General features: G+C 45.7%; 6 protein-coding genes across 6 annotated transcripts; 4 read left to right on the top strand and 2 right to left on the bottom strand.

Annotated features, from left to right (window-relative positions):
• The first annotated feature begins 49,536 nt into the window (after positions 1-49,536).
• On the top strand, positions 49,537-56,926 carry JDP2 (Jun dimerization protein 2). Its single transcript, XM_054400617.1, has 3 exons — positions 49,537-49,805; positions 55,948-56,052; positions 56,741-56,926. Exons 1-3 carry the CDS (start codon positions 49,605-49,607, stop codon positions 56,924-56,926), a joined length of 492 nt encoding a protein of 163 aa, XP_054256592.1. The 5' UTR covers positions 49,537-49,604.
• A 16,230-nt stretch (positions 56,927-73,156) lies between these two features.
• BATF (basic leucine zipper ATF-like transcription factor) lies at positions 73,157-78,354 on the top strand. Its single transcript, XM_054400730.1, has 3 exons — positions 73,157-73,222; positions 75,044-75,148; positions 78,148-78,354. Exons 1-3 carry the CDS (start codon positions 73,157-73,159, stop codon positions 78,352-78,354), a joined length of 378 nt encoding a protein of 125 aa, XP_054256705.1.
• Positions 78,355-85,273: 6,919 nt separating this feature from the next.
• Positions 85,274-132,114, top strand: FLVCR2 (FLVCR heme transporter 2). Its single transcript, XM_054400210.1, has 12 exons — positions 85,274-85,281; positions 85,692-85,745; positions 90,157-90,922; positions 101,309-101,450; positions 107,002-107,142; positions 113,028-113,095; positions 113,928-114,031; positions 119,954-120,064; positions 120,678-120,783; positions 122,341-122,452; positions 122,881-122,936; positions 132,058-132,114. Exons 1-12 carry the CDS (start codon positions 85,274-85,276, stop codon positions 132,112-132,114), a joined length of 1,725 nt encoding a protein of 574 aa, XP_054256185.1.
• A 2,326-nt stretch (positions 132,115-134,440) lies between these two features.
• On the bottom strand, positions 134,441-136,319 carry ERG28 (ergosterol biosynthesis 28 homolog). The gene is made up of 4 exons (XM_054400643.1): positions 136,187-136,319; positions 135,884-135,974; positions 134,688-134,806; positions 134,441-134,520 (listed from the first exon to the last, which is right to left on the bottom strand). The coding sequence occupies exons 1-4, from the start codon at positions 136,317-136,319 to the stop codon at positions 134,441-134,443; spliced, it is 423 nt and encodes a 140-aa protein (XP_054256618.1).
• A 1,032-nt stretch (positions 136,320-137,351) lies between these two features.
• On the top strand, positions 137,352-256,092 carry TTLL5 (tubulin tyrosine ligase like 5). Its single transcript, XM_054400474.1, has 34 exons — positions 137,352-137,428; positions 140,374-140,483; positions 140,975-141,057; positions 142,250-142,356; positions 142,895-143,025; positions 143,586-143,668; positions 145,673-145,742; positions 146,019-146,103; positions 152,489-152,590; positions 152,713-152,804; positions 153,294-153,332; positions 154,881-154,988; positions 162,691-162,772; positions 164,315-164,376; positions 165,123-165,214; positions 169,934-169,975; positions 172,835-172,948; positions 173,717-173,808; positions 174,423-174,485; positions 175,914-175,952; positions 176,863-177,008; positions 178,047-178,338; positions 184,129-184,249; positions 185,870-186,016; positions 188,366-188,466; positions 190,128-190,261; positions 190,846-190,959; positions 191,319-191,729; positions 193,524-193,711; positions 204,646-204,800; positions 231,065-231,242; positions 238,728-238,948; positions 246,010-246,095; positions 256,052-256,092. The coding sequence occupies exons 1-34, from the start codon at positions 137,352-137,354 to the stop codon at positions 256,090-256,092; spliced, it is 4,008 nt and encodes a 1,335-aa protein (XP_054256449.1).
• Positions 256,093-268,413: 12,321 nt separating this feature from the next.
• On the bottom strand, positions 268,414-283,052 carry TGFB3 (transforming growth factor beta 3). The gene is made up of 7 exons (XM_054400139.1): positions 282,686-283,052; positions 277,084-277,247; positions 275,622-275,751; positions 273,265-273,372; positions 272,293-272,464; positions 271,575-271,728; positions 268,414-269,104 (listed from the first exon to the last, which is right to left on the bottom strand). Exons 1-7 carry the CDS (start codon positions 283,035-283,037, stop codon positions 268,946-268,948), a joined length of 1,239 nt encoding a protein of 412 aa, XP_054256114.1. The 5' UTR covers positions 283,038-283,052; the 3' UTR covers positions 268,414-268,945.
• Positions 283,053-284,208: the final 1,156 nt, after the last annotated feature.

Genomic DNA, 284,208 nt, shown 5'->3' with positions numbered 1-284,208 from the left:
CCACTCTTTGGGTACGGCCATCAAGCCAGTTCTTTATCCGTCTCATGGTCCAGCCATCAAGCCCATGTGTCACCAGTTTGGAGACCAGGAGGTGGTGCGGGACAGCGTCGAAGGGTTTGTTCAGGTCCAGGTAAATGACATCAGTTGCTCTCCCCTCATCTAGTACTGTTGTGACCTTGTCATAGAAGGCCACCAGGTTTGTCAGGCAGGATTTGCCCTTGGTGAAGCCATGCTGACTGCACCCAATCACCTCTTCACTATTCTTCTGTCTCAGTAGTGCCTCCAGGAGGATCTGCTCCATGATCTTACCAGGCACAGAGGTGAGACTGACTGGCCTGTAGTTCCCTGGTTCTTCATTCTTCCCCTTTTTGAAAATGGGAGTAATGTTTCCCCTTTTCCAGTCTGTGGGGACTTCCCCAGACTGCCAGGACTTTTGGAATATAATAGAGAGGGGTTCAGCAACCTCCTCTGCCAGTTCTCTCAGTACCCGTGGGTGTATCCCGTCTTATGCCAGCTTGGCGTGAGGCATAGAGCCCAAGCTCTTTTCATGGCTCCTGGATGGTGGGCTCTGATGGCGGGGAGAGGAGGCTGCATTTGTTCCCTTACCCTCCTCCAGCACTGTGTCGAGAGAAGAAATGGGAGCTTTCTTGACTGTCTGTAGTGCTGAATCCCAGATGGATTCACATGGAACAGCATGTATCTCTTGCTGTCCTTAGCTAGGCTTCCCTAGCATCACCTCTCCACCTGTAGATCTCCACAACCAGCTTTTAGCTGGAAAGATTGGCCTGAAATGTTGTGATATAGTTTGACTTAACATGAAAAAATACTTAATGACAATGGACTCTTAATATGGAATTAGGTGAAAAAAAAATTGTTACCCTTCCCCACCCCACCCTCCTTTATTTTCTAAGTTTGTTCGTACTACAAGAGGTACTGTGAAATCTTGACTTCAGTGTGGCAGGTGACCAGGCACCTCTACCCTTGAACACTTGTGCTGCTCGTTCTTTTGTCCTCTATTTTGTTGTTACTTTGCCAATAAATCTGACTAGGTTCTGCTTTCAGTCAAAATAGAACAGGAAGCCTGCCAAAAAAAGCTGTCAGCACCAGTGGACAGTCAAAAATAAATGGATTGTTCAGAGGAGATAAGGTTCTAGAAAAAAAAATTATATTAGTATTTTGTTCTGTGCTCACTGTACAGGAACTTAAAAAGATTCCTGAGCTTATACTCAATTTTGCAAAAGATAGATCAGAGGCTATGTCTCAAGCTAGTGTCTGCAAAAAAAGGTTATGAAACAAATAGCTAAAATAAAAAGCACTGAACAGTTGGACTGCATGGTAGTCATCCAAGAGTTCTAAGACATCAAGATTTAAATAGCTGAGCTGCTTACTAGTGGTTTTGTGTAACGTAGCATTTAGAAGTGCTTTGGTACCAGAGAACGGGAAGGCAGTTAATGTGTCAATTAAAAAAGAAAAGTGGATAGAAAAGTTCTGGAGAGCTGCTGAGCAATGAGCCTGTTACTTGTACCAGGCAAATTAATGAAAAATGTTTTAAAAGGTGAACTAGTGGGAGGAGGGAGAAAATAGTTTACCAGCCTTGCTAACAGAGCTCTTTTAAAGAGAAGTCCTAGCCTCACACATTGTTTGGAGTCCCATGAGGGGCTGGCAAAGTGTGTGGACAGGAGAAATTCAGCTGATGTTGTTTACTTGGGTTTTTAAAAAGAGTTCAACGAATTCAGCAAAAGCTTCTGAAGGAACTATGGAATAAGGGGAGAATTTTTCATGTGGGTAGGTGACACATGGGTTAAAGACAGGTCACTGTAAAACAACTAAATGTTTTCTGTGTGGAAAGAGTCAATATGTAAATTGGAACCTGTGGTCTGAGAGAAACTTTAGTAAAGTGTTACAATGCAAAGTAAGTGTGTGATGCAATTTAATGTGAATAAATGTAAAGTGTTTTAAATGGGAAATAAACAGCCCTAACTTCAAATATAAAGTTGAAGTTGATTTATCAATTCAGAGCAAGATCTTGAGTAATAATAATTCTGTGGTAATCTCAGCTCAAGGCTTGGTAAATGAGCAAATCACATGTTAGGGGGTAAGAAAGAAGACTGGGAGAACAAAGCAGAGAACATAATTATGGCACAGGGCATATCCACGGTGTGCCAGCGCTTTCAATGCTCTGTACAATTCTGATCTTACTTTCAGAAGGACATAGAGCACTGTAAGAGGCACAGAGAAGTAAAGAGGTGTTCCCAGGTGTTCTCTGAATGAGAAGCAGATTAACAAAATTTACTAGGACTCTCCAGCCTTACAAAACACAAGTGTGTGTGTTTCTTTCAACAGAAGAATGATGCACACCAAACGAAACTTGGGGAAAATGTGGGATAAAACCAAACTTGATGAGGCTGCTCATTATGTATTGTGGTTACTTATGGAAAACCTTGCTGCATGATTTTATGGGTACTACAAGGGATGTTTTTTGAGCTGAAAAGAAATGCAGAAAGGTGAACAGAAGAAAAAGCTAATGAGGACTATCAAATACAAAAATATCCCCTAGGGCTGTGGGAGGCCTGATTTTTGTAAATTTCTGGGGCCTTGAAGAATGTGGCCTGGAGGCAGCACTTCACCCTGACTCAGCCCTTACAATTTTCTTTCAGTGATTGCTGTCAGGTAGTGTCAGCAGCCTGTGGCTGATAGCCGAGAGGGGAAAAGTTGTGCTTGATCTGATCAACTATGACTATTCCTTTGCAGATTTGTAAGTATTTAGCTGAACTTTTGCTCTTATTCTGTTCTTCCTTATTGTAATGGCCTCTGAAATTTGTTTAAATTACCACAAGATGTGATCTCATGTGTCCGTGCTCCTCATCCGTTCAGATCTTCTGCTGATAAGGTTGTTCTCTGACGCTGCTTCCGGCAGGCTTTCCAGATACAGTACATTGGTGACCTGGTAAGGTGCTGAAGTGAAACTAACAACACTCATTCTTCTCATTGGGAAGCAGCGGATATCCACAAGGGACCTGGATATTATATCAACAGGATTTCAGGGAGAAACAAAAGAAGGTCATAATTAGCATGTGAACAAAGTATCTTTATTATTTCCAATTATGGAACTCTTGTTCTGCTGCTCGCTGTCCACATCTTTAGTCTGTAGAGCAACAGATTTTTCAGCTCTTCTTCACTGATTATATTTGAGCTGATTTTATAAAAATGTTTTGTAACTTGATCCTGTTGGCTAGAGACAACCAGCTGCAACATTCAAGGAGTCATTTTAATTCTGATTGCATCACATCTTCCATTTGGTATGGATTTAGCTCTTTTTAAATAGCCCATCTTGAATCTTCTCATGCTAGGGGATCAGGGAAGCGAAACCAACTTGTATTAGACCATTTATCTGGTTTCATTTGCAAAACTTAATGTTTGCTTAGCATAGGTAACAGTATTGCAAAGGTCATAAAATACAGTAGCAGTCTCAGTCTTAAAGCATATAACTGAAATGTTTAGGATCCAGATATTACCAGGTCATTGGGTTTTTTCAAGTAAGATGTTATTTTGATGCTGCTCTGGACTGGGTGCTTCCACATAAGAATGATGCAATTCCTGCCAAGAAGCATTTGAACTCTAATTGTAGGAGAAATGACAGTTGCTAGTAGCACATGGTAGAAAGAAGGACAAGCTCTGTTACAGCATTTAAGCATGTGGTATGACAATTGAACTAAAATAGCAACGTAACCTAATGATGGTGTGTCACTAACCTCGAGGACATCAAGGAAGATAAACCAAAGTAATTTGCTGTCATTGCATAAGAGCTGAGTGCAAAGCCAAGGGTGGCGTTTCAGCAGAGATAAGCATTTCACTCTGAGAGTTTCAAAGAATTAAACTCTTTGAAGCTTTAACTGCTCAGAGGAACCTCAGATCCACCCATCCTCCCTGCTTTTTTCTTTTCTTTATTTTCCTGCTGTTTGTCAGCAAATTCAGGTGCCACAAGTGGAGGTTCCTTGGCTGTGCCTGTGCTGCTAAATCAAAGGGGACAGGTAGCAAGCTCAGGCATTGAAATGCTGATTTCCCTCCTTGCTCTACTACACAGTAGTAACTCTGGCCCCTGAAAGTCTTGGCTATATCAACCAGCAATCTCCAAGACAGTGCTTGGGTGTAGTTCAGAGGGTAGCATATTTCCTTTAGCTTCCTGCTGCACATTGCCAGTCTGGGCTACAGCACAGACATCACTTCTTCAGCTCTGTGTGTTTGAAATAACACTTCTCAATTAGTGCTTAATGCCTGAGGGCTACAGGGGCATCACGTGTAGTGCAGAAGTGTCCATGGGCCAAGTGCTGTGTAGCGTGGATGTGGTGAGTGTATTGCCTGGCTCTTCCACCACACAACAGTTCTTGGCCCTGCTTCCTTTGGTGTAGTAAATGCTGCCTGCGTCACCACTCTATAAATGAGCTGTGGCAGCTTAGAGGATTTACCTCACTGTAAGGGTTCTGTGAGATGTTTGCTGCTTCCAAAGGAATCCTAAGGACCGCAGTGTTTGTTAAACTACTCCCAAATTGTCTGAAATAATAGGTAGTATTTAAGGTAAATGTGAAGTAGTTCACTGAAAGGTAGATACATAGCTGTAACTGGAGACAAACACAGTGAAATAACACACAAGGAAACATGGTTTATGAGGATGCTCAGAGGGCTGGAGAACCTTTCCTATGAAGACAGACTGAGAGAGTTGGGGCTGTTCAGTCTGGAGAAGAGAATACTCTGAGGAGACCTTATTGTGGACTTCGAGTATCTGAAAGGGACCTACAATAAAGCTGGGGAGGGACTTATTAGGCTGTCAGGTAATGATAGGACTAGGGGGAATGGAACAAAAATAGAAACGGGTAGATTCAGATTGGATGTTAGGAAGAAATTCTTCACCATGAGGGTGGTGAGACACTGGAACAGGTTGTCCAGGCACGTGGTAGAAGCCCCATCCTGGAGGTTTTTCAGACCAGGATGAATGTGGCTCTGAGCAACCTGATGTAGTGTGAGGTGTCCCTGCCCATGGCAGGGGGTTTGGAACTAGATGATCCTTGAGGTCCCTTCCAATCTAACGATTCTATGGTGCTCTGCCTGGTTGTTTATCTTCAAGATCTTTGTTTCAGTGTGTGAGTCGAGGAGCAAGGCAAACTGAAGGGATGGTTTCCACAACTTTTAGAACTGCAGACTGATACTCATATGAGCTACCTTCCCCAGAAGGGATGCTCCTGATTAGGAACATTTATTTGAGAAAAGTTTTATGTATGTCCCTATGAACCCTACTGAGGGCAAATGCTTCACTGGGTATGGCTTCTAGCTCCTAGTTCCAGCACATTTAGTCAAGACCTGAACTTGTAATTGCATTCCTAGTGAAAATCTTTTAGTTGCAGCTTTAATCCTTGGTGTAGAAAGGTACTGCAGGAGTGCAAGACTCTCACTTGTTGCACCAGAGAAATATTAACATGGCTTCTGATAAACTTGTCATGTAATGTAAACAGAGGCCATCTTTGCCAAGAGGATTTTAGCACTTCAGAATTGAAATGTTGGGGTTTTTTTTGTCATTTTTAGAACCTATAATCAGAGAAACATTTTACTGTGCAAGTATTTATGTGCCAAATATAAACAAAATTATTTGACAATTCCTTGTAGATATTAATAAGACAGTTCTTGATTTTGTTATACTTGTATGTTTGTGATTGAAGTGCCAACTAATTTCATTTCCTGGAATATATGGAATTGAATATAACTCCATGCAGGCAAACCCTTGCAAAATCTCCTTTTCCCAAACTGCTTTATGACTGAAGTTTGCAATATTTTCTCTTTCCATGCCACATTGTGTGTGCAGAGGAGGGCAATGAAGCTGGTGAAGGGTCTGGAGAATAAATCTTATGAAGAGCTACTGAGGGAGCTGGGGCTGATTACTTTGGAGAGGAGGAGGCTGAGGGGAGACCTCATTGCTCTCTACAGCTACCTGAAAGGATGTTGTAGGGAGCCTGGTGCTGGTCTCTTCTCACAGGTAATTAGTGATAGAACAAGAGGGAATGGCCTCAAGCTATGACTGGGTAGGTTTAGACTGGACTTTAGGAAGAAGTTTTCCACAGCAAGAGTGGTCAGGCACTGGAATGTGCTGCCCAGGGAGGTGGTTGAGTCACCAACCCTGGATATGTTTAAAGGTGGTTTGGCTGTGGTGCTTGGGGATATGGTTTAGTGGTGAACCCTGTAGAGTAGGGTTATCAGTGGGACTTGATGATCCTAGGGGTCTTTTCCAACCTGAATGATTCTGTGATTGTGACTTGCTCTTGTAACATCAGACACTGGCTGCTGCTCAAGGCCTGAGCTGTTGAAGCATGTGAGAATGATTATTATAGCCAATTTAAGGCACGTGTAGTTGCATGGGGAATGACCTCACAGCTTCCAATCTTGTAATAACTATAGCTTAATTACTAGATATTGCATGGCAGATTGTCCTGCAGGTGATCAGCCACAGAATGTGGTAAAGACCAGCTCCGACTCTTAACCAAACATTTGTATTTCCTTTTGAGATACATTATGCACTGAAATAATCACCTGTGTTTATAAGGACAAAATACTTATTATATAATGATTTCCACCTCTGGATCTTGCAGCTCCTTACAGGAACTAATGATTGAAGTGTTCTGTTCCGTTCTGCAGCTTACCATGAGCCATTCAGAGCAACATCTGAGTACTTTCCCATTAACCTCAAATGTGACTAACACACAAATGTGTGGTTTGTTCCCCTCTGATCAACGGATTTTGTGTTCCAGTGTGTTTGCATTACAGGTGAAAGCAGCAGAGCTTATGGGCTGGATAGGCAGGTACCAAAGGGTCATTAGTCCCTAGAGAGTTCATGCTCTAAATTTGCACAGGTCCTTGGAAATTGGGGTCTCCTGCACAGGCAAGCATTACATTGCAGAGTCGTCTTGTGTCAGAGGGTCAGAGTTGTTGCCTACTGGCTGTCTTGGTCTTTTGGGAGACTGTTTTTTTTTTGTTTGTTTGTTTGTTTGGATTTTTTTTGCCTGATGTGCTGGTGCCAGGCCATGGAGTGCCTTGACAGTGACAGCTTTGGTTTTTCACTGACTCAATTAGCTGTCCCCCAGAACCATGTGAAGCAGGTGAAGAGTGTGATTTCATTGTAATAGCCAGGTGAACTGAGGCACTGAAATTACAGTTTCAGGATAGTTTAAATCAGTCTACATGTGTGTCCTGCTTTCTCCTCTGCTCCTAGCCATTCAATTCTGTTTCCTTCCTGTCTTCTACACAGTTTCTTGTCTGACCTCTCAATGAAATAGTTCAGGAAGTTATGCTGGCACAAGAAAGGTATATCTGGGGGGATAATTCCAGCTGGTCTAAGTCCCTGACCAAAATTACTTGCAGGATCAGTCAAATGCTAATACCAGAGCAATGGAAGAAGCAGACCCTGTTAGCTGACAGAGCTATATAACTCCTGTGGGACAGCATATTGATTTGCCTAGATTCCATGTGGAGTGCTGACTCTTCAGAGCATGTGCTAAAATCCAAATGTTTTACTGTGGTCAGACACTGGAGCGGGTTGCCCAAAGAGGTGGAGTAACCTCCAGCCTTGGAGGTCATCAAAACTTAATTGGTTGAGGCCCTGAGCAGCTTGCTATAACTGGCCCTGCCAGATGGCCTCCAGAGGCTACTTCCAACCTACATGATGCACTGAAGTCAGTAGTCAGCAGGATCAGTTGGGTCACGGAGCATAGAGAAGTAATGCACTGCTGGTGTGTGTGAAAGCAGCCAAGTGGTAATACGCAAGGTCTGTGGCAATGAAATGCCTCCATGTATATGTATGAGCACCTCTAAGATCTGGATGGCATGATCTGACAGATCCAACGAGCAGTTTAAAATGCTGTCTTTGCTGTCTGTAGTGGATTGCCAGCTCTCCCAGATGAAAGGAACCTGTGCTGTACCCGCCCCCATCCCCAGCGTTGTTAGCTAACCAACAGAGGAAAAGGGCTTGTGCAGAGCTCCCCAATGCACAGCAAAAAAGGCTGAGGTTCCCTTTCCTTTCTGCCTCCCTGGAGTGGGTGTCTTAACACAGGCCAGGAGAGTGGAGTGGAGAGACCAGCATGGGAGTGCCTGAAACTGCTCCAGCCATTTGCATCAGTCAGACATGTCAGGCAGCACTTTTAGAATCAGCCATGTCTAAACCCAGGTCTTTGGAATCCCAAAACATTCATTCAGAGGGGCTTCTTTCCCCCTCTGATTTTCATACTTGTCATCTGTGCATGAAGTGCCACAGCATAAGCTAATACGCTATCATTCTTGCTGGAACTGATAGAAGCATGCAAATGATTCAGATTGGATGTTAGGAAGAAGTTCTTCACCATGAGGGCGGTGAGACACTGGAACAGGTTGTCTGGGCAGGTGGTAGAAGCCCCATCCCTGGAGGTTTTTAAGGCCAGGCTGGATGTGGCTCTGAGCAACCTGATTTAGTGTGAGGTGTCCCTGCCCATGGCAGGGTGGTTGGAACTAGATGATCCTTCCAATCTAACAATTCTATGATTCTATGAAATGTCTTTGTGGCAGTGGTGTTCCGTTGCATGATGTCTCTGAGCATGATCACAAGCTGTAGCAAAGCTGTCCGGTAAAATGACACAGGGCTGCCTGCGTATCTCCCGGGTTTTGGCAGTCCCCTCCAGATCCTGTGTCAGTGGAAGAGTCTTGGTGCTACTTGGGATTTCATCATCCCAGTGCCTGGAGGCATGTGGTTATGTAAGAATTTAAATTTCGGTTTTTGTGCAGCACGTGTATAGATCTTCAGATCAAGGAGCAGAGTTGGGCAATATGAACCCTGTAGCCCCGTGCTCTTGAAGCAACACAGCGTTCCACACTGACAGCAGCGATATCGATCTCTGGAGTAACGGGGGATCTGGCTCGTGGGCTGGCATCCCTGAGTGCAGCCACCTGGGCAGACTGCAGAGGACTCCTCGGCTGAAGAACCCCCCCCCCCAGCCTCTCTGTGGCTCGGCCAGGCCCCCCTGCGAGTCCCCTCTTGCTGCCGGTGCTCCCCGCGGCCGCTTAGCGCCCCGTGTCCCCGCGGCCGCTGTCACCGCGCTGGTAAATCCCCGCCCGGATTGTCCCTGTCGTGCCCCTTCCCTGCGCGGTAAGGGCATCCCGCAGTGCCCTCTTATGGCCAGTGGCGGACCGTGTCCCTACACCGCTTCCCTGGCTTGAGGCACTCGTAGCTGCAGCCCTGGACGGCCCCGGCTTGATTTTGCAGCCCTGGAGGAATGCGGCTGGTCCGGTGGGTAGCTCTTCATTCCTCGCCTTTCGCTGCTCCCTGCTGGTCTCCAGGAAGCTCGACACTGGAGGAGAGAAGCAGAAGAGACTAGTTCTAGTTAGAATTGCCTCAGGATGCTCTGACCTCGGAGCTTATTACTCCTGCCCCTGTCTCAAAGCAGGTGGAACAATAGTTGAATATCCCATGGGATGGAAATTCTACAACATTTCTGGGCGGCTCGGTCTAGAATTTGATTGGCCTTGTAGTAAACAATCAGGATCTTGGGGACATGCTCTGAAGAGTTAGTATTTCCCTACTGCATTCCAAAATTTTTACAAATTCCAAATGCTTTTTCAGCAACGTGGCTCCTCAGCCAGGTAGCAGCACCCTGTACTGTTGTGGGGAGTTATTCCCTCCCAGGTGGGGGACTTTGCATTTGATTAATTTTGAAATTCACAAGGTTTCAGCCAGCCATTTATTCAGCCTGTTGGGATTCCTCTAAGTGGTAGCAGTGCTCTCTAAGTATATCAGCCACTCTCTTTATTGTACATGAATTTGCTTTGTCATATTCAGTGTGTTAATAAAGGCACCACAGAGTACCAGCCCCAGTACTGACACTTGAGAGATGCTGCTTGTCTCTATTGGGTGTCCTTTGGACTTTGTACTGCTGATCAGCTTTCACCTTGGTGGTCTAGTAAGTTTTCAAACCACCTCACTATTCATGTACCCAACAACTATGTCACCAATTTGGCTGTAAGGTTTACTAGAGAGGTGGCATTGAGAGCCTCACTAAAGTTAATTACTGGCTCAATGAGAACTGAAGAATTGGTGCTCCACCCCTGCTTTGCCAGCTGCCCCAGACAGACCCTTCAGTCCTCTCCATAAAACCTCTACACCAGTCAGTCACCTGATCCCATCTCCTGTCTGCACTGACACTGCTCTCAGACTGTGCTCCTTGTTCTCGTCCATCTGCTTTCCAATGATAGCTGAGCCTCACAAGGGTACGTCCTGGGGCAGGACCAGGTAGGCAGGTAGACTTTTAATGGAACAGACAGATTGCTGATACATGGCTGGACTTGCTCTCAGAGTCCTTTGCCTTGCTGTGTATCTGCTGTGCAGTCTGATAATTGAAATACCTTTTGATGAAATCTTAATCCTCTCAAATATGTGCTTGTGCTGATAGTTTACCTAATGAAGCTTTGGATAGAGTGGTCTGTTCCTGTAAACACCATGCAGACCAAGGGCCTGGCAACCTCTTATCAGATATTGCCTTAAGGAATAGTAAAAAGCTTGAGAGAGACTGTGGGGTTGGGATCTGGTAGGGACTGGGATCTGGCACTTGTGAAAAATGCTGAAGACTAAAGCAGAGCATACAGGGAGTGTGGACTCCCACATGCTAGTGAGGTGAAGAGCTTTGCTTTTGTTTATTTTGTGAAGTCTGTTTTTTCACTCTTTGAACTGTGTTCTGCAGGAAGGGCTTGGAGAGATCTTGGGCTACGCTTGTCTTGGGCCTGGGAGAGAGCCCAACAGTGAATGGTTGACAGAGGCCAGATGCTTGAAGGAGTGTCTAGCTGAAATTACCATGCTGGCAGAGGATGTTCAGGTGTCACCAAGGTGGAAGGGCTCTTTGGATATAGAGGAGACTGTAAAGCTTGTTGGATTGTGTTTATAAATTGGGGGTGATTTTTAAAGTAAGTTAAAAGGTAGGAAAATACAGCCCTGGTGCAAGGTGCCTTAAAACTTTCTGCACTGGTATTAAATTACTTATGTCCTTGTAAAATAGACAGCAAGAAAAAATCCCAGTCCACATATACCACATTTATTCCTGATCTTTTGAACCTGAACAGAAATCCCTGTGTGGTGAGAGGCTGGAAGTAAGGTTTGGATGACAGTTTGAGTGAAGCGTGCTCTGAGCAGCAGCACTGCAGAGGGTTCTCGAAAGTTCACTCCTTGCACAATGGATGAGGGAAGGTGAGTTAGAAGACTTCTGAATGCCGCAGTTACCTGTTGCTGCTGCTGCTATCTCTGATGGCCAGGACTTTTACGTGTCTGAAGAGTGGGTAGGGAACAGATGCTGAGGGCAACTTGGAAATGGCTATGGAGAGCTGAAGAGGTAGGGCAAGCCAAAGCAGCAGTGTTATAGATATTCCAGGTGCAGCATTAGAAGCGTATCTTCCTGAGCTGGTAAAGGTCTGTCCAAACCCAACTGACCACTGTGTGATAGGTGCTGCAGTGCTTTGTTGGGTCTGCAGTTTCTAAGGTGTTTCCAGAAACAGGCATGCTTCTAGTGTTCTTTCTTTTCTTGCTCGCATCAAGGAAGCATCTATAGGTTTAAGCTAATGTGATCTCTTGAATTCCCTTGTAGTTGACAGTCTACTCCGTGCAGCAGCACACCATGTCAGGTCAGAGAACCAGCCCCGTTGCATCCGAGATGCATTCCCTTTGTTGCCCTTGCCTGCGTTAATTTGCCGTTCAATGTCCTGTCTCCAGAGTGGCCTGTAGAGGTCTCTGTTGAAAAACAATGTACTTAATGTAATGATTGTCTTTTCTCACCAAGGACCATCTGTCTTCACCTCTATCCGATGACATTCAGCAAGCTGAAAGCAGAGCAGTGGGTGCCCTGCTCATTGCAGTTGGCTGTGCAGTAGAAATGGCCACTGTTGTGCTTGCAATGTTGGTTATTTACCTGGGTTTAAAACAGTTTGATAGTTATGCAGCTATGTAGTCCTGCCCATCTTACAAGCTCTACTCTGTTCTCAAGACCCTGAGAATGAAAATGCAGACATAGTGAAATTTACAGGCAGTAATAAACACTGTCTCTTGATTTGTTGATGCTGGGGGCAGGGGTATTTTGTTGTGCTGAGTTTCCTTGTAAGTGAAGGGTGTTAGTCCCAGGGAAATCATCTTTCTCTCATAAAGACTATCAATAAATCCCTGCCCTTCCCTTTAGCAGCCCTGTCACTGGAGTTGCAGAGCTGTAGACAGTGTCTGTAGAATGATCTTGACAACACAGAAGGAGTGGGCCTCTCTGAGGAGGTCTAATAACTGCAGTACTTGAGGAGCATCCTCCCTTTGCTGAGCCTAGCAAAGGTCCTTCTGCTCCTCTTAATGACCTCTGCCCAAATCCTGTGATACATGAGCTAGCTCCTATCAAAGATGGACAGGCTGGATGAGTCCAGCCAGGTGTTTGGTTAATGCTTCATAAGGAGTAAGTTTCTCCTTTGCTTCCTTCTACATTGCAATCCATCTGCTGAGAGGCAAGATGTTAAAATAAAGGCTGTGTGGCCCCTATTGATTCTACCCAAGGCCTTTTTTTTTTTTTTTCCCCCTATGGAAGCCTTACACGCAAAATCTTGCACTGTGCCTTTCAACTCAGACTCTGGATCAAGTCTTGCAAAGATTGGGTGCAGCTGCAAGACTGCTGGAGGGGTTTTATCCTCACATCAGATGGAGCTGGGGGAAAAAAAACCTGGATAAATCACAGAGCCAGCAACTTTCTTGGCGTCTCTGGGATTGCAGCTCCTCCTGCCCCTCCGGCCTTCAGAAATGTGCTTGGCAGAGCTGCCCACATAGAAAAACAAATGCATCCCAAACCAAAACAAACAGAGTTGGGTGTTGGTAGTGAATGGGCCAACACTGCGTGCTGGCGTCATCTCTGCCCACTGCCAGCACGTTGTCATAGGAACAGCTGGGTTATTTTACAATCCAGCTGTGGAGCCAATTCTCCAAATGAGTAGCCTGGAGGGAGGAGAGAGGGGCGGGCAGAAGGGAGCACTGCTGCATTTTCTGGTAACTGAAGGGAGAGGGAGTCTTAGCTGAGAAAGGGAGGGAAGGATTACTCGTGAGTGCCGTCTATCATAGCCTGAAACCACAACCAGTCATTTCAAGATAACTGATTCTCTGCTGTTAGCTGCATCTGGGAATTAGGAGCTGCCCTGTGGGAGAAGGGAGACGAGAGAAAAGGCAAATTTTCTTTTTGTATTGAGGCTGTCGTAATATGTGTATCACAGCATGTTGTCTTTCAGTGATTTGTGGCTTTTCAGTTGCAGGCAGTACTGTGCACCTGTACCGGGCCCCACCACCCCAGAAAGTTGGAGCTGATCAAGTAATGGGTTTTAGCTCACCAGAAGAAAGTTTCATCACTGTTTCCCTTTCCCTCTTTGAAATATTTGTTGCTCTGTTTCCTTTTTGGAAGCTCCTTGTATCCTGTTTTGAGGCTACAGGGCACTGAGGGTACTGCAAGTGCCTAAGCAGAGGTTTAGTCTTTGTGCTGCTGAAGGCTGTTGTACCAACATGAAGGCACTTGGTCCAGTGGCAGGGTGTTTGCTTTGTAAGTGAGCTCTAGGCCTGGTGGTTTAGCAGGTCATGCTGTTTTTGTGTTTGATGAGTATCCTGCAATGAAGACTTGGTGACAAAACCTAAGAGCCTGCAGCTGTTGTGAGAACAAAAGCAGTGCCTTGGTTTACTACCGCTGGGGCTGCTGCTCTGCTACAAGGGGAACCCAGGCAGAAGGTAAACCAAGCCTGCAGGAGTGGTCGTGGCCCAGCAGTGAAGCAAGGTACGGTGGAGAGGTTTGACTGGAGGCTTTAGGGTAAGGAGCTCTCTCGTGTGCCACGTCCAGGGTGTGGTTACACCCGTCATGTCCGAAATGAGACACCCCCTCCGGTTTTAGCTTTGGTGTAAGGAGTGGGGCCGCGCTGGCGAGTGCTGCAGACGCTGCTAACGCCGCTGTGTCCGGCGGCGCTTGCGAGCCGGTGCCGGCAGAGGGCGCGCCCGGGCAGGCCCGTGCCCGGTGCTGGTGCCGGCAACGGGCAGAGTCCCGGCCCAACGCCCGGCCGGACTCCCCTCCGCGGGTTGCTCCCGGCGCAGATCGAAGCTAACCGAGCACTGGGGAGCCGCTTCGGGAGACTCAGGGAGACGGCGTGGCCTGTGCCTGTGCTGGCGCTCCTCGTCATTACCAGGGCATGGGCCGGGTGGCTCCTGCGGTGGACGCAGCCAGCCGCCCCCGGCCATCGCGCTCCTTGCACCTGGTGAAGAACACAGGGGCTGCGCTGGCAGTGTGCCCCACGGCGCTGCAGAAATTCTCCTTGGATCAGTCACAGGGAGGGATGTCCAAGCAAGAGCTGAGCATGGGTTCAGTGCCAGGATAGATGGAGTAAACTGCTCTAGAATCCAAGTCATCTGGCTGCTCTGGTAGGCCTGGCTGGCTCTGGAGACCCCTTCCCAAGGCAGCACTCTCACATGTCCTCTTTGCCAGAGCTAGAAGGACAAGTCCAATTTCATTGTTTGATTTTGAAGTGATGGGTGCAGGACAGAAAAGAATCACAGAATGTCAGGGAGTGTGGAAGTCTCTGGCATTGTGATTTTGACCTTTGTTGGAATTCAGAAAAGATACTGAGCCATTTTCCCACACTTGGTGCTTTTATTTGTCTCATACATGAACTGATGCTGAATGTGCTGACTAGGGCCTAGGGCAGATTTTAAAGGGAGATGTCTGTCCTGTACCTTATTGCTTATTGATATTTTACTAATAGGTCAGAGTTGCAAAGAAAAAAATTAGGCACCATGGTACCTTCTTCCATCCCTCTTGCTTTCTCCATTCTTCTGTTTTTTCCCAGTGATCTTGTTGACCCTGCTAGTGAAGACTTGCAGTCCCCTTTACAGGGACAGTTGGCAGGGCTTTCAGTACTCCCATCCAGAGTAGCTTTCAGCATTTGGGCTTCTTTACTAGTGCATCTCCAAACTTGTGAGAGAAGCTCCAGTGAGAACTTGCATCTTTAAATTATGTGCAGGATTTGGACTTAATAATAATAAAGCCACCTGTTTGAATAAAATGACTTCTGGGCTTTTTCAGTAGTGCAGTTATGGACCTGGCCCCTGTACTGGAGGAATTATTTACAGATGAGAATAGCACTGGAGAAGAGGTCAGAGTTTGGCCCTTAAATATACAAAGAACATTCTTTGCCTGGCATCTAAACTGCTACTCCAGTTATTTCCACGTTTTCAAGGAAATACAGAGATTCCTCTTTTCTCATTGTGCTTTTGGTGTCTACTGCTTTGGGAGCATGTTTGAGGAGGAAAGCTTGCAGGCACTGACTAATGAAGTATATCAGATGTCTTTCCATGATGAGACAGCCACCAGCATGGAAAATACTGCACTTTTTCTGGGGGAAATTTTGTCTCTTGCTCTCTGCTATGGGGAACCCACTTTCTTGTTCTTCTTTATTTCAGTCTTCAGCAGAAGAGGAAGATTTAGGGGGTTTCAGGCAAGTCATCTTATTTTCTAGAGCTTCAGTAGATTTTCACCACGGTGACATTCAGGTTAGACTTTGTTTCCAAGTTAATCCTCAGGGTCATCTGTTACAAATTCACCTGGGTTCGTCTCCTCATGCAGCCCCTCACTGTGATGCTGTGCCATCAGCTGGCAAGACCTGCTAACCATGCTGCTGTTGTGAGCAATCCTTTGAGCCAAGTGACTTGGTCAGAGCTGTGGCACCATGCAAGGCAGTGAAAGCCCCAGCATGCTGATGTCTGGGTGTGCTGGCAGGTGGCTGTTGCCAGTGCATAAGTCAACTCTTGTGATATGTGCAATGGGAGCAGCAATTGCTAGGTGCTTAGAGTTTGCATGTGTGCAATGCAGGATTTCTGATTGCTTGCATGGGGCTTTGTTCCTCAAACAGTTGATGTTGATAAATAACAGGACTGTCCATCACCTAAAGATGGAACATCAAAGCTGGTGCAGAATGTGGGAAGGAAGCAGAGAGAAGAGAAAATGAAAATTGTACAGGGTGATTGCAGGAGGTCAGTGAAAGTGTAACTTTGGCTTTTATGAGGACTATCCCCCCCTGCCACCTTGATGTGGGTTTGGGAGGAGCAGGCAGCCGAGAACATTATTGTCCTGTAGAATTACTTGGGCTAAGCCTGATCCATATTGGTATCTTGAGGGTGACCATGTGGTAGCTGGAGCCCAGCTGTGCTCCAGCAGTTTCCCAGCAATTGAGAATTCCTTGGCCAGGTGAACCCAAGATCCTAGAAAGAGACCTAGCATTCAGCATCCAGGCTGCTGTGCCACTGCTCCTGGCAGTGGTGGTGGTGATGCCACTGCAGGGAAGCCATGCAGCAGAGTTAGTGTTCTGCTGCCCAGCTCCTTCTGCCTTTTGGGCTCTGCCTTAAATGGTGCTGTGTGAGGCACTCGTGGCCAGTGACGGATCTGAGATTCCTGTGTTTGGTGTTGCATCTCCAGAAAATAAGGAGTCCAGCACTAGGGCAGTGCTTAGCTGCACTTTCAGACAGAACTGCATGTGCAAAACGGAGCTTCAAGTACTCCACTGTGTTGTTAGTTCAGGTGTTCCCCAAACTCCTGTGTTTGAGGATGTCCTGTAAGGAGTTCAAATGCTTTTTGGAAAACAATCATTAACAGACAGTCCTTCAGGGACCCTGAACATGTTTGTTACCTTGAACTGGAAACATAGGCAGGAGTGATGTTGCTGCATCTTGGCATTTGGTGCACTTCCAGGCACCAAGTGTACCACTGGCTTTTCACTAATAAGGCCTTAGGAAGTTAATTTTGTAACAAATCAGAGTTTATTCCTCTTCCTCAGATTGCAAGAGCTTTTCTGCTTGCAAGTTTTTCAGTCTCCTAAACTAGGCAATTTTTAAATTTTGGGGTTTTTTTGGAAGGAAATATCATTAGGTCAAGCTTTGGCCCTCCATTGCAGGCTTTAACTAGTAGCAAATTTGTTGGAACCATTCAGTGGTCAAAAATAAAGATCAAGAGAAGACTTTCTCAAAAAGAAAAAAAACCCCAACAAACCAAACCCCAAATGTGCCTTTGCTCATCCTGCTTTAAACCTTGATATTGCAGGCATGAAATCCAGCAGAAGAGAAGGCCTTAAAAGTATGGGTAAATGTGAAACTAATTATCTTGGTGTCATTGTCTGAGCTGAATGAAATACTGAAAGAAAATAAACATTTGCAGTGAAACATAGCATGGATCTACCCAAAGTCTTTCAGCTTCACTAATCATCTGTAGTGCTTCCTTACTAAGTGAATGACTGGGGGAATTTTTATTTTAAAGCAGGGATTGTGTTCTGACACCATCACTGCCAAATCTGCATGGTTAGGCATAGGCCTGCTTTTTCAGAGGTCTTTTGCCACAGAGGCTGGGCCAGACTCTTTCTCTCCCTTCTATCAAAATGTTTCTTTGTGCAGGCAATTGTGGTAGCTGTGTGTGTCAACGAAGCATGCAGCTGCACGCACGATTTTCACTATCATTTTGGACTCCTGCCCTTTAGGGATCAGGCCATGAGCGATTATGGCTTTTAAATTGACGCTGCAGCTAGAATGATTTCTGAGAGTGCCTCCAGAAAAGGCTGGTCAATGGATTTGTCTTTAGATAAAGAAATTTCTATACTCTGCCCTGAGTGGAGCTTGTTGGCTGCAGGGAGGATTGTAGCTGTAGCTATGTCTGCTGCTGAATTCCCAAGATTCCCATCACCACCCTCGTTTAAACATCCCCCAGCCTTGCTATAAACAAGTGAGGGACACTCACCCTGGCTGGGAGCCAAGGGTATTGAGCACTCTGGCTGAAGACAGAAGAGGAGCACAGAAAATAGTGTCAAGTGCCCAGGGAGGTTGTGGAGTCCTTTTCTCTGGAGACTTTCAAAACCCACCTGGATGCATTCCTGTGCAGACTACCCTAAGTGATCCTGCTTTGGCGGGGGGGGGTTGGACCCAATGACCTCTCGAGGTCCTTTGCAGCCTCTGATATACTGTGACACTGTGTGATCCTGTGAATCATCTTGGTGAGGATTGACAGCCACCATCAACAAATACAGGCAAACCTGGGGTCACTGCTTAACAGACTATTTATTTCTTATTGAAGTTACAATGTGCAGGTGAGCTGAAAAGGTAGCAAAGTACCACTGAAAGGCGCCTGCCTGTGCTCGTGTGCATAGGGCACCTCCTCACCGTGTCCTGTTGCAGCAAGATACCTGTAGGGCTGTGGATATAATGTGTGGGCCTCTCAGCTCTTTCTGGCCAGTTTCCTAAGGTGACAAAGCCTGTGTAATCATGCTGTTTGCCAAGGGGCCCTTCTGGCAACTTTAGAACGTGCTGGATGACAGTTTCAACCAATTTTGAGAGAAATTTCCAAGACTGCTACATTTCTGCAGATTTTTGTGACACTTTACAGGTGAACAGAAGAATCAGGCTCAAATCAGCAACATGCCATGGGAGAGGCATGTAGAGTGCAGCTGACATGGACCCTGATCTGGTAACTGAGACCTGATGCAGGGTGCATGCACCAACCAGCACACACATACATCAAGACTAGCCAGAACAGGGATTGGGAAGAGGTGGAAAGAGAAAGCCAGGATTAAATCTGTGCAGGAGAGGCATACAAAGGACACCAACGTGAAAATTGGTTCACCAGCTGCTCTCTTCTGTTCCAAGATCCTCATTCAGAGCAGCTCGTGCTGCTTAACTCTGTAAAGAAATCCAGACTGTCTGTGCTCATGAGTGGAGATTTAGATACACCTCTGTAATTTCATGCACTGAGTGTGGGACTTACTTGGTTGACTTCATCCTTTGTTCCTCTTTAACTAAGTTTGAAACTTGAAAACAGTGCCTTCATCCTGGGGGACTTTGAGGGGGTTTGAGTGCAGCCCACCAGCTCTTGGTAAATTTCCAAAGTGGCATGGCCTCTTTTCTTGGGAAGTCATCACTGCCTTGTCTATGTATGGTGACCCCTTGCCTCAGGTGTATGGGACAACAAAGACTAAGGGGGTGCTACATGGCAGGTGAAGTGTTCCTTGGGTACTGCCTATGCAGAAAGTTCCTGGGCCCACAGACTTATGGTTTGGGTATTTTGGGTATAAACAACCTCATACCCAAGCAGAAACTATAATTTTTGCCTTATGGAGTATCTTAGCACATTACTCTGGAAGGACTGACTGTAGCTGTGTTTTGCAAGGTGATTTCCTACTGATATCAGCGGATCATTGCCATTAACTGCACCCTCTGGGGCTTTGTCCTTCCTCTGTGCCACACTGCAGTGCTTCTCATTTGGGCAGGTTTGCTGGGTTATCTGTGTGATCTGTGGCTCTGGGGTCACCTTGACCAGTTACCCTCTCTCTGTTTGAATCTGGAGTGCATGGCCTCTTGTCTGTGGCTTGAGGGTGCAGGCAGTCCCCTCTGCTTGCCATGCCTCCTGCTTCTGCAAGGTTACACAAGGAAAGCTGAAACTTTCTTGCTAGAGGCAAGAGAGCAAATTCAGTCTCCAGCAGACCTGGAACAATGAACAGCTCGGAGAAGGTGTGCTTCCAGGACACATGCCAGCACTGTACCAGCACCAAGAAATTGCAGCAGGTTTACAGAAATGCCACAGGCAAAACGAGAGCTCTGGTAATTCACAGGCTCCCCAGATTTGGCAGGCAACCATCCAGCTTCACCTCTTGTATAATGCCAGCCCCTTCATTTCATGTAGCTACCCCTGTCCCACACCCAATAATATGTGCTTGCCAGCAGTGCTTTTAGGAAGTGAACCAGCCTCAGTGCAGAATCAGATGGAGACAGGGAATGTACCATGTGCATGGGTTGATCAGCCACACTCTACAAAACAGTATTTCTAATCAGAAATTACCTGCTCACAGTGCCCTGCTGTGGTGCCAGGTCTTTCTTTCTTCAGCAGACTAAAGAGTTTTTGAGTGCTCCATGTTTACTCCCTGGGATTACAGTGGGAAAAAGGCACTTTCTTCTGATTGAGAAGCTAAACAGGCTGAGCTTGCTATGAGGGAAATAGTGCAGTTGACAGCCATTGGAGTTGTCTTCCCCCTGCAACCCTAGTGTCAACACACCTTTTAAAGCAGGGAAGCAGTGCTTTCACCAGTGCTGTACCCTGGTGTCACGTACCTTCCTTTACCCTTACCTAGCATGTCCTTCTCTGAGTGTTCACTGTGAGAACTCAGGCTGGATTTTAACTCATATTCCCTGAGGGAAGTGCTTGGAGCCAATTTATTTGATGCAAGGTGCATGTTGAATCAGGAAGGGACAAAACCAGCAGAAAGAGAAAATCTTTTCTGAGTTGAAAGGGCCAGAAGGAATCAATCAGTGCAGGGAAATGGTCTCTCTCATCTACACAGATGGTGGAAGAAAGAGAAAATAGTGTTTTAAAAAGGAGAAAGGAAAGAAAAATCCTTGCAGTGTCCCTGTCAGTACCAAAATAAATCTCTGAAAAGAGAAATGGGAAACAATAGCAGCAGAAAGCTGCCAGAGTGATGGCAGAGCAGAGCCTTAGGAGCAGATCTCTTCCTGACTAAAGGCTGCCAGCTCTGGACCTTTGTGGTTAGTTTGCTTTGGTGAACCCAGTAACTGTTGGCATCTACTTGTCTTTCTGATCTGTGGACTGCTTGCTAAACAGGCCTGGTGGTGATACTGAAGGCAATATCCTGGTATGAATGTAGCTGAGCCTTTGGATCAAACACTGGACTGGAACCAAACCAATCTTGTTTTGGAGCAACTAAACTGTCCAGTGGGTTGGAAAATGCTCTGGGGAACCTTGAACAAGGTTGCTAGAGAGCAAAGTAGCAGAGAATTTCTGTCCAAAAAGGATCCAGGCAACATGTCCTTACAGTAAACAGAAGAAAGCCTTGCAGTTCTGTGATCCTTAAGCATAAGGGGGAGTGGCTGAGGCTGGCGGGAGCAGGCTGACAGCCCTGGGAGGTTTTGTACTGACAGAGCACATCTGTAGAGGAGAGCTGCCAGGCTGTCGTGCAAACCCAGTGGGGGACTATCTCATGCTTCAAGCACATGCTGTCCGCCTCTCCCGGGGCTCCTCACACCTTCCTGAACAGGACTGCAGGCAGGGAAGCAGGTCAGATCCTTGGCGTTCTTAACAGCAGATCTGACATCTGGGCTGGCCAGTGGAACAGCCCAGGCATTTGCTGTGTTTATTTGCCTTCTGCCTTTGGTGCTCTTGCTCTTTACAGAAGAAGCCCTGACTGTGTTGCTAATGCACCACTCAGGGTAAAGCACTAAATGCAACTCCCACTATTCTCAGGAAACCAACTCAGGCATTTTTGAAATAACTGCTGCTTTTCTGTGATTTTTGGACAACTGGAAACTAAAACCTCTTCCCTGACATGCTGGTTTTGTCTGTTGTGCTGGTAGGCTGCTCTGTGGTTGCATATCTCCAACACATTGACGTAGCCTGATTCTGCTCTCCCTTGGCCTAGCTTGACACTCCAGAGATATTTCATTAATGTCAGTGGAGACGTTTCCTCTTGATGCTGGCGCAGAGCTGATTTGGATGTAAGCCTCACCATACATAGAGGAGAACTGGAACTGTCCCCTGCTGCAGCTAGCAAGAACTGTGCAGCAGAGGTGAACTTGCTGGAATGCAGAACATGAGCACTTAACTGCTAGGGACTAGGCAGGGCTGCACTCCTTCCTCTGGCTTGCAGGTGGCTTTGCCAGGTGGCTGTTGATTTCTCCAGTACGTGCTCTACAACACAAGGGAAACAGACCTCCTCATTGACCATGAACTGTTTGGAGATGTTCTTCAGGGGCACCTCCTCTCCTCCTTTTGCTCTCCTCTTACGAACCCACTAATCCACATCTTGGTGTCTGTTATCGTGAGCTGTTTGCAATGGGGCTCAGAGCGTTAGACTCTTTAGAGCAACTAAAGTTTATTTTCAGCTGAGCTGCTTTCAACAGCAGTTGAGTAATGGTATGTACTGTGTCTGCAGATGAATTCTTGGGGGCTTGGGCTGCTGACATGCTGAGCAGAGCACTGATGAGCCCGGCAGTGGGACATTCATTGATCCTTCTGAGGGTGTTGCAGGGAGGGTGCTGGAGTGGGTGTAGCTGGTGATATGTATAGGCAGCCAAAACCTGGTGTTGTAATGTCTGAAACCGTCTGAGTTTGGAAAAGGCCTCGATGATATCACCCTGCAGAACTGCTAAAAGCAGAGTGCAGGAAAGGAAATGTTCACAAGTTCTTTCCAAATCTGTAAAGGAGAGGAATTACTGCTCCCTCTTCCCATCTTCTCTGCTCTGCTTGGAAGTGGCTTTCATTCAGCACCAGGCATCAAAACAATCCGTTCTTTAATTTTTTTTCTGCTGCTACCATCTCCCTACCACATGAAGGAGAGATTGCAGAGGACAGAGTGCAAGAGCAATGGCTCTTCTGCACAAGCTGCCTGTGGGGACACTGAACTCTGCCTACCATTCTTGCAGTTTTGCTTAATTCACTTCTAGAATTGATAAACCAAGCATTGGTGCTTTCAGCGTTGCTACAGAGCACACAGAAAAGAGGCTAAGTTCTTCAGGAGCTCTCCCACGCTGCTTCTCCTTTGTTGCTGCTCACTTTCTGCAGCTCTCTGTATCCCTCAGCTGCCCTACAGGACTACCAGACTGCATCTGAGCCCCTTCCAAGTCCTGCACTGGAGGCCTGGTTATCTGCAAGACTATCCCAGTACCCTGAGGCTGTGGCCAGAACAGCACAGCCTTTCTGCTTAAGAAAGGATCTTTTCTGAAGGTGGAGAGCAGGACCATGCAAAAATAGCTTAGCTGCTCTCAGCTCTGCTTTTTTAACATGACCCACCCACTCACAGGATCCTTGGGAGGATGGGAAGGAGAAGCCCAAAGCTGGAGCCAGTAAATGTGAGTTAAGCGAGCAATACACTGCACAGCACAAGGAGTGTGAAGAGTGATGTCAACCAGTGACTGCATGAACTAGGCAATTATCTTTGTGATTTTTCTCAACCCAAAATGTGGGGAATGTGTGTAAAATACTTCCCTCTGGAGCTTCATGTGGCAAGACCTGCAGAGTGACAGGGCTGGTGTGTTGTACTAAGAACAAGTGAAACAGGGTCTGTTAAGATGCTTTGACAGGTGGAGCTTTCTCTTTTAGCCGGTTGCTTGTTGCTAATGCACAGTCTTGCTTTCCCCCTTCCTCAGCAGTCAGGATCATGGGCTCATCTTCCTTTCACCATCTGTGATGCATGAGGTCAGAATGGAGCCCTTCTGCTTGCAAAAGAGCCAGCATCATGAGCAATTTGAAGAAGAAGCAAGGCAGATAACAGGATCACAGGATGCTAGGGGTTGGAAGGGACCTCAGGAGGTCATCGAGTCCAAGCCCCCTGCCAGAGCAGGACCATAGAATCTAGCACAGGTCACACAGGAATGCATCCAGATGGGTCTTGAAAGTCTCCAGAGAAGAAGACTCCACAACCTCTCTGGGGAGTGTTCCAGTGCTCACAGTGAAGAAGTTCCTCCTCATGTGGAGGTGGAACTTCCTGTGCTGTAGTTTCTATCCATTACCCCTTGTCCTGTCACAGGGTGCAACTGAGCAGAGCCTGTCCCCTCCCTCTTGACACCCAGCCTTCAGATATTTATAAACATTTATTAAATCCCATCTCAGTCTTCTCTTCTGCAGACTTAAAATCCCCAGGGCTCTCAGCCTCTCCTCATAGGGCAGTGCTCCAGTCCCTTCAGCACCCTCATAGCTCCCTGTTGGACTCTTTTGAGTAGATCCCTGACCTTTGCCTATGGCTTTCATAAACCCTGTTGTCCTGGAGTCTCCTGTTCCAGCATGGACACTAGTCTGCAGACTCTCTGAAAAAGGGTCTGTGATAATTTGTTTATGCTTGTGAGCATCAGCTTGGTAGCAAGCATGGTCCTACCCTTATGGAAACAGAAAGAGAAGAGATTGAATTGATTTTCCGGTAACTTTCACTGATTTTTGGAGTGCAGCCCAAAGGACAGCAGTGGGGAGCAAGTCAGGAGGGAGTCTATGTTGCGCTGGGGCTGCAGGAAAGGTCAGTGTGATTTTCCTCTCTGAGGAGGGGAGTGAGAGTCCTTCTCTGAACAGTTCACCAAATATTGTGGTGTGAATTGGGGATACTGGAGCTGTTGACAGACTGGGGAGATAGATTGAGCGTAGTGGGAACCAGTTTAGCCAAAAGATGACTAAGGGAGGGGAAGCATTGTTGTCTCCAAACATCTGTGAGGAGATGGAGATTATGTTACCAAAGGAGAAAATTTAGACCAAGCATCAGGAAAGTACTTTCTAGAAGTGACCTGTGTCTCCCAAGGGAGGGGGTGGGAGTCCTATATCTGGCAAGATGGGAGCAACAATAAGTAATAACAAGTCAATCTGATTACTTGCCAGTTACTGATAACAAATAATGTAAAATGAGTCTTGATAAAGGACTAGAGTTCTCTGATAACAGCCAAGTGCACAAGCCAGGGGACGAGGAGGATAGAACTTGAGGGGTTTTCTGATCTTGGCAGAGTTTGCCTGGGAGTTCTGCTGACATCCTTAAGCCATAAAGCCTGTTAGGCTTTTGTTCACTCCTACTCTGGAGCAGAATTAAGTTCCAATCCTGGGCCCCTTCTCTGAGATTTTTAACTTGAAGAAGGAGTCTGATACAGCAATAATCAGTTTGTGCTTTATTTCCTGGCAGTGAGATCCCAGAGTCCCCCACAGGCTCCTGCTCCCATTTCAGTCCCATGCTATTTGAAGTGGAAGGATCTCCTACCAAAGAATGCAGAAAGGCAAGTGTGTATTTTGGATGGAGGATGTTCTGTGATGTGAGCCAAGGGATGGAGTGGGGTCTTAAATAGACAATCATGTTCAGGAGTATGTGAGAAGCATCTCCTTTGAGATGTGGCCAAGAGCCTTGATACCCTGGCCAAAGGGAGCCCTGCCTTCTGAGCAGGCAGAGTTGTAGATGAGAGGAGCAACTGGGTCTATGGGCCTGAGTGAGCCCCAGACACCAAACTTACAGGGCCAAGCCCTCAGATTCCTCTGCAGCTGGTGTCTTGGAAAAAAGACTGGCAACAAATCCTTATTTATACACCACTCAAAAACAGGGGGTTAAGGCCAGGGCCCTTTAGTGTTTTGAGACTTTTGATTTTGGTGAATGATGAACTCTTCATTTGCCTTGTTAAGCCTGGAGCACGATGGCAGCATTTTGTCTTCTTTGCAAACTCAAAACCTTGGTTTTGTTTAGCATGGGCTGTAAAGCCAGCCCTGAAGGGTTAAAAGGTGCAATATTTTTTGCATGTCCCCTTGCCCACTTGGCCTGTTGATGATTATCTCTTAAGTGGTAGTCATAAGATAAGAGGGAAAATATGACTGAGAGGGTGCTGGGAGAAATGCATTAGCCTTGTGCATCACCTGCCCCACCAGTGGAAGAGGAAATGGGTGACTCAGGGCCTGGGAGCACAGCAGGGGCAAGAGGGAGGTGGCAGCTGCCTTATGAGGTCCTGACTGAAGAGTGGTTGAATGGCCATGGTGGTGTTAGGTCAACACTTGGACTTGATGATCTTAGAGGTCTTTTCCAACTGAAACAATTCTATGACGCTATCCATGGTGGGCTATCTCTGTCCCTCAACAAGCTTTGTGTCTGATGAAGGAGAGGAGTTGTTTGGAGCACAAGCCCTGTGAGGAGCAGCTGAGGGAGCTGGGGTTGTTTAGCCTGAAAGAGGCTCAGGGGAGACCTTATTGCTGTCTACAACTAACTGAAGGTAGGTTGTAGCCAGGTGGGGATTGGTGTCTTCTCCCAGGCAACTGGCAACAGAACAAGAGGATGCAGTCTCAAGCTGTGCAGGGGGAGGCTTAGGCTTGATCTAAGAAGTTCTTCCCATAAAGAGAGATTGCCCATTGGAATGGGGTGCCCAGGGAGATGTTGGGGTCAATGTCCCTGGAGGTATTTAAGAAGAGACTGGATGAGGCACTTAGTGCCATGGTCTAGTTGATTAGTTAGGGTTGGGTGATCAGTTGGGCTTGATGATCTTGGAGGTCTCTTCCAAGCTGATTGATTCTGTGATTCTATGACACTAAGCTGTCTAAGGAATGCATGGAGAATCCCATGAAGCCTATGCTGGGAATGATCTGGAGTACAAATTTCATCCTGTCCCTCTCTAAAGCAGACTTGCCCTGGGTGCCATAAAGGCTGTGGAGAACTTCACTCCCCAGCTGGGGAGACAAGTGTGATTTGGCCAGGACAGGTTCTTTCCACAGAGGCTGCTAATGCTGCATGACCTAATCTGGGTTTGCTGCCTCTCTGCGCCGTGAGTCACAGTGCGCATAGCCCTTCGGTCACTGTGGTGGCCTCAGGACTTCACAGTGGCCTCCTGCTCCTCCTAGAGAGGATGACTCTCTTTGACTTGGCTGCCATATGCTGTTTGACACTTTCTGTTCCTGTCTAATAAGGTCAACGCATCTGCAGCAGCAGTGGATTGTCATCCTAAGATCCTCTCAGCAACAAGCAATACATGAGCTGGCCAGGGACCACACTGGTCCAGAGGGGTGCCTGTGTGAAAAATTTCCCCAAAGGAGCCATTGACAGCTCTTAGGAACTGAAGCCCTTGGAGAGAGACAGTGATTAAGGTTGGGGCAGCCTGTCTTGGCAAGGTAAAGCTTTACAGAGCTGAGTGGAGGGGAAAAAAACAACTTGGTTTAAAAATAAAGCAGAAGCTGATCATTCATTGCAAGGCAAGTGCTGCCTTGCTCATCAGCCTTCCCAGCCCCCATGGAAAAGCTGTTGCCATAAGTAAACCCAGACCACTGCCTGGAGGACTCTCAGCTCAACCCTAGCTACCACCTATTGGGGCAGCTGAGACCTGAGACTCTGTAGATTCCCAAGATGCAAGCACTGGGCCGTGGGTACCAGATTAGCTCTTTTTATTTCCTTTCATTTAGCAGAATCCTGCAGAGCTGGGCAGCTGCCAGTCAGTCTGTCAAGATGTGAACTATTTTGGGAATTTTTATGATGGAACAATATTTTTTTGGTAAACAAACGGAAAGCTGTTAAACAGGGACCTTCACCTCACAGCTTCTGGTTCAACTCCTTCATTGCTGCGATACCACAGTGACTGTACTGTCCACTCTGCAGAGCTCCCTTCATGGCTCCAGCAGGGGCAAAACAAATAGCAGCTTCCCCCCCACCCCTTTTCATGAACTTCTCAACAAAAATAAAAGGGAAAAGAAAAAAAAAGGAGTAATTTTGGTTTAAGCAGTAGAAGAGTTTTCTTGGTGGACTTAACCCCTCACACACCTGACAGCAAGCTGTGTGTTGGCTCTGTGTGCTGTATTCTCCAACCATGCAGCATCCAGCCACATCCCAGGCTGCTGGAACATGAATTCAACCAGCAGTGACACAGGGCTGACTGTGCATAAAAGGAAGACTTCCTTTTTCACAGTGTCTGTTAATAGGAAACCGTGATGGAGTCACAGAGTACATAGAGGAAGATGTTTGTATGGAAGAATTGAGTAGGGAAAGGAAGGGCAGAAACTTTTCCCACTCTAAAATGGAGGTACTGCATTTCTCAGGAGAAAACCCACACGGGGCAAATGAATCCTTCTTGCCGCCATGGGCTAAATTTGTTTTTTTTTCACAGTTCCTATGTATTGGTGGCAATGGAGACTCCAATCTCACATGGGATGCATCTGCCCCAGCCTGTGGGGGAACTGATTGATAGTAATTAATTGGAATGAGCCAAAACATTTGTCTGCTCTACATATGCTTCATCCATGTCACAAAGGCAGTATGTGGTTTTCCTTGGTTCCTGGAAAGTCCAGTCCTGCTTGTACAGCAGTGCTGGCTCACACAGGCCTCCTGGCAGCCCATTAACTCGAGAGCACGCAGATTGCTGCTCTGTCTCAAGGGATGGTGTCTGCTTCTGTCCTCTGCCCCTTGTTCCACTGTCAAACTCATTGAGGAGCTGTAGTTTCCCCCACTGAAAGTGTGCACAATTTGCTTGCCCCATCCTGATTGAGTCTTGGAATCTCTTCTGAAGCTCATTAACTGTTCTCACTCTGAGACTCTGCTACTAGTGACTTTTTCAGAGGAGCCTTTAGTAAAGCTGCCTGTGAACAATTGCATCTTCTCCACAGACAGCTGTCTTCTCTTCTTTGTGGGCAGTTGCAAGCCCTGCACTTTCTTGTCCTCCAGTTTCTCTCAGGTTTCTTCTGTTTGCTTTTGCAGTCTCAGCAGTTCAGGTCTGGCATTCCTGTCCCTTATCCTTCTTCATCTGACTCTGACACTTCCTGTGATTCCTTCCACATCCATTCATATGCATGACCCTCTTCTCACCTACAGGTCTTCACCCTTCCAGGGCAGCTTTCCCACCCCACTCTTCCTTGCTTTCCTGCCCACTGCACACAGTGGCCTTCTTCAGCTCTGTGGTCTGCTCTCTGCCATGTAGGAGTAGAACACACCTGTGGAGTGCCTGTTCAGTATGTTAGGGTAAAGAGTCCTAGGAGTGCTAGGAGTATAAAGGGTGAACATCTCAGGAACTGTGGCAGGGAGAGATGCACACCAGCCCTCAAGCTCCCTGGGATTTAGGGCATCCCCATTCTGCAGCTGGATGTACAGAAACAGATTTACTCAGGTCCTTTGGATCCAAAGTCTGCATTTTAAACAGACAACTAAGCTGGAAAAATCCCTGCAGCTCATATCTCCTGTGATTACAGCTTCTGCCATCTGCTATTGGAGTCCCACTCCTATTTTCTCTTGTTTGGCTTCCCTCTCTTCACCCACAAACTTGTGCACCCCATATTTTAGCCCCATGAATTGAAGTTGTATGTCTTTAGCTGTCCATTTACCCCACAGAAAACATACTCTATCCCCAGTAATTATCCCAGCTCTTCCCCATTTTATCTTTTCCTTTTGAACTGGTTGTACTTTTTCCGCAGGGTCTTCTCTCTTTAGCACTCAGTAGCTTACCCAAATCAGTGTTGCTTATGCCTATCACTCTTGTTCCTCCTGCTCAGCCTCTAAAGAAGGCATCTGCTGCAGTTTTATTTCTCCAGCTTTTATACAACTTGGCCTCCTCCAGGTCCTATCTTCTGTGAGCCTGGGAGCTATGCTTAGAAGAGAAAGGTCACCACACTGGAAGAGGACCAATCCTACAGCAAGTCATGCCAATATAACATGTTCTGCTTATGCTTGCCTTGTACCTGGGCCTTATCCTATAGCTGTCCAGCTCTGTCTTCCTCATGTGGTGCCATCAGAGACAGCTTTTTGATCCTCTCTTTGTACCTGAACACTTGTTACAGGGAGTTGCAGCAGCAGAATACATGGGGTTTGTCCCAGCAGCTTCTCTGCTGTGACTTGGCCACTACTGCTTGTCACTCTTGGCACTGGGCACAAAAAGGACCCTTTGCGTCTCTGATTTTTATGGTTGTTCCTTCAGTCAGGTGTGGCTGTGACAACACCCAGCTGCACTGCAGGGTCACTGGTGGGAGACCTCCCACAAAGGCAGTTGGTACTTGGGATGATCAGGGAAGAGATCTTGAATGGTGACACTGGCAAAACCAAGAGCTCAGAGTCCTGCCTCACCTTTGCTTGGTCTGCCTGCACCTCCATGAAAGACATGATTTCTCTCAGTTTCCAACCTGCAGGCATCTCCTGGTCTCCAGTTGTTTATGATAGTGCAATTTGTTGCCTTGGCAATAAGTGCTGGTTTATCCTAAGCAGAGCCTACAGTTTCACAGCACAGTCAAGCAAGAGGAGCAGATGGTTTTCCCCATCTCTTCTGTTGTATTGCCCATTATCCTCACCTGCAGTTGGATGACAGAAACCTGTGATTCGGTGCAAGTATCTGTGGCCTGGCCATATCTACCCCAGTGAGGTGAGGAGCCACATTTCTGCTGGGATGTGACATGCCTTTGTGTCTAGCATCACCATTTTGGCTTCTTGCAAACAGAGCTTGACCAAATGCCTAAACCAAAAAACTTCATGTTGACTTCAGTGGTGTCTATGCATGGTGGGTAGTTAGAATGTTCAAAACCTGCAGTTTCTGTTTCCTCAGCTTTGTAGTATCTCTCTTGAACCTTTCAGCCCTGTGCAAGCTCATTTTACTGTTTTATATGTTGAACTTTGGACAACATATGCCTTGTACTCTATGCAGACGCTGGGATTATCTTTTCCTGAAGCTCTCCTGGGCTGAAGCTCATCTGCAATTTGGCAGCAACTGTGCTAGGTAGGATTCAGGGAACTGGGTGGGAGCTAGGTCTTCATGCAAGTGTCTGTTCCTGGAAGCTGTTTTCAGAAGAGCTGTTGGTACAAGGGCACAGCAGGGTCATGACTCTGTTATGCACTTGGGGAATCAAAGAGATGTGGGGACTCTGTGGGGCCAAGGAGCCTTTGGAATCTGAAATGGCTGGGAGAATCAGCACTTCCAAGCCAGAGATGAATTGCTTTGCAAACAGTTCTGCTTTCATTCCTCAGCCTTATTCATTGTGATTCAATCTGATTTGTTTGAATTCTGTTCTGAGGCTTATGTCCTACCCAGCGCTTTGCTGCTTGGGTGCTGTCTTTCATTGCCAGACTAAATGGGAATGAGTAAATTTAGGCTGGAGTATAACAGAATACTTCTTCCTTTCATAGCAGTAAGATCTTTGAGGAGCTTTCTAGTGGGAACAGGGAGAGCTAAACCCTGATTGGTTTCAAGACTGAGCCTGGTTAATTTATGAAGGGGATTGTATAAGTGAGGTTGTTAGAGCTTGTGTCTGGATTTAGTGATCCAGTGTCTCTCAGTTCTACCCTTCTGGGAGCCAGCTATGTTTAAAACTTGTTAGAAGATGGGAAAATTGGCCTCAAGGTTCAAATGTTCTGAATTAAAAATGGAAAATGGGTCAGAGGCAATTGAAAACTTTGGTTCTTGGTTATCCTTGCCTAGCAGCAAGCAGGCTGCAGAGCCAGGGAAAGTGAGGAGGTCAGCTTGTGGAAAGAAACAAAATGCCTGCAGCTCAGTGTGGAGATGTGGCACGGCAGAGCCTTGAGGAGAGGACAGTCAGGAGTTATGGGGCAAGGGAGGAGGACCAGTTGCAGTACTGGGGTAGGGACTGCAGGCCCATGAGATATGGGAGGAGGAGAAAGGAAGAGAGTTGCCTTTCCTGCACAAACTGTATGTGTCTCTTTTGCTTATCACTGAGTTTGTCCTTTCTGCAATGAGTAACTTACTAAAGCTCCTTGTGCTGCACCATTAATCTGTGGCTTTCCATTAACAGGCAGGTGCTTGTACCCGGGGGACCACCATGCTGACTGCCAGAGATTCCTGGCACCAGGCACTACGGAGTTAAGCTGCCAGGCTGAAGTGTGCAAACAAACAGCGAGACCTGTAGTAACAGCCCTGCTTTGTGTTAGTGGGAAGCACAGGCTCCAACTTCTTCCGATTTCTCACCTGTCCAGACTGGTACAGAGAGAAAATGCCTCTTGGAGTTGCAGAGAAAACCACACCTATTTACAGTGGATTCCCCAGGGCCGTCCTGTGGGGTATTAACCCTTCAGCCCTGGGCCCCCAGCCTCTCTTTGGCATGGAGAATTCCCCACCATCTCTGGGGAAATCAGCTCTTCTCTCTCTGCTGCAAAGATTTCTCCTGTTTGTGGCCCAGGGCATTTGTCCATCCACTCCCTAGAGCAGGTCCCTGCTTTCTCTTTCCTTTTCTTCTGTGCGGTTATCTCTGTCCTTTGCATAACTGTGCACTGGGGCTCTTTCTGTGGGAACTAGGCTTCCTGACCCAGCTCCTTCCCCCAGAAAGCAGAACCTCTTCTGCCGTGTTTGAGTTGGACCTGTGGTCGTGTCTCTATGTTTGTCTCAGACCCCACCAAGTTTCCCTGAGATACCAGCTCATCCCTCCCCCTTAAAATGTCCTTGATCTCTTTAGATTTCTTCCTGGTCTCACTGTTTGCTTTCCCTCTTTTCCCTGGTTTCTGAGTTTTCTCGGAAGGAATCCCGTGCTCTGGCCTCCTCAGGCTGCAGTGTTGTGTTGTTGTTTTTCCTTTCGTCGCTATGGGCAGGGATTTCAAATACTGAGCCAAGGAGAGGGAGGGAAGAAGAGAGGCAGTGAGAGAAGGAGGGAGTACAAGGGGAGGGATGAAGAAAGTCAGGAAAGTCAGAAAGCAAAGTGTGCAGGGAAGCAGAGTATGGAAGAGATGGTGGAAGAATGAAACGGGAAGGAGGATAGGGGGCATTATGGGGCGAAATAGTTGTGAATAAATATCAAGGAGAGCTTTTTCATTGATTCTTTTATTAATAACATTGTTGCAGGAGACAGCAATATCCAAATGAAGGCAAGGAATCACTCTTCCTTCCCCTCCCCCCCAGTAAAGCCTAGGACACAAGGCATGAGAGGTTATTTAAGGCAAAGAGACCCTTCAGAAATTGAACTTCCAAGGCTACAACAGCCATTGGGAGCACAAGCTGCAGCAGGGAAAATGTTAGATGGGAATTTGGTGGGTAAGAAAGGAATGTGAAGCACAAAGACCCAAGAAAAAAACAGTTATAGGACCTTCTTTCAGTCTGCTGGAAATAGGAAGCCTGGGAGAGGGCTGACAGGTTTTTTGGGAACAAAGAAAGTAGAGCAGCTAAGGAAGCTTAGGGTATTGCAGAGAAGCTGTGTAATTTCTATACCAAAAAGAAAACAAAAATATCCTTCCCCCCCTCTTCCCAAAATAGTGCATCTCAGCTGCAACAGACAAGGCAACTTCAGGCAGTAAGAAGTTTTAAAACCAAAGGCTGGTGCCTTGGAAAACAGCAGTCCCCAGGACTGGGCACCAGAACCTGAGGACTCTCTGCCAGAGACCAGAAGCTGTGTGGAGAAATAGGGGAGGTCAGAGAGCAAAAAGGAACTGTGGACACAGATCTTATTTTGATCCTGTGATAAACTGCTGGGCTGCTCATTAAGGATCTGCAAGTCTGCACACCCACCTGATCTGCTACATTGCAGCAAGAAATCTGCAGCTTGCTTTCCTTTGCAAAGGAAACTCATGCTCCTGGAGATGCTAGCATTTGTGGAGTGTTTCCTGCTGTAGGAAATAACAGTAGGATATGGACTTTCAAAGAGCCAGGAGCAGTGTCTTTCACAGGAACTTCTCGACAAGGCTAAGTGGTCATGAGATGATTTGTGCTGGCTGTGCTGAAATACTGCAAAGTAGAAACCAAAGGCCCCGAAGTCTCAGAAGAGTTTGTCCCTGGGAGCCATGCAGGGGTGGCTTTATAGTAGGATGGAAACTGATCCAGAGAATATTTTAATGCAAATGAGTGAGTCTGGTATTGACCTTCAGCTGGAATAATCTTGATTGCTTCTCATTCCCTTTGCTGGGCAGAATTGGGGAGATACAGGCAGACAAAGTTCCTGAAAAAATGAAGCCCCCTCCACATGAGCAGGGATTGCAAGGAACATAACATGTCGGTTTACAGAGAAGATAAATGGGGAAGGGATATGAATTAGAAAGGACTGTAACTTTTTTAGGAAGGACTTAAGTATTTCAAAGCCTAAGCCAATGCCTAACTGACAAAGATAAGAAGGAAATTCCTCCCTGTCCGATATATTTAACTGAAGGATCCAGCACTGTCAGAGGCAAGCTCTTGCACAGCGTTTGCCAGTGCCAGTATCTAATCAGTGCTGTTTTTATAAACAAGCAGCCTGGGGATCAGTCATCCTGTCAGCCTGTGTCCATTAGGATGCTGTCTCACTGCTGTGGCCGTGACTGCTTTGGCCTCAGCGCTGCCACCAGCACAGACCCAGCTACTTTGCCTCATTTACTTGGGAGTAAGTTACAATCCTCTCATTGCTACTGCTTGTGTGGCTTGTCTCTTTGCTCCCCAGCCTGATTCTGAAAGATGTCCAGAAGTAATTTTTTTTTTTCCCTAAGAAAAATCAGCCTGGAACTGAGGTAGGGTTGCATCGAGGGAACAGCTCAATTAGAACTGAGTTGTGGCCACTGAGGATCATGTGATATGCAGCCAGAGGTGGCTGAAGGGCAGCTACGTCTTGAGTTGCATCACCATCACCCTCCTCTGCAGGCTAAAGCTCTTTCTTACTGCAGATAGGAACTGTACTCTGATGCATAGGAGTCTGAACGTATAAGCCCTAGGTTGCATCTTCCAGTAGATGACTTTCAGTATTGACCATCAGGATTGCAGATAATCCTAAAACTGAAGACAAAGGTCAGGAAAAAGGGAAGCAGATTCATGAGGATTTGGATAATTTAGGTGGATGTGTGACAGACAAAAAGCCTTGTTTTGTTTGGTAAATAGAAGATGGCAAGTGTGGGAGCAAGGGGCAGTCTGAGGAATCCCAGTTAAGCAAAGCCACAGCACAACTCTCTGAGCCTCAGTGCGTGGGAAGGGAATCATTAACCCTGTCAACTGTGCAGAGAGGCAATGTGGGAGGGAATTTTACATGTAGGAGGTCAGTATGGCTTTATGTCTGGCAGGCATGTCTCATGTGCATGTTGTTGTGCTAGTCTGCCCTGAAGAGCTTACAGAAAGAAGATGAACAGGAGTAGCTAACGTTCACATTAGGCCTAGAATAATAACTAACATCGAGAACATAAAACTGTGCTTGGATATGCAACAAAGATATTTAGGTCTAGTGCATCATTGGTTTTCTTGGCCCCTGTGGGGTTACCGTAAGCTCATCTCCCCTGAGGGTGGCATCAGACGGGTGTGGAGGGCAAGCAAAGGACTATCATTGCTGGGGTCTTCCACATGCTTTCAGTGCCCTTGGAGGACATGGCATATTAAATGTCAGGGACCCTCAGAAACCTTGCTGATGGTGTGGATCTCATTGCTGTGCCTTGGACAGGGCTGTAACATCGAGAGTGATGCTGAGAAACCTGTCATGATGAACCAGTACTGAGTCTGCCTCTCCTGCCCAACCTCAGAGGACACGGGCCTGCATCAGGCCACTTCTGCTGTGAGAGGGCCACCAGATAATCCAGAAGAGTGGTGAGAAGGACAAGGATGGCTGCAGTACTGTCACATGGCATCCTGGCCTATGGCTGGATCCAGCTGATGATCTACAAAATGTATCTGTGTGGGGGAGGCAGGGAAACATGTGCTGGCAGGTGAAAAGCAAAGACTTTTCCCAAGTACAGAGAGCAAGTCCTCTGCAATCAAACTCCTGTGCTGGTGCATCTCTTTTTGACTCTAGAGCTCGCTCTGTTCCTGATAACTTTCTGCCCCCATGTTGTGTAGCAGGGGCTATGTTTCCGCCTCCATGAGGCTTCACCTTCCACTCAACATTATTTTGGCCAAAAATATGCAGATCATTTGTTTCATTTGAGAAGAAAGCCATCTTCCAAGCGGTGAGGTACTGACAGGTTTTTTATTTCCTTTGTAGTGGAGCTTTTGCTTTTTTCTCAGCTGCTCCAGTCTCCTTTGCAGATGCTGTCATTGCCACTTGGTTGATTTGCCTTTGTCAGCACGTTTCCACAGCAGTGGCAAGACTGACCAGCCCTGGTAGGGCCAGCCATCTTTACCCGACCACTCCACATCCTTCAGCAAGCAGCCTGTTGTTGGTGACTTTTCTGTTCACTTTTCCCCACTGAAGCTACAAATTCTCAACGAATTCTTATGCCTTTTCTAGCCCAAATGAAACTATCTGAAAAGTAAACATGTTTGGTGTTTACATGGGGCAAAACTCAACTTGGGAAAAAAAAAAAACCCACCCCAAAACAACAACCACAACAGTTCAAGCACAGAGGGCTGCAAGAATGAGGCCAATTCCCCTGTGAGACAAGTTCCCGACTCAAGAAAGAATGATGCAAGTTTGTCCCTTAAACATGTGCGTAAGCATTGTCCTGAACAAGGATGCTTCCCTGGAACTAGCTCTCCAACAGCTAAATTAAACAAGTCCCAGTTAGGATTAACTTGCATTATCATAATAATGGAGGCTCAGTTGCCCCCAGAGCCTGCAGAAGGGAAGTTGGAAGGAAAGACATTGTAGGCTAAGGGGCAGGATTCAGCTACCCCCTCTCCTCCCTGCTTCCCTGATCTTCTTCAGCACAGTCCTGCGTACACAGCTTTGAGATCAGTACACTGCAAACATGCTGTGTGCAAATGCTGGTCATATACAGGCTGGTAGGTGTCGGGTCCCTGCCTCCATCCCATGGGGATGGCTGGGGTAAAGAGCACCCATGAAAAGGTCAGTAATTGAGGCTGGGACTGTAGATGTCTATGTTGCAATGAGTTCTCCCAGCTTTGCCCACTAGAGAAAGGGAAATGATAAAAAGGGAAAATCAGTGGAAAACAGAGCATGAAGAGCTCTCTTCCAGGCCCCTAGCAAAGAAGGGGAAATGGCACTTTCCCACCTTCCCTAGGGCAGGGAAGAGCTGCAAGAGGAACCACGTGCTGAACTGGACCTTTCTCAGCCAGATCATCAGCCTCTTCCAAAATCCCCCTGGTTTTCCCTATACCTTCCCTCAGTACGCCACAGTGGTGAGGGAGCTGCCATGCCCTGAAGGCAACTTGCATGAACTGCTGGAGAGAGATGTTGTCAACCATGTTGGGATCCCTCCAGCTTAAGGCACTAAAAACGTCTGTCCTATCTGATACAGGAAGGTAAAGGAAGGTGTATGAGAAAAATACATCTCAGCTTGCACTTCTCCTTTTCCCCCCAAGATAATAAACATCAGGGTAGTATATAAAGGTGTATAGGAAGTATTCTCCCTCTCTGAAAACAAAAAGATAAAAGAACAGTAACACAAGAAGAGTAAGAGTGAGGATATGTGTGCAGTGTTCTGCAGAGCCAGGCTCTTACCTATATCTTTAGGACAATCTGGGCAAAGTATATCCTGTATTGAACACAGCATTTCTGTCCTTCTTTCCTGCTCAGACCTAGCTCCCCAGCTGAATTATCTTGCTGAGACACGGGTGAAGAGGACAAGGCTGGAAAGTACAGGTGGTGAAAACTTGTGGGTGATGAATAGCATGAATTGTCACTGGTGAAAAGAAATTAAGCTGGTGAATGCTGAAAAGAAACAATGAGTGACAAGCCAGAAGAAGGAAAACAAGGTAGGATAAATGGTGCCTCTCTCTGGAGCTGGCTGGGTGGGAAAGATAGGTCAAAGAGAAGGCAGTATTGCTCAGCTCCATTACAGACTCCTCTTGTATGTAATGATCTGCCCACAGGGTCCAGGGACACTCAAGAGGTCTCAGAGGAATTTGCTGGTTGTGAGTCCTTGTGGTGGTTGATCCTGTTTGGGAGACGTCTCATCTCTTTCCCCATTTAGTCTGGACATAGGCTGAGGAACAGGGAGCTGGGTAGTGCCACTCAGCCCATTGGTTTTGCTAACCACTTTAGTGTTTTTAATTTCCAAAGAGAAAGGAGCATTTCTGTCCTAAATTCTTTAGGAGTATTACCAGCCCTAGAGCACACAGTACCTGTGGCAGGTCTGGCACGGCACAGTGGCTGTGCGGAGCTTTGCTTCCCAGAACAGTTTGCCAGATGCAGGTGGGATAAGGCCAATGTCACAGAGAAAGAGGAAGGAGACAACTCAAATCTATGCAAATAAGTTATGAGGAAGGCCCTGGTCTGCCATCTGCTCCCCATCTCCACCTGACATCATGGTACTAGAGAATGCTATGAGTGTGGCTGTGCCTCATGCAATGTCCCTCCTAGGATGTCCCAGAAATTATGTTGGGCAGGGAGGCCCTCTGCTTCTTCCTGGCTGCTGTCCACCCCAGTCAAAAGGCTGGAGGTGATGGAGCTTACAGTGCTTGACCGGTGTATGGTGGAGAGAGCATCATGTGGGGTGTGGGAGGGGATGAGAAGGAGGTCGCTTCCCACGGGACAGCGCACTTGTGCTGCAGCCCTTCCTACCCCTGTCTTTGCTGCCCACTGTGAAGTGCTGTTGGCTCTGGGGAGTCCTGGTCACTTCTTCTGGTCCTTTGCCTCGTTGCTTCCAGGCGCAGGACTAAGGGAGCCTGATCTGCCCGGGTCGCGGAGGGGAGAGCGCAGGGAGCGCAAATAGCGGCTCGGCGCGGGGCTGGAGGCGTACCCGGTCAGGAGGTGCGAGATGCGAGGTGCGAGATGCCCGGGAGCAGTGGTGCGGAGGGGCCAGGGGTGCCACAGGGATGCCAGGGCTGCTGGCTGCGAAGGAACTGGGGTGCTGAGGGGTAGCGGGTGAGGAGTCCCGGGGTGCGGGGATGCCGGGCTGTGGGGGCGTGATGAGGGATGTCGGGGTGCCGGTGTTCCGGCTGATCCCACCCCTGCGCGGCGCTCCCCGCCCCGCGGCCCCACTCCCCCGCCCTCCCTGACGTGTGGCGCTGGCAGCCCGGCCGGTTCCGCATTCCCGACCCCTCCCCGCAGCCCAGGGGCCGCTATATAACCGGGGCTGATGCAACCCACCCCGCTGCCCGCCACAGCCTGCGGGAGGCGCGCACCGGGGCGGCGGGGGGGAGCGGCGCGCACCGACATTGGGGCCCGGGGGTCGGGGCAGCAGCAGCGGAGGAGGCGGCGGCGGCGGGACTGAGCCTGCAGCCCGCGCCCGGCCCCTGCGGCCGGGCAACCCGGCAGCCCGGTCCCCCTGCACGGTGGGTGAGGGTGAGGGGAGCGCGGAGCGGGCCGGGATTGAGGCAGGGGGCGGACAGCGGCGCGGGGCTCCGCGGGGGCGGCGGAGGGCGACGGGTGCGCGGAGCATCCCGGTACCCCGCGGCGGTGGGCAGGGTGCTGCCCTCCGGGCGGCGATGGGGTCTGGCTGCAAGCGGCCAGGCGCACTGCGGAGGTATGGAGAGACCCTCTTGAGGGAGGCGGTGGGGGAAGTGGCTTGGCAGAACCGCGCAGGCGGCTCGGAGCAGGGCTGCTGCCCCCGCAGCCGGCTCAGCGCGGGGGGTAGGGCTGCCGCTCGAGACTGCGGGGCCGTGGGCTGCGGGCGGCTGCTCCGCACCGATCTGCCGCAGGGGCGCGGGGAGCGGCGTCTCCGGGCGCTCCTTACGCCGCTTCACCTGTCGGCCGGTCGGCAGGTGAGGGCCCGGGCAGCCTCCGCCGCCGCCTTGGTGCCGCGGGGCGGGCAGGCGTTGCAGCGAGCCGAGCCTCTGGCCCGCGGGGCCTCGGGAAGGAAAGGGGCCCTGGAGGTGCCCCCACCGCTCAGTCCCAAGTCCGCCTTAGCAGTCAGGCATGGAGTTGAATGGAAGTTGCATTCTTTTGCACGGTCTGCTCCAGGAGGCACTTCTCTTTTTCCATAGGAGGGAAATAGGTTTGAGAGCAAATTGGGGGAAAGGGAGAAATACCAAGAGAGTAAGAGCCACATTATGTTTCCATTTTCCTTTAATGAAGGCCCTGTGGAGGTGTACTTGAAAACACAAGGTCTCCTATGCCTTCAAGGAGGGTGAGAACACTGTGCTGGCTGGTTCCAGGGCCATATGCAGCGTATGGTGGCCAATGAAATGGGGCCTGGCTCGTTCTCTTGCTTGTCTTGGCAGCCTACTCCATGGCTTGTATTACCAGCCCTGGAACACAACCACTGCCAAACTGTGTGTGTGTGTGCATGTGTTTGGACTCTGAGAGCTCAGCAGAAACAAATGTTTCTGCAGCTCTGACCAGGGGTTTTAGCTAGTTTTGAGAAAACTTCCATAAAAACCATTATCTGGAGGCTGTTATCAAAGTTTGCACTGGAAATTTGCTGGTGAGTGCTTACAGGGGGACATCTGAGAATGCCAGTTGTTGGAGTTCAGATTCTTGGTATGACTCCTAGTGATTTTAAAGAAGCAAAAACCTGCCTGAGGGATGAACGGATGGGTACAGGAGCTGCTGTCCAAACTGCCCCTGAGTCAAGTAGCAGTTGGTTTTCTCAGGTTCCTGGGGTCTGGGGATCTAGCAAGATCTGTTGTAGGTTAGCATGCAGGTCATTGCTTCTCACTAAGGCACCTGTGGATGTTTCTCCCTCCTCTTCACAGCTGAGCACTGAGCATTTTCCTTGTGGTTTGCAGAGGTCTCTGTGCTGCAGTTCTTGCCAAGGCAGAGTAAGTACTCCCTCACACCTCCTGCCTCCTCCTGCCCTCTTCATCTGAGCAGTGTGCCCAAGTAGGCTGCTCAAGTGCAGATAGATGCTCAAGCATCTATCTGATGTGTGATCTCCATTTCTGTCCTGGTGTTTAATACTTCAGGTACTTTGCAGCATGCAGTGTCTTGAGTGTGAAGCTGTTGAGAGGCTCTTTTCACTGCAGTATGCTATTCTCAGTGGACCTGGCCCCAAGAGCAAGGGAGGCAGAGCCATGGTGTGTGGCATGGACCCATTGCCAACTTGCATGTGGTCCTACAGTACCAGTGCAGCAAGGAAGGGAAACTGCAAACCTGATGCCATCTGTCTCTGGCTGCTTGCATGGATTTTTCAGTCACTTGGACTGTCCAGAGTCTCAGTCTAAATATTTCAGGCTATTTTAATGTGCAGCCAGGCAGCTTAAGGTCTGGTCTGTATGAGCCTCTCAGCTGAGCAGGGCTGTTGTAAACTAGCCAGAGTTGGTCTTTATATGGATTAGAGGTCTTTGTGGATGATTCTGGCATTCAGGGCATAATTTTGAGGAGTTTGTAGGGGTGGCCTCTCATCTCTGAGGCCATTCTTGTCCCCTGAGGGCAAAGCTCAGTGCTAGAGTAGGGCTGTCCTCTTGAAGATGATTCCAACTTGAAGAAGATTCCAGCCCTGACCACATGTGGTCATGGAAGGTCCTCGGGGATTTCAACAAGTCAGTTGTTAACCTCAGCCTAGCTCAGATCAGGATATTCCTTCCTTCTTAAATCCTTTTGAGCTGCTTCAGGCAGAAAGAGAATAGCTGTTACCTTCCTGCTCTGCACTGCCGTCCAGTGGGTGGTGTAGCATTATTAAACATCCCACAAATAATTGACTGCCATCTCTAATAATAATGGTGTGATAAATATTGCAATTTTTTTTTTTTTTTAGTTATTTCGATTAGTTATTGCAGTAGAGGAGCCTTGCTATGCTAGGTGCTGTACAAAATGTCACTGTCACAGGTTTCTTACAAGTCAGTCACTGCATTGCAGTGTTGGGGGCAGTGTAATGCTGAACTAGAGCTTTTTCCTACCCTGTGAAGGTATGGAGGAAAATGCTGAGGAATAGAGAAGGGTTGAAAGCTGACTGCTTTGGTAATGGCAAGGAGAAGGGTTATTTGTGAAGCTGAGGACTAGAGGACCAGTATCTCCCTTCATAATATTGATAAGGAGTAAAAGCATCAGACAGGTAGGTGTGTGGTCCTGATGGTGGTATTAACTTGGGTGAGGAGGGCTGCAAAACTGCACTTCTGCTGAGGAGAGCTCTGGCTTGCCCCATAGATACAGTGTAGGGAGCTGTGTGCCTCTCTGCTCGAGAAGATGAGGGAGGCAGCAAGGATCTCTGCATTTCTGTTTTCAGAAAGCTTTTATCAGTGAAGGACTTGGATGTTCCTCCTGCCATCTGTGTGAAACTAGATGTGCAGGACCATTCCTGCTCACAAAATGGGTTTAGACTTCTATCTCATGAGGAACTGTCCTTCACAGCTCCTCTCTGTCTTTAGCATTGTGGGTCTGCAGTCCACTCATAGGAGTCTGGGAGTTTAGGATGTGATATTACATGTGTGGCTTTTCACAAACCCTGCAGCTCTTCTCTGACAGCATGGGTGTTCCATAGAGAGAAAGTGAACAGCAAGGACAGCACCCGGAGGTGTCTGTGGGAAGGTCAGAGATGCTTCTTTGGCCCTGCAAACCCAGGTCCTAGTTGGAGGAACTGTCTTTCCTTCATAGAATGAAAGTGGTGTGGAGGTAGTGAGGTACTACATTGTCTAGCATACTGAGGTGGCATGCTTCAGCTCAGTGCTCTTGGTAAGCTGTGCTGTGATTGTGCCTTAAACTGGCCTTTGAATAAAGGGGAATCTCCCTGATGCCATAAAACACCAAGTAATGTTAGATCCTTGGTAAAGAGAGGGCATGCACAGTTTTATCCCAGTAAGTGTCACTTCAGCTCTTCAGTACGCTACAGGTGGTGCATTCCTTGGCATCAAGTTCACCAGATGAAGAATGAATGAATGAAAGCACAGTGGCTGCTGTTAAAGTCCATGTTTGCCAGCACTACTGCATGGATATCTGAAAAAGACTGCTTATAATCAAAGGGCTTGGCAGCTGCTGTGTTCTGATGGAGGCAAATACCTTTAATACTGATGAGCATGGCACTTGGTACTGGCATGGCAAGTTGCTGCTTTTAATGATGCAGACCAGGAGAAACTAAATAGGAGATGGGGTGATGTGCTGATAGTGCTACTCAAAACTAGATGCATCTGAGGAGTTGCATGCAAATGGGCAAGTATTGCATCTTAGACAACAGGAAAGCACTGTAACTGCATGGCTAGGTGCTTGTGGCACTGGGGATGTGGGTAAATGGCTTTCTGCACTGTGCGTAGCTTGGTGCTCACTGGGGGGCTGAACCTTGAAGTGGAAGAAGATCTGTAGGCTCTAGTGACCCTCAGTATCTTGCAGTCTCCCCAGCCAGAGGAGTCCAGATAGAAAAAAGCAAGTGGCTCTGTACTTCAGAGTTATAGCCAACTGCCCTGTCTTTGTTTAGGAAGTTACATTCTTGGGGCATGAGAAGCTGGGCATGTCAGGAAAGGGCTTTTATATAAATCATCCATCCTTATGCCAGCAGAAGGAACTAGAAGGGTACAGTGTATGACACACAGGCTGAGCCAGCTTGATAGCTAGGAGCTAAAAAATAAAGTAATAAATTTCTCATGGATGGTAGCACTACTCCTGATCTCCACAGCAAAATTATTGTCTGTTGGGCAGAAGCAGATGAAAGGCCAGTTGCTATGACTTAGGTGCTCTACAATAGTACGTTCAAATGGCAGTGATAGGTTAAGTGCTAGCACACTGATGAAGAGATCAAAGATTGCTTGTAGGGTGGCTTGCAGACTTTGGCAGTGCTTGGATGCATGGCAGCTGGCAAGTAATGGCAGGCACCCAGGCTTAGCCTGGAGTGAGAGAGCAACAGGCAAGCACAGTTTTGGTTCTGTAGGCAGCATGGAGAAGGGCTGGCAGGACAGACTTTGTGTTAATACAGGGCTTAATGCGGGCAAAAGAGAAGCATGTTGATATTTAGAGAGTGTCAGAATCTGTTGGCTGGCAGTATTAGGTGCTAGACTGGCTCTCTGAGCTTGGAAGGATACTTGGATCAACCATTGCAGATGTCAGAGCATATAAAATAGCTCGTGTTGGAAGAAGCTGTGATTTATAGGCAGCAAAATTAGAAAAAAGGTTGCAAACAGCCCTCGCTCTCACCAAGGAAACTGACAGCTGAGATAAGACAGTGATGGCAATTTAATTTGAAGTGTGACTGTTGGAGCCTGCTTGGAGGTTGTCGTGGTCTTCTCTGCATGATGATGCTGTTGACACAGACACAGCGACTGCATTTGGCTTAAAGAAGCAAACAGTACCTCTGGATACGCGAGGATGTGTTGGATGGTCATGGGGGAGCAGGGGATGCAAACTAAGGTATTGTCTGCATAGGGAAGTTAAGAATGATTTAAACACAGGCAGGCATGCCAGTTTTGTCTGTGGGTAAGAATAGCACTGAAGAGGTGGCAGAAGTGGCGTAAATAGAGGCTGGCAACTGGAGTACAAGCCCCTGGGGACACTGGGTTACGTGGATCATGCCTACGCATGTTAGATTTGTGCTGCAACTGCTGTGCAAACATCTCCTTCCAAAAAAAAAAAAAAACAACAACCCACCCCAAAACAAAAACAAGCAGCCAAAAACCCAACCAAAAAACCAACAACCAACCAATCCCCCCCAACAAAACAACCCCCTAAAACCCCAAACCAAACAACCAAAGAATCCCCAGAAAAAGCTATAGCAGCAAAAATCAGCATGGGAATAAAAATAAAAAAAAAAAGCCCCTCACCCCTAAAAAATCCTAAACCCAAGTAAATGAAGATAAGAACTGCAGGAGGGTATGCAGGGACAGTGTCACCAGGAAAGGTGAGCAAATGTATAGGACAGTAATGACTAGGCAAAGCTTCTTTCCCACTTGGTTGTGGACTCCAGAAGACAACAGACCCTGCCAATAGGAGGAAAAAAATGTGTAGTGGGGTGTTGATTTTAAGAAATAGTAAATCAACCAGTGTCACAGACTGTTAATCATAAGGACATCACTGGGGGACAAAGCACAGAAATGCCACTCATGGGAAAGGTGCAGCAAAACCAAGGTGAGCAAAGGAAGCTGTACTGTTCTTGCCTGTCTGGGCTTCAAACTGCTGGTAAAATAATTGAGTTTGACCTGAGCTTGCCTGAGACCACAACAAGAACAGTGACAAGACAAGGATGCAAAACTGACTGCAATAATTAGAAGGGTTTACAGACATTTCAGCAAGAGGTCAAGCCCTGTGTTACAGCAGTTTAACCAGAGCAAGAGGAGTGTAGAGGCAATGCTAAGGGAATGCAAACTGAATTTTGACCCATGAAATCACATGTTGACCAGATTTTTGCTGCAGGAATAGTCACTGAAGGGAGCAGTGAATGACACAAGCTGTTTATCGCTGAACTGAAGTTTTAAGAAAGCCTTCTCTGTCTCCTAATTGACTCTGGAGCATCTTGGTGTCGTGGCATGAAATGATGAATAGCATCAGTGCAGGAGGCACAGCTACAGTGAATGTAAACTGGAGCAGCTGGCGACATGCAGATCCCAGCGTCAGATGTATGACTGCACATTCTCTTTCCCTTTGCTGTTGGCTTCATTAAGTGGAAAAGCAAAACAGATACAATGCAGGGATTGTGTGGTTCAGCCATAGGACAGCAGAAAGTTAGGTTTTACTGAAGGCATGTTTCTCAGCTCATGTAAGGAGACACTGAAAGACTGCCTGACATTGAGGAAAAAAGATGGTGTTAATAATCAGTTATGAAAAGAAGAAAAAAAAAATCTCCTAAGGTTCCCAGCTAAAGCACTGTTAGAAGGTGAAGGGATACAGGGAGGAGTCTGTTCACGTGCCTTAGAAATAACATACACTGGGAGGGAATATCCAGAAAGGAATTGGGAATTGGCAGGGCATCAGCCACTTTCACCCCATCCGGCAAGAAGTGGCTGTTGAAAAAGTGCAACTTAAAGGTCAAACTCAGATCTTGAACTTCAAAGTTATTTCTGCCCTAACATGCAAATGTGGTAGAAGGATGCTTGAGCTATATACAGGCATGTCAGTGTCTTCCTTGGGAGGAAGACCAAAGTATTAAATAGAGTTACATGCCTTGGCTTTTTGACATGATCAAAGTACAACTTCTTACCTCTAGCCTTACCCAGAAAACCAGATGAAAGTATCTGGAACTTAGGATGAAAGGAAAGTCTCTCCTACAAGAGCAAGAGGCAAAAGGAGTGGAACAGGAGAGTCCCTTCAGTCAGCAAAGAGTGACAATGTCTGGGCCTGAGGGCCGCTCAGGGCTAGGTGGGATGATCACAGGATGTTAGGAGTTGGAAGGAACCTGAGAATATCATCAAGTACAACCCCCCTGTCAGAAGAGCAGGGCTATGGAATCTAACACAGGTTGCACAGGAATGCATCCAGATGGGTCTTGAAAGTCTCCAGCGAAGGAGACTCCAGAACCTCTCTGGGGAGCCTGTTGCAGTGTTTCCTCCTCATGTTCCTCACTGCATCCCTGTTCTGCAGAGATGGACAGCATCTCTCCTCATTCCCTCCTTATTTCTGTTGCTATAGCCCTGCTGGAATTGGTTGTTTATATTCCTCTTCATGGTCTAAACTCAGCTTGACTCTTGGCAACTCTCAATGTGCTCCTGAGAGTTCTGACCCCTGAGCAAAATCTTGCTTGTAAAAGTCACTTTCTCCCTTCCCACTTAGTTCTCAGCTCATCTTAATGTGCAGGCTCATTTGCTTCCAGGTAGCTCCTGGTGCTTTGGTTTTACTACTTCAGATTTAGTTTACACTGATGCAGGTGTGATGGAGGCTTTAGCAGTGCAGTCTCTGGATCTGAGATAAGTTTTTAGAGCTCTTCCACTCTGTCCTGTGCCTGATGTCACACTGTTTCAAGACACATTAAGCTACCAGATCGAAGCAGTAGAAGGAAAAGGTGGACCAGAGAAGACACAATGTTTTCTCAAATCCTTAGCCAGTTGTCCCTTAGGTTCAGGAGTGCTGAGAACCTGAACTGTCCATCCCAGTGCCTGGATGCTGTCAGCTGCATGTTATGATGGAAGACAACAAATTAAAATGGGTCAAGACCTCAAAGCAGAGTGGGATTGTTGGTGAGGGGATGTGCAGCAGCTGTCCTGGGGTGCACTGCTGACAGGCTTCTTCCCCAGTGCCACAGCATGTCATCTTACTGGCACTAGCTGGGAACTCCACCCTAGAGTGGCAGGCTGAATTTAACTGCACACAGCTGAGTCCTGAGGCAGTATGTCCTGGGAAAGGGCTCTGCAGTCACCCTCCCTTCACCATGCCACCTCACTGATCCACTGCTTCCTGCTTCTCTCTGAGTAAGGTGGCAGGGATTTAGGCACTGCAGCCTAGGGTGGGATGTTGCCCAGTTTTCCTGAGGAATGAAGCATCTTAGCCATGTGTATGCCTGAACAGAAGGGAAGGGAGGTAGCATGCAGCTTCAGAAGCCTGTTGCAAGATGGCATATCCTGACACTAAAAGGCAACCACTGCAGATGTGGAATTACAGTCTGGTTTAGGTCCTTGCAATCTCAGTGAGTTGACATGTAGTTTTTTCTGAGGTCAGATGTCATTGCTAAGTGTTTTATCTTTCTCTTCTGTCACCAAATGGGCAGGAGTCCATTTCCTGAGGCAGTATCACTTGAGCACCAGCCTGTGCTCTCCTTTCTGGTCTCTCTTCCTGAAGGATGACTGAAGCAGAGGGCCTGATCTAACTCACCACCTCTTTATGATCACAGTCTTGCTGCATTTGCTTTCCACACTCTTTCTGAAGTCCCACTGGTCACTGCTAGGGTCTGGGCAAACTTTGCCAGGGGTTACCTCGTGCAGACGCCTGGACCTCTGCAGTGGCACATTGAAGTGTATGACAGCTCACAGCACATTGCAGCTTGTAGGCACTCTCTGATGTAAATTTCTTGGCACACCAAAATGGTTTGAATGGCACCTGTGCTGGGGTCTGTGGAGCATGCATTAGCCTCACTATCCTTGACTAACCTGTATGATTGGTTTTTCTTTCCCTTCTGCTGATCACCTCCTGTTCCTTCACATTAACAAATACACCAAATAATCTCCTGGGTAAAGAGATATGCCGGTACCAAGAAATCATTAACTTCTACTTATCATGATTAACCCTGTTTCATCCTGTTCCCACTGACCCTGTTTGAGGAGGAGGGTTGGACCAGGTGACCTCCAGAGGTCCCTCCCCACCTCAAATGTTCTGTGACTCCATGATCCAACAGTCCTAGCTCATGTGCAGCTTTATTCAAGTTTTCAGCCTGGTACTGACATGGATTTACATCCCAGGATGGCAGATGCTGAGCAGCCATGGAAGCTGACTTGACAATGTGTGCCTCTGCTTAGCACAGCAGTGCTGCCTGGTCCAAAAGTCTGCATTGCCTGTTACCTGTGTTCTCAGCAGCTGAGAGTGGATGATTTGGAAAGGGCAGGGCCAGTGCATGTTAACCCTTGCATAATGCACCTTGCTCTGGCAGAGCTTCTAGGAGTTTGTGATTGATGGTCCTTTGTGAACCCATCTTCCATGAATTTACTCAACTGCCTGCTGAATCCTGGCTTGTGACTGGCTTTAGTTGTTGTAGGAAGCTGCTCAATGAGATTCTGGGTCCACTCCATTAGTCCCTTTTTGTCTCAATCCTATTCTCATTTGTACTGCTTTTTCCCCTTTTTCTTTCCCAATATAAGAAGCTTTTTGCACTTTGCTCCATTTCCCCTCCTCTCCAGCTTTTGCTTCCTCATGTCTGTGCTGGGAGATGTTTGTTCAGTGGCAGGCTTTTCTGTCACAGTTTTATCTCTTGTCCCCTGTGCCATGCCCCAGCCTCAAGCAGCTAGTGGAGTCTGCCCAGAAAAATTTCAGCCTGAAGCATGTTGTGGTCCTCTTTGTGCCATTTTCTTCTTGTCCTAGTAACCTATACATTAAGCAAAACTCACTCACTTAAGAGCAAACCTTGATCTTCTGCACTTGAAAGAAAGTTCGCTGAGCCACATCACTTTTATTGCAGCCAGCTCCTCTTCTTCTGGTTCTCCTCCAGCTCCTCTTCTTCTGGTTCTCCTCCAGCTCCTCTTCTTCTGGTTCTCCTCCAGCTCCTCTTCTTCTGGTTCTCCTCCAGCTCCTCTTCTTCTGGTTCTCCTCCAGCTCCTCTTCTTCTGGTTCTCCTCCAGCTCCTCTTCTTCTGGTTCTCCTCCAGCTCCTCTTCTTCTGGTTCTCCTCCAGCTCCTCTTCTTCTGGTTCTCCTCCAGCTCCTCTTCTTCTGGTTCTCCTCCAGCTCCTCTTCTTCTGGTTCTCCTCCAGCTCCTCTTCTTCTGGTTCTCCTCCAGCTCCTCTTCTTCTGGTTCTCCTCCAGCTCCTCTTCTTCTGGTTCTCCTCCAGCTCCTCTTCTTCTGGTTCTCCTCCAGCTCCTCTTCTTCTGGTTCTCCTCCAGCTCCTCTTCTTCTGGTTCTCCTCCAGCTCCTCTTCTTCTGGTTCTCCTCCAGCTCCTCTTCTTCTGGTTCTCCTCCAGCTCCTCTTCTTCTGGTTCTCCTCCAGCTCCTCTTCTTCTGGTTCTCCTCCAGCTCCTCTTCTTCTGGTTCTCCTCCAGCTCCTCTTCTTCTGGTTCTCCTCCAGCTCCTCTTCTTCTGGTTCTCCTCCAGCTCCTCTTCTTCTGGTTCTCCTCCAGCTCCTCTTCTTCTGGTTCTCCTCCAGCTCCTCTTCTTCTGGTTCTCCTCCAGCTCCTCTTCTTCTGGTTCTCCTCCAGCTCCTCTTCTTCTGGTTCTCCTCCAGCTCCTCTTCTTCTGGTTCTCCTCCAGCTCCTCTTCTTCTGGTTCTCCTCCAGCTCCTCTTCTTCTGGTTCTCCTCCAGCTCCTCTTCTTCTGGTTCTCCTCCAGCTCCTCTTCTTCTGGTTCTCCTCCAGCTCCTCTTCTTCTGGTTCTCCTCCAGCTCCTCTTCTTCTGGTTCTCCTCCAGCTCCTCTTCTTCTGGTTCTCCTCCAGCTCCTCTTCTTCTGGTTCTCCTCCAGCTCCTCTTCTTCTGGTTCTCCTCCAGCTCCTCTTCTTCTGGTTCTCCTCCAGCTCCTCTTCTTCTGGTTCTCCTCCAGCTCCTCTTCTTCTGGTTCTCCTCCAGCTCCTCTTCTTCTGGTCCTCTTCTTTGCCTTTCAAATCTCTTCTCTTCCTGATCTAGACGCTTTCCTCGCAGGACTCAAATATTTCTGGTTCTGTGATCCAGGTTTTGCTTACTCCTTGCCTTTTCCATCCCTGAGCTTTCCCTGGGTTGCGCCCCGTTAGGCGACAGGACTGTAGAATGCACTTGGCTTGTGCCGTGTCGTGACACCCTACAGCTGGGTTGTAATGGGCCATGTCTCACTCTCCCTCCAGCCTTCGAAGCTGTTTCCCCTGCTATGATGCCAGGGCAGATCCCTGACCCGTCTCTGACGGCTGGTGCGCTGCCCGGGCTCGGCCCCTTGACGGGACTGCCTGGCACAGCGCTGACCGCCGAGGAGCTGAAGTACGCTGACATCCGCAACATCGGGGCCATGATCTCACCGCTCCACTTCCTGGAGGTGAAGCTTGGCAAGAGACCCCAGCCCGTGAAAAGTGAGGTGAGTCTCAGAGGCTGCTGGCTGCAGATGGCCCTGCGGGGCCGTTACTTGCACCTGCCTGGGCTTCTTTCCTGCCTGTGTTTGGGTTTCCTGCCAGAGTGGGCAGCAGCATGTTTTATAAGCATGTCAGGCTGCCTGTTTGGTGTTGGGCACACCTGTTGGCAGCTGCTCTACCAGCTGCCTCTTCCCTGTGCCTGAGTTTCAGTCCTTGTGGCATGGCTTGTGAGTGATGGCCTCAGTGTCCAAGTCCTGTACAGCTGTTGGCAACCAGCTGACCTCAAACCATGCCTGTGGAGTGGGGTCTGGCACAGTCGGCATGTCCCCAGAGGAGAAGCCATGTAGCCTGTCAGAGGGTTTGTGCAATGCTTTCAATCCTGTCTTGGTTGCAAGTGAGCCCTTGGTGCTCCTGCCATTGATGTTGCCAAGGCATGTGGCTGAATGGTGCTGAGTGGCAGCTGCGGCTTGGCTTGTGCCACAGGCACTGTCAGCTGGGTCTGCCCTGTCCTGCCGCTTGGGGAGAGAGGTCCCTGGCTTCACCTCTCACGGCCTTTTCCTTGTGTGCTTGTCACATATATTGATTGTCCAGTCTGACTCCTTGACCCTTGCTGTACTGCTGATGAGTGTTTGCACCTCCCGCTGCCTGCAGGTGGAGCTGGGACCCCAGCCATTTGGAGGTGCCATGTTGGTGAGGGTGGAGGCTGCTGTCAGGTCTCATAAACAACCCTTCCAAACAGTGCACTTGCTCCTGCATGAAGATACCTTAAGTGATTGTGTGAGGATGGAGTGATGTGCATTCTCTGGAAACATCAGAGAGGAGGTGGCAGATGATGTGAAAAGCTGCCTGTGATGGGCTGTGAGCTGAAGGAGTTAAAACATCAGTTCCAGGGAGCAGCCTGTTCTTCAAATGGTGCCAACACTTGATTTGCCCCAACTCTTAAGGCAAAAGCTCAGCAGCACCCAGGCCCACCTGCAGGGAGGGTGCCTTTCCTTCACCCAGTTCTTTACAGTGGACTCCTGTGGGGAGAACTAGTACAATTGGAGTCCATATGATCACCTTGTGCAGGAGCTCTGTGCCCAGCAAGGTGTCCAATCAGCTCATGCAACTTCATTCCCTGGAGATCATCTTGGCAAGTACTGGGGTGGCAGGAGCTGAGGTTGGGATGCTGCAAGACATCTTGCCATTGGAATGGCCTGGAAGAGGCTGCTGGCTTTGGTCTCTCTGTGGGCAAAGCAGTCTATGGGTTGGTAGCTGAAGCCCAATGCTGTCCTAGGCTCTCTTAGCCTGTGTATCAAGCAGCAAATGGGGGTGCAATCCCCACTGTACTTCATGGCTTGGGGAAGAAAGAAGCAGTCTCTAGATGTGCTGTCTTCCTGGGCACAGCTGTTTTCCTGGGGTGTCTCAGGCACCTCTGAGCTGGCCCTGCAACAGCTGCTTTTTTCTGGATGGGCTGTGGTCTCACAGACCTCTACATAGCAGGGACCAGTTGCTCTGCTGCACTGCAGGTACTGGAAGTGCTGAGCATCCTCTGAACCAGCTGAGACACCATGTGGAGGAAAGATAAGGGGAAATCCACTGGCCACCTCCCACACAGCCACCTTCTCTGCAGCTGGTTCCTCCACAGTGTGGCCTGTGAAGCTGAGAGGGTGAGGAGAGCTACCCCTGGTACAGGCTGTGCAGCAAAACCTTAGGGAGCTGCAGCAATAGATGCTTATCCCATGAGTAGCCAAGAAGCTGCCCATGCATAATTTTGCAATGCAGGCTGCAGCTGCTTTCCTCCTGCAGGACTCTGGGTACTGGCATGCAGCACCTGGGAGGGCAGGCTGCTCCCTACAAGCTGGGGCACAAGCAGCTTGCTCTGCTGTGCTTGGGGAACCAGCATCTCCTGACACTCATGAGTTTGTCCCTGGAAGTGTGCAGAAAACCCACCCAGTGGGTGCTGGCCTCCCCAGAGGACAGTGGACAGTCCCAGGGGGCAGGCTGCCCTCTTGGGGCAGATGGAGACAGGTATTGCCAAGCTCCTCCACCATCAAAACCCACCTGGAGTGCTCTCTGTGGGGAAGATCCCTGCCCCTCAGGCTGATGGTCACTTCTGTCCCTGATGCTGCTGACTGAAGCAATTCAGGAGGCAATCCCTGATCTTCTTCCCATGGGGCTTCCCTGGAGACTGGCTGCTGAAACATGCTATGGGGTGATAGACTATCACTGTCCCTTGTGCCTCCAAGTAGAGTCCTTACCCCCAGCACCAGGGCCATGTCACCAAGACTGAGGGGGGATTTAATAAATGTTTATAAATATCTGAGGGCTGGGTGTCAAGAGAGGGGACAGGCTCTGCTCAGTTGCACCCTGTGACAGGACAAGGGGTAATGGATACAAACTACAGCACAGGAGGTTCCACCTCAACATGAGGAGGAACTTCTTCACTGTGAGGGTCACAGAGCACTGAAACAGGCTGCCCAGAGAAGTTATGGAGTCCCATTCTCTGGAGACTTTCAAGACCCATCTGGATGTGTACCTGTGCTAGATTCTATGGTCCTGCTCTGGCAGGGGGGTTGGACTCCATGATCTCCAGAGGTCCCTTCCAACCCCTAACATCCTATGATCCTATGAGCTTTTTGAAATCAAGCAAAATTAGAGAGGATGAAACCTGCTTTCTTGAAGTTACAGAGGATGTGGTCAAGAAGCAGAGCCAAGAGTTTGAGCTGCTGCTGCTGTCTCTGCTGACCCACCCTCCTTGAACATCTATACCCCATCTAAAGGACGTGGCCCTTTGCTAGGCCCTGTATGGGGTGGAGGGGAAGATGAAAGGTACAGGGACAGGTCATTTATTCTTCTATTCTCAGTGAGTGGAGTAACAGGGCATGGAAATGTGTCAGCCAGTTCCCAGGGGTATGTGGGACTTGTGCAGTGGCTGTTTCCTCTTCCAGTTTGTGTTACAAACCAAGATGAACTTTGCAGGAAAGTTTGGGGTGCGTTTCTTGAACTTTGGAGTTGTGACCCCGTGTCCCCTCTCTGCACTCTCCTAATAATCCTTGAACTAAAAGGCCAAGAAACTAAGGGGTAGATGAGTGGTTGGTAGATGTGTGGAGGGGAACAATGGCTGTCCTGATCATAGAATCCTAGAGTGCTTTGGGTTGAAATGCTCCCCAGTGAGCAAGGACATCTTTAACAAGGTGTTAAGCTAGAAGAGTTAACTAGAACTGATACCTGCCTCCTTGTAAAGGAGCTGCTTGTGCCTTTGATGTGAGGTATCCTGGTCCTGCCAGGAGGAAAAGGCAGCAGAACATGGAGTTAGAGCCTTCTTGGTCACTTCTGCTAGTGCCTGCCATGTCTGAGTTAGGTAGGTGTAGCACCAGCTGGCCATTTCTAACTGCACTTGGGGCTGCCAGTGCTGTTTTCCTCCTAATTCTCACAAATGTGGTGCATGATGCCTTGTGACACTGCCAGGACAAAGGAATGGTGGCAGCCTGGCATTATGGGGGTTTCTGCAACAGCTTGTGCTGAGTTTGCTTAATATTCAATCCACAGCTGAAACTGCACCTTTGGTATAATGCTTTGGAAGTAAGGTAGAGAAGATGCAGAAGTTATTATTGCTATAAGGCTTGGATGTTGTCTTCTAAAGCACGTGACATGCTGCATACTGGGCATGCAGCTCACTTAAGGTATCCCCTCCACCTTAACTCTATGGAGTCAGTGCTTCATCCTGTCCTTGTACAGCAAGCTGAGATGTTTTAAGTGGTCAGCTTTGGACTTGGTAAACATCAGCAGTGTGCACAGTTTGCCATGGATGGTGGCACCTGCAGCTTTTGTCTCCTGCAGGTACCACCAGTGTACCAATATCTAGGGTAACCTGGGTGGCCTGTGCTCCCAATGTGACTTTGTGGCCTTGGCATTGGGACTCTGATTTTTCCTTTTAAGGTGACTAAGCCCAGGTGCTACAGCAACAAAGCTGTTCAGATGACGTGTGCTGCAAGAGGCTCGTTTCCTACAGTGTTCTCCTGGAGAAACTGGCTGCTCATGGCTTGGATGGCTGTACACTTGGCTGGATGAAAAACTGTCAGAAATGCTGGGCCCAGAGAGTTGGGGTGAATGGAGCTGAATCCAGCTGGCAGCTGGTCACAAATGGTGTTCAGTCTTGAGGCCTGTTCTCTTACTACCTTTATCAATGGTCTGGACAAAGGGATTGAGGGCACCCCCAGAGAAGCTGGCAGATGACACTAAGATGGGCATGCATGCTGGTCTGCTTGAAGGTATGAAGGCTTTACAGAAGGAGCTGGACAGGCTGGATCAATGGACTTGAGACCCATGGTATGAGGTTCAACAAGGCCAAGTGCCAGGTCCTGCACTTGGGTCACAACAGCCCCATGCAACACTACAGGCTTGGGGGAGAGTGGCTGGAAAGCTGGCTGGAAGAAAAGGACCTGGGGATGTTGTTTGGCAGCTGTCTGAACAAGAGCCAGCAGTGTGCCCAGGTGGCCAAGAAAGCCAACAGCATCCTGGTTTGTGTCAGAAATAGTGTGCCCAGAAGGACTAGGGAACTGATTGTACTTAGCACTGGTGAGGCCACACCTTGAACACTGCATTCAGTTTGGGGCTTCTCACTACAAGACAGACTCTGAGGTGCTGTAGTGTGTCCAGCGAAGGGCAGCAAGGCTTAGAAGGGTCTAGAGCACAAGTCTTCTGAGGAGTGGCTGAGGGAACTGGGGTTATTTATCCTGGAGAAAATGAAGCTCAGGAGAGATCTTATCACCCTCTACAACTGCCTGAAAGGAGGTTGCAGTGAGGTGTTGGTCAGTCTGTTCTCCCAAGTAACAAATGTTAGGTTAAGAAGAAGCAGCCTCAAGTTGTGCCAGAGGATGCATATTGGGAAATATTTCCTCATAGGAAGGGTTGTAAAGCACTGGACAGACTGCCTGGGGAAGTGGTGGAGCCATCATCCCTGGGGATATTTAAAAGATGTGTAGATGTGGTGCTTAGGCACATGGTCTAGTCTTGGCCTAGCAGCACTGGGTTAATGGTTGGACTTGATGATCTTAAAGATTTCTTCCAACCAAAACAATTCTATGATTCCATGTCCTTCAACCACACAGCCTTGGGGAGGTAAAAAGGGAAGGATGTGGCTGATTGCTTAGACTGGAACTACCCTTAGAGAAGGTGCAGGTAGGGTGTGGAAGTGCTCATAAAGCAAATATTGCTGCCACTGTGTTTGCAAACACTTGTGCTGTCAGGTATCAGCTATAGGATGAGGCAGTTCAGTCTGACATCTCAAGTTTTGGAGGCCCAGGCCAAATGTGGATGAAGGCACCAGGGACCTTCTCTGACTATACTACAAAGGGTAACCTGGATGCTGATTTTGCAGAGCTTTCAGGTCTCCAATTTTTCTCGAAGGAGCTGATTTGGCTTCTCAGATGTGAGTGTGACACACACCATGTACATAGGTTTTTGTAGTAAATACCCCTAAATTTTTTAGTAAATACCCCTAAATATTTTGATTATGGGTTTCCAGCCCTTAGGGCTTATTGGCCTGGCCAGTGTGGTTTGTGTCAGATAGCACAGGGTAACTGAGTGTGAACAGTGCAGGCACTGCTGTGTCCTGCTTCTTCACAGGGAATGCAAGAGCTGTCCTTGCCTTACCATGGTGGCCCTGTGACTCAGCCAGCACTGAAGCTGCAGCCGACAGTCCTATGTCTGCTGTCCCCCTTGGAAGGGGGAGAACAGCCAGGCCCAGTCTGGGGATCTTTTGGGTTTCTCTGCCTCTCTGGCTGTGTGTGATGCTTTGAATGACTGTGCTCACAGAGCTGTGACGGTAGGTGTCTGTGTGATGAACTGTGCCCATCTTTGCAGGATGGGTCTCTTATTCCCCTTGTCTCTGCCCGGAGGGAGGGACCAGCCCTACGAAGAGTTGTCTGTCCCCTGCCAAACAGGTCTTCAGCTGTGGGGACTCCCTTCTTATGTCCCTGCAGAGTGGAGTTAGAAGCTGTGGGAACAGCGCACCTGCTTTCTAGTGAGGATTAGACCTTGTTGCTGGTGGCCACTGGCACCAGATGGGTATCTGCCACCACTGGGTCTGCCAGGTGCTCACCCTTGCTTCCTGCCCTGCCCCACACCTGCTGGCTCTGACTTGATGTTCTCATCTTGTTGCAGCTGGATGAGGAAGAGGAGAGGAGGAAAAGGCGCCGTGAGAAAAACAAAGTAGCAGCAGCACGATGTCGTAACAAGAAAAAGGAGAGGACGGAGTTCCTGCAGCGGGTGAGTGCCTGACCTGTCCCAGGGCGCAGCAGGGACCTTGGCAGGGGCATCTCCCTAGAAAGGTGCCCAGGCTACCAGGGATGGAGAGGGTTGGAGGTGAGTTCAAGGTTAGGCGGAAGGTAGTATCCCTGCCTCAGCCCTGAAGCAGGAGTGCCCATGGGAGTGTGGAACAGGACATGGGACTATTGTGTGGTGGCCCCTTGCCCACATTCCTGAAGGTTTCCCCAGGTACCCCCTCACCCATCACCCCAAGGCATCAAAACTCACACAGCACCTTGCTGCTCTTCTACAAGGAGCAGTGGGACATGGGCAAATGACACAGTATGGGACAAGGATCTGTAGGACAAATCCTACATATTGGAGGTGAAGACCGAAATGGGGATTTGTTTCCAACCACCCCTCCAGGCCATGGAAAGCAGCCAGGCAGGGGTTTTGCTGTGGTGCAGCAGAGACCTGTCCTAGGAGGTGTCTGTGTATTTTCCTGTGGGGGCACTAAGTAACTCAAGGCAGCAGGACTGGGGATGAGCTGCCTGGAAGGACCTGGTGCTTTGGCAGGTCTTCAGGCTGCTCCTGTGCTGCAGGGACTGGGGGGCAGCACTCAGCAGGGACAACTTCTTGGCAAAATGGTTTCTCCTCAAGTCTTGTCCTGTTGGAGTACAGTCACCTATGGTTGTTTCTGTCCTGCTAGGAGTCCGAGCGCCTAGAGCTCATGAACGCCGAGCTGAAGGCCCAGATAGAAGAGCTGAAGCAGGAGAGGCAGCAGCTGATCCTGATGCTGAACCGGCACCGTCCCACATGCATCGTGCGGACAGACAGCATCAAGACGCCTGAGAGCGAAGCCAACCCACTGCTGGAGCAGCTAGAGAAGAAGTGAAGGTGGCACAGGGCCAGGAGGAGGAGACAGTGGCACCGGGTCTTCCAGGGTCTCTGATGTATGTACTGTATGAAGAACTGTGCTGCCAGGACCCAGTGGGCTTCCTTGGAAACTATGGACCAAACAAATATGGGGACAGAGAAGATCAGGACCCTGTCAACCATGTACTCTTGAGCAGGGCTAGCAGTGCCGGTGAGGGCAGCCTCCCTGTGATACCTCATCACGGCCCTTCAGCCTGCTCGTGGCCCCCGGGACCCATGATGCCACAGCACGTCCCGCAAGGACTGTGTGCCCTGTGGAGAGCAGGGGCTGCAGGCACCGCGTGGTGTCCTGCCCAGAGGCTGCCACCACTCCTGGCCCACACCCTGGAGGGAAACTCAAACCCAAGAACCACAAACACTTGACGCAGCCCCGTCTGGTGGGCAGGGCCTGTCGGGGCTTGGTGGCGCAGGCGCCCCCCACAAGCACACTCTCAGTATAATGTTTACAGCCCAGCTGTCCGTGTCGGCCGTGCTTTTGAATGCACATTTTTACACTTTTTTTTTTTTTAAAAAGTATTTTTTACAAAGTTTTTATACAGCGATCTCTATAAGATTTATATAATCACTAGATGTGATCTCATACCCGTGTATGCTATGATGGTCTTGTTTGTTACAGATGCATATGCCACAGTTATCTCCATTGCCTTACTCGTCCGGTAGCATCCGGCTCCTTCCCTGGCGTGCTGGGAAAAGGGGCTCCAAGCTGCCCTCCGCAGTGGTGTCGCTACCCTCTCCATCCATGTATGTCCTTCATAATACTCAGTTCTGTAGCTCTCAGTAAATGTTACCTTTATCTATGCTGTCCTCCTGTGCTCTGTCTGGATTGGGCCATGGTGGGCACTGGCCAGACATGGGCACTGTGGCAGTGTGTGCCAAGTCTGATCATGCTGGCTGTGCTCCTGGCTGAGTGGAATTGGTGGAGCTGATCCCAGAGATGGTTTTGGTGGTTCTTCTGTGTTAGCAGCTGTGGGCCAGGGGAATTCACACTGGGGAAGTTGGGAACCTGAGTCAGCTCTGACCATTGTCAAGCAAGAAGTAGCTCAGTGCTGCACCGAAGAGGGCAGGCAGGGCATGGCTTGCCAGCTGGGAAGGCAGAGGGGTGAAACAGGGACTATTTCATCCTTCTCATTTCAGGCATGAACACAGCAGCTTGAGCTCATTTCAGGGATAAGAAAGATGTGGGAGCTGTCACAATGTCCTTGTGATGGTGATTCCTCCATGGAAGGAGGTGGAGAACAGTTTGGGTCTATGCCAAATCCTAACGTGGCCCCTAACTGACACACTGGAGAAGCTCCAAAAGCTTGCCTTAGGCTTGGGCCAGTGCTGAGCACAGAGGTGTGGAGGCTGAGAAGATAATCAGGCAGGTGTGCTTCAGATGCTAGGAATGAAAGGGTTAGCACCCTCATGAAGAACACTATTGCTGTGTTCCTGACTCTTAGATATGGAAGCAGTGGAAAGATGTCATGATCTGGACTGGGACAGATGCCATCTCACAGGTGAGCATCACTGAGGGTTGGTCTTTTTCTAGTTGATGTCCTACTCATCAGTGTGGATGAATTTGATACAAACTGCAAGTGAAAGAAGCTTTCAGCACCTGGTATAGATGCATATTCCAACCAGGAGCAATGAAGCAGTGTTGGGGAGAAGATGATCTTGACCTAAATGTGACAAGAGCACAGGAGAAGGCCTTCATTGAGTGCAGCTGCTTCTCTAGTGCATGTTTCTCCCTGCAGCCTCCTTTTTCAGCCTTTAACCTCCAGAGATACCTGACATTAGTCCTTTTCCCATTTCTTACTTTATTCCTGGATTTCCTCTCCCTTTCCATACCTTCTGTCTTTGGGACCTCTCAGAATACTGTCAGCTGCTTTATTTAGTGTGAAGCACGTTGAATCTGTTACAGGCAAGGTTTTTGCTCTTGGAGGACTTGTTGTCTGAGGTGCTCTGGAGGAGTGTGCCAGGACAGGATGTGAAACAAAGCTGGTATATAAACGCAGTGTCTGGCTTGGCTCCCACTGTGCAGCCCTTCAAGCTGGACAGCTGTCCCTCTGTGCATCCTTCTGCCCAGACCCTGCAGTGGTGGCTGACCCATTTCTTGGATGCTGTCAGGAGCCAGTCTTCTTATTTTGAGGAACACAATGTCCTGCTGAAAGTATGCAGAACATGTGCTGGGCCTGCTTCTGTCTTCAGGCCTTGATTTCCCTCTGCAGAGTGTACATAGTAATGGTTTTCCAGGCTCCTACAAGTGTCATTTTCTTCTTTGATAGTCAGTGAGAGCTCCCTGTTGGGATATCAGAGTCCAGCCATAGCCATCTTCTGCTTTTTGCTCACCTGGAGAGCCTCTGCCCTCATCTCCATGTGGCAGGACTCTTACCCACCTGCCATACATCTTCCAGCAGCACCAGCAGTGCTGTGGATGTAGGTGAAGTCCCTGCACTGGCAGATGGACACACTGCAGTAAAACTGCTATGGCAACAGCTGCTTTGAAAGAGAAATATAAGGTGCCCTTTGAAATCAAGCATGCTAGGAGCAGCTAATGATGGCAGCAGCAGAGGAGTGATGGATCTGCATCAGTTTAATGCTCAGCTCCTGGCTGAGCCTTGGCTGGAGTAGCTATCTGAGCCCTGGCAGTGCCCAGATAGGTTTTTGCAGTCTCCTGTATGTCCTTCAAAAAGCCTTTTGCTGCGTTCCAGTCAGTGTCGAGGGCTTTGTTGCTCAGTTTAGGGCATTTCTTTCCAGGGGACGTGGTTAGGCTATGACCCAGTGAAGTTAAAGCAGAGGCTCTGGGCCTCTGCCCCTAAGCACAGCCTGTGAGTGTGGAATGGGAACGGCTCCATCTCTGGGCCCTCCCGGGCTGAAAACCCCTCCTGGTCCCCGCAGCAGATGGGCTATGTGATGTGCCCCGTTGCAGGCACTGGGCACAGGAGCACGGGCAGACCTCAATCCCGCTGCAACTGCTGGCACACAGACCTCTTGTCTTACTTTCCTGGCTCCTCCATCTTGAAGGTCGCTGGTGCTCGCAAAAGCCTGCACGCGAGACGGCTGGAAACAGGTCTCCATTAGTCTGCTGGGAGGACGCTGCAGCGCTCAGGTACGGGGAGCAAAGAAGCACAAAGCAGCCCGCGGCTGCTCTCCTTCCTCCCTCTCCTCTCCCGTCCCGGTCCCCGTCGGAGCCACCGCGGCCTCGACATTTCCTGCACCGCCTTAAACCATTCCGCGGCCAGTGCTTGTCCCTCCGACCTCGGGCCAGGGCGCGGGATTCGCCGGGAGTCCGTCCCGCCGGCAGGAGGCGCTGTGCGGCCGCGGTAGCGGTGGAACTGGGCGTCGAGCGGGGCCGAGCGGCCGCGGCCGGGCCCCTCGGATACGCTGCGCAGCTGAGCAGCGGTCGCGCTGCCGTCCCGCCGCCCCACCGCCCCACCGCCCCACCGCCCCGGCCCTTTGCCGGTTCAGCCCTTGCCAACTTGTACAGGCCACCCGGGTGGCTGTCCCGGAGCGCCAGCTTTGTATGTGACCCTGTGCTGTGAGAGTCCTCCTGGAGCACGGCCTCCAGCTGTGCATGGACCTGTTAGAGCAGGTCCAGAGGAGGCCCAAGGTAATGGGCAGAGGGCTGGAGCATCTCCCCTGTGAAGAAAGGCTGGAGTTGTTCAGCCTGGAGCAAAGTCACTGAGGAGACCTTGTTGTGGCCTTGCAGTGTTTAAAGAGAGCTCGCAAGACGGAGAGTTAACTTTAGTAGAACCTATAGCGACAGGGCAAGAGGCAACAGTCTTGAACTGGAAGAGGGTAGGTTTAGACTGGATCTGAAACTGTTTGCAATGAGAGTGGTGAAACACTGGAGCAGGTTTGCCCAGAGAAGTTGTGGATGCCCCATCCCCAGATGTGCTCAAAGCCAAGTTGGATAGGGATTTGAGCAACTTGGTCTAGTGGAAGATGGCCCTGGCCCCATCATATTTCCATTGCTTAGATGCTTGTCCTAGCTCCCTGATGTCCTTCGCATACTAACCCCTGTTCCCTCTGCAAAGCCACTCTCACCTCTTCTCCCACAGGGAAGAGGTGCTTTTCCCCAAAGCACCAGGCTGGAGGCAGTGCTGGAGTCCAGCTACTGCATTCTGGTGTGAGCACCCCACACTCCATGTCTTGCTCCCTTCTTGCTGAAGCCCTGGCAAGTGGCAGTGCCTGTATGCAGCAGGAACCTGATTTCCCCTCAAGAGACCCCAGTCTGCCAGCTCCTCACCCTGTCTTCTGCACTTGGCTCATCCTGGAGTGATCAAGCAAAGCTCCTGAAAGCTCAGTTGTGGTTCCCTTTCCTTGCCTTGCCTTCACACCACCTTCTCCTTTCTGCTCCCATTCCCCTGCACCAGCCCTGGGGCAAGGGCATCCAGCCCTGCAGCCTGTGGCTGGTCACAGGCAAAGGATGCTTGGAGGCCGTTACTTTGTAGTTTTTCATAGTCTCTCTCTCACTTCATGTTTGAAAAACTCCCTCCTTCTTGGCAGGGGCCAAGGACAGCTCCGTGACGCTGCGGTAAGTAATATTAACTAACCTTTGCCAGTGACCTGCCTCTCTTGTTTCATTCTGAGCCAGGGGCAGCAGGTATTAACTTATCTTTGTCCTTATTGGTTCATCTACTCAATTTGCTGGAAAACAAGCCCCAAAAATCCCCACCATTGATATTTAAATAGAGACGTGGAAACTGCTCTGATTACCATGGGTGCCAGACTGTTTTGAGTGGTGGTGGCACCAGCATGGCCCACAGCTGGGCAGCAGGACTGGAGCTGGGGAAAACTCCTATCCTGCCAGGTGATCACAGAGAAATGAACAAAACAAATGCCACTTTTGTGAGCCTGGAAGTATTTACTGGCACCCCGTGTCTTTGTGCATTCTTTGCTTATTTATGATCACTGGTTGATGACAATTGGAGCCTGGGGGTGAGCTGATAGAAGGGTGGCACTAGCCATAAGAATGGGACCATGGGTATCTCCTACCCTCATGGAGACACCATGTTCCTGCTGGGCTCATAAACTACCCCAGAGGGAAGAGCCAGGTGATCATTTGTCCTTGGTTAAGGGCATGAACTTCCCTGCATTGTGTGTCTGGCAAGCTGCTGGGAAGAGCTGGCATCTATGACCACAGCTGGGGTTTGCCTTTTCTCTGTGACTGAACCTCCTGGAGCAGAGGCCTCCCCTGGTGATGCTTCCCCAAGCCCCAGTGCCCACTGCAGCCTCGATGGCTCTGCCTGCATGCAAATGGGTCTCCTGCCCAGCTCAGGCACATTTCATCTCCTCACTGTACACGTGGGGAAAGGGCAGAGGAGGAGCTAGGTCTGGCACAGAACAGCTTGCATAAGCTAAAACTGGGCTTTGTGGTCCAGGCATCACCTGGGGCCGAATTTGGGTCAGAACTTGGCTGCAGATGCAGTGTGTGGTTGTGGGATAAGGGAACTTAAGTGCCAGTGAGCCTTTGGGTTTGTCTGTCAGGGCACCCAGGAAGTTAATTCAAATAGTGTGGTAGTGTAAAGCCCTCCAGCAGATGTACTGCTGATGAGTTAAAGTGGGTTTACTTTGGTTCAGCTTTTTTAAGTGGACTGAGCAACTCAAGTGTTCCCCAGCCTGAGGGATGCATTTGGCAGAGTGGGCAGTGTGTATGACTGCCCATGGTGATAAGCTCTTTCTGAGCAAAGTCTGCCCAGGGGGGAGATAGTGAGCCCTGTTGTACTAAATCCACTTTAATTCTGAATAGGAACATCTGCCAAGCAGTTTATTGCACTTCAATTGCTTCCAAGTTTCATACAGCTCAGCCATTCTGAATGTTTCTAGGCAGCCAGGCTCTCCGTTCCCCATGGGTGAAGGAATGGCTTTCCTCTCTCCAGCCCTCTGTCCAGCTGTCTGTGCACAGAGCAGGAGTGAGGTGTCATGAGGTCTGGGGAGGAGGAAAAAACTCTTGTCACCTGAGACAGAAGGTGGGTCACTGTGGGTAAGACTGACAGCCCCACATCCCTGTCCAGCTCCAGAGGCTCTGCTAGACAAAAGGGCTCTGTGTTAGCAAGCTGATGGGCTTTTGCAGACCTGGCTCCCAGCACTGCGAGCTGGAGCTCCTAGGAATTACCAGGAAGAAGATACTTCCAGAAGCCTGTGTGGGACATAATAAAACCAGATTTTTGGGGCTGTGTGACAGTGAGGTTTTACTGCAGCCCGTCACAAAGCTTCAGGAACAGGATCCTTTGCCAGTAACCACCACCTTGTGCTGATGTTATCTAGTTTCTGCAGAATGAACTTGCTGAGTTGTCATCCGTAGCACCATCAGGGGAAGTCCTGACTCCTGACACTGCAGTTCCTGCCTCTGCTTTGCCATGGCCCCAATTCCAGCAACATCATCCGGGCTGGTTGGATTTGCTGGACACCTGCTTGTGCAGAAAGAGTCAGAGGCCACGAAAAGGAAGTGGGCAGCAGGGCTTTGGCATAGGCCTGTGGTTCCCAAATCCAGTGGAGCCTTTAAGCAGGCTAACACAGTTTCTGGCTGAGGATAAAATGGCTACTGACAGCTTGCTGCAAGCCAGCACCCAGTGACCAGACAGCTGGCAGAGGGAGGTTTGTGCTGGAGCTGATGTGGGTGTCAGCAAGTGCTCGTCACTGTGTGGGCTACTGGTTTCTCTGACAGAAGCAAACTCTGTGGGTGCCAGGCAGAGCCACTACAGTGGTACGTAGGTGTCTGCCGAGTAAGGCATCCCTTTTCTTCTGTGCAGACCTTCCCTGTAAGCAAAGTGACCTGGTTCACTCACCAGCTCCAGCCAGCAAGTGGTGGATGAGTGGCTAAGCTGGACAGGGTGCTGGTGTGTGCTGGCCCTGCTGTGTGACCAGGCACAATCAATCAGGTTGGAAGAGACCTCCAAGACCATCAAGTCCAACTGATCATCCAACCCTAACTAATCAACTAGACCATGGCACTAAGTGCCTCATTCAGTCTTTTCATAAACACCTCCAGGGATGCTGACCCTACCACCTCCCTGGGCAGCCCATTCCAATGGGCAATCTCTGTTTCTGGGAAGAACTTCTTTCTAAGATCAAGCCTTAACTTCCCCCTGCACAGCTTGAGATTGTGTCCTCTTGTTCTGTTGCTGGTTGCCTGAGAGAAGAGACCAATCCCCACCTGGCTACAAGTACCCTTCAGGTAGCTGTAGACAGCAATAAGGTCTCCTTCCCTGAGCCTCCCCTTCCCCATGCTGCCAGTGTAACAGGCTGGCAAAACCAAACTCCCTGGTTCAGACAAAATTCCTTGGATGCAGGTGTGAGATGGTCACCGTGTCTTTGAGGGACACAGTTGGTTCTGGTGTGGCTGCAGGCAACCTGCTCTGCTGCCTACAGAATGCCTGCAGGTCACTGGCTAATGTGCAGAGGTTTTAGGAGCAGTGCAAGTACCAGTGTACCCTGCTGGGCCACCCTGCGTGTGACCTGAAGCCTCATTCAGGCAGGGCTTTGGGGCACCATGTGCTGTGGCTGTAAGGGCCAGGGCTGCTTGGTAGCTGGGTTTGTATCCTGGGGTGGCAGCACCTCAGCATTTCTCCCAGCCATGCTCTGCAGCACACATAAGGTCCAGCTGGCACCAATGGGTCCAAGGCTGTGCTCCAAATTCAGGGTGGAGCTAGCTGGTGGCTCCCACTCCCTGTGCAGTGGTGAGGAAAGGAGGATGGCTGTGTGAGGAATGGGATGAAGGCTGGCACTTCCATCCTTTCCAACCATGGTGCCATCACAGATGGCTGTGGGGCAGATCCTGGGATGTTCTGCTTGCTTCTGCTTGCCTTGCTGTGAAAACAGGAGACATCTAAAGATGGGTGCTGACCTAAACTAGGGTTGCAGGAAAATTTCCTTGTGTGGAGACTAAAAGTCCCACTAGTTTAGAGCGGAAACTAGTGAAATTCTATGTGATAGAGATAGGCACAATGCCTAGCTTAGAGATAAGTCTGTTCCTCAGCTCACCCCCTCACAAGATGTTCAAAGAAATGGAAAGACAGCTCATTTCAAGCTGGTAAATTGACACACTTCTCACAGAGCCAGCAAACTGGTTTGTGCAGGTGGACAAGATGCCCTGTTGGCCAACAGTTTCAGGCTCCTAAGGGATCAGGTATCGATGTGAAAAAAAGGAAACCCAAAACCTACGTCAAAATGTTTGGCTTAAAAAAAAATAGAAGGTGGCACAGTTCTCAGACACTTACTGTGGGGTTCAGGTAAAGAAGGACAGGAAGGAGTTTCAGTCTTTTTTTCTGTCCCCTCTTCGAAGCTAGTGTTGGCAGTTGTTAGTAATGGTAGGAGGACTGGCTCTTCAAGGCCAGGGCCCTACAGCAGCATTGCTGGCACAGCCTAGGGTGCAGCACTTCTCCCTCTTCCCACTTTCAAAGCACTGTTGGCAATGAGATGCTGCCAAGAGCCTGCAGGTCAGCTGTGTCTGGGCACTGGCACGGGCTGGCACTGCCAAAGTCATAGGAAAAGCATCCATGTCCCAGGAAGCTGGTTAAGGAGCACCTCTGTCATGCCAAGGCACCAAAAGGTGAGCCTGCAAAGGACAAGATTAGAGGTTATCTAAAGCTGCCCCCTTTCTCTCCCTCCAGAGCACCCTGGGAAACTTGTGGGGGTTTGCAAGCCCCTCTGAAACAGCCAGAGCTAAGCAGGTCCACAGTGGACCATGAGCCTCCCTTCTTAATTTTCTCTCATAAAGACATTGGGGAGCTCTGAGCTGGCCTGGTGCTCCAGGGGATGGACCAGGTGGAGGAAAGGGGCACAGCTCTGCCGCTGCCTCCCCCAGCAGCCTGCTCTGGGATGGGCTCTTTCCTGGAGAGCTGCCAGCAGGTGGGAGCTGTGCGTGCTGGTGCAGCACCCAGGCACATGGGGCTTACACACACTTGCCTGTGTTCTGGTAACTCCACCAGTGTGGTACTGCCAGGCAGTTCTACTCACATGGGCCCCAAGTGTACCTTCGGCACAGCTCCCTTGCCCTCTCCTTCACCCCACACTGCCTGTCCTCCCCTGTGCCACCTCCAGCGTGCTGCACTCCAGCACTGCTTGTACAAGCACCAAGCACGTCCCTGGTGCCAGCTCACTGCACACCTGGTGCCTATCAGCACACCTACTTGTGCTGAACACCTCCTCCAACCACGCTGTGGGAGCCAAAGGGTTTGGGAAGTATTTTTTCCCACCAAATGGGGTGGGGAAAGGAGAGCCAGTGATTACACCCCACTAAGCTGAAAGTGAAGCATATCCCTTTGAGGTGGGAGTACAGTACTAGCATGAATGCTGTTCACAGTCATCTCCTGCTGGGCTGGGTGTCTCAGAGTCCACTTGCAAGAACATGCCCTAAATAAGCTGCACTCAATCCCTGGGAAGCTTGAGCATGTATTACGGTGATGAGTGCTGTTGAAGAACATTCTCCTCTGAGTGGAGTCATGGAGCAGCCACGACTCCGTAATACATGCAGGAGTCATTATTATGGAAAGACAAGCAATGTGTTCACCTTCTGCCCCCATGCTATGAATTATGTTTGAAACCAATGCCTAGGGAGGGTCAAATGCCCCATCAGGCTGTGGTCATAGCCTAGGAGCACAATTTTGGCTGCTTGATTGCTGTGGTTGGATTCACTGCAGCACTAGGTTGGGTCTTGCTGCCACAGAGGTAGGGCTGGACTGACACACTCGTGTAGCCTGGAAATGCATGCAGTGGGCATCACGAAGGAAGCTGGGGCTATGGCCCCCTAGCACTGCTAAGTTTACCCCGGGGTGGATCAGCCCTTCTGGTTAAACGGGTCACTGCCCTTCCTCTTGGGGCCTTCCCCATCATCGCTGAACGAGACTGCCACCCAGATGAGTCAAACCGTCAGACAACATCTGCACCCTCCCCATGCCCCTCCATGCGCTTGGATAGTTCAGCTGGTGGGCTCAGCCCAGGCAGCGGAAGCAAAGAAGCCCTGGCTGACCTGGGGGGTGTCTGCAGGCTGAGCCTTTTTGGTGCCCTTTTTGGTGTGTATGTGTCCAGCTTGGCTGAGCCCTCTGGTCTGTTTCTGACCAAATCCCAGAAACTAGACAGGGCCTGTGAAGACAGCAGTGAGAGAAACTTTGGCCTGAAGTGGATGTACTTTACCAGGACTTGAGATATGCTGACCTGGAGAGTCAGGTAAAGCGCACATCTGAATGCTTGCTCATGAGCTGCTACGTCCTTGCCAGGAACAGATTAGACATTGATCAAATGATTACCCAACCAGTCCATATGTACAGGACAGTAGGAGACTCTGGTTCATCCTTTCAGTAGCCCAAGCTGGACTGCAGTTGTGTTTGTTCTGAGACTGAAACTCCTATGTGTTGGAGGTCAGATACTGCCAACCTCCTGCCTACCCTTCAGCTGGGAGGCTCTGTACAGTCTTGCTCTCCACCACCAGCAAGGGCAGATAGACCCCAGCTACCTGAAGCTCTATGCCTGTATCTGGAAAGCCAGCACATTTGGCATTTCCTTTCTATATTTGCCCTCTTTTAACACACAGACATAAAAAGCATCACTAATGATATTCAAAAAGCCCCACGAAAGGGGCAAAGCCAAGTACTGACCAACTAGAAACTGCCAGAAATGTATTTGCCTGGGCAACCTTGCTTCAACTCTCTTGTGTGTATGATCACCTCCTGCATTGTACCCTGGACTGCCACCTCTTCATCACTCAGCCTGGGCCTCAGCTAGTGGGAATGATGAGCTGGTCAGCTAGGCTGTCTCTTTTCTTAGAAGGGCTGGGAAACTCCTATCCGGCAGTGAAGCAAGCAACTGCACAAAGAAAGGAGGCTCCCATGGATAGACACTTGGTGCCTCCCTGGAGAGCTCGCTTTGTATCTGCCCCTGTCTTGAAGTTAATCTGTGAGTTGGTGAGCCACATAGGCAGGAGCTTTCAGGGGAGCAGCCACATCTTCCTCATTTGCTGGAACTGATTTACAGAAGTGCTAAAAGTTCACAGCCTCAGTCGCCAGACATCAGGAGCTGGGGTCTGGTTAACTAAACTATATGGAGCCAAAACCGCTGAAAAAATAATAGATCCTAGTTGGTTCAAACTATGTGTCCAAAATGGATGAGTACTTGTGACCGAAATGTCTCTCTGTCTTTTGCTTTGCAACTGTTAAATAGGGATAACTCCTCCCCTGCACCTGAAAAACAGCTGAGAAAACAGCTTCATTAATAGCCCTGAAGTATTCACCCAGTGCTGAAGTGATCAGCGCTTGAAAGAGCCTGTGAAGAATTGGAAAAGCAGGTTGTTGGAGCAGGCTCTGACTTCAGGACAGCAATGAAGGTAACACAGCCATCCCAGAGGAAAAACCTCTGTGGATCGTGCAGTTACAGAGCACAGTGTGTTGCATGGCACGGGGGGTGTAAATGCAGTGTGCTTAAGGGAGCTAATTCTGGGATTTCCATACTTTGGTGTGCTTGACTTACAGCCTTTGCCATTTATCAGACATTTGGGGTGTAAAGTACCTATTTCCTGTACATTAGCAGGTTACACCCAGCAAGGACTAAAGTTCATGTGACAGGTACTTGCTTTCTGCTAAGCGGGATGAATTTGGTGGAATTAGGCTAGAGCTCTCCTGCCACAACTTGGGCTCTCACACTCACTGAGCTCAGTTAGGATGAAACAGCCCTGGTGATGGAGACAAGCCGTCCTGGCAGCTGGGGAAGCTGCCCATGTCACAGACAGGATGAAGATGTGCTGACAGACTGGCTTGTCTGGTAGAGAACAAGGACTTTGTTGAACACCACCATTCACATAGCGTCTCTTACCAGCACACTGTCTTATCAGACAGTGTTGCAGTTTTCCAAGTATTGTAAGAAATTATTTGGATAAAATGCCAAATGTGAAATAAAAACAACTTGGAGGCTGAAGCTGGTAGCTGCTCCTGGCTGGATTTTTAAATAGCTCTGTGCACTGAATACAATGGGAGGGGTGAGGTGCAGTTTCAAACGTTGCTGCCTGCAGCAGGTGAGAGGGCTGGAGCAGCAGGTTTACAAGGAAGCTCTAGCAACCACCTGTGTTGAGGAAGTTATTTGTAGCAGCTGGGATGTATGGACTTTTCTGGGCTTTGGAGGCAAAGGGACTGGTTGCAGTTAAGGCTGAGAAATGCCCATGTGCTCTCTTGGCTCTGAGGACTCCATCTTAGTAGCTCTTTTTTTTTTTTAATTTCTTTTTCCTTACTTAAATCCTAGGAACATAACTCTAACCCATCCTACAAAGGCAGGATTCAACCTGAACCCTTTCTGACAGAGGTTTTGTTCCCAGCCACTTCTTATGAAGGGGCTTGAATAACTTACATGAACTGCTCATCCCAAGGTCTTCCTAACTTCATCTTGCTTTGAACTTCAGACCTGAATCTTTCCTGCTGCAGCTGGAGCCTGGTGCTTCTTCCCCTGGCTGGCTGCACAGAAAACATCTGACCACCTTTTCCATTACAACATATCAAAGACTGCTCCTTCCTCCCCACCCACTTCCCACCCCCGAGACTTCTCTTTTCTAGGCTAAATGGACTCAACTTCTTCACTCTTTTCTCTTGTGCAAGAGTTCTCTGTGTTTATCCACTGTATTGTTTTCTTTCAGACTTTTCCACTTCAGGACCTGGGGCTCTGAATGGGTCCTGGTCCTACACAAGCAGCGCAGGGCAGTCGCCTCCTCTGCCTAGCCCTCAGCACCCCAGGCCAAGGCCTGCCCCTTTTGTGACACCTCTGCACTGCTGGGGGAGATTCAGCTGACGGTGCTCTGCAACCCCCAGATTTTTCCCTGCCTCTCTGCTGCCCATTTGGTTATTCCCCAGTTCTGCCTACATCTCACTCTGGTTTACATTTGCATTTGTTCTTGCTGAACTGCATCTTGCTGCTTTCAAACCACCTCCCTGACAGCTCAGATCTAAGCCCAGCTTCCAGAGTCCTTGGGGCCACTCTGTATTGGAAATCACAGACTCACAGAATCAACCAGGTTGGAAGAGACCTCCAAAATCATTAAGTCCAACTGATCACCCAACCCTATCTAATCAACTAGACCATGGCACTAAGTGCCTCATTCAGTCTTTTCTTAAACACCTCCAGGGACATTGACCCCACCACCTCCCTGGGCAGCCCATTCCAATGGGCAATCTCTGTTTCTGGGAAGAACTTCTTTCTAAGATCAAGCCTTAACTTCCCCCTGCACAGCTTGAGACTGTGTCCTCTTGTTCTGTTGCTGGTTGCCTGAGAGAAGAGACCAATCCCCACCTGGCTACAACCTACCTTCAGGTAGTTGTAGACAGCACTAAGGTCTCCCCTGAGCCTCCTCTTCTCCAGGGTGAACAACCCCAGCTCCCTCAGCTGTTCCTCACAGGGCTTGTGCTCCAGACCCCTCAGGAAAGAACAGGACTCCTCTCAGCAGTGCCTGCTGTTATTGCCCCATCCCTCTCCTAAAAATCTCTGGAAATATCCCTGCTTTGTCAAGCTGCTGCCCTGGCAGTAATGTAACACTTGTGAGTCCATTGAGCATCACTGACAGCAATTTCACAGCTGTGATTAAGATCAAGAAACCTAAATGATCCCAGAGAGAGTCGGGAAACCTGTAAATTTAGTCACATAAATCAAGCACAGAGATTAGATGGCTGGCTCCTGAGGCTCTTCCTGATAGCAGGGCAGAGGGAGAGCCTGGGGAGGGGCAGCAGGCTATCAGCTTACTTGCCCAGTAATGGAACCAAGCTATTCTTCCCTGAGGAAGGCATTCCCTCTGTCCTGCCCTGAGGAACAGGTAGAGCAGAGCACAGCAGGCAGTCTCTGGGACCTTGGCAGAGGAGTTTGGGTTTCCTCAGGAGGGCAGCAATCCAGCAGTGTGCTTCCTGGAAAGGAGGTGCCACGCAGGGTTGCAGAGATCAGACGTGTGGCAATACAGCAAGCAAATGGATCCTTCAGTGGTTGTGCCACCAGGCAATGCCTTGGGAGTCCTGAACTCAATGCCCTGTGAGCTCCTTGTCTCAGGTGCCTTCAGCTGCTCCGTTCCCAGATGCAGCTATGCTGGAGGAGTCTGGCCTGCTGCAGGGGGCTGCACTGCCAGGAGACAAGATCCCTCAGAGTGGCTCTTGCCAAGCAAGAAAATCTTCATAGCCATGTTTGAAAGTGTGGAGGATCCCAGCACCTTGGGAGAAAAAATATACTCCAGGCTGTGAAATGTGCAGACAATATGGCTGAGGGTAGTGCACCAGTGCCCTGTACAGGATGTTTCTAAAGAGGGAAATGGGTCAAAATGGAACAGCTTTCATGCTGGAGCTAGGGCAAGTGATTCCCCCAAGCTCACAGCCAGCCTCACGCAGTTCTTGCTTTTGGTCATATTTGCCTGTGTTGGCTCCATGACTGGGAAGAAATGCTGCCAGTAGCCACACAAGTCTGCACTGTGCTCCAAGAGTGTGCTTCTCTGTGTGTGTATTTTCTCTTCTGCAACATGGCTGCAAACCCAGAGCTGTCAATACTTTAGCCCTAATGACAACTGCATCTGAAATGCCCATGCTGATGACCTGCTGCTGAGGTTTGCTTACTGCTCCTGCCTGAGGCAGGAGAAACTCAACCAAAACACCAATATGCAAAGAACTGGGAATTACTGCTGTCCAAAGGAGTGGGTTACTCTGTATGGGTTTGTGCCTCTTTCTGTATCTACTCCTCATAGCATATGTGAGAACTTAGTTGTTTGGAAGACCTATTGACATGTGGCCTTGGTTCACTCTACTGGGTCTGGTGAGCTGATCAGAAAGCAAATGACTTCTTCTTCGGCACTCGCTGTTCCTGCACTGTCAGCTCCAGAGCTGCTAGCTTGGTGTACTTTGAGGGCACTCCTGAAGCACTGCTGTCCTAGGGACTGCCTGCATGTCTTCAGTCTATTGAAGCTTGTACTGAGGATGGAACTAGGCCCCACACAGTACAGAACATGGTAGAACCAAGGGGATGCAAATCAGCTTCTCTTTGCTGCTGTCTGCATGGCCCATGCCCAAGCTGGGTGCTGGCAGAGGGAACAAGCTCCAGTGTGCCATAATGCTCCTGTCTCCCTATAGTCCTGTCTTCTACTGGAAGCTATGGTGAGAGGGGAATGAAGGGGAGCAGGCAGGGAGTTAGGACCAGTGCATGACAGTTTCACACCCCCTGGGATGTAGTCAAGCTCATACCACGGTGTGGAGTGAGAATTAGATCTCAGGTTTAGCTTCTGGGTCCATAAACCATTATGTTTACAGTACATTTGTGCCAGGGTTGATATGGCCCTTATGGGCCAGTGGATGGTTTAAAGTGCTAAGGAGTCTTGCCTTATAGGAAGGTCAAGTCCTGCCCAAACCCGTCTAAATGTTCTGTGATCCTGAGCCTTTCTTCTGAGGTGGCACTGATGGCTCAACATAGACGGGAGAGCCGAGTGCACAAACAGCATTTCTGGGGCACCTGCTGAGAGTAAACCATCCCCTGCATGGGACTTGCATCAGTGGTATTGGGGGCAGTGGGAGGGATGGGGTGGGTCGTGGAGAGATGGGTGGCTGCCTGGGAATTTCCCTGGCTGGACTGGGGTGGCAGAGACTGCCTGGGCGTGGAGTGACCTCCTGCTACGCAGGGCTGGCACGGCACATGGTGCCTCTGGAATTTCTGGGGCTCCTGGCAACCTCCTCCGCACTGCCCTCCTTTGTGGGTCCAGGTTTCACAGCCAGAGCTGGGGCTTTTCTTCCTTTCCATCTCTGCTGTTTTTCTCAGAGAAAACCCATCTTGCTGTTTTTCAACTGCCTGAAGGTGTTTTTCGGGGGTTTTTCAGGCTATTTTGAAGATCACTTTTCCCAGATGTGCCTTTTTCTTTTCTTTTTTTTTTTTTTTTTCTCTCTCTCTTTTTATTTTTTTTTCTGTAACTTTTCTTCTTTGCCTTAAAGTTTCCGGCCACGTGACTTTCAGCTTACATCCCCAAGGTTCTGAGAAACCACAGGAGGCCAAGACCTAAAGGGAAGGTGCAGAGGCTCTGAGAGGAGAGGCAGAGAAAGTGGCAGAGTGTGGGGCAGGAGGATAGTGTGCCTCTGGAACGGGCAAGAGCTGGGAAGGCAAGAGCTGCCTCAGAAGAACGGAGGGCAGGGGAGAGGGAAGTGGAGTGAAGCAGAAGACAAACACACCAAGAGCAGAAAGGAAGCTGAAGAGGCCCTGGGAGCCAGAGGCAGGAGCCATGCCCCACAGCTCTGACAGCAGTGACTCCAGCAGCTTCAGCCAGTCTCCCCCTCCCAGCAAGCAGGTAAAGCAAGGACCCTTCCCCAGCTCTCCCCAGCTTGTGAGTCTTTCCGGGTGGGCCGTGGGTGGGCAGGAGGAGCAGTGGCACCCACCGCTGGCCTTTGCACAGCACAGTATGGCCAGGCTTTCTAGGAACAGCTGTGATGAGAGGGATGTGGGGCTGAGAGGAGAGCCCTGGCAGAAGCCCCAGCCACCCAGCAGGGTACAGGTGGAGAGAGGAGGCCTTATTACCTGGGGCTATGTCAGGGGCAACTGGGGGGGCCAGGACCCTTAGGCATGGTGGGCCCTACAATACACACCAAGCAGGAAGCAGGCAGGGAGCTTTGGCATGAAAGTCGGTGCTCTGGTGGGGAGCCCGAGCAGGCACCTCCTCACCATGGACTAGGACACCTCAGGGGCAGCCTTCCTGTTTCTCAGGAAACCCAGAAAAGCCCTGCCACTTTGGGAACTGTTTTCTTTTCTGTTCAACTTCAGAGATTTTTCATCTCAATAATGCTTGACAGAGAGATTTTGTTGTGTTACATGGAGTGCTTTAATGGTAGGTCTTTTGCTAGCACAAGTCTGAGGTATTTCACTGCCTTTTCTGGTTAATCTTTGTTATATAGGATCATAGAACTTCTCTGTCTTTTGCCATTTATCTAGGCATGGTAACAATGGCAAGTATCCAAGACGTTGTTCAGAAATCTTGGGGATGATCAGGCCAGCTGATTTTGGGCTTGAAGCCAGGGATGAAGAGGCATGCTGGTAGAGAACAGGGTGGAGCACAGGAGCTGCCAAAGCATAGGGACTGGACTTGATGCAGTACATAGGAGGTGCTGGATGTGAGACATTTATAGGGTATTGAAGTCAAGGATAAAATTGTTAAGTTCAAAGAAAATAAAAGATCTTGAGTGGGTTGGAAGGAGGAGAGGATGTGGACAGACTGATAGGCTGGGAAGATAACTCTTGTGGCTGAGTTTTGTAGTCCTGTGGAGAAGTGGTGGTGCGAATGTTAGAGAGTCCCCTAGAGAGGCAGTGCAATGTGAAAATAGAAGATGAAAAAGCCTGGGTGACGGTTTCAACTGTCAGAAGGCAACAGCAGGACCAGATCTTGGCAGAGAATGTCTGCTGCCTGAAGTTCATGACCTTGAACCTAGACACCGATGCTCTCCTCTGCCCAAGGGGATTGGGAATGTTGCAGTCAGCATTGCAAACGTTGCTACCAGGGGACTCCAGAAGAGAGCAAGCACAGAGATCAGAAAGCTGGAGCAAATGAAATCTAGGGGAGACCCAAAAGCCCTGAGTCCATCTAGTTAAACAAATTGGGGGGGCACATTGCACCATAGGGCTCTGCAACAAATAAAGCCTGAGGGAGAAGGGTGAGGGACCTACAGGGATAAAAGGAGTATAGCCCAGGCTGAATATCTGGAGACATGGTTTAGCCATGGAACTGAAATATTCGTCTGCAGTGTCGTATCCCCATGGAGAGATGGAGAAGGGAAAGGTTTTCTGTACAATGAATTCTAATCGTCTCTTTTCCAGAGAAGGCTCCTTACTCTGGTCCCTGAATCCATATCCCAGGCCTGTGTCTTGGTGAAGGGGGAGTGGTTATTTCCCAGCTGTGCTGGGATGCCCAAGAGTATCAGACTTGCTACTCCTGGTGATGGAGATGCCAAAAGCATCACACATGCCTGGGAGACAGCTTTATCCCAGTGCTGAGGGTGTATATCCCATGTCCTGTGTTCAGTGATATTATCTGCTGTGCCCACTTCTCACCTACTGTTGCACAGGAGAATCAAGACAAAGGAGGGGATGCCCCAGTCATTTCCATGCCTTGTTTCCCTAGGACTCTTCTGATGACATGAGGAAAGTCCAAAGGAGGGAGAAGAATCGCATTGCTGCCCAGAAGAGCCGCCTGAGGCAGACCCAGAAAGCAGACACACTGCACTTGGTGAGCGCTCCCACCCTTCCCAGCTCCAGCACTGAGGGCTCCTGTAGGGAACAATGTGCTTTTCCCCTGGGGACTTGGAGCAGAGGCTGGGTTGGGGCAGGACAGGAAAAGTGAGGCCAGGGCAGGATGTAGGAGTTGGAGCTCACAGCGAGAGCACACAGCCCAGGATGACTACCACTGAAGCATTTTGTTTTGCAGCTAGTTCTGAATCCATCTTTATCTCTCAGTCTGACATTACCCACTTCCTCTCTTAGCCTCTGCTGACCAGCTCAGTCTTTGAAAAGCACAGGCTCACCCAGGCTGCCTTCCCTTGGCTTGGTGCTTCGTGCCATTGCTTCAGCAGTAGTGCAACAGTGTTCAAGGATGCTTTTCCGAGGCGGTAGGACTTTGTCTTCCCTGCTATGGATGGTGGTGTACTGTGGAGCCAAATGGGCTATGTCCTCTGCTCCGTTCCCTGAGGCACTGTGCGGTGTAGATAAATAAGTATTAACCCTTCTCTACTATTTGTAAATGTGTCCATGGTAGCACTTGTATCTTTCCCTACATCTGAACATGTTGCAGTGCCTGGAGGCTTTTCCTGTTGTTCAATGTGGATTTTCCCTCCTTTGGTTTCACCCTGCTTGTCCCAGTCTTCTCCCGTGGCACCGTGGGCACCCCTGCAGCTCTTCCCAGTATAAGAATTAGGCATCTGCTTTTCAGTTCACTTCTGGCTCTGTGTGTTTGGGCAGGATTGTGTGGTCAGTACCAGAGCACAGGGGTTGTGCTCCTTTGCATTTTGCACACAAGTGCAGTCCTGTGTGTTTTGGGCCACTGATGGGCAGGATGCAGAACATGCAGCCTGCAGCAGGCAGAGACCCATCTTTATCCCTGCACTGGGCTTGGCTGCTCTTTGAAAAGGAGTAGTCAGGCTCCTGTTCAAAATAGCATCATTTGACTTGGTGGTCTTCATATTCACCCAGATCCCCACTCTGGGGAAGAATTCTTAAGATGTCAGTTCTGGACTTTCCTCCTTACATCGTGCCCTTAGTACATGGTTGGACCTGGGTTTAAAATGGAGATTTCACTCTTTTCTCAGTAGCTGATGATGTTTCTAGAGCTGACATGGCTCTAGCCTGATTGAATGACATCTGTCAGCAGCAATGGCTCTGAGCATCTGTGCCTGAAAAGGGTGAAGACACACACTTTCTTTGGAGTTGGTGCTCTTTCCTCCTATTCTGCCTAGCTGAAATTCTGCCTAGCTGTGCACCAAGAAGAATGAGACTGCTCATCTTAGAGCAGAAGACAAACCACTAGCTTACAAGATTATTACTGCTCAGCTGGCATTGACAGCATACAGTCCTTGCCTTCCCACTGGAATGGGAGCAGGGGTGCTAAGCCAAATTTGGTTCAGACAGAGAAGATCCTGGCAGGCAGCTGGAGAAATGCAGAGAGGCAAGCAGAGGGTGGATATAGGATGAATATTTTTCCAATTCCTGGTGGACAGTGACCTCTTTCTGCTCCTAGGTTCATTCCCTGAGTGTTCTTTGCCTTTGGTTGGCTCTGCATGAAGGAATTTGCTTCTCTGATATTCTGCCTAGAAGAGTGTGCTCAGCTTGAGCTGTGGTGGTATGAAAGCAACCAGTAGCCCCATCTGCCCCAGGCCTTTGTAGCCTCCCCTTTAGAGGGGAATGAGTCATGGGGACACTGGAGCTCTCAGCCCCTCAGTGATTCCCTTTAGCTCCTGAATTCAACATCAGTCATAATTTCCAAAGCATGTAGTCACATCTGAGAGATGTTTGCTGTGTGACCCCCTCCTGTGACAGCTGCTGTAACTGCTGGGTGCATTTTAACCTGTTCACAGGGAGTGGGCACCATCAGAGGTCAATGTGGCAGCAGAGGAGCAAGTGCAGGGTGATGTTTGCTTTGCTGAGGTGATGGAGCTGAGGTGAGCTTTCCAGGGCATCAGAGCACTGAGTCCTGCTTTAGCCATCTTGGATGAGTTTGCAGAGCCTGTCACCATGTCCTTCCTCCCTCTCTGGTCCTGCCCAGGCTGCTGGCTCCATGGTCTGTTGGTGCCTGTGAAGCTCCAGCCCAGAGCAGCACCTCAGCAGCAGCAGAGGTAGTGAAGGTTGCAACGCTCTTGGGATCATCGTGACAAGGCTGAGCACCGTTATTAGCCCCTTTGTTGTTATTCTCATTAATAACAGTATTAATTCAGCTCTTCTGGGGCCTCAGTTTCTCTTTTCTTCTGACTCAAGTGTCTCCCCCTCCTCCCCGCCGTGCTGCTAGCAGGAAGCAGTGAGTCTTTTCTTTCCAGGGCAATGACAGGTTTCCTGTGGCAGGTGGTTTTCTGGTTAGAGACGGCGGTTATTCAGCCTGCCCCCCGCCTGGCCGGGCGGCCCGGGAAGCCAGCGCTGCTGTCAGCCTGCCTGAGAGGGAGGAGAAAGCCTGGGTGGGAGCAGGCCACAGGCACTTCTCGTAAGCCAGGGCTGGGGAGTGTGGCTGGGGCCACCAGCATCACGTCTGCACTCGCACTCAGCCTGGTTAGTGGGGGCACAGGGGTTTGCCCAGGCATGGCTCTCTGCTGAATTTACCAGAAACTGTCATTCTGGAAACTCTGCAGGGCAGAGAGACATGGGATCTGGAGAGGGACTGTTTGCAAAGGCCTGAAGTGATAGGATGAGGGGCAATGGTTTCAGACGAGAGAAGAGTAGATTTAGATTGGATGGTAGGAACAAGTTCTTTACCATGAGGGTAGTGGAACACTGGAACAGGTTGCCCAGGGACGTAGTTGAGGCCCCATCCCTGGAGATATTCAAGGTGAGGCTCGACAGGGCTCTGGGCAACTTGATCTAGCTGAGGATGCCCCTGCTTGCTGCAGAGAGGCTTGGACTAGATGACCTTTGGAGGTCCCTTCCAACCCAGACCATTCTATGATTCTATGATCTTCAGCTCCCATGTCCCCAGCTCATCCCTGTGGCTTCCACACTGAGGAAGTCCCTGTGGTTTTGTCTCCTCAGGAGAGCGAGGACTTGGAGAGGCAGAACGCTGCCCTGCGCCGGGAGATCAAGCAGCTGACAGAGGAGATGAAGCACTTTGCCTCAATGCTGAGCTCCCACGAACCTCTCTGCTCTATACTGACCTCCCCTCCACCACCTCCAGAAGTGCTTTATGCCACACACTCCTTCCACCAGCCCCACATCAGCTCCCCACGCTTCCAGCACTGAGTCAGCCAGTGGGAGGGCAGCCTGCCAGCTCCACTGATGGGAGGAAGCGACTTCATGGGGCTTGCTTTTCCGTCTAAGAGAGAAGGATGGACATACACCTCTTCTCAAAGTGTGTGCTCTGAGTGAGATGCCCAACACTTGCTCCTTGTGCAGAAATGGCAGGGCCACCAGGGGCATCTTCAGGCAGTTTCCAGCTTCGGTCCTGGGAAGAGAAGTCATTTGCGAAAGTTCACCAACCCCCTTGGCAGGAGTGTGGAGCACTGGCAGCCTCTGAGTGAGCAACTGGCTGTGGCATGCAACAGCAGGAGCTCCAGGGAAAGGAACTGGAATGGGAGCAGGGGCAGAGGGGAAGGTTGGGGGGCATAGAGTACCAGGGCAAAACTGGTTTATTTTTGTAAAATAAAGATTGAAAATGCTTAACTATCTGTTTTCTAAATAGCACTTGAGTGAGGGTGCAAGCAGCAGGTGCAGGGAGCTTGGAGTCCAGAGAACAGCCCTGCAAGTGCTGGTGTCTAATCCAGGACCAGCAGCTGGATCCTCACATTTAGAAGGGGGGCCCATGTGCATGAGCTGGACAGGCTGAGGGACAATGGTTTGTGTGGTGATAGAGTCCTTGGGAGAGAAGACTCACTCCTTGCTGCAGGTCTATACCTGGCTACTGAGTTTGATGTTCTATGTAGCATCACAGGTCTCTTCCCAGCTGCCCCCCTCAGCTCCCTGCTGTTGATGGATAGACCTCCATGTGCTCCCCTTGCATGTGTGGAGGGCCACTGCCATCTCATGTCGCCACACGTGGTCTTGGTGGGTGGGTAGAGCCTTCAGCTTGACCAGCAGCACAGCTGGGAAGGCACGTTGCAGCATGAAGGGGAGTGATGCTGGACTGCACAGGGGAAGCAGCACCTAGCTTGCTTCAAGCATCCTTGCTCCAAGGCACCCTGCTGTAAGGCATGTAGCTGCAGCCTGCACTGTTTCCCCTTCCCCACCAGCTACAGCTCCACAAAAGGCTGCTGCACTGAAGCAGATAAAACCTGAAAAGTCAGTGAAGAGAAGATTAGTTCTGCTGGGTCTAAACTAGCGGAAACACAGCTGGTCCATACAGTCTCTGCACCTAACACTCCACCAGCTAGCAGTCCACCTATCAGCCCCACTCTATACACAAGGCTGAAGCCCACCTGCCAGTGCAGGTCCAGTCACTAATGCTGGCTCAGGACTGCTGCCATCTCCAAGGAGCATCTGCTGTACAGAGTACCACAAGCAGTGCTGCAGACATAGGCTTGTAACTAAAGTAAATGGACCCAATTTGCAGATACTCTTTTTTCAGGCACAGAGCAGCAGCAGATTTCCAGATGGGTTTGGGCTTATCATCATAGCCCTCATGAGTGGCTGGGGAGTCTGTTATATACTGTGCTCATTTTCTCTCTCTGGTCACACCACACACTGCCAGGCCTCAGCAAGCTGCCCTCAAGAACAATGCAGGTAGCACAGCAATTCTGCCATGGCCTGTTAAGGGGCTTGTGAACCTCCTGCTTCCAGCTTCTGTGACAGCATAGGAAGCAATGTGCCAGGGGTGCCTGGTGTCAGCACGTTGGCCTGAGTGTCACCACCATACAAAGGCAGTGCTGAGGCAAGAGGGGATTGTACAGGCCCTGATCTGTGCAGCTCTGCCCCAAGGGGGATGCTCATGCATAGGGGAGGACGGTGAACATTCCAGCTGGGCAGTTGGGTTTTGCATACAGAACATGCAGAATGCATCTTCAGGCAGCAAAAAGATTCTAACCACATATACAAAAAACCAGGAGCAATTTCAGTGTGTTTTACACCACCCCCCTCTGCTAAATCTCACACCAGGAGGCTTCACTCCATCTACTGGTACAACAAAGAGGTTGCTGACTCCCCACTACCCAGGCTACAAAGGCTCTTTCCAAACTGCTTTTCTCTGTCATTTTGCCCTTTAAACTTGGGAGAAACAACTACCTGCAGCATTAGCAGAGCTTGATTTTTAAGGCTTTGCTTCTGCTCCTTCAACTTCTGGTGGGTTTGCTCCCAAACTTGCTGTTCCTCAGGGCTTTGATGCTCCTATGTTTCCTGGAAATCATACGAAATCAGAGAGAAAAAAGCTACTGCTCTCCTGGTTGGAGTTTGCTGTGCAGGACACCCAGGCTCATGCTCCTCACTGAAGGATGCAACAGAACCCCAGCAAAGCTTGGACTGAATTAGAACACAGTATTGTCTACAGTGAGAAATCTCCATCCTTGCTGCTACCTGTGTGTTTACTCGTGACTATAAAACTTCATTTTAGCTGCAGATGGAGAAGGTCCTACCCTGATGTATATTTATCACCTATGCCCACACAGACATGAAGCCAACAGTTTTGTTTCAGAGCTGTCAAAGCCTGAGATCCTGCAGGCTGGGTGGGGTTCTGCATGATGCCCACAGAATTGCTAGACTACTCACTAGTAACATCTCAGACTTACTCCTGCAACTCAGAATGAAAATAGGTGGTAAGTGGTGAGCCTATTAGATCAGTTTGCAACAACATCCTCTCCAGAACCTAAACAATATTCTTGGCATCATTCAGTTAAGGTGCCCTTCCTCTCTGCATGACTGGCTGTGAGTTGGAAGGTCTCCAGGCACCATTGTGCTCAGCCCTTTTGGCCAAACACTGGGTGTATGCTGGTGCTAAGGGACACATCTTCCAATCTGACTTGTCTTTACCCCAGTCTTGCCCTCAAAATCCTGATCACAGAACATGACCTGCATGGTTCAAGCGGTTGTTGACATCTGGGTGATGGTGAGACATCTCAGATGCAGTCTCTCTTTCTTATGAAACAGGGCTCCTCCGGGAAGCTGTCCTTATCACCCAAGCAACAAGCAGTAACAATAATACTTTCAGCCCCATCAGCCCTTTCAACGAGTCACTGAGAAAAAAGATCTTTTCCTGAGGCTATTTACAGAGCTGCACAAGCTGCTTCTTCAGCCTGCACACAGAGATTCCTTCATTTCTGTACCCATGCTGTCTCTTGCTTCTCTTTTCCCGAGCTCCTGGCCTCTGCTCAAGGCTCCTCACTCAACTAGCTTTGATTGCTAAGTAGCCAAACGCCTACCCTCTGGTGTGGTGTTTCAGAAAATAAACTGTTAATGATCACAAATGAGGAGCAAAGGGCAGGGTGTTGGTGAGGGCAATCACCCCTGATTGCTTTCCTGTGCTTGCTTCTGCCTGCAATTCATTTCCCTAGCATCTAGCACTTCGAAGTTGTTGTGTGACTATCAACTGACCATTCCCGGCCTCCCCGAACACCGCGCTGCTTGCTGCTGCTCGGGAAGGGGCTGCTTTGAGGCACACAGGATCACAGGATGTCAGGTATTGGAAGGGACCCAAAGAGAACATCGAGTCCAACCCCCCTGCCAGAGTGGGACCATACAATCTAGTTCAGGTCACAGAGGAACGCATCCAGACAGGCCTTGAAAGTCTCCAGAGGAGACTCCACAACCTCTCTGGGGAGCTTGTTTCAGTGGTCTGTGACCCTTACAGGAAAGAAGTTCCCCCTTGTGTTGAGGTGGAACCTCCTGTGCTGTAGCTTACATCCATTACCCCTTGTCCTATCACGGGGAGCAAGTGAGAAGAGCCTGTCCCCTCCCTCCTGACACCCAGCCCTCAGATATTTATGAACATTTATTAAATCCCCTCTAAGTCTTCTCTTTTCCAGACTAAAAAGCCCCAGGTCCCTCAGCCTCTCCTCACAAGGCAGTGCTCCAGTCCCCGAATCATCCTTGTAGTCCTCTGCTGGACCCTCTCCAGCAGATCCCTGTCCCTCTTAAACTGGGGAGCCCCAAACTGAACACAATACTCAAGATGAGATCTCACCAGGGCAGAGTAGAGAAGGAGGAGAACCTCCCTTTATCTGTTGGACACACTGTTCCTAATACACCCCAGGATCCCATTGACCTCCTTGGCCACAAGGGCACATTGCTGTCTGATGGATAACTTGTTATCCACCAGGACTCCCATGGGGCTGCTCTCCAGCAGATCACCTCCCAGCCTGTACTGGTGCAGTTTATTATTCCTCCCCATAGGCAGGACTCTGCCCTTGTCCTTGTTGAACCTCATTTACTTCCTCTATGCTCAGCTCTCCAGTCTGTCCAAGTCTTGCTGGATGGCCGCACAGCCTTCAGCTGCATCAGCCAAGCCTCCCAGTTTGGTGTCATCAGCAAACTTGCTGAGCAGACACTCTGTCCCCTCATCAGTGTCATGGATGAAGATGTTGAGCAGCACTGATCCCTGGGGGACTCCACTAGTTACAGGTCTCCAGCTAGACCTGGCACCATTGATCACCACTCTTTGAACTCTATCTTGTAACCACACAAGTGGAAAAATTGAATGATGGCTGCGCCTTAGCCAGGTAGGATGTCAGTGCCTTTCTGTCCTGCTGTATAGTCCCTCACAGACAACTCTCCCAAAGCAGTGAAGAGATGAGGGCTCACAGGAGGCTGAGAGCTCCAGAACGTGAAGAGACGCTTCCCTACAAGCCCAGCCTGCCGAAACACTGCGTTGGTGCTGGCCTCTGCTGGGCAAACCCCGAGCTCTTCCAGCCTGCACCCACACTGCTCAGCCACCTCCTCTTGGCGCTGCCCTAGGGCAGAGCTGGCTTGAAGGTTAGCCTGGCTGTTTGCCAGAGACTAGGGCTCCCAGTTAAGGTGTGTGAAGGCAATGGGTGGATAAGGCTGCCTGAAGGGGCACATCCAAGTGGAAATGTGGGGCTGTGGTCTTCCTTGGCCAAAGATCTTGTAGTTTGAGACAGGGGCCAGTTTTGTTTTGAGGTCCTAGTGTGTTTCCATTGCTGTGCAAGGGTGTGGGGAGCTTGGCTTGGTGTCCCCCCTCCTTCCTCAGCTCCCATGGGGCTAGGAGAGTTGTGTGAAGGCAATGCTGAGTTGGATGTAGGGACTGAGCATTGGGAGGCATCATAGGTGGAGGGATAACAGCTACTTGCTTCAATAAGCATAGACCTGGCTGCAGCCCTGATGAACTGTAATCGCCTTCATCAAGACCTGAGATGAGAATGGTGGGTTTCAGTGTTTTGATATCTAGGAAAGCTTTTGTAGAAGCACTTGGGCTGTATTTCTGCCCAGCAGCCTTGTCCAGGGGGGTGTGGGGTAGGGTGTCTGCTGTGGATGTTCTCTGGGCAAAGCACCTGGGAGAACAGCAAGGGCAGATCATGGCACTAGGAGGCAACCAGTGTAGGTGTTTTTCAAGCCTTAGTGACCACTGCCTCCACATTTACTTGCTGGCTGGTGTCTTCTCTGCAGAAAAACCAAAACAACAGAGGTGTGTGGCAAACATCTGTTGATACAATCAGAGTGTGGAGATGGGAACTGGGAGACATGAGAGTTGCATTCTCCTTCATGGCCTTCTCCCAGTCTCAATACCTGTGGATCTCGGCATCCTGGCAGCTCTGTGTCAAAGGACAGCAAGTCACAAAACATGGAGGGTGCAGTAATTTCTCCCTTTTCATCCCCCTAAAAGCACAGGCTCAGCACTTTACAAGCACTTGCTATCAGCATTTCAGGACTGCTTCTATGGTAAGATAAATAAACATAAGACATTTGGTGCTGACTTAAGCTTATTTTTTCTCCCCAGATGGGAAGCCCAGGGCAAATCTTTTATGCCTGGTATTCTTTTCCTGATTAACCCTTCTCAGCTTAGCTGCAGGCTTCCAGTGTGCCAGGTACTAATGTGGGGAGGCAGTCAGCCAGCCCCAGGGAAGGTGGTTTCATTGCCTGGGGCTGATCTCATGATCTCAATTGTCATCACCACAATGCCCTCCCTCTAAATTGACTCACATGTGAATTTTCTCTCTTGAGGGACAGAAGAAGAGGTAGTACCCAAGCACAGTATGCAGGGAGTCAGTAGTAGAGGTACATCTTTGTTTGACAAAGAACAGACCAAGTATCTCTGCTGCCCACTTTTGTGGGGATGGAGCTATCCTCAAGTCTCATCAAGTCTTCTCCAGGGGTCCATGCTCTTAATGTGCCACACATTTGCTGTGGCTCCAAATTATTCACACGTAGCTTTGCAAATCCCATCTCAGAAGTAATTTCTGCTAGTGCTGCCAGCCTGCATCAGCCAGAGGATAGTCTCCTGCATACTGAACTAAAGCAGCAGCCCTTTCTTTGCCTCTTACTATGATTATAGTGTCCAAAGCAGCACTTGTCATACAAGAATGCTGTCTGGATGCTAATATTTCAGCACACAGAAATCAAAGATCAGTGCTAATAGACAAAGTATTTTTATGAATCAGAAGTTAGTGAGAAGAGAAAAATCAAAGCATGGCATGAAATGGTGAGACTTGCTCCTAGGAACAGCACTATGCACACTTTGTCTGGATTCTTCCTCTGCCTGTTGTTGTCACCTTATTGATTAACAATCTGGAGGGGATTTGAGCAGTGAGGCAGCAACATGTATACTTGAAGTTTGTTTAGGTTAATCAAAAATCTATCCAACAAAACAGTAGGGAATGTATATCCATTTCTTGGCAGGGCAGGGTTGCAACCAGTGTGCTAACATTGCTACATAAGACCATAATTTTTCTTACATCTGAGACTGAGGATGCCAGCTGCTGAGAGTTCTGCTGCTTCAGAGACATCCATGCAGAGACAGCACACATTCCTCCCAACTCCTGCACTGGTCCTGTACTCTTTACTAAGACATAAGCAACTTTTCTCCCCTCGTAACAACGGTGGTATGGTGTCATGATCCCAGGACTTGTCCTGGCTTTGTGTTTTGGCTGCACTGTGAGTGGGAGGAAGAAGAGGAGCATGCCTGAGTTCAGAAGTGCTCCACACACCTTTTCAGCACGCTTTAATTATTAATTAATGCCAGCTGCATGCATTAGGAGATTAAAACCTTTTCTGTGTCATTGGCATGAACCGGTATGACTCACTGAGATGGAAGCTGGAGGGTGCTGAGTAAGAAGGGCTTATATACTTTGAGCTTTTGGTATGTAGGGTTAATCTGTGACCCTGATCTGGACTGGGGATGTAAATCTAGACTGTGGCTGAGTTTTGAGTCTAGCAGGCTCTTTTCTCACTTCTTTTATTCTGAACTGAGCGAAGTGATCTTCATGTCCCATGTGCATGACTGGTGCACAGAGGAGGAGTGAGGTGGACTTGCTTCAAGAACAAAGCAAACCAAGCCTATGCACGATTCTCCTCACACCTGTCTATATCTCTGCAGCTTTTCACAGGCAAAAGTTGAGAGCTGGGCTTAGATGCTCAAGCAGTGCAGCAGGCTAACCACAGTTAAACAGCTTTTGGATTACAGCTGGTTCTCATCCGGCCAGATCAGAGTCTGGGGCCAAGCAAGCTGCTATCTGTTTGCAGAAGGCCATGCAGAGGTAGCATAACCACCCTGTGTCTTGAGGGGTGCACTAAGCAAAACCCAGCACATCTGAGGTACTGTTGGTGCACTACTTCTTAGGCCCTTTTCTTGCTGCAAGAAGGGAGCAGTGAATAACAGTGCTTCAGCCATGCCATCCCAGGTACTCTTTGCAGCTCAGCAGTAACCACACAAACACCATGCAGGGTTGAATTAAAACCATTGCTGTGTTAAAGGCAGATTAGATCTGCAAAGGGGTAGTAGTTCAGGCTGCGGCTGGGCAAGCCAAGGTTGGAAGGTGTCAGACTGGCAGTGGGGAACAACAGCCTAGCCCATGGCAGAACAAAACATTACTTCCCTTCCTGGGAAAGGACTTAAACTTTGAAAAGGATAGGTTTGGTGCTCAAGGTTATCCTCTGCACAGCTTTGGTGGTTCTGAGGTCTGCAGTATTCTCTGGATGAGGTTTTAGATTGTGCAGCTAAACCAATATGTTTTGTGCAGCAGAAGGTAATTTTCGCACAGCTCTGAATGCTGCAGAGGCTGCCTGCTGCACTGCTATCAATGTAGCTGTCCATCACAGTATGTGTGCCCAGATTTTTGCACAGGAAATACAGCAGGAAAGATTCGCAAGGGTTTAGAGTATTAAAACCAAGTATTCCATTGCTTTTATTAGCTGTACACTGGGTCCTGCTCTCCTGCTCCTTGGAGGTAGAAAGCCATAGGGGCCAGCAGAGGGCTTGAAGCCTTCCCTGGTCTAGGGGGGAACAAGCTGCCCTTGTCTAACATGGCAACCCTTGCCAACCTGCTCTGCTCAGTGTGTCTCCAGCTGTGTGTTGCATCCAGGTGTGCCCCAGAAGTGGGTGGTTCTGCCAGCTCTTGGAGTCATGTGATTTAGTCTGACAATACAACTATCTGACTTCTGAAGAATTCCACTGAAGCAGTTTGGGTGTTGAATCCAATAGAAAACATTCTCCCTCCATCAACAAAGATTTTGTAATCTTCCCTGCAATATCTGCTGTGAAAGATTGTGTAGGGTAGACTGAGGGATCCCCTGACATCTCTTCTAGGCCTTAATTTTATCAGTCAAAATGTGATAGAGCCACTTAAGAGTTGTGCTAACTAAGCCTTCTAAGGTCAACCAGGCACAAATCACAATGCTTTTGAGTTTGAGAGCAAGAGACATCCTGTGGCCCTGTAAGGTTAGATACTTCCTATTTAAAGGCAGCCTATGCATCCTTTGAGGTCTCTGCAGGAACTGGATGGGAGGAAGATCCAGTAGATGCCTGAGTACCCTCTTTTCCATCTACTACTTGGATCTCTGATCAAGTGTGGCAGAGAAAAGTGATCAAGGAATTGTTCTTTTCACAGTAATTTTCTGAGGTGTCTTCTGCATGCCTTTGTGTAAAGGAGATTTCCCTCTAGCTTTAAAATCCACTTCAAGGGGTTGTCCTGAAATAGAAATAATTTTTTCATGGCTAAGAATTTTTTATATAAAGATACTCTGATGAGGGAAATCCAAAAGCAGCTGCTATGTTGCTTCGAAAAGGGAAAGAGGCACATCTGAATAGAAGCAGATGTGGCAATGGAGAGAGGAAGAAATGCAAAGCACAAGGGATTTATTTTGGTCCAGAAATTGGCACACTATGTAAAGGGGTGATTGAACAGTTCACAGAAACAAAACAAAGCAGCCCTGAAATCAGAGGAATGATTCTGGGAAGTGTGGGCCTATATGGATGAAAAATACTTGGCTGCATTTGCTGTGGGGGAGCCAAGGCTGCTTCCCGGCCTGGCTGGTGTTCACTTGCCAGGCTGCAGCCACCAGCAGCTGGGCACTACTTTATCTGTCTGCTTTCAGCTGTGATTCTCAGCAGGGTCTGTGGTTTACTCATTCTTGATTTACCACTTGACTTTCCTGATTGGACTAAGACACTGGTTTATTGCAAGCAAGCAGCTCCTTGCTTGGCAGGTTCTGGCTTGCTACTGACATTGTGTTGGTGATGGGTGAAAACTGAGAGAAATTTAGGAGCTGAAGGTGGGACTGAAAACTAAAGCACAGCTGAAAGATGACAGATTGTTTGTGACTCCAGTCTGGAGTAGGGCTGGCAGGAGACAAAGGACCCAATGTGTGTTTCTTATTCCTTTCCCATATATCTAAAGATATTTTCATGCGTGTGATCTTTTTTTTTAGTCACATTGAAGAAATTTAACTGTTCTTAGTGTTTTCTTCTCTGCCATCTGGAGACCTCTGACCACAGCAGACTGTCATGCTGTAATGACATTTTCAGTTACAGATAGCTAAAGCCAAAGTCATACAGACCTAAACACAACATGTAGGTGACATATTTAAGTTAGTCTTGAAGAAATTAAAAAATGTCTTACTCTCTGCAAGTTTTGCTTTTCACTCTGTTTTTGAGATTCTTAATGAATGACACCTCTATGAGCATGCTAAACATTGCCTCTTTATTTCTTTCCTGGGTTTTTGCTTTTTGACTGCTCTTTAATGAATAATAGTGAATACCTCTGGGTAACTTTGATTTGTTTATAATACTGTGAAGAATTTTCTAAAAGCCTTTTCAAATCTGATGAACTTAAAATTTAATTTTCTGCACTATTTTACTGTTATATCCTCAGAGTTCTCAGACTAAGCAGCTGTTGGACCATGACAGTCCTTTTTCTGCTCCATTTCACCACTGCACTCTCTGCACCACTATCATTCCTTATTGCTTTCTTGATAAACTCAAATTACAAATTTATTAGAAAAAATTCCTCTGTTCTTTCTGCTGTCTCAGTACAGAGCTTGGAGTGATTTTGAGGGCCTAACCTAATGGGACTGAAAACCTCTTTTCTGGCTCTCACTTCTAAATTTGCCTTTCTTGTTTATTATGCAAAAAAGCTACATTAGGCTTATGTTGTAGCATCATAACAAGCATCCCAGGTGAGGCTGGAGGTTCACTGGCAAAGTGAACTGGGCTGAGGAGGGATAAAGTAGGAAGGTTTGCAGCTCTGCCCTGTGGTGTTTTCAGCAGAGCACGTAGAGAAGGCTTTGCTCTACTCCAGCTGTGTTTCTGGCCACTGCTGCAAGTAGGAAACACAAGTGGGTAGCAAGAAGTGGACTCTGTGAGGATAGACAGCAAGAATCGCTTAAGGTGACATTTGGTCTGCCTTGGAATAATTTGTCCAAAGCTATTTTATTTTTTTTTCCCTCTCATGGGAAATAAGAACTTAAAGGCACCAAAGCTGAGTGTCTGAATTTGCTCCTGGATGTAATCAGGTAGAGAACTCGGCATCAGTAACCTCTGACAGTGCTCCACAAAGTAAACATTTTGTGGAAATATGTTTTTTTTTTTTTTTTAAGCCAGAGAAAGTTCACTTTTTCATTCTTTGACCCATCTGTTTCAGGAATACAACATCCCAGGGACAGGCTACATTTTTCCAAGTGAACTTTGAGTTGTGTGTTTCGTGCTTGAAGGGAGCTGAAGAACACTATCACTCAACCATGTCCACGTTTTAAAGCTTGTGCTGGGTAATGTTTGTACAGTTCAGATAACACAATGTTAATTAAACGAACCATAGCTCATAAGCGATCTCCAGGCAGGAATCTGTCGCTGCCGTGTTGCTAAATGAATGGCATAATAAGGGCTGACTCATTAACTGCAAATTCCCCACGAGGGTGAAAACGGAAGATAAGTTTTGTCTCTTTTGTGTAAGCCACACTGAGGTGTTTTAACTTTGACTTCACTGGATGTTGTAATGAAAAAAAGTGTCAGAAGTCCCCACCTGGAGTACTATGTCCAGTTCTGGAGCCCCTATTACAAGAAGGATCTGGACATGCTGGAACATGTCCAGAGAAGGGCCACGAGGATGAGCAGAGAGCTGGAGCACCTCTCCAGTGAGGACAGACTAAAAGACTTGGGGCTGTTCAGTCTGGAGAAGAGAAGGCTCTGAGGAGACCTTATTGTGGCCTTCCAGTATCTGAAGGGGGCCTACATGAAAGCTGGGGAGGGACTTCTTAGGGTGTCAGGTAATGATAGGACTAGGGGGAATGGAGCAAAAATAGAAATAGGTAGATTCAGATTGGATGTTAGGAAGAAATTCTTCACCATGAGAGTGGTGAGACACTGGAACAGGCTGCCCAAGGAGGTGGTAGAAGTCCATCCCTGGAGGCTTTTAAGGCTGCGTTGGATGTGGCTCTGAGCAACCTGATGTAGCATGAGATGTCCCTGCCCATGGCAGAGGAGTTGGAACTAGATGATCCTTGAGGTCCCTTCCAACCCTAACAATTCTATGATTCTATGTCAACTCAAATGACACCATAAAGAGGGGGTCACGACCCCTCTGCCGTGGCATAAGCAGAACCCACGCCATTGCCATCGCTCCACAAGCACCCTAACAGGGTTACCGCCAGAACGCGTCCCTCCCGGCCGGGCAGACGCGCTGCCCGCCCCCGCGGCACGGCAGGGCGGGGCAGCCCGGGACAGGGCGGGGCAGCCGGGACAGGGCGGGGCAGCCCGGGACAGGGCGGGGCAGCCCGGGGCGGGCCGGGCCGGGGGCGGTGCCGTCTCCCCGTGCGGCGGCAGCCAGTGAGCTCGGAGGGGACGGCCGGGCGGGTGTCACGGCCAGGTGAGTGCCGGCGAGCCGCCGAGTCGATTCAGGCGGCCAGCATGGTGCAGAAGGAGCCTACTGGGCCACCGGGGCTGGCGGCGGCCGGCGTGGCTGCCGCTGCGGCTGCCGCTGCGGCTGCCGCTGCCACCGTCGAGGTGCGGCTGTCCCGGCGTCGCTGGGCCGTGGTGCTGCTCTTCAGCAGCTACTCCCTGTGTAACGCCTTCCAGTGGATCCAGTACGGCAGCATCAACAACATCTTTGTGTACTTCTACGAAGTGAACGCCTTCGCCATCGACTGGCTCTCCATAAGCTACATGCTCACCTACATCCCCCTGCTCTTCCCTGTCGCCTGGCTGCTGGACAAGAGGGGACTGCGCCTCATCGCCCTGATCGGCTCGGCCCTCAACGCTCTGGGCGCCTGGGTGAAGCTAGGAAGCCTAAAGCCACATCTCTTCCCCATCACCGTCCTGGGCCAGGTCATCTGCTCCCTGGCCCAGGTTTTCATCCTGGGCATGCCTTCGCGCATCGCTTCTGTCTGGTTTGGCTCCCACGAGGTCTCCACCGCCTGCTCCATCGCTGTCTTTGGGAACCAGGTAAAGGGCCGCTGGCTGGCCGGGCAGGCACCCGCCTCGCCGGAGACTGAGTGCTGAGGGCCTGGCCAGGGAAGGGGAAGAGATGCAGAGGGCCTGGAGGCTAGCAGCAGGGATAAGAGGCACTTACACGAAACTCCCCCCTGGGAAACGCAGCTGCTACTTGGATGGCTGTGGGCTGTGTAACAGAGGCAAGTAGAACCTAAGTCAGAAAGTTGAAAGCAACGTGGAGGTCGGGTATGATTTTGGCTTTGAGAGGTGTTTGGACTGGAGGTCTTATCCAGTGCCTGCCTACTCACGTGTCTATGAATCTCCAGTCCAGGGGTGTGATTCAGTAGAACCGTGGATGGGCTGGACCGGAACACAGGAGTGTTGAGGAATGCTTTAGGCATTGTCCTTCAAACCTCAGATCTGCAGTTGCATCTGGACTTGACACTGGAGTAACCTCCTCCTGCTGATAGCTAGATGGAATGAAGGAAGTTAGCTGTCAACTGAAAACAGTAGTGTCACTGCACCCGGGAGGAAAAGGACTTTAGCACTTTCATACCTCTTAAAAGTAGGTACAGTAGGTACAGTTCCACAGCATTTGCTTTGAAAAGCAGCAAACCTTCCATCAGGCTAGGGCAAGGTAAGCTCCCTGAGCACTCTTGTAGGAAGGCAGGTCAGGGAGGCCAGTGATCTGTGCTTGCTTGAGCTGTGATGGTCTTTTCTTGTAGCCAGACAGTGCTCAGAGGAAATATATTTTTCCACAGCTTTGAAAGGATCAGGGAAATTGGTTTCTTGACCTTTGCCTCAGAACATCTACACATCCCTGTTGCATGAAGCAGATAGGCCGATACTGATGCAATGTGACATAAGTGAAGTAAGTCTGGCTCTGTATTGCTGACATGAAGAAGAGGGAAGCAGAACCTGGCATTAGCTGCTAGGCTGGACCTATGACCCTTCCTTTGAGACCCAATGTACTCCCCTACACATGACTCTGTGCATCACCCTAGACCATCTTTGCTTCAGCCTATGAGTGGCTGCTAATCTGATTTGAATGGTTTGCAATTCGGGTCATTTTTAATGTGCAGTTCATTCAGGTAATTTTTAATGTGCAGAAAACTTTCTGTGCGGTGGGTTACAGGTTTCCCATCCCCACGTTCCTGGGTTTCTGTGTGTAGTTAGATACCACTAAAGCAAAAAGGTGTGAATGCTTGGAGATATTTGAGGAACTGATATTCATGGAACAGCACTAAGGAATTAAGGAGATTCTGGTTTACATCCTTTGGGAAGAGAAGACATACTTGTCTTTCACTGAGTGGATCTAAGCCATCCTCTTCTCTCTTATTACCCAGACTAGAGTTTTTAAAATGAATCTTGGTGGAAGGCATTTAACTTGGTGTGAGTGCTATGCTGGTTAGGAGTAAATAAGTAATTGAGCGTTTTGCTGTCAGACTAGTTTGTTTTGGTTTGGTTTTTTATGATTCAGATGGGATTACTCAAAATATGCACACTCAATGTGCATAATAGATCCAAATAATGAGATTTTCAGCCTGTGCTATATATGTGTGTGGTATCCCTCATCATCCTAAAATGAGAGGGTTAGTAGAACAGTTGTGTAAAGCAAACTTTGGCAACGCTTTTGGTGCTCCACACTGCTCTGAGTGTTGAACTGACAGGGTCCTGAGACCTCAGTTCTCTATATGGTCATTACTTTGTACAAAAGGCCATTCTTTCCTTCTAGAGAACCAGAGGAGTAAGAACTGTCAACGAGTAAAGGCAGGGTGTGCTTCATAAGAAGGGCCAATTCATTCCCTTAGTTAAAGGTCCTGAGGTGCATAACCACAGTGAGTGAGAAGTAGCTATGTGGCTCACTGGTGATATTGGGCAGAGGGAAGAAACAGGCATCGTTTTTTCCTGGCTCTCTAGTTAAAAACTGTGTTTTAGGGAGTGTTAGCCAAGGGTGTAATACAGTTGGCTTGTAATTGCAGTGTACCCATATGGCAAATTATTCCCTGTGCTCATTCCTCTACAACTGTATGGTTTTCCTTTCCTTGCCATGTCACTTAGTTACAGATCCTCAAGATGGGACACTGTCATGAGTCGTTATCATGGTTGTTGTTGTTATGGAATTCCAAGCACTGATGTCCCTCTCCCATTCAAGAATTGCAACCAGATGCATGGAGGAGAGGGGCAGTGTCACTGCTGCTTTGTTTGAAACACCCACTCTCTTTCTGCTCTTACCTTCTCCACTTTGGTGTACTGATTCATAAGGCAGTTCCCTCTTTTGGACTGTGGTTCAGACTTAATAGGTTGCAACAAATGGGCTTCTGATTTCTGCATTGGAGGAAGGCTCATAGGATCATAGGATGCTAAGGGTTGGAAGGGACCTCTGGAGATCATGGAGTCCAACCCCCCTGCCAGAGCAGGACCATAGAATCTAGCACAGGTACACATCCAGATGGGTCTTGAAAGTCTCCAGAGAATGGGACTCCACAACTTCTCTGGGCAGCCTGTTCCAGTGCTTTGTGACCCTCACAGTGAAGAAGTTCCTCCTCCTGTTGAGGTGGAACCTCCTGTGCTGTAGTTTCTATCCATTACCCCCTGTCCTGTCACAGGGTGCAACTGAGCAGAGCCTGTCCCCTCTCTTGACACCCAGCCCTCAGATATTTATAAACATTTATTAAATCCCCTCTCAGTCTCCTCTTCTCCAGACTAAAAAGCTCCAGGGCTCTCAGCCTCTCCTCATAGAGCTGTTCCCTCATCCTCTCTGGTGAGAGTTTCACAGTGGAAAGGAAAGCTCTCCTGAGGTGCCAGCGTTTGCAGGAGTATGTGCTTGCTGGAGCAGCAGGCCTTGCCCCTGCCTTTAGCATACTTTGCTGTCTTTTGGGGATGAGGCAACATGGTGCTGTGGCATGACAGAACTAACACAGTGGTGGCAATGTTTAGGTAACAAATTCTTGTGGCTTTTTGAGATTTATAAACTGGAGCTTGGTGTCCAGGTACCAGGTCTCTGCTTCAGCTGCTGTGCTTGGACCATGCCTCTCCAGGCACATTGGTTTTAGGTGTATCTCTTACTTTTGTATCTCCCTGTGTCACCTGATGGGCAAGGGATGTGGGCAGCACACAGAGAATTATGTACCTGTTGCACAGGACCAATGAAATAACATTTGTGTTTGTGACTTTCTATTACTTTTATGATTGAAATAGACCTTGTACTTAGCTCATGCTATTCTGACAATGGAAAAACAGTAGCTGAGGGGCTTGAGAGCAGGAATGGGGGTGTCTTAAATGACCTTTCTGCTGTAATTTTGCATTTTCATTTTACAGCAGGGGTTCATAAAAGGTGTTGATGTGGTTTGGGAGCAAAGAAACCTTGAGCTTCGTATTAGTCTCTGCTTCAGGGGAAAAGTGATGCAGCACCTCACCTTCAGGTGGAGTCTGTCCTCATTCTGATGCAGCTGGCATGTGACTTCAGAAATTTAGGACTTCCATAACAGAAAGGGCTTTTAGGTGCTATTTGCAGAGTGCTGAGTGTATCAGTTCAGTGTCTAGGTGATGATTTTTGAAATGGACAGATTGGATGGTAAGCTGTGAATGAAATTCAGGGAAATGCTCTGTCTTTCCTGCTGGTCTTTCTTCTTCTGAACTGGGGGAAAGACTCTGCATGTGGTATTGGGTGAGGTGGGTATTGGCTGATAATGGGGTCTACAAGATCTGAAGGGCCATTCCTTTTGTGCTGATAAGCCTTTGTGCTGAGCATCTGCTGTTTGATGCCTTAACCTTAACTGTTTTGTACCTTTTGCCCCCCAGGGAAGGCAGCATCTGAAAGTCTAAGAAGTGTTGTGGAAATAGAGCACATCCAGTGAAGTTCCTGTCTTTAAGTGGACTTCTAGATCTCTTTGGCTGTTCTGTTCCTGCTGGAGGGTTCCCATCTCTTCAGATGAGATCTGATCCCTGTTAGAAATAGGGCCAGGTGGTGATCTGCCTCTCATCCCTCTGCAGCTTGTCCCTGTATGTTCCAGGGTTTTACCTACTAGAATAGAGAAGATTTTAGCAAGGATCCAAGAGGAGCTAGTGGTTGCAGTAGTTAATGGTTGTCATTTTCCAGCCCTGGCTCCTTTCTCTTCCTGTAAAGGGTAGGGTGGATCAGAGCACTTGAATCACAAGGAGTGCTGTGTGGCCAGCTCTCTGAGATCCTGGACTTGGCTCAGTGTGGGTGGCTGTGCTGACCAAATAGCAGTGTGGCTTGCCCAGGAATGTTTAAGTTTCTATAAAGGGATACTAGAGCTTGAAGTGAGCTTTTTCTGTTCTTTTCATGTGATATTCCCTTTTCAGCCTTACACAAAAGGCAAGTCCCCCTTGTCCCTCACAGAAGCAGCTGGCTTTTGGGTTATGTTCTGTGGAAGCTGTATGGCTGCAGTGTTTCTGCTGGGAGAGTCTGCCCTATGGCTCCTTCAGCACTTGGCCTCCAGGGTCCCCTGGGGCTGATTCTGTTAAGTGAGTGCAGTAGGTCTTTGGTCAACGTATTATATCCAGCAGCAGCTGAGATGGCTGTCAGAGTTGAAAGCTCTCTTCTGCTTTCCTCTGTCATATTTACTGCTGTTGTTTTGCTGTGCTGTGTTTCTTTCCCAGTATCTGGGAGAAGGTGCCTTCAGTGCTGAGAGAGCTGAAATGACTTGCATGGAGAAGCAGTCTTCATCATATGACATTGCATCCTATTAAGCAGGATGAGAGGATGCCACAGAAGCAGAAGTGTGATGAGGAAGGGAGTTAGCTTTGCTTCCAGAAGAGCTTTGGTTGTGCAAGTACAGTTTGAAAAAGTACATTATCTCTCACATCAGTGGGAGAGTAGAAAAGAGCCTAAGCCCTATCTTATCTTGTCACAAGACCTAGATTACAATTTGTCCTTTCACAGCTTGGGACTTTTCTGCTTCTTAAAGCACTTCAAGAAAGGTGACTAAGCTGTGGTCTGTGAATTTTTACATATGTTGACTTCCTGAGTATCTGTGCTTTCAACAGGCTCTTTTACAGAAGGAGCATATTCTGAACAAAAGTATACTGGGTAGGAACTGGCAGCTTCTGATTTACTGCGGGGTCAGAGAGTTTAGCTGCTCCTGTGAAATGTCATGATTACAGCCTGTACTTAGAAAAGGAGCGAGCACCACAGGGCAGAGCTTTGGCACATAGATGAGAGTCAGGGAAGAGGCTGTTCTGCCCAGAACTTTGGCATAGGTACCTCCCAAAGGGGTTCCCTGGGTGAATGGAGGTTCAGGTCTGATGCATTTAATTATCTTGGCAGAACTGTTGGAGAGGCATCATCTGGCACAGGTCCTGCATGTACTGAGCTTGCTTCAAAGTTTACCCTCTCTCATACATGTAAAAACACCACAGTGAGAAGGGAGCCCTTCTGTTCCCCTTCACAAGTGCTTCTCTACTGCAACAGTAGGTGCATTGTTCAGATCCAGCAAACTGTGCAACTTTCCCCTCCTCCCACCTGTCAAATGTGCCCGTTTGCCACTACTAGTTAAGTTCTGCAACTTTCTGCTGGTTTGTGTGGCTATGTGACAACCTGATCTAGTCTCATCTGTTGCTGAACAGCTTTGGCTGTTGCTGTACTTGGTTTGTGTGGCTGGTGTGTTTTTGTCTGTAAGGTTTTTGGAGACAAGCTGTTGTTGTGGTGGTTATCTGAGATGGAAGTTCTAGATGGATGCAGTGTGCAGGCTTACTTTGTTGACTTTTCACCAGGAACCTTAGCTCCCTTAGTGATAATATTGTTTGGTTGGTTTTGGTTCTCGTTGTTCATTTGAAGAATCTTGCAGGATTTGTTTTCAAGCTTGTATCTGAAGCCATTTGTATTAGAATTAAGTGTCATTAGTGGCCTAATTATGATTTCACTTTAGTTTTGGTCTTTCTTGCTGTGTTTTTTTTTCTTTTTTGATCAAAGGAATGAAGTCCAGTTTTTCAGTTGAGTGCTGGCTGTTGGTGTGATTGTTTTATGTTCAGTTGTTTTTTTAATTGTTTCTGTGGGTCTCCTTCCCCTCTCCCCTCTCTCCTTCCCCTCTCCCCTCTCTCCTTCCCCTCTCCCCTCTCTCCTTCCCCTCTCCCCTCTCTCCTTCCCCTCTCCCCTCTCTCCTTCCCTCTCCCTCTCTCCTTCCCCTCTCCCTCTCTCCTTCCCCTCTCCCCTCTCTCCTTCCCCTCTCCCCTCTCTCCTTCCCCTCTCCCCTCTCTCCTTCCCCTCTCCCCTCTCTCCTTCCCCTCTCCCCTCTCTCCTTCCCCTCTCCCCTCTCTCCTTCCCCTCTCCCCTCTCTCCTTCCCCTCTCCCCTTTTCTCTTTTCCTGTTTTGCTGCAGTTCAGCCGCTCATGGGACTAGCATGTGACTGCAGGGAGCAGGAAGCCAAGAGGCACCCAGCACAGAAACCCAGCCCAGATCTTCCCAGAATGAATTGGTGATAAGACAAAGCAGTAATTTTCAGGAAGATGTTTATAGACCTGATTTGGTAAAGGGTGGATCGGCACATGTGAGACCTGGTGTGTAAGAACTAGTAAGATCTTTTCCTTGAAAGGAAAGGGGCAAAGTTGAGAGTTTTCCTTGAATCTTGACCTATTGAGAAAGCTAAAGAGGTAAGAGTAAAGCCCAGTGTTGCTGTGTCCCAGGCTGAGCAGGCATGCTGGAGTCAGTCTACCTGCTACAGGGAAAATCGAGCTTCTGCCCTCTAGGAGCAGCTGCAGGCTTGTTTGCCTGGTGCAGAGAAATGGGAGGCACATAATTTAATGAAGATCAGAGCTTGAAGCCTCTAAACCAGTTGATACTGTGCTTACTGGTAGTGAGTCTTTGGGGTCAGCAGGCATTGCAGAGGAGAACACATTTGGCTCACTGTGATGAGAGGCTGGGAATAGGCCTTGTAGGAACAAAGTTGAGCTCTGGCAAGTTTAGTCCTGTGTCAGAGGTTGCCTGTGCCATGTGGGTGTTAGGAAGGTTTAACTTTCCCAATGGTCTCTTAATTTCCTCCAAAGCTCTTTCAGTCCTTGATTCACTATCTGGGACTGCACAACTAGTGACAGTTTTCAATCCATATAACCAGTCTTTGAATGTTCTTATTCCTGAATGTGCCCTGAACCAGTGGGGCACATCTGTAATCTCTTGGTGACTCTTCCCCCAGTTCCCTCCCTGTGATGTTCCAGCACCAGGTCACGGAATCACAGAATGTTATGGGTTGAAAGGAACCTTGAAAGATCATCTAGTCCAAGTCCCCTGCCAGAGCAGGATCACCCACACAGGAGCGCATCCAGGTGGCTTTGGAACGTCTCCAGAGAAGGAGACTCCACAACCTCTCTGAGCAGCCCATTCCAGTGTTCTGTCCCCCTCACAGTGAAATAGTTTTTCCTTATGTTTACATGGAACCTCCTGTGATGCCTCCTGCTAGACCTAACCTAGGCTTTTCCAGGTCCTAATGGAGGGCACTGTTTGATGCAGGAGAATTTTGACCAGTCATGGTAGAAAGCTACTTGTTTGCAAGCTAAACAGGGTGTCTGAGTCTAGCAGAGAGCCATTTGAAATATGAATGTTCTTCCAGGTGAATGAAAGAGGTGGGATTTCGTGGAGGGTTTTGTGAGGCTGGGTGGAACGAGCATTTTTTTAGCCTAACTACCAGGTGTGGCACCTGGAATGTATTTGTTATGTGATCTTGATCCTAGCCAGTCGGTGGGTCTTCCAAAATGAATCCACTGGCATCTCAGAAGCAAGAACACATGACAAAGGAAACATGCAGAGAGCACAAGGAATTGTTTGCTAGAAGGTATCCCAGGCAGCATGTATGAACTCATCACACCTGGGTTACAAGGCTCCTGGGTCATTCTGCTCTGCATGCTGACATGCTTGGATGTGGTTTATGGGCAGCATAGTTCTTGCCTTTCTTAACCTTTGCTGGCATGGGCACCCCAGAGAGGTTGTGGAAGCTCCTTCTCAGGAAACTTTCAAGATCTGTCTGGATGCATTCCTGTGTGACCTGCACTAGATTCTGTGGTCCTGCTCTGGCAGTGGGGTTGGACTCAATGATCTCTGGAGGTCTGTTCCAACCCTTAACATCCTGTGACCACGAGTCATGGTGGTGCTAGTTGATTCCTATTGATTTAATCACAGAATCACAGAAAATACCCATTTGGAAGAGTCATCAAAGATCATGCAGTCCAACCCTAGACCCAGCACTGGAGGGTCAACACTAAGCCATGTCCCTAAGCACCAGGTCCATGCACTGCTTCAACACCTCCAGGAGCAGTTACTCCACCACTGCCCTGGGCAGACCATTCCAGTGTTTGATGACCCTTTAAGGAAACAGTAAATGCAATGGGCTCGTTTTGACTATAATCATTATTTCCATGTTTTGCATACTCCTCCCTCCTCTCAGAGCACTGAGGGCAGTGGCTGTGTAGAGGCTGTATTGGTGTGGTGTGAATAATCACTGTGGGTGGGTTTTTTTTATGCTGCTAGTCTGTATTTGTTTGGTTAGCAGTGTTCTAGTACTGTTAGCACTTCCTGTGTCCAGGCAGATGGTACAGCCTGCAAAAGAGACTGGAAATCACTGTTCCAAGCATGGATGAGGGCACTTGGCATTTCTCTTTCTTGGGTGTTTTCTCAGGCCTTCTGTCTATTGGAGGCTCTTCTGTGTGCTTTGTCACTAGTGATCCACCACAGCAAACACAGGAAATAGCAAACCCGAAGCTATTGCTAAACAAATAGGAGACTGAGGGGTGACCTCATTCATGTTTATAAATATGTAAAGGGTGAGTGCCAAGAGGATGGAGTCAGGTTCTGCTCAGTGATGCCCAGTGACAGGACAAGGGGTGATGGGTGGAAGTTGAAGCATATATGGGAAGTTCCATGTAAACATGAGGAAGAATTTTTTTCGCTGTGAGGGTGACAGAACACAGGAACAGGCTGCCCAGAGGGGGTTGTGGAGTCCTCTTCTCTGGAGATATTCAAAACCAACCTGGATGCATTCCTGTGTGACCTGGTCTAGGTGATCCTGCTCTGGCAGGTGGGGGGTTGGACTAGATGATAATTCAAGGTCCCTTTCAGCCCTTAACATTCTGTGGTTCTGTGAAATACTGCTCTTGCCACAAACAGGGGTGACTATGCAGAGCCTTGAGAGGCAGCAAGAACTGGGCTTGAGCATAGCTCTTTTTCTGGTGTCTGAGAGGGCTGCATGTGCTGGGAAGGTCCAGGGGAACAGGGAAATAAGCCGTGCTTGGAAACCAACTGATGATTGAAATGTAGCCACAAATACTGAAACACAAAAGGGGGAAAAAGCAGTTTTTGTAGGTTCCTCTTGTGGTTACAGGACTCACAAATGTGCTGAGTGTTCTTTGGCTCCCACTTTATGGAAAGAAGAGTGTACTCCTAAGCACCAAAACACCTATTTCTTCTCTCTCTCTCATTTGAGTATGACATCGAAGGTCTGTGCCACTCTCAGTCCCACTTACCAGTGTAGCAAAACCTTTTCTGCTACAGCTGCTTCTTGCTGTCCTGGAGAATTAGCTGTGGAGTTAAAAGTCCTCATGTCCTCACTGAAGTGCATGCTGCCACTGCAGGAGCTCTTCAGCTAGATATGTGGGGCTGTGGGCACAGTAGAGGCCAGAACTGTGGGGATTTCTTCATACAGTCTTTCAAAGCCAAGCTTTTTATTCAGGGGCAGTTGCTGAGCCCCATCACATAGCTTCAGTGTTTAGGATAGATGCCATCAGCACTTCCTTTCCTTCAACCTTGATGTTTTTCTAGGTTCTAGTGGTCATAGGGTGAGCCTTGTCTTGGGAGGGGCTTCATTAGGAAACAGTGTCATAAAGTGGCTGAGCCAGATGAGTATCTCACTCATTAGGAGTGGGCAGGTTTCTGTCTTGTTTGTCTAGCTGGAAAATACTTTGGTTCAACTCATTAACCCAGCAAAGGGTTGTGGTAGGTTTTGACAGTCTTGTTTTCTGTCATTTTTAATGGGCAAAATTGAAGTACCAGGTGATCAGATCAGCACCAGAGAAGGTGCAAGATAAAGAGTGGGACGTGTGTGTGGGGACAGGAAGGTACATGCATGAGGGAGTACAGGGAAAGCAAGACCTCCGCTTTGATAGAGGTGAGAATTCATTATGCTCAAGTCTGTTGTAAAACCTTCTGCCTTGGATGTCCTCACAGTTGTGACTGCAGTAGCAGGGACCTCCCCTATGGCCTAATTGCAAGGGGGAGTTGGCTTTTGTTTCTTAATTGCCGGGTGGGAAAGATGATTTTCACCTGGGTTGTGAAATTAGATTAGGCTTAGTTGAGCCTTTACCGGGCACCATGGGGGCCGAGCTGTGGGGTGGTGGAATTGTTGTGAGTCCAAGTCACACCTCTCTGTGTTTCCTCTCTCTTCTGCTCAGCTTGGCATTGCTGTGGGCTTTCTGGTGCCTCCAGTTCTGGTTCCCAACGTGAAGGATGTGGAGAAGCTGGCCTACCACATCAGTATCATGTTCTTCATGACTGCAGGCGTGGCAACAGCCCTATTCATCCTTGTTGTCATAGGTAAGGAAGTGGAAAGGTGCATGTGAAACCAGGTGGGCCTGGGAAGATCAGCCTGTGGGTGTGAGGGACCTGTGTGCTGGAAAATGGGCCTGGGAGGTCATCTGGGGAAGTGGCCTATCACACAGCTGACAGGGTAATGAGAACGTGAGAGAGAGAAAATAGGCTCTTGGAGTTATACCCTTCCTGCCCTGAAAGACACCCAACAGGCAGGTGGAGCTCATTCTGCCCCTGTCCTCAGCACTGGTCAGGCCACACCTTGAGTGCTGTGTCCAGTTCTGGGCCCCTCAGTTCAAGAAAGATGTTGAGTTGCTCAAACGTGTCCAGAGAAGGGCAACAAAGCTGGTGAGGGGTCTGGAGCACAAACCCTGTGAGGAGAGGCTGAGGGAGCTGGGGGTGTTTAGCCTGGAGAAGAGGAGGCTCAGGGGAGACCTCATTGCTCTCTACAACTACCTGAAGGGAGGTTGTAGCCAGGTGGGGATTGGTCTCTTCTCTCAGGCAACCAGCAACAGAACAAGAGGATGCAGTCTCAAGCTGTGCAAGGGGAAGTTTAGGCTTGACCTTACAAAGAAGTTCTTCCCAGAAAGAGAGATTGCCCATTGGAATGGGCTGCCCAGGGAGGTGGTGGGGTCAATGTCCCCGGAGGTGTTTATGAAAAGACTGGATGAGGCACTTAGTGCCATGGTCTAGTTGATTAGTTAGGGTTGGGTGATCAGTTGGACTTGGTGGTCTTGGAGGTCTCTTCCAACCTGATTGATTCTGTGAGTCTGTGACATGAAGAACTCCCTGTCCTCTCTCCACCTGATTACATGTGGTTGCTTAGGACGGTGTGGAATGGCAACAAGTTCCTCTCTGGTGCAGGTGTGTGTCTCCCCAGTAACTACTCCACCTTCCCAGGTGCCCTTGCAGGACAGGTACAATGCTCTGCAAGGGGAAGGAAATGATGATAAGGATGATGGATGATAAGGATGATGGTCGATAAGGATGATGGTTGGAGGTGTGGCTAAGGTTTAGCCCATCTACACCCCACCTCGAAACACTTGAATAAAGAAGGGTCATTGTCATAGGTGACTCACTTCTGAAGGGAGCAAAAGGTCTGATATGTAAACTGGATCCATTTCTTGTAAGAGGAAGTCTGCTGCCTCCCTGAGGCCTGGGTTAATGATGTAAGGAGAAAGCTTCCTTCCCTAGTATCGCCCTCAGATTACCCTCTACAGGCAGTGATGAAGTAGCAACAAGAAGTCCAAGGGCAATGAAGAGAGACTTCAATGCCTTGGGATTATTAGTTAAGGGGTTGGGAGCACAAGTGCTGCTCTCTTCTATCCCTCCAGTTGTGGGGAGTAATGAGGGAACAAACAGGAAGAGCCAGCAGATCAACACCTGGCTCTGAGCCTGGTGTCACCAGCAGGACCTTCTGTGCTTTAATCATGGGTTGATTTAAAGGACGCCAGGCCTGCTGGCAACCGTCAGAATACACCCATTGCAAAGGGGGAAAAGGATCCTAGCACAGGAGCTAGCAGAGCTCATTGAAAGAGCTTTACACCAGATTTGAAGCGGGAAGGGCACAAAACCAGACTTGCTAGAAATAAGCCTGAAGGCAGCACACCAATATGTGAAGGACAGTGTGCTAGTGCGGTCTGATGTTATCAGTGGAGGTAGAGAATGGAGTCCCATGGCACCAAAGATGCAAGGTTTATTGGTGAGTTAGGAACCATGGGAGCACCTGAGAACAGTCAGATAGGAATTAGGACTTTTCCCTGCAAAAAGGTGGCAGGACCATTAGACCAGCTGAACTGTATTTACACAAATATATAGTGTAATACAGCATGGGAGACAAACAGGAGGAGCTGGAAGCCATTGTGCATCAGGAAAACTGTGTTGTAGTGGCTGCCACAGAAGTGGGGGGGGAAGGTGTCTCACATGACTGGAGTGCTGCAGTCAATGGCTACAGGAGGGAAGGGATAGGTAAGGAAGAAGAGGCATTGGGGTGGCCCTGTGTGTCAGGGAGTGTTTTTGGTTGTCTTGAGTTTAATGATGGTGATAATAGGGTTGAGTGTTTATGGGTAAGAAACGGGGAAGGCCAACAAGGCAGATGTCGTGGTGGGAGTCTGTTACAGACTGCCCAACCAGGATAAAAAAACAGATAAAATATTTTTTTAGGCATCTGGGAGAAGTCCCAGGCTTGCTAACCCTTCTTTTTATGGGGGACTTCAACTTCTCTGATGTCTGCTGGAAATATAACAGAGCAGAGAGACAGAGAGAGCAGTCCTGACAGTTCCTAGAGAACTTCCTGACACAGCTAGTGCAGGAGCCAACTGGGAGGGAGCCCAGCTCCAGAGAAGGACTTGTGAGTGATGTGAAAGTTGGAGGCTGCCTTGGGCACAATGATCACCAAATGGTAGAGTTCTTGATTGCTGGAGAAGTAAAGAATGGGGCCAGCAGAACTGCCACCTTGAACTTCTGGAGGGTGAACTCTGGCCTGTTTCAGAGACTGGTCAACAAAGTCCCTTGGGAGGCAGTCCTGAAGGCTGAGAAGTCCAGGAAGGCTGGACATTTTTCAAGAAGGAAGTCTTAGAGGTACAGGAACAGGCCATCTATGTGCTAAAGATGAGTTGGTGGGGAAGGAGGCTGGCCTGGCTGAATGGAGACACACAATTGCAACTCGGGGAAAAAAGGAGAGTTTACAGTCATTAGAAGAGGTCGGCCATTCAGGATGACTACAGTTGTTGTGTGGCTAGGCAGGGAAAAAACTAGAAGGATCAAAGCCTAAGTAGAAATTAATCTGGCTTCAGCTGGTGAAGAGAACAGGAAATGCTTCTGCAAATATGTTAGCAACCAAAGGAGGACTAAGGGGTGTCTCTGTCCTTTATTGGGTGCAGGGGGGAACATAGTTGTCAAGGATGAGGAAAAGGCTGAAGTACTGAATACCTTTCTTGCTTCAGTCTTTAGTAGTAAGACCAGTTATTTGCTGGGTATCCAGCCCTCTGAGCTGGAAGATAGGGATGGGAAAAGAATGAAGCCCCCATAATCCAAGGTGAGATGGTTATCAGCAAGCTGCACCACTTAGACATATATGAGTGTATGGGCCCGAGGGTGCTGAGGGAGCTGATGGAAGTGCACACTAAGCTTCTTTCCATCATTTATGAACAGTCATGGCTAACCAGGGAGGTCCCAGTTAACTGGAGATTGGCAGATGTGATGCCCATCTACAAGAAAGGCCAGAAGAAAGACCTGGGAACTACAAACCTGTCAGTCTGACCTTAGTGCCAGGGAAAGTGAAGGAGCAGATCATCTTGAGTGCCATTATGCAGCACATGCAGGGCAACCAGGTGATCAAGCCCAGACAGCATAGGTTCATGAAGGGCAAGTCCTGCTTTATGAACCTGATCTCCTATGACAAGGTGACCCACTTAGTGGATGAGGGAAAGGCATCCCACAGCATCTTCCAGGAGAAACTGGCTGCTGATGGCTTGAACAGGTGGGCACTTGGGTAAAACACTGGCTGGACAGCCAGGCTGAGGGTGGTAGTAAATGGAGTTCAGTTGGTGGTCAGTCAGGAATGGTGTCCCCTAGGGGCTCAGTATTGGGGCCAGTTCTCTTTAATGTCTGCATCAGTTATCTAGGTGAGGGAGTAGAGTGCACCCTCAGTAAGTTTGCAGATGATACTAAGTTGGGTGGAAGCGTTGATCTTCTTGGGGGTAGGAAGGCTCTACAGAGGAACCTGGACAGGCTGGATCAATGGGCCGAGGCCAATACTAGGAGATACAACAAGACTGAATTTTGGGTCCTGAACTTTGGTCATAACAACCCCATGCAATGCTACAGGCGTGAGGAAGGGTGGCTGGAAAGCTGCCCAGTAGAGAAAAACCTGGAGGTCTCGCTTGACTGCCAGCTGTACATGAACCAGCAGTGTGCCCAGGTGGCCACGATGGCCAACAGCATGCTGGCCTGTGTCAGGAGAAGTGTGACAAGCAGGACCAGGGAAGTGGTTGTCCCACAGAATCAGCCAGCTTGGAAGAGACCTCCAAGATCATCAAGTCCAACCAATCACCCAACCCTATCTAATCAACTAAACCATGGCACTAAGTCCCTCATCAAGTCTTTTCTTAAACACCTCCAGGGTTGTTGACCCAACCACCTTCCTGTACTCAGCACTGGGGAGGGCTGCACCTTAAGTACTGCATTCAGTTTTGGGTGTCCCAATCCAGGAGTGTGCCCAGAGAAGGGCAATGGAGCTGGTGAATGGTCTGGAGAGCAAGTCTTATGAGAGAGCAGCTGAGGGAACTGGCGTTTAGACTGGAGAAAAGGAGGCTTTGGGGAGACTTTATTGCTCTGTATGACTACCTGAAAGGAGATTGTAGTGAGGTCTCTTCTCCCTAGTAACAAGGACAAGATACGACAAGAAGAAATGGCCTCAGGTTGCACCAGTGGAGGTTTAGATTAGATTGGTAGAGTTAGATAACATTTGGTCTTGATGATCTTAACAGTCTTTTCCTACTGAAATGATTCTGTGATTCCTTGAGTATCATATTTTGCTGATTCAAACCCCTGATGAACAGCATATGAAGAACAGAGCACAAGAGGTTGTAATTGAACCTGCTGAGTATTTAATTTCATCCTTTGATTGCTTGCATAATAAAATCCTGGTATAAGGCCTTTAAAAGCCAACAGAAATCTTCCAACCTTCATAGTCATCTTGTCTGCAAACAGGGTGCTGGGCCTTGGGTTATGTCTTGGACTCCCTCTTAAATGTAGGGGGAAAGAGGCAGGTTCTATAGCATCACAGGAACAGAAAGCTGTTCCCAGGAGAAATAAAAGGTAACCAGTCATGAGTGGTTGCAATTCTCAACATGTCAAGTGGAAGGCAGAACTTCAGCTGAAAAGACTGGCATACTCACTAGACAGCAGAACTTGCCTCCATGTGATTTTATTTTTTTTTTTTTTAAATAGACTCCTCTTGCCAGCTTGTGTTGCCTGATGGCTGAATCAATGTAGTCTTTAAAGAATTTTGAGCAGGGAATAGACAGGGTACAAAGACGGTTGTCTAGCACCTGGTACAGCAGTGTTGCCTGCAACCAAAATTTCTGTATACTGCTTTAATGCTAGTTAGTCTTGGCCAGCCAAAGAAGTGCAGGCCTGAAATAAAACCTGACATAAGTCATTGCTTCCTAATGACTGGAAACTGCAGGACACCTTTGCCTGCTGCCTTTTCCCATTCCACTTTTGCATTTGTAATTCCGTGCAGCACTTTTGCAGCTGGATGGCCATCCTCATGGAGATAAAGATATTAGAAGTCCTGAGCGCTCTTTTGCTGCTGCCAGGCACTGCCCACACAAAAAGCTAGCTGAAGGCAAGGTGTTTCCCCAGTGGCAGGAGTTGCTGTTGGAGAGGCCTGGTTCTGAATAAGTTCATGCATGAAGCTCAAAGCTTGAGGCCAACAGTGTGTTTTGTGTGGTTTTACTAGTGTCTCTGCTGTCCCTCAAATGGCTCTACCCACAGTGTGTCCTCAGGCTCCCTGATGGTACTAACAAGTCTACTCTGTGTCTGGTTTCAGTCTTCAAGGAGAAGCCCCTGCACCCTCCGAGTCGAGCCCAGGCCTTAATCCAGTCAAGACCACCAGAGGAGTATTCCTACAGGCAATCAATCCTTCACCTGCTCCGCAATACCAACTTTTTGCTGCTTATGGTCACTTATGGTAAGGTCTGGCTTTTCCTCTGTGCAGTTACCACTTGTAGACATGCTTAGCTTCTGCTTCCTTCTCCATGTTCTGCCAGGGCAGTAACTGGCCTGAATCACAGAATACATCTGGTTGGAAGAGACCTCAAAGATCATCCAGCCCAACCCTCAATCTAGCACTGACGGATAAACACTAAACCATGTCCCTAAGCACCAGGTCCACAAGCTGCTCAAACACCTCCAGGGATGGTGACACCACCACTGCCCTGGGCAGACCATGCCAATGTTTGAGAACCCTTTCAGTGAAGAAATATTTCCTAATATCCAGCTTAAACCTGCCCTGGTACAGCTTGAAACCATTTCCTCTAGTCCTATTGCTTGCCACCGAGAATAGGCTGTCCCCTCCTTGCTCCAACCTCCCTTCAGGTAGTTGCTGCCACAGAGCAGGAGACCTTCCAGTGCAGTCATTTCAGAATCAAGAATCAACCAGGTTGGAAGAGACCTCCAAGATCATCAAGTCTAACCAATCACCCAACCCTAATCAACTAGACCATGGCACTAAGTGCCTCATCCAGTCTTTTCATAAACACCTCCAGGGGCATTGACCCAACCACCTCCCTGGGCAGCCCATTCCAATGGGCAATCTCTCTTTCTGGGAAGAACTTCTTTGTAAGGTCAAGCCTAAACTTCCCCTTGCACAGCTTGAGATTGTGTCCTCTTGTTCTGTTGCTGGTTGCCTGAGAGAAGAGACCAATCCCCACCTGGAAAGAAGCACTCTTCAGGTAGTTGTAGACAGCAATAAGGTTTCCCCTGAGCCTTCTTTTCTCCAGGCTAAGCCCCCTCAGCCTCTCCTCACAGGGCTTGTGCTCCAGACCCCTCACCAGCTTTGTTGCCCTTCTCTGGACACGTTTGAGCAACTCAACATCTTTCTTGAATTGAGGGGCCCAGAACTGAGCCTCTTTCCAGCAGAGGTCAGAAGCAAATGCCTAGGGAAGATGAAAAGCAGTGTAAGCACATGAAGGACAACATGCCCTCACTCCTGTTCTCCCAGTCTTTGGCTGTTTTCTGTTTGGGTGACTTTGTTACCCTGTTGTCTTTTTTATCTAGTCAGTTAGTTACTTGCAATGAATTAATCTTCATAAGAAAAGAGAAAATGTTAAGTTCCTCCTCTGGCGTGGAATCTTGAGAGCACCACATCCACCTGGTGGCTAACAAAGCCTGTGGTTTGCCAACTCGAGCTGTGTGGACAGCTCTTTCTTTACAGCTTGGCTTGTGTTTCGTGAAATGAGACAAATTAAATGAGATAAGATTGGTTCAGTCAATTGGTAATCTCTGTTGGAAGATCAGGATTGCAGCTCGAGGAGGGGAGATTTACACTGGAGATTGGGAAGAAATTCTTTACAGTGAGGGTGGGGAGACACTGGTTGCCCAGGGAGGCTGTGGCTGCCCCCTCCCTGGAAGCGTTCCAGGCCAGGCTGGATGAGGCCTTGAGCAACCTGCTCTAGTGGCAGGAGGGTTGGAACTAGATGATCTTTAAGGTCCTTTCCAACCCAAACTATTCTATGAATCCAAGTGCTTGTCTAAGAAGTACACAGAGCTGTGTGTAAGTGCAAGTCACAGCACTGAGTGAAAGTCATTTCCCCAGGCAAGGGTACGGCTGCCAGGCATCCCAGTGGATGTCATGTGGAGCATGCAGATGTGCAGGCTGCGTCAGCTGCCTTGGCAGTCCTGAGGAAGCAAATGGATTGGAGAATACTGGCTTTTGCCATCCGTCCTTGCACACTGGCCTTGCTGCTTGCTTCTCTTCAGCAGTCTTGGCCTGCTTCTCTGAGGGACAGTGTGATGTGCTCAGTCTGTTCCTGATGCTGAATTCTCATATGGAAAAGTAGGTTTCTCTTTAGCACAAAGGCCATTGTGATCTGTGCCTGGCTGCACAATAGGAAATATGGTTGCCGGCTAGTCTGCAGGGGAGTTCTCCCAGCTTGCTGTGGAAGCTACTCATGGGGGAAAGTTAAATAGTACTGGAAATTCTGCCAGCAGTTGTGCCTGAAGGAGCTGGTGGGATGAGTAGCAAGGTTGCAGAGAATGAGATGGTGGCTTTGTACCTGCTGAGTGTACAACTTCTCACTATAGTAATCTTCTCAAAATGCCCCTCTCAGATTGCCCTTAAGCTCTGCTGATTTGCATTGCAGCCACTGGGTTGTTTTGTGTTGTGTTTTATAGTAGACCGTGTCCTTTCAGAAAGTGGAGATAGAAAAAGCTCTCAGGCTTACTGTGTTTAAAAGTCAGATTCTGTCATCTGCTCAGTTTGCACTTAGCCTTCAGGAAAAAGAGGAAAGCAATTGCTCTAATAGGCATAAACAAGTGCTAGAGGAGGGAGAAGGTCTCTCAGTATGAAGAACATTAGAATGTGACCTCTCTGTGATAATTCACATCTAGCAGTCACAAACAACATAGAAAAAATGTTCTGTGCCTCACAGTTCAGTCTGTCTTCTGTCTTCGGAATAAATGGTCTGTGCATTTATTCTGTTCCTCTCTGTGCTGGACTCATGTCAATCTCCAGCTTGACTTGAGACAGTGACTGATACTCAGAGAAGGAACTATGCAGTGAAACTTTTTTTTTTTTTTCTAAACTAGTCTGGCTTTAGAACAGGGACAGTTTTTCCTACTCAAGTCAAAAGTTATGTTGACCAAGATTTAAGACATCTGCAGCCACATAAGTGCAACTGAGTCATCTTCCCTAGCTGACACAAAGATACCTGGCAGCCTCTCTTAGCTGTAGTATTAGCACAGTGTGTGTCAGGGGAGAGAGGGGAAAACATGCTGCTTACTTATCTCCTCTGGCTGTACCCTTACAGGGTGCCAGGTCAGAACAGGTCTGCAGACCTTGAAGTTCTTGGTATTCCAAGCAGCTGCCAAACCCTTCGCTGTGGTAAGACTTGCAGCACTGAAAACATTGGTGGCATGGTGGTGGCTATGTTAGTGCCATCTTCAGGCAGCCGTTTCCCAAATGCTGCTGATGTTGCTTCCATAAAGCTGAGCAAAACATGGAGTGGGCATTAAGAAATTTGAATTTATTGGGAGAGCGTGTTGTTACTGGGATGCAGTAGGTAGGAAAAGGGTGGGAAAGGCTGGTGAAATGGGAAAGATGAGACCACAGAATCAGCATTTGGAAAGGTGATGAGACAATGAGGAGTAGGTAGGGCAGTGAGATCTGCATAAGGAACCACTGTCCTGGAGGATGATGAAGGTCAAGAATAGGGAGACCAATAGTCTGGCATGTAGATATAGAAGACTTGGGTTCTAGCCTGATGCTTAATAAAGGCTCTTTCTGGATCCATAGGGAATAGACTTCCTCTTTCTGGTCTCTGTAAAATAGAGGACACAGTGTCAAGTGTCAAAAATGTTCTTCTGCAGCACATTATAAGCAAACCATGGTAACTAGCTAATGAATCAGGAGGTGCTGGACTTTTAGATGTCCTGCTCCCAGCTACCAGTTCTGGTTTTCCTCATCTGCATGGGCAGATGAGCACTGTCCCATTGGAAAAAACACTCTTAGACTCTTTTATGGACATTCAAACAGCTATAATTCACACTGAAATTTCACACAGCAGCTGTGACCTGTGAATGCCTACAACTTTTGCAAGCCCTCACAAATGCAAATTTGGCACGTTGTCTTGATTCTTAGAATATTTTGCCTGACTTAGTGCCAAGTGTTGCTGCCAACTCTGCATAGCTTTCTGCCCAGCTTGGGAGCAGGGGCCCTTCTCTCACTTGGAAATTGCATGCATCACAGAACTGCTGTGAAGTTGATGTACTGACAGCATCAGCTACTAGAGCTGTCTCTGACTGTCCCCACAAGGCTGCTGCTCTCCTGGCTGAGTGAGAAGTAGAGGTGCAGAAATGACTGGTCTATTTTTATGCCCATCTTTGAAGTAAAGCAGTAGTGGGTAGAGTTGGTGCTGATCTGCCACACTCTCATGCCCTGGTATTGCAGTTTGTGGAGTGTCCTAGTGAGCAGGCTGCTCCAGAGAGGGAAATGGGATGAAATTGAATTATGTTCCCATGGGCTGTTTTGCCATAGCTGTTTGCAAAGAGCCAATTTTTGAGGCTGGAGGGTACCTCCTTGCTCTAGGATCTCCACTTGTTCTCCCCCATCTCTGGCTGCTGGCCCTGCTGGAATCTCCAGCCTTGCTGAGTGACTCTTGTACAGGACTGGGTGGATTCCTCCTGCCTAAAGAGCATGTCACTCATCTTACTGGCTTCTCCTGACACATGTGTTTGGAGCAGGGAGCATTGTTGCAGGCAGTTGACTTATTTGGGATCACTTGCATAAGATTCTTCATCTGTTCTCTGTGCCCTGAGGCTGTGGAGTGAGCTCTGCTTGATGTCAGAGATGGCATGTGAAGAAAGGGTGATGTGTCCACCAGCTGCCAATCTTGTGGCTGTTCAGGGTGCTTCATGAGCTGTGTAGGGCAATGGGTATCCAGTGTCCCAGTGGAGGAGTGGGCTAGGCATAGGTTTGCTGAGTCTTTCAGGGTCAGGGTTGCTGGAGGACTTCAGGGTTAGGGGACCTGAGGATTTTGTTGCCTTTGTCAAAGCTCTGCCTTTTAGACTGCGCTTCTGTGTCATGCACTGCAATGTTTCTGCTTTTAGCTGAGGCTGAAAGAGGAAAGGTTGGAAGTGGGAGCTTGACATGTATCTCTTCTGTCAGGGTTTCACACATCCAAGCCAGAGCTTTTTAAACCCATGCCTCTTTATGGAGCCTATAGGTGTGGGCCTCAGGGCTGAAATCTGTGTTCCTGTCCTTCCCCCCACTGAAGCCTTGAAGAGAAACTAACTTCAAATGTAAATGACTTTCTGAGACGAAGGTTGTGCTGACTTGCTGACTGTTGCAGACCTCATCCCTGGGGAGGGTTTCTCAGTATCACCCAAGGTAAGAATGTGGCCATTGTGATACTACTGGTCCAGCACCCATGTGGATATGTTTGTCTACTATAAGCAGAGCTCTTGGGTTTTGTGCCCTTTGGCAAGGTGTTTAACTCAACCAGAGTTGCGTGTGAACTGGAGCAGGGTGTCTGAATGGGTCTTGACCAGTATCAGCCCAGTGGTTTCCATTCTCACCTTGGGTGATACTGAGAAACCTTCAGCAGGTGGCTGATGCCTGTAACAGTTAATCTAACTTCCCTTTCAGAAAGACAATTACTTTCACATTTTTTTTCTCTTTCTATTTTTCTTCCCCTCACCAGGCTTCAGTGATACCTTTTCAAATACAAGACCTTTCCCTGCAGACACACACACCAGGTGCCTGGGGGAAGTGCTGTCTCTGCTTCACTATCAGCTCTGCTCCTACTTGTCTTCTGGTGTTTCTTGTCTTGGAGAGGATGCTCTTTACTGTCTTTCAGGAGGGGGACTGCTATCAGTCTCTTCACTGGAAGGCAACCACACATGTTAATGGCACTGGTGTTAATTGAATTCCATTGTTAAAGATGTGATGCTGAGGCAGGTGCTTTTTCTGGTATTTTACCTTGGCTGGAGGAAGGACAAAAACGCAATGCTAAAAATGAATCTGGGTGTGAGGAAGGGTTGAGACCTTATGAAGAACTTACAGGATGTTCCAGTACCAGGAATGTGCACAGCCCTACCTCTAGCTGCTCAGGTGAGACCCATCCTGAAACTGCAGGGTGCCTCTTCCTGTGTGCTGAGATCTGGCTGTCCTTGGTCTGCATTTATTTCAGTACTCTGTCTAGCCAGTTCAGCTGTCTCTCCTGCAACTCAGCAGTCTTGTTGGATCTGCTGCTGGGATTACTTGGATTGCTTCTCCTGAAGTTCTCTTTCTCTACATTTCTACCTGTCAGGAGAATAGCAGGCTCTGAATGTGCTGCATTTTTATCCCCCTCTCAGGTCTGAATACAGGTTGCTTCTACGCCCTCTCCACTCTGCTGAGCCGCATGGTGATCCATCACTACCCAGTAAGTTTGTCCAGCCCTCATGGCTCTCTGCTGCTTGCTGTCTGCCAGAGGAGAGTCAGTGAGAAATGCAGTGCCACAACACTTCTGGCTAGCTTTGGCACAAGTTGGTTGGCTGGCAGGAAAGCATTAGTTCCTTCAGTTGTTTACACCACTCAGTGCAAAAGCTGGTGAGCTCTAGTGAAGAGAGCTCCTTTGCACTCTAAATGAGAACATCTTCTGAGAAATTCTTCCAGCCATTGCCTCTGCCCTGTTCCTTACAGTGATTTCTACCAGGGGATCTGTACCAGGAGGCTGTCCACACTCATGCTCTGATGACAGAAGGGTGACATGCCTCAGTAGCTGAGCTGCTGGAGAGCTTACTGCTGTGGCTGCAAGTTGGAGAGCTCCTCTACGTGGTAGCTTATAGTGGGTCCCATATTTCTTGGTTGATCTGGCCCAAATCCTAACATCTGAAAGCAAGCTTCCTACGGTTTATGCTGACTCCTCTGAGAGGGCCTATTCAAGCTGGCCAGTGCTCACCTTTTTCTCTAGGCTGGCTCAGAATGAAGTGCCAAACCACTTTTCTACATTGGGCATAGTGGGCCTAAAAGTGTTCTTGCAAATCATAGGATCATGAAGGTTGGAAAAGACCTGCGATCATCAAGTCCAACCATCAACCCAACACCACCATGCCCACAAAACCATGTCCCAAAGGCTAGTTCTAGTTTGTGTGTTACCAGCAGAGGACGTGCATGGGACACTAACTCTGGTGTCTCTTCTCATCTACACTTTGCTTCTTGGTTGGCTATGACTTGGCTTCTGCATTTGTGTGAGTGTGTGTGTCTCACTGCAGGGGGAGGAGGTCAATGCTGGCAGGATTGGACTCACCATTGTACTGTCAGGGATGGTTGGGGCCCTGATCTCCGGCATCTGGTTGGACAGAACCAAAACCTACAAGTAAGTCCCTGATTTGCCTCTGTGCTCTTAGTGACTGTACTCTTCCCCTATACTGTGCAAGGAGCAACTGTGTGCAGTTGCAAGTTGGCAGTCCAGGGACTACACCATTGGTACACACATGGTTCTTCAAATTCCAGTTAGTCTAAGTGAGGTTTGGAGCTGTGTGTTAGCCTGCACTGGGCCCATAAAAAGTCTGGCCCTAGTGCTTCCTAGGGAGGCATAAGAAGGGGATGAGACAGCCCAGCAGTTCATTTGTTTGGGATAAGAGAGTTCTTGGCACAAGCAGAATCAAGACTGTACCAGACCATTTCTCAGCCCTTACAAATCAGCTTCTGTGCGTCTTTGTCTAGCTTAATGAAAGGCACATTGAGTGCAGTGCCCAGAGGCATTGTGTGGGGGTGTGTTGCTCTATTTAGGGCAGGCATAAGGGGTATAGGGGTTGCGAGTGGGTGATTCTGGGTTTGCTGCCCAGTGGGTTGGAAGGCAGATTTGGCCACCAAACCCTCCCATCTGCAAAGGTACAGCTAAGAGTCTTTGGGTGTCCTGCAGCTCCTTGTCTTCAGGAACTTGGATCTCACTGACAGACCTCTACAGCGAGTCCCAGATGATGGAGAATGCCTCTCCTGTTTTAGGTTGGGGTGCGTGCAACCAGCTCTCCAGTTTCACTGCTGGATTTGGGAACCTGTAGTCTGAGCAGACTGTGTGACAGGAGGCTTTACTGGTGATGTGTTAGCGATGAGCTGAAGCCAACTTCAGAGCTTCTTTTTTTTTTTTTTTTTTTTTTTTTTTCCCCAGAATCTTTTTGCCTGAGGAAGTCTCACTGCCATTATCCTAGCTGGTATCTTGTGCCAGAAAAGCATGTTCTCATTGTGGGCAGCTTAGATGAATCTGGCTAGCTGTGGACTTGCAGCTTCTGAGGAGGCCTCTGGCCCTATCTGTCAAGTGCAGGGATCAAAAATTGAGAGGAAATGGGCTTCTCTAACAAGAAGGAATAGCACCTGAGGGACTCCCAAGGGTGCTGGGAAAGAGGAGCAGATAATTAAACCAGAGACTAACAGGTTGCTTGTTGCCATTTCTAGATCATTGTGTGCCACTTAGTAGTTCTCTTTTGGGAGTCTTGGGACATAGAAACACAGCTGTTATGAACTGCATTAGCTAACTGTGCAATGTAACTTGTGCCTCTTTCTATCCCTGGGCTAGTGGCAAGGTAGCTTCAGCTGGTACTGCTAGAGAGGATGGTCTTCCTGATTCTAAGTGGAGCTAGGGTGCAGCATGAAGGCTGAAAATCTTTGTGGCTCATCAGGCAGAGCTGGGATTTGAAATGTGGCAGAATGCAAGAGAAAGGAGAAAAAAAAATGTATATCCTGGAATTTTTTCACAGCCCCTACTTGCTTGGAGAGACCATGCAGGTGGGTAGAGAATGCAGAAAAAACAGGATGTGCCGTTCATGGAATTTATCCTACAGACTCCAGGGACTAGCGTTAGGTGAGGAAAAACACTATGAAGATTTTATTCTTCATTGCAGCCCACAAAATGGATTTCTGTGGAACTAGCAAATTTTCCCCCTGTGTGCTAAAGAGTCTTTATTTAGCCCCATTGAAAAGTCTATTTAAAAAAACCTCTCAAGATGCCAGATGTTCTAGGTGGGTACCCTCCCCCTTCCCTCTGCTGCTCAGAGAGTGTTGGGAACAAAATGGTAAGCACATGACAATCAGAAAGGGAAGATGTCAAGCCCCTTTTTCAGTCAGCTTGGAGAGAGAGAGGGAAGCAAATGAATGGGGATCCAGCTGTGATTGAGGGGAGCAAGGGGAGGTTAATGAGAGAAGGAACTGCAGAGCTCTACATGCGTGTTTGATCTTTACTGTCCTATCAGCAGTTCCTTGAAAGGGTGAGGCTATGCTAAGTCAGGCTTTCCCCATCTGTCATGCTCTGGCACCAAGTGGCCTTGCATATTTGCTTTTATCTGGCAGGCAAGTCGCTGCAGCAGCTCCTGTGCTGTTCTTGGTTTTGGAATTAGCAGGCAGGGATTTGGTCCACGCAAATATCTGAGATACGTTGTGACAAGTGAGCAGTCCCAGAACTGGGGCTGCCTCTGGTGGAATGGCTTGTTGAGAACCTCTTTGAAAAGAACATGTTTTGACAGGAGGATAAATGAGGCTCCATGTACATCTTTCAGGTTCCTGGTTTAGAGGAGGAATGGGGTTGTAACACCTGGAGACTGCTGGGTAGATTGATATTTGTAGGGGAGTCTGGAATCAAGGGTTTGGGAACTGGATTAATCAGCACTTCTCTTTGACCATGCTTTGCTTTTAAGTGCAGTATTCACATGGCCTCAGGTCCAGGTGGTTCCAGACACTGCTCTTTGCTGTCAGCAATACATCTCTGAAAGATGCAAGATGTCAGAAATAGCCATTTCTCTCCAATGACTAAGCAGAGGACCTCGAGTGGTGTTTTAAACTTTGGTCTGTATGAGTGCAAATTGCATTAAAATTTGAAGGAGGAAGGAAAGACTTGGATATTGGAGAATGGGGTGCTTGGGTCTCTTCTACTGGAAAGTGAATGTTCCCTCAGCCTAGAGTGGCCTACAGTTTGGGTCTTATTGTAGCCTTTTTCCAAGTTAGTCCTTGTATAGTGGATGTGCCTTCACTCTGTCCTGCCATAGGTCTTATGTAAATGATTGACCAAGGCTGTTCTTTTTTGTGGCCTTCCTACAGGAAGAAAGTGACATAAAGAAAGTGATGAAGTATGAGGAATAATGAAAACCAAACCAACCTTCTTCAGTTCTTCCCTTCTCCAATACCTGACACCTCAGTGTCTTCAGCAGTGAGATCAGCTGGGAGTTTGTTCAGGGTTTTGTGCAGCCTGGAATGTGCTGTCCTCATCATAAAGCCTGTGGAGGCCATCTGTAATCCCAGTCCATACAGCAGAGTTCTCCAGAGCTGCACAACATCCCAGTGAGCAGCTAAAGCTGTGGCACTTGACTGTGGCCTTCTCTCTGTCCCTTGTTCACTTGTTGCCTCAGATGACCTTGTGAGACACTGCTGGGCTGGGTTAGACTGTGTCATGCCTTTATCCTTATTCTAGGGCTTCCCTTGGAGTTGGATGAACAGCAGGAATTGTGCTCTCCATTTCAGTTGTGTGCCCAGCTGTTGCTGGCCCTGGCTGGCTTTTTTCTTCAAGGTCTCTCTTTTCTCACAGTTCTTTGTGTGAGTTCTTTAATCTACCTCTTCAGAAGGGTAAGGAATGTGGCTGGGAGGGCAGATGAATGTCAGGGTAGCTTAGGTTCACATAAGTGACAAGTGTGTCGGCTTCTTCACAGACCTCCCTCTGGCTCTGCCACAGAGATTTGGCAGCCGGTGCCTCTGAAGCACTGCTCCACATGACTGTGCTGGGCTCCCTTCCCACACCCCAGAGCACAGAGGTAGGCTAACCCCAGTTTTCCTAAGGTGATGAAGCAGGATGTGTAACTTCCACCCTGCATCTGCCACACTGGTCAGCCTGCTGAGAAGAGTGGTGGTACCTGCTCCAGACAATAACACCAATCAGTCTCTGTAGGGCCATCATGGGAACAGGTTGCTAAAAACACCAAAATGCTGCACTAATGCCCTTTGCCAATCTGCTTCTCCTCCTTTGGGGTTTTTCTCCCCCAAAAGATATTTATGGCTATCATAAGAGGCTTACCAAGCAGAACTGGGCATTCTTCCTTGCCATGGTGCCTCTAGGGCCATAGAGAATTCTCCTGTCTTCCAGTGAATGAGGTGACAGGCTGCTTCCTGAGAAACTCCTTGCCTCTGTGTTGTTTGTCTGCATTTTCTTTGTTCCCCTATAGACTAGTGTCTGTGTGTCTCAGTTAAACCCTTTTCAAAATGTTTGGTCTTGCTTAGTCTGCTGGGCACTAAATCTCTGTTTTTTATCGTCAATGGTATGCTCAAGGGAGCAGGATCTTGCTGAAGTCTGCTTATGTGCTTTTGGCATTTTCCTGCAAGGGCAATTGCATTCAGTGCTGTCTGTTAAAGTTCCAGTTTGAGACTGTGGTGAGCAGCAGCCTTTCAAGGGCATGGCTTCAGAGTCCTTCCTGGTGTGTGATTTCCACAGCACTCAAGCTTGGAATCTTGATCCTTCACAAGAATCTGTCCATGTCTCCTAAAGTCTGCTGATGTGCAATAGATCAAAGAGGTTTTGCCATTTTGTCCCTCTCTTTGGCTCTGCCATTCCAGTGGAGAACATCATCTAGAGCTGCCTGCTTCTATGAACCTGTTGGCTCAGTGCTGCATGTTCTGGGAACTTCTTTCTCCCAGCTTAACTGATGACATAGCATCCATGTGAAACAAAGTCCTGCTCACATCTGGTCACTGACTCATGCATCACTTTTGCCTGAAGATGAGGGACAAAGTGCAACTGTCATGACAGAGTGAATCAGAACTTCTTAAAGTATTTGAACCTAGGAAGCCTAGGAATCTGGGTGGGATTTTGTGTCTCATTTTTGCACTGAAACCAAAACTGGCTGTGGGGAGAAAAAAAAAATATCAACCCACATGTGCCGAGTGTCTTGTCTGGCAGAGACTAAGCTTCTTAGGGCACAGCCATCTCTTGGAGTCCTGCACTGTATTTTAGCACTGATTGCTCTGTAATTTGGAGACTCCTGTTTATGGGAGGAGCCCCCAGTTCAAACTCTGTCTGTACAGCCCAGGGAGCTGTAATTTTAGCACTGAGCTCCTTTCATAGCCAGCACTTTTCCTCCAGAGCTCCTTGTCAAGGAATAGCAGGCATAAGAAAGAACTCATGGGAGATATCTGAGGGACCTGTGTTGAGCAGAAAAAACCTTTTACTTGCATCTCTTTCACATTCTGGAGCTGCTAACTCATCTGTCAGTCTGTAAGCTCTTCTCGTTCTGCAGCCTCCAGGCTGTGTGCTGGCCATGTAGCAGCTCTCTAGAATGGGTTATAGCAGAAGTAAGCAGCCCCATTATGCTGCCTTCAGAGATGACTTTTTTCTTCTATGGAAGCATTGGAAAGAACATATTCTAGAAATGATACAACATTGGAGATTAAGGGATTTGCCTACCCCTTTGATGCAAAAAAAAATTACATGTCACAGCGAAATGTTTCAATACATTAAATATGTCTGGAGCATGGAATGATGATCAAAGCCTGAAATAAGCTTCTCAAACTTTTATTTGGATAAGAATTGACATGTGAGCATGAGCATGCTTCCTGGGCAGGGGATCTCTTTGTCCTCTCTGCCTAAACATGAGAGCTTGTGGCTTAGCTGCTGTAGGCCATGGAACTAGCACTAGCCCTGCTAAGTGCTCCTGTGGCTTAAGGTGAGATTGTGAGGGCCACCTGGCTTGTGTGTCACCTCTTCAAGTATAGTAGGCAGTTGAAACACAGAAAGGAGCAACAATGAAAGGTGTTTTGGATAGCACTGAAAAATACAGTCCCATAACAGTGTATCAGTGCTGTCACTTCTTGGCTTTGCTTTCTTGTTTGGGAATGCTCAGATCCTGCTTATGAGTGTGTTTAGCTGGTTATAGTACAGAGGGTGCCAAAGAAAGGTTAATGATCTCTTTGTTTGGATCTTGTTCTCCCTGTCAAGAGCCATGTACTACTGTACAGGACTGTGGCAGGATATGAGCTTCTTGGCTGCCTCATAGGTACCTCCTTGTAGATGTGATGCCTGCAGTCCTGAGGGATGTGAAAACTCCTAGGTCTTTTTCTTGCTTTTCCTGCTGCTCTATTGTGTATGCAGGCCTTCCATGTTGTCTGTCAGTCCAGTTCTTCTGTCTGTGGTGTCAGAAAGCTGTGCAGCTTTTAATAATGTATTTATTTATTTTTTTAACCATGTCCTGCAAACTGTACCAAGATCTGTGGACACAAAGGAGGGCTGGATGAAGTGACACTCTGACTCTGCTTCTCCTTGCAGACAGACAACGCTAGCTGTCTATGTCATGTCTCTGGCTGGAATGATAGTCTACACCTTCACTCTGAGCCTGGGCCACCTCTGGGTGGTTTTTGTGACTGCAGGCATGCTGGGGTAAGTTTATGTGCAGGCTGCTTTCCTCTGCATGTGAGCTGGCAGGGGTTGAGCAGGGAGGCAGAGCTCATGGCTCAGGAGGGATTGGGGAGAGCAGTAGCCTGTGTGTGGCTAGTGCATAATTTAAGGACATGATGATCTCCTCTTTGCATCTCTCTCTTGTATGTGTTTCACTCAAGTCAGGGACATTAGCATGGCCCTGCTTAGCTGCAGCTGCCTTAAATATTCCTGTTAATCAAGTGAAAGCATCTGGGAAGCAAGTGGTCCACAGCTTCATATGGGCAGGAATGGGCAGGAATGAAGAACGTGTGGGTCCTGGGTAGCTGTTTGACCATACTGGGAATGATGCACCTTAGAGTTACTTATAGGAGATGATGCTTTTAATGCCTCATCCTTGTAGCAGCTCCTTGCTGGCCTGGCTTTGTGCCTTGAGGCTGTAGGCAAAGGTAATTTTGGGTAGAAGGAAGCCCTGTGCCATGGTGGGGGTGTCAAACAGCTGCTTGGACTCTGTCAATGCTAGGGGAAACATCCTGTGCAGTTGGTGAAGGGATGTAGGTCACATTGTCTCTTCAGTCTTCCCTCTGGCTGAGTCTTCCTTTCTGTTTCTTTACAGGTTTTTCATGACAGGTTACCTTCCCCTGGGCTTTGAGTTTGCTGCGGAGTTGACATACCCAGAATCAGAAGGGACATCATCAGGGCTCCTTAATGTCTCAGCACAGGTAGGTGTGCTGGTTCCCCTTTGCTTGCCTCCTTATAGGTAGAGAGATTAAATTGTAGTTCTCAGCTTCTTGTCCATGTTTATTGTACCATACTGCAAATCTAAGGACTCCAGGGCCTGGCTTTTTGAATGATGTTTCTCATGGCATTTCTCTAGTGGCATCTGTTCTGTTTCTGCTTAGGAAAATCCATTGGGATGCAAGTCATCCTTGCCTTTTCCAACATTGCTCCTAACAGCCTAGCACCTGGCTATTCTCCAGTGAGAGATGAGATTCCAACTTTAAGGGTCACCTATCTTCCCATCTGCTGCAAGGATCCCACAGCATTCTTCTTGAGGAATTTGCAGCCCATGGCATAGACAGGTGGACTCTTTGCTGGATTAAAAACTAGCTGGATGGCTGGGCCCAATGAGTTGTGATAAATGGAGTTAAATCCAGCTGGCAGCTGGTCACAAGTGGTGTCCCCCAGGGCTCGGTATTGGGGCCACTTCTGTTCAGTATCTTTATCGATGATTTGGATGAGTGGATCAAGGGCACCATCAGCAAGTTTGCAGATGACACTAAATTGAGCAGGAATGTTGATCTGCTTGAGGGCAGGAAGGCTCTGCAGAGAGATCTGGACAGGTTAAATCAGTGGGCTGAGGTCAGTGGAATGAGGTTTAACGAGACCAAGTGTTGGGTCCTGCACTTTGGTCACAACAACCCCAAGCAGGCTTGGGGAGAGAGTGGCTGGAAGGCAGCCCAGCAGAAAAAGATCTGGGAGTGCTGGTGGTCAGCCAGCTGAACATGGGCCAGCAGTGTGGCCAGGTGGCCAAGAAGGCCAATGGCATCCTGGCCTGTATCAAAAGCAGTGTGTCCAGCAGCAGTAGGGAAGTGATTGTGCCCCTGTACCTGGCCCTGGGGAGGCCACAGCTTGAGTACTGTGTTCAGTTCTGAGAACCACAGTATAAGAAAGACATTAAGGCCCTGGAGCATATCCAGAGAAGAACAATGAGGCTAGTGAGGGGTTTGGGGAGTGTCATATGAGGAGTGGTGTCCTATGAGGAGTGGCTGAGGGAGCTGGGTTTGTTTAGCCTGGAGAAGAGAAGGCTAAGGGGAGGTCTTACTGCTTTCTACCATTACCTTTAAAGGAGGTTGTAGTGAGGCTGGTGTTGGTCTCTTCTTCCAAGTAACTAGTAATAGGACGAAAGGAAATGGGTTTAAGCTGTGCCAGGGGAAGTTTACATTGGACAATAGGAAAAACTTTACTGAGAGAGTGGTGAGGCATTGAAACAGGCTGCCCAGGGAGGTGGTGAAGTCACCATCCCTGGAGGTGTTCAAGAAGCTGTGGATGTGGAGCTTCAGGATATAGTTTAGTGGTCATGGTAGCTGGGTTACAGCTGCATGTCATGATCTTAAAGGTGTTTTCCAACCTTAATGATTCTGTGATTCTAAGGATCTGTCTCTGGATGTTTATAACAAAGCTTTAGCCTTGGCTGATCTGTATGCTCTGTATACCTTGATGAAGCTGGGAAGCTGTTCAGGCTGCTTTGTATTAACAGCTTGATACTTCCTTTGTAGATTTTTGGTATTGCCTTCACCATCAGCCAAGGGCAAATCATGGATCGCTTTGGGACGAAGGCAGGAAACCTCTTTCTTTGTGCTTTTCTGTTCCTGGGGACCATGATGACAGGTAATTACATTTTTCAGTGTTCCTCTGCTGTGACTCTTCCCCTTGGGCTTGGCATGTGAATTGAAGGGCTTTTGTGTGTAGTGGTGCTTGTAGAAAAGGGCAGGGCCCACACAACAGTCCCATAGCAGTGCTGCTGTGCTTCTTTAAGCATCTATTCTGTTACAAAGAAGATCCAAGGCTTCTTGCCCTGGCTGCTGGCTGGGGTCTGAAAGATGTACCTTCTACATGTTGCAGTAAGGAGTCTCTATCCTGCCTGCTTCAGAAGTGCTCTTTTGTCTCTTCTAGGAGAGTGGTTTCCCATGCTTACTTGTAATGTGTTCCTCTCTCCTCTGGGGCCTCTGCTGCCCCTTTGATTCCTGGAGAGATTGATTTGAGCTCTGTGCAGTGATTTAATTGCCTTCACCTCTCTCTTCCTCCCTCTGTTGCAGTATTCATTAAGGCTGATCTCCGAAGACAGCAGGCCAATCTGGATAACCAACAGACAGTGAGTAAACACCCCCTTCAGCCTCTGCTGTGCTCCTGCTGGTAGCTCAGGACAACACCCAGCCTCTCCCCTTTCTAGGAACAGGGCTTGCCCTTTTTGAGTTATGAGCAGCTGCAATTCACTTCTCTTATCCTACCATTTCTTGCCCAGCCTGTGGTGAAAGCTCCTTGTTGGCATTTTCAGGCAGGTGATTGTGATCCCAACCCAGTGTGCAAGCCACTGGGCCTCAGTTTCTCTGCTGTTCATGTCACACAGGATCTGTAGGCTGTGGTCCTTTGGCAATCTGTAGGGTTTCACACATCTTCATACTGGCCAGGTGTGTTTGCTGCTCTCCCCTGAGAGATGCAATGCACTGAGACCTTCAGTGCTTTGCCCTTGTTTAGAGCTGTATAACTATTATTCCAGGCCCCTAGGAAGGCAGGTTATTCCTGATTCCCTATTCTCAGCTACCAAGTGCAGTTCAGTGCATGGGACTGGAGGAAGCTGGGTGGCAAATCCCAAATGAGGGCTTGGGCAGCCTGGCTTCCCACGCTTTGTGCAGTGCTGCAGACAAAGGTGTTAGTTCATATGTGTGCACCAGTGCTTGGGTTATGATGTCCCTGTGGCATGCTGTACAATAAATGCAGCTGTTTATATGTGTAAGAGGGTGTCTGGTGAAGCTCTCCCTGCAGGGAAAGGGAGGAGACTGGTGGCTATTTGAAGCTCTTTTCCTTGTTGCTATGGACTCCTCTTCTATGATGTTAGCAGAGACATCCACTTAACATTCATGAAGCTGTCAGTGACCATGATTAGGAAAGTGCATCAGCTCAGTTCTCTCTGCTGGCTTGAGTCAGCTCTTTCAGGGAGGCAGTGCTGCCATCCTCTAGATAAGACCAGAAGGTCCAAGAAGCAGCTCTGCTCCAGCCACCTGCTCAGGAAGGTGGATATTCAATTGCAAAATATATACTTTTTTATTTTGTGTTCAGATAGTTGAGTCAAAATAAAATGTAGAGGGTAGGATAAGTAAAAGGAACTGATGGTGCCTTGAGTAGTTATTGCACGTGTAATTGATGGGCAGGAAAAACCCTTTATAATTTATCTAGTTCAGGTAAAGACCTCCCACCTTGTAATAAGTTAAAAATAATTTCTGCTTAAAACTTTGGGTGATCTTAGCAGTGGTGAGCATCATGGTCTGTGGGACCAAGCTAAAAGAAGACTGCTGTTCCAGAATCCTGCTGTGAATGGGGTTGACTGGAGCATGCTTAGCTAAGCTGAGTTGGGATAAAGACCAGTCTGTTTTGAGGTACACCAGAGTGCTTGTATCCCTTGATGGCCAGTGCTGATGTCAAAGGTGGAAGATGAATTGTAAGACCAAACTCTCCTCAGCAAGAGCTGAGGCAGCAGAGTTATAAAGAGAGGTGCTGGTGGCACTAAGAATTAATTCATAACAGATGTGGAAGGCTCAGGACATGTTAAGGTCCTTTGGCAGTGAACATGATGCTTAGTAGTAGAAGTGAGGTCTTTCACCTTTATCAGACATTCCTCTTCTGTGGTGAATTGTACACTTTTGCTTAAGCCTTTTTTACTACAAATCTTTTTAGTATAAATACAATTGTAAGAGCTTGCTGCTGGAGTGGGGAAGGCATTGAGAGCAGAGTAAAGGTGGTACATGTGTAATTTTTATAATCCTAAAAGCCTGCAGAACTGACTGGTGTAAGAACCAGAGGTATGTGTGTGAGGTAACAGCTCTCAAGCAGTCAAAGACTTCACTGGCTGCTCCTTCCCCCTGAGGAGTCAGGCTGTGAGAAGTTATGAAAAACATCCCACTGCCCTCCCAAATGTGGCTTCCACATGGCTGAGCTCGCTTGGGTTTCACAAACAACTCCAGGTGCTTGACCAACTGAGGGTGGGCTGAACTTGATGGTCTGTGCTAACATGGATGTCTCAGTCAGGGCAGTAGCCAGCTGGGCTTGGGCATCGTGCACTGCCTTTCTGGAGAGCTCTGATGGTGTCAGGTACTGGAGGTTTCCTTTGTGGTACAGCTGCCTTGCCCATGCTTGGTTGATTTTACTGGTTTCTTCCTGTGCCTGTTCCTCTTTTTTATAAAACTTCCCCTCCCTTCTGTTTTCTTCCCTACTTGCCCCCATCTTTTTTATGATTTGACTTGTGGCTGTTGTTACAGAGACTCCAAGGCAGCAATCAGATCACGGATTATGGGACTGTAGCTTGTAACCCTAACCCCTTGAATTCCCATTCCTGCTCACTAGCTCACACACAAAGGTAGGAGAATCACACTAATCTGCTTCTCTGAATGCTCATGGGCTGCACAGACACCAAGCCAATGGCACTTCTAGGTTGATACCAATGGCCCTAGAGTACCAAGAATCTTTCTGGCCTTCTAGGAGTGCTCACCTACCCCCAAGAGAAAGACAAAACAGAGCTGAGATCCCACCAGATTCATGTGAGATAGGGGCATAGTGATTCCAATAGGTGTAAAGCTTGGCCATGGAGCAGATGGAGAACTGAATTGTCAGTAATTTATTGGGGAGAGGAGGTGCAGACATTTGGAGACTCTTCTCTTGGGATTTTACAGTCCAGATTCTTGCTTGGAGTGATAATCAGGAGTCCTCCAGAAGAGTTGGCTTTGATAACAGCCAGGGTGCACAGATGTCTTCAAGATGGAAGTTTAAAAACATAGCAATAACAGAGTGTGATGGTTTACACTCTCACACTGTTACACAGAGTCATTGGGTTGGTGCCTTTTAGTATAAGAATGCCTGAAAACTGTAAAGCTCTGTGCTTGCTGATATGTGAATCTCAATGGCACTTGGCATCTTCTCAGCTGTTGTTCAGGTTGTAATGCTTTATCTATCCTCTGCTTCACACTGACTGGCTGATCTACCAAGTTAACCACAATACCTTTTGTTTTTCAAGCTCTTCGTCAAGTGAATGCATCACTTAGTGCCATAGCCAACAGGACTAACAGGCAAAAGCAGAGTGAGTCTGCTGGGAAAAATAGCCTTAATATCCTGATAAAACTAGAATGTGTGCTATGGGGAGTGTGAAACTGTCATGCTTTGATGAAAGTGTGAAGAAGGGTCCCACGGGCAGAGAAAGATTGGACTTCAGGCTGAGTGCTTCTGAAGTTGTCTCCATGCTGCAGTCTGTAGCAGTTTTAGCAGGGTACTTGCACAGTGTTGATTTGAGATTAAGTGAGAGTGAGCTGTAGCTGTGTGACCTAGGCAAGCCTACTTGACTGGTACTCTTGATGGATGAAGTTTTTGACATCACCTTCATTAGCAGACCTAGCTTGGTACAATTGCCAGTGTTACCACTGACGTCCCACTTAGAAAATGGACACTGCAGGGCTCAGGCATATTTATTGTTGTATGCACCCTGCATCAAAATATCTTCCATAAATCAAAAGAAACAGATGAGTTGTTGTCAGAGGAGATTCCCTTCTGAAGGAAACAGAAGGCCCAATATGCAGACTAGACCCACTTCTTAGGGAAGTCTTCTGCTTCCCTGGGGTTCAGGGAAGTTCTTCTACCTTTCTACTCTGCCCTGGTGAGACCACACCTGGAATACTGTGTCCAGTTTTGGGTTCCCCAGTTCAAAAGAGACAGAGTCCTGCTGGAGAGAATCCAACAGAGAGCCAGGAGGATGATTAGGGAACTTGAGCATCTCCCCTGTGAAGAGAGACTGAGATCCCTGGGGCTGTTTAGTCTGAAGAAGAGAAGACTGAGAGGGGATCTCATCAATGCCTATAAACATGTGAGGGGTGGGTATCAGGAGGAGGGGGCCAGGCTCTTTTTGGTGGTTCACAGTGATAGGACAAGGAACGATGGGTTCAAAGTAGAATATAGAAGATTTCACCTCAACATGAGGAGAAACTTTTTTACAGTGAGGGTGACAGAGCCCTGGAACAGGCTCCCCAGGGGGGTTGTGGAGTCTCCTTCTCTAGAGACTTTCAAAACCCACCTGGATGTATTCCTGTGTGGACTACCCTGAGTGATCCTGCTTTGGAAGGGGGGTTGGACTTGATGATCTCTTGAGGTCCCTTCCAACCTCTGATATACTGTGATACTGTGAGGTTAAAGATGTGAAAAGAAAGCTTCCTACCCGGTACAGCCCTCAGATTATTATCCATTACTGATTTTTCAGGTAGGCAGTGATGAAGTTACAACAAGAAGTCCTGGGGAAATCAAGAGAGACTTCAGGGCTTTGGGACAACTGGGTAAGGGATCAGGAGCACAAATAGTTTTCTTCCAGTTGCAGGGAGTAATGAAGGAATAAACAGGGAAAGCCATTAGATCAACAGCTGTCTCTGAGCCTGGTGTCACTGGCAGAATTTTGGTTTACATGACACCAGGCCTTCTGGCAAGAGACAGGACACACCTGTCTCAAAAAGGCTTGTTGAAAGAGCTTTAAACTGGATTTGGAGAGGGAAAGGGATAAAATCAAGTTGACTAGAGATAAGCCTTGGGGCAGCACACCAATATTTGAGGGGTGGTGTGCTAGTGAGGCCCTTTAGTCTGCAGGCTCAGTGGAGGTAGGGGCTGAAGATTCATGTAGCACATGCCTTATTGGTGTGTTAGAAAGCACAGAAGAACCTGATAATGGTTATGCAGGCATTAGGGCTTCCCCCCACAAGGTGGCAGGATCAATAGTCCAACTGAAATGCATCTGCACCAATACATGCAGCGTGGGCAATAAACAGGAGCTGGAAGCCATCCTACCGCAGTGTGATACGGTTGCCATCAAGGAAACGTGGTGGGATGATTCACACTACTGGAGTGCTGCAATGGATGGGCTCTGAACTCTTCAGAAGGGATAGGCAAGCAAGGAGAGGCAGTAGGATAGCCCTGCATGTTAGGGTGTGTTTTGACTGTTCAGAGTTTAATGATGGTGGTAATAGGGTTGAGTAGTTATGGGTAAGAATCAGGCCAACAAGGTAATTGTCATGGTGAGAGTCTTGTTGTAGACCATCCAGCCAGGAAGAAAAGGCAGATGAAATATTCCCTAAGCAGCTGGGGGAAGTCTCACAATCACAAGCCTTTATTCTTGTGGGGGATTTCAACTTACCAGATGTCTGCTGGAAATACAGTACAGCAGAGAGAAAACACCCTAGGAGGTTCCTGGACTGTGTGGAAGATAAATTCCTGACACAGCTGGTGAGTGAGCCAACTAGGGAAGGTGCCTTGCTAGATGTTATAGGCTAGATATTAGGAGGAAGTTCTTCACAGAGAGGGTGATTGCCCATTGGAATGGACTGCCCAGGGAGGTGGTGGAGTCACCATCACTGGAGACGTTCAAGAGGAGACTGGATGAGGCACTTAGTGCCATGGCCTAGTTGATTGCTTAGGGCTGGGTGATAGGTTGGACTGGATGATCTTGGAGGTCTCTTCCAACCTGGTTGATTCTATGATTCTATGTGTTGTTTGCAAACAAGGAAGGGCTTGGGTGATGTGAAGGCTGGAGATCATCTCAGGTATAGCGATCATGAAATGACAGAGTTGTTTATTTTTGGAGAAGTAAGGAGAGGAGTCAGCAGAACTGCCACCTTGGACTTCAGGAGGGAAGAATTTGGCCTGGTTAGGAGCCTGGTTGAAAGAGTCCCATGAGAGGCAATTCTGAAGGACAGAGAAGTCCAGAAAGGCTGTCAGAACCTTTAGGTGGATGCTCAGCTGTTGAGTGGCTTCAGTGTTGAGCAGGACTGTGGAACAGCTTGATTTCCCAGTGTATTAAGGAACACACAAGGGGAAAACCCGCACGATGATCCTTGCAGGGAAAGATCATCTATTTCCAGCTACTAGTGGCTTCTGGTGATGAAATGGAAAGCCTAGAATCAGACTGCTGGCTTGCAGGGAGAAGACCAATAGCTTCAGTGACAAGAGTCATATAAAGCCATAGCTTCAGTGGCAAGAGTTTATCAGACTGCCCAGGAATCACAGCCTGTCAGCAGCTACTTGTCAAAGCTTTTGGCCACTGTCTCCACTCTGCTGGATGTTTTCCTTTCTTCCTGCAGGACCTGCCTTGTGTTCACAAGTAGTTTGTTTTCTATCAGCACCCTTACCCGCTTGTGATGATAATTAAACACGTGTTGCAACTAGTAGAAATTGTAGTGGGAACTAAATTAGCTCAATGGCATTGTGGGCACCTTGTCCTCTCTTAATGAAGCTGTAATGGTGGTTCCAATCAATCCTCCCACTTCTGGCTGCCTCAGTTCCCAGAAGGTCAGCAGGGCTAGCTTTCTGTATCTCAGGACAGTTGGCTCAAATGCCCATTTTATATGATAATAAGTCTCTTGCGGGCTGCCTTTGTTCTCAGTGCATCTGAAGCCATTCCAACATTGTGCCTTAGGCTTCATAGTGGTGTCAGCTGATGGAGCATACACATTATCCTCACTCACACATGTGCTGTGTACAGCCTGCTCCTGCTTTCCAGCATTGTTTCTTTGCGTTACGAAATGAGCAATTTAATAATTTGCTGAGTTTTCCATACTTTGTTTTGACTCAGGAGTGAATTGACTCAGAAATGTCTTAGGCAACATTTCTTTGGAAATACTTGTAAGCCTGTGTGGGTTTTTAAGAAAGCAGCTATGATAGAAAAATGCAGGGTTCCAAAATGGCAGGGCTGACTTCTCATTCCAGCTGGGTTTTGCTGGACCTCTTTGAAATTTGCCAATTTGATTGATGTGTGTTCGTGGCACTTCAGGCTAATTCGTGCCAGTCTTACATAGTGGTAGATCAACTGAATTTTTCAGTGTGTGTGTGTGAAGAACCTATTCTTTATAGCAGAGAGGAGGGACTGAAGTAGTTTCAGACTTTGTCTATTTTTTAAATTGAAATAAAATGAAAAACGTTTGTCTGGAGTGTTATGCTACCAGCAGGGCTGGATGATTTTGGATGACCAGTGACCTGCTCTAGGTGTACAGCCAGAGCAAAGGATTTGATTAAAGCAGGGCTGAAGTCCTGCTGTGTCTTCAAACTACATCCTGAGTAAGTCAGGACTTGATCAGGGCCAAGTACTTCTTTTTGCTGGCTGTATGCTTGCTTAGATGCAAAGATGCATATAATGGATCTCAGTGGAATACCAAAAGGCATGTTGCTTTTTCCTCCCATGGCTAGTGTGATTTAGAGCATTAGGGCAAGCATCCACCCTCAGTAGCTCACTGGAATCCCTTACAAGCTGTAGCATGCTTACTCTCTAGTGAAATACTGCCAATAAAAAAACAAAACAAAACAGGCAAACAAAAAACTAAACCAAAACAAAAAAAACCCCCAAAGATGGAATTTTGGGTAGTAGGTAAAAATGGTGTATATCCCACCCCAGCATCCCCAACTTCCCTGTTCCCTTTCTGTGCTTAATGTGTGGCAAGCAGCCTTCTATGTCAAAGCCATGGGCAGGCTGTCTGCATGTCCTTTCACAACACTGTGGCTCTCATCCATGAAAGCAGCATTCCTTTCCCAAGGCAGTAGAGCTCTGCAGGCTGGCTGATCTCCTAAACCTCTGTTCCTGCAGCTCCACAGCAGGTGAGTGGGTTCAGACCCCAGAAAGGGGTGCCAGAATGCTTCCATGATGATTTCTAGTGGGGTTTCTCAAGTCTAACTGTAGTTTTCTTCTTACTCCTACCTCTGGCACTATTTCATGCATCCCCCTACCCACTATTGGTAGGAGTTCCCTCTTTGCATTTCTTAGCTTTTGCTTCCAGGCATGTCTTTGAAGCTTTCCTGATCTCACTTCTCTACTTTGGGATATTGCTGCTGACCTCTGTAAAACCTTTCCACCTGCAGTTTGTGTAAGAAGCTACTCACAATGAAACTTTCATATCTCTTGCTTCCATGCTGCTTGGACTTCTCTTCAACTGGAATGGGGGTGTGAGTCTCTTTGTTGTGTACCTCTGACTTCTGCCTCAGCCTTGACCCACAGTGAGTTAGCTTAGAGCCCAGGCTGTGGGAGATGCCACATTTACCCTTACAAGTCTACATGCTGTATTCTGACAACTGGGGTGTCTCACTGTAAGCAGGCTCAGAACTTGGAGAGGTATCTGAAATCTTCTGGGGAAAGGAAAAGTCTCAGGTCTAATCCTAATACAGCCCAGAAGGGCTCAGCAGAGGAGCTCATCAAGCTATACCCAGTAAGGCTGAAATGAAATTCCAAAAGTTTGGCTGTTTCATGCAGCCCAGGATAAGGTGGCAATTGGACAGCAGTCTTGGTTGTACTTGCTTTTCCTCTGCAGAGTGACTACATCCATCTTAAGGGAAGAAACTGTAGGAGAGTTCAGGGAATAGCTTGGATGAGGCCTTGAGCAATCAAGTCTAACTGAGAGGTGCCCCTGCCCATGGCGGAGAGGTTGGAGTAGATGATCTCTATCGTCCCTTCCAGCCTAAGCCATTCTGTGAATCACACTAATTCTTCTGTAGGGTTCATGGTGGGGGGGGTGGGAGGTGGGGAAGGTTGCCTCTTATTTCTTAAAGGCTGTTTGAGATCCAAGTAATGAACTTTGAAGAAGGTGTTATCTGGACCATTCTGTGGAATTATCTCATCCATGAGTTCAAGCTGGGGACAGGGAAGAAGCGAGGCAGAGGGTGCCAGCCCTGAACAAGGGGTGGGGATGAAAACACTTGAAGATAAGCAGAGCCAGCAATCTGTCTGGGAGTTGAAGAGGCCTTCAGACATGCCAAACTAAGGACAGAGAGGAGCCGGTTGCTGTGCTGAACCTCCTGAAGGTGCAGAGGGTGCAGGTTCTCTTTGGTGCTTGCACAGACACTGCCCCTGCAGCTTTACCACTTTAAGACTGATCTTGTGTTGCAGTAAAATGCCTCCAAGTGAGCTGGCTGTGGGGCTGATACCTGGCCTTGTGTGGCTTCTATGAATTAACTGTGGTCTGAGGACTACAGCAAGTAATTTAAAGGAAGTAGGACCCTTGCTCTGCCCTGCTGCCCTACTGCCTCTTGTCTGGGGAGAAGAATCTGGAGGAGGGAAGCAGGTGCAGTGTCTGAGGATGGTGATTCTTGGGGGATTTCTGCACAGCAGCAGGGATCTGTGTACTAGCCAGCTTCTGGCCAGCTGGCCTCTGAAGCTTGAGTCTGGCAACTCAAGATTGTAACCCTATTGTTTTTCTCTGTCTAATTTGCAGAAAGTGATGCCAGAAGCCCACAGTGATCCCATAGTTCTTGAGGAATCAAAGCTGTAAAGTGGAGGGGTGGCACAGCTGGGAGATGCACCCTGTCTCATTCCCATATTTGCTACCCACACTGTCCTCCTGTCACATACACACCATGGTGGGGGGGCAGCCTCAGGACAGGAGCCCAGTCAACTGTTTGCAGAGAGAGTGAAAGAGCAAAACAAGGTGTTGCTCTCTTCAGTTGTACCTCTGCATCTCACTGTTTTTGCTGCTTGGGAGGAAAAGCTGGGAACATCCACTACTTCCCCCCATCCTACTATGCATGGAAGAGAAAAGCACACATGCCTAGCAAAGCTGTAGTTCTAGGCTAGTGCTGAACACGAGGATAGCACCCTGCACATGGTTGTCTCCTCTCACAGGCAAGCTGTGCCATGAAGTGAGAAGCTGGACTGTGCCAACTCTGTGAGCAGCCCTGGAAGAGCTTCCAGCTGGGTCTCAGGAAGAGGGATTGCTCTGCCTTGGTGCCTATGGTGCTCTGCAGCACAGGTGATGGTCAAGGCCTCAGAACATCACCAGCAAGTGCAAAGCAGTGCATCTGCCACTGCCATCTCTGGTTTTATTACATGTCTGTCCCAGATGAAGCACTCTTAGTCTGTGGGTAAACCTCTGCTCAGAATTTACTGAGGTTGCCCCGATGTTCCTATACATCAGGAGTAATTGAGAGACTCCTGGAGACAAGGACTAGTTCTGCAGTTTGTGTTGATGCCACAAGCCTAACCCTATCACTACACTAGCAATAGGAGTCAATCAAACCACAGTCTCCCTGGGCTGAGGACTGTCTTCCTCTTCAATCATAAAGTACCTTTTGAGTGTATCAATCCTACATAAACACTTTCATTAAGTGTTAAATTGAAATAACCAGCCAAGACTGATGCTCTTCACACCCACAGAGATGTTTGAAGTACAACAATCCAGATCTGCTCCAGCGTGGTAGTTTCCCATTTTATAACAGTGAACAGGAGAATCCCTCTTAATAGCATTTGTGTCTTGTAGACACTGCCCTTTGGTATGCTGCTGTTTATTTTCTAAACACAGATGTAGATCTATATCCCTTCTCCTTCCTTTCCAGCTTCCCTCCACTGGTGGTGACATCAAATGTCCTTATATTGCTTAAATCATGTAGCTACGCATGTAGCACTTTGTGGGAGAAGGGACAAAAATCACAACCAGGTGGAACAGGTAAAAATAGTCCTCTCTGACATACCCTTTTTGAAAAGCATTTTTTTTTCTGTGAAATTGTAGTCTTTTGGTGCATTAAAAAATTCAGGTTCTGTCTTTGATAGTTTGGGATTGACCATGGGGGTCTCAAATAGCTTTTCAGAAGTTCTGAACATTGTACATTTAATGTGAATGTACAATGAAATGGGAAACATTCCTATTAAAATGTTGAAACAGTCTACATCTACATCTGGCTCTTCTAACAGCCTGAAATGTTTTGCAGAATGGAAAAACCATCTTTCTATTCAGTACTACTGTTGTGCTCTTTTCTTCATTTCTGTGTTATTCTTTCTTCTGCACATGCGCCAGCTTCCCAGCGAGGGGATCCTGCTGGCTCCTCCCTGCCTTCTGGACAGTGCCAACCTGGTTCAGGCATTATTTCCTCTAGGTCTAAGCAACCTTTTCCTGTGTTCTCCATCTTTTCTGTAGTTATAGCTCACTTCAAAGGTGGCTCATAGACACTTGCAGTCTGCAAAACTGAGAACTGCAACAACTTTCTTCATGTGTGTGTGATGTGAGCAGCCAGACGTAGAATTCTGTGGGAAACAAGGAAAGGTGGGGTTGCTGTAAAGAGAGATGAATTACCCTGCAACACACAGTAGAAACTGCTGCTTGCTCTGAGGTTGTATTTCCTCTACCTGCTGCTGTGTAGCAAAAAGACAGACATTGGGCTCCACAGATTTCTGTCATTTATTAGAAATGGCCCCTGAAGGACACACACATGCAAGGTACACAGTAGTGCCAGGGGCAGCACATGTTCTCTCTCTGGTCCGAAGTGTTCAGTGGATCCTGGGTAGCTCTACACCACCTCCTGACAAGTACACTGGGAATCAGTGCACTGGGCATGCCTGGGACAGTGCCTGCTCTCCTCCAGGGAGGCAGTCACCACACTGCCCCTCTTCACAAGCTTTGACACAAACTCCTCTGGGACTTGGTCTTTGACATCAGTCTGTTGAAGTATTGCTTGGACAAAAATCAACACTTGGTAATGAAGAATGATTGAAAGAGTCCAACATTGATCCACCAGTGAGACTGAAGTTCTGGAAAAGTTCAGCCAAAATTCAATGGAAGTCTGGTAGTAAAACCAGACAATGCTGACCTACACAGGTCCTCGCTTTCAGTTTTTCTTCTTGTTTTGTGACAGTGCTTCTACCTCCAGGTACTGCAGCCCGATCAACATTCCCAAGATAGAGAAACCTGTGGCAGAGACATAGGATGAGTCATGTGGAGAATGCTACACAGGAGATGAGGCATTCCCCCCAACTATGTCCTCCCTGCCTTTTGCTCATAGCTACACGGGGTGTTTTTCTGGGATGTCATAGCTCCAAGTAAGTTCTTTTGGGAAGCTGTAGAGCTCTACTTACTTGCTACCATGAGGGGTGCCATAACTCCAATTGTCAAGGCTGCAGTGCGGTAAACGAAGACCTCGGAGAGGAAGTGAATAAGGGCCAGAAAGAAGGTGAAGAGCGTCAGGTAATAGAGGCTGTTGGGGAGCAGAAAGAAACAGGTTATCATCTGGCCCATAGTATGGGTACAAGCATGGCTGAGTGGAAATGAGGTAAACTGTGGCAGCACCGATGACACTTCGTCCCTTATCTAGTGAAGTGCAAAAGCTGGGGCAGGGAGAAGGGGGTGGTGTGTTTAATGGCACATTGAAAGTTTCAGGAATTGTTCAGTCTGAAGGCAGGTGAAGAGGGGAGAGTAAGAATAGGGCACTGGTGAAGTGAGAAGCATGTGTGCGCTTGAAAGGAGGGTGAGAACTGGATGAGCTCAGAACTGGCTGAGGGACAGGACTGACAACACATCTTCCCACCTGTGCTCTGCTACCCTCTAGGGGCCACAGTTGTGGAAAGGGAGTAGGTCCAAAAAATCCTATGAAATAACTGTCTTATAATGGTAAACAGCATTGCCACCACCTCCTGAAAACAGGTAAACAGACTGCTTCCCTATCACTGGCAACCCAATGACATGCTGACAAGCAAATAGGAACTTGGGCTAAGGGTCTGGGAGAGGTGGTCACAAAAGAATAAGTTCTAGCAATCTCCAGCACAGGCTTTGTCTAGCACAGACCCAGAGTCCCCTGCTTGGAAATCCCTCCCAGAAATATTTCTGTTACCAAAGGGAGAAATAGCCTGCCTCAGCATCAGGCTGCATCTCAGGCCCCTTGTTCTCAGTGGTTAAGACTGCTGCAAAGGGACTCTTAACTGGCCACAGCCTTTAGCTGAGTTATCATAGGAAAAGAGTACCCAGAATCAGTCAGACCACAGCATTAGCAATTGCTAATTGCAAGAGCAGCAACACCATCAGAAGATGTTTTCTAAGCTGGAACTCAGAAATTTGTAACTGCTTTCTGCCTCCCCTAAGAAACAGAAAGCCCTCCACACAGGCATAAAGGAGCAGCAGTTAACACACAAATCCAACAGGGGGACGCTTTCAACCCCATAGAAAGTTCACGAAGAGCTTTTGGTTCCCCTCCTCCTCTGCGCTGCCCTCTAAGCTAGATGCTCAGGTTATGACTAGCAAACAAATGACAGGCTTTCTCCAGTGCTCCTGTACGTACGTCCTGTTGCGGATGTCGATGGCGCAGAGACAGCGGATCACTGATGACAGCAGGGTCCAGACGCCGAAGGTCCGAGCCTGGAGCCCGTTCACTGCGCAATGAAAGTGTGGGGACACACACACATGGAGATCATGCTACAGCTTCGCCTGCCTCCCTCCCATCCCCGCCAGGGCGGCGCACGCCGGGGCAGCAGAAGACTCCCGGGCCTGAGCCACAGCCTCCGAGGCGGTGCCCAGAGGAGATCCCAGGACCCACGGCTGGAAGGCGACCTCCAAGCCTCAGGGCGGCCGGCGCGGCCCTTACCGAGCCCGGGGCTGGCGGTGTACAGCTTCTCCGAGAGGAAGCTGTGGTCGCGGAAGCTCTGCAGGGTGTTCCCAGCTGCGATGACTGACACCATCACCAGCCAGCTGCGCAGCACGTTCAGGAATCGGCTCATCTTCCCGACTGATTGGTCGACCGGCACGAAACCTGCCCGCAAGGATCGGGCCGCAGCCACCACTCGGCGTTGCCTGTCCGCAGACGTGCTCTCACCGGGAGCCCTACTGCTGCCCCCGGAGCACGCCGCCACCTCGCACGCCCATTGGCCACGGACGCGACGCTCCTCCCACGTACCACGCTGACGTGAGGCCTCTACCGCCAATCGAATTCCCGAGCGCGCGGGAGGGGATCCTACTCCCGTGGTCCCGTGAAAGGGGTGGGCGGGAAAACGGCGGGGTGCTCGCGCGCTTGTTGCGCCTGCGCGCTGGGGGCGGGCCCGGCGCTCGCCGGTTGTTGTAGTAACGGGGAAGCGGCGGGCGAGGCCCGGGTTGCCTGGCATCTGTGTCCGCTTGCCTCTTCCCTCCTCGCCGGCTGGGGCTATGTCGGAGCAGGTAAGGGAAGCAGAGGGGCTGCTGTCTCAGGCTGAAGGGCGGTAGCTCGCCGGCTCCGGCGTGGTACTTGTGGTCCCTCTGGTGCTTTTGCCTTTCCCGGGGCTGCCGCGAGGTAGGCCGGGCCCTGGGCGCGGCCGGCATGGGGATCGGTTCCCGGGCCGGTAGAAGTGTCCCGCCGAGCCCAGGCAGGGGAAGCCTCGGTGCCGGGGATTAGCCGGCGTTTCCCAGTGGGCCGGGCCTGGCTAGCCCAGTGCGATCTTGCGGCCGGAGGCAGGGCAGGGACCTTTCAGCGGTATCAGCTTGAGTGACTCTCACGAGCAGATAGGGAATAATCTGCTGGAATGTGATGGTTCTTCCTACGCTCCCCTGTCGAGGAGGTAATTTACAGACTGTAATAAGCTTGTTGATGGTCCTGTGAGAAATATGTATTGACAGGAGGTGGGAGTTAAGTTACCTCATGTCACTTGCTGTCCTGCTTAGCTATGCATTTATGCTTTTAATCCTTGTTGCAGGTAACTGCTTTTGAAAAATCCCTTGAATCTAGAGGAAGAACTCTCAGAGGCTGCTGAGACTGTGCTTTATGAAAACTCCCAGGGAAAATGCCAGTTGGGATGGCTCGAGATCTGGAGGAAACTGGCTCATCTTCGGAGGAGGAAGATGATGTAGATGGGTTGAAGTAAGTAGGAAAACTCCCTCTTAACTGTTTTTATCTCTCTGTGCTTCCTGCAGGATTTGTACTAATCTGAAAAGACAGTTGCATTCCTTACCCTCCTTATACCCATGAAGTGGAAGATAGTTGGTTTGGGCCCCAAGCCTATAGGCAGGCTACTATGTTTGTAGCCTCAAGGACCACTGTATTCATCAAGGTTGAAGGTGGAGTTCTTTTCTTGTCTGCTCTGCCTGTACTTTTATTGCTCTCTTCTGTCATGTTCCTAAAATGGGAATTTTAGTGATGATATTTAAGAAAACAAACAAAAAGAATGTCCTTGATTCTTTGCTTATTTTTGTGATGTTTAGGGTTTTACTTTGCTGCAGAGAATGGAAATGTACAGTAAAATGGTATGCAATGCTTTAGAGCCTTTTAGAAAACTGTTTTGTAAGAACTCAGGTCCTAGATTTCCTATTTCTTGCTAGTGAATCATTGTTCTGTCTTTGTTTATTAGCTTCTTTTATTTTTGCTTCTGAAGGAGTTGCTCCCTCACTTTTTCCCAGAATGGAGTTCCTGGACCTACTTTAGTATATCCAGTTTGTGTTCTTTTGGATCCATATTACTACTGGGCACCCAGCTGCAAACTGCAGTGACTTAAAGTATTTAAAGGAATGTTGCTTTGTCCCAGGTAGCTGGCTCAGACTTGCCAGACACTCATAGATGGAAAGGTCCAGAACTGCCTTCACCTACAAAGTAACAGCGTGTCTGCATCAAGTGACCAAGGGTCATGCTAAGAATGAATGTCACCTGGAGGATTGAGTCCTACTGCAAATCCTCAGGACAGGCTTAACATAAACTCTCCTGTTGCCTCGGCTCATTTCCCACTTACATAAGGCTCTAGCCTGTACTGTAAATTCTGAAGCTTCTTGGGTCCCTTCTACCTAATTATTCCTCACTAGTTAATTTTTTAAATTTTTTTCTTCTTCTTCATTGGTGGTGGAAGCACATTGGAGTGCTGTGAAGTTAATTGATCTGGGTGATACTGGAAATAAATATGGTTAAGAAGACTAAAGTGATGCTTAAGAGATGCTACTTGCCCTAGCATCAGAAAGTTGCCCTTTTATCTCTGTTCCTGTGTTCCAAGTATAGGAAGTATGTTGTTTTCTGTAGTTTCTCCAAGTATTTGGCAGACAATGATCTAGCATATTCTGTAGACAAATGTTTCTGTGTATCTGTCAATCTTTATATTTCTTCTCGTCTGTGTAGACAGAAATATTGTCTCTTTAACCATTCAGTCTCTTAACCTTTTCATGGTTCCATTTCCTTGTGCAGTGAGCAATAAGCAATCTGAGTTTTATCTGCTTAGGGAGGTTGACAGGTTTTCTTTCTATGATCTTAGGATTTTATATAACAGATCTTATTTTTTGGTGTGTCCACGTCCTTAATTCTTCCGAGGAGATGGCAGTTACCCATGTAGTCTTGTTGTTTTGGACAGAACCAATCCCTTTATCTTGAAACCTATAGCTGGGAGCATTGTCATTGAATGCTGGCTTGTATTCTACTGAAATTAAAAAGGAAGAACATAATTTTGCCTGTTGTTTTGAGCTAAGACAAGCCTGTTGTAGTCTCTCAGACTCTGCATGAGTGCCTTTTTGTGCACTTTACAGTCCAGGATTACAATCAGACAGCACGCACTAATCTGCAGTTCTTAAACTGTAGACTGGAACCTGCATTGGAAGGACTGGAAGTTGTGTGGATACCAGCAATTGTGGTTCATCCTGAATTATAGGTCCTGTTTTCAGGCTATAATTCCAGAGAACTGCAGCTATGAAAATTCATGAGGTTTCTCCCCAATTACACTCAGTAAAATAAACAAATTAAACAGAACTCTGACTTAGACTGGCAAAATCAACCCAAGAAGAGGATGATCTGGAAAATTCCCTTTTGAGCTGAGTGCCAAGGGTGCCTAGTCTGTGTGTGTGTGAGTCAGCACAACCACAAAACAACAGCTGAAATGCAAAGAGTAAATTTATTTTTGTTACTTTGCTAACTGTGGTCTCCCTGGAGCATCACCCAGGCAGAGACAAAAGTGGGGAGACAGGCACCGTAGAGCTTAGTCCTTGCTGGTGGATCACAAACTTGCTGTTTGTGCCTGGTTTTGAGGGATTTGTGCAGGCAGAGTTTACCACTGTGCTTTGAGCTTTCCCACAGCACGGCAGGGATTTCAAACGTGTTTGATAGGGTGCCTCAGTCTGTCAGACCTATGCTATCTGAGCACAGATGTTCTGATTGTCAAACATGCAAGGATAGAGAACAATTAGAATGGTATTAAGGGACTGGAGCACTGCCTTACGAAGAAAGGGTGAGAGACCTAGGGCTTACTAGCCTGGAGAGGAGAAGATGTAATGGGAATCTAATAAATGTATATAAATATCTGAGGGCTGGGTGTCAGGAAGGAAGGGACAGCCTCTTCTCACTTGCGCCCTGCGATAGGACAAGAGGCAACGGATGTACTACAGCACAAGAGGTTCCACCACAACATGAGGAAGAACTTCTTAACTGTCAGGGTCACAGAGCACTGGAGCAGGCTGCCCAGAGAAGCTGTAGAGTCTTCTTCTCTGGAGACTTTCAAGATCTATCTGGACGTGTTCCTGTGTGACCTATGCTGGATTCTACAGTCCTGCTCTTGCTGGGGGGTTGTACTTGAAGATCTCCAGAGTTCCCTTCCAACCCCTAACATCCTGTGATCATCTGGAGTGTATTTTTCTACACCCCAGCTGCAGGTCACTTGAGCATGTTTACAGGCCTCCTCCTCAATTTCCCATTTTTTTCACACAGCATGTTTGCCTGTGTCCTGTCTGCAGGGCAGGTGGGCAAGCATGGGCAACTACAGAGAACTGCTGTGTCCTCATTGTAAGTGCTCTGTGTATGAGGCTCAGCAGTTGCTCGTACTGACTGTCTGGCTGTTTCAGGGATCACCCATGTATCAGGTGGACTGGTGGAGGTTACAGGCGGATCCCTGTCTTGGTGTTTCATGCGGAAGCCATTCTGACCAATGACAGCTACCTCCGCCTGATTGGAGGTGGGTACAACTTCATACCAGTTTTTTGCCTGAGGGCATGAGGCGGAAATCTCATATTTGATGTTCCCTTCTCTTTGTTGCGGGGAAGAGGACAGGTTAGTAAGGAAATTACAATTGTCTCTGAGCACTGGGATATTCAGAAAGGCTTGATGAGTTGGTGAATGTTTTCCACGTCTTTGGGTTGTGACAAATGTCTGTATTTGTCCCTCCATTGGGTCCTGATGTGTTTTGAGTTGAAACTATCTGCTTGCAAATTGATCTTGGAGGCCATGTCAGAACCTATGGCCAGAATACAAATTTGCTACTCTGTAGTGAAGAACTTAAAACCAGTCTTTGCCTGCTATGTATGTGAATGCTCCACTATGGATGAACTGCAGCTGTAGTGTGCTGAGTCCTGGTGATGCTCTTCTGTCTTCTTTGTTAGCACAGGCAATTTTGATTTGTTCTTGCAGCTGCAGGTTCTAATATTGTGTCTCTTGCCCTCTTAACAGAGCGCTACCGCTTGTCCTATAAGATTGTGCGAACAGACAGCCGCCTGGTCCGAAGCATTCTGACTGCCCATGGCTTCCATGAGGTGAGTGCAAGGATCTTCAGATCTGATTATGTGCCGTGCTGGGAAGTGATGATAATGATTGATGACAATGATGATTATGTTTTGCGTTTTGCTGTGTGATGTTTTGTTTTTTTTTTTTTAATGTACTCTGCAGGGTTAGAAACTAGGACTAAGAGTTGGAGTTGTTCAGTCTGGAGAAGAGAAGGCTCTGAGGAGACCTTATTGTGGCCTTCCAGTATCTGAAGGGGGCCTACAATAAAGCTGGTGAGGGACTTTTTAGGGTGTCAAGTAGTGATAGGAATGTGGGGGAATGGATCCAAGTTAGGGGAGGGTAGATTTAGATTAGATGTTAGGAAGAAATTCTTCACCTTGAGGGTGGTGAGACACTGGAACAGGTTGCCCAGGGAGGTGAAGGAAGCCTCACCCCTGGCTATTTTTAAGGCCAGGCTGTATGTTGCTCTGGGCAAGCTGATCTAGCATGAGGTGTCCCTGCCCATGGCTTGGGGGTTTGAACTAGGTGATCCTTGAGATCCCTTCCAACGCTGACAATTCTATGATTCTATGAGGGTTTTTTTTTTTTTTTTTTCACATACTCTGCTAAGTCAGGCAGGAAGCATGTTGTGATTTTGATCTCTCAAAAGAGTACCTTTTAGCCTTAAGCCTGCAAAATTAGGGAAGAAGCAGTGCTGGAGTTGGGTCATGTGTTTTTCTCTTTTTGCTTTTAAAGCGTCATCTCGCACCCTTGGGGAGATCTGAAGGATTTAATCCCTCAGCCTTTGCCAGCTCATGATGTATTGACGTAGCATTTCACATTTACCTTCTAACATGGTCTTGCTCTAATGAATGTCCTGTATGCCAGAAGATGTGTGGGTGGTGGATTTTTCTTCTCAGTAACACCGAGTTAAGGAACTGGTCTCACAAATTTCCTGAAGAAATATAAAATGCTTTACAAATTGGGTTTAAATAGTCTATAAAAAGAAGAAACCCACAAGTTTGTTTAGAAAAATATGACATAGTTATTTCCCTGCACTACTGTACAGTAGGACAGGAGTCTGGCTAGAGTTGCCCTAATATTTGAGATGGGCAGAGGAGGTCATCTTAAGTTAGAATTGTTTTAGCCTCATAGACATAAGGTCCCAGTCTCTAGGACAAGTGGTAGTGCTTTTCATTAGCTCTCTGTTTTCGTGTGTGATGTTTTTGTGTTGCTTTTTAGGTGCACCCTAATAGCAGTGATTATAATCTCATGTGGACAGGATCACACTTGAAGCCCTACTTGCTGCGCTCCCTTACAGATATTCAGAAAGTCAATCATTTCCCTAGGTAAGGCCTAGGTATCATGTCTTGCTGAACATCTTTCTGATAGTTTGCAAAAATTTGAACAAAGTGAGCTGTAAACAAAAAAGCTGCCAGAATATACATGATACTGAAAACTCTTAATGCACTGGGCCTGTGCCACATGCTGGCTTCATTCTAAACAGGCTTTGAGTTGAAGCACTGTAGCCTCAATACTGGATTTTTGAATTTAAAAAAAAATTTCTTTATTTGGTGGTATAAGTATTTGGCACTTTATGTTCTTAGTTACAGAGAGTCATATATCACTTGCTAAAGTTTATGAACCCCATTGTAACAGTTTGCTGTGTTTCAGTCCTGTCTTGGGAATTGTAAGAGGTGCTCCAAACGAGGGTAGATATTAATATGGGACAGAGACAGTAGAACTGAAGAGTAGTGACAGATTAGGGGTTAGACATCTGGCAGGTCTGCAGATGGTTGTGTAACTTGGATGAAGGGTTGCTGTAATGTGTCTGTTAGCTTTTCATGTGGGCAAAAAAATACATAGTCTCTTGTTTTGGGACTTCAGGTCATATGAACTGACCCGAAAGGACAGACTATACAAGAATGTCAGTCGTATGCAGCTGGCCCATGGATTCAAGACATTCCATATCCTACCTCAGACCTTTATCCTCCCAGCTGAATACCAGGACTTCTGCAGTAAGTCAGTGGCTGATGGTGCTTAGACCTGAAGCAAAATAACTGGGTGGGGGTAAGGAAGTTACTTTTAATAATCTGGCCCGTTGATCATGCCAGTGGTTAAGGCAACAAAATTAGAGGAGGCTGGAAAGATGGTAGAAAAGATCCTCATGATTCTTTTTATAATTTTTTCTTTGCTCTGTGCCTGTTTGAGTCCTCAAGAAGCTGATGTAGGCTTAAGGCTCCAGCTCTTTTTTGTGCATAGTGTTGTTGATGATCAACTTTACAATATCCTTGACTGATTTCTGGGAGTACTGAAGAGAAAAGTGCCAAAAGGAGGCATAGGGCCCAGAAATTGGATCTATCGATCTATTGGAGTAGCAGGAGGGGTTTCATAATAATTGCAGTGAGTCCCAAGAGGTAAAAATGTAAAAAAAAAAAAAATTAAAAAAAAAAAGTAGATTTTGATCTCTTCATGGAGTTCTCTAGACCTTAGTGTAGGCAATGTTCTTGATTCTTGCTCCCTTGTAAATAAGTAAGATGGAAGATGTTTCAGACTCATGCTGTTTTGTTTTCACCAGATACCTATTCTAAGGACAGAGGCCTATGGATAGTGAAGCCTGTGGCCTCTTCCAGGGGTCGGGGTGTCTACCTGATAAACAATGTAAGTGCTCAGCAAAAGGACTGCTCTTCAGTAACACTGTCTGCAAAACTATGCCAGACACTGGCTCTGCTCTGGGTTTCAACCACACTTTGGTGAGCAGCTTGACAGCCCTGAGCAGCTGTCAAAGCCTGCCTGGGTCAATGCTGCCTAATCAAAAGCAATCTATTTCTTTGTATCATGTAATTATTTTGGAACCTACTTTCAACTCTTAGCTTATTAGGAGCAAGTTCATGCTCCTTGAGACAGTTTGGGAGGCTGTGCTTCATACTCTGTGTCTGACAGTAGGCTGACCTTGGGAAGATTCCCAGAACTTTCCTTGGTTGTTTCCCTGTGTGACCTAAGCAGTCTCAGTCTCCTTGTCTCTCTCTTTCCCTTGGAAAAGAACAGTTAAAATGAAACCTTATGTGATAGAGTAGGATGTGCATCAGTCTTAGAGCTGTGTTGTCTAAATGCCCGTGTGCCCTTACTGAGGTGTAATGGGGATGATCCTTTGAATTCAGTGTGCTGGTTATAGTGTCTTTTGCCCACTGAGGGCTTTTCAGGGAGCTAGGTTGTCGTAGGTAACAAATGCATCTGGGCAGGAGCCAAACACATGAGGGAATTCCAACAAATATTCTCAGCAGCAAAACTGACTGGTGAGTCATTTTACTTTTACTCACTCAAGTGCCTTTAACCTCTCCTGCACTGAAGGGGAGGGTCATGCTGCCCTCATCTGTTCTCTGCTTGGATCGCCTCCATTAAAATAGGGGAGCAATTTGCTGAGTGTATGAGGTAAATATTTCCAGAGCTACACTCAGCTTTTTTCTTGCTTGAAAAAGAGGAACGAGTTCAGGCTTCTATGTCAGTTGGCCACAAACTGGGGAAAAGACCCTTCTGGCACCAATCTCTCTTTGTGCATATCTGTTCCAGAAACACTTCATCTACTTTGGCCTAAAGACTATGGTTTCCTTCAGTGTGATGCCATTTAGGGAGTGTTCTATAATCTCATCCCAGAAGTGTTTTAAAAACCAAGCCAAGACATAAACAAACAAACAAAATCAATTAAAAAAACCAAACCAAAACAAAAACCCACAACCAAACCAACCAACCCCTATCCCCTTGCCCCCAAAATCCCAAACACCACCACAAAGCAACCAAAACCCCCTAACAACAAACCCTGAATTTCTCTGGTTGATAATAAAAGAGATTGTCACTCCTGTGTGATGTGCTGAGGGAAGCTGAAGTTGCTCCCTCATGCTTGTGTGTGTGCACTCTGTATGCCTCGGCCTCTTGCTCGTGATGCTGCTGATGTGGCTGGATACATGCAAGCTTGAATAAAGGCAGGATGGTGGGGTTCATTTGGCTCTTTTACAAGTGGAAGGCAAGAAAATGTTTTGATCCCATGAATATGTGATGTACATTTGTCAGAACTTTCTGATCTGAGTTACGAGGGTAGCATCTTCCTGGTACAGTAGCCCCCGCTGTGATCTGAATCTCAATAGAAGACAGTTAATCATGTAGGCAAGAGGATGAATAGCAGCCCAGGATCTAGTCATAAAGTTGAGGAGTTATTTTTTTTAGTTGTGGATTCCTTACCACAATTGTACCACACTTGCAGTGTCTTCTAAACTTCTCTTCCATGTGTTTGATTAAACACTTGAGAAGCAAAAAGAATGACATTCACTTTTTAGATGTGTTTTTTGCCTGCCTACTTTACATAATTGCCATGTGGCTGTTCAATCTGTATTCTCCTCTAAGGAGCACTTAACTGAAAGATTCAATGAGCAGTGTTTTTGGCAGTTCTCAGGTTTCTGATTAAAGTCTAACATATCCTAAGTGTGTTGTGACTGACAGTGGTGTATTTGCATTTTGGTTCTGTTTCCTGCCTCCCCAAACACAGCGGTTGGTGCAGAGTGGCTTTATGAGGGAAAGGTTGGAAAAAAAATAAAGTGGTGGGTTTGATCTGCTCATCTTATTCTTTAAGCCTCCTGTTTTTTCAGTTTTGGGTTCTCTGTTCTTCTGTAGCCAAACCAGATTGTCCTGAAAGACAACATCCTGGTTTCTCGTTACATCAGCAACCCCCTGCTCATAGACGGTGAGTGTGCTCAGGAACTGCTTTTCTCTCTTTTCCCAACCCCACACCTGAGGATCTCTGCAATTTTGCCAGAGTTTAGTTGGGTAATTGAGTGCTCTATCTTTCACTAGTACCAGAAAAATGTAACTAGAGAATTCCTTAATGTGGAAGCTTTTCAACAGGCTATGTCAGCAGCAGATAATGGTTTATTGCTCTCAGCCTGTTGAAATGATTCAGCTGGATCTGATGTCTAAGAAGGTTATTTGCAACCACTGGCTTTTGGTAACTGTATTCCAGATTTCAAATTCGACGTGCGCCTCTACGTTCTGGTTACATCCTATGATCCCCTGGTCATCTATCTCTACGAGGAAGGATTGGCCAGGTAGGGAGGTTTCTTCTTTCTCAGTGTACCTGCACATGGTGATCCAGAGACGTCTTGGCTTCCCTCTGTACTCCTTACACAACTGCAAGTGAGGGAAGTGCCAGACAGTGAGTTCTGCAGAGTTTAAACATCTGGTACTTTGTGATGCTGTGTGTTAGTTTTCTTTATATAGATCTTTGGGGGTGGACTTCTTTACATATGTAGTAAATAAAGCAAGTTTTCAACTCTGAATGGCCTAGGATTGCTAGGATATTCTAAAATTGGACCATCCATAGCAGGCCTCCAAAACAAGATTTGTGCCATCATTAGTGTCTTAAAGGTAGATCTGCTGATTGTGATAAAGGTATTTACTTTTGGAAAAATCCACCTGTGTAGGACTTTTCTGGAAGATAATAGTCCAGAAGGTCTTACTGGTAGCAAGATTGCAGATCCTGGGTAAAAAAATCTCTTAAAATAATACTCTGATTTCTTGGAGTTTGTGATTTGGTGTCCCTACTTGATAACGTGAATGCTGGCTGGCTGAATTTCTTTGTTCTTTTGAGGATGAGAATGTTACCTCTAGAGCTTGAAATGTATTGCAGTCAGCCCTGAACGGATACTTTTGTTAACAAGTAAATTTTCTTTCTGAGTATCCATCCAGAAGCATCAGTTTCAGCAATTCTAGACTCTCTATCTTGGTAAGATCTCAGGTGACAGTAATATTTGCAAATTACTTTTCAGTGTCCTAAGATCCTTAGCAATTTTACATGTGTTTTGATTCCAGTTGTTTAAACTCTCATCAGCTCTGGAGCACATGCTGTCCATGTACATGGCAAGTGGAACATACATGCAGCACACTATTTGTTCAAACTCTAATCAAGTCTGGAGCATGTTCTGTCCATGTACATGGCAGGTGGAAGATATGTGGAGCACACCACAGAACACAACTAATAATAGTTTACCATTTCCTTCAGATTGCATCCCAATTTACAGCTGCCTGTTGAGAGGTAGCTATTGTATGGAAACTGTAGCACTGGGTATCTCAGTAATGCTGTGTAATACAATCAGCTGTACCAGTACAGCTGTGGGACTGGTGTAGATGGAATAATGGGATGTTATCTCTGGTCCAAGGACAGTCCTGACTCTGGAGGGTAACTCTAGTTCTGGTACTGAACTTCATCTACCCACTGAGCACTTTCAGCTGTAGTGTCAACTACGGCTAAAGGCTTGTAGAGAGACTTGTAGTTGAATGCTTTTATATGGTAGATAGGCATTTATTGCAACCAATATCTTTAATTTCTTTTAAAACTTTCCCTTCTTCTGTGGCAGTTTGTGCAGCAAGTGCTGGCAAGCTTTTCTTGGAGGTCATCCCAATCTTCAAAAAGGGCAAGAAGGAGGAGCTGGGTAACTGTAGGCCGGTCAGCCTCACCTCCATCCTGAAAAGGTGATGGAGCAGCTTATTGATGGCACCATCTCAAAGCATGCTGGGGAAAAGAGGCTTATCATGAGTGGACTTCGCATTGGTGAATCCATATTGACATGCTTGATCAGTCTGATAGCCTTTTATGATGGCATAACTAGATGGATAGACAAGAGGATGGTAGCGGATGTGGTCTCCCTTGACTTTGGCAAGGCTTTTGGCAGTCTCTCTCATGGCATCCTCACAGCCAAGCTTAAGAAGTGTGGATTGGATGATTGGGTGGTGAGATGGATTGGGAACTGGTTGAAGGACAGGGTTGAGAGTTGTGGTCAGTGGGGCAGAGTCTAGTTGGAGGTCTGTGGCTAGTGGTGGCCCCCAGGGGTTACTACTGGGTCCAGCCCTATTCTGTGTCAATGATCTGGATCAAGGGATGGAGCGTACCCTCAGCCCGTTTGCTGATGATACCAAACTGGGAGGAGTGGCTGATAGGCCAGAAGGCTGTGCTGCCATCCAGTGTGTCCTGGACAGAATTCTAATGAAATTCAATAAGGGCAACTGTGAAGTCTTGCATCTGGGAAAGAACAGCCCCGTGTATCAGTACAGGTTGAGGGCTGATTTATTGGAGAGCAGCTCTGAGGAAAAGGACCTGGGAGTCCTGGTGTACAGCAGCATGACTATGAGTCAGCAGTGTTCTTTCGTGGCCAAGAAGGCATCCTGAGATGTATCAAGAGGAGTGTGGCAAAGCAGGTCAAGGGAGATGACTTCCTATAGGTGAGCGTGTCTTGGCAGGGGGGGTTAGACTCCATGATCTCCAGAGGTCCCTTCCAATCCCTACCACTCCGCGATGCTGTGACAACAGCCAAGCATGAGCAGGGGTTGACGCAAACCTTTCGTGTGGCCTCCAGATGGCGCTAGTGGCCTGTAGCGGTTTGTTTCCTTTTGTTCTCCGTACCCTGGATTTGCAAATTGAGTTGGTGTGGGGTAAGGAACCTCGAGCTGCTGGATTCTGGCTTCCTATTTAGCTTTTTTTGCCTTCCACGTAACAGTATGAATTAAGTACTGGACCAGCAGAGACCCTTTTGTTGTCTCGGACAATATATAATGTTTTGATTTAAAGCTATGAAAAAACTGTGTGGGGAGGTGGAAATGCTTTAACCTTTGGGAGTGAAAGCTGTTTATTCAGTCTTTACTTAAGAAAAAAACCCACACTGCTTAGAAGTGGAAGCAATTTGTAGCAGAAAGCTGGAAGGTAGGATCAGGCCTTAGAATCAAAGGTGCTACTGGAGCTATCTAAGGGGAAATCTGCCAGCAGACCAAAGGAATCACTTTAGGACCTCCATAATGCTTGTGGTGCTCTGTGATAAATCCAATGTTTTGAGTTTGCTTTCTGAAGGTAGGGTGTCTCTGAAGTGCAGTCAAGGTGACCTCTTCTGGGTTGGTTTCTTAATTTTCTAGGTGCCTTTTATTAGTCTGTCTGAAATGTAATACTCCCCTCTGGTGTTGTGCTTTGCATGTTCCAAGTAGAAGAGGAACCTGACTTTCAGTAAAGTTAGTGACCTCTACCAGAAGAGGAGTGCTATCAGGAAACCATAAGATGTAAAGCTTTTTGGAAGAATCAGATGGTATTAATACATTTCTGATGTTTGAGTAGATACTTCCTTAGGCATGGTTTCTCTTGATGTAGCTAGGCTTGTCATGACATGATCTAGAGTGGAATTTCAGGCTTCAGTGCTGAGGAGAAGAAAGGGATTATGGAACTAGCATGTGTAACTTTTGTTTCACTTTCCATATGGAAGAAGAAAGAAAAAGTTTCCTTTGAAGGAGATATGAAGGGTACATACCCAAAAGTGGGTATCAAAGCCTTTAGCTACTGTTGCTTGATTTGTGCTGGAGGTACTGAATAACTGTTTGATTTGCCTTGGCCAAAGTACTCTCTCAGTGCAATATTTTCAGTAAGATGCTAACCTCAAAACTTTCTTTTTTTTAAATTTGTTTCATTTATCCCTTAAAAGAATATTGAGTAGAACTTAAGAAGTACTGATGTTGAGTAGGTTCTTTTTGTGATTGCTTCCACCCAACTCCCTGTAAAATAAGCTGTATTTATTAGGGACAGAGCTGTAGGGATCAGTCATATATCAGGCTTCTGGAGAGGGGCCCTGAAATGAAATGAGGAAAGAGAGGCCTCCAGAATGAAATGGGAAAAAGAATGAAGCCCCAAAATGACGTTTGCAGAAGAGCAGTGCTGGCATGACAGTGGAACAGAGAGGGCCCCTGAAAAGAAATTAGAAAAAGAAGGGGTCCCAAAATGAAATCATACTCTAAAAGACTGCAAGATTTCTCAAGAGTTCATTCTAAACTCAGATTAACTCCTGGAAAATTTTACAAGCATTGAAGTTTTCCTACTTTCAATTCTTGCTGCAAGGTCTGTTCCTGTAGCCTTCGTGTCTCCTAAAATAATGTGTGAATTCCTGTCGAGCAAGACATTCTGTAGCATGCCACTCTTGTCTTTCTTGGAGACAACAAGCATAGTGGATGAGCAGCCTTTTTACTACAGTGGAGTACAGATAGTGAAGTATACTATGAAAAGCTGTAGAGCTACGGAGTACTGAAGGTAATTGGAACTGGTATTTCAGTGGTAGTAATGCTCTGCCATCCCAAGCAAGTGTAAAACACAAGGCAAGGGATATATATTGACACAGGAACTGATTACATGTAGAACAAGCAAACGATTGCAGCTGGCGTAGGTGGTCATTGTAGGTCCCTTCCAAATGAAACTATGATATTTAACTGGATGGCATGTCCTTGTCTTGCAAACGTTGCCACAAATAGCATTATCCTCTGCTTAATGTTTGATATTTTTAGTTATTTTGCTGATTTTTTTTAATTTCTTTTTTTTTTTCTAAGTTTTGTGGCCTGCTCCTAACATGGAGGCACCATTTTCTTTCTTACTGCGTCTTAGCACTCTCCTTTATGTCTGGGAAAGGATGTACCTGCATCTCATTGAAAGTTAGTTGGCATCTTTCTGTATTTACTCAACTGGCTGCTCAATCAGACCTGCAAAGTGATCTGATTTGCCTGCAGCTATGTATTTTGTGGAGCAGATCGAGTGGCTGGAGCGTCCGACTGAGCAGGTGATGAGCTTTCAGCTGCAGTGCATCCTTAGGTTGGCGAAGGCTGATTGTGTAACTATACCTCTGGAAAGCAACTTTTTCACAAGATTTGATTTAAAACACATTAAACTATCATGGCAATCAAGAGAAACAGGCCTGCACTCTTCCACTGGCTGCTGTTCCAATTGTCATATTGACCCTTTCCTTTCCTGGCGCAGTTATATGTGATCACTTTCCCCTCTAGCTGCCCAGTGCAAACTGAAAGGAGGGGTAGCAACTGTATTAGCGGTTGGTTTCAGGAAGCTCCTTCCTCTCCTCTCCTCTCCAAGTTTATATTGTTTTAGCATTCATTGAAGTCCTTCTTAAAGAGGTGTGCTCTTGATGAGATTGTTTATGTTGCTTCAGTGCAATCTTGTACTCTGTTCTTATGGTCATTCAGGATCTCCTGGTGTCCGCTGTATTGTGTCACCACAAGCGTTTCTGTCCCCCCACAGCAAAATGACCTGACTCGCTACATAGCTGAGCAAAAAATGCTGTTTTAGGTGGCTCACTGTGCAGGACAGACTCTCTTAGGCTGGTATTGTGCAGGAAGAATGAAGGTGAATAGCTGAAGAAGGAATATGGATAGCTTAAGTCTGGGTGGCCACTGAAGGGGAGGGGAATGATATCAAGTTACAACTTTGTAGATGGATCAGGAAGCTGGTCTACCTTTGTCCTTTTGCACTCTTCTCCCTCTCACAATCTATTCCCTCTGCCTCCTCAATACAAACAAAAAATCCCTCAGACACTTTACAAAACAAAAATCCTGGGTTATTTTTCGACTGGACCAAATCTTTGGTTTATTTCCAACCAAAGCGTGTGTACTGTATGGCTGAGGGTATGGTGATGGAGTACTTGTTTACAGTGTAGGTCATGCATCTTAATCAGCAGGTTACCACTGTTTCCATAATAAACATACTGATTTAAGTGTGATATTATTGGCTGTAAAGGGGTACATATGAAGACTAGGTAAGCTTGTAGCAGTGTCTCTTTCATTGTACAGGGCTAGATGATATCTTTGATATCCAGAAGGGCTGTGTTGTTTCTGAGAATGACAGCACCTTGGAGCAGATGCTGCTTGTTGGACAAATTGGTTTGCCCTTAGGTTGTATCTGGCTTCCTGGATGCCCCTTGAAAAAGAGGATTGGCAGTTGTAGTCTGTGTTGGTGGTAGAAATCTCTTCCTGCTTGTGGTGGGACCAATGGGATTATTTAGACCTTATCATTATTTTTCTTTTGTGTCCAATGGTAATTTATTTACATTCTATCACTCTTCTACTCAATCTGTGGAAAATTTCCTAGGCATCGGCCTAAAACTACCACACTGCTCTTGGCTTTTTGTAAGGCATCCTTGGAGTACACAAGAAGTGACCTGTGCTTGTATGAAACTTCAGGAAATACTGACTTTGTTATGCATACACAGCATGATTGCTCTGCATGAATGTCTGCATTTCCCAGCATCAGTGAATATTACCTGTTCATGGGAGGTCCTGCTGTCAAATTGAAGGGCCTGTTTGGTCAGAATGCCTGAGGACCACAAATATGTACAGCTGAGAGAAAAATATGCCTAGCATGATGTGCACCATATTAGTTTGTGAAAACTACCAGAACAGATAGAGCTTCTTGCTCTAAGACACTGAAATAGAAACTAAATGCACCTGGATATGGCCTTTGAGAATCAAATGTATCTTTCATGAGGAGAGTTTCCATTTAATGAAGTCTCATTACCTGCATTCTCTGCCTAGCTGCTGTTGTTGAGCAGTCTGTGTAGTAAGTCACATTTAGCAAGCAGGTCACTTGATCGAGATACTGTTGTGAACCTTTATTCCTCTTTACAGGTTTGCAACAGTGAGGTACAACCAGGCATCCAAGAACATCAAAAACCAGTTCATGCATCTGACCAACTACAGTGTCAACAAAAAGAGTGGAGATTATGTCAGGTACTTGACTGAAAAATGTAACTTCATCTTTAGAGGTTGTATCTCTATACCTAAGCTGGTCTAAGGCTGATGCAAGTCCATAGAGGCTAGTGGTGTCAACTTGATTCTTCCATTTTTTTCAGCTGTGATGATCCTGATGTAGAGGATTATGGAAACAAGTGGAGCATGAGTGCAATGCTGAGGTACTTAAAACAAGAGGGGAGAGACACCTCAGGTCAGTACAGATCTTGTTCTTTTAGTCCTTTGTTGGATCTTAATCATCTCAATAGTGCGAAATGTAGGAAGTCAGGGAAGAGCCCCAGTGAGTCCCATTTAGCACCAGAGCAGGGTGGAGTGAAGCATTGTTCCTTGCAGCTTACTCACTAGAGCTGTGCATTTATTCTCTATCCCTAATGATGAGTCCTATTCCCAGAGATGAGGCCTACCCATTCCCTTTTGCAAGTAATATTCTGGAACTTTCTTAGGGCACGTTTCTTAATATTTTACCTACATTTCCCATTTCCCATTCCTTCTAAAAGCTTCCCTCCCTCTACTGCTCCCATGGCCTGTTCAATCTGATGAGTGACCAGCTTCTGGAGAACTGTGCCAGTTTGAATGACTCTTGGATGTGGTGTCATCTTTCCATGGCTCAGGTTTTTGCTGGGTGTTTTCATTCCAGTCTGTGTTTCATGTAAAATAGCTCCCTCTGCCACACCTTTGCCAGGTCTGCTGGGAGTAAATGTATCTGCAGAGCAGAATCCAGGTGTCCTTCAAGGGATAAATTTACCTGTGGTACTGAGGCATCAGTAACACTACTGATAGCACCTCTGCCCATATTGCAAATATTGCCAGGGAATACTTAGATGTTGGAGGAAGGGGTTTTGAATCTGACTTTCAGCTGGAAGTAGAATTTTTTCTTATCATAGGTGTTTATGGCTGTCCGAGCATGTGCACCATATGTTTTCAGTAAGCTGTGCACACATAGTTATTGATGAATTTTCACACCCACCCCAACCTAAAGGGCACCTATAAAGCATGCACTCTTAATTAGTAAGCAAACTACTAAGTAAAGCAAGCAGGTTTCTTCAACTATCCATTACAAGGCTTCTTGCACCTTTCTCTGATGCATCTGGTTCTAGTCATAGGGAGGCAGAATGCTGGCTGGAAAGTGCTGTCCTTTCCTGGGCTGGCAAGATTTTATGCTCTGGGATGTTGATGTGCACTTACACATTCTCATGCTGTGTTGCTTTCACATAGTTGTCTTCTGGCACACATCTGAATTTGCTTGCATGCTCCTCTGTAATTATTCAGGTCCCTGCATGTCGTCATCTGAACATGAGAAATAGCAATGTGAGGCCTAAATCGACCTTTCTAGTCAAGTGGTTTGTACTAAATGTTCTTTGGGACAGGGATTACCAAATGTCTGTGTGGGTTTGCTGGAGGTCTTATGTGCTTGCTGGTGCTCCCTTTGAGGGGTGGGGAAGGCTGTCCTATCATCCCTACTAACGTTTCAGTCTAGGACTCCAGTGTTTGTTCATTCCCTCCTCCTCTCCCTTCTCTATTGCTTGTGCTTGGAAACATAAACTGAGTGTGATGTTCTTTCTGTTGCATGACTCATCCCAAGCCCAGCGTAGAATCCAGATCTCCGTCTAACATGCATCTTTTCTTGCCTTTTGCTCCCTCTCTCAGCTCAAATTCCTGTTCCTGAGCTCTGTTTACAGGCTTATACAGGAGCTGGAGAGAGCACCCTTGCTGAAACTGCAGATTATCTATAGGTCAGCAGGACTAGGAGCTGTTAACCAGTCACAGCATTTGGAAATGATTTGTGAATCATGGTATGGAACCAACTGCTTTAGAGGAAGGTGCACAGGACAGTTATCAAAGTTACACATGAAAAATTTCTGATTCTCAGTGGCTCTGTTTAAGGCCTTATCTCACTAACCCACTCTTGCTTAGTCCTTCCTGATTTTCTGAGTGGGTGGTGATCAGACTCCAGCTGACTTGTGCTGCTGTGCTTGCCACATGTTTTTGCCTCCTTGCACTGTACACATTACTCACTTTCATCATTCTCATTTGTGACTATTTTTGCACTAGGATACTTAATGCCTGTATCTATTTATTTATGCTTGCATGGATTTCCAAACATCATTGCTTTCACATCTATAGGTTCTCATGTGTTTTGATTCACAAAAGTCTCTGTTCGTATGCATATTCTCATGCTTGTCAAGATATTGTATGCTACCTCACAATCTACTTTTTTCTTCTTTCTTTCTTTTTTTCTTTTCCCCTCTTTTTCCTCCCTTCCTTGCAGCACTGATGGCCAATGTGGAGGACCTGATTATCAAGACTGTGGTTTCTGCTGAGCTGGCCATTGCCACAGCTTGTAAAACTTTTCTTTCACATCGTGGCAGCTGCTTTGGTAAGGCACTGTGAACCTCTTTGTTGATTTGCTCTTGATACTGTTTGAAATTTCCAGCTTTCTGATGGCACAGAGAAATGTGTGTTCTATGTGTTCCTTATTGCAAGGAAGCCAGATACTGTGGGTTGGTTGGTTCGTTTTTCCATGGTATAGGCCTCTGTGAGGGTATGGGAGGTTGACTTGTAGTTGCTCATGTGCCAGTGGCTTTCATCAGAATCCCGTGCTAGAAAATGGGATGATGAAAAGGGACCTGAAAGGGATCTGAGGAAGTGCTGGAAAGTGGAAGTTACTGACCCACTAGTGCCCTTGCAAAGGGTGGCTGTAGAAGATTGCACATCCCTGTAGAGCACTTAATATTTTCCGTTGAGCCATCTAGCCCAATGTAGTTCTGGGCTGCCTTCCTGCATACATCTGAGCAGTAGGGAGGACTGAATGTGTAATGCAGCGCTTGGAAGGACGGTGGTGGTAAGGTGCTTCTGGGCTTGTGCTTGTGTGAGAGCACCGCGTGGTGGCGGCAAAGCCTGTTTCTGGCAGAAGCTGGATGCAGAGCTGACTGCTGGCAAAGGGATTTGAGAATTTGCTGGCAGCCAGTGCTGGGATAACGTCCAGAAAGCAGCGGCTGGTACCGCAGTGTGCCTTCTCCCACTTTCCAGTGGCTGCTTCCCAACCTTCCCTAAAGAGGCCTCCTTCTGCTTTTAGTCCCCCTTACTCGTGTGGATACACACATGAAGATGCAGTTTCTGGGCAGGAGAAATGAGTCTAGAATTAGTCTCAGCCAGTGCTTGAACCAAGCTTGGTTTAAACTATCCTTTGTTTAGGTATTGAGACATATTTAAACTAGCTGTGACAGGTAAATCCATTTGTGTGGTCCTTGCATTGCAAGTGGGTATTGCCGGTTCTACAGGTTGCAGTGCTCTGACATAAACACTGTCATCTCTGGATATTTGGAGGTGATGAGATGGCCAAGAATCAAGGAAGAGCCATAGTTAGAATGTTGTTTAGTGCCAAACTATGGCTGCCTTTGTGCCTTCACCTTCTCCTGACTGGCTCTTACGGATTTGTTCAAAGGTGGAGAACCTTAGCATACATGTGGATTTAGGGGATAGATAATAGTTTCAATGAAGTAGCAGTTTATCAGCTACTGTAGAAATATCAACAATTGGATTAAAAAAAAAAACAAAACAAAACACCCAAATCGTTTTATCTGCCTCTTTTGTGGCATCCCCCTCAGTTATCTCTAGATTCTTTTGAGCTCTGTGTGGAAACTAATGTTCCTCATGTACTTTTTGCTGGGCCTGGCTTTGAGGTTATCCCACTTCCTGCTGCCTCCCCAGGGCTGCAATTACCACCCTCTTAGATACTCCCCCACAAATAAACTGTTTTGTTCCATTTATTTCAGTGTAAACATAAATTAAGTGCTTCCCAGGAAAGAGAGCTTAAGTAGGAGCCATACTGCTTCCCTGGGGAGCCTGAGGCATTTCCAGAGCTCAGTACTTTCTGCCACCTTCCCCCACAATTAAGTGGTGGTCCCTGGGTCCTTGTCCCAAGGATTTGAACTGTCCTTGTCACGCTGTATGGCTCTTTCTTCATCTCTGTGTCTTGTTCTGATGCTCTATGGTTGTGCCACATTTAACTGTACTGTAAAAAAGACAGTTTTTGTAACTGGAAATGTTCAGAATGGCTGAGTTCATAGCTGATAACATGGAGAAAACTGAGACTGATGATTTCAAGGCAGTATGCAGAGCCTTGGAGCCATGGGAATCTTTTTTCATTCTGGGCTGTGAACAATGAAACTGGATGTGTGCCATGAGAAAGACTGATGATTTGCAAAGTAAACTTAGACTTCAAAAATCTGTATGTGAGATTCAGGTACAGAGATAGGCCTCATTTGGGAAGCTTCTGGGAAAATATGACTAACAAAATGTGTATTCTCCTCTAGTCTCTCTAATGCTGTTCTAGGGAGTTGAACTCCAAAACAATGCCACCCTATTGCTAAAATTTAAATAACAAATACTTGTTTGTCTGGATTCTTTTGCCCAGGTGAGTCCCTGCTTAGAGATGTGGGTCAGGCACACAAATACCGTACACATATCCTGTATCTTGTCCTGGTTTCATACATGATGTGTCAAGGAAAAGCAGAACAAGTGTTCCCTACATTTATTTTTCTTGCAAAGTTTAATCTAATCTAATTTTATACCCTTACTGTCAGTGTTTGCTTTAAAGCCAGTATGTAAGGATGCCATTTTGAATCTGAAAAAGGTTGTCCTTAGAGTCTTCTGGCTATCACCAGGTTCAGAAGTATTGTGTCTTTCAGCACACATCTTCTGATGATCCAATGTGCCAAGTTGTGACTGTCTTCAGAATTTAACAAAACTGTCAGGTGAGCCTGAAGGGTAAAATGAGTTCAAGGGATAGGTCTTCTAGTGATATTCCTTTGGGAGTAAGGGTCTATCCCTGCACTGTTTTCCTTACTTGTCACTTCATGGCTCTAAATAGTGCCTAATTGATTGTTGGTGATTTAGCACCTAGAGCTCATCTGAAAGAGCCAAGATCCATGTTGCTGCAGAAACTTTCTGGCTTCTTTAGAAAGCTGTTCTCAGATTGGTAGCACCAGTTCAGGGCCTTGAGGCAGACCTAGAAAGAATTAACTCTTCTCAAAATGGCTGTAAAGAGATGACCAGCACAGTAAATTTGTCAGTGGACTTGTGTTACAGAAGTCTGAATCAACTCTTGCTTTTCATTCCATTTTCTGCTGCCATTTGTTATGGTAATAAAATTAAAGTCTTTAGCGTATAGATGGAAGTGAGGAATGCTAAGTTATCTCCTGGTTTGCTTGGGGCTAAGGTTGTTGGAGTTTAGGAAACTGACATCACAAGAACTTGGGCTAATGAGGTCAGGCAACATGCTCTTTCTCCTTCACTTCATGTACCTGTGCATTTATGGAGTCTTGCCTTTTCTTTTGACCTAGCTTATACTACATTTTCTTAGTTTGGCTGCCTAAATTTGTTGAAGTAGCAGCAGCATATCTACTCTTCTGTTCCTCAGCAACATAAGGGAAGTTAAATGATGTCCAAAGGTGGTTATTTGGATGTTAACCTCTTTGCTCACTATGATCGCACACACTGTATCGAAGAACTTTCTCCTTTATGGAGTGATAATATATGTACCCTGTAAGGTTAGGATTATAAAGGCATCCCAGTTTGCACCTAGACTCTTGTTTTTTGATGTTAGCCTTGAAGATGGCTTTGTTAGCTTTTCTGACTTCAGAGTAGAAGAATGATTCTGAGTCTGCTATAGGTGATGGGCCCAGCTCTAATCTTCTCTTCAAAGAAAGTAGTGGTTTATGTAGAAGGAGAGCACTGAAATGGTGTAAGGTTTTAAGGGCAAGGCTTATGAGGAGTGGCTGAGATCACTTGGCTTGTTCAGCTTGAAGAATAGAAGGCTGGGAAGTGACCCTCGAGGGGTTCAGTGGAGGGTGAGGTGCTGATCTATCTCTGGTGATCAATGATAGGACATGAGTGGTGTCAGGGGAAGTTCAGATTAGACATTAGGAAAAGGTTCTTCACTGAGAGAGTGGTTGGTCACTCAAGGAAGTGGTCACGGCACTAACCCTATCCGAGTTCAAAGAGTGTCTGGATGATGCTCTTAGTTGTTTCAGTTAGTCCTACGAGGAGCAGGGAATGGGGACCCTTCTAACTTGAGATATTCCATGATTCTATGTAGGCACTCTGAAATGAATCCACTTCTGAAGATTTTTATTGGGAATGCGACTCTGTCCTTCAGGCTTCAGTAGAAGGGAAAAGGTTATTCTAAGCAAAGGTTGTCTGTTGTGGAGAAAGCATCTCTAAGACAATTTGGCCAAGTATGACAAACTCTGGCAGGTGCAGGCTGTATCAAGCAGGCAAGGACACCAATGTGTGGAATAATTCTGCACCCTCATGTTTGGGTCCTTTCCTGTAATAACACGGAGAAATAAAACTTTGCTCTGTTAAAATAAAGCTCTCTGAAAAAGGGAGTTAAATTGTATGATTTGGAGTACAAGGCAAATTCCTACACAAGACTACAGTATCAGTACTTTCCCCAAAGTCTTTGGTGTCCAGAGTAGAGGTGTCTATTCTGTTACTTGATACGATGCAGTTTGGCCTTTTGTTTATCAAAGCCTCAACTCTTATGCTGGCCCTTCGTAGAGTAACAGGAATGATTTGAGACTTGACTGATAGCCCCAAGATGTGGATTTGTTCATGTCCCCATGGCTGTTAAGATGTGCTCTACCAGAGTTGGAAGCAGGCACTGTACCATCACTAGATAAAGAGGTGGACTTCATTGATGAGTAAGATCATGGGGTTCATTTCCAAAATACTATGTAGTACCTCCATCGCTCTACTTTTAGAAGTTTTCTCCCATTCATTGACTGGTTGCTGCTTTGGATGAAATTGTAGCACTTTTAGTTAACTTTTCTAACCGAAACTCCTTGGTACATGCTGTCTATAAGCATGATCTGCAGGATAGAGAACAGGAAAAGTAGGAAGGAAAAGGGAGGATGTGAATTTCAGTGGCACAGGTGTAGTTCCTTGCATTAGGAATGTCTGTGATCACTTTTTATTGCAAAATCAGAAGAGTTGTATACTATGTAGCTTTAATTTGGTGTATCTGTGTCCGTTTGTAACCTCCATTCAACTGCAAAATATATACTCTGCAGTGAAGCTGCTTTTTCCCAAGTGAACGAGCTGAAAACAAAGACCAGAATTACAGGGGCCCTCTAGGAATTGAGTTTATTCTTTTTGTGCAAGATCATGGAAACATTGTTTGCACTACCAGGCTATCACTTCTGACTTAGTTTCTAGGCTTGGAGAGAATAACACAGTCTCTGGGGATAGTTTCTAAAAAGGAGTGCCATTGCAGTCTGTGACAGAGTTATAAAATGAATTTGGACTACACAGGAGTTAACCAGAACCAAATAGCTTGAGACTGTCTCTGGCCTTCCTCTTATTCTTAAATAATGATATTGGCAAAAAAATATCTGACTGAACTCTTGGACTTTAGACTGAAGCTAGCTCTTCCCCTCTATGGGGGTTGAAGGGGAGAGGCAAGCTGTTCCTGCTGTGTCTTGGCAACAGCTGGTACCTCCTGATATAATTCCAATCTCTTCAGCAAACTATAAGGGATTTTTATGGATTGTAGTATCACGATGAGAGGAGCAAGGAAAAGCGCTTTGGAAACTTGGTATCTTGATTTCTTCTATTATTCCATTAACAACAATAGTGGTGCAAGGTGGGTTGTCATAATTTTGCCTTTGCCACAGCCTGAAGCATTTGTTTCTCTGTCAGACCTTCTATTTTATTTCTACAAAAGGAAGTGACAGTCTTGTTGGTAATTGCAGAGGATATGCTTCTGATCTTGCTATGTTCATTGCCCTACCTCTGTGTGCTGCCCATGTATTTATTTTTTACAGATTAGAGTTTCACAGTAGGGAGGATACCTCTGTGTTCAATCTAGGTAGTGCATGTTCCAAATATGGAAGAAGGCCAAGGACGTATTTCTAGGCTGGCTTGAAAAACCACAGGTAATTTTTCTGCTGTTTGTGCCTTAGTATCCCATGCAGATTTGAGAATCCCTTTGTGCTAAGCCCAACAGGGGAACGGGTGAAGCTGGGTTCTTTTACTAGAACATGAATACTGCATATCTCCTGATGACCTGAGGTATCAGAGACATCTGTCTAGGGATTGCAGATGTGACCTAGAATACATTAGACTTGGAACATTATAGAGTAGTAGTAGAGTCTTCATAGGAGGCCCTAAGGCATTGCAGATGGTGTTAGATGTTTAACAATGGAATAGACTCAACAGGGATAACCTGAAGAGCTTAATGTCCTAATAAACAAGGCAGAAGCAAGGGCAAGGAGTGCAAACTGTGAGGAGCATGGTCAGGGCTAGCTAAAGTCAAGAGGTTTCCCATATGTATTTGTAAAAGTGGACCAAGAAAGTGAGTAACTGGATGGGAAAGAGAGAGGTTTAAAGAGCAAGTGGTTTGTAAGGGAGAGTAGGATGAAGTCAGAGGAGCCAAAATACCAGCAAAGGTCCTTTGAGGGGGAGAAGGAGGGGATGGCCAGCAGCAAAAGAAGCAGCAGCTAGTCAAAACAAAATGATCTACTTCCTGACTGGGACTGGGTGGTCGGGGGCCGGCAGCTGCCACAGGTCTAGTCATTGCTTTTCTGCTTCAGACATGAGCTGCTTGTCCACTGGCGTTTGCTATGCCATTAAGAGTCACAGGTATTCACCAAAGATTAGATTTTATAATAATGTTTTAAAATAATCGGAAGTTTCTCCTGGTCAAAACACTTTGCTAATGTTTAGACTTAATCTCCACCTCCTCCTTTCCCTTTACTGCAGCCTTTCCCATCTGTGGAGCAAGAGAGCCAAATGTCGATTCAGCCTCAGTTCTTTGGAGTTAACCAACTCCTTAACTCTGCTGTTTTGCTTCCCATTCAATGTCTGGCTACATAGTCTAGAAAAGTGAGCAGGCAATACTCACTCTGCTGCCATTTCCTCCCCTTCCAAGTTCTACCCCCCCCCCAGCTCATTATCTTCCCCTCTGTGAGCTTTCACAGAGCTCTCTGCATGGGAATATCTTGTCAAGCAGTCCAGCTCCCTGGAGCCAGCATCAATGTCAGGCAGGCAACAAAAGGCCAAGGCCAGAATTTAAGAAAAGCAGCATGGCAGATAAATTTTCCTGCTTTCATTCCAGGCACTGGAGAACTGGTTAATTCCACAGAAATCCTCCTTCTCTCCTAATACCCTGCCTGTTCTGTGGTGTTTGGAAAAAGTGTGCAGAGGTTGCCCTGATGATCATTAACTATTTCTTAATACTGAAAGAGGGAATTGGGTTAATGCCAACTTCTGATTTACAGTCAGCTTTGTGTAGCATCTTTCTTGCAACTCTTTCCAAACTTCAGAGAACATGTATAGAGAATGAAATAGTAAAATCAGTCTTGGAATAGGAAACTGGCTTCAATCTGACCTGCGTAGCACAGAACTCATCTAGCAGATGTAATATGTTATGAATATTTTAAAAACTAAGGAACAGGTATTTCTATAACGGTGTGCAGCAAAGTGGCAAGGTGTCAGTAAAATGAAATTACAAGAGGTTGTCTGTGAAGAAGGAGCTGTTAAGGAGAAGACATTTGTACTCCTATGGGGATATTGCAGAAAACCATACTGGAGTATTTGAAAAGAAGTTGATGCTTGAAAGAAGCAAGCTTTTCTACAGCTGACTGAAATAATGAACATAGGGATTGAAAAAGGGGAAAAAAGAGAACAAAATTCTCTTGTTTCTGTGATCCAATGGAAGAAGTAGGTAGGGCTTGCTGTGCTCATGTCAGTTCTGTGTGAAAACAAGTAGGAGAGTTCTGCATGAACTGCAGTTTGTGAACAGCAAAGAGTTTAATTTTCTGTATAATGCTTTCCTAAGACTCACTTCTGCTTCCCTCTTCTTTTTTTTTTTTCCCCCCTCAATATATTTAATCTTGATTCTGAGCAAGTGAAATTTCCTACTTGTGGAACGTTTTATTGTTATTTGTTCAGCCTGGGAAAGTTCACTGAATGTAACATGATTGACATAATCTCTGAGTTCATTTGTATCTGATGCTGGGCATTAGATACAGTGGTGCAGTGAGGTAGACTTACAGTGTCTGCTGTATTTTCAGAGCTGTATGGTTTTGATGTCCTTATTGATGACACTCTCAAGCCCTGGCTGTTGGAGGTGAATCTGTCCCCATCATTGGCCTGGTAAGTGATTCCCAGCTTAGTGTAAGGCTGAGACTGCTGCTAGAGGTGATGGTTCCTGAAACTCATGGTCTTAGGAGGGCATGATTCCATGATGCCTGCAGAGGATTTGTTCCATTGCTAAGTGATAGAGAGGATAGTCCTTTGCTTTTCTCTTTGCATAAACAAACTTAACTGCAGCAATAGGTTTTGAAACAACTCACTTGGGATTCCATTTTCTTTAATTATTTCTCCTCCACAGTCTATCATCATCATTAACACTTCATAACCTTCAGTCACAGACAAACTCTGAAACTCTCCAGGCTATTGTGTAGGGTTTAAATCTGCTTGGCTAAGTAGAAACTTAACTGTTTTGCAGTCCAAGCAGATTTTAGACTCTATGTTTGACTTGAGTACATGGATGTATGCTTGAGCTCAACATTTTTTCATTTAGTACTCTCTTTAGGTAAAATATAAGGAATGAGTGTTGTCTTGGCCCTTAGACTGACCCTCAGGCTCTAATGAAACTTGAGGATTTGTTTTTGTAGATCTCCAACTATGTGTGCTTTCTGGACTACTGTTTAATTTTACAGGAGTACAGATGCACAACACACTTTTTTAGAACTGTGAGTAATATTTCAGTATGGTGGTATAAATAAGCTTAAAGTTACATGTTCCTGGAATAACCATATCTGACCTTCCTCTATATCTTCTTTTATTCCCCACCCCTTCTTTATCCTGCATAGATTTTTTTTCATCATAACCATAGGTTCTAGAATACCCATTTTGTTTTCAGGTACAACTGGAATGTTTCCATAGCATTCAGTTTCCTGGCTTGGTGGTTTGTGCTCATACACATACACATGGAATTATTTGCATCTTTTATTACTTAAAACTTGAACTCACATCTTTGTCCTTTGCTCTGCTTTGCTATGTTTGCCATTTTCTTTGTTCAAGCTGTTTAGTGTCTATCACTGTGCTGTAGAACATGGCTGATTTATCTGCTCCTGAGGAATAAAACTTTGCCTGTCTGATCTGACCTGTATTTATTAATTATTCCACTGGCTACAATTGTGGGTGCTTTCTCTCTGTCCCTACTGTCTGGTCCCTTCATGTCTATTCATGTCTATTCATATCTATTCATTCTACCTTCACTAATAATTTTTTCCCATCCATTAGAATTAACCCATCTGATTTTCTGTGGAGGAAGCATAGGTAATTGTGGGTTTTAATGGTTCTACATCAGCAACCTCTATCTACTACATGAAATGTAGCATAGATACATTCAAAGAAAATGTTTTATCTCTGCTTGGCTAGAAACAAGGCTATACACTGCTGCGCTACACTAAAGCTATGAAAAAAAGATAAACAGGGACAAATTAATCTGTTGCTGTTTCATCTTTACCTGTGGGTGAGAAAGTCACCTAGTTTTGCTCCCATTAATTATATCTGTGTTAAAGACCAATACAAAGAAATTATATTGGAAGATATCTTGGATATTGGTGCATTCCTCTCACTTAACACCAGACAAATAATTCCTCTTGTCCTCTGTTGCACGTGGGGTAGTGATGCTCCTTTGGACCTGAAGATCAAAGCTAGCATGCTCTCAGATATGTTCACTCTTGTAGGTGAGTGTAACAAAAAGTTCCTTTGATCTTTCCCTCTTTTAAAACCAATAGAAGATAGGTTTATGAGCTGTATGCTATTGGATGAGTATAGTAGAGGACTCAAGTTAAGAAAAGCAACTGTACTTACCACTGGAAAGTTCTATGGAGACATTTCAGCCCCAGAATCATCTGGCTGTTTGTGATGCTTAGGTGGTATTAAGGGTTCCTATTTTGATACTTGAAGATGCTGCTGTTTGGCAGGTGACCTGTTTAGCCCTCATAATCAGTATTCATGTGTTTTTCTAGGTTGAATGTGTGGTTTCTGTTTAGACTGTGTTTAAAGTGAAGTCACATTTGTGAGAGCTGCATGATTGCCTAGTGCACAGCACCTTTTAGGCATCACTGGTACATCTCGGGTTAGTTACTTGACAGAGCTTACCCCTAGTACTAAAAAAGGCAGAATTGTCATCAGGTGGCCTTCTCAGGTATGTAAGAAATGGAGACTATTTCTATGCTGCTATTCAGTCATCCATCTTAATGATGTCAAGAGTTGGTTTTGAGACAAGTTCTGGTCTTACGAAAAATAGCAATGCCATGTGCGGTTTGGGATTAAACAAAGTAAGATATGAAAAAAAGAAAAGTATGCTCTGTGGTCCTTGTCAGGGACAGGGAGATCAGTATAGACTGAGATCATTAACAGGGATGCTAGGTTTATATTTCAGGGCTTGCCTGTCTTAAAGTTCTCATATGGCTCCTGATGTTCATAGGTTTTGTGTGCCAGGATCCAGGCCAGCGGTCAAGTCGGGCCATTTATCATTCCTCTGAATCTGTCAGAAGAAATCCATACCAGAAGGTGCAGGTAAGTGACTTCAATGAGCCAGAGCTGAGGAGGATAGCAGGGAAGTCATTCTCATTGAATTTGGCTCACAGATGAGAGCACCAGTGAGTGACTGAGATTATTTAGATTTCTTGCATAACTACAGAAGAGCCTGGGAATTCACCTAAGCTATGGCCTGTTCAGCCACTTTTGTTGTGGGCAACAAGCTGTCAGAACCTTAGTTTTATATATCCAAGACTCCCTTTTATGCAGAAAGGGCTTTTTGCATTTAAAATTTAAGGCTTGTTTCCTATTCACTCCTGGAATTTCTTACTTCCTCTCCTGTAGATCCTTGGACTGAGGCCTCATGTGGCTTGCTGTGACTGTCCTTTACCTTTTGTGCTGAAACAGTGCTTTCTTTAGCATTATAATGCTGAAGGGCAGTTGTTCTCTATCTCTTTTTGGCTACCAGATGGATTCCATAAATATCTGCAGAATCAGAACATGTGCAAAAGGCAGGGAGATCCCCCATGTCATTTGGTCTTTCAAATGCACTTCTCCTCAGGCAAATGGGCAAACACTGTATCCTGACAGTGCTTGCAGCTGATGCATGTGCTCTTGTGAAGGGCATGCAACATGGCTGCGTGGCTCGAGTTCAATTATGAAACTAAAAGTCATTTTTGTTCAGTGACGGAGTACCAGTCACTGTCCATTTTGGTACAGGGAAAACTCACAGAAATTGCAACGTTTTGCTTCTTGTAAAGCTTGGCATCTTGACTCATGGGGAGAGAAGTGAATAGCTGGCAAGATGAGATTTGATTATCTATAGGGTGCATGGCTGAGTCCAAAACTTGAAAATGTAATAGATAGGGTTTCATACAAATCCCTCTCACCATAAAGATGCTTTTTGTGGCAGACAGAAGGTATGTCAGATAAATGGGGAACCATTCCAGAAAAAGTAACTTAGTCCCTTTGAGTAGTGTGATCAGATCCTGGTGATTTGATGTCTTTTATCTTTAAAAACTTATACAAGACAATCTCAGAAAATTGAGCTGTTGAGAACCATTGAATTTTAAGGACGCTTTATACTTACAGAGTTATTTTACTTGAAAAAACACAAATTGATGTAAGGGCCTGGCCAGTTGAAATGTACAAAATTTATAGGACAGCGCAGCAGTTATGAGACTAGATTAAATTATCTTTTGGGACTTTTCCTCCCCCTACTTATGTTTACCAGGAAGAGGCTTCTAGTCCTGTGATAAAGTTTTATAGAAGGGTTTTTCTTAAGTACCTAAATGGAAGTCCCATGGCTAAATAGATGTATAGAACTTTCCATAGTTTAAGAACGTTTTGGGCTGCTCTTTGCTGAATGCTTTTTATCTCAAGCTGTTTGGTCTTTGATACTTCTATTCCCCCTCTCAGCCGCAAAGGATACTTTGAACCTCTTGTTTTGTTTAACTCCTTCATGATGCCTCAGGTTTTGATTGTTCACATAGGTTATCTTTAATCATTGCAAAAGTTGCTTCTTTGGAAAGAAATGCTGACCCTAGTGTTCTTGGTCATGAGATAGTTACTATGTTTTCGGAGTTTCACCAGACTGGGCTGCAAATTCCTTGTGCAATTTCTTTGGTTTGACTCTCTTAAGTGTTTCTCCCTCTAGGGAAATAAACAGTTTAGCTGCTTCCTTTGTAACTTATTGTTGATTTGGGTTGGAGCTCTTTCAATTAATCCTGAGCAATAAAGGGACCTTGACCTGTTTTGTGTAGACCAACTGTAGAGAAGAACTTGGCAGTAGTACAGCTAGAAATTATAGATAGGTCTCCTGAGAATTCTTTCTTATACTATTTGCTCCTCTTAGGCATTGGAGAGGAGGAAGGCAGCCTGAGTACCACCGAAGGCAAGAAAATTCTAAGCTCCTATGGTAACAGTTTTCTTTTGAACCTACCCCTGTCATTTAACTGTTCTTGCTTGTAGACCTGATGCCAGCAAAGTAATACAGGGTACTCTATGACATTCTGCTGATGTTTTTACACATAATTTTGAATATTAAATAGCATCTTGTGCTAACAAGAGCCCTCACCCTATTACTTCAAGACATGCTGTGTACACTGCAGAACGTTTGAAATCTTAGAGATGAGCCAGGGGTTCCTGAAATTACATGAATTTACAGGGAAACACCAGAATTAATGGGTGTTTCTGTAAGAAGGTGGCATGGCTGAACAGCCCAGCCATGGGGCCTGATGTTATACATCTGAGTCCTGAGGGAATTGGGAGGTGTAGTTGTCAAGCCACTTTCTGTGACTTTTTTGAAAAGACATGTTAGTCAGGTGCAGACCCTGGTGACAGGAAAAAGGGAAACATTGCACCCATTTTAAAAAGGGTAGGAAGGAGGAAACTGGAAACTACTGAACTGCCAGCCTCACCTCTGTAGCTGGGAAGATCATGTTGCAGATCCTCCTAGAAGCTGTGCTAAGGCATGTGGAGGACAGGAAGGCAATGTAAGACAGCCATTGTGGCTTCACCAAGGGTGAGTCCTGCCTTTTCAACCTAGTGGTCTTCTGTGATGGAATGACTACATCAGTGGACAAGGGAAGAACTGTGGATGTCATCTGTCTGGACTTCTGTAAGGCCTTTGGCACAGCATCTCACAACATACTTCTCTCTGAATTGGAAAGATGGATTTGATGGATAAGACTGTTCAGTGGATAAGGAATTGGCTGGATGGTCACAGGAATAGTAGTCAATGGCTAAATGTCTGAATGGAGATTGGTGACAAGTGGTGTCCCTCAGGGGTCTGTATTGGGACTACTACTGTTTAATGTCTTTATCAATGACCTACGCAGTGAGAGTGAGTGCACCCTCAGCAAGTTTGCAGACACCACCAAGCTGAGTGGTGCATTTGATACACTTGAGGGATGGGATGCCATGCAAAGAGACCTGGACAGGCTTGAGGAGTTGGCCTGTGTGAACCTCGTGAGGTTTAACAAAGCTATGTGGGTCAGGTTAACCCCTGGTATAATACAGACTGGTGGATGAGAGGATTGAGAGGAGCTGAGAAAACCTTGAGGATACTGGTGGGTGAAAAGCTGGACATGAGTTGCAACGTGTGCTTGTAGCTGAGGAGGCCATCCATATCCTGGGCTGCATCCAAAGAAACATGGCCAACAGGTCAAGGCAGGTGATTCTGCCCCTCTACTCTACTCTGGTGAAACTTCACCTGGAGTACTGCATCCAGCTCTGGGGTCCTCAGCACAGGAAAAACGTGTATTGAATCCTGAGGAGGACCACAAAAATGATCAGAGGGATGGAACACCTTTCTTATGAGGGCAGGCTGAGAGTGCTGGGGTTACTCCGCCTGGAGAAGAGAAGGCTCCAGGGAGACCACCTTGTGGCCTTTCAATACTTAAAGGGTGCCTACAAGAAAGATAGGAACAGACCTTTTAGTAGGGCCTGTTGTGACAGGACAAGGGGTAATGGTTTTAAACCATGCCTTGAGATTGGTGAAACACTGGAAGAGGTTGCCCAAAGAGGTGGTAGAAGCCCCATCCTTGGAAAAGTTCAAGGTGAGATTGAACATGCTTTGATCTAGTTGAAGATGTCCTTGCTTACTAAGCAGGGGAGTTAAAAGGTCCTTTCCAACCCAAAGCATTTTATGATTCTATGATCCTGTTTTACTTCAATAATTAGAATATCATCGAGATATTTAAGTGAAATGGCTTCTGGAATTCCAGGATTTTTACTCTTTTTTTTTCCCAATCCCCTGTGTTCTATAAACAATTGTATTTGACAGCATCTGTTTTTCCTTCATTCCTATCTGTCCTGGGTTCAGCTAGGATAGGGTCATTTGGGGTTTGGTGGATATTTTATTAATTGTTTCGTGGGGTTTTTTTTATTTTTTTTTCCACCACAAGAAGCTGGGAGGAGCCACAGCCAGGATAGGCAGCTGAATCAGCCAGTGGGGTACTTGATATAGTAAATGTCATGCCCACTAGATAAGGGAAGGGCTGCAGGGGCAGGGGCTTTCAGCAGGTGGCTGTGGCATGGTGGGGCAGGCTCAGGCTGAAGGGCCAAGCCATATCAGTCAGGGCAGGGTCAGGCTCAGGCTATAAAGGGCCAAGCCATCTTAGTCAGTGCTGTTTTGTCTCACTCACTTCAGATGCTATTTCATTGGTATGATTGTTCTTCCTGAGTGGGTTTTTACCCATTTTTTTGTGCTATTCTGCTAAACTCTCCTTATCTCAACCAACAGGACTTTGCCTCTTTCTCATGATTTTCCTTCCCATCCCACCAGGGGTTAGGGGAGCAGTTGTGTGAGCAGCTGTGTGGGGCTCACCTGAGAGCTGGGCCTGAACCACAACGGAGCAAATGCTTTCCTCTGGGTGACCCTGCTCTTACAAAAATTTTAATTTCTGCAGAGTTCTTTTCTGTGTGCTGGTTGGGTTGTGGTTAGACTCAATTTTAAAGCTCTTTTCCAGCTTTAATGATTCTGTGATTCTGTGAAAATTCTGTGTATGTCCAGATGCATTCTGCACAGCTGAGCATATCTGAGGTTAGAATTAGTCCTGCATCTGGAATGGGGACAGGATGCAACTATGGAGTATGTGAGGAATACCTGAACTGACATGACAGAGGCTGTTAGCTGTATCCCTGGAGTTGAGTTCTACCCTTTTGCTTTAGGGTACTTGTGACTCCTGCAGCTTGGGCAGGGCTGATAGGATCTGAGTGGACACAAGGTTTTTATTCTCTGTGTGTCTCTTGCAGCGTCCTGTGTCTGCACAGTCACAAACAGCAAACCTCAGATTGGTAAGTAGCCTTTGGCTCCCCTCACCAATATAAGGAACACAATTTCAGATGTTACCTTGTACAACACTTTTGGCACAATTTCCATGTGGGACGAACAAAGCTTGGAAAAAAACTTTTACATCAGTTCTAGCAGCTTAAAGAAAGAGTAGGTGAGGTGTGCTGAGAGGCAAAGGCAGCTGGGTTAAATCCCTTAAACATTTTAAAGAAGTTGGATATAGATGTTTAAAATTGTCACTCCAGTTATCAGATGAAGACAGTGGCAGCACAGGATTTGGTAGGCCATTGAAAAGGGAAGTACAAAACCCAAAGGAAGAGCTGGTGAAAGCAGCAGCACTAAAAGGGAGGAATTGCTGTGTTGTGTACAATGGAGACGGAATAGGTCTGAATGAAAAGGACAGCACAGGTGAATTTGTAGTGACAGAAGTCATAATTTTCTGTAAGACAGTCATCTGAAGAGAACTACAAGAATTTGACAGTGAACTGGGCCAGAATAGATAGGGAGATAAGAAGAGATTCTTAAAGATAATGGAAAGATGCACAGGTACAGTTAGTGCAAGTCAGACTGATCCACCTTTCTAAATGTCATGTTTGGCACCCTCCTTGCAAGACATATGGACAAATCAATGTTAGTTTACAACTCTAAGCACCTGGCTGTGTGGGGACACAGTAGGCACTATTTTGCTTCTGGGCTTTCTGCACAAATGTAAGAGCAATGATTCTAATTTTTTTTTTTTTTTTTAAATTTCCCAGCAGGAAGGAAGGTAGTACAGATGGAATCATCTTGAGAACCTAATTCATTCTGTGCACTGCTATTTATGTCATTATGTGTGAGTTTAGCTGAAGCCAAGAGAAAAGAGTCTTATTGAATAATGAGATTGCATAAAGAATAGGAAGGATCTCTGTGCCAGTTGCTCTCAGTGCTTAGTATAATTAGAATCATGATGTGGGAACCCAGAGATGCTTGCAGAATTTGGAGATAAACCAAAATAATTTGATTTATCTATGCTTTTAAAGATAAGCTGGGAGAAAGAGAAAACAAGATTTTTTGGTGTTACAGCCAGAGAGATTTCTGCAGGGAAACACTGAAAAGAAATGTTTGTGCAGAAGGCTTAGTAGAGTTAATTTTTTTTTTCTCCAGCATTTTGACAGTAGTGTAGTATGTTCTTAAATAGTAGCCAGAGCTTCACTAGTCATAGGAGCCAGAGCTGCTAATGTGTAGGTATACATTTTCTGTTTGTAATCAATGAAAGAATCTCCATTGTATCAAGACAATGCAGAATATTTCATTGAAGGATTTCCTTTCATGTAATAGGATGAAAAATTTCCTGTAATATTCTCTCTGGCAAACAGTTCTCAGGTGGTGATTGTTATGGGTAGTGTCAGGAAATGTTTGGTTGTTTGGGGGTTTTTAGTTTGTTTTGTTTGGGATTTTTTTTTTTTAAGATGTTACTTAGCAGGAGAGTTCAGAGGAAGTTATTAAGCAAAGTTGTTAAGTGCTGCTTATGAAATGGAGGAAAGTTTAAGAAGAAAGGCTAAAGCTTTTCAACAGTACCCTCAAACAAACCCATTTGACTACTGGCATTTTGATTTCTTCTATGAATGCTATTTTCTCATCCAGATAGTTTTATTTAGTCAGTTTTCATCATTCTTAACAAAATGTCTCAGATGGCACCTGCTGTGTTTGTCTTCTCTTTGGATGTTTCTGTGGTAGTCACTGCAGTACAGCCCATTCTAGAGCAATGTCTTACTCTTGCAGTTGCTTTGTCTGCAGATGTGGAATGACTGCATACAGTTTCTAATGAAATAGAGAGAATGGAATTCCACTCCTGTAGCCCTTACAAGTAAAGATAGGACTTGATCTTGCCATGAGTTTTATTTCTATTTAAGCAGTATGGGATATTCCTCTGGGCATATCCATCTTAAAGTTTCTGCCATGTTTTTCTGTTGTTTCTAGATTAGGAAGGCTCTCTGTACATTTTTTGTTCAGTATAGTGCTAAAAGAAAATACAAATTTTATGTAAAGGCATGAGACCTTCTCAGCTGGACTCTTTTAATGCCTTTTTTACAGAGGTAGTTCATCTGAGCTGCGTATAAGACCAGCTAGAATGTAATTCAGAAAATGTTCAAATATTTCAGTCTTGATGGCATATTAAGATTTTCTAATCCTGCTAATTTGCAGGCACTCAGAATTCCTGTCCTTTGTTAGAATTGATCAGGACTACCCATCAGGTTAAGAGTGAGCTTGGAGAGGCTGTCTCTGGATTGTCTTGTCCTTTTTGAAATTTGCATGTGCATGCACGTTTGCAGGATGTGTCTACATACATACACACACAGAGGATCTGTCTGTTGCATGAGAGAAGTAGCAAGTTCGGATCCTATAGCATAGTAGCAAAAGACTGACAGGTGCCAAACTCAATTTCTGTGTTTGCTCTTGCAGCTTTGTCTCATTGGTGAATTACAATTCTGTTCTAGTGTAGGAACATAACAGGAACAGAGGGTCTGGTTCTGGTACTACTGAGGTGTGAATCCAAGTGTATTTGGGGCCTATGAGTGTGAATGCTGACTCTAGTGCACTGTGGGTGAGGATTTTTTTGGTGTGAATTTGTGGCTTTGGTGCTTTTGGGTATGTCTTGTGTTTTTCTGGAAGGTATCAGGGGTGTAAATGCTGGCACTGATGCCGGAATTGCAAGTCCTGCTGTGCTGGAAACTAGGTGTGTGGAACTCTGATTCTGGCTATAGTACTGTGGAGTGTAGATTCTGCTGGGAATGAAGCCCTGGAATTTGAGTGTAACTTTTTTTTTTCCCAAAAAGTAAGTTAAGAGGAAAAGGGAGAAATCTGGATTTACACTGTCTCTGCAGCGTACTCGTCCTCTGTCTGCCAGTGATGCTGAAATTAAAACCTCTGTGCCCTCAAGCAGGGAAAAAGCAACAGGAAGGCAAGGCAGCTCTGTGCTAGGTCTCTCTATAGAGGAGGTAAGTAGGCTGTTAAATATCTTTTATTTACCTTGGCATGAGAGGCAAGGTAAAATGTAGTAATACCCCCATGTGTGGTTGTTTGCTCAGCAAAGAGCAAGTGCATGTATGTGAAAAACATGATGGGGCTGTTTAGTTTGGAAAAGAGGAGGCTGAGGGGAGACCTCATTGCGCTCTACAACTCCCTGAAAGGATGTTGTAGAGAGGCTGGTGCTGGTCTCTTCTCACAGGTAATTAGTGATAGAACAAGAGGGAATGGCCTAAAGCTACAACTGGGTAGGTTTAGACTGGACTTTAGGAAGAAGTTTTTCACAGCAAGAGTGGTCAGGCACTGGAATGTGCTGCCCAGGGAGGTGGTTGAGTCACCAACCCTGGATATGTTTAAAGGTGGTTTGGCTGTGGGGCCTGGGGATATGGTTTAGTGGTGAACCCTGTAGAGTAGGGTTAATGGTTAGATTTGGTGACCCTGAGGGTCTTTTCCAACCTGAATGTTTCTGTGATTCTGTGATGTGTACTTTTTGAAACAGAACTGCAGAGTTTACTGCTGGTACTGCCCTTGCCCTCCATCATTCCAGGCACATGTATGTGCTTCAAGCTGTGATAGACTCTTTTGGAGTTTAGATGCAAGATAAAATGATTTAAGTGTGTCTTACCTACCCAGCCCACTCCTAGGTTTGAAGTAATAGTCTTGTCCTCTGAAACTCAGAGATCTTTCTAGTTGTTTTTCACTGTGTCTATTTTGGTGGCTGTTTTCTTCTCCTCTCCAAGATAAAAGTTCTTCGCCGAGTGAGAGAGGAGAATGAACGGAGAGGAGGCTTCGTCCGGATATTCCCCACCCCGTTAACGTGGGACCTTTATGGGTAAGAATGAGAACGCAATAGACTTGCAGTGTCCAAGTGATGCTGTGTGTTGAGGGTTACACTGTTAGTCCGGTGTAGATCAACCAACTTAGCAATCAGAGACACATATTGAGGGTTTTGGTAGGGTTTATTTTAGTGTTGAGGATGCTTTATTCTGATCCTCTGGTTTTAACTGCTGATGCTTTGCCTAACTGCACCTCACCTATTCTAAATTTAGAAGCATTGTTTCTGATGTTGCTTTTGCAGATTTGCAGAATAAAAATGCTTTCAGATAATCTGTTCCTGCTCTGCACTCTTACATCCTAGAGCTGTGCATACTGTGAGCTCTGTCGTTAGGCCATAAGCACAGCATGGGATTCATCTTGTGGGTAGTACTGTATTACACTTTCCTAATTTTTTTTGCAGTCTGTAATGTTTCTCTGTGTCTCTTGCCTCACCGGGAACTTCAGCTGAGAAGTGATTGCTCTCCTCCTTTTCTCTTTTCTCTTATGGTACAGCATATTGTCTCAATCCACTTAGAGGATGTTTTTTATAGACCACTTATTTTGGTATTATGCTGCCTTTCACTCTGTTGAGCTTTATCTTGATACACCCTGTGTTTTGTTTTTATTCAGATCCTTTTTAGAGCACAAGACATCAATGAACTACATGCTGGCCACTCGTCTGTTTCAGGAAAGGTAGACAGCTTTTCTATTTGGAAAGGTGGCAAGAGGCACAAGCAGCATGAAAAGGATTGATTCCTCACTTAGCCAACATTACAAACACTGGGCTGTGATTTACAGGGCTGGCAATAGTTGTGCATCTCTACTCTGGTGTGCCAGAGACTGTGGCGGTTTCTCACTCTCTTACATCTTGCATTTCTGAATCCAAGGGCAAAAAGGACAATACACAGAAGGCATGGAAGTCATTGGCATAAAAAGATGACTGTGGACTTGAAAAGCCTTCAAACACCTAGGTTTCTCTGAAGGGATTATGGGTGGTCCTTACTTACCTTTTGTTTCAAATTTGAAGTCACATAAGAGCTTGTTGTCAAGTAAAGTAAGTGCTGAAATTTAGTCCAAAAGTTTAGTATCCTTATCTCTTGGCCTGTGCAAGCATGATTTGATGCCTGTTTGGGTGAAAATGACGGATCATGTTGCCAGCTGAACTTCCATTGAGAGCTGTGCACAACAGCATTCACTGTATGTTCACAATCATTGAATCATAGAATTGTTTCAGTTGGAAAGGACCTCTAAGATCGAGTGTAACCGTCAACATGACACCACCATGGCCATTAAACCATGTCCTGAAGTGCCATGTCCACACGTTTCTTGAACACCTCCAGGAATGAGGACTCCACCACCTCCATGGGAAACCTATTCCAATGCCTGACCACTCTTTTCAGTAAAGAATTTTTTCCTAATATCCAACCTGAACCTCCCCTGGCACAGTTTTAGGCCATTTCCTCTCATCCTATCACCTGATACTAGAGAGAAGAGGCTGACCCCCACCTTGCTACAACCTGCTTTCTGGTACTTCTAGAGAGCAGTGGGGTCTCCCCTCAGCCTCTTCCTCCCCAGACTAAGCAATCCCAGTTCCCTCAGCTGCTCCTCATAGACCTTTCACCAGCTTTGTTGCCCTTCTTTAGACACGCTCCAACAACTCAATGCCTTTCTTGTAGTGAGGCACCAACACCCCTAACTATGCCCTTTCTTCTCAATGTTTCTTCTTACCCAAATTTGAGATCCACAATAAAGTAACTACAGACTAAGGATAAGGTTGCTGACTGAAGAGACAATATTTACAGAAGCTCTTCCTGCATCACCAATGTATAGTATTTTTTTTTTCCTTGCTGTGTGCTTTCAGGGAAGCATTAGGAGGGTAGCTCCAAATGACACCACCTCCAATTTAAGCTAGACAGATACAAGCATCAGTTGTAGAACAATTGCTCAGATTTTACCTTTTGGAGCCTTTTATTTTCTTTTTTTTTTTTCTCCTTTAATATTGATCTCACAAGGAATTGCGTAACTTTTACCTTTTCTTTTGTACGTATGAAAGATTTTGAAGGCTTTAATGCAGTCAATGATCTAGAATGAAAAGTAATTTTTGCCTGTTTTGCTTTGTAGGGGCAGGACAAAAAGAGACTTCATCACTGGAAGGTCCCGGTAAATGGCTTCTTAATGACTTTACTTTGAACAGTTTAGTCTAAATTTAGACTTCCACAGCTTTATCTTCCAAGTCTTGGGTCAGCACCTTTTCTACCTGAAATCTGTCAAACTAATTTTAGAAAAGTAAATACAAGAGCAAAGACTATTCCCAGCATATGGGCAGCTTAAATTTTGTTGGATTGGACCTTAGGATTGCTCCTCTTAGATGTCCTACTTTGGCATTTCTATCATCTTGATGTGCCTCCTCTTTGAGCTCTCTCAAAAGATCTTGTAATGCATGAGGGGTTTGGATTTAATTACCTATATATTCACTTTGCCAGATCTGAAAGATAAATGGAGCAAGAGAAATTTTCTGTGGATGTTCCCACTTATGTCAAAAAGGACTTCTGTGCACTGGCAGAAAGTTGTGTCTGCCTCCCTTAAGGAAGCTGGCAGGACTTCTGCCTTAGTTTAGACAGAACCTGTAGAAAGGTAGCCATTTTTTACTTAGATTATGTTAAAATTCTTCTCTTTGATTAAACAGTGAAAAACAAACTGCCTACACAAAAGTTTCAGAAGACTGACCTCAGGTCTATGCATTCTCTCTCCAACTCCTCTCCATTGTTTTGTCCTCTTGCAATTCGGTTTTCCCTATTAGTTGTGCTTTGAGCAGCTGCATGATGGACAGATACTCAGTCATAGAAGTGTGACACTGGATAAGTGTGTTTGGGGGTTTGAGGGCTGATGTTCTGCAAATATTTGCAGGCTTTAAATAGAGCAAAGTTAGATTGGTCAGAAATATTTCTTCACTGTCTCAGGAAAACTGTTTGTTGAAGAAATTTAATCTACTGAGTCTCTTGTATCATCAGGGAGATTGTCTAAGGCGGTGTAAAGGGAGATTGAGGTGTGTCTGTGTTATACTTCCCAGAGCAGGTCTTAGTGGAAGGCTGGATATGAGGCTGGAAGCTGTAGATTCTCATGTTCTGTTTTATGAGAGAAAGCTTCTTTCACTGGAGCTACGGAAGCGCCGGCGATGTCATGATAAGGCTAGAGCAGCACGGACAAGATCAACAGGTATGCAAGGCCAGAGTCTTTGAGTAGCTGGTCAAAAACAAGCAAGGACTTCTTCATTTGAAATGTGTGTGAATGGGGTTGTTCTAAAGGAATTCACAGGTTGAAGCTAATAAATTGTTAGTAGTTTTCAGTTCATTCCTCTTCTGAGCTTCCTGCCTTTTTAGTGCCTAGAGTTTTGTTCCTGCAGTTCCATGCCTCCACATATGACTCTGATAATCAAGATTTTCTTGAAGAGCTTGCATTTGTAGTTTGGGTACAAGGATTCAGCAGTATGTGTGCCTCTATAGTCCTCCAACTTTTCAGAGAACAATGAAACCTTCCAGGCTGGTTCTCCTACACAGCAGTGACTCTGAGCTGTTGCAGAGAGAGCAAACCTTCTTATCCCAGCTGATGTGGGAAAAACTTTGAAGGGCACAGAGATGGATGGACTTCAAGACGATGTTCCTGAAGCCATTATCCAAACTCTTTCTAGTAGCTGTGTGTACTGACTGCAGTGGGAGAGATTATATGTTATAAATTGATTTTTTTGGTGCTGTGTTAAGGTGTATGGTCTTTATTGGCAGGTGTGGAAGCTTAGATTTTTGTAGATTTTTTTTTTTTCTGACACAAGTGCAAAAAAATTAGTGTGTGTGTGTATATATACACACATAGTGTGTGTGTGTGTATATATATACACATATATATCATACACATATTCTAAGTATGAGTGTATATATATGCTAGCATATATGTAAGTTAAGATAAAATATAGAAAAACACTTGTTTCCTTGATTATTTTTTTCATTTTTACAGTTCAGACAAGAATCTTGGTCCCTCTTCTCTGATACTGGGAAAGGGAGCTTTGCAACTGTTTAATACATAAGCAGAAAGACACAGATGAATAAAAGGCAGCTATACTTAAGCTGCTGTTCTAAAATGGTGATTTTTTTGTCATAGCAGAAAAGAGTTTAGAAGTAAACCAAAGGGTGTAAATAGCAGGACTGTCTTCCCCACTTCTTTCTTTCTTAACCAGCATAGGTAATTTCTCTTCTACTACAGGGACATCAGAATCCACAAACGTGTCCCTCAAATCAGACACAGAAGGTGAGGAGGAAGAGGAGGTGGATGCAGATGAAGATGAAGAGCTAGAAAGAACTGTTAGCTCTCTTTCAGAGACCCAAGTGAAAAGCAAGGCAAAGCTCTCTGATTTGGTGGAAACCAATTGCAAGGAAGGATTGCCAAAAACACTTGACAAGAAAACTGGAGATGGAGGAGAGCCGTTTCTTCAAAAAACAGGCTCAGAATCTCAGTTTAATTTGCTGCACTTTCTTCAAAAGCATGGAAACCTGAGGTGAGAGATTTCTGCACAGTGCCTTGAGTTTTGACTAGCAGCTAACAGTGGTTAAAATATGGAGGGTGTACATTTAATGCCACATTGTGAATGAGCGTGGGAAGATGAGAGTACCCTAGAGAAGAGGCCTAGGAAAGAATGTAGCCACCTTAACATGAAGTTGGCACAGAAGTGAGACAGTTGCAGAGACTGACAGCTTACCTAAATGCCTGACTTACTGGGTCAGGATAAAGCATAAGCCATAGTTTCCGTTGCTTCTCTTTAATCTGGTGATGTAAGCTGTTCTTTGATCAACTCAGGCTTCTAAAATGCTTCTCACTCTTAGTGTAGGAAGCCTGCTATTGAATTCTAGAATTCTTCTTTTCCTTCTTTGCATTTCCAAAGAAGTTGGTATGAACATATGTTAAACTATCCCAGAAGGTTTGGGTAGGAATAGCTCACTGCTGCCACTCCATAAAATTAGTTTTTCTCATTTTTGTTCTTTTATTTTGGTGATACAATTTTTACTTTGAATAATAATCTCTGCTTACTGTCACCACCTCTTGAGAGCAAGATAGGAGGTCATTTGAGTGACAAGTTACTGGAACATCTCACTGCCTACTATTGAGTATGACATGGTAGAGCAGAGTTTGTTCTGATATATGGCTCTGTTACTTGAAAAAGAGAGGTGCTGGAGGAGATTCTATGGGATAATGGCTACCAGGATCCTATTACGTGTTTAGAAGTGTGATCCTCTCCTTAAATGTGGTTAATTAAACTGTCTGTTTGCAGGTGGACATAAAGGGCAAAAAGGAAAAGTGATCTTAGATATCTATGTAGGAGGATTTTACATCTAGATAAGTAGCATTAAGTTTTCTATGAAAAATGTCTGAAGGTAGATAAAATTGCTTGCTGTTGCTTTCTTAGTTCAGTTTCTGACAGGATCTATCAACTGTATTTGAATATTGTTCTGATATCTTCTTGTAGCAAGGACATTTGCTGTCATGACAGGGAAGAGTTTTGAAACCTGTTTTGAGGACAAACATAGCAATGCTGTGTTCTATCTATGCAAATAACTGATTGCCGCCAGGAACTTAAGCTCTCTCTAGTGTTCCTGACAGAATCTTGCTCAGCATCCAGTGCTATTGGGATTCACCACAGAAATGTGTAAGGCTTGTGGTGACCTCAGGTTCCATGGCTGTGCTGGGCTTGGCTTCATCTGATTGGTCATTGATAAGAGATTTGCTTGTGGTGTCAACAGGCAGAGGAGCCAAAGCAGGACGCTGCTTCATCTTCCATCATCTAACCACCAAAACCCAATTTTGAAGCCTTGACACCTGTAGACAGTCACTAGCAAGCTCTACATGGAGAAACTTCACCAGCAGCATGTAGTGGATACCATAAAAAGAAATTCTGTATGCTTGTAGTGGGTGACTCTGTTAAAGGGCTCCCTGTGGCACCCCTCTGCTAATCTGAGAGGGAGTCACAAGAGGTATGATGCCTCGTGGGAGCAAAGATTCAATACACTGCCAAGAGAGTGCTACATCTTGTCAAGAGCACTGACTACTGCCCCTGTTAACTCTTCTATGTGGGTGTGAATGATGCTCTGAGCCAGAACATGGACACAATGAAGGGAGACTATGAACCCCTCTGAGTGTGAGTGAAAAACTTTGGTGCACAAGATGTCTTTTCCTCCATTTTACCAGGTGGAGGAAAGAGGACACCCAGACACAGCTAGGATTTGATATTCATTATTCATCTGTGTGATTGGTGCCATCATGAGGGGTTTGGTGTTTATAACAATGGGACATTCTTTGATTATAACCTATTAGGGAGGAATGGAATACACCTCTCTTGAAGAGGCAAGGGAATCATTGGCAGCATGCTGGCCAACTTGGTGAGATGGGCTTTAGAATGGAGGACTCAGAGAACAGGGTAAAAGATGGCAGTGCTCATGCCATCCCATCCAGCTGGAGAATAAGCCAGGCTTACCTCACTAGCAGCAAATGTTTGCTAGCTACCTTCCATGATGAGAGCCAGAAGGCCAACCACCTCAAGGATGTGTGTGACTGGTGGATCCTCTTTCACCCCTTCAGGGAAATCACCTTGCTTGATTATCCCTCTGAAATGCCTGTACATCAATGCATGCAGCACGGGGAATAAAGAGGAAGAACTAAAGACCTGGGTACATGGTGGAGTTCAGGATCAGATGAGGAAGTAGCAGGGCAATAGGTAGGATTGCAGCTTTGGACTTGAGGAAATAATTTTGTCCTCTTCCTTGGAAGAATCCCATTGGTTACTAGCAGGTAAGGGGCCCCAAAAGAGTTGGGTCAGCGTTCAAGCACCACTTCCTCCAAGCTCAAGATCGGTGCACCTGTGAGTAAGAAATCAAAGGAAGGAGGTAGAAGACCTGCATGGATGAGCAAGGAGCTGCTGGGAAAATTCAAATGGAGGAAGTAAACTTACAGTATGTGGAAAAAGGGCCTGGCCATTTGGGAGAAATACAGGAATTTTGTCAGAGTATGTAGAGATGCAACAAGGAATGCTAAGGCCTTCTTGGAATTAAATCTGGCAAAGAAATTGAAAGACATCAGTAAGGGCTTCCTAAAGTAGATACATCAGTAGGGAGAGGAAAACTAGGGACAAATGTGGACCTGCTGCTGAATGAGGTGGGTTCCCTGGTGATGGATACAGAGATGGAGTTATTGACTGCCATTTTGCTTTAGTCTTTACTGCTAAGACTGACCCTCAGGAATCCCAGTCCCTGGAGGTAAGAGTGAAAGTCTGGAGGAAGGAAGACTCTCCCTTCATCAAGGATGACTGGCTTAAAGATGATCTAAGCAAGCTAGACGCCCACAAATCCATGAGCCCCAATGGGATGAACCTGCAAGTACTAAGGTTGCTGTTGTTGCTAAGCCATCACTTTTGAAAGGTCATGGAGAACAGGAGAGGCTCCTGAGGGTTGGAGGAAAGCCTTTATCACTCCAGCCTACAAAAGGGAAAGAAGGAAGACATAGGAAATTACAGGCCAATCACAGCTCATTCTGGAGATCATCTCTAAGCATATGGAGGAAAAGATTATCAGGAATAGTCAGCATGGATTCATGAAAGGGAAATCATGCTTGACCAATGTGATCACCTTCTGTGAGGGTGTGACCAGCTGGGTAGATGAGGGGAGAGCAGTGGATGTTGTCTACCTCAATTTCAACAATGCTTTGTACACTGTCTCTCATAACTTGTTAATAGGTAAGCTTAGGAAGTGTGGGTTAGAAGAGTGTACAGTGAGGTGGATTGAGAATTGACTGAGCAACAGAGCTCAGAGGGTTGTAATCAGCAGTGCAGAATCTAGCTGGAGGCCTGTAGTTAGCAGTGTTCCCCAGGGGTCAGTACTGGGCCCAGTCTTGTTTAACATCTTTTTCAGTGACCTGGGTGAAGGGGTGGAATGGTGCATTCAGCAAGTTTGCTGGGGATACAAAATTGGGAGGAGTGGCTGACAGATCAGAAGGCTGTGCTGCCGTTCAGTGAGAACTGGGCAGGCTGGAGAGCTGGGTGGAGGAAGACCACATGAAATTCAACACAGGCAAGTGTAGAGCCCTGCTCCTGAGGAAAGTGTTACAAGGCCTGCTGTGCATTCTGGAGTTCACTGGAAGAGAGGAATTATAACCAGGTATTTCAAGCACATTTTAATCACTAACAGTACTGCAGTTACCCACAGAGGATGTTCGGTTGACAGCCATTTGGTTGACACCCATGTCAATTCATCACTTGCTTAGGCCCTATTTGGGCCTGGCATGGTCTGCCAGAAACATATGTTTAAGCAGATACATAGATACTGTAATGTATTTTGTTTTAGCTTCCATTCTTATCTATACTGATTCACTGATCTCTGTAAGTGCTGCTGTGTTGCATGATTTCCATGGAATACTGTGACAAAGGGTTCATGCATTTTACAGACATATAAAGACTAAATTTCTGGCCTCAGTTTTAATGAGATTTCAGGAACTTGTATACATGGAGTCATGAGGACCATATAAGTATCTGAGATTATTCCTATGAAGCAGAGAACAAGTAGAGCAAAAATGGGGAGGTTCCTCAGGAATCAGGTCTGAAGCTGATTTCAGTAATCAAAGGATGACACAAAACGTGGAAATGTGAAAATAAAAGTTGTTGGTGGAAAAGATTTGGGCATTACTACTGTGAGAGAAAAGCAATGGAATAAATACCAAAGAACTGGATTACCCTGAGTGCAGGAGTAATATAACTGGTCTGAAATTCAGGGGTATACTTCTAGGAGGTAATAATTTACAGCAGAAATTCTATCAGCTGGGTGTTCATCAACTGGAAATTAATTAGAAAAATATTTTGCATGCTTGTTGATCACAGGAGGTTTGCAAAGCTCCAGCTCATGCATGCATGAAAACACCAAATCTGGCCCAGGGTTTATCACCTGAGATAATTCTGAGACTTCATGTGGAATATTGTATACAGTTGCTCATGTTCATGGAAGGAAAATTGTAACTGGGACAGGGGTAGATGAGCTGGTAGTCTCATCATGACACCTATGTGGGTTCTCTGTTTGAAGACACTGAAAGAGTTGGGTAATTCACACTAGTAAACTGAAAGCTGTGAAAGGATGTAATTGCTGTTAATAAATTCAAGGTAGAACATCCTTTGGGGTGAACTTATTTAAGATACAGGACAATGTTGGAAAAAGAAAAACCAAATGTCAACTGTTCATGAAAGAAGCTAGATTGGGTAGCAAAAAAAAAAACAAAACAGGCGGGTTCCTAATTATAAGAACAGTAAATTTGGTATTAATTGTCTAGAAAAGTAATGGGTTGAGAAATCTCATTTTGTGATGAAACTTGACATTAGAGAAGACACTAGGACATCTCCTGTGATAGAAGACTGTAACTGGCACTAAAGCTCAGCTTCCACATCCTTATGAAAGGAAATAATGCCTGGCAATTCAAGGGACGGATTTTAGCAACTACAAGGAAAACTGTGAGAAGGAGTGAAGACTGGGACAGCAGAATGTGGAGGGGGGGAGTTTAGGCCAAAATGACAATGAAGAGAATTAGGCAAAGCTTTCAGCAGTTTTTCTCGCAACAGCTGCATATGCTAAAGTGACTACTATGGTGAGGGAATGAGAAGCAATGTGTCTCTCCTAGTCCTACCTCAGTCCTCTCCTCAGTCCATGCTAACAGCTTCCCAACACGTTTAGCCAGCTGCACAGCAGATTTTTGCTGATGTCCTTTCATTCTTCAGTGGTGCCTTGCTCAATGAGATTTGGCTTGTCCTTGAGCCAGCAGGGGAAGAGCTCACTTTCACAGATTTAATTCATTTCCAATGGGAATTGCAGGGCCTCTGTTGTAACTCTGGCACTAGTACCAAGCCCTTTATTTTATGGTCTGTTGTTCTGGTGTTCAAGATGCTTGTGAAGACAGAGGCCCAAGAGAGCCTTGAATTTGGTTTAAAAATACACAGTTTTGCTGATGTTCATGCTGTTGACTTTTGGAGGAGAGTAGCTCAGGCTGTGAAAAGGCAAGGAGAACATTCCATTTTGATATATCCATTTGATATCTTTGGACTTAGAGACCTTCTGCTGTCTTTTGTGTTCTGAAATTCCTATTCCATCTTGGTGAACTGAAGGTCTCCTTGAAAGTATCAGTGGGGTGAAGGGGTCCTCCTTCCCTTGAGCTTAAATATTTGTGCACCTAGGAGATCTTTGCTGTCTGTACTTTGGTCTATAAGCTGTGCCTGACTGGTGTACTACTCTGAGGACAGATGATTCTCTCTTTTGGTCTACAGCAAAGTGCAAGCTCGCAAGGCTTTCTCTGCCTATCTACAGCATGTTCAGTTGCGACTGATGAAGGAGGCTAGTGACCGGATCCAGAATCCTGCCTGGGCTGCCAAAGAGGATGAGCAAATGGTAAGAAGCTTTGTGTTGGCCAAACTGAGAAGCTGAGCTGAAATCTGCGTAGAGAATGTTGAGGTCAGTTCCCATCCTTGAAAGAACTAATAGTCTAACTGAGATTAGAGTTACCTGTCTTTGTCCAGCTGCCTGTGCTGTGATTTTAATATACAGACAAGGTGGGACTGCTGTCTGACGTTTGAGCAGGGATAGACAGCTCTTAATGACTAAAGTGTGGTTGACAGGCTGCTCAGGTCTTTCTTGACTTCTCCTTCACTGATTTATGAACTTGCTTTTGAATTTCTCTCTCTAAGATTCTTTAAGATTACTTGTCAGTATCTAGTTTTGCTGCATTAAACAAAGCACACATCTACTCAAATAGAACAGGTACCCACTTAAGCTTTTTCTCATATGTATTGTTTTGCCTTTTGCTGGCATCAGCACTTAAGAATCTTCCTTGCATTCTAGATAGAGGGGGAAAGTAGTAAAAGCCACTGAGGCTTTTATTTTCTAGCATAAGTGGCAGTATTTTAAAAACCATGTGGTGATTTTTTTTCTATACGTTATTTTAAGGCCCTGTATTTGACGTATATAGATGTTAAAGCCTGCATCAAGCACACATCCCCTCACTAATTTTCCTAAAAGAGCTTTGTACAGTAGGCTCTTGAGCTTTCTTCAAATCCAAATATACTCTTGCTGAGTACATGTTGCAGGGAAACAGTTCAGAGATCAAATTGTGTGTCAAGAATAATCAGTCGACTCAGTGGAAAATGTTGCCCCTGCTCTTTCCAAGTGGAAATTAAAACTGGCTTTCGGAGAGTCACTTTGTCCGCTGTGCTGTGAAAAATAGTGTTTAAAATAACAGATCAAACCAGCCTGAAGTAATGGCAGTGAGAGGCTAGCTGTGTAATCCAATATTTTGGCTGTGAAGCTGCTCATTTATGCATTAGCAGAGCTCCTAACCAAACCTAAATCCAGAGTGGGGACAGAAAGGGTTCGAAACACCCACAGGATGCATCTCTCCTTAGAATCTGCCTTGTCATAAGTTTCCCTCACCAGAGGTCAAACAGATGTGATGGGGGGTTGGAATTACATGGTCCTAGATGTGTCTGTTGTTGTGGAGGGGCTGTGGCAATAGTATACATATATGAAAAGTGATGAAATGGGGACTATGTCGTCATGGTGGAGATAGCTGACCAAAAATCTCCTGCCCTGTGATAGTACTGAGAGGGTTTTGTGTCCGTGTGCTTCATCACAGGCCTCCTTTAACACATTGCAAGCTGCTTTTTTGGAAGTGTGCTCCTAAGGTATTGGACTTTCCAGGTTATGTTGTTAACTGCTTTCTGCTGCTTGTTTTCTTTTCTTCATCTGCCATGCTTTTCAGACAAACATTTCTCAAGTGTTCCCAATTGTGACCCACCTCAGGCAAAGAACACCATCGCTCTTCTCCCTCCACCTTGCATTTGTAGGGCTTTATTAAAAATGCACACTGCAGAATACTTCTGTATTCTGAGCCAGCTGTCAGCTCAGCTTCTCAGGATAATGTGTTTCGTTCTTGCCAGTCTTTTGCTGCTGTAGTACCTCTGTCCTCTTCTCCCCATATTTTGTAGCTGTTAACTCCATCTCTCTTGCTTGCAGGAGCTTGTGGTACGTTTTCTGAAGCGAGCTGCCAACAATCTTCAGCAGTCCTTGAAGATGCTGCTCCCAAGCCGTTGTTTAGGACTCAGTGACCGTCGTCGTATCCTGGCTCACCAGCTGGGCGAGTTCCTGATCTGTTATAATAAGGTGACTAATTCTTGCTTGATTTTTTTTCTTTTGGTAGCTCTTCTGGTGTCTGTTCTTTAGACAAAAGGTTGTTTCAAAGGCTCTGTTGTGTAATTTACATGGTCTGTTTGGAGTTACACATCCAGTAATGGTAGTTTGTCTGTTCAAATTGTCACAGAACAGTATTGCTACATTATATTTGCAGTCCAGTAATCATGTGCATTAAAGTAAAAAGTAGTGCAGAAATTAAGTGAAATTTAACTGGCAGTTTGTTTTTCCTTTGGTTTGTCATTGATTCTAGTGCTTTGTGATGCCTCTTCTCATTTCTCCATGTTTATGATCCTTCTTCAGACATATATTTATTTTTTGTTGTACAGAGCAGTATGGAATATGTATTTTTTCCTTCATTTAGTATACTAGGGGCTGCTACCTGTCTGTAGTATGGGACTCAGTGACAAGGAGAAGTGGGTCCTAATTTAAATAATTTTCACCTCTTTAGATGTAGAAAATGCTATCCTTAATGTAGTGGTTTTATGCTAATCCCTATGTCGCAAGAAGAGCTTTCCCCTTCTTTTGCCCCTTGGCATTTCTTTAGTGTTACAACAAGAGTAGTTTAAATTTTACTTTCAGAGGCTGCTGTGCACACAGGCCTCCACGCTCCTACTTGTTAGCAGAAGATGTTCATTTACATGACCTTGTCAGAACTCACATCTGGTAACTTGATCTGTCAACGCAAGGTTGGTATTGAACCAAATCTGTTCCAGGGAGTGCCTTGTATGCCTAATGCTCACTGAATTACTGTGCTAGGAGTAACCACAAAACACTTGGGTGGCTCTGTGGTGACTGAAGAATGCAGCTGCTTTGAATATGATTTCCACTCAGATTGTATTTAAACATCAGGATTTTCTGCTAACTCTTGAGTAAATTCACAAAATAAAGCTGTGTAACTGGTAATATATCAGTGCATAAACATTTTTCTTAGTTAAAACAAGTGAGAAGAGATCAGTTGAGATTTTGGGATATAGGAATTTAAGCCATTGAGAGACTCTTAGGCTATGAGACTTTTGGATGTCTGATTGCAACATACAGACTTCTTTCATTGACTCGTAGCTATGGATTTAGTAGGGGACTCCTGCTAGCCATTATGCATTTTCTGTGATGACACAGAAGAAAAAAATACCACTTTGAGCTAAGATTGCATATTGTCGAGACTTTTACTTAAGTAGTGAAACGTTGAGACATGCCCCAGAGTGGCTTTGTCTTCACCCTTCTGAATTATGTTTCAAAAGATGTATCTGGCTCTTTCATCTTTGGAATGATCTGAGTACCAGTAGGAAACAATGAAGTGGAGGTTAGGTTTGGTCATCTAAAGCTTGTATGCTGATATTTGTATTTCAGACAAGCCCGTAGTGTTTTTTAATTAACAAAAAATTTGTATCAAATACAGCCCTTAGTGTCCACACGTTCTACTGGTGTGAAATAGAAAGATCATTTATATGTGAAAGCTTGCTCCCATTCTCACACGCCAAGGTTTCCCCTTTTTTTTCTGGTATACTTGAATGTATAAATGCATATTTTCCACAAGCTGTACTGTTTTACTTCCTTTTATTTTTGCTAAAGCAGTTTATTTTTAGTATGTAGAGAAGCCCTTGGCAATTTGCTGCATGGCAAGAGAAATTAACTCAAGAGGAGAACTCCTAATTTACAGTAGGAAATGTGGATGCCCTCAGCAGACCTCTTTGAGTTTCTTTAATATAATTTTATATTTTTATCCTCCGTTCTTCCTGGATACCTCCTTTTGGGACAGATGCTCAAATAAAAGTTATTTTGAGGAATTCTGCATTTATCACGGAAACAGCAAAAGCAGAAAGAGAACCTAGTATCTGTAAAGAATGATTTTGTTGTTGGGTTGCTTGGTTTTTTTTTTGTTTTGTGGGTTGTTGTTTTGGATTTCTTTTTTAATTTTGGTTTGGTTTGTGCGGTTTTGGGTTTTGTTTTAGTTTGTTTTGATTTTTTTTTTGTTTGGTTTGGTTTGTTGTTTTTTTTTTTTCCCCTCCATAATTCCTTGTGTCCCAGGAAAGAGTGTATTTGAAGGAGCAGCGTGTATTTGAAGGAGCAGCATGTATTTGTGAAGACCTGACCTCTTCCTAGGAAATAAGTTTATTTCAGGTGGAGGAATGAGGAGTTTAGTGTATGCTTAACATTCTATCTCTAGGGCTCTCTTTATTTTATAAATGAAATAATTTGGCTCTTTGGAGCTTGTGGAATTTGTTGGTTTGGGTGTTTTTTCTTAGATCCTGTGGAACTGTTTTTTTGTCATGGAACATAAAAGAATGCATAGAGACATTAACTGATATTCCTTATTAACAGGAAACAGAGCAGATGGTTCAGAAGCGATCAAAAAAGAAACAGGAAGAGGAGGAGGAGGGAGTGACTCCTGAAGGTTTTCAGAACTTTATTACCAGAGCAAGGTAGGACTGGATTTTATTCCCTTTGATAAAGGAGCTCCCATCCCTGAAGCTGATGGGATTGTTCTAAAGATGATCTAATTGATCTAAAGGCCTCTGGATACCTTTATTCTCTGTAGCAGCTACTCTTGCTGGGGAACAGAGAACTTGTCTTTTTTTCTCCCTTTCATCAACCATCGTCTGGTGCACAGAGAAGAACACAGAAGAGATGTTTTGTCCGTTATGTAGATTCCTCAAGGACAACAGTGCTTGCCCCTGGTCTCTGTAAATTTCAAACTGCTTCTGGTGAGCTAATGGTCTCCTTTCCTGTGATGCTGGAGCAAACGCAGCAGTACTTTGGAAGAAGAATGAAAACAGAGCTGCCACTCAGATGGACTTGAGCTGCTGTGGTTGAACAGTTGTGGCTCTGTCTCTCAAGTTTCTTCTTTCAGAAACTTCTCTTGCTTGCTGCCTCTTTTCAGGAACTCTCCAGGTCTGGACTTTCTGACATGAAGGAAAGAAGTTAGACTCTCTGTCTTCATTCTAGCCTCTAACTTGGCTTGCTAGGTCAGTTCAGTGCAAGCAGCTACTTTCACAATGAAAAACTCTGCATGCTCTGAACTTTATCTGCTTTAAAATTTGCAAGAGTCTGGTTGGAAATGTATTTTGAAAATGGGTAAATACTCTTTGTGGCCTGTAACAGTATGAACAACAGTGGCATTATAGCTTATCTGACTATGGAGAGGTCTGAAATTATTCAGTGAACTGAAATTATATCCTCAAAGTCTCTGATTCTTGAGCACAAAACCCAATTTCTTTTGACTTCTTTATTTGACCCATATGTGATGTTTATATGGACAAGGACCCCTGTCAGTATCTGGACAGGTGGAGTTCACCTGCCTTTTTAATACCCTTCTACCTTCTCTGGGAGGATTGACAGTCAATGCTGCTTCTTTTGTGATCAGTTACAAAACTGTTCTTTCTTTTTTTCTCTTTGGATAGCACTGAGTGACTGACTGCAAGTGAGTGATAGCTGAGGTTCCACAGTATCTTCTGTGCTACCTCCTCATGAAAACCATGAATTTTACATTTTGCTAACATAATGAATGGAGCATCATTACTGCAACAGAAGGACAGACTCCAAGAAGACTCTCACTGGTTTTCAGATAGAGTTGTATAACAGAATGATACATAAGATAACTGACTATCATAGCATCTACTTCAGTCATTAGAAATGCAGATGGCCCCATGACATGCTCTTGGCTTTCTGACATTTCTGGCCACCGAAGTGACTGTTGCCTTCTAGGGCAGGTCATTTTGTTTGTTGTTAGAAATGCCAAGAGATGGCAGTTTGGGACAGAACTGCACTCCATCATGGCCTGATGAACAGTCTAGGCTGAGAATGGAGACTTTTGCTGGATCATCTACTTGAGTGATAACACGAAAGCCAGTTTGCCAACAGACAATTTCTAGCAATGATCCTTCTGCTTCTTATGAAGTATAAAGTATTTTTGAAAACTCTGATACCTGATGCTATTTTGTGCTTTGCTTAATGCTTTAATTAGCTTGTCTGGCCTCACCTTTTTTACCACTTCCATCTTCAGTCATGTCATCATTCCTAGTTTCTATTACATGAACACAGAAAATCTTAGAATCCTCACTTGCATCCGTTCTTCTTTTTATAGTGAAAGTGACCTGGAGGAAGTACTGACGTTTTACACACACAAAAACAGGTCTGCAAGTGTCTTCCTAGGAACAAATTCCACAAGCACAAAACCCAGCAACAACAGTAACCAATCAGAGAAACAGTCTCAAGGGGGTAAGTTTTGCAGAGAGTTCTGAAATGATGCTGCTCAGACAAACCCAGTTTAACCTCAGTCTATGGAAAGAGCACAATCCCTCTGGTTTCTTGAGGTTGCATATTTTCTTCTTAACGGCCTCTATGTATGAAGACCAGAGTAACTGCAGTCCTACCCTCTGCCTAAAGTGAAATGGGATCAATCTGGACTAGCATTTAGAGGTGGCTCCTGACTTGAGTGAGATTGTACAAACTGAAGGCACTGAGATTTGAAGAGAACAGAGAATCCTGCAATCAAAGTAAGGAATGAGAGCGATCAAGGGCTGTTAAATTGTGCTGCCTACAGTGAGTGTAGCCATTGGAGGACAGTCTGTATATTTGAGCCTAATTAGGTATTCTGTAGAAGAAAATGCAGTGCTAGCCATACATATCCAGTAGTCCCTGCTGCTGTACATGGCAGCACAATTGTTATTAATAGAGTTGTGTGATCTACAGTAAATATTAGCAAGAAATTCCATTCTAACAGGGTTTAAATTCTGCAGTCCTGTTTTAATGGCACCACGGTTTGCGTTACTCTGCTTACTAACAAACGGATTTTCTTATAGAGCATCCTGAGGTGGTGAAAAAAATAAAAGGCTATCAGCCCAAAGCTTCAGTTGCAAGTCTGCCTGCAGAAGGACCATTAAAGGGCTGTAAACCCAAAGAAGTTAAATCAACTCGTAAGTGAACTGACTTAAATCATCAGGGAAGTAAAAAAAAATGCATACACTGTTTTTAATACTGGTTTAAGCAAAGGTTGGAACTTTTGCCCAATCTGGGGGAAGATTCTGCATGTTTTTTTTTAAACCAAAGAATGAGCAGTATGAAATAGTTAGCTGTTCTTCTGTGGGGGAAGATCTAGATATAGCAAGCTTTGAAAGAGGACATTTATCATATAGAGCCTCTTTTTGTCCTTGTTGGTAGATGAGGTCATTTTAGCTTCAATATGTCTGAGCAGAGACATCTCTGGTGTGTTGTTATTATCCCAAGGACCTGAAAAGGCTTTTTCTTGTGTCATGTGCTTGTTATCTTTGTGTAGTTCCAGAAGGAGCCATCTTCTCCTTAAATGCTGAAGTGAAATTACCTCGCTGTGGCCCTCCTAGTGCTTCTTCCTCTGCTTCTGGCACTGCCTTCCAGAGAAGTACCAATTCCTGGATACCATCTCAGTCTGCAGCCTCTGAAAATTCACAGGTGCCTGGTCACCATTTGTTGCTGGCCCCTCCAGCTGATCCCAGGCTGACTCAGTCCCTATTCCCACTACCCCCTTCGCAGAGCACTGCTCCTGACAACTCTTCTGTCTTCACAAACCCAGCGTGCAGTGAGGCTTCAAGCCTTGCAGGGTTACATCATTGTCATTCTAGTAGCTACACTGCTGGCCCATTCTCATCTTTTCAGAGAGCTGCTCAGATCTACAGCCAAAGATTGTCCCGACCGTCCTCTGCAAAAGTAGGTGAGTGTTCTGAGAGGCTTAACACTGCTAGTTCAGTACAGAGATTGTGCAACCTCTCTTCATTTCCAGAGTTGAGTCTTGTTGGATAGTGCTGAATTTCTCATGGAAAGGCAGAGTGCAGAGAGCAGCCCTCATTTGCCAAATATGCCCTTTTATTAAGCAGATGAACAGGGAATCATAGAATCATTTAGGTTGGAAAAGACCCTGAAGATCGATGAGTCCAACCATAAACCTACCAATACTAAGTCAATCACTAAACCACATCTCTAAGTGCCATGCCTACACATGTTTAAAATACCTCTAGGAGTTATGATGCAACCTCTTCCAATTCATGGCAACTCTTTTGGTGAACAAATTTTTCCTAATATCCAATGTAAACCTCTCCTGGCACAACTTGAGTCCATTTCCTCTTGTCAGCTTGCTTGTTACCTTGGAGACCCACACCCACCTCACTACAACTTCCTTTTGGTAGTTGTAGAGAGTGAAAAGATCTCCCTTAAGCCTTGAAATTTGAATGTGGCATTTGAACTTGTTGGGGAATTAAGTGTTATTTATTTTTCCTCGATTGCATTGCTGATCTCTTGTTTATCCATTGTGATACTAACACAGTTTTGATTAGCAGAAGCCCTGTCTCAGCCTGTGTGCTGCTCTTAGCTCTGTTTCCCTATCATGCAGAGAAATCCTTTAATGACATTTCATTAATTTATGAATACTTGAAGGTGTGTCAAGATGCCCAAAAAGAAATACCTGAATGAATCATGACTGCATCTCATTCTCTAGAGTCTTTCAGCACTGATATATCCAAGAGTATCTTAAAAATAAGATCTAGAGACCTCTCATTTACCATGCTGGGGTAGAACGTAGTGGAGCAATGCAACTTTAGAGGAATCTGAAAGGTAGAAGAAACTGTAGGAATTTGTGGGTGTAGTCTCTTAGGAAAGTTTTGGGAACTACTCACAGGATAATAGCTGTGGTCCTGATTGTTTTGTTTTGTTGGCTGTTGGTTGTTTTTTTTTCTTCTTAATGGTATCCATTTACTTTAGGTTGTATGCCAGTGTCACCACATGTTCACTTGGGTTGCTATGTGTGTATTGACAACCTTTCCATCATTAAAATAAATCTGACTTCCCAACTGTGTAGCTTATTATGGAAAAAACATCATAGATTTAACTTAGGTAACAGCAGCCAGTGTTCTCTGGCATTGGGTGCCATTAGATACGTTGTGATAAAAATGATGAGGATGGAATTGACAAAAAACTCATGTAGCAATACCCAGCAGATCAAGGGAGGTTCTCCTCCCTCTCCACACTCTGCCCTGGTGAGATCTCACCTGGAATGTTGTGTCCAGTTTTGGGCTCCCCAGTTCAAGAGGAACAGGGATCTAAACTGGATATAAACTGCATCTAAACTGGATATAAACTGCATCACAGGAGGTTCCTCCTCAACGTGAAGGGGAACTTCTTCACTGTGAGGATCACAGAGCGCTGGAACAGGCTGCCCAAGGAGGTTGTGGAGTCTCCTTCTCTGGAGACTTTCCAGCCCCATCTGGATGTGTTCCTGTGTGACCTGTGCTAGATTCTGTGGCCCTGCTCTGGCAGGGGGGTTGGACTTGACCTTTGGAGGTCCCTTCCAACCCTAACATCCTGTGATCGTGTGGCTACCCATGCAAAATGGAAAGCTATATTCTCCCTAGAATCTGCAGAAAATATCCTACATGCTTTTGTGTCTCTGTGATCAGCAGGCTGAGAGTCTGACATAGCACTCACTAAGTATATCCAAATGTTTCTTTGGTAGGATTGCGTCATCGCATTCCGGCTAGGCAGCGTGTGAGCTCAGCCAGGATGCACAAAGATGCAGAAGATACTACTCAGAGCAAACTTTGTGACTCCAGTATGGGAGCAACAGAACCGCAGCAGCAGTCAGAAAAGCAAGCAGCCTGTCAGTATTCCCTACCAAGCCACATCAGCCTCCTTACACAGCAGGTATGTAAAGAAGTAAAACTACAGTCCCTGTGAAGATGGAAAAGTCTGTCATAGGCTTCTGTGTCAGCACTAGGCTGGGCTGAGACATGCTAGAAGGAGTAAATCTCATGAAAATAGACTTCTGTCGTATTGTTGTTTCAAAGTGTTTACAGGGACCAGAATTCTGGTTTTTCTGAGAGGTGACAAGAGCATTGCTGAAGCAAAAATAACAGATTAATTTTCCTTATCAATGAGATGTTTCAGTTAGATACATGAAAACTAAATTTTATTCCATCTTCTGAAATATGTCAGGCAGGTTAGCAAGTTTGCTCTGAACTGATCTTTTGTCCTTAGTGCTGGAGGAACATGTGCTGTGCTGCTACTTCCATATTTATGATCTTTTCTTTGCTACTTTGCTTTACTGTAGTCAAGCTAAATATTTCTTTTGAAGTGTGTCACTGAGACACTTGTGAGGAAATTAGTATCTTAAATTAGCAAGTTGCCTAGTTATGGCATGCAAATAATTGCTTATTGTTTTTACAATAAGTGGTGATGTCTTTGTCAGTATGAGGCTATTCAGTCTAGAGAAGAGAAGGCTCTGAGGAGTGGCCTTCCACTATCTGAGGGGGGGCCTACAAGAAAACTGGGGAGGGACTCTTTAGGGTGTCAGGTAGTGATAGGACTAGGGGGAATGGAGCAAAAATAGAAATGGGTAGATTCAGATTGGATGTTAGGAAGAAATTCTTCACCTTGAGGGTGGTGAGACACTGGAACAGGCTGCCCAGGGAGGTGGTAGAAGCCCCATCCCTGGAGGTTTTTAAGGCTAGGCTGATGTGGCTCTGAGCAACCTGATGTAGTGTGAGGTGTCCCTGGTCATGGCAGGAGGGTGTGGGTGGGTGGAACTAGATGATCCTTGAGGTCCCTTCCAACCCTGACAATTCTATGTGTAGTGATTCACCTGGAGTGTTGTCAGTGTGTAATGGTACTTCACTCAGTTTTCACTTTTCCCATTGCCTAGCAGAAGCCTAAGATAGTAACAGTACTGTGGAGCACCAAGGCAGATACATTGGTGGTGAGTTGGAGAATGAAGCCTCAAGATACAATTCAGTAAGCCCTTCTCACTGTAGAGAGACTTAATTGCCTTTCTTAATGAATCTTACAAGGTTCAATGGGGACAAATGTAGGGTCTTGCACCTGGCAGTACAGCTCAGACTTGGATGCACTTGGCTGGAGAGCTGCCATGTGGAAAGGCACTTGGGGATCATGGTGGATAACAAGCTCAGCATGGGTGAACAGTGTGCTGCTGCAGCATCAAAGAAAAAACAGGGTGCTGTGTTGCATCAACAAGGGCATCACCAGCAGAGATAAAGAAGCCATTGTCCCACTCGACTCAGCTCCACACTTGGAGTGCTGTGTGCAGTTTTGGTTTCTGTTGTACAAAAAAAGATGCAGACAGGCTGGAAAGTGTCCAGAGAAGGGCCACAAGAATGATCCAAGGACTGGAAGACCTGCAATATGAGGAAAGACTGAGACAACTGGGCTTGTTCAGCCTTGAGAAGGGAAAACTTAGGGGAGACCTTATTACCACATACCAGTACATCAAGTGTGGCTACCAGGGCCATCTCATTTAAACTACAGTATCACCTAGAAAGGTTGGATTTTGGGGTCCCTTCCAACCTGGCATTCTGTATTTCTTATCTTGGTTTGTGATATAGTGACCTTCCTGGCTACTATGTTACTTCTGGACAGCTGAAGTAAGAACTTTTTTTTTTCATCTGTACCTACTGTTTAACCATTGATCTTTCCTGATGGATAGATGGATGAAGGCTATGACCAAAATTAAGTCTTTCTTTCACGTGTGTTTAGCGTAAAATATTTGTGTGTGCTTGTATTGCAGGACTTTCTATGGGGAAGACATTAAAATGCATAACATGTGTGTAGATCCAGAGCCAGATGGCTGGATCTTAGATATGTATGGGGTTTTTTCCTTTGTGACTAGCATGCTGCTTCACTCTGAAATTATGCTGTAATGTAAAAAAGGAGGTTTTCTTCTGCAGTGGTGGGTTTGTGTGAGGTCCCTATCACTGGTTGGTGTGGAGGGCTGTAGTTGATAATCTACGAGTCTGTAGTACTTTGTAGTTACTAATGGTAGTGAACTGAAGAATGTGTTGATTTGGCCAGCTTCACCAGGAGGAGGGGAAGCCTAGTGGGAGCTCTGCCCCTCTCTGTTAGGCAAAGTGTGAGATTTCAGGACCCAGCTATCATTAGGAATGGCTCCAATTCTTCTAGCCAGGCAGTTTAATCACAGGGATCACATCAGACCACCCAGGCAAGGGCTCTGCCTCTATCTCTGCTATGCAGCAGTCAGTGCCCAAGATTCAGCAGCCAGGATTCCTTCAAACATGTTGACAGATCCATAGGAGTATGGGGCACTTTTCTCGTTCTACATTTTTCGTTTGGACAAAAGGTGAAAATTAGCAAGAAGCAGATTAGTTTGCTAAACCTTAGCACAGGGAGTGAGGAAGAACTGGAGTGGGCACTTTGCAGTGCTCCAGAGTAACCTTGTGGGAAGAACATGCCACAGGAATCCCAAAATAACAACCTTCAGTTTAGCATCAACTACAATGTTTGAACCTGCACCATGCCTCAGTTACCTCTCTCAATTACACAGAGTGGTACCCTGGCCTGCTTTGCCCCAGCAGAGGGAAAGTGCTACAAAGCAAACTGCCAGTGTGCCAAAACACTCTACAGGTCCTTCCCAGTGGGCATCAGCTCCTTTTGTTTCAGGCCTGAGCAACATGACCACTGCAAAGAGACCATGAAACTCAGGGTTCAGCAAATAATTGCAGAAATTTGGTGGGGATATTTTCCCCAATGAAGGGTCTTTTAGTGTTAGTCTCTTGCTTTGACTCAACTCACTTTATCTGAGTCTTAACCAGATTTACTTTCCTTATGTAACCATTTAGTTGGCTTTTACTTTTCCACTAATGATGGAGGAAGGGAAGTGTAAAGGAAAAAGACATCTCAGCGTAACTAGGAAGAGGAGTAAGAAGCCAGGAAGATGAAATCCAAGGGGATATTTTTCTTTCCTTTTTCACACAACTCATCCCTGCTGCAGGGCCCCATCTCCTCCATCCCCAGGCTGTTCACACAGGAGCTGGAATTTCTTTTAACACTGTGATCTGTGGCATCAGCAGATGAGGAAGCGAAAACGTCAGTGAAGTTTCTGCAGTGCTTGAATTGAACCCCTTCTGCTTTGAGACTGCAATGGGAATAGGAGCAGAGGATTTTGTTATGATGCAGCAACATCTGCAGATTGGCAGAGAGTCACCAAATGGGCCAGGCCGAGCAACTAGAACTCATGTTATGGGAAAGATTACACCCTGATCATCAAATGTTTGGCAGGACTGTGGCTTATCAAAATCACTCCCACTGGGAAGTTTTGAGGCAGAGAGTGCCTAAATGAAAGCCTGGCTTTTTCAGGAGAAGGGAGTTCAGCCATCCACAGCAGCAGTGCTAACTTGGGGTTGGGTTTTTTTCATTGTTAAATGGATACATACGCTGGAGACGCTACAAAGGAATTTGCAAGTTTGTCAGGTTTCCCAGGAATGTCTCTGGCAGGTCTTTGTCTGGAACGTTTTGTGGAGACTGGAACACTTGTGCTCTGTGTGCATATGTATATCCTGTAAACTGGTAAGCTTGGTGAGCCCAGAAGGAATGTCACAGGCCTTTGGCCAGATCGGCTTTGGTATATACACGCATTTCACACTTCCCAGCTGGTTAGCCCTGGTTTTTTCCTTTCTTCTGGCTGGTAGCTCATGCAAATTCAAATCTGGATGTAAAAGGAGGCTGTTTTAGCATCGAGTGTTGTCAGTATATCTACCCTGGGTAGCAAAAAGGTGGCCCTAGAAAAATCTGTTTGAATGACATGGTTTCTTCAAGGAATTCCTAGTATTTTGTGCCACTATTCAGACAGTGAATGCGTGTGAGTGTGTGTGTTTTACATATTTGTGGTTTGGGAAAGAGGCAGGTTAAGATCCTGTGATGTTTCCCATACTGGGATAACCTGTTGGATTCCAGTATCTTGATGCATTAAGGAAGACATGGCAGGGGGACTGTTTCCAATAGTACTGGAAGACTTGAGCGCTCTGTTAGACTGATTCATGCAAGTCTGTGCTAGATCACATGTACATGGGAGCTCTGGGGAAGCCAAGGAAATGCAACAAACAGACTGAAGAGGGGACAGATTAACAGTGAGCAGTGATGTTGTTGTAGCATCTAGGTAAAGTAATCTCTGAAAGCTGCAGGAAGGAAAATACAACTGAATAGTGCAGCAGAATTTATTCTTTTTTTAATGATTTGTTGTTAGCTCTTCCTCTCTGTTCCTGGGAATATAAGTATTTCACTGATCTTGAAAGCCTCAGGGCTATGTGTGTCTGAGAAAGGCTTGGCAGGTAAAAACACAGCGACTACAGAAGCCAAGTAATGGAAGAAAAAAATATTTCTTGTACAAGGTATTGGATAAAGATGTCATTGCTGGATGAACAGTTAGGAATTGAAAGGAAGATTAGAGGTTGACTTGGAGGGTCTTGAAGGAATCAAACTGGGCAAACTAGTGTCTGTGTACAAGAAAGCTCTTTAGGGTGTCAGGTAGTGATAGGACTAGGGGGAATGGATCCAAGCTAGAGGAGAGTAGATTTAGATTAGATTCTGGTCTGATCAGAGGTAGAGGAGCAATGATCTTACCTGTGTCTTGCCATCCTTGTCCAATTTTTCTTTAAAGGAAAAGGTTCCTCTGTGAACTGTTGCTGTTCATATATATCTTTGAAACTTCTTGATAGGGTACACTCTGCTGAGAACTTTGTGACATTAGGTCTCCTCCTCTTTGACTGTGAACTTTTTATCATATCAAAAGTTTTTTGGTAAAAGAAAAAAATAAAGTAGGCCTATGGTGACTGCATTTTTTTGGCATCTCTCTTAGTCTTGATCTTTGACATATGACTTGAACTCTGGACCTCCTTTCCCTCCTCACCAATCAGGACAATCCAAGTGGAAGAGTGAGATGTATGATCTGGAGAGGATGCAAGTGTTGGCTCCAAGTAAGAGAAATGGTCTCTAGATTTTGTAGATCTCCAGTCCCCTCCAGCACTTTATAGACTACAGCATATGACTGGGTTTTGGCAGAAAAACTTGCCAGCTGGGGAGTGTGAAGCAGTGCATTGCTTGCTCAGTATTGTAGCACACTGAGAATGAAGTTCAGGATCTGCTGTTCAGGATGTTGGTAATGAAAATTTGGGTCATTTTTCCACTCACTGCCAAGAGAGGCAGAGTAACAACTACGAGTGGTGATGTGCCCCTCTTCACCATGGTTGACTCCTGTCAAACCAGCAAGAGAAACACTCAGGCTTTTCCTGAACCCTTGGAGGCTGATCTGCAGCACTTTCTGGATATGTTGTTTGTTTGGGTTTTTGTTTGTTTCAGTTTTGGTTTGTTTGCTTTTTTTATTTTTTTTTGTCATCATTGACACTTAATGCTTTAGCTAATTTGAAACATTAGACAAAATCAAAATGAAGATATTTATTATAGAAAAGAGATTATTAAATATGACTCCTTACAAAGGCCTGTGGCGATGAGACAAGGGGCAATGGTTTCCTATAGAGAAGAGCAGATTTAGACCGGGTGTTAGGAACAAGTTCTTTACCATGAGGGGTAGTGGAACACTGGAACAGGTTGCCCAGGGAGGTGGTTGAGGCCCCATCCTTGGATGGGGCTTCAAGGTGAGGCTCGACAGGGCTCTGCGCATCCTCATCTAGTTGAGGGTCCCCCTGCTTCCTTCAGGGGGAGTTGGACTAGGTGACCTTTAAAGGTCTCTTCCAAGCCAAGCCATTCTATGATAATGGGAAACTGTTGGAAGAATAGTATAATGTGGAACAGAAGTGTGAAAGATACTAAGTTTCTCTTCTGATTCTTGCTTGTGATTTCTTAAAGGTACTATGCAGTGGATCTCTGTCAGTAGGTTGCTGTTTATTAGAAACAAATTCTATACTGGAGTTTTTTATTTCTTTCTATCTATATTTGTAGATTTAACATTTCCTACATAAATTGTAAAGCAGATGAAGAAGACTAAAGCCCTCAGCTCTTATATCCAGCACCTCTGGCTATCTGTGTTGTGACTTTGCTTTCAGTGTAAATTTTTATCAGAAATAAATTTCTCTTAATAAAACAACTCTGCAGAGACCAATTCTTTTAAGCTTATGTGTCTCTGTTGTCAAGAAAATAAATGTGTTGCGGTCATAAACTTACCTTGTAATGCTTGAAGTTTACTATTTCTTTAAAGTATAAAAAACACAACCAAAAAAGAGTATTTTGGCATTATAAAATAATTTGTCTTTTAGTTTATTAGCATTGTATTGAGCTAGGCATAACATATATGTGCTGTTAGGTTTTGTAACACAAGGGTCTGTTAGTTAATATGGTTTCTGACAGCTTGCATGTTCTTCCCTCCCCCATTTCTTGATGTTAGATAATAAATAGAAGTACATCAAGTGGGCTCTCTGCTTTCCATGAGAGCTTTTTGGGATTTATTATCCCATTGTGCTCTGAAGTCAGTGTTATGTTCAGCCTGTGACCTTTTTGCCTGTCTTCAGTAGTCTAAAATTTGTGACCAAACTTTATGAATCATTCTCTCATGAGAAATACTAGCTGTGTGTTAACTTGCCTTTTACAGACTCCATAGAGAACACGTTGATGTGAGGAGAGGTGTTTGAAAATAGGAGTGGTTGAAGCTTGCAGTGTGGTGTGCACACATCTCCTGACACGCTGTTAGTGTCAGGAAAAAATATACTGAAGTCCCATGCTGCTAGTGAAAAACAGAATGTTGGGGGTTGGAAGAGACCCAATTGAGTCCAACCCCCCTGCCAAAGCAGGATCACCTAGGGCGGGCTGCAAGGAATGCATCCAGGTGGGTTTTGAAAGTCTCCAAACAAGGAAGCTTTACAACCTCTCTGGGCAGCCTGTTCCAGTGCTGCATCACCCTCACGATAAAGAAGTGCCTCCTTGTGTCGAGGTGGAACCTCCTGTGTTCTAGCTTGTACCCACTGTTCCTTGTTCAGTCACTGGGAACAACTGAAAGAAACTGACACCTTCATCTTGGCACCCTCCCCTCATATTCATGGATGTTGCTAAGATCCCTTCTCTTCTCCAGGCTAAACAGCCCTGGCTCTTTGAGTTTTTCTTCATAGGAGAGATGTTGAAGTCCTGCTGTCATCCTTGTAGCTCTCTGTTGGATTCTTTCCAGCAGATCTTACCAAGCAGGAGAGTTTGAACTGTCTTGATACAACTCAATGTGAAAACTAACTTTATTCATGTAGATCTACGCTAACAGCCACCTTCCCTGTTGAGCTCCACTAGCCTGCCTTTCTTAGGTTTTGGTTTGTTTGTTTGTTTTTATTTGGGGGGAAAGGGAGTGGGTCTTTGTTTGCTTTGAATTGTTTTCCACTACCGCAGTTTCTGAAGCTGCCAACCATTTATGGAGATTTTGATATCTCCTTTGGTCCAGGTGCTATATGTTATCTTCTTTTAAGACAAAGTAATAATTGATTTGCCTCTTTAAAGGCAGTAATAGCTTCGTCAGGTCCACAGGAAGACCAGTGACTAGAAAATGAAGCCACTCTGAGCACAGATGTATCGAGGGCACCCCAGCAATCCACCAAGGCATCACCCTGGCAGGCTAATTATAGCAGCTGAAATGTCTCAGTGCGTGGCACAGTAACAAGCAGTAACACTCCTCCTGGTGGGCTGGCTGCTGCTAAACCTTATGCTCTTGCTGGTGATTCTCTCCCTCATTCTGAATCTCTTGCCTGCATTTAATCCTGCTGTAGTTTAAACACCTGTCTGTCTGGAATGTGTGAAATGTCCTTACTCTTCATGCTAAGCTATTTGCTCACCTGCTTTGCTTAGAAAGACACCTTTCAACTAAACAGGGATACAGTATTTGAGAGGAAAGCATATCACATTAATAGAGCAGGGATGGGGGGTAATTCATCAGGCTAAGTGGTTCTTGGTATCAAGATGAAGAGAGAAACTTGTATAAAGTCATCTTCATTTCATGCATTGGATGTGTTAGCAAAGCTGTGATCACTGTTGCTGACAAGCTAAGAATTGTATCTGTATCGTATTTCATTTACCATGTTGGTCTCTGTTTGCCTCATTTGCCAGTCATGTTTCTTTTCAGACAATAAACTCTTTGTGGCCAGAAACTGTCATTGTTAGGTATTTGTATAGCGCCTGGCACAGTGAGAACCAAACCTGCTGTGAGGCTTGCTGTTATTGCAATGAAAAAACTACAAATTATATTTCAATTCTACAGAAGACAACAACATTGAAGGGTAAGGTAGAATGACCAAAAGGAGGCTTAATTCTGTTTTATATATAAGATGGAATTCTGTTTTATATATAAGATGGGTAACACTTCCCCTAAAAATTTTTTTTAAATTGCTTGTAGTGTTATGAAACTTTATCCCTTTGGACCCACATTTTCTGTGGTTAATGTTTAGCTTTCACTTCAGGAAAGGTGAAGAGTTGAAGACAAAACAAGGCTGGAGAGGGAAACAAACAAACAAACGCACAGCCAACAACTAAAAAAACCAAAGCATTATGTACATTTTAATATCTATAGATCTCTTCTTGTAAATCTCTGGAATGGCAATTTAGGGTTTAAGATTTTGTCCAAGCTTTACTGCACAGTAACTATCTTAAAGCTTCAGGTGAAAAAATACTCAGTAGTTTCTGCTAGAACTTCCTATCTTCCTGGAGATTCCCTTCACACTGAGGATGCTGAACTGAATTTCTCTTTATTTGCTCCTTTCGAATACTGAGGCTTGAGGCCCCATTCCCCTGTCTTCTCAGTGACCTGGTCTGGGTTGGGAGCCTGCCTGACTGGAATGCAGAATGAGTGAGAATTCTGTCAAGGTGTGGAGAACAGCTAGGATAAGGAGGTTGTGAAATTTGAACCTGGACATAATTTGGGAGAGGACACTGAGGACCATTCAGGTGGAAGGACAGAAATGGAAGGAATGGCAGTGTAGAAATGTAGTCCAATGAAAAGCCCACGTTTTGGGACTGGGTGAGCAAAGAGGTTAGCAAAAGGAGCAAACTGTGCAGGGGAATAAAACTAGAACCACTTGGATATAGGAAATGTGAGAACTGCAAGTGGAGCTAAGAACAAAAGTATGAGAAGAAGATCAAATAACTGCTCCCATGGAAAGTTCCAGATCTGAAATGGTATGGCTCAAGTGCCAGAAGTAGTGGACAGGCCGGTGCTGGAAGAATGAAACTTGACTGAGCAGAATAAAGAGAATGACACCTGAAATATAGGAGCTGGGATTTACTTGGTGAGAATAACACAGACAAGGATCAAGAACAGGAAAGGAGAGAGCTGGGAAGGGATGAGATGAAAGTGGTTGCTTTCAGAGAAGTGGGCAAAAGCCTAGTGTATAACCACCCTAATCCTGTTCAGAACTTGAAGCAGGAGTTAAGATTCTGAACTTAAAAAAGCACTTAGATGCCTTGTACTGCTAAACAAGAGGAGAAGTGGCAACCCGCTGTGTTGCTGCTTGCAACTTTAGTTCGTGTTCCAGAGTTCAGACAGAAGATATGGTGTCCAGAGTTCTGCACAAGTCTATTGTAGGTGTGATTGTAGTGTATTGCAGGGGACCTGGCATTTCCTTGTTTTGAGGAATTGCAAACAAATTCTGGTGCAAGAGCATTAAGATCTCCAACCTGGAAATTTTCAAGCTATGCTTAAGTTAAGTCACACTTAAGTGATTTAACAAGCATCACCTTTGGGATCCAGAGCAGATGCAGATCTAGTTAGACTCTTCTATCTGTGTCTTATTGATTACTTGTCTTCCAGTTGCTGCAAAAGTGAGCAGGGGACAGTACAGATGGAGTCTCGCTTGCCATACGACCTTAATCTTGTTGCAGAACCAGGTCTGCTCTGTGCTCCTAAAAAGCAGTGTGTGCTCATGCAATTGAAGGCAGCCATAAAATAAATTCTGGCAATGCCTGACTGGGTAATCTTCACTTTTCAACCTTTGCAGTGTTTTGCAATTTTGATAAAATGCTTGTTTGGGTTTTATTCAAATGTAAACTAATACTTACATTACTGTAGCAGGTGCTCTTTCAGGCTATCTTCAATAAACCAACAGTGTCTGCTTGGAGAGTTCATTCTTTCAAGAAGAGAAGCAATGCAAGAAGAATGCTTAGAAAAAGAAACAATGGAATACATTTTATGTGCTTACTAACACAGAGATAATTTCTTTTATATGACAAACATAGACCTAACATGATTTTAGACTATCATTAAAGGGCATATTTGCTTGTGTGAACAGTTTGGAAGTTGTTGCCTGAGAAGTTTTTAATGTGTGGTAGAGTTTGGTTTTGAATTTTATATTCAAGGTTCATCTGCTGTTGGGCTGTGCCTGTAGGTGTGCATAGAAGAGGGGTAGAGAGACGACAGATGCATTTGGCTGGCTCAGTGACACAGCTCACAACAACGAGGAAGACTCTCTTGTCTCTGGCTAGGGGTAATATGAGCTGATAGCTTTTAATCAGTGCATATAGAGTTAATTTTTCACATGGCAGGAATGTGATGTTGCTTTGTTATGACAGGATTTTTGCCCCATCTTTGTTCTTCTCTCTTTTATTCTTCTGTGAATGGGAAGGTTGTTGTTTTAATGCTGGTACTTGAATTGATCTCAAGCATGGTGGCTGTTGGTGTCATCTCTCCCACTGCTTTATGCAGCTAGCACAGTTCTTCTGTATCTGAAGATTTCCCTTTTCTAGTGTCTTATTTATCATAGTACATGCTCTATCCAGTTTATTTAGTGACACTTTTTGCTCTTTTCTTTGCTTTTAACTGTTTCTGGTGTTTTCTTTTTTTCCCCCCCCTTTAGTTAACAAACCTGAACTTGGCAAGTGGAGCTGTAAGCAAGGGGAATGCAGCTGCCCCACAGAGCTACCGGTCACAACTCAACAAAAGAGGGTCATTGCAGGCTGTTCAGTCAGACACTCATATAGCTGACAAACAAGCTGTCCCTTCAGCAGTCAGGTAAGTTAAATTGGCTGCTTCAGCTTTCTGAAGAATACAATGCTCTCAGGAGCTGATTTGTAATTTGTATTTGGCTGCTTGCTCAGGAGATAACATCTAAGAGCATAGCACTCGTTCTTATCAGGACTACCCTGGAAATTAGACCTTTGAAAATAGAGCTGTGTTCCCAGAACTGACAGGTTCATGGTGAAATAAGGATATTGGATGAACACATAGAATGAAAGGGAAATGTCTTTCTCTTTGATAATTTCTTATCCTTGTATCTGTAAGTTTAGGGCCTATCTTCATGCTTTTGCTTTTAATATGAGGTTTAGATTGTTCAAAGGTAGAGCAGCATCATGCAGTGTTTGTAAAATTTCTTTTTCAGATGGCTTCTTTATGCTTTTTATTAAGTTTGGACATGTGAATTTGTATTTATGGCTGATACACTCATGTAGTTCAGGGCAGAGGACTGTGTTTCTGCAGTAAGCCCATTTTCCTGGGGTTGAAAGAACAGCAAGGTTTGCCCCAAGGATTCTGGATCTTGGAAGCGAAGAGCAAGACGGGCTTGCTGCAGTAGATTAGGCTGAATTCAGGCTGGAGATTTGAGTTCTTCCTTTGTCACTTAATTAAATATGATTTATTCCTTTGCCTAAGCCTTCATTTTTGTCTTTTAAAATAGAATGATGAGGCAGAGCTTCTCCAACACATGAGTTTAGGACTAGAAAGCACTGTGTACATGAAAATACTGATTCTTGTCACTGGTGCCTGAATGCTACTGCTGGAAGATGAGGGAGGAAGGCACACAGTGTGCACACATGTGACCTGAGTAGTCATCTTTTCCCAAATGGGTCCTTCAATAGGAGGATTGGAATGGGATTTGGTAAGCTCCAAGTAAAATTGTTCTTATTTCATCAGTCACTGCTTTTCATCCCGCCTAAAGAAGTGGAATGTGAGAAATGAATTCCTGGCCTATTCCTGTTCCAGCACAATGTTTGCCTCTGGGATTTTGAGTTGCTGAGAGGTGGCAGTGATTCTGCTCTTGGAGCCTAGCCAGGCTGGCTATTACCTAATCCAAATAAAGAACCTATCCAACAGGTGTAAACTGCCTTCCCCTCCTACATAGCTTGAGAGAGCAGCAGAGTGCAGGCTGTCCTACAGCATCCATTCCCTTTCTCAACTCTGCTTGCAGTACTGCATGGACCTGCCTAGCTGGAAAAAGGATTACTGACGGTCAAAATCCTCTGTTGCAGAAGTCACTAATTCACCATGTTGCTCTGAAACCATTTCAATTATATGTTACCTGTAGATCTGAGAACCCATCATTTAATGCCTGGAACTCAACTTTGAACAGCTTCCATGGCTGTGCCTCATCTAGCATTGTATGCAACAGGTTAATGCCTTTAGAAATTCTGTTTATGTCTTGTATAGCAGTCCAAAAGTATTTCAGAATTGTCCAGTCACAGCTAGTATTGATTCCATCTTCACGCCTTTTATGAACCATTTAGTCCTTCAGTACTTCAGTTGCTCTGTTTTTATCCTCAGAGTAAGGGACTGAAAGATGTCTTAAGTTTCTTTCCTGAGTTGCTTTCTCTTCATGAAATCTGGAAAAGAAAAAAAGGGATTCCTGAGGCAGTGCTGGATTACTCGGGCTATGAGCTTTTATTTAATGAGAGAATTCCAAAAGGAATATCAAGATTATGATATATGGGGGAGATGGCTATCTGGTATTGTAAATGCCTTTCCTGCTACTTGATCTGTTATATTGGAGCAAGCAGTTCATAGAGGGTCATCTGATGGGTGTCAGCCTGCGCTCGGCACTGGATGACTGCTGGAAGAAAAGCTTCCTGTTTTGTTCCATTAAGGTTTTTGTCTATCAGTTGTAGAATTCGGCAAGGATGGAAATGTTTTGTAAATGAGTCTCTTATCTGGCTTGTACTTGGCTCCACTTCAAACATCTGCCTCTGAAACCCAGTCCTTACAGGTTTTGTATGGCTCTCTGGTAAATCTAAGCCATTTTAGGGCTGCTAAGGTTGGTTTGAGAATTTCGTTTTGATGCTTGCAATCTATAGGATTCAGGCTATACTTACTGGCAACTTTACCTCCTTTTTAATTCCCATTCTCCCAGTACTGACTCATCTACATGTTTCTCAAAAGAAATTCTCCTTTCATTTGTTGAATTCTTTTGGCAATGTGAGATAAGGTGCCAAATCAGTAGTCTGCTCTCCAAAAGGAAAAGGATATCTTGAATTTGTTCTGTAGAAAACAGTTCTGAATATATTAAAATGTTTTTTTTTTTTTATAAATCTAAACTACTGTGCCTTCTGAGATTTTCTTAATGGGTTTTGTCATTTTCTATAAGCATTGGCACCGTTCCCACTAAAATGATTGTTTAGGCTGTCACTGTGCCCCAGACAAAGAATCCTGCAGGGCTACTCAAGAGGTGAGATGTTCCAAGTTGTACAGAGACTTACTTGTGACTACCTTAACATGGCTGCCAGTCTCTGCCACGTTTGCTGCAGCCCTGCCTTTGTTTTTTGTCTGTGGCTCACTGAGGGTATGCCAAATCTGCTCTCTTTCTTTAAGCCTAGTCCTGTCTCAGTGCCCTATTTCAATTCTATCTGAGCTTCTCACTATACCCATCAGACAAGGTTGTCATCCTTTTACATTCTGTTGTAAAGGCACTAAATGTGGTTACGTATTTTGTAGCGGAAGTATTTAACATTCCTGTATACAATTTTTATCACATTTTAGTGATATAAGCTGTGAGGACAGCAACTACGAAAGTGATTCCTTGTTGTGCATTGAAACTAATTTCCAAGCACTGAAGCCAAGACCTTTCTACAACTGCTGTTAAAAAAGCATTCTCTTGAAAGCATTCTCAGTTGCATAATAAAGGTCAGATGCAGGTGTTCAAAAGAATGAAGCTTATTGATTCAGAACCTAAACTGTTGAGTATCTGTTGGCAAATAGTTCCATAATCCTTACTGGTGGGGACAGTAGATGTTCTTGTATTCTAGCACTGGAATCTGCAACTTCATGTCACTTGTTTTTTGAAAATGACATGAATTTCACCTCAAAAAATAACTTAGTCTGCAGGTCACTTAATCTCCAAGACCTGGACCAAAGTTAGTGAGAAAGATTTCTTTCTAACTAGTACAGATTTCTGTATTTTTAGTGGGTAACTTGGATTGAATAGTAGGCATCCTTGCTCACATTCATCTTTTAGAACTCATATGGGCAGTTGGCAAGAATTCATCAGTGAAATGGTCAGTGGTTTTTCAAACCTCTGTTTCATTTTTCTTTCATAACATCTTTCTCAAACTTAAAGTGCATAGTTCTTTTAAAGTACTCTGCATATTTTTTCCCTTGGACCTTCTGACAGATTTATCTAGCTTGGTTAGGGCAGATAGGCAAGCAAGCTTCCCAGTCATCTATCAGAGGGTAGAATGGCAGTCCAAATTATACCAGACAGCCTGGGAGGGCTACTACAGTCAGAAATGAAGAGATTATCCTCTTCTCAGTGCCTGACATGCCTGAAATACCTCTTAGCTTATAATTTCAGCCAAGATGCTCAGGTTCATTGAGAAATGATGTTTTGTTGGCAGGCTGTCTAATCTGGGTTAAACTTCATAAACCCAGACTTTTACAGTTGTCTCATCTAATGCTTTCTAAGTTTAATTTGCTCTGTCATTCTCAATGATAGTAATAGTGGCAGCTGATCAGGGCTTCACAGACTGTGTGCACATACCTGCTGTATGTCCAGGTTCCCAAACAGGTTCTGCCTTGTGTGTTTTCATTTTTCTTTGCCTTAAAGTATCAAATAGGGTGGGAAACTAGGAGATGCTTCCCAGACATTTGGCACCTGAGACTTTTGGGAACTCCAAACAGTATGTATGCCTTGGATCTGGAAATATCTGATGTGCAGTAAGCCTGCAGCTTTTTGAAGAAATCAAGCTTCATGCCCATTCACAGCATAGAGTATTGACATAGCAGGTGCTTCTGGGTCACATTGCATATATTACTGTTTATGTACAAACCAGCTGAAAATACGGGTGCAGGAAATCTACTTTAAAACATTAACTTTTCCTGTGCCTTTTCTAATACCAAGTATATATTAATTTGTATCCCAAAATTTGATACAGAAACATGATTGTTCATTCCACACACTTGCACACTCCAGCTTTGTATCTCCTGACAATCTTATACTGCTTTTACAGTTTCTAAAACCATAACCTCCTTTTTAATCATTGGCACTCTTAGCCTCTGCTGGGTAGAGGATGCTTTTTATCTTCCTTCCCCACCTAGTGTTTACTACTACTTCATGTCAGTTTTGTTTACTGCTAAGGGTACAGATGTTACACGTTCTAGGTTTCAGATGTTTTGCTTTAATCATACTAATATATATTCTTTGGATTTGTGAGGATATGGAAGAGTCTCTGATCTCTTTTGAGAGTTCGTTCTGTCTGGTGCAAGTGACTTCTCTATTTCCAGTGAAACTCTTGAGTTTTGCCAGAATGACTCCAAGTCTAACAGACTGTGATTCACTAGTCCTGATCCTTTGTGTCAAAGGTGTAGCTTGCTGTGTTTGACATTAAGGAAAGATGAAAGTGGCTTCACTGTTTCCTCTATTTTAAGTTTTGAAGCTATGGTAAGAAATCAGGCTTGGACCCTGACTAGACAGAGCTGAGAGAGTGGTGATGCTAGAATAGCCAAGAGGTAGGCTAATGCACAAGGTGATTCTCACAATGATAGAAGAGTGAGCAGTTGATGGGACAATCATGCTTTTTTTCAGTATTTTGAGCTAGGCCAGTGTGGACTTAGCATGGCAGAGCATCATGAATGCTGCAGTAGAGGTGAGAAAGCTATGTATGTGCTTGCAGCTAGAGGTAAGGAGGGAATTCCCAGGGGTCTTGGCAGCTTGCACTAAGTTTTTATAAGAATAAATCTATTTCTCTTTGTTACATGTGCCTTGTCTTATAGCTCTTCATCTTAAGAGTTGATAGTGACTATATCTTTTAAATTGTTTTTTTAAAGCTCCCAGTTAGAGGCTGCCTCACTGCTGTCCTGTGCTGCACTTGCCAAGTGGCTGGAGCCAGTTTGTTTGCACAGCATCTAGGTGCAAGCTGACTAGGAGACTGTGATGCACTGGTGCCTTTGGAGGAAGCAGAGGGAGAAAGCAGTAGGTGTTGAGGGCTACATAATAGGCCTTCAGTTCTGTTTGAGCACACTGCATTGACCTTAGCACCTCCCTAGCTAAGCGGCACAGAAGTGCCAGATCAGCAGCACTGAGTTGTGCTGTTGGTAGCATAGCCACGTGTCTCTCCCTTACTCCTCCACTTGCTTGTCCACTTCTCTTTTCTCTAAATTTATCTGAGATGAAAGAGTAATTGAGGCTGGGTACAGTGATTTTTCACGACCAATACCCTTTCTGCATCTCCTCATCGGCTATGTCATGTTGATTCTGCCTGGAGTCCTCGAAAAGCAGCATTTCCGAGAAGCCTGCATTTGGAGTTTGGTCTATTATTACCTTATGCTTGGAGGAAGTGTGAGGAGGGCAGCTGATAAACAGAAGCACAACCTGGGTGGCTGTGTGTTCTTGCAACTCACCTGTCTCTGGTTTGTGTATATTCTTCCTCTGTGTGTTTGTATTTGTGCCTCTAAGAGCCTTCTGCTGCCTTGGCAACCTCTTAAGTTTTTTTGGGGTTTGATAGTTTGGGGTTGTTTTGTTTTGTTGTTTTGTTTGTTTGTTTGGGTGTGGTGTTTGGGTTTTTTTTTTTTTTGGTGGTGTGGTGTTTTGGGTTGATTGATTGTTTGGTTTGGTGTTATGGTTTTTGTTAGTTTGTTGGTTTGGGTTTATTTTGTTTGTTTTTCTTGTTGTGTTTTTTGTTTTGTTGTTTTTTTTTAATGCGTCTCCCAGGGTCACCAGTGAGAGCTTATTAGCTGGGGAAGTGAATTGGCTCACAAACTTGAGAAATAATGAATTACCTTGTATTTTTTTAAACATGATTTTTCTATTTATATATAAAATGCATATAAAACTGATAAATATATATATAAATATATATATATATATATAGGTCACAATAAAGAAACTTGTGATGGCAGGTCCAGTTACGCTCCGTCCTGCTCAGAGGTTGCCCTGAGCCTCAACACCATGGGTTGGCACAGTCCAGAAGGATCCCTGCTTCCCATAGCCTGGCCCTTGGCTCTGTCTGCCTGGAGCCTGCGGGAGAGGGAAGGCGGAAAGCTCGTGACTTGCCCAGACAGTCTGAGGCCTGGCCCTGCAGCCTGGGCTCCCCAGACGCTGTTGAGTCGGACTTGGCTGGCAGCCGCCGCGCTGTTACTTTTCCGAGGTAACGAGCGAGATCAATCGCAGGACCCTTTCCAGAGGCAAAGGGGGTGAGGGCCACGTGCAGGGAGACCATAGGAGCCAGTGCTGGGGCTGTGAGCGGGAGGCGAGAGCTGGGGGCCTCACAGCAGGGCAGAGCGGTGCACCGGCAGACTCGTGTCAGTGTGGCCTCTCCACTCAGCACTTCTGGGAGGCTTTGCTGGAGTGCAGCCTGCAGCCTCCCTTGGGCTGGCTCTAGCTGAGCACAGGGGACGCAACATCTGCATTACCTGCTGTTTCTGTTGGCCTTGGGCGGTTATGGGTTTTGCAAATAGCTCTTGATATTTGAAGGGAAAGGCTTCTTTTTGACAGCATGATTTTCTTTTAGAGAAGACAGGGTCTTTCCCATTGTTCCCAGTAAGCAACTGATGTTGGTAGGTAGACAGAGGATTCATACTTTCCCCCAAGCCAGCACTGCATTTGGATTTTCTCATTTCAGCTGCCTTCACAAACTGACCTTACCATAATGTAAACATGGGATTTGTCACCCTGGACTGTGCTTTGAAGCAACTGCCATCACCATCTCAGCAGAAGCCCTGAGAACGTTCTGGTGGGCAGCAATGAAATTCCGTGTCTGGGAGAGAACCTTGGTGTGTTAACAGCTGGTGTGTAGTTCTCACAATACTTTTTGTTCCATGTGGTCTACTGTTGTCCATCATATATTTTCACTTTCTAGAAAAACTGTAGTCTCACTGAGCGAAAGTTTCCTTTTTAATTTTTCCCCCAATTTGCCAAAAGTTTCTGCACCTTTATTACATGAAGGCAAACAAATGCTTCATTGATTTTTCTGCACTACTTACTCTGTTTCTGTTACCTGCTTTCTTATTTGTCTCTCCTAAGCTAAACATTCCCATTCTTCTTAAGTTGTAAATAGAAATCTCTGCAGCTCTCTAGTAATTGTCAGGTTGTATTCATAGAGATGACAAGGAATGAAAACAGTGCATCAAGTAGGAGCAAACCATTGGTTTCATATAAGTAACACTATTGTGTCTTTGTTTTCTAACTCATAACTTACCTATACTAATATCTTACTGACTTCTGACTCTGCTAACCACTGATTTTTTATTAATATGCAGTTGTTTTTCTTTGATTGTTGCAGTAGATGTAAAACTGAACAACAGGTATAGCCAGTTCATGATGATTACAAGACTTTTTCTTCCTCACCAGTGAACACTTCTCTTCCTGCTTTTAGCTGCCACCAGTGGGATTCATTGGCCATGACTAAAGTCACATACTCTTTTCTGTTTTAATAAGCATCTAATTTAATATAGAACAAGTTGAAATCTTTTAGTGTCTTGCACAACTTGACTCATAACCTCTCCCCCCTCCACCCTGATCTTAGATCTCTTTGAGATATCCTGTGTAGGTTCTAGATATTGGATAGTGCAACGTGAACAGTAGGTCTCCCTTTCCTCTGCATTTATTTTGACCTCCCAATCACCATTAAAATACTTGCTTTCTAGAGTGTTGTTCAGAGGGTTAATGTGGCCATGGCTCTCACTTCAGTTGCTCTTGCAGGGAAGATTGACTCTACTCCTTACAGCCTTCTAGGAATGAGGGGTGCTCTATGGGAACAGCTCAGGCCACAACACTCTTTCTCTTTAGAGGAGTTCTGAAAGGGTTACAAGGGAGCCTTGGCTGTTTCTTTGAGCTATTTGGAAAAGACGGGCCTCAGACAGCTTGGCAGGAACCTGGGGCCCTGTTTTTTCCAGCCCAGCCCTTCCTTCTGCACAGAGCTGTCAGGGAATCCCACGAATGTCTGGTTTCTCCCCTTTCCAAATTTTTCTTTTCTTTTTTAAATTTTTTTTAAGCAATACTTTTATCCATCCCTGGCTCTTCCCCAGACAAGGACCTCAAGTTTTGTCCATTGATTAGTCTTGCAGGGAGTGAGGCAGAAATGAAAGCCTTGCTGCCATGCCATAGCTTTTGGAATTAGTTCATACTTGTGCAGCTGAGAAGGGCATTGGGAAGTTTCCCAGAAGAGCATCCTTTCTGGCATTGATCTTAGGGCAGGTCCATCTGGCCTAAGAACAGAGGGATTGAATGGGACCATCTGTGAACTGTGCTATTCCTGTGGGTCACAGTGAGGCAGTTTGAAATCTCAGAGCTGCATGTTCTGTATCCTGTCTCCCAGGCATACAACAGAATGCTGCTTTGTAAAAATGGAAATGCCATTTGCAAGCCAGGCTTATGAAGGACAAGACAGGTTAGCAACTTTTCCTTTATTTGCCTTATGCTCTACAGGGCTGCCCTGAAGTTGAACTAGTTGTGAATACTTCTGAGATTTCCAGGTCTGCCTTACACCTTTCCACATCAAGAAAATTGAGGTGTGTAGGGGGTAGTATTAGAAATGAAACTTGGTCACTAGTGAGAGCAACGATCTTGAACAGCTGTGTTGAAGACATTGATGTTGTATAGCTGAGAAAGAGAAATCTGAATTAGGATTATCATGCTATCTTGGTAAACCTGTCAGATGTTGGGAGCAGGGAGTGATCTGAGATCTGCATGGAAAACCTTTCTAAAAGGCAGTCCTCATGTGGGGCAGTCCCTGGAAAAGTCTCTGAAATCAGCAGCCAAAGAGCCTGGAGTCAAGTTGAGATGAGTTAATGGTTTCAGTTTTTGGTGTTTCATCCTGTGATTTAAATGGGTATTCCCTGCCAAAAGCACAAAGAAAGCCCTTTTCTGTCCCTAAAAGTCTTAGTCAGCCTTCCCTATGAAGATTTTGCTTTGTCCCCTAATTTTCCCCACCTTTCAGGGTGTTTTGTGGCTGACAGAAGAGTTTGTGAATTGAATTCTCTTGGCTCCATCATAGTCTGTTCTTTCCCAGGGTTTCTCTGGGCTGCAGGTATCAAGCAGCAGCTGTTTGCAAGCTGTGCAGGGCTCCAGCATTTAATTTTAAAAAAATCTTCTTTTGAAAAAGATGGGTGGGGGGTATTGTAAAACCACTCAGTACTTCAGCTTCCCTATGCTTTGCTTGGTGATTCTGTTCACTAGTTCAGATGTTTCTGAAATGTACGTGTATTGTGGCATCTGAAGAAGATGAAGCATCCAGAAATCCACTGTGGAATGCCAGCTTTTTGCTTACAGAATAGTGTAAATGATAATCACAGGTAACATTTGTCATTATAGGACTTAATCTTTACCCAACACTGTGTGCTATCAGCCAAAGAGTAGTTTGACTAAAAAGCTCAGAGTAAGAGGCCTTGATTGGTAACAGGCAAGAAGGCATTTTGGTGGCTCAAGAAAACTGGTTATTGTGTTGTCCAGAAGCAGTGCCCACTGCAAAGTTTAAGTGCCCTATTGAAGGTAGGCTCTGCAGTGTCAGGATGGAAATGCTGATGTGTCTGAGGTCACAGCAGTTACTTTTAGGCTTTCATTCTGTAAGAATAGCTGAAAGATGGATATCCTTTAGAAAACAAACAAACAAACAAAACACAGAAAGAAAAAGAAAGAGCTAGGCAATGCTTGAAGATACCACAGTTTCCAGACATTCTCCTGTTGCACTCACTGAACTTTTATTAACATTTCTTATCCAATTACTGTCCACAGCAAACCAACTGGGGAGAGACCAGAGCAGCCTAGCTGATCCAAGTCTACTGAAAAGTAGCCCTGAGACAACAACCTTTAGTAAAAGGAATTTCAAAGTGAGAGAGCCTTATCAAAGACACAGTTTATGTTCCAGCTGCTGGTATCCATGATGTTGCATGGCTTCTTTGCTTGAATTTCAGACTGCATCTGTCTCAGTAAATGTCTTCTTCCACTGCCTTTTCTGTCTTTCTTCTGTCCGGCACTAGAGGCTTGACTTAACTAACGTGGGACTAGTTGGTCTAAGGAAGTTATCTGGAAGTGCTGCACTTGCTGCTTGTCAGCTGTCTACCAGTGATGCTTAGCCTGAGCAAGAATCACCCTCTGGAGCAAAAGGGCTATGGCTTATGTATTCTTAACTTTTTCTATGTGTAAAGAATTCTTTATTTGCTTGTTGTTGAAACAAAAATAAAAATTACTTAAAATTTTTCACTGTGAAGAATGTGAGCAAATTTGGGCTGCAAATGTCTTCAGTGTTGAAAACTGAGTTTTACTCAAAATTCAGCTCAGAAAACTTTGTTTTGGTAGGCTACCAAGAGGAGGAGGAAACCCAAGTGTGGACCATCTGTTTGGGGTTTGTTTGTGTGGTTTTTTTGATGTTGAGATAAAGATGCTGATGAGCAAAGAGGTGTCAGCCTCTCTTCACTTACCATTTTGAAAAGCTGCAGGTGCTGAGATTTCAAATTGAGTAAGTTTAAGAATTTTGTTTGTTGCTTCTGCTGACTGAGTATGGATCCTCAATGAGGTAACAGTGATATCAATAAAGGCTAGAAACTGAACTTTGAGATCCACATCTATTTCTACATTTACTACAGCATTTTCAGGGGGGGTTCTCTTCTGGGATTTTAGCCACAGAACAGCATAAATGGAATAATATTCTTTGTCCTAGGCAGAAGGTCAGGTTTGACACCTATGTTGGTCTTTATGATAGTGATAAATATGTTTCTAGGATTTATGGCTTCTGTCACTGTCATGGCTTCAGTTGAATCTGCTGATGATATTCAACACCGTGCTGCCCTTATGGCAGCTTATAAATGAAAGTGCTGGCTGGAGCAAAGTATCACAGGGCTTGAAGTTCAGATTGTAAAATGAAAGGCTTCCTGGTCTGGTTGCTGCTTCCAGTTTTTGGGTTTTGGGACGATGGTCTTTTCCACTGGGCTGATTTCTTTGTGCTTGAGTGAGGGGAACTGTTTTTGTCCCTGGCTTCTGCGTTTTGATTTTCTGCAAATAGGCTAAGGAATTGTGTATTCATTATCTCAGTAAATTTCCTTATCTTAGTCCAGGGTTTTTCTGTGTGTCTCACTCATGTCTGTGTGGATGGGATGTGTTAACCCAGGACAATCACTTACAAACAATAATTCTGAATTTCAAATGAGAACTTTCCAGTACTCATTAAAGACAACATGCTACTTGCAAGGTAGTGACTTCTACTTCTCATGGATGTTTCCTAAAAGATCTTGAACTGTGGTGTAAGAAGAAAACTTGAAATGATTTGTTAGTTTTCTGTTCAATATATTTCTGATCTGAGCTCCACTAGAAGGCACTTGGGTGTAAAGGTCTTTGACAGTCCCATGATGCTTTTGAGTTCTCTGTAAATATCTTCTGGTGGATGATCATTAGAACAGCAGTTAAAAGCTTTCCAACTCAGGCAGTAAACATGGCAAGGAGAACACAATCTCATCTATTGTGAAGAAAATAAACAGGGAAAATAGAAAGATCTAATCACAGGCTCTTGGAATTCTCAAAGAGAGCCCCAAAAGTGATTCTTCAGAGACTTTGCTGTTCTTGCCTTTGTGCAAGAGCTGCTTATGCTTTTACACTCCAACTAGTCTCTAGAGAGCCATAAACCCAGTACACAACATGAAGATTAACCTCTCTGCAAATGTTATTATGGCTCAGCTCAAGCCATCTGGAGGCCATGTTTGAACTCTTAGTTGTCTTTAGTGCAGACTCATTCTCTATGAAATGCAGCAGTTATAGCCTTCGTGAGAAAAGTCTGCTCTGTTTAGAACATTTGCTGAAACGTCATGGAAGGCATCAAGCATGAAGAAATGGCATGTAATGAAGATTTCTTGATCTGACACTGGATGCTATTGTTGTTGTCTTCTCTTCATGTGCCTTATCTATGCTAGGAGGGGACTCTTGAAAGGACATTATTCCACTAAGTGGTTCAGATATTTCAGTCTGCCCTTATAAGGGTTTAGTATCTGCAGCTGCATCTTTGATGTTCTCATGCTTAACATTACATGCAATCACTTGGTGAAATTCCTGAGGTAGTAATTCCATAGTTCCCATCTGTGTTGCTGGGACTGGGAGCTGCTGACTAATTATACAATTTTCTCTCTATGCTGTAGGAAACAATTCTGTTTTGGCTCTAGAAAAAGGGATTGGGTTGGACCAGAATATAGGATTGTGTATTTTTTTTTTAATCTGTAACTTATGAAAGCTATTGCACTTCCTCTAAAGATATCTGCACTTGGCTTTTGGTTTCCAGAGTCATTAGAAGTATTTGACTGTCAGAAGACCTAGCAATTGAAAGGCCTATCCAAAATCTCTCAGAATCAAGCAAAGTTGCATCCTAAGGAAACAACACCACCCCTAGATTCCTGTTTTTCTCAAACCACAGAGGGAAAAGGTGGATATAGTGTGCAGTTGGGATGACCAGCAGAGTTGTCACAACTGCATCATAGACTCTTCTGTCTACACTGATGGAGGAAACATGACAAAGATGGGTGCCTGTTCAAACGGATGGGATTTAAAAGCTTTGTTTGTTTGGTTTGGTTTGGTTTGGTTGGTTTGAGGTGCTGCAAATAGCAATCTCTGCCTCGTAGCCTGCAGTTGGTAAAGGCAGAAATCTCATATAAAAGGCTTCAAGCTCCAGGTGATCCATGTAAGTTCTATGCAACTTGAGCATCTTTTGCAGACAGGATCTGACAGGGAGGAATCTTTCAACAAATCCTAGACAAGTCTGGGAACTGCCTTTTAGAATGTGCCAGCGCTTTGTACTATACAATACAATTATCTGAACATCCTCAACTCATCTTCCTCTAATGGACTGTCATCAGATTTAGCAGTTTCCTGGAGAAAGATACTGACCCTTTCTGTAGTTTGAGGTGCAATCACAAATTCCCTGTTCTCTGTGCTAATTGTGGTCTGTCAGCTGGCCTGCTTGGTCAGCACGTGCATTGCTGCCTGCTGGGGAAGGGAGACAACTGAGCCATTTGGGACTCTCCCACAATTTTCCACTCTACCACCTGCTTTGGAAGGGGCTGTAGAACTGCCAAACATGCTGAAGTGGTTAAGTGTACCAGCTCCTAAAGAAGCTGAAGGGGAGGGGTGGGTTTTGCCTGATAGGTTTTCAAAGGGAGCTGAGACTTTGAAGTTCTGTTTTAGCAGCTGCCAGGTATGCTGTCTCAGCCTTTTGCAGCACTTCTACCCCCAGCCTTTGTGTTGCATTCCTCTTTACAATTACAGTGCCAGGACCCAGAGAGGAAAATAAAAGAAAATTAATTAAGCCAAGAGTGTGGGCATTAGCAATAGTGTTACTTTATTATATTTTTACCCTTTCAGTTATAGCACCTTGTGCTATGTGTCAGTGAATCACCTTACACTTGCTTGGGCCTATTAGAGTAATAGATTTATTTCTCTATGGTTTTCTTTGCCTTTCTAATTACTGCTTCTTTACCTCTCTTCTGCTTTATGTTCCCTTCCAAAATAATCATGTCATTTTAACCTTTTGTTCTTTAATGGCCATGTGAAAAAGAGATTTACATCCATGATGTCCTAGAACTCCTTGCTGAGACTAGAGACACTCAGATCATCTTTCCAGTATGGAAAGAGAAACAGAGAAATGTGTCAAGGCTTCATATAAAGCCTCTGTTGAAGCAGGGACACCACTCACTGCTGTATCTGCTGGAGGCAGTGAGCTGGGAGTTTCCCTTTTACTCACTTCTAGAAACAATGTGCTGTAACTTGGTTTATTCCACTGCATACTGAACTCTTTTACAATAATGTGAACTCCTCTGATTTTTCTTGTTGAAACTGGGTTACTGGAAGTGCTGCAAGCTGAGCCCTGTTCTCTTGTGAAGAGGTGGAAATGTATGAAACAACATTAGGAGTGGAATGGGGACTGTATGCTGTATAGCTTAAAACAAAAGACCAATAAGGAGGCCAAAACTGTCATAAACTGGAATAGTTTCTTCTGGCAAGACAACATGCTTCTGTGGTATTAATCCTTTGAGGACTAAGTGCCAAAAATGAGGAGATTCTTTCTCTGCACTACTTGAAGAGCTTGCTTTTCCAGGTGAGGCTTATGAAAATAAAAGTCTTTCCACTCTTTTCTTGCAGTTCTTCATAATCCAATACGGGCATGTCATTACATAGGCAGTAGAGGGGAGCATAGGAAGTTTTGGCGTGGAGGTGAACTGGGTTTGGGGTGGTTTTATTTGTTTGTTTGGGGGGTTTTTGTTTGGTTGTTTTTTTTTGTTCCAGTGCTGGCTATAGATGGCTCTAAAAGATTTTCTCTTTCCATATTACAAATTTTTAACATGTAATTCAAATCTGAACCTGTCATTCTCTTCTGAAGTTAATTTTCAGGATGCATTGTAGCTATCAACAAAATACAGCAAACCCATTTGAAAACTACCTTGTGGATTTTAGGGCATCATTATTTTCTGCAAAGAAATTTTCGCAAGTAGGGTATCTCTGGAGAATTCTTAGAAGGAACACTACAGACCTGGAAAACCTCTGGCAGTTTTAGCTTGGAATTTGTGCTCCTGTAGTTGAAATAAATACTTCCAGAAGCATATTCCATTAGCTGTAAGGAAGGTGGTTGACCAGTGGAGTGAAGGAAAAGTAGCACTTACCTTTTACAGTACAAATACAGCATTGTGTGGCCAGCATAAAGCTTTCAGAGACTCCAAAAAAGCTAGCTGTAAAACATCTAGCACCAGCCCCCCGGGACTGCTTTGGTACCAATGTGCCATGCTGCTCTTAGGATGGCTGAGAGTCTGTGTGTCATGGTTTGTGTGTAGCACCTCTCTGCGACGTCTCAATCAGTAGCCCTTTTCTTTTTTCCACGATGTGTACAATAGGATAGTCCTGTCTGTGCAGCATATGTAGTTCTGGCTCAGCTTCTGCAATAGGTAATAATTCATGCTAGCATTCTCTCTTTGTGGATCTTGAGTGCTTTCTACCACCACTCCTCAATTAAATTTTATGTCATCACTTTGTGATAGACTTTACAAAGTGTGTGCTGACATAGACACCGTCACCTTTCCTATTCTTCCTCTAAGATATTGTGAAGTGTTCAGGGAGCCACAGCAGGTGAGCTATCTTTGTATAGAAGGTGGAGGTAAAACATTTTCTCCTCTAGCTCTGGCAGAGCAGAACTGCAAAGGGAACCTGAGGAGGAAAAATGTTTTGTTTATCAGGTGAGAGATTACTCTCAAAGCTGGTCTATTTCTTGCCATACCTCATGTCCTTATAAATCCATTTGAGGAAGGAGGAGAGCAGAAACAATACAAAGATTAATTTATAACATGGGGAAGATAAGAATGCTAGACACTCCACTTTGGCCAGCATGTAAGTACTGTTTGGCTTAGAGAATTATAGTAATCTGTTGCCTTCTTATTGGGAAACTCCCTTAGCTTCATTACATTTGAGCTAGGTTGACAAATTTCAGAAAAGGTCTCTTGATGACCAGTACCTGAAAGGGGCCTACAAGAAGGCTGGAAAGGGACTGTTTACAAAGGCCTGTAGAGATTGGACAAGGGACAGTGGTTTTAAATTAGGGAAGAATAGATTTAAATTGGGTGTTAGAAAGAAGTTCTCTACCATGAGTGTGGTAGAACACTGGAGCAGGTTGCCCAGGGAGATAGTTGAGGCCCCATCCTTGGAGATATTCAAGGTCTGGCTCAACAGGATTCTGGGCAGCCTGCTCTAATGGATGCCATTCATGCTTAGTGCAAGGGAATTGAGCGAAATGACCTTTGGAGGTCCCTTCCAACCCACACCACTCTGACCTTTACCCTTGTATCAGTGCTTATTCAGAAACAAGAGACTGTTAACCACAAGCATACAGCCTCACAGCAAAGACCCAGAGAAGTGACCTTTAGTTCTTGGTTTCTTTTTTGTTTGCTTGGTACAGGTGGTTGTTTTTTCTTTTCTTAGTTGTGTTACTGAATGGTGGTAGCAGATGCATCTTGTTGGTGCTATGCTGCTACTCTACCTCTTTTACCTGGAGGATTTATCCTAATATGACTGTGGCCCTACTAGCTTCCAGGTTACACTTTCCACAGTCCCTGATTAGGTGATTTTGTGATCTTTGCTCTGGAAGTGCAGAACAGATTCTGGCCTTCTCTTTGTGTATGTTGCTTCTTTTGTGAAGTTCTGTTATCTGGCTATCATTCTTGGTCTCAAAATGTATAGGCATGATATCAGGAAATTGCATTACTTCAGCATGCTTCATCCCCATAGGCAAACAATCGAAGCTGTCAGATTTATCAAGTCTTTTCTAGAGACATTCATCAGAGAGTCTTCATCTAACACATAGCAAGATTAACATAGGTGTACTGGATGTCAAGCAAAATTGATTTGCTTGCATGAACTTCAGTGCAGATTTTGTGAAGTCTAGAGACTTGTCATGTTCTCTAGAGATTTCTTTGTGTACTCAATGTTTAATATTTAGACAACAAAACACCCAGAGTTACAAACGTGGCATCTCTGCTCCATGGTAATACAGCACAACTGAAGTCATTTGGGTCTCAGATGGTGTGAGGCCTGGACAACAGAACTCTGGAAGAACCTCTAAGGCCCTGTGGTGTAGCACCATCCTGTGCTATGTCTTTTGGGAGGCTCATGGTGGCAGGGGCCTTTAGCTGTGAGCAGGGCAGAGTGCTTTGAATACTCTCCCCTATCTTACGAGTCCTAATGCTGCAAAATTTGACAGCCTGTTGTTTGTTTGTTTGTTTTTTCTTCTCAAGTGCTCTGGATTTCACCTGTTTAGCCAAACTGTAACTTTTCACTTGCCTCTTGAGACCCAAATAAGGAGCTTGAGCTGCTTTCCTCACTCCCCAGTCTCTTATTTACTGGCATCTTGCAGCTGCTGCTTGAGCACATACAGCAGAGCACCACACTCTGGGAAAGCCTATGCAAGAGAAAACTTAATGGAAAATATTAAGGAAAAAATGTGTTTGATGGACTTTTAATGTAAAAAGGAGAGAGAGAAAAGAAAAGGGGGAGGGAGAGGTTTTTTTTTTTGCTGTAATAGGAACCAAATGTTGACTGGGACAGCAGCTGCACTCTCACTCTTTCCCTGTAAACTGTGTGAGTGGTTTTTCAAAGGAGACATTACAGGGTGCAGGGCTAGCTTACTGGTCCTGTCTTAACCCTTGCCTCTCTGGAGAAACCTCACAATATAGATTTCCGAGCACTAAAAATATATATGGCTAGGAAGGAATAGAGCTCATAAATTTTTTCCAGTTTGGTTTTCAATAGGCTTGCCAGCATTGACAGAGAAAAAGTAGAAGTAGGAGGAGTAGAAGAAAGAAGTAGAAAAAAGTACAAGTCATGTTTTGTGTTGATCCACTTGATCCATGCTAGGATTTTACAGTGGAACCACAGTGAGGAATACATTTCCTGTCTCTGTAAATGGTGCAGTGTTGCATCAAGTTTCTGGTACTTTGCATTCTCTGGAGTATGGATATTCACTCCAGAAATGCTGCCTGGACTAGGACAATTGGCAGATTTAAGGTGTCACTTAACATGTTTCTTAAATCTAAATTACCTTAATCCAAGCAGAGCTAGGCAGTACAGTGAGGTAACCTCACTTGGAGCCCATCTGCTCTGTCTGTACTCCATTAATGCTTTAAAAATTGAGGGAGGGACACACATGACACAACACAGTTCAGGCAATTGCATGCTAGATTTAAGTGGTAATCTTCCTGAAGACTTCATTATGAAATCAAAATGATACCAGGTTTCTGTGTTAAGCTCATTGTATGTATGTCTTGCTGGTAAAATATTTTTGCAGGCTTTGACTGTGTTTGCAGTTGTGGAAGTATTTGCAGGTAACATGAAGCCAAAGCCACCTCCTACTCCATAAATGTCACCTCTGTGTTTGTACTAACTGAAGGTAGAAAGGCTATGTGAATTTGTTCATCTAGATCATGTGAAGGAAATGTGCTCAGCTGCCTTCACTACTTGTCCAGTGACCTGATGAGCCACAATAGGATGAAGACACTGATCTTTGCAGACAGCTGGCTCTTAGTTTTACTGATTTAACCCTTCTACTAGTGAATTTCAAAGCTGTGATGTGTAAAGAGAAGACAAAATAGTGTTGTTTACCAGTCAAGTATTCCACAAATCAGAAGGACTGTCAGTATTTTGTAACCTGCTAAGGATGCTACTAGGGGCCCAACAAAAATTTGCTTTACTGAAGGGTAAAAATTTCATTTCATTGGCTGAGACTGGCAAGTTTAGTGCTCTTGAAAGTAAGAGTTTGATAATGTCAGGTAAATCCAGGAATAGACAAGGTAGATTAGGCATTCCCTGCAGAGGTTTTACAGTGCTTCATAATCTCACCTTGCCCTTCCCCTGCTTGGCTACCACAAGAATGTTTTGATGCACCTAATTTCTAGCCTACACTCATGACCTTGCCTGTGTATGGAGACCCAGGACATAAAATGCATTTAATTCCTGGTCTGCAGCAGAACTGAATAATCACTAGATTGCCTTTGTTATAAGAAAATATTTTTGCACCAAACCCCAGGTTTCTCAATGGCAGGGAAATAGCAGGAATAATATTCAGCAACCAAAGAGTAGGAAGCAAATTATGCCACAGCGGAGACCAGAAAAGAAGGAAGCCCTTGAAGAAGTCTGATTCTACGTGTAGAGTAAAGTGAAGGAGCAGGAAGGCAGTCTGCATGTCTGGAATAATGTGCCCAGTGTTGAGCATTTGCCTAGCATCAAATACAGATAAAGTGGAAAAAGTTCAGGAAAAAGCAATGTATGATCATAAGGCCAGAAGCAACTGAATTGAGCTAAAAAATGAGGGAAGTTAAGTGTGCCACAGTTTGCTAAGATTGAAGGGGGCATAGCTCTAGTAGCAGAAGGTTTAGACCTGAACTAAGAGGAAGATCATGCAATAGAACAGAGAAAAGATAAGTTTAACTGGGAATCTCAGGGAAAATTCTTGACACCTGCCTGTGGAGTTGTGCAGCTCAGTGTGTGACACATGGACTCCTCCAGCCACTGAAACATGGGCTAATCTTGCATCACAAGGAGATGAGTTGAGTGGTTTTGCTCACATCCCTGTTTTTGAATAAAATTCCTGAAACAACTCTGTGAGTTGAAAGGAGAATTGTGAGAATAGCAGAAGGGGACTCCTGGCATATGCTAATAATTAGGCACATAAAAATGTCCTGGGATGCTTGAATTTTGCCTCTGGTAGCTGTGACAGTTAACCTGTGAATGGATCTGGAAATTGTAGTTAAATTCACAGAACTTTTCATATTCTTTGCTTAAACTCAGTTCCAAGGTTTTTCATGTGGACCTTGTACATCAGCTGTTGTCTCATGGCATAAGGGTACTCATGGTGAGAGCCTTCTGTGTAGGTAAAAGTAGTCTGAGCTGCTGGGGAAGTGTGGGGAGCTGAAGAATCAAGGCCGAAAATGTTACAAGATGCCTCCATCTGTGCCTTATCACTGAGAAGGGAAAGTTTTGATTGATGGTCTGGGACAGAAACTCTTCTACATCTCTACAACAGCTTCACCATGGGAAATTGTTGCTTTGAACTGGATTTGAACTCAAAATGTAGTTGCACACATTTATTGGGCTGATGCAGCCTTGACAGGCTGCTTATTAACTTTAAAAGCTTTTCCTTGGCTTCTCTTGCAGAGCTCCAAAGCAGATTGCAGGCCAGGTGATGGCATCCTTATTTTATACAGCCCAGCTGTTTCCTGCCCCTTCCCTGTCTCCAAGTGCCTGCACCATAGTGAGTTCTGGACAGCTCCCAGTGCCTTCAGAAGATCTCCAATTTCCCAGGCAGAGCTCTTTTGGAAATATTACAAAAGGCTTTGTTCACCTTTGTCTTTTTTGGAAAGATACCTTTCTTTGCCTTTGTAATATAGATACCACTGCTGCTGCATGTTTTAGGGGCTTGCGTGTTCCAGCAGTCAGAGCTACAGATCATGCTAAAAGCAGGCTCTTGCTGGCTAAACTCGACCAAAGTCCCTCTGTCATAGATACTCCTGATAACAGCAGCAGTCAGGAGCAAACCATTCTCAGACTTGTTGCTTTGTTTTTCAATCTCTAATTTATTGCTTTTGAAGCTGAGGAGAGGGAAAGAGGGAGAAAAGACAAAGGCAGGCCTCGAGGGAAGTGGCTCTGTGAGAGGCCCGACAGTCCTGCATCTCTGCCAGGCCCCCAGCGTCCTGGGCTTTGGCCCACTGTGTTTATCATTGCTCCACAGCCAGCCCCAATCTAGAGCCTATTGTTAGGGATGGAAGAAGCATGTAGCACGCCAAAGAAAATGTTCTGTGTTTTTCTGAGTGCCTGAACATAAGTCAGCAGGATGCTAGAAGCTGCCACACTAGACAAAGTCATTAGTTACTATGCTGACTACTTTCTAGCAGCTGGTGCCCACTGAAAACTTCCTGGACATGTCATACCACCTGAATGCCCTGTGGAAAAGAAACTGCTGCTCAAGATTATATTGCATTCCATGTCAAGGTGGGAGCACTGATATACAAATGCACTAGGTTCCCGTATTGCCAGCAATGGCCCTTGTTCATCCTTAGCTCCAGCCTTAACAGAAAAGAATGCAAAATAGTTTCATTGTTGGCTCGTTTCCTCATTGAAAGGGAGGCTGCACCTCCAGCTATGCTGGTTCCTGATATAATCCTTTCGGTTCTCACAAACTAAGCAGGGTTAAATGTGGAGAAATCTTCTTCAAGAGTGTAAAGCTTCATTTTCATCAGTAATTTAAGCCTAGTTTGCATTGCCTTTCAGTGAGGTGTGGGCACCTTTCAAATGTTTTAAATGTGCCTGCTTAGTAAGTGATGTATGGAGAGAACCAGAATACTTCATGAACTGGTATTGCTCCCTGCCACACAGGAGTTGGTATCAAACAAGTCCCTAGCTGTGCCATTGGAAGTAGGCTTCAGCTGAACTACAGATGAAAGTCCTATGTGTAATTATGATACTTAAAAATCCTTAAATGTTTTTGGAAACATTGGAAGCCTTAAACAGAATTTATATCCAAATTATGCATTAAGAAATTATGTTCTGAATCTCTTCTACTCCTGCATTGCCCTCCCCTGATTATTTCCTCCTAGTTTCGCTTTTGTAAAGATTTTTTCATTGCCCTGTCCTTTGCTGATGTCATTTATTGTCTGGTATTACTCATCCCAGCAGTTGTGGTGTGGTAGTAGATTCTGCATTGTCAAGTGTTTGAGTGAGTTACTCAGGAATGGTGGATGATAGAAGATGTGTGGGCTATTAGTAGTAGTTACCAGGATTGTTCTCTTCGTGTGGACTTGCTGTGTCAGATAGATCTTTGTAACTATGAGAGTCTCAGTGAGTGATGTTCTGTAGTCTGGTCTTGTCTACACCTTGAGTCCTTGGTTATTCCCTTGAAATCTGTTAGAAGAGAGAACAGAAGCCCACACTCCTCACTTGTAGGAGCTGATAATCACAGCCTTTCTGTAGAGAGTCTGCATTTCATTGACACAGTTCTTTCTCTGTAGTCACTTGACAAATGTATTAGTATTTTATTAGTGTTTAGTATTTTAGTGCACCAGCTTTAGTTCTTAGTACACATGTAGGTAGTTGAATAAGCATTGCTTACATCAGAAAAGAGCTAATGAATTGGAAAAGAGAACTAGAGCAGAAGGGGAATTTGGAACCAGAAATCCCTGAGATGAGTGCAATGTGTTCTAGCACTTTTAGGCTGGCTTGCCATCATAAAATCATGGAAATCTGTTGAAAATTGTCTCAGGAGCAAACCTGTATATTTTGTGATGCAGAAAGCTGCAGCAGAGGGGTCTTAACACTGTCAGTGAAGAGGAAGAGGGAATTCTGGCCCAGGCTTTATGAAAACTACAGTTGAAAGGAAGGAATACAGTGGGTTTCTTGCCAAAAGTACTGAGTAGCCTTAAGAGCTGCTGGAAGGACAGAATCCTGCTTACAAAGGATGGGCCATAATGCCAAAGCTGAGATTTCCTGTGCATAGTGAAGGCCTGAATCCTGGCCAGGTCTCTAAACTAAGTAACTCATAAATAATTCTGAGCAAGCTGTGAGAAGGTTGCTCACAACCAGCCTAGCTGACAGAATGAAACCAAATCTCTTCTGGTGGCACAGAAAGGAATTTGTATTTCCTTTTTGTGATGTGGGCATCTCTGCCTATATCTGTCATCTTTACATGTGAGCAAATGAATATTCAGTCAGCTGTTAGTGTTCAAGCAATAATCCTGAATTGAAAATAAGCAGGTCTGTGAATACTGACACTGTGATCCTCATTTCCACTGGAGATGTGGGGAGTTTCTGGTTATTTTTGGCTTTGCTTAAAATGGTGTGAGTTCTGAAAAAGCTTTTCCTTCAGTTTGGGGTATTTATATAGTTGTGGATTTTTTTACCACATGGATTCTAGTATCTATTAAGTTGTGAGGTCCTCTACTTTTTTTTTTCCCAGCCGTTGTTACTGTGCAGAGTATGTTGTAGAATTCTTGAAGCAAAAGAGCTAACTGCAGGAAGGGTGCAAAGGTGCTATCACGCTTCTATAAATCACCTGACCCTCAGAGACTTGAGAGCAGGAGCTGCACCATGATGCATTCCTGTGAGCATGGCAAATCCAGTGACAGCTGGAGCGTGTCTCTGGCAGCAGTGTATTGTCAGACTGTTCTATACAAAGGCAAACTTTGCCTGAGGTGTAGCATCAGCAACTTGGTAACACTTTAAATGAGGACTTTCCCAAACACCAGATGAAACATCTTATGAAAGTGATCTTGAGACTTGCAAATTTGCAGGCTTTCTGTTGTCAAGTATTTAATGCTTGTATTCTAAAACGTCGAAATGATGTATGATAAATTTCTATTGATTTCCATCTATAAAGAAGCACAACCCATGGAAACTAACACAAACATGTTCAATCCAGAAAAATTCTGCAGGCCAGAAGAGTAAAATTTAGGCAAGCAAGGGTATCTTCAACATAATACCTAGAAACTAGAGCTGTTACACTGCATCATGTGGAGAGGTAGCGTTGGAACTGAAGGGAGTTGTGTGCAGAACTATGTTGCAAGAAAATGTTAGCCAGAGTTTTTGTGGGTTGGTTTGTTCTTTGAAACTTAGTTCTTCCTAAACATTTAGTAACATAGTTTCAAGTGTTTTTCTGGGCAATTATATCCTAAATTTATTTGGGCCTATAGATCATATATTGGCTAAAACAGAAAAAGTGGATTAAAACAGGTTAGAAACTAAGTGAAAGTATTTGAGAGGTCATGGAAGTGGACAAAGGTTGGAGCAAGGCAGCAATCCCAGTGCATTTTTATTTCTATAATAGTTCATCCTTTGTCAGATACCTCAAAACAAAAGAAATGAGGATTGAGGAAATGATACTGAAGTTTTTGATACTAAAGTTTTGCCAATCAGTGATCCTCACAGTACTACAGACTGCAGTCCGTGCACATCACCTCTGTGGCACAAAGCCAGTTTGGCTATCAGGAGCTCCAGCTTCAGTGTAATTTTCTATCAGTTTTATCTCCTCCATTTCAGCTTGACTTTTATGTTTTAGAATCACTCAATCTCTAGCTTTCCAACCATTCTTCTGGATCAAAAGATAAATTTTATGCATTTCAGGTTTTGGAGGTAGCTGAGAGAAGTTGGAACAGATGTTTAGTTTCTAGAATTAATCATGTAACTTGAATGTAATACCTTAAAGAGTGCTTGACTGAATTCTCTAACTTCTGACTGAGACAGATTTAGTTTCAGACCCTTGACACATCAACAATACTGGTTGCATTTTCACAGGCCAGATGGGCTATCTGTTTCAGTGTCCTGCTCAAACACCAGCTCATGGAAGATTCTGTGGGAAGAGCATTAGGTGATGTTATGGGATGGTGGTACTTCCCCAGTACTCTCTGGGACTCAGTAATCAGTGATTTTTCTGGTGGTAGTGGCTCTTGCTACTATGAGTTTGTCTAATAATTTTGGAACCCCTGTATATGTTTGGCATCCTTAGCTTCCCATAGTAAGAAGCTAGTTATGTGTTATGAGAAAACTTCTACCTCTTTTTTTCTTTTAACCTGCCCAGGTTTTTCCTATGTCTTGTATCATGAGAGGTGAGTAATTGTTTCCTCTCCTCCCTGAAGGAGATATTTTTCATATTTCCTTTTATCTGTCCTTTATCCAAGCTGAAGAGTCCTTATTTATTCAGCCATTCCTCAATGTATAAGCTGTTCCATACCTTTGGTCATCTCTACAGCATTTCTGTGTACTTTTTCCAGTTTTCCTGAATGCTTTTTGAGAATAGAGGAGGGATGGGGATTAGAACTGTTCTCTGTATGAAATTTTGGTTTATATGGTAGCACATTAGCGTTCTTGGGTTTGTTCCCAATGCCTATAGGGAAACCCATAGGTTTCAGACCTACACAGCTTTTTTTAAGGCCTGAGTACTTTCAGCAACGTGAGTTATCACTTTTCCAAGATCTGATAAAAGGAAAAGAACAGAAGGACTGAGAATCTTGTAGCAGTAGAGAGGAGGGAGTGAGAATAATTTACCCAGTGTTGCACTGGGGTACAGTGGAAGCAAAGGACCGAGGGAGCATGGGTAGGATTCTGGAAACAGAGGTCTAGAGAAGGCTACCTACAGCCAGTGGCTCCAAGCAGGAGGAGGCCCAGAGGATGCAGAGTGGGGATGCTGGCAACTGAATTTGTTTTCCAGTGGATTGTCTCACTCTTCTGTTGCCAAGGAGCTGAGAATGGAGACTGACCCTCTTTAGAGTATTTGCCTTCACTTTGCTTTGAAAGGGATTCAGTAGGTTATTTTTAATAAGGGTACGTAGGGCTGGCAGCTGCTTCTGGTCTGGTTTGAAGCATCCTTCTGAATATTTCAGGGGTTTGTTGTGATAATGAAGCTTGTGGGGAAAGGTGCAACGTATTCAAGAGAAGCTGTGACACGTTCACAGAATCTAGGTAGTAGGTTTTGATAGGGTCCTGAAGCAAAGAGATTACAGTTAACTGCCTTGCCAAAACCATGACCTACACTCCAGATTGCAGCATGAAATGTAAAAGACTCCAAGTATCTCTTCTATCCAAGTTACTTATGCATAAAAATTACATGAGAAGTCTGCCCTGGGAATCCAAAGGAAATATTTGGAAAGAGTGGCTGAAAGTATTATGACAGAGATCAGCAGAAACTTGGGAGGCTCAGGCATTGAGGCTTTTGAAGGTTTTATTAGACAGAGTTTCAGGACTCTGGGTCTTCTGGCATCCTGTGTGCACAGAATGTGTGAGTTGCTAGGCCATCGCAGCCTCTTCAGGACACCCTGTGGTCCTATCAGTTGGCCACCTGCTCTCTGCAAAGCTCTTGGCCTTGTGTAGAAGTGTGTTGGTGCTGCCATCTCTTCAAGGCTTGCAAACTTCAGAGCCAGACAGTGAGCTCATGTTGGTACTTATGTTGCAGCTGATCTCCCACCACGTCATCCTGGGTTGTAACAGCTCCTGCCTCTTTGCAAGAGGCCTGTTGTCCTCTGGGAAAGGTTTGCATTACTTGGATGATGAAAGAAATAAACATGTCTTCAGTCCTCTCTGTGTGGATTGTAATGAGTCAGCCTCACGCTACCAGTCCTTTATCTTCTCTGTGGATGTTGTACTTCATGTCTGTCTTCTATTCCAGTCGTCCTGTAGCATGTGTGCTTGCTGTAAGCCTTGTGTTAGTGTATTAACAAAATCTCTGTAAATACAAATAAATATCTCATTAGTGATGGAAACCCTTAGCTCTTTCTGAGGTGTAACTCAGTCTCTTTAATGAGCCACAGACATGCTCCAGTTAATAGTTTTTCCTTTGTTCTTCTCAAGCATGATGTGGCATCCAGTAATATAGTCCCAGCCTGGAATTCAAGAACCTCCTTAGCAAGAGAGCAGTTGGCACCCAGCACCTCTAGCAGGTTGTTGCACTTGCTTCAGCCACAGATATAAATGCACAGCTGGCTGAGTATTAAAGGGATTTTTATTTTTAGGAAGCAGCAGTGCCTTGTAGGCAGGAGTCCTTATGTGCAGAGTGGTGAAAGCGTGATGGATCTTCTTTTCTCAGGGCTCCAGAGAATCATCATTTTGCCAGGGAAGGAGAAATGGAGGACAGTATCTACAACAAGGTGACACGAAGTCCACTGGCACATCCCAACTATCAGCTCCATTTTGCTGTGCAGCAGCTTGAGCATCAGAAACTTCAGTCACACCAGCTGTTGGAGCAAAGCCAAGCCCGGAACCAGGTAACCAATTAAAAATCCTGCCTGGGATGTAGCAGTTCTGGCTGAGTCTTAGACATGAAGAACTGACCAGAACCAGTATGTATGGTACAGCTTTTGTGAAGGAAGTAGCTCTTCAAGTGGGCTGCAACAAAAATGATGTTACCTGCAGCATTTTAATGCTGCAGTTCCCAATGGCTTCTTCCACTGCACTGGCATCCTCCTCCACGTGGCTGCTGGCATGCTGCTGCTTGCTTTTCTGCACCAGTTCAGGACATCCCCTTACAGTGTCTCAGTTTGCCTTAGAACTGTTTACAATCTCTGTTCCTGCTTTAACTGGAGTTCTCCTTAGGCAGTACTTCAGGCTTGGTCATTGTTGTATTTCAGTGTTTCTAAACATGGGGTCTTGAAATTGTGTTGACAGCTGTGTGGCAAACAGACCCCATCAAGGCTTCATCCTGACTAAATTTTCCTCCTCCTGTCATCTTATACACTGCAGTTATTATTTAAGAGAACCTTCATTCTTCAGAGGAGCCTTCACTGTGCAGGAGCCGTGCCCACTGACCATAATGCCAGGTGCAAGCTTTCTGTGCAATTGTAAAAATCTTCTCCAGGCCTCCTACACGTTTTGTTATTACTACATTTAAAATTTCCTTTCACTGCTTTGCACAGCACAGTCTGATGGATACATGACTCCTTTGTTACAGTTGCAAGGAGAAAAGGTGGGCTAAGTGTCTGAGGGCTAGAGGAAATACGAAAAAGGGTTTGAATTATTGTTCCAGATGACTCTTAGATGCCATGGGTGGACCACTGTGTCTGGAACAGCATTTGCAGCCTGCCTGGGGAACCTTCCAAGGTTACAATGGGTTCACAAGAGCCCTCATTACCTTTTTCTGTTATTAGAGAGAGAGGTGTATTCTTTCTTCTGAGTGATGCCCTAAAGACTTCCCTGCTAAAGGGAAAGAAATCTTTGGGTGAACAAATCTTCACTCAGAAGAAACTGGCCTTCATTAGGAAGGAGCTGTTTCCTGGGCAGTTTGGCAGGATTGGATTCCAACAAAATCATGAACAGAGCTGACATGAAGAGGTCTAAACACCCACTCTCACTCCTGTGAAGCAGATGAGTCACTAGTCAGGGTTTTTAAGAATAGGTTCCAGGCAAATTGCCCTTGTCCTTTTCTGGGAGCATCTTAAAGGAGACACCGTTCTGCCTTTGTTTCTTGCACTTCTTTCAAGGCCCTCACTTAGCCATGCGCTTTCTGTCCCTAAATCTCCTCACCTACAGTCTTGTTGCTCCCCCTCTGAGCAGGAGGTCTTCCTTTCATCTCCATCCAAGTGGCTCTGAGTGGGCAGCTGTGGCTGCTCATGAGCTCAGTAAAGGGCCGTAAGCTGGCTTGTGCCTGTGAGGAGGCTGAAGCTGGCCATGGGGCTTGGCTGAGCCCTCTTCTAATTGCTGACATTGAGCTGATGTTATTCTTGGCCCAGGGCAGAGCCATTACTCAGGAGTTTCTGCTAAAGTGATTCTTTGTTAAGCCTCCTCTCCCCCCCCACAACACCCCCCTCCTTTCTCTCCCTTCCTTCTTCTGAGCCAAGCAGTTTGGAGTTGCAGTATAGAGGCCAGTGCCATGCCGCAGGGCTCAGGCCGCGCTGAAGTTGCCATTAATGAAGAAAGGTATTTGCTGAACATGGGGGCTTTCAGACTCTCTGCAGTGAAAACCACATCTTAATAAAGTGATTGTTTCTTGTATGCTTCCTCTCCCACTAGGCATTGTATGGAGCCAGACAGGCCTCCCCTTCCAGTCACAATTTCACAGATCCTTTGACACCTCTTCCAGTCACTGCACTACCCTCACCTTCATGTCTGTCCCCTGCTTCCTCTCTAATTTCTTGTCACAGACCTGTTCTGGCAGACTTCAGTCCTTTAACTTGGACTTTCCAAGATCTGCCTTCTCTTTTTCTGCTGCTTACGTACACCTTATCCTGCATCTCCTTCCCACTCACACTGCTTTGACTTCCATCCCACCTTTTCCTGATGACTGTTGCTGGCCACAGTAGCTAATCCTATCCTGCATGGCTTGTCCATGGTTCCTAGTTGGTGCCACCTAAGCCACCTATCTCCTGTTGCCTGCTCTTTCTCTTCTGTTCCTTCCCACATAGCGAAATCTACTCTAACCTCTGTTTTCTTGCCTGCTCTATTTAAGTTCCATAACCTCCTCTCAACAGAAGAAATGTATCCTCAGAAATGAAAGGCCTGTCACTGGAATGGCCTGATCTCTCTTCTTTGGGGAATGCATGCAGGGTATCTCCAAGCCTGTGTCTGCTTGTTCAGGTTCTCATTACGGTTAGAAGGCAAGGTAACTGAAGTGCATTTATTCATGTATCTCAAGGCACACCCTGAGTATGGCATGACCATATAACATGACTCGATTCCAGTCTTTCCTTCTGTCTGTGACAAATGGATTAGTCATATATATGAATAGCATGGGAACAAGTAACAGAAGCACCATCATTAGTAATACAGGCCAATGCTTCTGCTGCTACATTGGCCAGTTTGATATGGTGGAGGTGAGATGGAGGCATTGGAAAGCATGGAAGTTCCTAGTCAAATATTTGTGTGTGTGCGATCAGAATACTCTCATGTGCCGGGCAGTGGATCTGTCTTATCATGAAGGGATATTGCAAACTTCTTTGTGGTAGCACCCACTCTTGCTTGAGCACTTTCCAGACACTTAAGAATGACATTTGGCAGAGTAGCAAACACAGTGTAGGTGGAGGAAGAGGATAATAACCGAAAATATTCACTCATTGTATACAGAATTTAGTTCACACAGTGTAGTGTGTTGGAAATAGATCATTGATGCCAGAATAGGTACTTCCTTGCCTGGGCAGAAAGAAAAACACTGCACTGACTAGATGAGAATCTCACAAAGGGATGCAGTGACAGAGCCTAGGAACAGAAACTATGCAGAGGCTGAGAAAAGACAAACAATTAGGAAAGGGTCAGACTTTGAAAGTGGAGACAAGAAGCTTGAATCTGATATCAACAAAATCAAGCAACAAGAATTACACAATCAAATGAAAAGACAAGGAAAGCTGGCTTATGGCAGTGTTCAAAGGGTTTAAAGGAGATTTCATGTGACACATTATGACCCAGATGTTACTATCACTGCTACAGTTGGCAAGGCACTTAATATACCATCATTGTTTATTCTCTAATTGTTTCCTGTACTGGAAAGATGCCATTAGTTGTTAGGGAGGTTCCTCCTTCTCTGTGTGGCTATGTTCTGTCTGCTTAGCCTAGCATCTGCTGGGTTTAGAATTTTATGCCAAACATTTCACATGGGAAAAAAAAAAAGCTAAATGAAACCAAGAAAAGTACAGTCATGTAGTAGAAAGGTCCCCTCAGTCCTGCTTGTATCAAAAAAAGGTCATGTTAAACAAGACTATTATCATATTAACCGACCACACAAGTCATTATGATCACATCTTCAATCAGAAATTTCAGTGGATTTTATGCTATTAAAACGTTGGGCTATTTTAAGCTTAACTAGTTCCTCTCTCAATCATTTAGAAATTGTATGTTCCCTGAAATATCCCTCATTTTATGAAGTTCAGCAAATTTTTTTCTTTCCATGTACTGGCTTTCTTCTGATTTCCTCACAGTTTATTTAGATTTAACTGGGAATGTGGAATACTCAGAATAATACTCCTAGTACTCCTAGAGCTACATTGTTCCTGCCTGAGGACATAGGGCCTCTTTGAATGTAGCCTTAGACATCATTAAAACTGTTCTCTAAACTATTACATATTGGACTGCTGTCAGGCTTGCAGCTTTTCTTCCTCTTCAGTCTCTTGTTCATTCTTGTTTTGCAGCTTTCTCCCTCAGATTGTTTTCCAACTAAGTGTGCTAACTACCATTTTTTTTTCTGTTTGAGTCTTGTGATACTGATGAGTCAAAGTCTCAGCCTTAAGAAAAGCAGACCAACTGTTCTGAAAGCAGTAGTCTGTGCTGATTTATACCAGCTGAAATCTTGTCCCCTTGTTTCTGATCCTGTCACTACTATTAGAATTCTGATAAGGCTCAGATGTATAAAGTATCTTTCCAATACAATAATGTGGCCCAATCTTTGCCCCAAAGACTTCCGGTACCAAAAGAGAGACAAAGGAGAAGGCCAACTTATTTTACTATACAGTAAGTACATAGTTTAAGCTGTACTTTAGGATAGTCTATGCATACCTTGATTTTCTGCTGCTCTTTACATTCCTTGATGACCCCAAGTTATTGCAGGTTAACACTGTTAAGCCTTTATTTCCACTTTGTACATTTTCAGCTCAACAGATTGTTGCATCCAAACTGATTTAACTGAATGCATTGATACATGTTCAAAGAATCTCCAGTAAACAGTTTGGGTAACTCCAAAGGTCTTCCAAGCCTCTATATCTTTGCATTTTTTATTGCATATAAACATCTCAATTCTCCAGCACTGGTGATTTGGAGCTAGATGCATGGATTTTTATGCAATACATATGTGTGTGCATCTGTCAGTTCTCATACATGCTGAGCATGAAAACTCAGACATTTTCAGACTCGTTGATCCAGTTGAAACTGAATGACTGTGGGACAGAAAAGTTATGTTTCATCTAAATTTCACCAAAAATAGATAAATATCTAGAAAAGGCATTCAACTACCGTTCCCATTAAGGTAAAGGCTACAGCATAAGACTACTCCATGAGTCCCAGACCCATGAAGAGAGACTTAATTTGGGGCATGCTTTATATAAGGTACTGTAAGATTCAGCCCCAAGACAGATTAACAGGAAATGAGCTTCATTACCTCCTCGTGTCACAGAGTGAACATGTTTTTGCTTGCAACATTTACGCTGCTACTGTTAGGGATGGGTGTTAGATACAAGGATGGGAAGTGCCAGGAACATTCTTTTTGTTTTTGAAGATCGTTAACATATCTGCTTCTCTTCAAAATACTACAGCAGCTCCTTGCTTTTAACTGTGAGGAGCCTAAGCTCAGCTGCTACTAGCTAGTACTCTAGATGTGCATGGTCCTTGATGACAAGCTGTACATGCTGAAATGTTTCTAAGTAGAAATGTTGCTTTTGTATAGATAACACTTTATATGTTGTGTTCATGTGTAGATGTGGAAGGGAGGAGAGGTGTGATCTGATGAGGCAAATACAGGAGTGGAAGTCAGATTCTTCTCTGAGCTGTCAAACCTAGCTTATGTGATTGCTTCAGTCTGTGGCTTAGGGAAGAGCACTTTCACTGTCAGTGCTAACATTCTTCATGTGCAAGACAGGGTAAATGCTGTTCTGCTTCTCCAGATAATTATGTAAGTGAATTAACTCACTCATTCTAAAAAGTCTTATTGTGTTCTAAGCGTTATTCAGATTTGTAGCCCTAAGAACATGCCAGGGAAGCAGATATCTCCTCAACATCAAGTTAAGGTGCCAGCCTGGGAAGAGTGGTTCAAAGTATTTTATTTGCAGCAGCAGTAGTTGTAGGGTGCTACCTGCCTCAGGATTGCTTCTTTCAGGGTCTGTCTAGGCTTCTGCTCTCCCTGGACCCTGAGCCTTTAAAACCCCGAGTTGTGAGGTCTGTCTCCTACTTTTTTGGATGTGCTGAAATCTCTTCCCAGCCCTTCCTTTGTGTGGTCAGGCTCTGCTCCCTCTAGCTGCCCTTTTTATTTGCACAGTAGCTTCTCCTGGTTTCCTGTCCTGTCTCCATGGAGTTCACAGTAGGACAGTATGCTTTGTAGCTGAATCCAGAAGCTGTGATCCGTGTCAGTCTCCCTATCCTTGCCTGGAAGGCAGCCAGATCTCAAAACAGTGTGGAGATAAAGTCCTTTTTGGAAGTCCATTACCCCCAAGAAAATATCCATGACCTTTCCTTAAGCAGGTCTCAGCCCTACTCTTGCTAGTCAGACCTTGCTCTTTCTTCACAGTTATGGACTTCCTTGCCAGTGAATGTTAACATAGGCAAGGGGTTAGGACTGTATGCTTTGTGGATTCCAGGATCTTAGTGATGTTAATAACAAGAAAGAGCTTACAGGAAATGTGCATAATGTCAAACAGAGCACAATGTAATGTCACCCCTGAATAAGAAGGGGATGCACAGACTTGAGGGTCTCCATCCCAACCCAATGATGTGTCAGGCTCTTAAGATGCAGCAAAATAAACCAAGTTCTATTTTAGTTTATTTTGTTGGGGGCAGGTGGAGTGTGACTGCTGTTTTCCAGACTTCTGCACTGGTACCAGCTTACTTACTCAAAATCTGAAAGCTGTGATCAAGGTAGAGCCTCAGGGAAGGGAGAGGTTAAGAAGGATTGGGAGCTCAAGGGCATCTTGTCTTTGAGCTCTAGTTAGGAAACAGGACTGTTTTGGCTCCTGCACTTCCTTTTCTCCCTAGAGCTCTGCCTGTCAGAAACGCCTTCCCACACACCACAGCCCTGCCATTTGCCAGAGAATTGCGGGGGAGAGGGGCTTTTCCTGTCTGTGTGCTGAGACTCAGCCAGGCCTCAGACTGTGGTTTTCTCTGGAGCCTGAGGCCCATTTGCTATGGCTTTGTGTGTTTTTCACCAGAGAAGAAACTGAGGACAAATGCAGTGAAGGGCTCTGCTCCCAGGGTCATGCTGAGGTGATTGGCGAGTACTCAGCTATTCTCTTCATCTCCTATCACTGACCTCCAGCTGTAAAACCTCATGGTTATGGTATTCCCTCCTTGCCCTGGGAATCTGAATGACTTTGAGGAAAGACAAGGCAGAACTCCCAGCAGGTTGCTTCTTTCTGAAAAGAGTCGAGCAGTTTGCAGAACTCTGGTAGGGAACCATTCCCTACTCCCTACTTTGCCAGCGCACGCTGCTCAGTTCTCCGGTGTCTCATACCATCCTCTCACCTATAGGAACAGAAATATTCTCTGTTCCCTGGTGTTACTAGGGGTTTCCTTTTTGTCAGCAGCTGACCTCAAGTGCCTTTTTCAGAGAAAGTACCTTAGAACCTTTCATGTGAAGCACCTACAGGGTTACACTGAAGAACTGGTGGTGTAACATCTTCCCCATAACCTTTTTCTTCCCTAGAACTGTCTGAATACCACCTCCCACACAAAGAAAAACTTTGCAAGATAAATGCAGAAAGTCAGTCAAAGGAATAAAAGCTTTACTTCTTTGTGGATGGGAGCCCACTGCAAGATTAGATTGAAGACCTATGTTATTTAATCCAGAATAGTATCATTTTGTGGCAGCAATGAGCTTGTCTGCCTTCCTAGAAGTAAGTCCCAGCTTCCAAGGGTATAAAAATGTACCTCTAAAAACCTACTTTGATGTCTTGACCACTTCACTCTTTGTGGGTGGGACTGTCCCTGGAGCCCTGGGTTTGCCTTCACCAGGCAGATATTATCCCTCACAAACATATCACCTACCTCCTTCAGCTTTCTTACCAATATTCAGTGAGGCATTACCAAGTACTATGGTATTTTTGTTTGTTTTATATTTTTACCAGGCTCTTTTTGCCAGCTACTCAGAGTCCTGCACCAGCCATATATCTGTGCCATCTGGCTCTGATGCCTGCAAGACATCAAGTGCCACTTCTAGTATCCAGAAGGCAGCCAGTTTGCACAAGGTGATGCCATCCCCGAGTACACCTTCTCGGCTGGTTCCAAAGCCTCCAGCAAACCACAGCCAGGCAGTGGTCAGAAAGGCTGCAGCCCAGAGGATTTCCAAGTAAGTTTTATCTCTTCTCATCCTCAACAAGGAGCTTGCACTGGTTCCCCCAAGAAGGAATGTTAGAGAAGAACCTGTCTCTGTGTGATTCTGACATAGAGCTTTTTGGCTATGCTGTCCAAGGTAAATCTCAGAATAACCTGAGCTGTATGGACTGAGATAGGTGTGCACTGTGTTGCAGTTTCATGTTTCACAGTGGTAAGGTGAGTAGACTAACATCATGCAAACACAAGGACATAGGAACTGCTAGATTGAATCAGAGAAGTATCTGATCTAGGTGGGATTCAGTTACCTAAATACAGGTTGGTAGTGACATTTTATATGCCAAGAGCTACTCCACCTGACCTTTAGCTGCTGCTCCAGATGAGCCCGGGTTTTCTGTAGATCTTGTGTTGTATCTGCTATTCTCATCCAAGTGTCTCAAATAACTTGAAAGTACCAAGTCTGGTACCCAACATCTATGTTTAGGCTCTTGAGACACTCCCTCTATGGCTAATCTTTGATGGGGGTTAGTATCTGGTAGGTACAATTAAAAAAAGATCAAATTAATTGAAAACAAATAAAACCCCAAAACCAAACAAATCGAAAAGAAAACCAAGAACAACAAACAAAAAAACCCCCACCAAACCCCAATGTCTTTAATAAGATAATCTGCCCTTACTCAAGTTTCCCCATGAATTTAACGTACAAAGATTGACTTATACTTTCAAGCACTTCATTTAATTATTTTACATTTTATTTATTTAATTGATTTTTGTTGTGCCTAATATAACTATAGCTATCCTCATCTATAGAAAGCCTTCTTTTAACTTTTACTACACTTTCACTTATATAGTGCTCGCCATGCTATTGTAGATGGATTTGATATGTGTTATCTGTAAAAAGCAAAACAAATTTACCACGAAATGTTGCTTGTAGATTTCCTTCACTTGCCTTTGTTGGTGTGTCTTCTCTTCGGCACATTATGAGAGAATGTGAGCAAGATTTCTGGCTTTTCTTCTTATCCTTTACCTTTCTTGGTAGCTTCCTCAGCTCTCTGTTTATCTCATCTTAAAGGACAGAACTGCTTTAGACTAAATCCTTCATCAGGTGTTTCATCATATCCTCAGACTTGTTTCATCCTGGAATACTGAAGGGCAAAAATTGCATTCAGAACTTCCTCTTTTACATTTTACAGCCAGAAACGTTGTAAAACTTTCAGAGCAGGTTCTTGTGAGGTTTCTTGATTTTTATTTTTTTTTTTATGTTCCCTTCCCGTTTTAAAGAGAGAAGTTTTAGTGAAAAATTACTGATGAAAGATGCTAGGGCACTGTTAGTGTGTGTGGATCGAATCTGGAACTGCAAGGTGTATTTTAAGGGGCTTGAGCAGAACTGCTTTGGGGAAGCTTGTGTATTTTCTGCCTGTACTCTTGCTATCTTAGCAGATAGCACACTGAGTCCCCTAGAATCATTTAAAAAGAAAACAAGATGTTGGTAGGCTTTGTCAGCTCAGTAAATGCAGATGTGAGCATCAGGTCTGACAGGTATATGCTGGTGAGTCTGTTATCTGATTTCTTTTATGTTGGGTAGCTCATGTTAGTACAGGTGACAGGCTCTGTAGGCTGGTTTCTCTGCTGGGCAGCAAGGATGTGTATTTGAAGATGCCGGTGTGCTGTGCTCACTTCTTGGCAGAGGAAATGTTTATCCTTGTGAGATGGAATTGCAGCTCCTTGGACAGACTTTACTTTGCTGCATTTTTGTGGTTTCTGCTCTGTGACAGGCAGGAGTGTGGGAAAACCGGAAAAAGTTCAGCACCAAAAATGCACAGAAGGGGGAAAAAAAGCAAAAGATTCCTTCAGAATTTCAGAAAACTAATCCAAGTATTGAAGGCTGCAAGGAGCCACTCCGGAAATACTTTCCAAGTTGCCTTTCAGTCTCCAGCACGAGTTTCCAAACCCATTCTTGCCATTCATGGGATCTTGCAGTAACATTTTTTTCACTTACACAGAAAGCATCAGTGCCCAGCTGTATTTCCAGCATACTGAGAACCAATCATTTAAAAACTGCTGTCTCTCAGCCTAATCTAATCCAGCCATTGTTGTCAGGAAAAGACCAGAGCATGTATCAACAGAGGAGAGTGAACGGAGAGAAGTTTCTGTGTCGAAGAAATACAGATTACAAAAGGAAAAGATGTCTTGCATGCTCTAGCCTGTTCTCTGCAGTCCCTAGTTATTTTGTGCAAGGTATTTTCAGACACTATGTAGCTTGCTTTCAGAAAACTCCCGTGGCAGAAACCCCAGGGTGTGCTGCAGGAGATTATTTAAAAATCTGGACAACTTCACTATCAGAAAGCTTTTCCTGATGTGCAATCTGAATTTGTCCTTCGTTTCATCCTCTGGTACCTTGTTCCTCCTTCCTGAACCACCCTACACACATCCCCTTGCAAATACTTTCCATCTTTTGAATATGCTTCTGCTTCTTGCAGTTTCATATTGTTGCTTAGACTTGTTGAGGTTTTGTTAACCTCAAATAGTATTCTACCTGCCAAGTCCTTAATTGTCTTGAATTTAATGTATTTTCTTCCGTTTGTTGGAGTGCTTGCACTGTGGCATCCAGAACCGTATTTTTCCAGTGTGGAACTTCCATATCCTTAGGTTGTAACATGGCAAATATCCGTCTTCATAACATCTAATCTAATTTTGGCTTTTTGACTGCTTCATTTCTCTGTCAGATCATTTTTGACTTGCTACCTACTCTCACTCCCTAATACTTGTTGGCTGTTTTCCTGATATTTTTCCTCAGAGAAAATCTCAGTGCTATGTATTATTTCCACAAGACTCACTGAAACTAATCCCATTCTGGTTTTAAAGTTTTTGTGTCTTTCTATTTTTTCCCTTTTTTTTTTCCCCACTTGAATATTTCAGTAAGCGAGACCTTATTTTTGCCTGCTGTTGCACTGCTTGACTTTTGTTTAACATCTTAATAAAGATGATCTTTTTAAAGTTGTTTGTAGAATTTCTCCAGAGACTGGACTGTGAAGACAAACTAAAATCAACTTTGTCTCTTTGACCTGTCTTTTCCTTGCATGCATTATCAATTTTCTCCAAGCCAGCACACGTGGCTTCCAGAAGACTGTGAAGAGTAAGAAGTAGAAAACTCAATTACAAAGTAAGATGTTAAAGATGAACATTACTAATTCAGAAACTATCTAGTAACTTGGACACTTCCTCAGTTAAAACATAAAGGACAAAAGTAATGGAGCAGTCAGCCAGTTCAGTCTTGTCTTCTCAATTCTTGGCCTTTCTTGATTTCTCAGTCTCTCAAGCTGTAAAAGGTGGTAGGTTGACTTAGTAATGGATTGCATCCAAAGCAGACTCCTCATTTAAGCTAACAGAGTGGAAAACTGGGGCCCATACTGAAGTGTGGAAAATGACTGAGAGAAATGCAGCTCTATGCTGAAATGTAGCCTGATAAAACGGTCTCCTGAGTTTCCATAGCTTTGATTAAATGTGCTTATATCACAAGAGGAAAGATAGTTTTTGAATAGCTAACATGACAAGCTCTTCTTTCTTTCCAAGAGTCAGACTGGGCTCTTTCCACTGCTGATGTTGCTGCTGCTATTGGCAGGTCTGTGAACCATGAAGAGAGCTGCTGATAGTGGGGAGCAACATTCTGAGACACAGATCACAGACACTGTATTCATAAACCATGGAATGAAGCAGATGTCCTTGGAAGCAGCATTTGGTGTATCGAATCTTCACGTTACAGACGACAGCATGCAGAGCAGAAAAATATATTAGCTCAACTGTCAGAACCCAAAGTGAACTAGTACAGGTTGCAGACAGAAAAGCTTTCTGTTTTGGGGAATGACTAAGTCACAATAAATACAAATCTCTGTGCCATCATTCCTAGAGTAACTTTCCAGAAACCTGGTTTGTAATTATGACAGCATCAAGTAGAGTCAGGCCCTGAACAGCCTGTGAACAGAGCTGTCAGTCCAAGATATGATCTTAGAAAAAAATCAACTGTCAATGGTAGATCACTGTTTATAAAGAGAGGAAATGCCAGGCTGAGAGAAGGAGCACATAGTTCAAGGTGTTATCAGGGAAAGAAAGAATACAGCATCAGGGATTACCAGCAACAGACTGGAATGCCACAAACTATTGAAGATTTTGATCAGCATGGCATAATTTCTTGTACTGAACTTCTGTGTAAAAGTAATTCCCAATAACTCTCTTCAGAAAGTCCTTCAGAACAAATATTCCTTTCAAATCCCAACACAGGACAAAAAAAATCTTTCTATCTTGCTTATTCTTTCATATATTTGCTTTGCATGGTGTCAGCAGCAGAGGAGATAAAATTCTGCTCGATTGTAACTAGTGCAGAAATAGGGTAGAGCTGATGCATTTCTCCAGGGTTCAGGAAATCCATCTCATGGCAGGGTGGAGTCCTGGCTGCAATTTGATATGGCAGTAGCCAGCTGTTATAGAACAGGTTGGCCAAACCTGGCAAATGTGCCAAAAGCAGACTAATGACCACAGAGCAAACCCTACAAAATGCCATGGCTCTGGTTTGTATCCTGCCATGCCCATGTGTGCTCATTCCTTGGCGTTCATGAAGTATCTTAAGTGAGCCGAGTATATCACGCATACAAACTGAGCACCCACTGAAAAGAAGATAGGCAGCAGGAGAGCAATGTGAGCATGTAAGTTACTGGAACCCCTTTTGCTTTTTTTGCTACTGCTGTACTGCAGCACACTTGTTTTTTTAGCTCCTGAGCATCTGGGTTAATCAGGCTGCCTGACCCTTAGACATTTTTGGCAGCAAAAGCAGTGCATCTGAGAGACATGCCTTGATTTAACACCCTGACACAGCTGGGCTCACTAGGTCTGGAGCTCTTAGCCCTTGGCTAGCCTCAGATCATACACACAGATACACATGCAGAGATACCCTGTCCAAGAGCAACAACGAGGAACAAGCCTCCCTGACTCTGGGTCTTCACATCTGTTGCTGTCCTCTTGTCAAACCTGGGTTTTTTGTGATGTGAATTTGTTACTGTCAGTTCTGTCCACCCTGGACTATTAGATTTGTTTATAGCATGCCAGGAATAGGTGGTTAAAACAAAGGTTCAAAATGTAGTAAAGAAAGCTTTTTGTTTGTTTGTTTGTTTTTTTTGGTCACCTGTGAAACAAGAGCATCCTTCAAGTTTAGAGTCCAGGGCTGGGCATCTTAGGTGGTTTAATGCCTAAATGAAGGAAGTCAGCATCAGTTTCAAGGATGGGTTAGCTGAGAAAGGCAATAGGGTTTCAGCCAACCCAAGGAGGAGGATGTGAAAAGGGATTAATTCAGTTTTAGCAGTGAATACCTTCTGGCACTGGAGCTTCCATCAGGACAGCAGAGATAACTTGAGGGACGAGCTTGGCATGGTGAGAGATCAATGACCCAGGAGCAGATCTGCAAATGAGCTCTGTGGAGGTGACAGTTGAAACTGCAGGAATCGAGGTGCACTGTGAGCAGGCAGAAAAGGAGGAGAACAAGTCTGTAGAGAGAAAAAGATTCTCTAAACATAAACCGTGCTTTAATGTAGAAGTGTGACTGTGCCCTGTTTTGGTGGTGGTTCTTGTGGCATTCTTGACATTTTCAACCACCGGTCTTGCATTCTGTGTACAGAAGGGTTAGCTGAATTTGGCTGTCAGATTTGCTGTGTTAACAAAGTGGACAAGCTAATTATGAGCATGGAATATCTGTGTAAGAAGCATAAAGATCCATCTGAATTCTCAGCTCCTGGAAAGGCTATGCAGTATCAGCAGTAAAAGGAAACCATAAGTACAGATCCAAAATCCTCTCCAAGAGTCAATAAACATAAGGAGCAGGCACCTCATTTGATGATAACATTTCAAATTATGGCTGACTGAAGGAAGGGGTTGTGTTTTGCAAAAGTAATGCCTGTATCCCTTTCCTTTCCTGTATGGACTCCCAATTTATTCCACTAAAACCCATCTGAGATAAAATACAGGAGTCTCTTACTGGCCTCTTAGTTGCCAGGAGCACCTGGATTACTGGCAACTTGTTGACTTTGAAATTTGAAAGCAAAAGGTTTCAGATAAAACTATACAAACTGCACATGTGTGCCTGGGTCTGTTAGTCATCAGAGCATCACATGGGGATTAGAGATTATAGTGCTCTGCTGGGGAAGAGCTCACAGTACCTGCATAACATTGCAGAGCTGGATGAGTGAAGAAGGACTCTGGCAGTGAGACAGGAGTGTACAAGCAGAAGTCTCTAGTGATCAGAATAGAATTGGGCAGGAAGGGAGAAAGGTGAGGAGAGAGAAGGGAAGAGAGGACAAGCAAGGAATAGGTTGATTGATTGTACAGACTTTGAAGACAGGATAGATCATTGCAGCTATATAGCTTGACCTGGCCTTGTGAGTGAACCCATTTTTAATGTAGGAGGGCATGGTCTCAGTTTCATAATGAATATTTATGACAGTTAAAGGAAGTGCAGTAACTCAAATGCTGGGATAAATGCAGGAGGATTTGCATAAAGTATCTGCTGGTAGACTGGCACCAGACTACTGAAGTTAAATGCGTCCTGTGAGTCTTGGGATTCCAAGACAAGTGATAAATCTTGCCTAAATGAGCTGCCTCTGCTGATACAAGATGCAAGGACTTTTGAATGTAGCATGTTTTTCTCTTTGCCTTTTTTTTCTGAAGTTGTTTAGTTGCCTTACTTCAAAATCACTGGAATAAATTGACCACAGCATCACTAGTTGTGTTGTGCCTTGGTGATCCAACACCATTTACCGTCTTCTTTGTCCTCCATAATTATCTATCAAGGCACGTGGGACAATTAAGTGTTTTAGGCCCATGGAAGTCCTGCTGGTGGCTTGGTGTTCACCTATCTCTTTGGAGTCAGTTTCTGGCACTGCCTTTTCCTGCTGTGTTCAGGCAGTTTCATAGCTACAGTCACTATGAGATTATGTAAACTAGGAAAGTGTTCTTTTTTGTTGTTTGTTTGAAACTTTTGTTTTCCCCTGGTGTCTCCTTTCTTCTCTCTAATGTAATGTGTTTACCTGTTAGGGTGACCTCCACTGAAAGGCAACTGAGCAGATTGCAGAACAACCTTCACAGTGCTACATCCTGTGAGCCAGGGACAAATTCCACAGGTGAGTGCCAGTGCTATAGACCAGGAAAGTGTGAGTGGGCATGCTGGGATGCTTTCATCTTTCTCAAAAAAATTGGCAGGGAGAAGCTTTCTCAGCAAGAAGAAGAAACACAGCTGCCTACCCTGCATGTAGCAGTTCCTAGGTAACAGTCTGAGTTCAGCTGTTCAGGGAATTAATTCCTCCTGGGATTAAAAAGGCTAAACAGAAGGAAGTGAAGGCTGAATTTCATAGAATTGGAAGAGGAAGATCCCTAAAAACGTGGCTGGGGAAAAAAAAATTGGCTAAAATGGCTCCTCTTTGCTTTAGGCTTTGGCTCAAAGATGCTCTGTTGTTTAAGCTTGGCTTGTAATAAAGGGTCAGGACATTCTTTACATTTTTTCTTCAGTCTTGCAAAAAAGCCCCTTAGTTCAGAAAGACCTGATTGAAACTTGTGAATCATCAGAGGTGAAAGTTCTCAAAGGAAAAATCAGTGAGGTTGTGATAGAGTAAAATCTTCATCATAATTAATTGAAACAGGTTTTTTCTGATGTTAAGGTTTCAGTAAATGATGACCTGATCTATTTTACATTGGTGCAAACCTATTGGCAGGTAGAGTGTATTCTTGATGAACCTACATTACCCATGCCCAATAGTAATTTGTGATGGTGCTGGAATGGACTATATGGACAAATCATGGTCTAGAGTGCTTAAAAAAAAGTGTTGAAAACATACCTTGAGTATCACTAATTCAGCCTGTGAAAATCTGAAAGAAATCTGGGGAGGGTTGAGCTACTCAATTAATCTCTTGAATATTCAGCTCTGAAACTTAAAGATGACATTTCTATTATTAATGTCAGTGATTATTACTGATCCTCTAGCAGAAACATTTAGCTAATGCACTTATTGTGCAATTCCAAACTACCTCCCACGCTTCACCACCTGCCAAATTTTATAAGGTGAATAGCCATAGTCAATAAAAACCATCCAGCAGCACATTGGAATGTGACCAGTGTAGGAATGGAATATCATAGGATTATCAAAATAAATAAGGTTATGTCAGCACTGTAGTTTATGTATAGTGGAGGCAAAAGTTCTGGTCGACTGTGTAGTTCAAGTTGAGATTTTAGTACAATATGTAAAGCAAAGTTACACAAATTTACAGGGAAATATAAAAATGGACTTCTTAATATATTGACCAAATTTACCTGAGGGTGTTTGTGTGCTGAATTCTGCCTTCTTTTCCACAGCTTTAACAGCACTCTCACAGTTGCCTCCCTGTAATTTTAACATCTGCAAGAAATTCTCTCTGTCCCCTCTGGGTAGTGTTGTTGTTATGTGTGTCTGTGGTAACTGCAGGTAGCATTTTTCTATCCTTCCCTGTTTCTGTGAATGTTTATGCAGAGTATGCATGAGGATTGTTAACAGTATTAATGACTGAAGGCAACAGTCAGCGCTTCAGGAGGAATATAACGAGGTAACCACTACAAAGTTCCATGTCTGGGGACACTCATAATGCAGTGAGGACTGAGAACTTCAGTTTGTTTCCTTCTGTAGGACTAAGCTAGCTGCACTGTAACTAAACTTACCCTCTCTGAAGCTGGAATGAAGTGCTTAGCCTGCCATTTAGCTAAGAGCATGAGGGCTTAGATAGAACCCTAGTTTGGCCAAGTGGATGCTAGCTGAACTGTGGTGGGTGGATGTTTCAAGGCTTGTCACTAGAATTGTATGGCTGCAAGAACAGTGCTAAATATTGCAGTGATTGAACTAACTAGAGAGAAATGTTTGTTCTTGGAAACTGGGGAATGATATTTTCTTCAGCTTTGCACCAGGCCACTGGTATGTGTCAGAGGCTGCTGTGCCCAGTCTGTGTGTCTCAAACTACTCTGGTCCTTCCTGCAGGAACAGCTGTTTTTCTTCTCCACTCTCTCCATTGATTGCTTATACTAGGGCCCCAATTTCCCTCATCAGCAGCTTATTTGTGGTTACTGTTTCACATGTATTTAGTATCCTAGATACTGGAAGGGTTGGAGGCACAAGTCATGCAACAGATTACAGAATAAATTGCAATCATTTAAAGATAGAAGGCTGTGAAAAGTTGCAAAGGTAGAAGACGAACAAGGCAGAACCTCTGTAGAAACACACACAAGTGTTGAAAAATGTCTGAGAAACTTGAAGAGTCCTTCTCTAACACCCTGTCTGAAGATAGCTGTGGGGCTCTGCAGGGAAGAAACATAAAGGTCAGGATTCTGAAACAAGTCACCACTACAATGAAAGTGTGGCAGCTCTTCATCCTTATGGCCTCATCCTTGTTTTGTGGTGAGGCAGAAGCTGTGTGTGAGCTGTGTGTAATGAGAGAGAAGGCAGAGATTCTCTAGAGTATCTACAAACAGGAAGCTAAATCTGCAAGCTATCATTTAGGGGTTGTAGTGTCTGAACAGGCAGTTTGCTATCAATGTTCCTGAATGTTGAACAGAATTTGTTCTATTAGAGAACTGCTAAGAATTACTACCTCTAGGGAGCATTCAAGATGCTTCTGACCTGATTTTTCACTGAAATTGAACACCCAGCTGTGCTAGTGGGTTATCAGTCATTCTGAAAACACAGCCATTAGCACACTGATTTTTTTTTTTTCTTTAATTCTGTGTTACTTTGAGGATTCTTAGAATTACTGATTGCTTCCTGCTTCATGGACTTCAGCAATTCAGTTAGTAAAACAGGGTGATTGTGAACTAAGACATTAATTATCTTTTCCAATTCTTCTTCAGAATGTAGCTTGCTAAGTAGCAGCTAAGCTGAGTAGTAATGAGGGCTGTTCAGTTCCAGGTTGTCTTTGTGAGGCCATGTTTGATATGGTCTGTCTTTTTGGGTTTTAATTTTTTTTTTTTTACTGTCTGTATTAACAATGTAAGATATAATTTGCCCAACTTTGCTGGTTTATTTTGTGTTTCTCTCTTGTGGCATTAGGTGAGAGGTGAAGAAATACTTTTTCTCAAGGAAGTGAAGTTCTAGGTTAAAAGGTGTCATTTTTCCACCAGAATTTAGAGCAGCTGGCAAGAAACATCAAGGAAATTCTGTGGCTACATGGAAGACATGATAGTTAGAAATTTATTATATTTATTATTCTTCATTTTTTAAAACACTAACACAAAGCAGGTTTTAAGGAGACTAGAGGATGAAGGGCATTTTATGAAAATATAACAGCACAGTCCTATGTAGCTTCTCCATTCCTGACCTGGACTCTCATCTGCAAGATCCCAGAGACAGGAACAATCTGAAAGTGCAGTTGTGGAGTGGGTGCATAAGGTGATGACTCCAGATGCTTTGGTTTGTAAAGGTAACAGCAGCAACGAGTGAAATCTATCTTCTTGTCTTTGTGCTTCTCTCTTCTGTTTGCTGCCAACTTCTTGAGAGTTTGTGACAGTTTTATTTTAAAATTTTGAGAAGATGGAATGCCTCTGGGATTCTGTTTTGCTGTGGCAAAAATATAATGTGCTAATAACCTATATAATTACAAACAAATTTGAGTCTTGATTAAAACTGGACAAGGTTGATGCCTGGCTCTATACTTGACAGGTCTTTCACCTTTTCATTCTCAGACTGATTAACAGTGATTCAGTTTTACTGTGCTAATGTTTATATTACTGGTGTCTACATGGCTTTTTCACTACATGTGCTGGGAGAAGAAAAAAGCATTAACTACTGATTAGGGTACATAAGTTAGTAATATGCTGTCTGAGTTGGACAGCAGTGGAGACTGCTGAGTCTCAGATCTCTACCTAGTCTGATTTAAAGCATGAGTCCAAAATTAATTTGTTTTAGTTCTCTTGAGAATACTTCATACAGGAAGTGAATGTCAAAATTCAATCTGAAGCTATGGAGAAAACTTCTTGGTGGTATAGACTTGATTTTCTTCCCTGTGATTTCCACCTCTGTATTTGAGCTTAGCTGCAGCATGATGCACAGTGTACTTGTGATATTCACCTGGCTCCCATATCTGCATGGGTGCCAACTCTTGAAGGCATGCAACTCTGAATTAAAGTATAAGGGCTTAAACCTGGATCCTGTGCTGCCAAGAGACTAGTTGAAGGATATGGGGATTAATGGACTGGTTTGGATCTAACCCCTGTAGAAGGCAGGCTGCAGTTCTTGGTTTTCTAGTGGTTTCCTTTGCAGATTAAGCTGGAGAGCAGTGTCTGAATGCCATCTGAACAAGGTGAATGTGCAAGCAGTGTGGTCCAGTATAGGGTAATGAGTGGAGCCTGCTTGCAAACCAATGATAGTAAGGAGCACTTTTGCACTTAGTCTTTTCTGCACCTATTATACTACAGGTTGGGTTTGGTTTTTTATCATTGTTATTTTACAGGAAATCTAAAGGTAGACTGTGTATTTCTAAAGCTTGTTTTTATATCCAAGATTATTGTATGGGTCCTTCATAAGAAGGTCATGTATGTCTTGTTATGGGAGACCTGAAATTGTAGTTAACTTTGGAGGTGCTGAGCTGTGACTGGCTGTTGTCTACCTACTCCTTGAATTAATGTTATTCCTGAAATGTAGTCTCTTTTCTATAAGCTTAAGGAAAGAAAATAAGAGATTCTTTTAGCAGGTGTGCAAAAGTACAACCTTCAAAATCGTTGTGCACCAACAAAAAAAAAAAAAAACAAACAACAAAGACAAGTAAACTCAACAGGCATTTAAACAAGATCCATACAATCATTTTGTATTGTTTGCCAGACAAAGAAAATGCCTGGGATTTGGAGATTGTTTTATCAGCCATTCTTACAATTCTCTTGGCACATAAAGGATGGGAATGGGATGGGATATGTAATGTTGCCACTGTGCCTGGCCTGTGTCAGACTTCCAGCCATTTGCTGCAGTAGGGTGGAATTCCCAGCTGCCCAACCTTGTCCAGGCTGCTGCCAGGCTCCCAGAAGGCAGTAGATTGTTGAACACCAATGCATTTATTTTTATGTTGTTACCACATTCCCAAGAGGAACCTTGGCTATGATTTCAGCTGGTCTCACCACACTGTCCAAGTCATTCAACAGGAGCAGCTGGGAAAAGAAATCACTCAGGTTTCTGCACAGCACATTGCTGCTACGCCTCCTCCCTCACACTAATCCTGTTAATTCCAGTCTTCATTTGCCACCCTCCTGATTCTCTCTTGTTGCTGTGACTGACTGCACAAGTGGCCTTGACTTTGAAAGGTGACCTGCAAACGTGCACCTCAAGTAACCTCTACCTCACTGAGGCATAAGATATCTTATGACACAAAAGGGCAGCTTTTGATGTCACTTGATAGCTTATCCCAATACAGGAGTGGACTAATGATGAGCTCTTCCACATAAATCCTTCCAGAACCACCCATCTGGCTGAGAGGTTCTGGGTGGATCATTGAAGGGGAGCAACACTGTGATAGCCGGCACCTTGCAGCAAACTTTTCCAGTGCAGCCTCTCAGCCTGCACACAGCTTTTGTCAGCTGCAGTAATAACTTTCTGTCAGCATCTCTCTGTGGTGCTGCCTGTGTGCAGAGAAAGGGTTACTGTGAAACTGAATCAGTCCAGCCTGTTGTATTTTGGAAAGAGTGGAGCTTGAGGTGAATCCTGCTGTTGTGCCCCCCTATTTGGGAGGGCAAAGAATCAGTTGTAAGGAGGATATTTGGTTTCACATTCTTGGAATTATCTTCCTAAAGCCATTGTTCTTTCATGCATCATAAAAACATGCTGGATCTCCTCTCTCTCCCCCACTGACTTCCACACTTTTATGAAAGAAGGCAAACAGGAAGGAGCAAACACCTGTTACAGGTGTTGTACCTGTCCCAGGTCAAATAGTGACAGACAATGCTGTAGTACTAGATGTACCAGAAGGGAAAGGGGAAGGGTGAAGAAAGCCCTTCTCCCTGCCCCATTTCTTGATTCTCTTTGAAGGAGCAATGCACCATTACCCTATGAGTAGCAATGAGAAAATACAGATGTTTCTTACCATTACCTTTAAAGTAGATAGGCATTATCAACAGGGCATGACTATGCTGGAGTTTAGCCAGTTACCAGAAAACTTTGTGTAAGTCTCATGAAATCCCAGCAGTGCTTAAGCTCTACCAAAAGCAGCGTTTCAAGCCTTTCTCAAGTGGGTGTTAAGAGGACAATGTCCAACTCAGCCATCACCTCTCAGCTAGAGCTGAGGGCCAGTGTTCACTTCTAATGATCAGAAATTACATCCATTCCTTAACTTGTGAGGGCAGCCTGCCCCTCACACCTTTAGTCAACCTTTTGCATTTTTTTCATAAAAGAAAGGAGCTTTTTCCTGTACTAGTGTTCTCATGCCACTGAAGGGACATTCCAAGTCTCAGGACCTCTGGGAAAGCAGGAAAACAAGGAAAGGACAGTCCCTAGAAATCGGCTTCTCTGTTTGAGAACTGGAACCCAGCTTGAATTTTAAGAGCCTTCACTTCTGATAGCCTCAAAGAAAACTCCAAAGCAGAATAAGTAATGACTTCAGGCAGCTGGCATGACTGGAGGCTGAGCATTGCTTGCTCTCAGTAGTTAGGTGGTGGTGAGCTGCCTGTGTTTCCTTGCTGTGTTGGGAATGTAATTCAAGATCAGGTGTGCAAAGAATATCTTGGCTACTTCTGTCTCACATCTGGCACTTTGGCATTAAGTTACCTGTGGAGAGGATGACTTTGCCCATCCAAATTGGGTTTTGTTTTAATCTGGCATTATTCTATTGAGACTAAAAATAGAAGCCAAAACATGTATGAGCAGGGTAACAGGAGCATCTGAAGTTTATGAAACCAAAGGTGGGAAAGAGCCAGAGAAGAGAGAGCCACAACAAACCAGGAAGATGAATAAGAGAAATTTGAATGAAAGCTGTCAAGTACAAAGAAGCATTAGCAGTCAGGATGAGAAGCCCACCCAGTGTCTGTTCTGTAAAGTGGGGAGCAGGAAGGCTCATGCTGGCTTCCACTGTCTCTGCTTCTTAATGAGGCTGCCCACCACTCTGTTCATGCAGGGAGACTTCACTTGAATACAGTTGTGTGTACAGTTTGTGTCACACCCCTCCCCCTCCCCAAGTTCATGACTCCAAACTGCTGCTTTCCCTTGCCTGTCTGGTCCAGCAAGCCAACTTGAAATTGTGCCCAAAGGATGGGGGAAGGAAAGCTGGCCTTCTGTTTTCAGCTGTCCTGGCTTGCTAGTGTCAGTCACTCATGGCTATAAATAAGCCCCCATCTATTTATTGTCTGTCTTAGTTACACTGTGCATTGTCAAGAGAATCCTGGCCATCACTCTAGGATTAGAATTTCTAGGATTATCAGATCTTTTCAAGGAGAAAGAGGGCTTCTGCTTTCAACACTAGATTGAGGAGGCTTCAACACGCTGCCACAGATTTGCTGTGGGTATGATGAAGCAGCCCAAACTGGCTCTAAAAGATCTCTTTGTTAGCACAGGTCCCTGACCTGGTATTGTCATTCAGCCTAGTGCTCTGCTCTGTCTCAATCCTGCATCTTGGAAGCAGGGTAAATTAGGTACTGGTGTCTGACCAAGGCTCTGTACATCTGTGTGAGAGTCTGTGATTTTTTCGTGACTCAGAGTCATACCCATAAAATGAAGGTAATCATTTTCTTACCCCTGTGTGAAAAAAGTGTTGAAGTTTTTGAGGTGCAGTCATGGTTTTCACAACAGTATGTAAATATGTGACAGACATACACAGGCAGATACTTCAACACCTACTGGCAGGCAGAGAAAAAGGGAATTTGTTCTGCTCTATGTGGTGGTTCACTGCAGTGACTGAAGAGCTGGGCAAAGAGGAACCTAATGAGGTTCAGCAAGGATAAGCACAGAGTCCTTCATCTGGGAAGGAGTCATAAACTGCACCAGTACAGGTTAGGAAGCAATCTGCTAGAGAGCAGCCCTGTGGAGAAGGACCTGCCAGTCCTGGTGGACAAGTTATCCATGGGTCATCAATGTGCCCTTGTGGCCAAGAGAGCCAATAGGATCCCAGGGTGCATTAAGAGGAGTGTGTCCAGCAGATCCAGGGAGGTTCTCCTGACCCCTACTGTGCCCGGGTGAGGCCACACCTGGAATATTGCATCCAGTTTTGGGCTCCCCAGTTCAAGAGGGACAGGGATCTTCTCAAGAGAGTCCAACAGAGAGCTACCAGGATGACTGAGGGACTGGAGCACTGCCCTATGAGGAGAAGCTTGAGAGCCCTGGGGCTTTTTAGTCTGGAGAAGAGAAGACTGAGAGGGAATTTAATAAATGCTTATAAATATCTGAGGGCTGGGTGTCAAGAAGGAGGGGACAGGCTCTGCTCAGTTGCACCCTGTGACAGGACAGGGGGTAATGGATAGAAACTACAGCACAGGAGGTTCCACCTCAACATGAGGAGGAACTTCTTCACTGTGAGGGTCACAGAGCACTGGAACAGGCTTCCCAGAGAGGTTGTGGAGTCTCCTTCTCTGGAGACTTTCAAGACCCATCTGGATGCATTCCAGTGTGACCTGTGCTAGATTCTATGATCCTGTTCTGGCAGAGGGATTGGACTTGACCTTCAGAGGTCCCTTTCAATCCCTAACATCCTGTGATCCTGGGACTCTTATCAGGACAATCAATGTTGGCTGCTGGAAGGAATGAGGGATTTTTCTGTCCCCACAACTCAACCAGAAACTCAACTAATTCAACCAGAAGGAGCTGTAATGTTCACCAGCAGCTTAGAGATTATAAAACTCCATAGAATTATATGCATCAGTATTTAGGAAATATTCATGCACTCACAATAGGAACCTACATATTTACTTGTGGGCACAGGAATGTCTCTCTCAGTATCGAGTACTCAAGGTGGCTGTGCAAGAAGAACTCAGTGAAGTGATTTTAATTCAGTTTATGAGAAAAGAAGAATTGTACTGTCCATTTCTGTAGGGAAAGGAAGGCTCAAATCTCTTCAAAACAGGAAGATGAGCTTGAACTTGGCTGCCTCTCTCATGTGCCTTTTTTTCCTTAATTTCAGCGTGTTGCCCAGGGATAGGTTTCTGGACTGGTATCCTATCTTTATACACGTGGTTGACAGTCTGGTTCCCAATTCAGGTGCCAACCTTTCTGTGCAGTGACATAGCTGGCAATCTTGCTTTCTAAACATCTTCCCAGATCCTCTGTGTGATGTTTGGCACTGTGCTGGGCATTGAAGGATAGTGTAATTTTTTTTTTTTTAGACATAGAGACTATGTTAATAAACAGCTCTTAACAAACATCACTCACATTGAGGAGCAAGCTGATGTGCTAAATTCACAGGACAAGTTTTACCTACTAGAATAGCTGTAAAATGCAATCTCTCCAAAATAAACTTGCTACGTTTTCAAATGTTTTGGATTTTTCTTTTTAAAAGGTTAAGGATTTTTAAGTAAAAGAAGTAAAGACAACACTGATTTCCCCCCCGCCCCCATAACATGCCTAAGGTGGAAATTGTTCCATTTTGTAGAATTAAAATCTATCTCTATAGTAATGGGAATACAACTATTTTTCCTTATCCCCATTTAATTTCTTTTAAAGATCAGCCTTTTCACACCTCCATCTCTCCTGCACCAAGGTCCTCAGCATCTTTTGGAGTGGGGAAGCAGAATCCCATGCAAGCAAATGAGCAAAAGACACACAGAAAGAAACAAAGTGTACTGATATGGGAGAAGGCTTTAGAGCTACTGGAAGAGCATATGAAGAGATGAGTCAGATGAGTGTAAGGCAGAGTGAAGAAGGTATTCTGGCACTTGAGCAGAATACCAAGAGTACTTTTTACTTTTTCACACAATACTTTATTAAGTTAGGTTTTGTCATACTAGTCTGTGACCTCATTTGTTGCTGTAGACAGAGGTTATGTGGTAGGCAGATCTGAAGTTCTGGTAATGGTTGAGAATTGCAGAGCAGTGCAGCAGTTTTTCCCACAAAGCAGTCCCCCATGATTACCAAAAATCTTTGCTTTGTGTTTTTTCCAGCCTCTGCTCAAAGAGAAGGACTAACACTGAACACCAGATAAGGAATCTGGGGTGTTGCTTCAAGTATGGGGCAAAGGAAAAAGCAGCAGTGACTTCATACTACCACACTCTCAGAACAGCCAGGAAAGAGTGAAGAGGAGGTTGTGAGAGAACAACCCTCTGAGAAGAGTACCTGGACATCTGTGAAAGCTGGTGATGGGTGAATGACTGCCTCTCAGAGCTTCTGCTTCTGAGTCCTGGGATCCCTACCTTCAACTAACTGTGAGATCTTTCATAAGACAGAGGTCTTCCAGCTCATTCTTCCTAAGGTCTAAGTTTGGACATATAATTCTCATTGGCTCAAATATTTCAGTGTGTCCTAGTCTGGTAACAGCCAGGATTCTTTGCTGTCATCACACGGCAACCATCAGCAGAGAAAAATCTTAAAACATATGACTGTAGACATCTGTGTTAGTTGCCATCTTGAATTTTGGCACAGAGACACACAGACGATTCGTCTGAATAAAGTAATTTCTTTTGTTTGGTTATAATTTCAGTTATTAATTCACACCCCCAACATATTTACTGTCATTATATTGGACAGGTTTTAAATCTGTCTTTGTTTCGTTGTTGGATGCCTATGTTCTATGTGGCTTATTTTTGTGTTTTGATCTCTATTTGTTTAGGCTTTGTAAACTTTTTTTAATTGACTGATGTTTTCAGACCCAAGCTTGAGCTCTAAGGCCCAGATGGCTCGTATCAATTGCAGTAGTGGTTTGGTGAAGCACTCAAGTTAAAAGTCGCCTAATGCTATGAAAATTAATTTGCCTGTGGTACAAAACAACATCAGCAGCTGGAAAATGTATTGGGGAGAAGATCCACCCATCCTTAAAATGAACAAGAAGCAGCTTCAGCTCTACCTCTTTGTTGGTGCCAGGTTAAAGGAAAACTTAGTATTTTGCAACTTCTGTCTTGTCAAACAGCAAGTACTATGATTGTAATTCTCAAAGGATCCTGTTGTTTGTACCAGAGCCTTCACAGTTTGGAGTCTAATAGCTTGTTTTATCTATTTTCTTGTTCCACAGCTCCCCTGTCATTTCTAGTCTCTATAGTCAGTGTTGAGATCATTCTCAAGTGTTGGCAAGTAGTTAATGATCAACCCAAATGGCTGACAGAAGAAACAGTGTCAGGGAGAGAAAGTATTTTCTCTTGCAGTTACTGTGTTCATATTCACTCTTGGATTTTCTGTCATTTGAGACCAGAATAATTGTGAGAAGATGAGATGGTTATGTTCCTATCCCAGTCATTTCACTATCACCTGCTCCAGGCATGAATTCATAAGACAGAGCATGCATTTTTGTACTTCTCATCCACTCAGGCATTTGACAGACATTGAATACTTCATCTGTCCAAAATGCAGCTCTGTGAGGTGGCTGCTGCTTTGCTTACTTCATTGGCTTGTCTTTTATTTCCTGGATACTCATAATCCTGGTCACTTTCTCTGCATTTTTTCAGCTGTGCTCTTCAAGAATCTCCACAGCATTTGTCTGATGCCTGTGCTGCCATCACATATTATCAGTGACCTGGAGATTTGTAAAGTCTCTGAAGTCACTTTGAGATCATGTCCCTTCTGTCTGTAATCACTGAATTCCACCAATGGATCTCCAAGATAGATGTTTCTACTGGTGCATAAAGCTGTAGGCTCATGATCAGTGAAAATTTACTTGCAGAAGTTGTTACTTCAAACCTCTGCACATCCTCAGCAGCTGTGGACTTCAAGGCCTTGGGTCTACCTTCTCATAGTCTACTCTGCTATGGTGTGATATTGGCTATAGCCTCCAACTCTGTCAGAGGGGCTACTTGCCTATGAGATTCAGTGAATAACAGATTCCATTCCTTTATTCCTCCCAGGGGATCTGAGTTATACTTATTCCACTGGGTTGCATGTGCAGGGTCGAGCAGCTATACATCCTTGTGGAACTCTCATCTCTTTGCCTTCTGTGGTGTCTAGTTCAGGTTGTCACAGCCACCACTGAAAACAGAGAGACTTGGCAGATGGAGATTTAAATGCACGTTTAGCCTGGGAGAGGATCATTGACAGAAATGGCATTTTTACGTCTTCATCTGGCAAATTGCCAATTAGTGCTGGCTTATGGTGAATAGTTGTTTTATCAGCTTTGCCAGTCTTCCACCCACTCAGTTTGGGATAATGATTTGTACTTGGTTATAGCCAGCATGTTTCCTGAACTTCTTTGCATTGCATGTTAGATGTAGCCAACTGGGCATCTGTAACTGTGATGATTTAGTACCAGCGTAACAGACATCTTGTCTCTAAGATCTTCTTTAAATATTCACAGAAATGCATGTCTAAGACCCTCACTTCAAAGGGATTAATTTTGTCAGCTCCAGGAGCAGTGAAGTCTTGAATCTTTTGCCCCTAGAAAATTTTTCGCCTGCATCCAACAAATAAAAAGCTTCCAGGTTTCAAGACTGGTCCTCTACTTCAAGCCAAACACCTAGACCTTGAAATCCTGTTCAGCCTCAGGATATGGTAGAGCAGCCAGAGCATCAAAGGAAATAGCAGTATTCCTTTGCCTTGGGCATCTGCTGATCCCAGCTCTGAGCACAGACAGAGTTACCTTGGGAACATGTGCAATAAAAAGCCCAGAACAAATCCTGGGATTACAGTCCTTTATTTTTACTGTCTCCCTGTATTCCTCAGCCTGGAATCTGTGTAATACCTTTGTGTGTGTACTGAAGGATAACATCTGTATTTTGTCTCTTTGCATTTTGTCACCTCCATGTTTGTTCCTTTTCCAAAAGGTGCTTCAGTTAATAGATTCAGTGGGGAGGCGGAGAGCTCTTTCCCACACATCTTGGAGAGAAGGCATTCTGCAGGAAGTGTTTTCTAGTACAAGGGAGGAAAGGAAAACAGCAAACCATTTTGGATGTATAGTAGTTGCATGAGGCAAGTACAGTTATGTATGAGCTCTCAAGTGGGGATTAGTTTGTCTCTGCTTTTTATGACATTTATTTCCCTGTATTCATCAATGAGTTTCATCTACAGTGCCTTTGTGTACTGTGAGAAAAGAAAATCACCAACAGAAAGTCCCAAGAGGCATTCAGCGTCTACTTCACCTGTGAGACTGGGTAATATAAACAAGGGATCCTCCTCTTCTCTCCCACTCTGTGATGTTTGCATCCCTTCTAACTTAAGGAGCCTGTTCCAATGACAGAGCGTCAAAAGCTAAAGGCGTGAGGTACACGCCAGAGTCCTGGGGCCTGAGGCAAAGCAGAGTTCACACAAGTATTTTCTGCTGTGTTTAGGTGATGAGCATACACAACATAAAAATTGAGGAGTTGTAGATTATCTCCTTTCCAGAAGCAGCTGACTTGCACTCAGTACAGAAAGTTCACTTTTATGTGGTTCATCTTGGCCTTTAAAACAGCCTCAGAAGTCATGTGAATGCCATGAGTGGGAAATCATATTATGACACTAGATAGACCACTTAGTCTTGGATGCTAATCAGATACAGTGAAAGTTCCATTCTCCAGATTAGGTATGCTCTTGGACAATCATGCTTGGGTGGAAGTGCTCCTCATTGTGATGCCTGGAAGGTCAACATACAAATCCCTGGTGCTGGTTCCACACTGGGCTAGGAGGTTTTGGTATCAAGACTTTTGTATACCAGCAGGAATCTCAATGCAGTGCCTTTTCCTCATGCCAGAATAGGGATAGTGTCCATCTGCATGTAGTTGAATGGCTGGCAGTGCTGCACCATTCCTCTCCTTTACCTGTGAAGATGATTATTGACTTGCAGATGAGTTTATATAACAGAATGGATTCTTAGTTTACGTTCTTTCAAGCTTCTACCTTGTACTAATACAACAGTTCCAGTCATTTTGGACTATTTGCTGGAAACAAAAGTAATCTGGCTCCTGATTTGCTTTTGTTAAGGTTTGCTTGATCAAACTGCCAAGGACTTCTTTCATCATTTTCTGCTGCTCATGATAATCCTGAGCTCACTGTTTGAATCTGGATCGGTTATTTGCTGTGGTTAAAACTTCTGGATTTGTTTTGGTTGCAGTAAGTAACTGGCTGATTGTTTTCTTCATAGTATTTCCTTTCTAAATGCATTATTCTTGTGGATCTGTTATGAGTTTCTTCCAAAAGAAGCTTCTGAACTTTACTTAAACCTAGGACATGGCCTCCTTTTCTTCTTACTTGAACCTCGTGTTTCTAGAGCTAAGATGTCCTTAGTTATGCTAAACATCAGGGGGACCTAATTTTGTCTTTATAGAGTCAGGTCAAACAGTCTTTGAGATTGGTTATGCCAAGAGCACAATACATTCATAGTTCTCTTCATCCAGAAAGTAGTTAATTGGAAAAGAGAGGCGTGTAAGGGAGAAAGTGAAAAGGGAGTAATTGTTCACAGTTGTGCCAGCTAGAAGTAGGAGCATAAACTGAAACTAACAGACATCATATTCAAAGAGTAAGAAAGAGGAATGTGCACTTTTTTCCCATACAGTATGTGACTGACCTATGGAGCTCTGTCACAAGATGTTATGAATGCAAAAAAGTGTAGCTGGTTTGAAAAGATAAGTAGACAGAGCCATTAAAAAGTAAAAAAAGTAAAAAAAATGAAAAGCAAGCAAGAGCTGTCTAAGACTTTTCAAGTAACTCTTCTGGAGAAGAAGTATCACAATGGGCTTTTTGAATTTTTAGCTTGTCTGTCAAGCATGTGCTCTGGACAAGTCAGAAACAAGAGGTAGTCTAGATGGTCTTGTGTGCTGACTTTGGATGTTTTGACAGTTGCAGTACAGCCTGCTAGAACAGCCAAGCCAAAGCTGTCTTCCATGACAACAGCATGTCTCACCCACCAGAATTCACACTGTGCTCTTGGGTTCTCTGAAAAAAAGTTTCCATTGCTGACAACTGCCAAGTTGTCACATGCAGCTTGTCTACACCTTCACCTGGGTGGGCACTGTGTATTATAGAGGCTTTCAGAACGATGAAGCTTTTATAAGACCTTATGGATACAAAAATTCACCTTGAGACAGTTGTGATTCTGGGGACAGGAGGTTGCTGTATGGAAGTCACCCATAATGCAGTGCTTGTAAATGGTTAATTGCTTAAATATTTGGGGGGGGGGGGGGGGAACTTACCACTCGCTTCTTGCCATCTTTGTCTTCCAAAGTGCTTGAGTGTAGAGCACCTTCAGGGTGAATGAACCACAGCACATCTTAAAGAACTACAGTACCTGGTAACTGCTTTTTTTCCCCTCCCAATTTTAGAACTCTACTGAGCTTTTCCAAAGAATTAGACTGAGCTTCCCTGTTGCCTTAGAAATGAGTAGTTAGGAAACACAAACTGATCATCTCCAAAGCTTTTGGCCTGTGAGTTTTTGAAAGAGCCTCTCCATGCAGTTTTTAACACTCCACTGAACTGAAGGTGATGACCAAGAAACCAAGTCTGCCCTGAGGACTCTGCTCTGTCTGTTACCTTACTAAAAGCAGATTTTTCTGGCCCTTGTTGAAAGAGAGTTTTCATTGCTGTTTCTAATTTAAAGGAAAGAATCACTGGCCACTGTGGAGACCCTGGTGTGAAGCCTTTGGCAGTGATATTAGTGAATCATAATGGTTCCCTAAGGAAAGGGGTATACTCAGCTACTTCTGTGTGAGCCCACCCCCACCTACACACAATGAACTTGAGAAAGCTTATATTTTTTGAAAAGGAGTGGTTTCTTTATCTGACTTAGCAGACAAAACCACTTAATTTGCTTTAAAAGAAATATTTATACAATTATTAAGAATTATACCCATTCTTAATCAATTCAAAATGTATCTTTTATTACCAGAATTCTTACCATTTGGGGCAGGTGGAAGAGGTGCTCTTTATCCCTAAAAGCAATTTCAATGTTGCATTTGGCCTTTTGCCTACTGGTTCTCTGGGTTGTGCAACAGAAAGCAACCCTGGATCAAATACTCTGTCCCTGCCAGAGTATTTTAGAAATTTTAATTTTGCTATAGTTTACAGCAGTGGTGAATTGTAGTCTCCTTTCCTGAGACTAAGCAGAGACAAGTTACTCTACTCACTATAGTTATGTTCAAGAATCATAAAATCTCCTTGAAACAAAACAAAAAATATAAAAAAACCCAACAACCAAAGAAAAAAAACCCAAAAGAACAAACAAACAAACAGAAACCCCCAAACAAATGAACAAACAAAAAACAACCAAACAAAATAGATGTTTTGGGGTTATTGATCTAATGCCCGTGTCTTGGGTACTACCATGTCAAAAGTCAGGAAGACATCTTTGAAAAGCTCCACTACTGCCAAGTCCAAACATTTGGCTGTCATCACTCCCTCATTCTACTATAAAATTTGGTGGTTTTTTTTTGTTTTCCTGAGATTGGGGGAGAAAACTGACAAGGGATTTTACTGCACTGTTTCCAGTAATTACTCTCGAGGACTCACATCCTGGTTTTCAAGTGATTTTTGCCTTATTTATATGACATTCTGAGAAAGTCACGCTGTGTCAGATATATTTAATACATCTGGGATGTCTGTGCTATTCTTCAAGGTGTGCAGTTGGACAGCTGTGAATCTACTGAGAGGGCAAATAAAGTTGTAGACATCCTATTCAGTGCTACTGGTTACAGTACTTGTGCTTCTACTTGCATGATGCTTCTTCCACTCAAAGTGGGGTTCTCTTTCCTCCTAAAAGTGTGTTTTCTCCAGCATTTCTAATTCCAGAAATTCAATGTGGAATACATTTTGTTTATGATGTTAGCTAGGAATTCTTTTTCTTATTTACAGACCTACAAAACATCTCCATGTGTCTACTGAAAATGAAAAATATACTGAAAAATATAAGAATAAAACATTGGTGGCTCCTTCTGGCAAATGGTGCATCTACAAGTTTCTTAGGTCTTTTGAATGATGGCTTGGCTGATGGCAAATAGAAGTGATAAAAAAGAAAGACAATTTAAAATGTGCAGTCAGCATGTTGTAACTGCTGCCATAGCAAACTGCCCTGAGATTTTTATTGCCGTCTCCTTTATTTTGTTTCTCTTTGTTGTTTCCAGTTCTTCAGATTAGTATAATAAAGCATGCAGCACAACAGTATCCAAAGGAGACCTTCAGACCCTATAGTTAGAGATTTCTGTAGCAAGTGTCCTTTGAGGGCAACAGATGTCAAATTGTGTCACACAACGCACCTTTTGGCAAGCTGGATGTCTTCTAGAGACTCTTGTTATGAGTCAGACTGTCTGCTGCTGTCTTCCTTCACAAGTGGAGTTTTTTACACATCCTTGAAAAGCAGTGGATCTCACAAGCATCCTATTTACCTATGAGATGATTACAGCACTTCAAAAGACCAGGAATTTCTGTTTCAAGAAAGGACTAGAACACAGGTACATTCCCCAGTCACTATACTCTGTGTATTGCACAAATTCTGTAAGATTTGCCCCTGGCTGAACAGCAAATCTTTGTTTTGTCTGTTTCCTGAAGAGGATAATCACATCAAGAGAAAAAAAAGAGATCCTTCCGTAAGAGTGTCTGGAACTCTCTGGTTTGATATGACCCAGCTGGCTTTTCTCATCAAGTAATATACATGCATTGGCTGTGATGTGTTATTCTAATGCCTCATGTTGATTTCTATATGTGATGAATGACTATCTGTAAACAGCTAGTGTGAAATTTCTGAGTGTTGGCAGAGCAGAGAAGGAAGTCACCTTTGCTTCCTGCAGCATGCATAACCTCTACATCTAGCTATTTCTTGCATCAGCCCTTGTGGACAGCAGTGGGGTATCATCTTGCCTAGCCAGCAAAGTGGAATAAGAGACAGAGACCACTGCCCTCCTGAAAGGGGGAGAAACAAATCTTTGTCTTCAGAGGATACCACTTGAAAGATTGTTATTCCTTCGTATAATTCAGTGGTGCCAGCATACACCCTACAGAGTTTCTGCCTGAAAGCTGTTCACTACATCTGCAGGATGTGGGAGACCAATAATGTGTGAGGTTTCTTTGCCACAAACCACAGTCTGAAAGAAACCTCTGTTCTGTACTAGATATAAAGGTCCTTATCCCTAAGTGTATCTTCCATGAAATCATAGCCTGGTACTGGGAAAGGCCCAGCTGCTTGGTTGAATGCCCTCAGACCATCTCAGCTGTCTTCCCTGTGCAACCTAGGCCTAGATAAGGATGTTCTAAAAGCAGCTGAGTAACTGAAGCCTGTAATCTTTGAAATCAGATTTCCTGGAAACACGTGATGACATCCAGAGCACTGTGTGCCATGTTCCCTCCGAAATGATGGGCACCTGTGGCATCTCCAAGGCGCTGCTGTCGTTCAGAGAAGTGAGAGAATGGCAACCGTTAATTGGCGGTTGTCACTTGCTGTGTTTCTCGTTGATGTTTCTGAATCCATTTCTAAGACAGTCTCTTTCCCAGTCAGTAATACTGCCTCATCTCTTCTGTTGGCTTGTTGCATGAGAAAGGATTTTCCATTTGTACAGGGCCTCTGAAGCATCTCTTCAAGAGAGGACAAAAGACACTGAGCTTAGTTGCTTCCATCTGTCACTTCTGGAGCTGCATCAAAAATGAACCAAGGCTTAAAATGACTTCCTTGTATACTAAAGAAAATCTTGGTAAAGCAGGTATCTGAAAGTCCAGGTGTTCTTTTACTAAACATCATAGTATGCATGCTAGTTATTAATTTTATACAGCTTTTGACCAATACATTCTAGTAATTCTGAATGTAAAAACCAAAAAAAAGTAATAAATTAATAGGTGATGTTTTTTAAAGGATTAGAAGGCATGCTTCCTTCTTGCACTCTATCTAAATTGCTGCTGTTAACTCTAAACCACAATTCATGTGGGTTGTAGGCAGCCCATATCACCATCTATTATCTTGCACTACTGCAACTCAGTGTAGTTTTGCAGATGTGTAGAAATTAGTTGGTTCTACACAATGGAAGTTATTTTCTTGATAGATTTTATTGCATTTCAATCACCTAAGATAGCCTAGTACTAGGGAGTTGATGTTTTGTGTGCCACTAGAAGCATTTGTAGTGGGGAAGAAACCTTTTCTGCAGCGTATCTGGCCCTAGAGCTGCATCCTGTTCATCTTGTGGTACTGAACCCACCTTGCCTTGGCCCTGGAAAGTGTTGAAGATGTCCACCTCATAAGGCAGCACAATGGATTCTCTCCCGTCATGGCATGGCATTAGCCATTTGCAAAGCAGCCTGCACCTGGAGACCTGTGCCTCTGCTGTGATGGCAACCCTTAGTCATAGGTAAGGAAAGCTTCAGAGCAGTTTACAAAGGTAAGGATCTGATTGTTGACAGCTGCAACAAAGAGACATGAGACATCACAGGACACAATGGAACAGAGCTATCATGTTCCCAGAGGGATGGGCAGGTATGTTTGTATCTTTTATTACCTTTGGACATGGTGTTTACTTGTTTAGTCCATCTTGTTTGCTAAGTGTACTGATGTCTGTTGGTGATGGAACAGTGAAACACAAAGCAGCATATCCCAGTTCACACAGTGGAAAAGAGGATGTGCTACTGCTTTGTTGTAAGTGCAACACGAAAGCTAGACACATCCCACCCAAAGACCAGGGAACACTGCTTTAGCCTGCAAAGCCTATTCTCTGCTGAAATATCTGTGCACCTTCCTGAAGCACTGTTTCTTGTAGAGCTCTACAATGCCCTTCAGCCTGAAAAACAAAAGGTGCTGAGGTTCAGGTCTAGGCCTCTTGCATGCTGTAACAGAGTATGCCCCAGAAAAGCAGACTACACAGATGGCCGTTTGATCATCTGGGTAGGATCTGCCTTGTGGCAGTGCAGAACGTTTGGTTTGTTGCTTTTTTTTTTCACTCTTTCTACCCATTGATCTTTGTTAGAGACAGAAAAGTGTGCTGGGATTGTTTTCATCAGCTTTTGTTTGCTTCTTTGAACAACAAAAGGGAGCTGTTGGAGTTGTATTCAGTGCTGGCAGTGAAGATCCACTTTTTCATTCCTATTGTCTTCCTCAATTTGCTAGCTAGTAACAGGGCAAGCAGAGAACTTCCCTCTGCCTTTTCACACAACTGTCCTGAAATGTTTTGGTAAGGCTGCACTCAGGAGTGTATTCTATCTGTAATTAACACGGAGTAGGCAGTATCAATTGTTACTGAATATAGCTAAAACACCTCTAGAAAAGCTATTTTAATTGAAGAAAAATAATTCAGACCCTGTCTCACAAAACTCTCAAATGTTGCTAGGGAAACGGTCGGCTCAACAGAGCAGCAGGAACTGAAATGTGCCTGTTTGACTTCAAGGATTACTGTTCCTATGAGATTAACTGTGTTCCTACTGGTTGAACATCTCAGACTCTTCTCTCCTGATATTCTATTGCCATTTTGCATCCTTTCCAAGAAGACAGTTGGCTTGGTGCTTCTGACACCCCTCCCTGCCACTGAGGAGCTGCAGTGAACAAGGGTTAGTAAGACAGACCCACTTCAAGGGGCTTGCCAGAATTAATCTGTGGGTGGTTCTGACAGTGCTCCAAGTGCCACGTAGGACTGTGAGTTCTGCACGTGTTCTAGCTCAGCTTTTTGCTGCTCCCCCTCTTTGGGTTTTTGGTTGGGTTTCTTCCCCCTTTACTAGTGAGGAAGGCCTTCAATTGGATGGGCAGCAGAGCCAGCCTAGGGCTCAGAGGAACAATGACCAAAGAACAGACTGTTGTAACCCAAACCCTCCCCAGAGGCTGCTGCTAGAAGGAGATTAGAGAGAGTTCCTCTGCCAATTGGCATCTGGATTCCTCTCCCCCCCCATAGCAGCCACTAAACTTCGGGTGTATCAACATGGTAGTGTAGTTTTAAAGCATTGGTTTGCTCCTTTCTTGAGCAGGTGAGCTGCACCTTTCATGATCACACCAGTGGCACTCAAGGAGCCCCAGAGAGGTGAAAGGCATAAAGCTAAGTATTAGGCAGTGCCTCTATCTGAGCATCTGTGCCCCGGCCCCAGTGTCACACAGCTTGGAAGGCTCCTATCACTGACCCACCCTTGCTAACCTTTAGCCAGCTGGTGATGGTGCAGGGTTAAGATGTTTGAGATTCTGTGTTATGGCAGCCTCACGTGAGGTATATGGAACCAACCTCTACTGTGAAGAGCTTGATGGAAGAGCTGAATTTTGAGCTGGCTGTGGAGAGCCCTGCCCACAACTGATTAAGCAGCTAGGTGTCATTTTACATTCAGTTGTTGGGATCCAGGAATTGGGAGGGGACAGGGAGGAACCTCTGTGGTCTCTAGAACATGACTTTAAGTAGTTGTGGTTTTGGAAGCTCAGGCAGCCTCTGAGTCTCATGTAGCATGCAAGCACTGGAGATTTTTTGCCTTTGGGAATATCTATGGCTGAAAAAGCCCATAGTTTTAAAAGACTACATTGATTTCTTGCCTAGGCAACATCTGTGAGCATTTTATGAACACCTACAATGTTCATAGTAAATCATGAAGAGGAGAGTACTATTTACCTGTGTGTACAAGACTGTACTGGCAGAACATAAACATTCAAATGGACACAGGACATTTGTCAGCTGTGGCAAATGCACTGCCCTGGTTATTTAAACAGCATTGTTGGAAGTGTTTTACGTTTGAGGGGGGAGCTTCATATAAATCTATAAAAAGCAGATGCCAGAGGTGATGAATGTGTCTGAAGGGCTAGGGTGGGACAGGGCACATATACACCAGGCATGGTTTGAGGGTACCAACAATTTTCCATTCTGGGACTCTCTGTCTGACCTAAATTCTGTCTGCTCCTTTGAAGAGACATTTTGAAAAGAGGTAGGATTTGGACTGAGTGACTGTGTCACAGCTGCAGTTTCAAACCAGCAAACCATCTAACCCTTCAACAAACAACTTGCATATGAAAAAAAGAGCATCTCCTTCCAAATATTTATTTTTTTTTACAATGTTTTTGAGATTACTATTTTTTAAGTCATAGCAGGTGAGGCCTGGGCCATGTTCAGGTCATCGTGCAGAACAGGTGGAGAACACCCCAAAGTACCTCACAAACCACAGCAGACAAGAAGAGGTCCTCTGGGTGTATCAGCTCACAAACGAATGGGCCCAATATTCAGGTGCCCACAGATATTACCCCTGCCCTGACCCAGAAACCAGCTCTCAAACTCCAGGAAGGGAAAGGAGTGAATGGTGGCATCAGTCCCCCTGAAAATGGACTCAGCACCCTCTTTCTTTGTGTTTGCCCACCCTTGGCAGGTTGGCTGTGAACCATGCAGTTTGCATTTAAAAATCAACAGAACTTACAGATTTGGCAGACATAGTCTCAGTTGCAGGCCTCCTGGATCACATCTCAGAAGAACAAAAGTGTAAGTGTATCTCTGAGCATTTCTTCTCTCAGCAGCTTCCCTTCTTGGTGCATTTTCTTTCTCTAAAGAAACCTTCAGGGTTCCCTCTTACAGGGGAATCCTTTAATTCTTCAGGCCAGTGGCGAGGGCTGAGGTCCTAAGATAGGTAAAGCTAGAATAGAAAACATCTCCCCATTTCTATTCCCCCTTTGACCTGCTCTTTCTCATTCTCTCACTCTCCCAGATCAATAATCCAACATTCGAATACACAGCAGTTCCTCCACTCTGTCCTTCTCTTCCGCACCAACTGTCCAGGCAGTTTGGAGAGTGTGGCCTTTGTGTAACCGAAGTAACTCCCAGAACGAACGTGACACTGCCAACAAGACCAAGAAATGTTCCAGAAGAGATCCCCAAGGGCTGTCAGACCCTAAGCCACAGGGTTTGGCGCTCGGCCCTCACCATACGTAGTCTCTGACCCCCGGTTGCTTTTGTGTTAGCCTGGGAGCAGGAGAGTGGGTGCTGACAGTTTCTCTCTTGGCTTTGGGCGGGTCAAGGTGCCTTTCAGCTACACTTGCAGGATTTCACCACCATGTTGGAGAGCTGCTCCACTTTGGGGGTCCTCCCAACATAGTACAAGATAGTGAGTGGCTCCAGGTCCTGGGGGACGCAGCAGGGTGAAGCCGATGCCTCAGGGTTCAGCGTGTTGTATAAGCCCAGCACCTGGAGAAACAAAGTGGATGGGGTGGGACAGTCAGGAATACATTGAAGTTGGTTGAGGGCAGGAAGGGACTGTAAAACCAACAGGTTTCTAGGTGTTTGAGTTATGCTCATCAGAAAGCATTGCCCTGAGGTTAGTAATACTCCCTTGCTGCTTTCTGATTGTGGCCTGCTTCTAAAGGGTCTCACCCACTCTGGCCTGACTCTTAAGACTTTTTAAAAGATTGTGTTAGCCTTGCTCTGTGGCTGATGTCTGAGTCGTGAAAGCATGCCAGTAGTTGTCTCCTTTCAGCTCTAGTTTGGCATGGTGGATAGTGTCACAATTTTTGTGTTTTACCAAGGCTGGATGTAAACAACTTTGGGCCATGCTGTCTTGGGTTCCATTGAAGAAACCAGATGAAAGAACCTAAGTGCTGCTTATTTCAACCAGCATCTCTAGATAGCACCGGATGGATGCCAATCCTCTGGAGTATCCGCAATTCCCTCCTAGCTTTGAAGTGTCTGATGCTTTCTCTCTCCACTCCATCCTCCAAGTCATTACACTACAATGCTGCAGCCAGGAGTGTCCTGTGGGACCTGTGGGATGCCTCCTCCCAGCTGGCCCCAGCCCACAGATGACTGTACACTCCAGTCATGTAACTGCTACAGAACAGTTGCCATATGTCTTGCCAGAGGTGGCCACTTCTCATCAGTAAGCAACCTCTTGAGTTGTGGGGCCAAAACATGATCTCACCTGCACTCCTGTGGGTCTCACTAGTGCTTATCTGGTATGAATTATAGGGTCTGAAACGTCTTTTAAGTACTTCACAATCTGTGGGGATGAGAGGTGCTAAGGAAACATCCTGTTCCATCACCCAGATCCATGAAATCACAGTAGTTTTGGTATACTGAGCAAAGTACTGCTGGCTGTACCACAGGGGCACCATGTGCTCTGGGACCATTCTACTTAGGCACAATAGGTCAAGCAGACTGGTAGAAAAATCTTTTCACCATGTTTTTTTCCTCGGTGATGCTGGCAAGCTGACAGCAGCTATATTGTTCTAAAAGTTTCTTGGATCGCTCAGTTGACCTTAACGCTTGATCATTTCCTTTCTTGCTCAAGAAAAGAACATTAGGAACAATTCTATTATCTCCTTTCTCTTACACTGATGCAGTCCAGTTACCTACTAGAGAGCTTCTCAGGACAACCAGATGGTAAAGCTATATGCCCATTACCCTTGCAAAGCTGTTCACTCCTTTGCTTTGTCTTGTGCTTAATGCCCAGCATCTGTTCACTCCTTCACTCCCATAGATTGTTCCCACTTAGTCCTTGAGCTTCAGTGAGCCTTGCTGCTATGCAGACTCTCAAGCTGCCAAGAAAACGTTAGCATCTTTTCTGCAGTATCATCCTTAGTTATCTATTCTTCAGCCAAATCTGCTTTTTCCAGTAACTTTTTGAGTGAAACCTGAAGCTAAGCTGCTGCTGCATTGTCTGGATTGCCACCATTTCTATTCTGTGGAGAGAAGCACAGGAATTTCCTCTGGCTTTTTTTGCTTCAGCGATGAACTGCCTGCTCTTTAGTCAGCCTTGTCCCCTTGGTCATGCCTGTGCTTTTCTACTGCTTTTACCTTCTTCCACTCTAGCCAGACTCAGGTGGTATTCTGCTCTAAGATTGCCCAGTGTCTTCATGGAGGTTATGTATGAATTACCTAAAGACATTTGCTTTCTGCCAGTTTTTACTCATGAATCTTGCTGCCTAGTAGGTTCCTCCCTGCCATAGGTCAAGTAGGATTTATACAGCTGGAAAGGAAGGCTGTACAGAAAGGAGAGCTTACTGCATTTCAGGCATTGGAATGTGCTGCCCAGGGAAGTGGTTGAGTCACCAACCCTGGATGTGTTTAAAGGTGGTTTGGATGTGGTGCTTGGGGATATGGTTTAGGGGTGAACTTTGTAGAGTAGAGTTATCGGTTGGACTTGGTGATCCTGAGGGTCTTTTCCAGCCTGAGTGTTTCTGTGATTCTGCATGGCTGCGTTCCCTTCTGGACGTAGATTGCCCTTCACGTTCAGGCTACAGCTACCCCTGTGTTAGCAGATAGCAGCTTTTTGCTGTGGCACAACTGTTTTGCATGACAACCTGGCACAGAGCATAGAAAAGTCCTGTGTCCAGTGCAAACTGCAGGACAAATGTAGGTAATTACCAGAGCCGACATTTCCTACAAACAATTCAGTTAATAAGTAGTACCCTAAACCCATCTGCCTTGCTGTTTCAGATCCTCCACCTCCCCATTTGGCTGAAAGCATGGACTCAGTTTATACTGACTCCAAAGGATGCATTTTCCCTGCTGAACCACCTAAATTCTTCTATGCTTCCCTTGGACAGTTGTTTACAAGTATTGATCTGAATTGCTTTAGGTAGAGGCCAGATCCAATCAGACTTAGGGAGGACTGCAGGGTGAGAGCCACAAGCCCTGACAGGACAATACACTGAAGTACCGTGCTGTGAGTGGTGTCTGCACTGCGGAGGTATGGGCAGGGACCCGAGCAGAAGTTGGCAAAGTAGCCCTTAGGCTCATGGACCCATTTCCAGCCAAGGTCCTGTCGGAAGTCGATGTACAGAGGACGCACGCAGCAGTTCTCTTCCAGGTTCCTGAAACACAGCATTGAAACACAGTGAATCTACAGAGGGGCCTCATATACAACTGTGTGACACAGCTCCCTGAGCAAAAAGAGCAGCAGTGCCCAGTGGGAGGTCGTGTTTGCCTGTGCCAAGGGCACAGAAGTGTAGCACAGGTGAGCAGTAGTGTGCGGGGCAGCAGCCTAGCATTGTTTGTGCCTGCCTGCAGGCAGCTCAACCACTGGCCCACGGAAGCAGCACCCTGCTTGCCCACCACAGCACCTAGCTGCTGTCTGGCACCTGGAGCTAGCAGAGGGATGTTGTGGGTCCCTGCCCAGGCTGTGCTCCAGGAAGCCACTTTCAAGTCTCCCTCTGGCCAGCAGCTCAGCCAAAAGCACATAGTGACTCTGCTGAGCTAGTCAGCATCCTCTTCTTGGACACTACAAGGAGCAGCTGGCTGAGCTGTGCTCCTCATGCGGCTCCTGTGGCGCCATAGTGACCCACAAGGGGGTTCTCTTAAGGGGCTCTGCTGTTCCCAGTGGCATGGAGTTTTGCCAGGCATGGGATCTGGTCACCCCAGGCAGGATTCTCACTTACCGAAAACAGTAGTTGGTATCCAGGGCCCGTTTCTTTCTCTGGCCTCCCAGCGCTGGACTCTCCAGCCGATGTGGGGGTAACATCATCAGGATGAGGTGGGGATTATGCAAGTCTTTCTGCTTCTTCAGGCGCCCCAAGTCCCCACGGCCATAGTCATCCTCACTGTCAATGCCTTCAGAGAAACACAGGATCCGTGAAGTAGAAATCATTGTGGAAGTGGAGGATGCAACAATATTTTTCAGGGTATTTAACACTCTCTTGCCTGCCCTTGAACCAGAGTTAGAGGGATTCAGGCACCAATCCACTTACTCTGGGACTTTCTTCCTCACCAGGACCTCTTTACTCCTGGTGAATCTGACTGCTGCAGGACTGAAATAGAGGCTTACTGGCCACCTGTTTTACCATTTGCAAACTGCTGGTGGGGCCATTAATCCATCCCATTTAATCCTGGCCTCAGTCCCAGGACAGGCAGGAAGATGAATGGTTTAAAAAAGATGTCAGATCATTGGCACTCTGCAGAACAGCCTCAGAAATGGAGCCTGTGGGGGCCAGTGGCTGCAGCCCAGGGCTTCAAGCCAGGAGGTTCCTAGTTCTTAAGCCAGCCAAGCCACTGACTCTCTGGGCCACCTCACACAGGATGCCTGACTTCCTTGTGTTTCAGTAACCCTAACTGGAAAGCAGAGCCTCCATGGAAATCTGAGAAGGCATCAAGCTGAACTTCCCAGAGAGACACTGAAATACAAAATTATTCCTTTCTGCAGATTCTCATGCAAACCCACCCAGCCTACTTCTAACCTATGTACAGAGTGCTCATAGCCACATAATCAACGTGCAAACCCAGATGAGGACGCTTGAAGACAAATATTATGCAATGTAAAATTCTCAATCATGCAAAGCAAGACCTTGGGTTTTATTTATATTCTCCATGCTGTCTCTTCCCCAACAACCTCCCCTAGCCCAGCTCTTTCTCACCTTTGAATTTGATCTCCAAGACCTCGTGCAAATTCTCCAAGATGTCACCATTTGGCTGAAAAGTATGGCAAGGACAGTGTATGCTAATTTCCAGGCCAAGGTTGGACTCTGCAAAGAAGATGACTTTATGAGAAACAGCTGGGACAGCTCCTGGTGCAGGTAAGTTTCACTGAGGAAATGCACTGTGGTCATTCCTAGGCTGTGTCAGGGATGCTATCAGTGTTGAGGAACAGAAGCTGCCTTGGAAAGGAAAATGGGAAAAGCAGAATCTTGCAGTTTCACCTGTGTCAAAACCCTTGCTTTTCATAAAGGGAGCTTCCAGGGTAGGTAAGAAGAGTGCTTCTGGTTGTGGGTTTTTTTTTTTCTTTTAGGCTATTTAGCATCCAGAAAAATTTGTAAGAATCAAGGAGCTCCACTGGACAACAGGTATTTTGAAAAGCTGGCTTGCAGTGTCTGTACTAAATCAGTTTTGCTATCCTCAGTACCTGTCTGCTCTCTGGCTTCTGGTTAGTGTCTGAAGGAGAGATCTGAAAATGAGAGAGTTGGATATGGACAAGTAATTTCACTGGAAGCATTCTTCTCAGCAGCTGCAACCTTCTGTTTTGTTGAACTGCTAGCAGTCTAATTCACACAGACTTTCCAGAGGCAAGTCTATTTTCATAATAACTTCCTGGAGCAGTCATGCTGTGTGGGCCTGACTAAGGGAACATAAGACTCTTATGCAAGCTCCTTTGTGTCATGAATTGAAACAGCTGGCTCCCCAAGGCATTGACAAGGTGCCTAGCACCTTTATTCCTAAACACTATATGCTCTGTGATCTCTTGTCAGCTAGTGTGCCTGCCCAGAGCTTGCTGCACTTTCAGCCCTGAACTCCAGCCACCAGCACACAGACTCCTTGAAAAAGGAGTAGCATTGAAGCTCACACCTTACCCCTCCAGAGAGCAGCTACTTGCCAGTACCTGCATTCCGGTTTTCAGTGGCACCTAACTTCTATCTGTGAGGCCAATCCAGCTGTGAGTCATGGTGCCTATGCCCTAGCTGTGAATGGGGTCAGTGTTCTTGCTGGGAGCTGCCCCACAACTATCTGTTGGGCTGCCCGGTGGTGGCAGAGGTATGCTCTCTGCAGTGCTCAAGCCTCCATCTGTCTAGGTGTGTCAGCCTCTGGTATTTCCTCACCTTTATACCTGCCAAGCTGTAAACAGCTAAATAAGCCAGGATCCTTGCTGGGTTTTTTTTCCCCCCTGCTAGATTTCCTCTTAGTCCACATGAAAATTAAACCAGAGCAATCCTCATTTTCCATGCATTATTATAGTTTAATATAGATTATAGTTTAAACAAGCAGAGGAATCCCCTCCTGTCTTAGAATCAAAGAACAAGAAGAAGTCCCAGTATCTCTCAGTGAAAACAATTTCCTCCTCCAGAGGATGAATCCTCGTTCTGACTCAGCCCACAGAGCTACACAGTGGGGACTCCAGGATGGAGAAAGCAATCTAGCAAATATCACACTCTGAAGTAGCTCTCTGGGAGAAGGCTTCTTCTCAGACTGGAAGAAGCTGTCATCTATGTAAGCCAAGCTCCTGGAAAAAAAAAGGGGAGCAGATTGATGCTCCAGTTGACATTGATCCACATTTCTGTCTGGCAGAAGGGGACCTGTGGGTTCTAATCGACAAGCAACTGAATATAGGCAAGCAGTGTGCCCAGGTGGCCAAGAAAGCCAAGGGCATCCTGGCTTGTATCAGAAATGCTGTGTCCAGCAGGAGTAGGGAGGTGATTGTCTCCTTGTACTCAGCTCTGGTGAGGCCACACCTTGAGTATTGTGTCCAGTTTTGAGCACCTCAATACAGGAGCAATGTGGAGATGCTGGAGCAAGTGCAGAGGAGGGCAACGAAGCTGGGGAAGGACCTGGAGAATAAATCTCACGAGGAGCAACTGAGGGAGCTGGGGCTGTTCAGTTTGGAAAAGAGGAGGCTGAGGCAAGACCTCATTGCTCTCTACAACTACCTGAAAGGCTGTTGTAAGGAGCCTGGTGCTGGTCTCTTCTCACAGGTAATTAGTGATAGAACAAGAAGGAATGGCCTAAAGCTATGACTGGGTAGGTTTAGACTGGACACTAGGAAAAATTTTTCACAGCAAGAGTGGTCAGCCATCGGAATGTGCTGCCCAGGGAGGTGGTTGAGTCACCAACCCTGGATGTGTTTAGAGGTGGTTTGGCTGTGGTGCCTGGGGATATGGTTTAGTGGTGAACCTTGTAGAGCAGGGTTAATGGTTAGATTTGGTGATCCTGAGGGTCTTTTCCAACCTGAACGTTTCTGTGATTCTGGGGATGCCTTGACACCTGGCCCAGCTGAGAGCCCTACCTCTGTGCAGCAGCCACTCCCGCACGGTGTCGGTGACATCGAAGGACAGCCACTCCGGGGAGCCCCGCGTCTGCACGTTCCTGCCGCTCAGGTACCGCTGCTTCGCTATGTGCTCGTCCGGACGCAGGATCTGTGGCAGAAGGAGTGGTACAGACAATCAGCCACTGCCCTGCAGAGGGAAGGGGTAGCCTTGGGTCTTTTTTTCAGTTCCACAGCTGGCTGGTTGGTTCCAACTAGTAAGACACCAGAAATATCCTAGGGCACAGGTGAGTGTCACAGGTTTCACAACCAACCTGAACTCCAGACACAATGCTTATTTCTCTGCCCAAAGCAGCCCACCTCTCTCGGTTCATCTTTGTTGTGGGACATGTAGCCAGAGGCAGAGGCACACAGCAATTGAGGTGTTTTCATTTCTGTGGGATGTGGGTCTGAATTTCAGAGTAGAACCAGCAGTGGACAATAGAGCATCTTGCCATGGACCCCTTGCCCAGCAAGCCTACTGAGTCACACATCGTGGCATTTTCATATGTCCTACATTCTTCAATTTCTATCAAAATGTACCAGGGCTGATTGTTCTCCCCCTGCTCTGACATCTCTTCCCACTTTCAGACCAACAGCTGCAGCCTGTGCAAGGCATTCCTTCCTGCAGGACCCCAGGTTCACTCCAGCACTGAACCTGTGGAGAAGCTCTGGGATCACCTCCTTGTCCATTGCATCATCTGATGAAGAATTGCTCTGACCTTTAAAACTGACTTCCAGGAAATTTTCAAAAGCTAGCAGCCACAAGGCAATTCTAGCTGCAGTCTTACTGGAAACTGGATGGACACCAGCCTGTAGGAATGTGCCACCTGAATGCTGAATTGTACCATTAGCTGCATGGTCCAGCCCAGCATAAGACCACTTCCAAATCTGAACCAGACCTTATTTTGCCAGGGTAGTCCATGGGTCCAAACCAAACTCCAGATAAGTATCTGGATTAATGGTGCCATGAATTGTGACCCTGAGGAGATGCTACTGAAGGGAACATTGAAAGCAAGCATTATTTTTCCTGTAAATCAGTGACAAGACAGAGAGTTCCACCCATTGGATTGGTACCAACTGTACTGCAACAGTCAACGAAACAAAACTGCCAAGGGACCTAGGCACACAGATGTGATAGAAGAGTCAAGGCTCCTCCACTGGGGAGAGGCTCCCATTCCAACCCCCTTCTCAAGTGCAACAAATACCTGAGGTGGGCACCATGCTGGCCCACCAAAGGTGCCCAGGGAAGCCAGCCAGTGTGTGTGGGGAAAGGACAGCACTACACCACAGGAGGAAAGAAAGGTGACTTTATCACTGCACGTGCTGAAAGATGCTTGGGGTACAGCAGTGAATTTCTTGTCTCTCTTCTGTGACCCTGCAACCATTAAGGAGCCAAGCTATTCTGGGCTCAGGCACAAGGCAAGGTGAGAAGAATACTCACCTGGAAGAGCTCAATGCGCTGCTCAGTGCGTTTGGAGCTCGGGTTGGGCACACGTAGCACCCGAAACTCAGCCCGGAACAAGTTGGTGCTGTTCTTCTCTGCTGAGGACACATTAAAGCGGAACACGTTGGAGGTGACACCTTTTGGACAAATGCCCAACTCATCTAGGAGAAAGAAAGTGGAAAGACTGAGAACCACAGGCCATAGAGATAGAATTTCAAATAAATAAATTGAGAAAGAGCTTTCCAGCAGAGGTCTGTCATTCAAACATACTGCTGCCCACAAATGGCTATCTAGCTAAAGATAACATAGAATGGATTCACTCGAATCAACGATCAGCTGCAGCAGTGTTTTTAAATATTATCTCTTCTAACTCTGCTCAGCAAATATGGCTAATGCTCAGTCTGCTGCACCCAAAATGACAACCCCAGCCAAAGTGATGGGGCAACCTCATTTGCACCTAGTGGGGCCCATTCTCAATACTGACTCTGCTCATGCTGGAGACATGAACCCACAGAGGTGATCCCATTGCCACTGAATCTTATTTTTACAAACCTCGATGTTCCCTCCTAGAATGAAAGCCAGCCAAGTGTCCACAAAGCATGAGGAGCAGAAGACTTTTTGGGGCAGTGACTATTCAATGTGTGCTGCAAGAATTGGGTTTTAAGATCAGTGCTAATGCATGACCTGGAGAAGGAATTCATGAATAGTACTAGACAGTACTGATTGATAGTCTTCAGTGCCAGAGTAATAGTGCCGAGAGGCCTGTGGAGATCAGACACACGGGCAGGAAATAACACAGCAATTCTCTGCCTTGATGCATGCCTGTTTAACACAAAAATCCATTTCACAGATGTCCAGAAGAGTGTAGGTAAAAACTACGAGGTCCAAAACAGAGTCCTCGAGAGAAAATAAGCCTCTTTTCACTGCAACCATTTTGATCCCACAGAAAAGTCTTTGTCATTGCTGTTGTTCCTCTCCTGTTGACCTCTGTTAGCTTTCAAGGTTCTAGCATCCTTAAAGCTTCCTACAGATAAGGCACAGCAGCTTCTGCTCTACACTCACATGCAGGTTTGTTTGCAGCCCTACAGAGCCTCTCATGACCTCTAACTTGTCCAACACAACATGAGGCTCTCATGCCAGCTGCTACTCGTTTTTAAACAAACAAAAAAGAGAAACAAAGAAAAACTACTGTGTCTTTCAAATCACAGTTCCATCCCATGACAAATAGGCTAGAAGCCCTAGTTGAAGCAACCTTCAAGTCAGATTCCTGGAACTGGACCCTCTCTTCACACCACCACCATTACCTCCCCAGGGAAGAGGTCCAGCTTCTGAAGATGGACTAGTGTGAAACAGTGCCAGTGCCAGAGGTTCACCTCTCGTGCCAAATTCTGTGTTGAGCAACACTGATGCATGAAGATGAAAGTCTTCCTCTTGTGCTACACTTAGATTCAGCAAGCAGGAGCCTGCCCATTTACAGGATGTGTTCTTAGGGTGCTGAAGTTTTACCCAAGCCAAGGACCAGATGCCCATGCTGGACTGCAATTGGACAGGGTTTTGTGATTTGTACTACTGAATGGAAGAGCTTTCCCATACAGTAGTCTCCGGCTGCTATTAAGAGATGGGTATTTGGTAGTCCCAGAAGAGCAGACCCCATTGCAACCATGAGCTGGTATGCTCAGCCTAACAACCCTGCAACATAAAAAGTACACCAAGCCATCCCATAATACCCACTGTGGGGACTTCACCACTGTGACCAGTTCTAGCTTTTATGCTACAGAAAAGCACAGCAAAATCCCCAAGCTCTCATCTCATGAAAATGCCCAAAGCATCTTCTTAGCTGAAGTCCAACAGTGGTAACTGTTCTGTGTCCTAGGCCCCGGCAGATACTGATTTAATATCTTCTTAAGCTGTTTTGGACTCCTAGCCCTATTAATAGTGCTGTTAACAGCCTACTCTTCCATTTCAGACCTGACTGCCTGTCCACAAGGGGTGTCCCAGTAATCATCAGAAATGCTTTTCTAGATCAGACCACTGGTCAGTCTTGCCCAGTCTCACTTTATCTGACAAACTACTTAGAGACTGCCACTCTGATCCTACAGCACAGTTTATTCCTTATCACTTCCTTAAGATTTTTGTCTGTTAGGCAGCCATGACGGTAAGAGATTATTGGATCTACTGTAGTTTGCCTGCTGCCTTCACATTGCCTTCTACCTACTTACTTCACCAGTGCAGGTGTCTTGGGAGACCTTCCTAGTAGAAACAGCAATAGCTATCTTCCCTTCCCTAAGAAGTTTCATGTTGCCTTTGTACCCTAGGAACAAGCCCTCTGTGATGGGGAGACAGAGCTGAGTTCTGTGTTTCACTCTGAACACAGTGAGGTCGGAGCCTGCTTTTCGCAACAGGGTGTCCAGGATACAGGTTTCACTCCCAGGAAGTTGACTGTGTTGGGACGGAGTCATTTTTTGCAGAAGGTCACAGGCACAGGAAACGAGGTGATTTTTCAGGGAATTTGGTCCACTTCCAGCTCAGGTGTGTGAATCACACTGGAATCTGGTCAAGTCTACCTACCCGCATGGAACAAAGCCTGGAGGCAACATTCTTGCAAGCTCTTCCAGTCTACAATGCTCAGTGGCTGCAACCAAGCCTGGAGACAGGGAATCTGTGACACCCTGTGCACCCATGCCAGGCTGTGTCTGACACAACAGGATGGATCTTCACAATGGCACCCTGCTGCCACTGTGGAGCCCAGGGCAGCCTCGAGCTGTGAGACTAGCAGCCTCTCAGCATGGGCAATGTGGTAACAGCAAGCAGATTCTTTGGGGAGCTTCCCTCTTCCTACTACTGCTCTCACCAAGGTGCAGGTTCTCCACATGCTGCCGATCCACGTAGCTGCTGTTTCTCTCAAGCCTCAGGAAGGCTGATGGCTGCAAGGTTAGGGTTTAATGTCAAAGGAGGACAGGCTGTCTGAGCAGGTACTGCCTCACTCCCTGTTATAGTACTGGTACTTCAAAATGTTTCCTGACACAGCTGCTTAACTTTGGAGGATGTATTGATCCTTCTGGAACTCTGCAGGTTTGGAGGGAAGAGATGCTTGAGCCCAGCAACCCATGGCCTTGCCTCTCAAGCTGTCTTGGAAAATGGCACCCATTTTTCCTCAGGAAGGCAAGCAAAGCCATTTGTGGGCCTGGTCCAAAAGCTGTCTGAGCTTGAATCTAACCAAGTCAGGGCCTAAGGAGGTTTGAATCTTCATGAGTTTTAGAAGATCCGTTCTTAAAATTCAGGCAATTTACCTGAGAAGCACAGCAGAAAGATCATTCTGAGAGTCACTAAACAGCTCAGAGTAGAGATGGGGAACCTGGTCCTGAATATCTTTCCTTCCTAGAAGGATGTGGCTCTCTTCCCTAATATTTTTGCTTCTCAGCTCTTCTCACTTTTGGCCTTAAGTCTTTCAGAAGGATGAGTTCTCTGAGCCAACGAACTACTTGACTAGTAGTTTGGAGCTAAACCAGTTTGTGAGCATGTGAGTGTGTGTGAACACACATTTCAGTGTCACATTTGAGTCTTTATCATCCACACAGTTCCCTCAAAGGAGCAGTCCTTCCCTTCCCCCCCAGAGGAGACTGACTTTGGCTCAAAGCATGCTCTGAGATCACCACCTGGCACAGTGACAGAGTCATGGGAAAGTTGAACAACAGCCACTTCTGAAGACACAGGGCCAAATTCAGCCATGGTGTAAGCAATGAAACTCCCCAGGTTTCAAATGAAGCACATCTCTTGATACCAGGGCCTGTCTGGAGCTAGCCTCTCCCAGTGTGACCCAGTTTCAAAGTTCTGTCTTTCTGTAGGTGGTGGCACCTACAGTGCCCACTCCCAGGAATTCAATCTGAGCACTATGTGGTCTTTTGAACCTGCTGCTCAGCACCTTGCCCCAGTGCCCCACAGGGACATGGAACTGGTTCATTGATTTCCATAGGAATTTTCTTCAGCCCATAGTCCCTCCTCATTGCTTCTTATGCACCATGGCTCCACTCCTCCTTCCCCTGTACTTTATTCAAATCTAGTACTCCAACTTTCTTTCCCACTGTTACCCTTTCCCAGTTTCCTTCCCCAAAACAAACTGGTTCATAGTTTGGGTGTACTATTTTGTACACACAGTTGGTTTCCCTTGTATACTTCTAGAATATCATGAACAACACTTGAGCAGGTCACAAATGTTGAAATTTGGGTAAGCTGGCTACACTCTGTGCACTTTCTGTTCCACAAGCCTTGGTGTTTCCTGAGCTAAGAGCTAATCATATAACCATATGGAGTGCAGTCTGCTAGAGATTAAGTGAAATTTGTTGCATTACCACATTGTAGCTCTTATTCCAACTCATCATATGTCAAGATTAACATAAACCTGGCAGAGTAACTGCATTCTGAGGCTGCCTGCACCAAGTCACAGCTCCTCCCCAGATCTGCTGACGTTCAAATCGTGCCCCCAAGACTGCACTACATCACAGGAGGACACCCTGGATCTTGGTATGACTGCGTGCCCACCAATATCTTCCAGTTAGTCCTAAGGAATTGTAAGCACAGACTGAAAGGATTGCTTGCCTACATGTGCTCAGCATCTGCAATTCACAATCTGCTTGGGGTTCATGTCTGCTCAGTCTCTGTCTTTGCATCTGTATCTGCTCAGCTTTTGCACCTGAATGTGTTTAGCACATCTGGGCTGGCTCATCATCTTGTTCTGCACCTGCTCAACATCTGTGATGTTTCCTTAGTGCTTATGTTCCCTTAGGAGTCCCCTCTGCATCCCTGTCTGCTTTGCACCTGCTCAGCATCCCTGTTACCTTCCACTAACTCTCTGAAGACTCACACAGTATAACACCCTCAGCACTGTCCTCCAGGCAGCAGTCTCTTCAGCAAGTGCATCTCCACCTTCCCCACAGCCAGTGCGGGTGCTGCACAGACCAAACAGGTTGCTTCAATCTCTGCGGCAGGCGCTGGAGCTTCAGCAGGGAGGAGTCCCTCTACCTGCTCGTCACCCGAACACGAGACCTGCGCCTACTCCTAGCACATTGCGCTGCATTCACCCCGACACTCCCGCTGCCTCCTCTCCTGCAGCCTTCCCACCTCACGCCTTCTCTCTCCTCCCGCTTCCCCTCAGCTGTCAGGGCTCTGGGCACGAACTTGGCTCGCTGCTCACGGCTAGGACCCGGGCTGATGCCGCTTCTGGTCCAGCCACCGCCCCGCGGCCGCTCCAGAGCCCACCGTCTCCACCTGCGGCGGGGCCGCTCGCCGTCAAGCCCCGAGCCCTCGTGTCGCTGCTTCGAGCGCTCACCGCCCCGCGCCTCCCCCTGCACCGGTCCCGGCGATCATCCCCGCCATCGCTCGGCTCCGCTCCCGGGCGTGCGGGCAGACGGAGACGAGATCCCGCCGCCGCGACCCCCTCCCATCTCCGTGCTCCCACCCTGCCGAGACAGTAGCCCCTGCCGCGGGGCACGGAGCCCCGCGGCCCCAGCCGGCCGCCCCTCCTCCTCCGCGCTCGGGGTGCCGGGCAGCCTGCCCCGCGGGCGCGGCACCCTGGCCGGCACGGTGGGAGCCCGGCACTTACTGTGCTCGGGGAGGCCCTGGATCATGTCAAATTTATGGATCTCTTTGGCATAGTATTCGGACTCGGTGTTGTCCTGAGAGCAGCTCTCCTCCTTTTCCTCCTCCATCTCTTCCAGCAGCTCCCGGGTACTGTTATAGAGGGCCAGGATCTGGTAGGGCACATGGGCTGGCCCCACGGTCTCCGGGGGGCTGGTGAGCCGCAGCTTGCTCAGGATCTGCCCCCGGATGGCTTCTACTCTCTTTTTCTTGATGTGGTCCAGGTCCAAGGTGGTGCAGGAGGACAGGGAAAGGCTCACGGTGGCGAAGCTCAGCAGGGAGAGCAGCACCAGAGCCCTTTGCACGTACATCTTCATGTGCGAGGGGGCGGCGGTGGGGGCCCCCAGAAGAGACCCCCGGGCGGCGGCGAGCGGGCGCGACGGACCGGGCGGTGTGCTGGCGGCAGCCTCCCCAGATCCCGCAGGCTCAGGCTTGGCGAGGAGGTGCATGAACTCACTGCGCCGTGCGCGACTCAGGACTTCCAGGAAGAGCTGGCAGCGCTCCGCAAGGAGAAGCGGCAGGCGCCGTGCCTCGCCGCGCCGGGCTCCTTCCCCATGCGCCGCCCCGCGTCCCGCGGAGCCGGGGGCGCCCCGCTGCGCCGCGCCGCCGCACGTGTCAGCGCCCCGCGCCGCCCCGCCGCCGCGGGGGGAGCTCGCCTCCCGTCTCTCTCGCTGCACCATTCATGCCCTCGCCGGGCCCCGCACCCTACATCGCCCGGTAATCGGCCCTCGGGAGTGCGGCACCACGGCGCTGCCCGCCCAGCCGGGAGCAGCGCTGCCGGGCCACCAGCTGCCCTCGCGGGTTCCGCTGGCCGCCGTGCCCCAACCGCGCACCGCACCGGCACTGCAGGCGCCGCCCCTCCCGCGCACACTGCCTCTCCCTCAGCCTCGCCGCTGAAATTTTATACCTCCCTCCCATGACGTCCCCGGGACGGGGCTCGGGCAGGGGAGGGAGCTCCAAGCCCGGCCTTCGCGCGCAGCACCGCGCTAATGGCTTCAGCAGCGACCGCCGCTCGCCCGCCCCCGCCTCCCGCGCCCGGCCCCGCCGCTGCCTCCCGCGCGCCTGGCGTCGCCAAGCCCCTCGTGCCCCGAGGCCGGGCCTCTTCTGCCCGGGGCCGGGCCCAGGGCCCGGCCCGGGCACCTCCGCGGCGGGGTGGCCCCGCGCATTCTCCGACGTGGCCGCGGCACCGCTGCGGTGGCGGCGCGCGGGCGCCCCCTGCTGACGCTGTCCGGGCAGCGCCGGGCGCGGGACGGCGGCGGCTGGGCCCTTCGCGGTGGTCCGCGGCGCGCTGGCAGGCGGTGCAGCGAGGCCCCTCCCGTTTCCAGCTGCGAAATCACATTAAAAGCGGCTAAAAATACTCCGAATACTTTCCTGATGTGGTTTCTTTCCGAGGGAGGGACGGAGGGAGGCAGGGAGGGGCCAGCGGGGGCCGGGTTCCGAGCTGCGGACGAGGGGCTGCGGCGTCCCCGGCGGCGTCCGGGCTGCCGG

The sequence above is a fragment of the Indicator indicator genome, chromosome 4 (assembly GCF_027791375.1).
Source record: "Indicator indicator isolate 239-I01 chromosome 4, UM_Iind_1.1, whole genome shotgun sequence".
In the NCBI taxonomy this organism is placed as follows: domain Eukaryota; kingdom Metazoa; phylum Chordata; class Aves; order Piciformes; family Indicatoridae; genus Indicator; species Indicator indicator.
This window is presented reverse-complemented; position numbering and strand designations above follow the sequence as displayed.

Excerpts from the sequence above, each read along its gene's own strand:
- TGFB3 (XM_054400139.1), bottom strand. The coding sequence starts at position 283,037 with ATGAAGATGTACGTGCAAAGGGCTCTGGTGCTGCTCTCCCTGCTGAGC. Across the intron at positions 271,729-272,292 it reads GATACCAACTACTGTTTTCG|GAACCTGGAAGAGAACTGCT; the intron begins GTAAGTGAGAAT and ends GCTGTGTTTCAG. Across the intron at positions 269,105-271,574 it reads CAGACACCACTCACAGCACG|GTGCTGGGCTTATACAACAC; the intron begins GTACTTCAGTGT and ends TTGTTTCTCCAG.
- JDP2 (XM_054400617.1), top strand. The coding sequence starts at position 49,605 with ATGATGCCAGGGCAGATCCCTGACCCGTCTCTGACGGCTGGTGCGCTG. Across the intron at positions 49,806-55,947 it reads CCCAGCCCGTGAAAAGTGAG|CTGGATGAGGAAGAGGAGAG; the intron begins GTGAGTCTCAGA and ends ATCTTGTTGCAG. Across the intron at positions 56,053-56,740 it reads GGACGGAGTTCCTGCAGCGG|GAGTCCGAGCGCCTAGAGCT; the intron begins GTGAGTGCCTGA and ends CTGTCCTGCTAG.
- ERG28 (XM_054400643.1), bottom strand. The coding sequence starts at position 136,319 with ATGAGCCGATTCCTGAACGTGCTGCGCAGCTGGCTGGTGATGGTGTCA. Across the intron at positions 135,975-136,186 it reads CACCGCCAGCCCCGGGCTCG|TGAACGGGCTCCAGGCTCGG; the intron begins GTAAGGGCCGCG and ends TTCATTGCGCAG. Across the intron at positions 134,807-135,883 it reads ATCGACATCCGCAACAGGAC|CCTCTATTACCTGACGCTCT; the intron begins GTACGTACAGGA and ends GCTCCCCAACAG.
- TTLL5 (XM_054400474.1), top strand. The coding sequence starts at position 137,352 with ATGCCAGTTGGGATGGCTCGAGATCTGGAGGAAACTGGCTCATCTTCG. Across the intron at positions 142,357-142,894 it reads AAAGTCAATCATTTCCCTAG|GTCATATGAACTGACCCGAA; the intron begins GTAAGGCCTAGG and ends TTGGGACTTCAG. Across the intron at positions 204,801-231,064 it reads GCTGTCCCTTCAGCAGTCAG|GGCTCCAGAGAATCATCATT; the intron begins GTAAGTTAAATT and ends TTCTTTTCTCAG.
- BATF (XM_054400730.1), top strand. The coding sequence starts at position 73,157 with ATGCCCCACAGCTCTGACAGCAGTGACTCCAGCAGCTTCAGCCAGTCT. Across the intron at positions 73,223-75,043 it reads CTCCCCCTCCCAGCAAGCAG|GACTCTTCTGATGACATGAG; the intron begins GTAAAGCAAGGA and ends TTGTTTCCCTAG. Across the intron at positions 75,149-78,147 it reads AAGCAGACACACTGCACTTG|GAGAGCGAGGACTTGGAGAG; the intron begins GTGAGCGCTCCC and ends TTGTCTCCTCAG.
- FLVCR2 (XM_054400210.1), top strand. Across the intron at positions 101,451-107,001 it reads ATTCATCCTTGTTGTCATAG|TCTTCAAGGAGAAGCCCCTG; the intron begins GTAAGGAAGTGG and ends GTCTGGTTTCAG. Across the intron at positions 120,065-120,677 it reads GTGACTGCAGGCATGCTGGG|GTTTTTCATGACAGGTTACC; the intron begins GTAAGTTTATGT and ends GTTTCTTTACAG.